At 36.9% G+C, this 247,774-nt stretch overlaps 27 protein-coding genes and 2 pseudogenes across 57 annotated transcripts; 15 read left to right on the top strand and 14 right to left on the bottom strand.

Annotated features, from left to right (window-relative positions):
- Positions 1-646: 646 nt before the first annotated feature.
- Positions 647-3,976, bottom strand: LOC132165664 (uncharacterized). The gene is made up of 3 exons (XM_059576318.2): positions 3,473-3,976; positions 2,296-2,430; positions 647-1,041 (listed from the first exon to the last, which is right to left on the bottom strand). Exons 1-3 carry the CDS (start codon positions 3,909-3,911, stop codon positions 902-904), a joined length of 714 nt encoding a protein of 237 aa, XP_059432301.2. The 5' UTR covers positions 3,912-3,976; the 3' UTR covers positions 647-901.
- Positions 3,977-6,065: 2,089 nt separating this feature from the next.
- On the bottom strand, positions 6,066-12,675 carry LOC132165524 (transcription initiation factor TFIID subunit 4b). 5 transcript variants are annotated; one of them, XM_059576127.2, is made up of 15 exons: positions 12,661-12,675; positions 12,404-12,512; positions 12,211-12,316; positions 10,409-10,959; positions 10,189-10,284; positions 9,136-10,095; positions 8,344-8,468; positions 8,129-8,216; positions 7,882-8,017; positions 7,700-7,755; positions 7,569-7,625; positions 7,350-7,490; positions 7,137-7,202; positions 6,809-7,046; positions 6,066-6,558 (listed from the first exon to the last, which is right to left on the bottom strand). In XM_059576127.2, the coding sequence occupies exons 2-15, from the start codon at positions 12,440-12,442 to the stop codon at positions 6,383-6,385; spliced, it is 2,835 nt and encodes a 944-aa protein (XP_059432110.2). In that variant the 5' UTR covers positions 12,443-12,512; positions 12,661-12,675; the 3' UTR covers positions 6,066-6,382. The 5 variants fall into 5 exon arrangements, with proteins under 5 accessions (XP_059432110.2, XP_059432112.2, XP_059432111.2 ...); XM_059576129.2 differs by lacking the exon at positions 12,661-12,675 and having other exon boundaries at positions 10,409-10,944; positions 12,404-12,654; XM_059576128.2 differs by lacking the exon at positions 12,661-12,675 and having other exon boundaries at positions 6,066-6,555; positions 12,404-12,654.
- Positions 12,676-16,396: 3,721 nt separating this feature from the next.
- Positions 16,397-20,298, top strand: LOC132166599 (Haloacid dehalogenase-like hydrolase (HAD) superfamily protein). Of its 3 annotated transcripts, none has more exons than XM_059577447.2 (6): positions 16,397-17,425; positions 17,589-17,686; positions 18,481-18,505; positions 19,144-19,216; positions 19,311-19,445; positions 19,720-20,298. In XM_059577447.2, exons 1-6 carry the CDS (start codon positions 16,903-16,905, stop codon positions 19,925-19,927), a joined length of 1,062 nt encoding a protein of 353 aa, XP_059433430.1. In that variant the 5' UTR covers positions 16,397-16,902; the 3' UTR covers positions 19,928-20,298. The 3 variants fall into 3 exon arrangements, with proteins under 3 accessions (XP_059433430.1, XP_059433428.1, XP_059433429.1); XM_059577445.2 differs by having other exon boundaries at positions 16,398-17,425; positions 19,096-19,216; XM_059577446.2 differs by having other exon boundaries at positions 16,399-17,425; positions 19,096-19,216; positions 19,723-20,298.
- A 677-nt stretch (positions 20,299-20,975) lies between these two features.
- On the bottom strand, positions 20,976-39,707 carry LOC132165282 (lysine-ketoglutarate reductase/saccharopine dehydrogenase bifunctional enzyme). 2 transcript variants are annotated; one of them, XM_059575776.2, is made up of 25 exons: positions 39,507-39,707; positions 38,923-39,177; positions 38,745-38,831; positions 38,523-38,652; positions 38,124-38,297; positions 37,692-37,774; positions 35,872-35,988; positions 35,295-35,370; positions 34,982-35,153; positions 32,540-32,636; positions 32,251-32,417; positions 31,113-31,170; positions 30,695-30,835; positions 28,437-28,784; positions 28,099-28,179; positions 27,423-27,488; positions 26,755-26,872; positions 26,362-26,491; positions 25,325-25,404; positions 23,612-23,770; positions 23,101-23,338; positions 22,867-22,975; positions 22,573-22,734; positions 22,420-22,489; positions 20,976-21,301 (listed from the first exon to the last, which is right to left on the bottom strand). In XM_059575776.2, the coding sequence occupies exons 2-25, from the start codon at positions 39,169-39,171 to the stop codon at positions 21,249-21,251; spliced, it is 3,165 nt and encodes a 1,054-aa protein (XP_059431759.1). In that variant the 5' UTR covers positions 39,172-39,177; positions 39,507-39,707; the 3' UTR covers positions 20,976-21,248. The 2 variants fall into 2 exon arrangements, with proteins under 2 accessions (XP_059431759.1, XP_059431760.1); XM_059575777.2 differs by having other exon boundaries at positions 38,923-39,189.
- Positions 39,708-53,079: 13,372 nt separating this feature from the next.
- LOC132165556 (pectinesterase/pectinesterase inhibitor PPE8B) lies at positions 53,080-55,733 on the top strand. 2 transcript variants are annotated; one of them, XM_059576177.2, is made up of 3 exons: positions 53,080-53,700; positions 54,233-54,763; positions 54,929-55,733. In XM_059576177.2, exons 1-3 carry the CDS (start codon positions 53,388-53,390, stop codon positions 55,624-55,626), a joined length of 1,542 nt encoding a protein of 513 aa, XP_059432160.2. In that variant the 5' UTR covers positions 53,080-53,387; the 3' UTR covers positions 55,627-55,733. The 2 variants fall into 2 exon arrangements, with proteins under 2 accessions (XP_059432160.2, XP_059432159.2); XM_059576176.2 differs by having other exon boundaries at positions 53,081-53,700; positions 54,227-54,763.
- An 8,534-nt stretch (positions 55,734-64,267) lies between these two features.
- LOC132165555 (Plant invertase/pectin methylesterase inhibitor superfamily) lies at positions 64,268-66,257 on the top strand. Its single transcript, XM_059576175.2, has 2 exons — positions 64,268-65,368; positions 65,478-66,257. Exons 1-2 carry the CDS (start codon positions 64,450-64,452, stop codon positions 66,164-66,166), a joined length of 1,608 nt encoding a protein of 535 aa, XP_059432158.2. The 5' UTR covers positions 64,268-64,449; the 3' UTR covers positions 66,167-66,257.
- Positions 66,258-68,926: 2,669 nt separating this feature from the next.
- LOC132166380 (putative pectinesterase/pectinesterase inhibitor 45) lies at positions 68,927-71,524 on the top strand. The gene is made up of 3 exons (XM_059577181.2): positions 68,927-69,911; positions 70,136-70,296; positions 70,464-71,524. The coding sequence occupies exons 1-3, from the start codon at positions 68,983-68,985 to the stop codon at positions 71,159-71,161; spliced, it is 1,788 nt and encodes a 595-aa protein (XP_059433164.2). The 5' UTR covers positions 68,927-68,982; the 3' UTR covers positions 71,162-71,524.
- Positions 71,525-72,331: 807 nt separating this feature from the next.
- Positions 72,332-75,544, top strand: RAD51 (RAS associated with diabetes protein 51). The gene is made up of 9 exons (XM_059577060.2): positions 72,332-72,566; positions 72,979-73,123; positions 73,262-73,372; positions 73,554-73,645; positions 73,934-74,028; positions 74,108-74,221; positions 74,638-74,767; positions 75,000-75,121; positions 75,228-75,544. Exons 1-9 carry the CDS (start codon positions 72,474-72,476, stop codon positions 75,349-75,351), a joined length of 1,026 nt encoding a protein of 341 aa, XP_059433043.1. The 5' UTR covers positions 72,332-72,473; the 3' UTR covers positions 75,352-75,544.
- Positions 75,545-77,496: 1,952 nt separating this feature from the next.
- On the bottom strand, positions 77,497-89,881 carry FAB1A (1-phosphatidylinositol-3-phosphate 5-kinase FAB1A). Of its 3 annotated transcripts, XM_059577460.2 has the most exons (13): positions 89,657-89,881; positions 89,341-89,535; positions 88,562-89,264; positions 87,632-88,366; positions 85,707-85,860; positions 85,208-85,552; positions 83,823-84,740; positions 83,394-83,725; positions 81,517-81,640; positions 81,262-81,432; positions 79,403-80,914; positions 78,665-78,928; positions 77,497-78,217 (listed from the first exon to the last, which is right to left on the bottom strand). In XM_059577460.2, the coding sequence occupies exons 3-13, from the start codon at positions 89,209-89,211 to the stop codon at positions 77,888-77,890; spliced, it is 5,535 nt and encodes a 1,844-aa protein (XP_059433443.2). In that variant the 5' UTR covers positions 89,212-89,264; positions 89,341-89,535; positions 89,657-89,881; the 3' UTR covers positions 77,497-77,887. The 3 variants fall into 3 exon arrangements, with proteins under 3 accessions (XP_059433443.2, XP_059433444.2, XP_059433442.2); XM_059577461.2 differs by lacking the exon at positions 89,341-89,535; XM_059577459.2 differs by having other exon boundaries at positions 88,562-89,535.
- A 775-nt stretch (positions 89,882-90,656) lies between these two features.
- LOC132165235 (dnaJ protein ERDJ2A-like) lies at positions 90,657-97,606 on the bottom strand (annotated as a pseudogene). The gene is made up of 5 exons (XR_015909464.1): positions 96,446-97,606; positions 96,249-96,344; positions 94,982-96,054; positions 92,520-93,779; positions 90,657-91,600 (listed from the first exon to the last, which is right to left on the bottom strand). The product of XR_015909464.1 is annotated as a dnaJ protein ERDJ2A-like (transcript).
- Positions 97,607-99,788: 2,182 nt separating this feature from the next.
- On the top strand, positions 99,789-112,986 carry LOC132166695 (ARID/BRIGHT DNA-binding domain-containing protein). Of its 3 annotated transcripts, XM_059577563.2 has the most exons (15): positions 99,792-100,471; positions 100,573-100,764; positions 101,184-101,237; positions 101,413-101,501; positions 105,395-105,668; positions 105,771-105,827; positions 106,166-106,197; positions 106,435-106,570; positions 107,039-107,212; positions 109,173-109,736; positions 111,141-111,278; positions 111,349-111,447; positions 111,934-112,034; positions 112,148-112,238; positions 112,662-112,986. In XM_059577563.2, exons 1-15 carry the CDS (start codon positions 100,313-100,315, stop codon positions 112,755-112,757), a joined length of 2,256 nt encoding a protein of 751 aa, XP_059433546.1. In that variant the 5' UTR covers positions 99,792-100,312; the 3' UTR covers positions 112,758-112,986. The 3 variants fall into 3 exon arrangements, with proteins under 3 accessions (XP_059433547.1, XP_059433546.1, XP_059433548.1); XM_059577564.2 differs by lacking the exons at positions 112,148-112,238; positions 112,662-112,986 and having other exon boundaries at positions 99,789-100,471; positions 111,899-112,028; XM_059577565.2 differs by lacking the exons at positions 101,184-101,237; positions 101,413-101,501 and having other exon boundaries at positions 100,384-100,471.
- Positions 112,987-113,885: 899 nt separating this feature from the next.
- On the bottom strand, positions 113,886-117,130 carry LOC132166435 (RING/FYVE/PHD-type zinc finger family protein). The gene is made up of 5 exons (XM_059577250.2): positions 116,928-117,130; positions 115,548-116,443; positions 115,055-115,255; positions 114,633-114,828; positions 113,886-114,376 (listed from the first exon to the last, which is right to left on the bottom strand). The coding sequence occupies exons 2-5, from the start codon at positions 116,403-116,405 to the stop codon at positions 114,195-114,197; spliced, it is 1,437 nt and encodes a 478-aa protein (XP_059433233.2). The 5' UTR covers positions 116,406-116,443; positions 116,928-117,130; the 3' UTR covers positions 113,886-114,194.
- A 619-nt stretch (positions 117,131-117,749) lies between these two features.
- Positions 117,750-125,404, bottom strand: SMU2 (RED family protein). 2 transcript variants are annotated; one of them, XM_059576065.2, is made up of 12 exons: positions 125,123-125,404; positions 122,705-122,804; positions 122,497-122,615; positions 121,989-122,179; positions 121,470-121,584; positions 121,082-121,130; positions 120,864-120,953; positions 119,975-120,043; positions 119,771-119,894; positions 119,005-119,357; positions 118,492-118,869; positions 117,750-118,298 (listed from the first exon to the last, which is right to left on the bottom strand). In XM_059576065.2, the coding sequence occupies exons 3-12, from the start codon at positions 122,541-122,543 to the stop codon at positions 118,020-118,022; spliced, it is 1,695 nt and encodes a 564-aa protein (XP_059432048.2). In that variant the 5' UTR covers positions 122,544-122,615; positions 122,705-122,804; positions 125,123-125,404; the 3' UTR covers positions 117,750-118,019. The 2 variants fall into 2 exon arrangements, with proteins under 2 accessions (XP_059432048.2, XP_088367876.1); XM_088511750.1 differs by having other exon boundaries at positions 125,118-125,404.
- Positions 125,405-128,099: 2,695 nt separating this feature from the next.
- LOC132166718 (GDSL esterase/lipase 5-like) lies at positions 128,100-129,939 on the top strand (annotated as a pseudogene). The gene is made up of 5 exons (XR_015909504.1): positions 128,100-128,373; positions 128,496-128,614; positions 128,720-128,950; positions 129,048-129,314; positions 129,399-129,939. The product of XR_015909504.1 is annotated as a GDSL esterase/lipase 5-like (transcript).
- A 3,042-nt stretch (positions 129,940-132,981) lies between these two features.
- LOC132165388 (Phosphoinositide phosphatase family protein) lies at positions 132,982-145,295 on the top strand. Of its 2 annotated transcripts, XM_088511675.1 has the most exons (17): positions 132,982-133,275; positions 133,375-133,745; positions 134,426-134,630; positions 134,703-134,868; positions 135,508-135,730; positions 136,273-136,349; positions 136,716-136,903; positions 136,978-137,075; positions 137,389-137,522; positions 137,633-137,761; positions 138,026-138,401; positions 140,172-140,293; positions 140,968-141,081; positions 141,927-142,112; positions 143,475-143,645; positions 144,079-144,190; positions 144,563-145,295. In XM_088511675.1, exons 2-17 carry the CDS (start codon positions 133,629-133,631, stop codon positions 144,680-144,682), a joined length of 2,538 nt encoding a protein of 845 aa, XP_088367801.1. In that variant the 5' UTR covers positions 132,982-133,275; positions 133,375-133,628; the 3' UTR covers positions 144,683-145,295. The 2 variants fall into 2 exon arrangements, with proteins under 2 accessions (XP_088367801.1, XP_059431906.2); XM_059575923.2 differs by having other exon boundaries at positions 132,982-133,745.
- A 764-nt stretch (positions 145,296-146,059) lies between these two features.
- EIF3K (eukaryotic translation initiation factor 3K) lies at positions 146,060-149,032 on the bottom strand. The gene is made up of 8 exons (XM_059576192.2): positions 148,777-149,032; positions 148,616-148,672; positions 148,424-148,474; positions 148,223-148,285; positions 147,795-147,845; positions 147,650-147,716; positions 146,826-146,908; positions 146,060-146,566 (listed from the first exon to the last, which is right to left on the bottom strand). Exons 1-8 carry the CDS (start codon positions 148,879-148,881, stop codon positions 146,363-146,365), a joined length of 681 nt encoding a protein of 226 aa, XP_059432175.1. The 5' UTR covers positions 148,882-149,032; the 3' UTR covers positions 146,060-146,362.
- A 253-nt stretch (positions 149,033-149,285) lies between these two features.
- On the bottom strand, positions 149,286-158,888 carry TES (ATP binding microtubule motor family protein). Its single transcript, XM_059576319.2, has 15 exons — positions 158,699-158,888; positions 157,175-157,424; positions 156,896-156,985; positions 156,684-156,784; positions 156,243-156,356; positions 156,062-156,143; positions 155,624-155,691; positions 154,724-154,783; positions 154,514-154,638; positions 153,760-153,958; positions 152,444-152,581; positions 151,707-151,796; positions 150,697-151,617; positions 149,879-150,183; positions 149,286-149,779 (listed from the first exon to the last, which is right to left on the bottom strand). Exons 2-15 carry the CDS (start codon positions 157,401-157,403, stop codon positions 149,452-149,454), a joined length of 2,850 nt encoding a protein of 949 aa, XP_059432302.1. The 5' UTR covers positions 157,404-157,424; positions 158,699-158,888; the 3' UTR covers positions 149,286-149,451.
- Positions 158,889-170,980: 12,092 nt separating this feature from the next.
- SUS4 (sucrose synthase 4) lies at positions 170,981-176,593 on the top strand. 2 transcript variants are annotated; one of them, XM_059575425.2, is made up of 14 exons: positions 170,981-171,123; positions 172,602-172,718; positions 172,930-173,056; positions 173,169-173,320; positions 173,403-173,595; positions 173,679-174,014; positions 174,100-174,195; positions 174,300-174,473; positions 174,598-174,714; positions 174,824-174,990; positions 175,084-175,308; positions 175,398-175,961; positions 176,049-176,187; positions 176,306-176,593. In XM_059575425.2, exons 2-14 carry the CDS (start codon positions 172,621-172,623, stop codon positions 176,333-176,335), a joined length of 2,418 nt encoding a protein of 805 aa, XP_059431408.1. In that variant the 5' UTR covers positions 170,981-171,123; positions 172,602-172,620; the 3' UTR covers positions 176,336-176,593. The 2 variants fall into 2 exon arrangements, with proteins under 2 accessions (XP_059431408.1, XP_059431409.1); XM_059575426.2 differs by lacking the exon at positions 170,981-171,123 and adding an exon at positions 171,890-171,996.
- A 1,118-nt stretch (positions 176,594-177,711) lies between these two features.
- On the bottom strand, positions 177,712-189,525 carry LOC132165366 (alpha/beta-Hydrolases superfamily protein). 2 transcript variants are annotated; one of them, XM_059575894.2, is made up of 11 exons: positions 188,701-189,525; positions 187,576-187,852; positions 187,203-187,388; positions 186,576-186,728; positions 185,437-185,901; positions 182,361-184,703; positions 181,330-181,535; positions 181,087-181,242; positions 179,728-179,962; positions 178,911-179,218; positions 177,712-178,631 (listed from the first exon to the last, which is right to left on the bottom strand). In XM_059575894.2, exons 1-11 carry the CDS (start codon positions 189,432-189,434, stop codon positions 178,325-178,327), a joined length of 5,370 nt encoding a protein of 1,789 aa, XP_059431877.2. In that variant the 5' UTR covers positions 189,435-189,525; the 3' UTR covers positions 177,712-178,324. The 2 variants fall into 2 exon arrangements, with proteins under 2 accessions (XP_059431877.2, XP_059431878.2); XM_059575895.2 differs by having other exon boundaries at positions 187,576-187,814; positions 188,701-188,771.
- Positions 189,526-195,548: 6,023 nt separating this feature from the next.
- LOC132166504 (auxin-responsive protein SAUR76) lies at positions 195,549-196,370 on the top strand. The gene has a single exon (XM_059577328.2). The coding sequence runs from the start codon at positions 195,637-195,639 to the stop codon at positions 195,994-195,996; it is 360 nt and encodes a 119-aa protein (XP_059433311.1). The 5' UTR covers positions 195,549-195,636; the 3' UTR covers positions 195,997-196,370.
- Positions 196,371-204,571: 8,201 nt separating this feature from the next.
- LOC132165233 (putative pectinesterase 63) lies at positions 204,572-206,268 on the top strand. Its single transcript, XM_059575716.2, has 4 exons — positions 204,572-205,075; positions 205,200-205,406; positions 205,553-205,788; positions 205,887-206,268. The coding sequence occupies exons 1-4, from the start codon at positions 204,572-204,574 to the stop codon at positions 206,044-206,046; spliced, it is 1,107 nt and encodes a 368-aa protein (XP_059431699.1). The 3' UTR covers positions 206,047-206,268.
- A 4,247-nt stretch (positions 206,269-210,515) lies between these two features.
- On the top strand, positions 210,516-212,445 carry LOC132166495 (putative pectinesterase 63). The gene is made up of 4 exons (XM_059577319.2): positions 210,516-211,111; positions 211,326-211,532; positions 211,651-211,886; positions 212,079-212,445. Exons 1-4 carry the CDS (start codon positions 210,545-210,547, stop codon positions 212,236-212,238), a joined length of 1,170 nt encoding a protein of 389 aa, XP_059433302.2. The 5' UTR covers positions 210,516-210,544; the 3' UTR covers positions 212,239-212,445.
- A 345-nt stretch (positions 212,446-212,790) lies between these two features.
- LOC132165720 (histone H2A.1) lies at positions 212,791-213,842 on the bottom strand. The gene is made up of 2 exons (XM_059576392.2): positions 213,546-213,842; positions 212,791-213,207 (listed from the first exon to the last, which is right to left on the bottom strand). The coding sequence occupies exons 1-2, from the start codon at positions 213,750-213,752 to the stop codon at positions 212,974-212,976; spliced, it is 441 nt and encodes a 146-aa protein (XP_059432375.1). The 5' UTR covers positions 213,753-213,842; the 3' UTR covers positions 212,791-212,973.
- A 1,347-nt stretch (positions 213,843-215,189) lies between these two features.
- Positions 215,190-217,309, bottom strand: LOC132166480 (auxin-responsive protein SAUR50). 2 transcript variants are annotated; one of them, XM_059577299.2, is made up of 3 exons: positions 217,144-217,309; positions 215,723-216,337; positions 215,190-215,469 (listed from the first exon to the last, which is right to left on the bottom strand). In XM_059577299.2, exons 2-3 carry the CDS (start codon positions 216,189-216,191, stop codon positions 215,441-215,443), a joined length of 498 nt encoding a protein of 165 aa, XP_059433282.1. In that variant the 5' UTR covers positions 216,192-216,337; positions 217,144-217,309; the 3' UTR covers positions 215,190-215,440. The 2 variants fall into 2 exon arrangements, with proteins under 2 accessions (XP_059433282.1, XP_059433281.1); XM_059577298.2 differs by having other exon boundaries at positions 217,120-217,309.
- Positions 217,310-219,007: 1,698 nt separating this feature from the next.
- Positions 219,008-223,635, top strand: LOC132164890 (uncharacterized). Of its 8 annotated transcripts, none has more exons than XM_059575394.2 (8): positions 219,008-219,205; positions 219,383-219,466; positions 219,630-219,697; positions 221,036-221,133; positions 222,487-222,593; positions 222,932-222,981; positions 223,090-223,172; positions 223,303-223,635. In XM_059575394.2, the coding sequence occupies exons 2-8, from the start codon at positions 219,406-219,408 to the stop codon at positions 223,415-223,417; spliced, it is 582 nt and encodes a 193-aa protein (XP_059431377.1). In that variant the 5' UTR covers positions 219,008-219,205; positions 219,383-219,405; the 3' UTR covers positions 223,418-223,635. The 8 variants fall into 8 exon arrangements, with proteins under 8 accessions (XP_059431377.1, XP_059431378.1, XP_059431380.1 ...); XM_059575395.2 differs by having other exon boundaries at positions 219,008-219,157; positions 219,272-219,466; XM_059575397.2 differs by having other exon boundaries at positions 219,008-219,157.
- Positions 223,636-229,506: 5,871 nt separating this feature from the next.
- LOC132165369 (Riboflavin synthase-like superfamily protein) lies at positions 229,507-235,645 on the top strand. The gene is made up of 13 exons (XM_088511623.1): positions 229,507-230,110; positions 230,214-230,376; positions 230,816-230,864; positions 231,545-232,186; positions 232,926-233,309; positions 233,389-233,484; positions 233,625-233,740; positions 233,818-233,988; positions 234,076-234,232; positions 234,324-234,512; positions 234,631-234,759; positions 234,889-234,967; positions 235,523-235,645. The coding sequence occupies exons 1-13, from the start codon at positions 229,522-229,524 to the stop codon at positions 235,630-235,632; spliced, it is 2,874 nt and encodes a 957-aa protein (XP_088367749.1). The 5' UTR covers positions 229,507-229,521; the 3' UTR covers positions 235,633-235,645.
- Positions 232,092-238,015, bottom strand: LOC132165368 (uncharacterized). Of its 5 annotated transcripts, none has more exons than XR_015909423.1 (3): positions 237,646-238,015; positions 236,004-236,190; positions 232,092-232,158 (listed from the first exon to the last, which is right to left on the bottom strand). XR_015909423.1 is itself a non-coding variant. In XM_059575897.2 (2 exons), the coding sequence occupies exons 1-2, from the start codon at positions 237,828-237,830 to the stop codon at positions 236,055-236,057; spliced, it is 321 nt and encodes a 106-aa protein (XP_059431880.1). In that variant the 5' UTR covers positions 237,831-238,013; the 3' UTR covers positions 235,736-236,054. The 5 variants fall into 5 exon arrangements, 1 of the variants encoding a protein (XP_059431880.1); XR_015909421.1 differs by having other exon boundaries at positions 232,116-232,199; XR_015909420.1 differs by lacking the exon at positions 232,092-232,158 and adding an exon at positions 233,339-233,415.
- A 1,763-nt stretch (positions 238,016-239,778) lies between these two features.
- Positions 239,779-241,313, top strand: PRXQ (Thioredoxin superfamily protein). Its single transcript, XM_059576710.2, has 4 exons — positions 239,779-240,089; positions 240,163-240,300; positions 240,544-240,633; positions 240,898-241,313. The coding sequence occupies exons 1-4, from the start codon at positions 239,895-239,897 to the stop codon at positions 241,114-241,116; spliced, it is 642 nt and encodes a 213-aa protein (XP_059432693.1). The 5' UTR covers positions 239,779-239,894; the 3' UTR covers positions 241,117-241,313.
- Positions 241,314-241,718: 405 nt separating this feature from the next.
- FMO1 (flavin-dependent monooxygenase 1) lies at positions 241,719-245,072 on the bottom strand. The gene is made up of 5 exons (XM_059577621.2): positions 244,638-245,072; positions 243,683-243,923; positions 242,665-242,843; positions 242,180-242,529; positions 241,719-242,067 (listed from the first exon to the last, which is right to left on the bottom strand). The coding sequence occupies exons 1-5, from the start codon at positions 245,070-245,072 to the stop codon at positions 241,719-241,721; spliced, it is 1,554 nt and encodes a 517-aa protein (XP_059433604.2).
- Positions 245,073-247,774: the final 2,702 nt, after the last annotated feature.

The raw sequence follows: 247,774 nt of genomic DNA on the forward strand, positions 1-247,774 counted from the left end.
TGAACTCCAATTCTTTTGAATTTTGAATTTATACTTTCACGAATAAATAACTCTTAAACTCTGAATTCTCAATAACCAACAAAACTAAGAATAGTAATTTGAATAAAGAATCACGATTAATGCAATACTCCTTCGAGGCAAATAATGCTTCTTTCTTTTTTCTTTTTTCTTTATTTTTCACATATCCGCACAAAGGGCAAATAATACTATTAGATCGATTTGAGTGCTCTAACTTTGCCACAACTTACGGGAGGCACAGTAAAAGTAGAACCATGTATAGGCAGTGGGCAAGACTCTAGCCTTGCATCTGGCAAGAAACGTGGGGCTTCTGAAGTTGCAAGTGTTCCATTCTCAATGAATTATACACGATATCTTTCCATCTTTGAAATCCTCAAATTATGCCTCTGTGAACTATAAACAGCGCATTGACTTTCAAAATTATCAAAAGTGCAGAAGCCTCGACTCATGTGGAAAGAAGGATTACATGCACTTGTTCAGGAAATTTGGTGAAATTTTTTGGGCGTATAAGCTTCAGTCTTACTTTCTCCTCCTTAGAGTTATCTTCTTTGCCAAATTCTATTTTACTAGTGCAATGCACCTCCACATGCCCTTCCTCGGCTGTTCTTGACATTTCTTTTCCCAAATCTCTTATAAACTCACCCTCAAGTACACATAATAAAAATTTGGAGAATACAAAGCAATCAGATGCAAAGTCAAAAGTTTTAGTAGAGAAACAGGCACATAGGAACATTGTTCAAACAAGTTCGAGTCAATCCTACGCAGGAATAAATGCCAAAACACCGATCCTTACTACCAAATGAGATATATTAGGATCAAAGTTGGTGACAACCATACAGCTTCAGTAAAACACTTATGTCTCACTATGCACATTTCACACATTTCAGTGTAGGCTTCGCAGAATTCCATGTAAGTAGCCTCCGGTCATTATAAGCGACACAAGCGATACAACACCCGCTGGAAATATCTTCCCTGATTTCTTAAAACGGGAACCCATCACTCCCAGGAGTGCAGCAGACAGGCCTGGAAATTGGGAGATAACAAAAGCAGTTGAGCTTTAAACAAAATGTACACTGAAAATGAAACAAACGTCCCTTTTGGGGATACAAACAAACGCCTATGGTTGGGCTTGACAACTTCTGTATACTGTAGAAATATAGAAAAGCTAAAACTATGTCAGGGAAACCTAACATTTACTTCCTCAACAATTTAGCTGTGTGGTTTAGCAAAACGGAAAACTGCTTATGCTCATACTGGGCTTCTTCTAGAAAGCACCCTATAAGTTAACAGCCTTATAATTACTAACTACAAAGTTTTAAGATTGTGTGGTACATTAGGAATTCAACAAATTATCACCCACTATAAGTCCTTTATTACCAACCATTTGAGATATTTGATAATCCAAGGCCATTCTTTACTTAAAAATCAACTCATAAGAATGTATGTCAGTGTGTATGCTTACTTTTGAGTTTTACCCCCATTTCATTAGTTTCCTAGATTTTAAATACGACTTCTACAGTAAAATTACCAATTCTACATGCTCAGGCTTCAATCATCACTTACATGGATGACCTTTTGGCTTTTTTTGATACACCAGTAGGATCATTGCGGAATGAGTTTAACATACTTATTTTAATTTGTTTCTATGTTACAAGATGCGAGCCTTTAGAAATTTGTAACTAAGTTTGGTTCGAAGTGTCATGTTCCTCTTGACATGTTGAATATGCCGATTCAGAATGTGCCAATGGTTCATTATTTTCAAATTTTAGGGTAATATTCTTTAATTCATATTTTCACGTGATATGTTATTAAGGATGCGGGTCCTTCAGATCTCAACAAAATAGAATATTTCTATAAAAATAATTTGTATGTGTACATAGCAACAAGTAATGATACTTCTCTCAAAAAAAAAAGTAATGATAGTTCTAAGCAAAACAAAAGCATTAGTTATATTTCAAAAAAGACTGTAATAAATATACAGAAGGACTCGCAGAACCAATAATTGGTACGGTAAGGGCTATTATACCTCTTATTTTCTTGAAAGTGAAAAAAATTTGATCTTTGCTTTCAGTAAATCTTGCACCAAAAATGCTAATCAAATTAAAGTCCCCTGAGCATGGATAGTTTAATAGGAAACTTTTTAACAGGGACAATGCCGGTGAACAAACACTGCAAGCAGTCTTATCCATTTATGCATAACATTATCTGTCGAACTAAGGCCATTGCAACGTAAATATAGAAAATGTAAGGTAATTAAGAAGAGTATTATTGTCTTACCAAGCCCTATGGATGATGCAATAATGGGTCTGGTGGGAAGCTCTGTGTAAACATAATACAATAATGAGGTTGATAGTCCCCCTGCCAACAGTGACTTCTGGCTGCCACTCTTCAAATAGCCCATAACACCGCCCGCTATCAAAAAATCAACCATGACTCAATTACATGTAAAGACAGGAAAGGAGCAAAAAAGGTGCACATGTATGTACTCGTTACTTTTTGGATTTCTAATTTTTTTTTTTTTTTTTTAAGTAACGTTACGTTTTATATATATAAATATCAAAAAAAGCACAGGGACACAACCCTAGTACGCAAGGAGTATACCAGAGAATGCATAAGATGAAAAAGAAAAGAGAACAAGAAAATCAGAAAAACTTATTACTAAGAGAGCTAATTAAGCAGATGTCCAAGTAAAGAAGGAAAAAAAAGAAACAGAACTTGAACTCCTCTAAAGTTCTCTCTAGGTTATTGAAGTTCCTATCATTTCTTTTCCGCCATAGAATCTACATAAGGCAAAGAGGCACCATCCAAACGGCTGCACTCCGAGAGTTACCCTGACCACCAAGAGGCAAACAAATCTGCCACACTATTAGGCATAACCCAGGAAAGTCCAAAGCAACTGAAGAAATGATGGTGTACATACTTTCTGATGGATTTCTAATATTTTTTTTGATTGCTGTACATACTATCAAGGCTTACAGACGTCGAGGAAAGAGATATGGCTCTTTTATAGAACTGGCTAATTGCCTACAAAGGAAACTAAACAGAGCAAGATGTTCAAGATCAGTGTGACGTTATCCAAGACCTATCTCGGCAGTCCGTAATGTTACAAAGGAGTGGTTTTTTATGCAATTTAGTGGCCTGCCAACAGTGCCAACTTAAGGAAGCCAATCCCAAGTCAGCTTTGGGGTCAATACAGAAGGTGAAATTACAAACTTTCACTTGTTGCGCCTTCTCACTATATTTCACGCCCGAATCCGTGCGAAATGCTTTCCAAGTTTTTCCACAGAACTGACAGAAGTGTTGTGAGAAATATCTATTTTCCAAGTCTTCATTTATTGTAGATGCCCTTGCGTCAATTTTCCTCTGAGTCTATTTTGATTTGAGGCTAAAATCCCCAATATATATATACTAGATCATATTGTAAAAGTGAAGTTTAGTGTGTTTGGTCCTTTACCTCCAACAAGAGCAGCATAAGCTAGAGTTAATTTCTGAGACATGGACAGGCCCGACATCTTCTTGTTGTTCTCGTCAGAGCCGCCCTCGCCCTTGTCGTTGTCCCCGTCGCCGCCACCTCCGCCTTCGCCTCTGTTACCAAATCCGTCTCCGTCACCACCGCCATTAACGGTATCCGGTTGGATGGAGTTGACGGTAACGGTTGTAGACGCTTTAAGGGGGTCAGAAGAGATAGCCCCCGAAGCAGCAGCAGCCAAAAGGCACTGCCGTTGGTCCGATCTGTCACCAAATCCCCTAGATGACCGCAATTTCGGCAGCCTTCGGGTTAAACAACAAATAATACTAGTGCTATTGTTACGGTTTCTATGTAATCCAAAGCCAACACTGCGCCTCACCGCAAGTAGAGCGTACTGGGAAACCCCCACTAACACCTCCGCCATTTCTTTTCTTTTTTTCTTCTGTTTAAATTTATTTCTTGCTATCTGGTGCTCTTCCTCACTCGATCACTCTTGCGAGAGTTCATTTCAGGTTCGCTTTCCGTAACCCGAAGTCCTAAGTTGAGCCTCTGCCTCAGCCCGATCCGCCATCTACAGTTAAAAAAAGAAGCCCAAGTTCAGATTTCGTTATAAACAGCAGCCCGTGTCTAATCCATCCAAGAAACTTCTTCTTCTCAATTCCATTTTCGTAAAAGCTTGATCTTTCGAAGTACTGGGCATCTAAATATCCTATTCCAAATAGATAGGCCCGTCTCCTTAAGTGTTGTTGATGTACTGATTCAGATGTGGGTTGGGGTGTTTTGGGCTGGGATGGTCCATGAAGACTTGATTTGATGAGCGGGCTTAATATCTCATATTTTATTGATAGCCCTCCTATGGTAATGATATAGAACCGTTCAATCTCTTTTCTAACGAGGATCTTCTCTAGTTCAAAAGAACGGGAGAAAAGTAGGTTGGTATAAACATAAGGACAGAATTGTCAATTCACATTTTTTTAGATAATTATACTCTTAAGTTTATATCAACTGGCTCCTTCAAAAGAACTAAAGAGGATCCTTCAATCTTTTCTACATATGATCTTAGGCTCTCATTATAGGTTGCACAGCTTATCTTTAATTCAAATAAATCACATGGACTTTTCTATTCATTTTGACTCAACATCCACCACCCATCTCCGAGCCCTCGACATCGAAGTCTCTAAAACCAACCAAGATGGTGGCTTCGGTGGTTTTGTTAGTGGTTTTGTCAATGAGTATTTTATCTACAAAGTATTTTGTCAAGAGAAATAAAATTATTTGGTGTGAAGATTATATTATTTTTTTGATATTTTTAACTGATGTGTCTGTTTCCTATTAGAGTGTTCAAAACACCCAATTTACACCACGGATTAATTGAAGTTATTCCTAATGTTCTTCCATTGAGTTTCACTTAACTTCAATGAGTTGAAAAGTGAAATGATGTGCAATACTTTTTTAGGGAAAAATAATGTGAAGAGTACTTAATTCTGAGTCTTTAAAAAGCTAGTTATGGTCTGCTGGGACTTGGTTTTGCTTGATTTCCATGAGTGATTCCTCGTATGTGTAAAGGCGGGTAGATTGTCTCATAATTGCATCATAAGAGATTAGACTTAGGGCATGTTTGGAACTGCGTTTGAGGGGCCTAAAAATGCGTTTAACACTTAAAAAGTCTATTTGAAGAAAAAAGTACTAATTTGATAAAAAAATTAAAAGCGCATTTAATGGTCCAAAAAACCTAAAAATGACCAAAATACACTTTTGGCAAAAACTTAAAAATGAAGCTTTTGGCAAAAAAATGTTTTTTTGATTTAAAAGCTCTATTTGTCAAATGCAATCTCAAACAGGCTCTTAGTAGTTTAGTCAAGAATAATTGTTTCCTTCTTAGTAGCAATACAAAAGAACTGATCATTTTTAAAACATCTACTCTTAGGTAATTTTCCATTTTTTGTCTTCTTAAGATAACAACAAAGAATGGATTAGCATATTGTCATATTGAGTCTATCCATTTTTTTCTTCCTAAGCAAGTATTGATTATAAGAGTAACTTCACTTTAAACCCCTGAATTACCATGCGATTTAACAAGTTCCCTAAACTTCAAAACCTCTCAATTTGAACCTCTGAACTTTCAATTTCAGTCAATTTGAACTCCTCCGTCAACATTTTGGCACCTGAGTAGAATGAAGGGCTAATCAACTTAAACTTGAGTTGGTCACAATCAATCTTTTTCTTGATTGATGGTCATATTCTCTTTCAAGTCCTGGTACACGCAAGGAAAAAAGGAGGGAAGATTCGAACTAATGACCTCCGCTTCATGAGGCATGATCTACATCCGATTGAATTACCCATTGAAAACAATGCCAATCTATTTTAAACAAATGATCTAGATCATGACAATAATTTTTTTTTTCCTTTTTTTTAAAAAAAAAAAAAAAAAAAAAAAAAGGGCATGGGTACTTGTTGGGTTGGCCAAACCATCGCCTTTGGCCCGGTAGAGCTACTCCTAAATCACCCTGTAAGAATGGTTTGAATTAATTGAATGCGGCTTGTAGGCTTAGCCATTTAGCTTACTACAAGATAAATATGATGGATTATACTATCTGCTGTATTATAAAAAGACAGACGAGCAGAGTTTGTATTTAAAAGAGTAACACATTATACTAAGTTACTAACAGTAAAGCTGAAAAAACTAGTGGCCGCCCAACCAAACTTCTTAACTAAACTTAATTACAAAGAATGAACAAGGAAAGAAAAATTCAACCTTCGTTTTTTTAAAGTTCAAACAAACATGCGAGAATAATTGAACAAACTACCCCTTCAGGCTCGGCTACGTTTGCAAAAGATGGTTCAAGGCCCAGTGATGCACTCAGAAGCTAAGACGCCAGTTGCACCGTGTTACACCTATTCAACGGTGGCATCTGAGTGAATTCTCTCATACAAGCGATATATCAGTGTAGACCTAGACATCTGGGGTTCCCTTTCCAGGACAGCAATCACATCCTTAATGGAGATCTTACGCGCAACCTTTGTTTGAGGCACAATAACTTGGTTCCTCCCAACTTTTCTAACAGCCCCTGCTAAAAGGAGGGGGAGGGGGATACACACATTACATGGGTAGAATGTACATACGACATTTCTTCAGCAAATACTCCGCCAAACTAATAAGAACAGAAATAAGTAAAAGTTGCTCATCAATGTTGTTGGATGAGGCAGGGAGTCTGTCTGAAGTTGCACATCAATGATTGGGTGGTGTTAGGTGCAGTGGACTAGGGGAAAAGATATATACTATTAACTAGAGAAACTAAAATCAATTTAAAGCACTCTTACCAGAAGCTGCATTGCCCTTTTTCTCTACATCTTGGTTGTCCTTTCTTCCAGATGTCAGCCTGCGACTCACATCTTTACCTGGCTGAGAACCAGATGCATCCACCCCTCCTTCACGTTTCTGCCGGGCTTGCTCAGCCATAAGTTGCCATTTTGACAACATGTCATCTCCTCCAACAGCAGCACGGGCAGCGACATTTGCAGCTGTTGTCCTCATTTTGTCATCCTCCTCTTTGTTTGCCTGCAACAAAGCAGATAGCAAAATCGAGAATTTTGATATTTGTTGATTGGTAAATTTATAATGCTTAGCATTATAAAATATCCTGGATACCTTAAGTGATTTAGCACGACCTTCATCTTTCTCCTTTTCTCCATCAACTCCATTATTACCCTCAGGCTGCATTGGGAGATATATAATTTATTAACAAATACATAAAACTTCCAATAGACATAAAGTAAATATACTGTGTATTCTAGATGTGTTTTATACAAGTAATACCCTAAGAACTCAGCTAATCATCTCATAAAATGCAGAGGCACTCACTTCATTAAGTCTCCGGAGCCTCTCTGCTTCAGCCTGTTTTTTCTCCCATTCCTCCCTAGCTTTCCTGTTCATTGTCATGATTTGTTGTCGAACATCCAAGGTGATAAGAGTACGGTGTCTTGGTTTCTCAATATCAACCCGCTACAGAGACACGCTATATTTCAGAAGTATTCAATTACAGATAATTCAAGTGAGAAGAAGTAAAAGAAAAACACTGACCTGTCTTGACAGTCTGATTAGGTTACTTATTAATCCGCGCATTCTTTCCTCCACACACTGAAGATTTAGTTGTGCATAAGAAAACATGTAAGCATTAATAAAGAAAATGAGCCAAGTAGGTAGCATCTTACCAATGACAAGCATCGCTCCACATCATTGCTTATACTCTTCAAACCACATTTGGTCACTGCCATACAGATAACAAACACAGACCAGATATTAAGCCCCCTTATATTTGTTGATAACGCACACAATGGATGCATGTACAGACTTAGCACTTCTCTAAAGAAGAGGAGTTAACTAGAGTATTAACTGATCTCGGCCAGTTTTTTCTGGAGGGGAGTTTTCTGCAAAATCAGTCTCTCTTCTTCTTCTTGCACAACTCTTCGAGATGCTTCTGAAACTCGACTGTCCTCCTTGGGTCCAGAAAATAGTTGTTCCTCCTCTTCCTATTCAAAACAGAATATCAGTTTTGAGCTTGTAAACTTTAAGAGTGAATCATTTACTTAATTATCTTATACTTTAAAATAGGCCGACTTCAAAATAGAAAAATAGCATACCCTAAGATTAACTCCACTGACTGCAGTGACATCATTGAGTTGTTCAATGCTTTGATCTGAAAAGGCCCCAGATACTTTTTGCTTTTTACTGCAGGATATCAGATAAATTATGCATGGACAAAGAACAAAAGGTTAGAAATGGAGTATGAACTAAATCATTTTGAAACCATTCATCATCATCCTCTGGCTATAATACAACAGAAGAGTTTTATCACCTTGGCAGAGTTGGTGATGAACCAAGTGCCTCAAGTGGTTTCTTCTGGCCAATAGAAGGCTTTTTGGAAGTTGTCCTTGCATTAGTCACAGAAGGAGAGGCGGTAGATGGGATCCGAGAACCTAACTGTTAACATGTAGAAGCAATACGGAAATCAGCACAAAGTAAACCAGCCATCACTGAATATTTAGAGAATAATTACCAGACATAAGCATGAACCTTGCAATAGAAATATTTTGCAGCGCAAAGTAAACAAGAGAGAAAGTATATCCATTAATTAAAAAAATTTATCCACACAAGGTTTTTTTCAATAGAAGCCGGGCAGAAAATAAGGGGAAAATGAAGCAATAAGAGTTAAACAATGTATGTACGTTATCGTAATATTGCATACCTATAAAATGTCAAACAGTCCCATGAATAAATGCATGCATTAATATGGAGGATAGGAAAGAGACAAAATAATATACCTCCTGTCTTGACACTAAAATTATGAAGGAGCACATGATATAAAAGTGACAACTTATAGTAAATTAGAATATTCTTTAGTCTTCATCAGTCTTGAGTCCAGCCTAGTGGCAATTTCTTAGCAAAATAATCTGACACACTCAGAGTTCCAAACATATCATATCACATGCAGTCACTAATGGCGTAGGGTGTTAGGGAAACATATTAGAGGGAGAATACCTTCTAATAGCCAGTAAACCCATTTTTAATATCATTGAAAATGGCAAATAATCATCAAATTGCTTTATATCATTAATTAAAAGCACCACAACAAAAATCTGGAGATTACTGGGACATTAGGATCCAATTGTGTTGTCATAGAAGGAGAAACTAAATTCGAAGGGATCATGCTTGTGGATGTCGAAAGACCCATCCTCGAAGACTGCTTCTCTAAAGTTTCATCCTTTACAATTCCAGGGGTTGCATTTCCCTGTACAAGCTGTGCAGAAGAAAAACAAGACAATCCTTGTGGATGAGAAAAATGGGGTTTGTGCTGCTGCTCAGTAGCCTGATCAATTGCTTCCTGTTTTACACCAGCCATTGATGATGAAGGGGCAGAATATTGTTCTTTATTTGATGACGATTGCCAAGGAACTGAATTCTGTTGTGGGGTTGAATTGTTTGCCAAGTGAGAGACAGATCCAGCCTGAACTCGCTTTGGATCATTGATAGAATTGTGCCTCTCAAACTTAGGCAAGCTCATCATGTTCATGCCCTGTGTTGTTCCACCTAACTGAGTGGAACTCAAGTTCTGATGTTGTGAAATTTGCCTCAATTGTGTATCATGAGGTTGTGGTTTGACAGATGATGTTGAAGTATTGACATTTGTCCCAGAATATGGATGATAATTACCACCAGTACTTCCATAAATGGGTGGAAAGTGCAAATGCTGTTGCTGCTGCTTGTTAAGACCTTGTATGGTAACTGAGGATTGCTCCCTTTCTTGATTGACAGTGCTCTCACTGGAAGAAGATACTTGCCTTACTTGAATTCCATGAGAATCTGACTGGCGATTCACCTCTCGAGTTTTCTGAGCATCATTTTCTATGGTTGGATAGCTTGAATCAGCTGGCATTTGGACAACAGCAATATGAGAAGGGTCTGCAGAAGAGTCGGTGCCCTTCTGATGAAGTTGTGCAAATGAGTGGGGATCACTGAATTGTGTGGAACTGGCACTAACAGATGGCATCCGCTGAGGGTTTTGCCGTGCTGAAGCTTGAGATTGCAACTGGAATTGATTGGAACTTGGCTGCAAGTATATAACAGGCTGGTTTTAGCACACCACTGCTTAACTGAACAAAAGCATTCAATGTGTAATTGACTAAAAGTATTTCGTAGTTACCTGTGATTGTATTTTCATTACTGCCAATTTGAGCATATGATCTCCCACAATACCTCTCATGAGCCGGACAAACCCTTCTTTTGGGATCTCATTTTTCTGGGAAAGCAATGATAGTTGAGAAATTAGTTTCATCAGGAAAACTAAGGATACACCCAGTTCATTCACACAAAGAGAGATGTACAAAGCCATATTAGTTAAGAAATTGGTATTAGGGGCCCACCTTGAGTTTTGCAAATATTGTTTGGAGTTGCATGGCTCTATCTTTATCAAGTTGGGCTTGTAGAACGGGCAGTAATACGCCAAATGGTACTTGCCCTGGTTTAGTACGATTTATTGGGTTGCTTGCTTGCTCTGTGATTGTTGCCTGTTGATTACTCATCTTCTGTAATTTTGCATATTGAGATTCACCTTCCAGACTAGGTCTCCTATCTGGCTCATCTATTGGTGTACGGATTTTTTCAGAAATCTGCATTTCAGTTGTCTGAGGATTCTGGAGGGAAGTTGGATGCCCCTTCCCCTGTTGACAATCATCTTGGGATTTTTTCTGTGGCATTTGAAGGTGCTTGAGTTCCTCCGGGACAGTATTCTGTTGCTGACTTTCAATAACAGATCCATGTTGCTTTAGCTCCATTCCAGATAAAGTTTGTTCTTGCTGCTGTGCACTTCTTTGGTCTTGTTCAATTTGAGATTCACTGCTTTGATCTTGGCTAGCATTTTGCCATTGTGGTAATGACTGACTGGAAGTATGATTGCTTCCTTGAGACAAAGCAGCTTGTACATATCATGCATAATCAATAAATTGCTAGACAGGATATTTTAATCTATTCATAGCACATATGAGAAGGCAGAAGACATTTTACTGAGATGCATGGGTTCAATTCCAGAACATATTTCCATGCATGAATGCGCTTTCCATATGCAGACTAGACAGTAGATTATTTGATAAAAATAAGATAAGATTTTAATTTCAAGCACATAATCATCGATAAGAAAAATAAATTCATGCTTGCAGGAAATATGGGGTTGAGATGTCAAGTTTAAATCCGTGCAGGAAAATTTCTCCTCCACATAATTGTTCTTTTTCACTGTACAATTATTTACTTTATCTATTGTTTTTTCACTACACACTCCAACAGATTCTCTATTTCATTCTCTACTTACTTCAAAATATTATTTCTCATTCTTTTTCTTTTATTATATTATTGCCAACACTTAATTAAAGGGAAAAACAAACGTATATATAGAAATCATTCATAAAAACAAAAATAAACACATATGAGGAACATCTGAACCTTCATCTCACATGCAGGTACTAATTCTTAAAATTAATAACATAAATAAATTTTTTCATCCAACTGCAATTGATTTGTTTCCATCCGTGTGTTTCCATGCAACAAATTTTTTTTGCATTAAATTTTTCATCCAACTACAATTGATTTGTTTCCATCCATGTGTTTCCATGAAATAAATTTTTTCTGCATTCAATTTTTTCATCCAACTGTGTGAAGAAATTTTGTGAGCAAGAGAGATAAATTTTGTGAAGAAATTTTGTGTTTGAGAGAGAGACGTAGCAGATGTAAAGAGCTGTTCAGAAGAAATAAAAGATGTTGGGTGAAAAGAGGTGAAATAAAGAAACAGTAAATAGCTCCAAATTGCTATTCACTCTAGCAATATAACTATTCTAGCTAATGGCAAGCTACTCTGTTGGTCTTTTAGCTAAGCTACTGGAGATGCTCGATAACACCTTTGTGGAACTTTGAGCAACTTCGTATATGAAAAAAAAAAAAAAAAAAAAAAGTGAACGACATTTGTGGATGGATTCATGTATAAAGCATCTTCTAACCTGAAATTCTGCTAATTAAGTCTGTTTATAAGAAAGAAACCTCCCAAAAAATGCTTGTCCGAAGAAACGTACAAAACTTATGTAACTCTATAGCTACGCTCATACACTATGATTAAAGAACCTGGAAATAGGGGGAAAATAACAAATAAAAAATAAAATAATATAAAGAAATGTCGCACCATTATCTGAATCGGAGGGCTGAGAAGTTGATGCATCTCCGCCTATGTCTCTATTTAGGGCAGCCTGGAATGCCTCCACATCCGCCCCTGAATGCATACTCTCGTCCTGTGCATATCCAAAACTCAAAAAGGTTGGAATTCTAATCCCATATGGTAAAAAATGAAGATAGAGAGACAGAGACAGAGACAGAACCTCATCTTCTTCAAGGAGCTTCATTATGGAAGGGTCCATGATATTCTTTCTGCACCACTGCCTTTGGAATTTCTGATATTGCAGGCGGGCAATCAAGCAAATCTGGGTCCTTTGGTATATAAACTAATATTTAGTACAAAAGATTACATAGATTGAAGATATAAAAGGCAATTTCATTTATTTAAAAATTAAGTAAATAAATGTCATTCTGCACTAGCTGAGGGAAGCAGAAGAAGAAGAACCGAAGAATAGCTTACTGGCAAAGGGAGCGTTTATGTAAAGATTAAAATCCTCAAACCCAACTGCTTTCTATAAACCAATACTTTATTGAAGCCCTAAGCTGGGCCTCTACCTCAGCCCGATCCGCTATCCACAGTAACTATGTCCAGTTAAAACAGAAGCCCATGTTCAGACCACGTTATAAAACAACAGCCCATGTCTAATCCAACAGTGTTTTTTTTTTCTTCTCGAGTCCATTTTCACTACTATAATTATAAAAAGAAAATGCTAAAGGCTCAACTATTTTGCTTAATTTTGGGCCAACTTTTACCTTATTTTTTAATTTTAAAAAAATAATAATAAAAAATGAAAAAAATGTGTGAAGCAATAATATTTTTTTTGGTCCTTCTATTATTTGGTATTTTTTTAAGGGAAAATGTACAATAAATCCATGAGTCAACCCTTCAAAATTTTAATATCCTTAAGTTTTTTTTTCAAAAATTTAGTCTATGTATCAATTAAAATAACAATAAAATCCATGCCATTAAATTTTTTTAACAAACGTTAAGGGAATTCAAAACGCACCGTTTTGCTCCATTAAAATATTAATTTTTTATTAAATTAACTTAAAAGATTAAATCTTAAAAATAAATAAATAAATAATTTGAAGGGTGGCCAGGGGTGGCACCACCCAACCCCTATGGGGTGGCTCGCGGCCACCCCATGGGGGGTTCGGGTGGCCTGCAGGCCACACCAAACCCCCTGGGGGTGGCCGCAAGCCACCCTAGGGGGGGTTTGGCGGGCCACCCCAAAACCCATGGGGTGGCTTGCGGCCACCCCATAGGGGTTAGCTGCCACCCTTGGCCACCCTTTAAATTTATTTATTTATTTTTTAAAAAAAATTTAATCTTTTAAGTTAATTGAATAAAAAATTAATATTTTAATGGAGCAAAACGGTGCGTTTTGAATTTTCTTAACGTCTGTTAAAAAATTTTAATGGTATGGATTTTATTGTCATTTCAATTGATCCATGGACTAAATTTTCGAAAAAAAAAAAACTTAAGAATATTAAAATTTTGAAGGGTCAGGAATTTATTGTACATTTTCCCTTTTTTAAAAAATAAAAAATGGTATTTTTCTTCATAATAATGTCATTTTTTTTTAAAAAAAACGACATTATTACGAAGAAAAACACATTATAAAAGCATGTCCAACTCCATTCGCTTCCTACATTATGAGGAATTTTATTTGATCAATCAAATTTTGATTGTTCTTTTAATGATTCATGTCGGTTTGTGTGCGTTTTGAATTTCAGGTATTTGGGTTTTGGTGCTGTGCTCTTAATATGATTCTCTTTTTGGTTGTTGTAAGTGGAATGCTATGTGCTTTGCGTTTAGATATTGGGAGGAAACATATTCCCAGTTGTTGCAATGGGTTGGCATACATACCTCCTTTATTGTCGGGAGGATGTTGATGTTACTGTGTCATTGGGCACTCCTTGAATGTGCAGTTTAGCAGAGCCACCGCTGCAGAGTAGAGAGCACCATATCCTAGCTATACAGGTGAAGCAACTCCTAGACACACGGTTCTTATAAAAGAGAGAGATGTAATCATGTAAGAGACATAAAAGATATAAGAGATTTTTCTTATGGGGGAGTCTCTGGGAGAGAGAGACCTGAGAGAGGCTTATGGAATATAAACGTAGAGGGAGAGACAGTAGAGAGGGGGGACGAAGATCCCCCTTCTCCTCTTCTAGGGGTATCAATACGATTATGGTTAGTGATTATTAACAAAAATCGCTAACCGTAACCACCTTAACAGTTGTTAGATTTCACTAACCGCAACCACTAAGCATTATTTAGCAGTTAGCTACTAATCGTCTTTTAACGGTTAGTGAAATAGGTAACCGCCTGCTTTTTAAAAATTAAGCTTTTTTTTTTTTTTTGGGCTTTTTTGGATTTTTTTTTTTAATCACTGTAGCATTTTTTACCCTCCTTTGTTTTTGTATTTTTAGTGTTTTCTTGGGCCTAATTACTATAAAAAGAGCCCATATCAAAAAATAAAAAATATTTGACCTCAAATTTACATTTACTTGTACTTTAAAAAAAATTCCTTAAATATTAAATGATAACGGTTAACTTTAAAAAAAAATAAATAAATAATAATAATAATAATAATATTAATAATAATAATAATCAACATAACATATAAAAAAACTATCTTAGATCTAAGAATCTAAGATAATGCGATATATGTTTTCTAAGTATAAAGTATCTAAATAATAATGTTTTGATTCAATTGTGGTTATAAGTAACATATTGTTTAATTCAATTGTGATTATCATTATACGTAAATAATATGAATCATATGATTAACTTTTAGACTTATAAGTTATATCATATTATATACGTATTATTTGTTATTATATAATCATATAATTTAATGATCAATTCATCATGTGATATAATCATATCAATTATAGTGATAATATATAAATTACTAAAATTATAATGATAATACATTAATACTTCAATTGTGGTTATAAGTAACACATTGTTTAATCTAATGTCAATTACTTAATTTGATATTATACGAATCACATTATCATTGTACATTAATAATATTAATAATATAATTAACTTGAATAAAGTATTTGAATTGTCATTGAATCATATGATTAAGTATTAATCTTATACATTTATATTATTCATATACATATATGTATAATTATAATTTATAACATATATAGACTTATAAATTTATAACATACATTAGAACTAAGTCTCTAGATACTTAATTGTTGTATTAATATATTTATGAGTTATGTCATATTATATATGTATAATTTGTTATTATATAATCAAATGATTTAATGATCAATTGATCATGTGATATAATCATATAAACTATAGTGATAATATATTAATACTCAAATTGTGATTTAATTATTTTTTAAAAATGTGTGATTTAATGATCAAGTAATTATGTTATATTATATTATATGTATAAATATTATTATAATTATAAAAATATATTATATAAAAATTCGGTTAGCGGTTACGGTTAGTAAACCCAATAACCTTTAACCACTAACTACTAGGCAATTATAGCGGTTAGGCGATTAATACGGTTAAGCGGTTATAGCAATTAATCGCCCGCATTGACACTGTTTCTCTTTTTTCTCTTTTATTCCAAGCTGTAAAGTAACATGTGCCTGTGTCATTAATGTTTAGTGGAAGGAAGCGTGAGAAATGGAAAATAACTATGAGGACAATGATATGTGAATAATAATAATAAGGTTCTAATCCAATAGTAAGTCGAGCTTCAGTAAACACCTAGCATAGTATTAATTGGTCAAAAGTTAAAAATCCTGCTTAGACAATAATCTTATTGGACCACTCCAAGGTTTAACATGGCCTGATAAAATGGTTGTGGGATGAGTGAAGTATAGACATATCCGAACTTTTTTTTTTTGACATGTCCGCACAAGATGAGGAAGAAGATTTAAACTAATGATCTTCGCTTCATGAGATATGGTCCCAGTTGATTAAACTATCTATTGAAAATCATATTTGAAAATTGGTAAATAGTAATAGTAACCACTAACCAGTAAGATAACTTGCGAGCCCAATTAAATCCCCTACTCGTCCGCACCCATAATTCCTTTGGGAATGATATTACTATTGGTGGTTCCTATTTCCTAATCCTTGGAATGACAATCAGCGATTCAAAGTGAAAATAAAAAATGGAAAAAGAAAGATGAAAAGAGAAAACGAGGGGAGGGGAAAGGAAAATCGGAAATCAAGCCAGGATATTCGGCTAAACCAAACCCTCGATTAATTTAATTAATGCAGTCAGCGTATAAAAAGTAGGATCTTCTGTTGCGTCGAGAGAGAGAGAGAGAGAGAGAGCGCCGACCTTGGGGCTTTGGGGTTCGTCTTCGAAATTCGAAATCTACTATTGTTTCGTTGTTGGGCTGGGCTGGGCTGGGACTCCTCGGGGCTTTGCATATTCCTGTTTTTTCGGGTTCAAGAGTTCAATTTTGGTCGTGATTTGCATCTTTCCTTGTTGTTCCCTTTGAGATCAGATACTCCGTCATTCACTTTCTCCCCCAATCCATATATTTTTGATTTTGTAAATTTCGGGACTCATATAATACTTATCTCCGATCTCTTTCGGTGTCCAAAATAAATAAATATCCAAAGGGGGATTGATTGATCATTGGTTACTTTTGGGGGATTTGTTTGGTTGTAAATGTAAAGAGGAAGAGTATATTATCGATGGTTGTGTTAATGTTAAGAAGAATCGGTAGGCATTGTTGGCAAGGTATTGGTAGTAACCCTCCCAGTAGTGGCTGTATGGTGTTTTGTGCTCAACATATAATGGGTTCCAGTTGTTGTATAACCCGTAATGATCCCGTTGGCTTCTTCTTGAGTAAGGGATTGCAATTGCACACCCTGTCTCCTCACTCTTGTACCACTTTTGTTAATGGACGTGGACGAGGAGGAGGGATTGCAATTGGCATTGGCCTCAACGGCCTCACTCTCAAATGTTGCTTGAGGGACGATGATATTGACGCCATTGCTTTTCACAAGGGAAAGGTAAACCCCCCTCGTGCATTCGCTGCGCACCACCTCCACTCGCTCCGTCTCCGCGATTTCGACATTGGTCTCCAAGATGGCACTGCTACTGCTGACAACGCCACTGCCACTCCAAACCAAACTCAACAAGGGGCATCCCACCGTGGATTCCCTGACCGTCCTTTGCCCGATAAGATTGTTGTCGCCGTTGATGTCGATGAGGGTAATTTCTTTTTCTGATTTACTATTAGCCTTCCACAATTTACTCGCTACTTCCATATCCTCTCTTGACTTCTGAGGACCCTTTAACCATATTTAAGACTTTCATAAATCCTCTCTGCATTTGTGTACTTAAATAGTTTTCCTTCTGCTCTGTTGATAAGCAGTTTTGGGAAGCTTTGTATCCGCTCTGAACAGATTTATTGCGGATCGTTACTTTTCAAATCATTCACTTTCGGAGTATCATGTCTATGAGTTCTTCAAGGTATTGTTTGATAGTTTCTTAAAGATTTTTTCACTGTCAGAAATCAGAAGTAATTTAGTGCCATATCCGGTTGCTTTATTGGTTTTTTTTTTTTTTTTTCCTCCCTTGGTTAATCTTTGAAATTATTAGTTACTTAGTATTTTGCCAACTTCCTAAAATTTGGCTGGGTGATTGGTTAGGGTAAATTGCCTTAAAATTTTCTCATCAATACAATTTACTGAAAGGCTTCTAGAGGAAGCATGAAACTTTTGTGTAGGGCTTGGAATGGTGCATGCATATTGCATACATTAGTTGTTGTTGCTTGCTTTCTTTTTGTGCCATGAATACCTCTATCAGTGCATTTAGTTTGGGCAACTATGCTTGTAGCCTTTCTGATTCAATAGCATAGTGTGTTACATTCATTAAGGCAGTATAACCTGACCTATTTTTTGCTGGGATAGTCTTTTGAGTTGAACTCCTCTGGATGTGCCAGCATTAGCCATGCTAATTTAAGTTGTGCCCTTCTGTTGCACGAGAAATGCTTTCATTGCATGTAGGCTCTTGTCATGGATTGTGTGTTAGTCATGTTTGCATTACAACTTATGGATGCTGAATCTTAAGTCTATTTGTGCCACAATGGTTTTTTTTGTCTCCTAATCAATACAGAGGATGGGGGGTATTGCGCCACAATAGTTACTGGGCAACATTATTATACTTATAACTTATCATTTTCCCCCTCTTCATTCAGTTCTATGGTTGGGAAAATGTGTGCATTTTCTTCTTGTATTCTGATGCATCCTTCATTTCTGTTACAGATATGGAACTGTTCCCGTGATGAAGGTACTGCTATATATAACGATTGGATTGACTGTTTTGCGTCATATGACTATTTTCACTTTCATTTGGCTAGATCTTAGTCTTTGAAATATCCAACTGAGTATAAAGTTTTCCTAAAAACTTGTATGATGAAATTAGTATCTGTTTCTAGTTGTCTTGCTCTTTTGACTCTTATCAAGTTCATTTAATGAAGTGTATCTTGTGTTTTGGATGGTGTTTATCCTGGATGAAGGGTTCACTTACATGTTGTTCATTATTTTTTAAGACCCTTGATTGATTTTATGGATTTGTGTTTGGATGTACTGAGCAAAGCTAAATAGGAGTTAAATGGACTTCTAAGATAAGATGATTTTGAATTTGGAAAAAGGAGGATGATTTTTTTTTTTTTCGTTTTGACATCCACAGTATGCTTAGGAGACTGCTTAATTGACAAAAAAAAGTCTCAGAAATGGTTTGAAACAATTGTCTCATTGATGCCCTTGAAGCAGCTTATTGACTTCATCTTGTTAAAATTATGAGATATTTCTGCATTGGACAATTCCTTTCAGCAGTATATCATTGAATTGGTTCAAAATTTGTACTTATTGTGACAGCTACTAACCGTGTCCATGAGTTCTTTAAAACATCGTACTTCAAGACAGGGATCCACCCCATCCCAGGTGCTCGGATGGCGCTTAATAAGTTATCGAGAGTTTGCAACCTATCAGTTGTGACGTATGTAATTTCAGTTAATCTTCTTTCAACATGCATGATTATTTATACAAGAATTAACTAATTTGATCTTTTGAATATACATATGTATTACCAGGTCGCGACAGAATGCAATCAAGGAACACACAATTGATTGGATTGAGAAGCATTATCCGGGACTGTTTCAGGAGATTCACTTTGGCAACCACTTTGCTTTGGATGGAGCTTCTAGGCCTAAGTCAGAACTTTGCAGGTATGCCCGCAAACCACATCCATTGTATCTCCATGCTCTTGATTCTCAACTATGTTACTTATTTCTCAAATCTTTTTGAACTCTTTGCTTTAAACCTACAATTCCATCAATGTATAGGCTGTTCAAGTACACTGTAATGTCTTGCAATGATGCTATTATACCAGGTTCTCATAGACTATTATCTTGTTGTCAGTCCCATCAATGTACTCCTCTTGATGGAATTTTACCATTATAGAAACATCTGCTAAAACATTTTCTCTTGAACCGTATTTAGCAGGTCCTTAGGAGCTAAGGTTCTGATTGATGACAATCCAAGATATGCTATTGAGTGTGCTGAAGTTGGAATCAGGGTTCTACTTTTTGATTATGAGAACTCGTATCCTTGGTGCAAGACGGAGTCTGTCGATCAACATCCTCTGGTCACGAAGGTTCGTAATTGGGAAGAAGTGGAGCAACAGCTAATCTCTTGGATTGTCTCTTAGTTGCATAATCCTATCACTAAAATTTACTATTCACCATCACTTCATCAAGATATATTACTGATTCTTATGCCCAGAACATCTGATGGATGCTAAAGTAAGTATTCTTATACACAATCTGGTCCTTGGTGGAGCGGCTGAAAGGAGTCCAACCAAACAGGATTGTGGGGTCTGTGCTAGTACGAAATTCTTAAAGGCGAAGTGACTTTTTTTTTGTTTTTGCTAGCAACGGGGGAAGTGACACTGTCATCTTTCCCACTTCTTGAGCCATGTAGACAAAAATATTTTTCATGTAAAATTTTGGGTTCAGATTGTTAGATATGGTGAGAACATTGATGTAATTGTGCAGTCATTAGCAGGTTAAATTTACTTCATATTGGTGTTTGTTTTGGTCATATAGCTTGAAGTAAACTGGCAATGTCAAGGCTCGTTTGTTTTCCTCTTCTGCTCCATTTTGTTCTTAGAGTAGTGATTTTTGGCACACCGGCATACTTGAACAGTAAGCACGATTGTGTTAAAATATTATAAAATATTATAAAAATAATATATGAACAGTAAAAAAGATTCTCTTAAAATATTATAAAATATTAAATCAGCCAAGGATCTCTTCTTGCTTCTATGAAAAAACAGAGGGATCCCAAGATATTTAGCCTTCGCTGAAATATGAGGAAGATCCAGCATACTCTTAATAGAACCTCTAATCGAAGGCTTGCAATTTTTGCTAAAGAAGATAGCAGATTTGGAATAGTTTATCTTCTGCCCAGACCATCTAGAATAAGTGGAAAGACATTCTTGGATTACTCTAGCTTCAGAAATGTTAGCTTTCTGTATATTAGATGCACGCAGCAGGCGTCATTCTTTTTAAACTTTATAATGAACATTTTTTTGAGAGCAGATGTAGGTAGGTCCCATAGATTTATTTATGGTCCTTTTATTTTCCACTCAAATCCTCATTCCCACACTCTGCAATCTTAAAATTCCAACTCCACCCCCTGATATCAGGTGTGCAGCTTCCATTAGAGATTTGATAAACTTTTTTCAATGTTGAATCTTGAATCAAATGAACCGTATGTTGACTTAATTATTAATTAGTTGATCACACTCATGGAAGTTCTTCCAGGACCATAAAGATACTGTACAATCTTTCCTGGTGTCTGGATCTACAGAGGTTTTGGATTCCAGCAGTTTCACCTGAATTGACTTTATTACATTGAATTATGCAGTAGCAATAACATTTTAAGCATATCATCTTTTGACTCTGGATTTCAATTTTCACGAGTTTGAAATCTGTATCACTTCAGGAAATAATCAGGGCAATAATCTGTCAATCTATCTTCTCCATCAACTTGAATCCATAGGCCTCTAAGAAATCCAGTGCTGCAGTACAACAAAACATATAGAGTCAGTTGTTGAAGTCTATGACACAAAATGCCAAAGGTTCCTTGGTGACATGCCGCCACCACATGCAACCTGATCGTGATTGTAAAACTTGCAAGTGAAAAATAGGGCAGATGATACATGCAATCCTAGAAGCTTCACCTAGCCGCATAAAACAAGACATTCACTCAGTGGTCTTTCCGGGCTTCATAGTCAGATTATACATGCACCAATAACTTTTTGATCGTCACTTGATAGCCATGTGTACCATTCAAAACATTTTTTTCCCTTTTCCTTGTATATTTCAAACATTGATAATCAACTCTGGAGTTAACCGGGTGATAGCCAGGGAATTCAATCAGTTCTAGTTGCACCAAAATTTTGTTATGTATATCAAGCCGAAGAACTGGTAAAAGAGAGAAAAAGAAAACCACAATTTTCCCTATCCCAAAATAAAAACACAAGGATAAAAAAATTTCTCCAATCCTCTCGCTCAACTCTCTTGCACACAATTTTTTCCTCTTCTCTCGCTCTCTTTTATTGGGGCTATATTTTTTTAAATTTTTCTAACCCCACAAACCATACCTTCAACAGATGAAAGCATAAGAGTGATACTACATCTAATACCGTCACTTTCTTGTTTCCCAGGCATAAGTAGTGCCATAAACAACATAGGTCTAAATGAATTAAATTAAAAAAATTTATTTGCACAACCACACATGCACACAAATATCTTTTCTTAATATTTTCAACAAAAATTCGTTCTAAAGGCAATCCCTTTAAATCCTAGTCAATCTTCATTGAATTGTTACTTTTTAAAATTAAGAAGAGTTTTATTTCAGTACAAAAAGACTCAAAATATTGACTAAATTCCATTTATTTAATAAATAAGGACAACCCAATTACATGGTCTTTTTTTTTTTTTTTTTTTTTTTTTTTTTTTTTTTCAAGTCCTACTATTTTCTTTTTCAAGATTTCTGAGGGGGCCATCCCCTTTGTTCATGGCTTTGAATTTATTTTAAGGCTTTTATTTTCAGTAAAGCATTGAATTCAATGCCAAACATCTTCATCTGTTGTACAACACCAAAACCAGAACCAAACAAGTATATTGCAAGTACCTGGTACATATACTTCAGGTTCAATAGGCCTTAAGACGCCTCTTGTCTTGATCTTGTTTTCTAGTAAGAGCTGAAACAACAGGCATGACGTAGTTTTAGTTAAAGCATTAGCTCGGATAATGGTGTAGAAGGATGGAGATGTGTGACAAGTACCAGAGCACCAATGCCTGCTGGAATACCAACAGTGAGAGCCATGGCAGTGGTGGTTTTCCCGTTCTTTGTCCTCCCAAATTCCAATAAAGTGGCCCTATGAATCTCAGTTAGTTGGCGATCTGGAAAATCTACCTCCACTTCATGATGCAAAAGCACCATATCCTGACCATTAATCACGTAACTTGCAATAGTTTATTACTTTAAGATAAAAAATGATCAAATCTATGGTCAATTTACACCAAGTTCACTTTGGATAAGACTAACATAAAGGCTGTAAGTTTAATTTACAAATACCTGTTCTGTGCTGGAGTAGGCTAACCTTTCTTCCATACGAAGACAAGTAACATCAAGTGCACTTTGGCAGGAAACAGGAATTTCTGTATGCTCGTGAAATCCCAAAAATCTAATCCATATGGCAAGCAATAATAGCTGCTTAATTCTTTACATTCTTTATATGGTCATATTTTCTAAGAACTTGAGCATAAGATAGAAAACTACTGAAGAAAAAGGATATTACTGGGAACCTACATGATAGTTTTGGCCGCCTTTACTGCAGTTCTTTGCTGTTTGCAATGTCGAAGTGAGACAATCCTTTCAGTGATGACCTTCTCTGCTATCAGAGGTCCATCCATATCTTCAGTTTTAATTTTGAGAAGTTCATGCAAAAGTGTTCTGAAAGTCGGTCTCTTTTCACCCTCAAGAATTGGATGAGTTTCAGTACTGAAAAAACCAATTCTTGCAAGCGTCCCCATTATCTCACTAAACCCTGTACAAAATAGTATTGGATTAGATCCATAGACATTTAACCTGTTGGAGTGTATGCATCCCTTTATTGACTCTTTCCTACACTAAGACTTCCCTACACTAATTCTTTGTCTCCAATTTCAATTATGGGCAAAATTATTGCATTATACTCAAAAGAATATTTCAGGCTTTACTATACTTATATTAATTTTTTATAAGCAACCTAATTTTAGTCAATGAAGTTTTAGTCAGTGGCCTCAAGTATAATATAACCCAAGAGTCAAACACATCATGCCTTCATAGCGCAGGGTTCCACGGAAGATGGTTGCTGCTTCATTTCCGATTCCATATAATTCCCCATAAACTAAAGAATTACGATTGGGAAGACACTCCAATGCAAAAGCTGGAAGATCAGGTATCCGAAGTCTCACAGCTGATTCGTAAAGACCGTCCCCTGCAAGTTTGTTACACAAAGTGAACCAGTGAGTGAACAATAAAGAAAATCATTTAGAGATATAGCAAATGGTAGTTCTTGATATTCTTTGGGATCTTTATACTCTTCTAAAATGACATAAATTTCCTCCAAACCAATCTGAAGGAAATATCAGAATGAAATGACACAAAATATGGAACTGTTGTTGGAGATATGCAGCTGATATGATTTGATTATGATTTGATTTCCTTTCCATACATGATTTCCTTCCCATACATGTTCCCATTTATTGTAATTCCATATTAGTGTGTTGCTTCTCTATATAAACAAGTGTAGATGTATCATTGAGGTATTGAGAACTGCTCCTGTGTCTACCATGGCACGGGTGGCCCTGCCATTGATCTTAAGGTCAACATTTCATCTTTCATCTTGGTCTCAGAGCAATTTATCCTTTTGTTTTTCCGTCCGTTCTTTTCTATTTCACATCTGTGTTGCTTGCCGCGACTACATAAATTTTTTGTTGGTTTCTTCGCTTCCGATTGCTACCATCAATACTCATGGTCAACATTCTTCAGGAAATCTGAAGTCGTGCTTCACGTGGGTCTGTCCCAGCAAGCTTTCCACACTGTTCTGTGGTGGTAGTGCCCTGTTCCAGTCAATTGGATCACCGGCATCTCTGTAAGAATCAACTACCATCCTTTTGCAATCAGTATGGGTGGACGATAGCCGATTGTATGAGGGTGAGATGACTAGGCAGTGAGATCTGAAGTGTTTTCTGGACAAATCGCGGTGTTCCGATGCAGTGGTGAAGTTTTTCCAGCAGATCTGTGCATCATTGGAGGAGGAGAGACTGAATGACATGTCATTTAGTATGAAGACTCAAATGTCGCAAATTATTATGGTTGAAGATTCTACTGAACGAACTTGGATATAATTGCAAGGAGCCTATGAGCCTATACTGCGAGAATAAGACCACTATTAATATTGCTTATAATCCAGTTCAACGTGATCGTACTAAACGCATTGAAATTGATAGACATTTTATCAAGGAAAAATTGTGTGCCGGATTGATTTTCATACCTTATGTGAAGACAAGGGAGCAACTGGTGGATATTTTAACAAAGGGAGCGTCCAATAATGTTCTTCGTTCAGTCTTGTGCAAGCTGGGTATGCGAGACATCTTCGCCTTAACTTGAGGGAAAGTGTTGAAGATATGTAGCTGATATGATTTGATTATGATTTGATTTCCTTTCCATACATGTTCTCATTTATTGTAATTCCATATTAGTGTGTGTTCCTTCTCTATATAAACAAGTGTAGATGTATCATTGACGTATTGAGATATAATAAGAATTCTTCCTTCCTATCTTTCATCTCTTGTGAAGAGTGAACGAACATCCACATTTTAAGTGTTAGAGAGATCAAGTCATATTTCAAATGAACAATAGATGAGTGCATGTCAGATTTTCAAGTATTAAAAACATCCTAAGAAAAAACAGTGAGCATAAGAACATCCTGCTGCTTACTCAGAGTCAGAGTCAGAGTAATCACTTTTAATTATCATTGACAACTTACCCTCAACATATAAAGTTTCACCATGAGATCTATAAGTAGCAGGATTTTGCCCAGCCCGAATAGCTCCTGCAGGATTCCAACTGAAAAGGTTGATAAGACAGTGAACAACTGCTGTAAGACTGAGCTAAAAGTTCCAACTATAATACTCAATAGGGAGAGCAATTAGTTATCCATGTATTTGAGAGAACAGAAAGAAATCGCTGCTGCTTAAGTGTGTCAGGAAACTCCCACGACTTTCCCTTCTTTTTGCAAGTAAATTGGAAAGTGATTATGGATGAACAATGAAAACCGCAAGAATTGTAACACATAGGAAAGAAGGCATGCAAATCTATATGGAATGTCCCGCAAAGAGAAAGGAAGTACATCTGTTCAGTTTTCATGAAAACACTAGAGGATATAATCATTAATACGACATTGCATCACTTATGTCCAACGTTAAAAATACTGCCAAAACCAGGGTGAAGTTGATATCTCACTTATTATGTACCCATTCTAATTTGGGAATAATCCAAGTATGTAACAGTCTTTATATAGAAGACTATTATGGTTTTGAATTTTATGCATTACATTCTTGCATCATTGAAATGTAAGAGATAACATATGGCAATATGTCCTCTATGTGTCTAAGAGTCTCAGATAAGTGTTTATGAATTGTTAAACTTAAAATTCTGTTTTAAAATTGTGGATGCAAGTGAGTTGTCAGACATGCACCCACACGTAAAAGTACATAAAATTTTTTGTTCAAGTGTCTTATAAGCACCCATTCATCAAAGCACATTTGCAATTTGATCAGTCTCTGTTATTGACATACAGTTGACAGATGCATGATATTATTTATGTAACATAATTTTCCAGAATAATTTTCAAATATTAACTGAATATTCCAAACAGTTGTTTTATCCCCCTCCCCCCATTTCTCCCCACAAAGAAAAAAGAGGGAAAATAATAAAAAGGGTAGAAGGTGCATTTATGTTTGGAGAGTTGCAAGAAAGCCATAGAAGATGAATGTTTTAAATCCAAGTAGTTCCAACAAGTACCTGAATTTATATGCTAATGGGTTGTTAGCAGCTTCTGGGGATGGGAGTCCCCCACAATAAGAAGTGAAAGACCTTATTCTCCCCTTTCGAACATGAACTTGGTTAATCATCTTCATTGCCATCATATGATCTATTGCATCAATAACAAAAGTTGCAGTATAAGTAAATAATTTTTTCTCCAAAAGTTGGAATATTAAATGAAAACATGTGCACAAGAAAATTTTATACTAAACTAAAAGACAGGCAAAGCATATTGGAATTTAATATTCCATGTATTAAACTGTCATGAATACGAGAAGCAGTCAGTCAGATCACATTTGTTTATACAATCTATCTCATGCTGAGGAAGATTCTTTATAGAAACAGATCATTATATACAAGGGTTGGAATTACCTATTCCAGGATCCAGACCCATCTCTCCCAGAATTGTAATACCAGCACTCTTTGCCTTTTGATCTAACATGGACATGGACTCATCAACATAGCTAGCAGTAACGAGATGCTTTTTAAGCTGCATTAAGAGACATTATAATGTCCTTAGCTAGAAGGAAGAATGGACAGCATCCAGGATATGACAAATCCTATTCTTCTTTTTGACTTTTGGTGCTTCAATATTCTATAAAGCAATCAACATAATTCTATTCAAGTTGTCTCCTGCAATAATCCAGATTCTTTTTAATTATTTCCAGTTCTTGACCACTGTTTCCTCTTAGAATGACAAATCATCTCTTATGGCTAAGTCTAAGATCAAATCTCAAAACCCAATCCCTGGGTTTTGTGTTTAACTATTCGGTGCAGCACCTCAAATGTCTTCCACAAATCATTTATTGCACAGCTTTTACAGTAAAAAGCATATTTCACTTTAGTTATTGAAAAACATATTGACTTGTGTTCAGATTTTATAAACCATAAATTCAGTTGCTTGTGGGATTTTTACAAGGCTCGTCATTATTATGAACTCTCTCTTGTTAACCTTGGCTACAAGCAGATTTGATATTAGGTCGCTATCATGGTGTGTTAACTGTGATACTGATTAATGAAATTGAGATAGTGTCATATACCTTGATGCATGCATTTGCCACATAATTGTGACAACTAGCAGGCAGTAAACTTACGACGACTTCTACCTGCAAAGGGGCAAGAGGAAGCATTGAAAAAGTAAGTCCATGATCAAGGCCACAAAAAATCCAACATCATCCAGTAAAAAGAAGCAACTTATCTGGTGAGCAAACAGTAAAAATACTTATGATAATATATGCCAATGACGGTCGCCATGCATGCATGACAAGTATTTATACATTATTGGTCTATAGCATAAATATTTTCACTGGAACTATTGGATGAATCGGTTTCCTCACTCCCACTATACTAGAGGAGGAATGCAGCTCCACCCTCACATCCCATATTCCCATGGGTCCTTTTGCTCTGTTTGGTTCCGTAGTTTCTGTTTTAAGGAATTAGCCCTTCCCACATTAGCTCGCTTTTAGCTTGTTTCCAATCCTATAAGTTGTTCAATGCGGTTTTCATGGCCTTCAGGTGCCTTAAAAATGTTATTAAGCTTTCCAAGCACCACCTCCCCCCCCCCCCCCCCCCCCCTCTCCTCCTCCTCCTCCCAAAAAAAACCCTCTGGTGGTGAATCAATGCTGGCAAGGGAAAGGTTTTAGTTGTTCCATGGGTTGTTTTTCAAAGCATTAGTTCAGGTAATTGCAGATAAATGTACCACAAAAAAGAATCTACCTGTGAAATATACTTAGCAAGACTTCCACAGTCCATCACATCAAGCTGAACAGCTGTTGCATTAGGAATGCCTTCAACGATCTGCATCCAATCCTTTACTATAAATATCAAATGATTTATATATAAAATAATGGCACTCAATGCAAATAAACATAAATATGCATGTACATGAGCTCTATTGTAATAGAACAGTATGCATACATGTGGACATTACACTTAAGTACCTCAGAATAAACAAAGTTTTCCCCCTAAATGAATGAAACCAAAATTGATACTCTTGAAAGAATTTGATGAAGCTAAATATTTCATAAAGACAAAAGGTTTTTGGTCAGTGATACCTCTTCTGCATCCTTTAGGTAGAGAGATCCAACAATAACTTGAACATCATTCTGCTCTATGAAATCATCTTTCAGGCATGCTTTATATCGTTGGTGGGATGAAAAACTTCTAGTTGATGCTAACAGCTCAGCAGCTGGTTGACAGACCCGTCCCGCACCGAGAATAAGAACTGCAGTCTTCCTTTTCATTTCATGTCCCTTCTTACTGCCACTCTCCTGGACTTTACCAACCTTCAGTGAAATCTTATTTGTTTCTTGATTTAGAATCCCAGATTTTTCATTCGGATTGGCTATAGAAGTCAAGGAATCAATAATTTGATCCAGCACCGCCCTATCATCTGCACCAACCTGTCCAAAACAATAATCACATCTATAAGGAGATATACAACTTCTGAATCATATTTTCTTGACACAAATCATAGCTAAACAGGACGGATATACTTGAGTAAGATAGAGAAAACATAGGCCTTTGAGTATGGAGACCTAAGCTATGCTGGGGAAATCCAGAAAGAGAGCTACCATATAGAATAGCTTGGTATTTTAAAGATAATCAACTAGTGAAGCACATACACTTTTCTCTTTGTCATTGCCCAATAACATTACAAGTTTATGGTAGTAGAAATTAGAAACATGCAGCTATCTTGACACAAATCATAGCTAAACAGGATGGATATATTTGAGTTAAATGAATACTCATCTCTTTTTAGGGGTTTTTGTAATGACCTACGGAAAGCGATAGCTGCATCTGCGCTATCACTCCAAAATGACTGGCTAAGTTGCAATCAGAACTCCCTAAAATCACTTATAACTCCTACATTGGGAAGATGAATTGCCCACATGAAGGAGGAGTATAGGAGTAGTACTAAGTGCCACACTAGTTTCTTATTCGATGAGAGTGAGCTTTATATATGATTCTAGGGAGTTCCAAATTAACTAGTCCTTTTGGAGTGATAGCGCAGATGTGGCTAACGCTTTCCCTGCATTGTTACAGGTTTGTCTCCAAATAAAGTGAATAATATGCTGGAATTACTCATACAAATAAAAATTTAACTTGAATAATTACGTATTGTTGTAGCAAGAAAGCAACCCTTGCAAGTACGTAGAAAATTTAGTAAATTTAGTGTACTCCTTTGGTGCTTCCCCTTATAGTTTGGAATTGGATAAGATTAAAAACCAACCAAAGAGGCTTACTTCACTCATTTAAGACTGTTCAATATATTGGTGCATGAGTGATTTCACATAAGGATACAAAGCTTCTAAATGTTCAATGTTATTAGTAAACGATTATTTTACAATTTTTTTTTTTCTTTTCACACAAACATGACCTATTGCCGCCCTAAACCATACAGTATTATCTCTCCTCCACAGAGGAATGAAAAAGATCTAACAGGGTACAAGTACAACTATCACCACATAAGCAGAAACTTGAGCTTAATGTGGATACTAGAATTTGTTGCGATGAATTCTACAAATTCTTCATCCACTGTGCCCATTTGAAAATATGGTTTTTTTTTTTTTTAAAAAAAATAAATAAATAAAAAAGATTCATGCTACATACTACAACCCCATCCCACACTGCCACATCAGCCCATTGATTTTTATTTTTAACAAGGGCCGATGAACACTGCCACATCAACTCACTACTTTTAAAAAAAATATTTCTATCAACTCTTTTAATTCTATAGGTTAGAAAATAATTATATACTCCCTCTTTTCCTAAATAATACTCAGCATTTTCTTTTGTGTTTGTCCCAATATGTTTGTCTATGGGAAAAAAGGCAAGAATAATTTTTTACACTTACCAAAAAAGCCTTTATTATAATTTACTTAACACAAAAGATATGATTTGTTTTCACTTTCGACATACAAGTTGGAAAGTTAGAAAGTTAAAATATTGAGGCAGGTGGGAGCTTTTTATTACTTTTCCTCTACTATTCAGAGACAGATGGTAACAGTAAGAGCTATGCTTTAATCTTCTATGCATCAATAAGGAATTACAACAGCAATGGCAGATGTCAGTTGTTGCTCACCAGTTGCCGAGGATCTTTTGAGTACACTGTTAAGATATAGCCATTCATAACATAGTTCAACCAACTTACACATGTTGCTTATAAAAAATTGGAATGCAATTTAAAGAGTACTCAAGATCTAAGATGTAAAAGAAAGTGAGAAAGGGATTTAAAAACATAGGACAACTTTTCATTGACAAGGCAACAATTTTCTCTTCCAAAATTAGACTGTAGTAGAGGCTTACTTACTTCAAGTTCTGAGTATGACATGACGTTAGCACTCTGACCCACTTTACATTTAACCAAGTGAAAGGAGCCACCAGCAGCTTCAATAATATCCAAGGCCTCATTTATCAGAAATTGATCAAATAAGTGACCATTAAGAGATACCTGCCAGTAATATTCAGCAATATATGAACTAACCAATATCTAACACAGTTCACATAAAATTCTTGGTTGGGGGAGGGGGGGCAAAAGTTAATTTTTAAAAGAATATTTAAAAAAAAAAAAAAATTTGGGACCACCCTATGGTCCCCCCCCCCCCCCCCCCCCCCCCCAAGCCAAGGGGTGGTTCTGCCCCTGAACCCAGTTTGCTGATTTCATTCCAATCTTCCACATTAAAAGGAGAACGAACAGCTAAAAATGTAAGATAAATTGAAAAACCTACCAAAATATAGTATTTCTTTTTGTTAGAGTGGCAACTTTCTACATTTTCTGATATTTCTCTGCAAACCAGGAAAGAGAATTCATGAATATTTAAAAAAAGACAGCATTTCAAGTAAATTGATGAACAACTTTTTTCAAGAACTTGATGATGTGTATATTCTTTCCTTGGATTGTCATTAAAAAACATCCATAAGTCAAATCGATTTCTCTGCTCTAAAATGAATTGAATAGAAGACAAGTAAAATCTTCAGAGCATATCTTGACATCAGTGTGGGACAAACCAGTCATGAAAGGAAATTTTGCAAAAGTTTGCTGAAAATCCAATGCATGAACATACTTTATGAAGTTGGGGTGGACTATTATTGGACTCTAATATATTCTTATTTAGAATATATTTGAAAATCCTTTTTCCCCATTGAAGTGGAAGCAAATAGGAGAATGCTGTAGTGTGAAACCGGAATTACAATAAAATAAAAAAGAAAATGTATTTTTCTATCCCTGTTAAAATTTATTTCAAACAAAGAATGCTGCAAGTTCCTATTACTTGTTTACATTTCAACATGTTTGAAGTTCCCAATTTAAGGACAATGGTATAAACATAAAAATCATCTTATCATGTTTATTTCTTCAAATGTTATTTAGGTGTAGCTAGTGATAATTTCAGTTTCCTATTCTCCATACATGCAAATCAAACCAATCATGCACAAATTTCCTGCAGATGAAGTTCTCTTCTTGGCCGCCTATTTTTGGAGAAAAAAGTAGACAAAAGATTTACAAAAATTATTGAGATAAGGAACCTTCAGAGCTGCAGTCAATATTTTAAGATTCTGTTTTTGCAAAACAAGAGTAGATAGGTATATAAGTGAGAAATAAAGAAAAATTCAAGGTATATATAGTGGAGGCATATTGGTCGAGTCTACTTTGAAGTTTCTTTTATTTCTGATAAGCTTTCACTTTGAACTAGTATAAAACTGAGTTCACTATTTTATTGAAATGAGAGCAATCGCAGAGTACACTTCCTAGTCCAGGTTCTTGAGCTCAATAATGATTAAATCCTGCTGTGGAACCCCAATTATTACCATATATAAATATAGTACCAATGAAAAGGCAAAGGAATATTTTATGAAAAAGAAGCTTACTCTGAATTAGAGTTTCGCATACGCTGAATATATTCATACAAAGAGTTAAGGGTTCCTCCGTGAGTTATGCAGGCCCTTCTTAAGTGTGCAGGTAACTTCGTAATATCTGTTGCAGAAGCCAAACTGCCGACAAATTGGGATAGTATGTCCCCAAAATGTTGGGAAGCCTTTCCACAATTAAGTGGCATGTTAATAGACACAAGGAAAGTTAAACGTTCTCCTAGAGATATTGCGTAGAGGGAAACATAGTAAATAATAGAAAAGAAATGCCTGGATGAGAGTACTTCACCTCTTTTGCAAACTCTGTTGGAAGAATGTCAACAGCTGAACATATCACGCCATTACCCTCCATGTCTTGATGATATGAATCATTCAAGGGATCATATCTGGAAGATTGAACATATCAACAATACAGATAAAAAATCTTTTAACGTCATATTTGATTATTCTGAAACACAATTGAAGATTCCAAAATGATAGTCCATCATGTGAAGCAAATTAGACATGAACAGCATGTCCAACTTCAATCAGAAACATGAATGTTAAGAATTTTAACAGTTCATTGCCTACAAATAACTTCTAAAACATGAGAGCAAAGTCCCTTGTGTGCCCTCCCTTGCTTACACCTAAAAAGGATGGTTCATGGAGGATGTGTGCAGATAGTGGGGCTATTAATAAGATCACAATCACCTACTGAAGTCCAATTCCTCGTTTAGAAGATATGCTTTACAAGATAGTTAAACCAAAGATGTTCCCCAACATAAACATGGGGAGTGGGTATCATCAAATTAGAATGAGTGACAATAAATTGAAAACTGCATACAAGACACTGGCCGGTTTTTATCAGTGGTAGTGATTCCATTTAAACTCTTCAATGCACTGAATACTTTCACGTGGGTTATGATTGAGGTACTCAAACCTTTCTAAATCTTGTTTGAAGTTGTCTATTTTGATGATATATTGATATATAGTCAAACTTAAAAAGCACATTTGATTCATTGGTGCCAAGTTTTAGAGGTATTTCCTAAGGAGAAACTCTATGTAAATTTGAAGTATTGTTTCTTGACAACACTATTTGGCATAACAAGTGCTTGTGGTCTATTATGATAATCAAACATTGAGGTATTTGAATTCTCAGATGAAGCTTAATTCACGTCATGCGGAGTAGATGGTCTTTCCTTCAACAGTTCAATTTTTCAATAAAGTACAAGACCGTTGAGCCCAATAAAGATGTAGATCCTTTCATTAGGCGGTCTTTGTTGCTAGCAGTGATGACAACCCAAGTCATGGGCTTTGAAGAGTGTTTAATATCTTGGTCGAATTATTGCCCAGTTGGGAGAGTTAGAGTGAGTGTGCTGAAATATAAGTTGCATGGCAAGACATTGGCAATAGTAACTGACCATTGTTCTTTGGCAAAATATTTACAAAGATATCGATTGATTTGTAAGATGCAGTCAAACATGTCAATTTGGAAAGAGGACTTCACAATTCACTAGCATGTACAAACCATTGCCCAAACCAGTGGCTCTTTGAGTTCATTTGAGTACAGATTTCATGTTGTATTTATACTTGTTGCCACTGAATGCTATTTAAAAAATGGCGCATTCCATCCCTTGCTCAAAGACTTCTAATGCTACCCATAATGATGCTTTTTTTTTTTTTTTTTTTGTCAAAGAGGTTGTGAGACTACATGTTGTTTCATAATACATTGATTTTAATAGAGATATCGAGTTTATGGGGTACACGAGATACTCTTAGATTTGTAAAGGTCTCACACTTGAGGGAGAGTTGGGTCAATATAGAAGAGACTCACAAGTGATGGAAGATTTGTTGTCAGTGTACTTGTGAGGTTTGTGTCCTACATTGAGAAAATATAAAGTGAGTAGTAAATATACTTAAGTGAACCCAAGTCCATTAGCTTAGGCTTTTGGGCTGAAAGTGGTGTTCTAATATTTATATTAACTTACTCTTGTGGACTCTCCAGGTAATTCTCTCCCTAATAATTGGTATCAAAGCCATGATTAGCTTCCACTAATGTTGATACAAGTGTCTTGGTTTGACGCGTTTGGTTTGATTCTAGTAAAAGAGTTTGGCTCCGCTCCTGGAGTAAACATGATACCCTTGGATTTGTAAATGACTAACACTTGAGGGAGTTGGGTCAATGTGGAAGAGACTCACAAGTGAGGAGGAATTTGTTGTGAATGCGCTTATGAGGTTTGTGTCTCATGTTGAGAAAATATAAAGAGAGTGAGTGCTTAATATACCCAAGTGAACCCAAGCCCCTTAGCTTAGGCTTTTGGGCTAGTGTGGTGTTTAAATATGTATATTAATGTACTCTTGATTGACTCCCTTGGTACTTCTCTCCCTAACAGCAAGCAATATGTTAGCTTTTGGATTGGAACAAATCATGAAGATGTCTAAATGAAGCATCATTCTTTTACATTCAAGTGCGACATTCTGCACTTGTTTTACCCATTTTCGTCTACCCTAAGTATAAGAGAAGGGTTGAAAGCACATGGAGACATCAAGTCTAATTCCATTCTTCCAGGGCCTCTAAGCTACTACAATTAATAACTTTTTGGACTGTGCTCAATGTTTTAGCTTGGCTTGTGTCTGGAATCAGTCTAAGAAGCAGAAACTCACAAGTTGACCCAATGACATACAATGTCCGAAAGATAGAGAACAACATAAAAATGTATGTGAAGGAAATGAACCTACAAAAGAAAAATACCTGAAGAAAGGTGAGTCAATTGATGTGGTTTGGTTAACAAACTCAATGGATCCCCCTATATCACAAGTTATATCAGAGATTCCAACAAGTGGACATCCTGTCCCAATGAGATCTTGAAGTTGCTTGGTACTCAACAACCGAGGAAATCTTTTCTCCCAATACATGCAATTCACTATTAAAGAGTACATTTGAAGCTAATTAACAAAATAATAGCAGCCAAAAATCCCAATTAAGTTTTACCAAATAATGGCAAAGGCTATAGCATATATATAATTTGCATCAGAATATGTTAATAGAAAAGAGGACTACATACCTATTACAGATGTGTATGGAGCTATCTTTTCATGGAAAATTGGTTTGTAGTGTTCTGGATGCGCATAGTAGTCAGCCTAGCAAGATAAAATGTTTAGAATAAGTACATTATGTTTTAAGATAGTCACAAAGTCAATTACACCCAAGGAAATCAATGCTTTCACTTAAAACTAATATACATGACATTCAAAGCCTAAAAGAATCAAAGATGAACCCGTCATAGCCATCAAACCTAAGTCAAATCTCTGATCAATACTGCTTGGGCTTGGCTATAAGCTTGGACTTGGAACTTAAGCAATTAAAGGTCAAAGAAACCTGTTTTCAATGTTATTTGGTCCATGAAGTAATCAGAAATAAGAGAGAAGGCATCAAACTCGAGAAAAATTAAACATGGGCTTCAACACAAGAAGCAAATCATTGTAATTTCATATATGGGATAGGCAGCAAGATGGAAAAGCAATCAGAGTGACGGAAACCCTCCACACACACACACCCTCCCCCCCCCCCCCCCCCCCCCCCCTCTCTCTTACGGATAAAAACTTAAAAAAAAAAAGAGGGGAAACAAAGCTGTAACTTACTTTGTCAAATACTTTTGTGGGATCTTTATGTTTAACCATATCTTGACAAGTCACAACACAACCATATACTTGGAAGACTCTCTTTGATGCGCGTGCAGGTTGAGTGAGATCCCTGGCCTGATCAAAAAGAGAAATTTCAATATTTTCCATGCTAAAAAAGTGTTGGAATTAACTCATCAAATGAAAAGACAGAATACAAGGATTGGATAAAAAAAAAAAAGAAGGCATTTCAATGGAATAGCCACCAAGATTGCACACCAGACATTTTTGTGCGGATGGTGTTCGGACTCAAGACTTTGCACCTCTCTGATCAATATGAACTGGTTGGAAAAACATTTTTGCACATCTTTGTCCTTAATTTCTGTGACTGTTTTGCTTGATTACAGAAAAAAGTTCGTTGATATTAATAATCAATTTCCAAACTATTTCCGTATGCTCCATACAATACAGAGGGTTTCATTAAACTTTGCACCTTTAATGACTCTCTTCAACTGGACAGTTTTCTCCAATTGCAACAAAAAAAGAAAAGGGATAATTAACATTTGACAGTTGACAGTTGACCTTTAATGGTGACTGCAACTTATGGGAATGCATATGCAAACATAGTATCTATTTAGATACGCTTGAATTAACCCTTTCTTGTAATTAGAATGTATATAACCTAACCCTATTTCAATCTGTCCCAGTATGGAATGTCTAAACGAATTCAATATTGAGATTTTTTACTAGAATGTGATTGATTTCTTCCAGCTTTAGGTCTTTTACTAGTTAGTCCCAGTAAAGACCCAAAATGGCATATTTTTTTGAAACCAGACCCTCTGTAACACGACCTTGTAGTTGAGACTCCACCCCTACCTCTTAAACCTGAAGGAAGGAGCTCAAACATTTGGGGCATCATGCCAGAGCCCTCCCAAGTCGTGCAAAGCAAGCAACGCAACTAAACAAAAATTTGAAGATGCAGTTATTTTATGTTGAACAATTTTAAATATTCAAAACTTCTTCTTTTTTCCCTTTTGGTTGAATTTATTCAACTACCTAGAAAGATGAAAGTTTTCTACTCTGTATAATTATTGCCTTCATTGGGTTTTATTCCAGTAAACAAATAATTAGATGAAGTCCAGCATTTAAACATTATATGATAGTACATAGCATAACTTGATGGACTTATTTGATGATAATATATTTGTTTATATGTTTAGATAGGTAGATAATCTAATTTTGAAATGCAGATGCTTTATCTGCAGACTTTTGAAATAGAATTGAAGGAGAAGCTTTACCCACAGGGATATGAAAGATGACATTTCAAAAGTTCAGAAGAACAAATGCAGAAGAAAAGGTACAGATATTAAATCACTACTTATCCCAAAACTTAAGTTAATAGGAAAATATTGATTTTAATCATTTAATTGACATTATAACAACAGAGAATATCAATTCCTCTATGGATCATAGAATTGTAAACAATCCCACGCTTAATCTTTCGAGAAACTGCTTCATCTTCATTGTGGCCCAGTGCTTGAGACAAGGCCTCTTGGTGGGTTCAGATTAAAGATGCTATACAACACAAGACAAACTTGTCCTTATACAGGTCTACATGGAGTCCAGTCCTCTCACTTATCTCATACCTCGAGTCCTCAAGGAAATGAAGTTTGGATATATTTATTTACTCCAGTTTATGGTAAACAACAAAATGTGAGCTGGGAACATAAGGGATTACCTACTAAAGTTTCAACAAATGAACCATGAGCTAATGCAATCCTACCTATGCCCCATAATTAGATGAACCACCACAGGGAACAGATATGATACTCTTAACTTACCACCTCAAATAGCTCTGGAAGCCTACTTGAATCCACAAATGTATGAGGAAGAAGCTTAAATATTTCTTGTGCACCAAGAGAAACTACAGAAGAAATGAGTAAAGAGAGAATTAAAAATTAAAATAAAAAAATTATGTACATATTAAATGCTATAGAAATTTATGAAAATTACTTGTAAAATTCCTAACAGAAAAAGTAAAGAAAACTATTTGCACATATGAATACAAGAACCAAAACTGTTTCTATTAGTGTTTTTGAGATTTATAATCAGAAGCATTTTGAAGAACCTCACATGGATGATGATATCATCAAGTAAACTAAGTGTAGATATCAAAACGTTGCAAACCACTTCAACAATAGGGTAACCTTTAATTATCAATAGATACAAACATGGATGGACGAAGGGAGGATCACTTGCAATGGAAAAATTACCATTTCCTGAACCAGAGAATACGAAGATCAGCGGACAAATTCCAGATGGCAGTCCAAGAGTTGCTATTTCTTCACCCACTGAAATTACAGCAGCCTTGGCAGCAACCAAGGAAGGATACATGTAGGATGCACCCAGTGAGAGGAAAGGTGTTGAATATCCAAGACTTAGATACCCTAGTGAGAGAAAAGTTTGGTCAGGATTCAACATAACTAAATGAGATCATATTAAAAAAAAAAAAAAAAAAAAAAAAAAAAAAAAAAAAAGGTCGTCAGAGCATGCACTTATTCAAGCTCTAAGTTTGGACATCTGAAGAGAAATTGTAGTCCAAAACCTCTTTTCGTCAATGAAAACAGGGGAATTTGGAAGAGGTATTGTAGGCACTAGGCAGGGAAACATACTGTGTCCTAACCCACGTAGGAAGTCAATTAATCCAGCTCTACCAGCATATTTTCCGAACGCAAGCAACCTTTTCCCGTGGTCCCCAACGATAAGCTCATAATCAAATAACGACACCCTCTCAGTGAGTATCTACATATCATATAGACAGAGAGAGTCAGGAGAAGCAAAAATGTCACCACAAATTGATTTTCTTCTATAAAGATGTGTAAACAAGGAGATACCTTATCTAGCAAAGGCAAGTTTTCTTTCTGGGCCTTGTGCGTATGGGAGAAGAAGGCGTACGCTCTTTGGGGAAGAATCATCTCCAGCTGCGGGAAAAACCAAAACAACAATTATGTAAAAAATTTGCTAAGTTGAAGGGCATATTATTTGGAAGCAAAGCACAGAGAATGGCAGCACCTTCGGTTGTTTAACACCCAAGATGAGGCCACAGTCTGACAAGTCATCTGATATTTCACACCCCACATCCTCGTATTGTGAATCGTGATGAATGCGTTTTGTGGATGGCTGCACGATAATGCGAGCCACTCCACTTCTATCCCTTCCACTGTGTAGAAGTCGAGCACAGTGTGATGGGGTCAGAGGCACCCTCCTTTCCCACTTATTGCAAGACTCGGAGAGGATCCCGATTACTCCATTCCCAAGCATGGTGTACTGTAAATTTGCCTGTTCATCAGTTGCACGACTAATATAATATGTTCCATAGAAATGGCAATCCGGTCAAATTTTACACCTCAAATGTAAATGAAATCAGAAAATATATAGAAAACGTATAATTCGGGCGCCGAGGGAATTGCTCTAATTCAAGCAAATGATTGGAGTTGCTTTCTTTTAATAAAGTTAAAAAAAAAAAAAAAAAACTGAATCATAGAGGACCAAAAGGCAAAGTAAGAATTGAAAAAAAATTATTGAAGAGAAAAAACGGACACAAAAAAAGAAAAAGAAAAGAATGATAGTGGGAAGAGTATATCTAGAGAAATTACTTGGGACTCAGCTGATCAAAAGAGAATGTAGCTTATTATCTCCTGAAGGGACGCCCTTTCCGCCTCTGCAAATTTAAACAAATAATTTTTTTTTTTTAAATGCCGTTCGCTTTGTTTTGATCGCCTGATGAGCGAGAAAACACAGAAACGGAGAGGGAGGGGATGAAGGAAGTGAGGCGAAGGTCCTAGTCCTACGATATGTCATTCAGACGCATTAGCGTCAGCGTCGTGATCCGGTAGGTATTTCTATTTCCGCAGAAAGAGACAAGTTCGTGGGTGCTTATCATATTCATAAACCAACAATCCACGTGGTATGGATCTGACGTAGTCCCACTTCAGAGTGAGATGGACAACCGTCCAACTGCACGCATTCCGCAACCTCTTTTGTCCGTAGTTCCGTATGGAACTTCCCAACAGAAAACCACGTGCCATATTGATATGGTGCCATATGGGCCATGGCCCATAAATAAGAAGAAAAATCAAATCTTTTTTAAGTTGAAGTCGCTCCGCGCTAGGAATGGATCCGGATTGGTCTAAAGGCCCCGTCCAAACGAAATGTTTTTTGAAAAATACTTTTTTTCTATTTTTTATTGTTTAGTAATTAGTATAACCAAACATAATGATCAAACTAAAAATATTTTCAATTTGCTAGAAAAATATTCTATAATTTCTTTAAAAAAATTTCATTTTTTAAAATCATAAACTATTTTTTTGAGTTTTAACTTTTTTTTTTTTTTTCACACACTTTATTGCTGCCAAAAGTCTCAGGATGTCATCATCGGTTGGAGGTCGCTGAAATTCACTAATCACTAATAGAAGTCAACATAATACGCTTATGAAGGTTATCAGAATTACTGTTAAAGATTGTTGGAATCTACCAAAAGTTGCTAGAATTAGTCATTGGAGTTTGAGAGTCGCCACTAAATGTCACGTATTGTTATTAATTTCTGTACCAATCAAATGCCGAAAAATGCTTTCAACAAAAGCTGAAAATAATTTTCATGTCAAAACTAATAACGGTGTGAGCATGCATGCATAGGACAAATACTATCTAGTGTAAGGGATCGCAAAGTCTTATGGAGCTTACATATATGTTTATCTAGACATAAGGATAGATGGATGTATAGGAGGGCACAGCAGAATATTCTTTTAACAGATTGTATCTATACCTGCTTCGTATGTTAGCATAAACATCCCTCCGGAGTCCTGATATGGAAATAAATTAATATTGGTTTTCTAGAAGCATTATAGTGTTTGTCAACTATAATTTTGAATTCAATACATAGATGCCACGTGTTCGAATGTGCTGTCCATTTTGCCCTCTTTACATAGCTACATTTTCTGTATATACAATTACGGAACAAAAAAAAAAAAAAAAAACTACTACTCCACTCCATTTGGATTAATTTAGATTTTGAAACCCTATCTCTAAAGCTTAGAAAATGTTTAAAATATTATGACTTTTACTAATTATGAAATGTTACGCCAATTTATAAATGACTTTGTAATAAAAGTTAGTAGCACTTTAACACTACTCCTAAAACTTCTTCATTAATGTTATCATACTAAAAGGAGAGAGAGTGTTTTCTCTTCGTTTGAGTTTTGAGAGTATATTTTTTTTTTTTGACATGTCCACACAAGAGGGGGAAGGGGGATTCAAACTAGTGACCTCCGCTTCATAAGACGTGGTCCCCAGCCGATTGAGCTACCCCTTGGGGATGAGTTTTGAGAGTATAATTATGACTTAATCTTTTTAATTTGAAATGGAATTAGGTGGTACACCTAATATACAAGTTTTTTTCATCCAAAATGGACCGAGCCTTTCAGGTTGGATAAAGTCTCAACAGAATTGTTTAGGCCTATACAAACCAATCAGCCCAATCTATAGATCGGTCAGTTTAGGTCGGATTCAGTAGATTGGTTTGGGCCTGAGAAACTCATTTGGGCCTTAAATGAGCTCAAAGTCATTTTTAAATAAGTAATGTTTACCAATTTGGATTTGATCAGTTTGTTTTTTTTAAAGGAGCAATTTTACATTATCACATTCATTTCACATTCTTTGATATAATGTGTTTTAAATTATTATTTTTAAATAATTAATATAAAAAGTCACTTACTCTTTTAAAAACCATCAAACCAATTAGATTTTTTTTTTTTTTTTTTTTTTTTCAGCGTCACGAACTAAACCAACATGAATAACTCCTGCAAACCAAATTGAACCGGTCAGGTTAATTTAAGTCTTTCAGGTACGCCAAGTTCCTATCCTATCTTTGAGTTGCAATTCCCACTTAAAGGAAAAGGAAACGAAGATTGTTAGTGATAATGGGACAGCACATCACCATGAAATTAAGTGATTGGCCGGGACATCACAAAATCACGAGTCAAAAAATACCCTCCCATGCTCTTTATTTTTTATTTTTTGTCACCACACAAATAAGAGATGGGCTTGGATTACTAATTTAATGGGAAATAATGTAATAAAAAAAGAAAAATGCAAAATTAGTCCACGTGGTTTACTTGATTTACAATTTACTCGCTATGATATCAAAACAAACTTAGAGGTCCATATGGTATGCAAAAAAAATAATTTAGTCACTGCAGTTAAATTTTATCCATTAACTTAACGGCTTCGATTAGTGTGCCACATCACATCCAATAAAAGTATGACATGTCAAATGCTACAATGCAATCAAATGCCTACATTTTGCCCATCAAATCCTAGGTGGCAAGACTAATCTTGATTAGGTGAACCATGGTTATTGACTTTAAAAAAAACAAAAAAATGAAAAACAAAATCTCAACAGGGCCAACACCTTCTGCCTCCGCCACCTTCAACCACTACCGCCACCGAATGCACCGGTGACGCCCACCCACTGCACCAGCTCCAAATCCGGAGACGCAGCCAGCCACCGGCGGCGACGCCCACGCCCACGCACTGCAACAGATTGGAGACGGCCACCCTTTGCACCGGCGACCCCCACCACCAACCACGGCACCAGATCTACCCCTCCGAAAATGGCCATAAAAAATTTTCTTGGTTGCTTGTTGCTAGGTTGATTTGGTTGTCTGTTTGTTGTTGGGTTGATTTGGTGGCAAAATTTGTTGATGATGATTTGGTGGGATGAATTTCCTGCTGTTGGCAGAAACTTGCAAGAAATACAAAAATTGATGAAAAAAAAAAATAGCCGCTTACATTACTTAACTTACCTTTGTCTTAGCCTCTTGAAATTAGATGAAAATTTTTAATTTAGTAGTTCAATTCTGTTGTTGCTCTTTGCAAAAAAAAGGGAAAATGCAAAGGGTTTGAAGATGGACGCACACCGACACCGTTGTCTTACCTCAGGAAATGAAGGCTTATTTGATGATATCAATCAAGTGATGTCACAGAATGAAATTACTCTTATTCTGGAGGACATTTTTTTTTTTTTTTCCTAATCTGGAGGACTTGAATGGTATGAATGATGGTACTAATCAGTTAACCACCTTCTCAATCTGCTACATCATTGAAAGGCAAGAAACAGAAGGCACCAATGGATGATTTTGAGAGAAATATTTACCAAAAGAAAAAAGATGTTTTTGAGAGAGTTTGAAAGTATAATGGAAGCAATACTAGATGTTGCACAAGCGATTAGGGAGGGGAATGTTATTGCAGAAAGAGGCCGACCGCGTGCGTATATAGAACAAGAAGTTTTCACAGAATTGGTGAAAATTGGTGTTGATGTGCACTTGCGCTATAAGGCCAGCACTTTCCTTGTTACTCATTTAGGTTTTTGTCACTTGACGTGCACTTCTTGGGGTTGATGTGCCTGTCTAATGTATTACTCATTTAGGTTTTTGTCCATTTTGACCCAAAATTGTGCGATCATAATAGATGAAATACACCAACAACCCATAAGCATGAAACAAAAAATGTAGAAATTGTCAGGTCTACAATAATCTTCTCCCCAACATTTAGCTAAACCAATCAATTACATCTATATATATATATATATATATATATATATATTGTTTGTCCTAGCTACTGCATCCTTTTGCTTCTTGATCTTGCTAACAGCAAATCTTGGGTATGGTTTGGCCAGATGATTGGCGTTGGCCTTCGTGGTGGTGGTGGGCGGCGCCAATCTACAACAAAAAAAAAATTAGAGCTCACACACAACACCATATTCGGTGGGTACTAGAAAATAAGCCAAGAAAAATTTTCAAGAAATATACTCATTCTCAACCAACAACCGAAAATCAAAAATACTAAAATTTTCCAAACCTCGCTTCAGCTATTACAAAAAATTTTAAGTATAGAGCAACCATAGCAGATCTGAGAATAGTTGAGAAAAGCAACTTAGATCTATTGGAACAGATAAATCACAAACAACTGATTGTGATAAAGATAATGACAAATGAACTTTGCTCAAACAGAAACTCTTGTAGGAACAAGAACTGAAATGAATTATTTCTCAAAGACAATTTAGGATTAAGTTTCTATATCTTGTAAACAAAACAATCTTTTTATTATTATAAATAAGAAACACTATCATACGATTGAATGTGCAGAAAACACAAAAATAATATTATTCTATATGGTATCAGAGCCAACAGGCTAACACCAATTGTTAGATCTCAGATTACAATTTTCCTTTATATTTCTTATTTTTTAGATTGATTTCAATTACTTGATTTCTTTTTGAGTTTGCAAAAAAAAAAAAAATTCATCACGGAGTCAGTACACATTCTGGTGAAAACCAATCGGAAGGAGGTGGCTTCCTTTGTCATTATCTTTATCACAATCAGTTGTTTGTGATTTATCTGTTCCAAAATTCCCTCACCGATCTGCCTTGTCCATAGTAGATCTGCCTCCCACCTCCCAGATCCACGCTTAAATTGAGACAAACGGATTCTGAGAAAAGAGCTTCACGCAGCGCCACGTCACTGACTCCCTCTCTTGCGGCCACAGATTCCCCCAAGCCGGCTTCACTCCTTCACGACTGGACTGCCGGAACTACTAAACGTGTCCACAGTTTGAGATCAACTACAAGCCGTTCATCTCTCCCATCTCGCCGGCGCTGCTACTAGACGCTACAAGCTTCATCTCAACCGCAGATCTGCTACAACACCGCCGGACCTCCAGATCCCGACACTGCCGGAGCGCCAGACCCTCAACTTCGCCGATTTGCCTCACCATCGCAGACCCGTGACCCATTGCCGTTCGCCAATCGCCGACCCTGCGAAGCCCGGCCCCCGTAGCATCTCGCCGTCACTAACCCGCAGCATCTGTGCGTCGAGTTCGTAGAAGAAGAAGAGAAGAGTTAAAAATAATAAAATAATAATAATAAATTTTTTTTAAAAAAAAAAAAAAAAGAAGAAGAAAGTGATTAATGGCTGATTCTTCTGCTCATGTATCAACTCTCCAATCCCATAATCATCATATTACCCTCAAACTAAATTCTGACAACTACAATCTGTGGAAGCTTTTAGTCACAAACCTTCTAGAAGGGCATAGCCTCTTTGGTTATGTCGATGGTACCAACCCACCCCCTCCTCTCAAACAGATATTGATATATCTATTTCAACTGGCAACACGGCCCAACGGCAGCCCTTCTCTCATCCTAGACAAAATCATGAATCTTTTTCAAACTATGGTCCAAAATCAGAACTTCAGCCTCAGTAGAGGTCGAGGTCGTAGCCGAGACTTTTCCAACAACCGCCCTGCTCCTAGACTCATATGCCAAGTTTGTCGTAAACCAGGACACTCTGTTGCCTCATGCTGGCATCGATTTGATCAAACCTATCCAGTTGAAGTAAGTGAACCTGCTGCCTACATGGCCACATATGACCTTGGTCCCAATTACCCATGGTTCCATGACACCAACATCACCCATCATGTGACAAATGAGCTTTCCAACCTCAATGTACGTGCATATGAATACACTGGAACTGATCAACTTCAAGTGGGCAATGGACAAGGTTTGAGAATCCATCACTCTGGTCTTGCTAACTTATCATCTCCCCATCACAATTTTCGTCTTTCTTCCTTATTACATGTTCCTGAAATCACTAAAAATCTTATCTTAGTAAACAAATTTACTAAAGACAACAATGTTTTCATTGAATTTCATTCTAATTTTTTCTGTGTCAAGGACATTCAAACTCACAACGTACTACTCCACAGCCTGAGTAAAGGTAGTTTATATCCATGGCCTTTCTCACGTCACTCCTCCAGCAAACCTGCTACCTATCATGGTGAGAAAGCCCCCATGGATACATGGCACCAAAGGCTAAGCCATCCTACTCCTCTTGTTGTTTGACATGTCCTCCGCAACAACAACCTGCCTCTGTCTCCCTCAAGAGTCTCCTCAGTTTGCTCCTCTTCCCAACAAGGCAAAAGTCATCGTCTACATTTTTTTCTTTCAAATTCAGTATCAAACAATCCTTTAGAATTGCTCTTTTTTTATGTATGGGGCCCTGCTCCTATGCTTTCTATGAATAATAAAAGATTTTTTCTTTGCATTGTGGATGATTTCTCTAAGTATGTATGGATTTTTCCTTTATCTCAAAAGTCAGAAGTTTATGCAACCTTTTTACGTTTCAAAATCCTTGTTGAAAACTACTTTAGCAGCAAAATAAAATTTGTTCAAAGTGACATTGGAGGGGAATTTCGTCCTCTTCAATCTCGTCTCCCCTTACTTGGAATTTCTTACCGTTTAAGTTGTCTACACACTCATCATCAAATGGGTTCTGTCGAGCGAAAACATCGACATATTGTTGAAACTGGCCTCTCACTTCTTGCTACTGCAAATGTTCCTCTCTACTTATGGGATAAAGCCTTTAACTCAGTCACATATCTCATCAATACACTTCCTTCCAAATTACCAAAAACAAATCTCCCAACGAGCTTCTCTTCAAAGTCACTCCTAACTACAAATTCCGCAAAGTTTTTGGCTGTGAATGTTGGCCTTTCATTTGTCCATACAACAAACATAAACTTGACTATAGATCCAAATCATGTGTCTTCCTTGGATACTGTAAAGATCATCATGGCAACAAATGTCTTCACATTCCCTCAGAGAAAATATTTATCGCACGTCATGTTGTATTCAATGAAACATCAGTTCCCTTCAAACACAACCAAACAAATCACCCACCCTCACCACAAACTGTTGTGATTCAGTCTCCATTCATATCCCCTATTTCCCTTCATCCAACCCCTACCGCTATTGCCACTAGTTCCCCACCTATGGAAACTCTTCATAACTAAAGGTCTCCAATTAGTAATCCTCACACTTCACCTCAATTACCTATTGTCCCAGCCCCCCATCATCACATCTTATGCCGCAAGTGATTCTCAAACTTCATCCACGACCTCAGAAGATGAACAAGTGCCAGCTCCTCTCACACGTACTCATGAGATGACCACTCGACCTCAAAATCAGATATTCAACCCGAACCCTCTCCCTAAAGGGATGATCAAGTATCCACCAAGTGCATTCACCACTAACTTAAGTTCAGCTGCCATTGAACCAACCTACTACACTACAGCAGCCAAGTATGCAAATTGGCGTCACGCAATGAATGAATAGTTTGATGCTCTCCTAAAAAATGATACGTGGTCCTTGGTACAATTCTCTCTCTCAATGAATGTCGTTGGCTCAAAGTGAGTATTTCGAATCAAACGAAAAGCTGATGGGAGCATTGAAAGATATAAGGCTCGGCTAGTAGCCAAGGGATTCCACCAACAACCATGGGTCAACTTTGATGAAACTTACAGTCCCGTAGTGAAACCTATCACTATATGCACTGTCCTTACTATTACCGTCACTCAAAATTGGGCTTTTCATCAAATTGATGTTAGCAATGCATTCCTACATTGTGTCATCAAGGAGAACGTCTATATGCTGCGACCTCCAGGATTCACACATCCCAACTTTCTCAATGCAGTTTGTAAACTACACAAAGCATTATATGGCCTAAAACAGGCACCAAGGGCCTGGTTTGATCGATTGAGTTCACGGCTTCATGAACTAAAGTTCAAAGGTTCAAAATCTGACTCATCTCTCTTTATTTATAAATGTAATGGTGTTACTATCTTTGTTTTAATATATGTCGATGATATCATCATTACAAGCTCCCACCAAGCGGATATTCCAAGACTTATTGCTGACCTGCAAGTATCCTTTGCCATCAAAGACCTTGGACCATTACACTTCTTCTTAGGCGTTGAAGCAATTTGGACAAAAGATAATCTTCATCTCTCTCAACAACGGTACATACATGATCTACTTACAAAAACAAACATGATGTTTGCCAAGCCTATATCATCTCCAATGTTAGCTTCTTCCCCTTTAAGCAAGTTTGATGGGTCCACAATCACTGATCCCTCATTATATCGTAGCACAGTGGGCTCTCTTCAGTATCTATCTCTCACATGGCCAGATTTGTCATTTGCCGTAAACAAGGTATCACAATTCATGCAGGAACCCCGAGACACCCATTGGACAGCAGTCAAGCGCATCCTGTGTTACTTTAAGTTCACAAGTGATCATACATTCTCAATATATCGCTCATTTTCACATTCTCTCACAGCATATTCAGACTCTGACTGGGCGGGATGCCCCGATGATCGTCGATCAACTTCTGGATATTGTACCTTTCTCGACAGAAATCTACTCTCGTGGAGTTTGAAAAATCAGCCAACGGTGTCAAGATCTAGCACTGAATCTGAGTATAAAGCCTTAGCAAATGCCTCATCCGAATTGCTATGGATTCAAGCTCTTCTTCGTGAACTTGGTCAGCATTTCCAGCATCCTCTGATCTTACATTGTGACAATATCGGAGCCACATATCTCTTCTCCAATCCCATGTTTCATGCACGAACAAAACATATTGCCATCGACTATCATTTTGTTCGTGACTTAGTGGCTGCCAAGGAACTTGACATTCATTTCATCTCAGGGAAAGACCAAATAGCTGACATCCTTACCAAACCTTTAGTTTCACAAAAGTTCCTGGTGCTAAAATCCAACCTCAACGTTAGCATGCCAAAGTCGAGTTTGAGGGGGTGAATTGGAACAGATAAATCTCAAACAACTGATTGTGATAAAGATAATGACAAATGAAATTTGCTCAAACAGAAACTCTTGCAGGAACAAAAACTGAAGTGAATTATTTCTCAAAGACAATTTAGGATTAGGTTTCTATCAGTTATTGATCTTGTAAACAAAACAATCTCTTTATTATTATAAATAAGCAACACTGCCATACAATTGAATGTACACAAAACACAAAAATAATATTATTCTATAAGATCAAATCATGTATAAAGTTTATCTTTTTGAAAGAACTAACCAAATACTGATTGTTGAAATAGTAGACACAATCAGGGGTTTTGCAAATAGAATGAAGACCTTAGAAGAAAACTTCAAAGGAATCTACGGCAGATCTGGTGCCGTGGTTGGTGGGCGTCGCCAGAGTCGCAGATTTGTCGTCGTGGTGGGTGGGAGTTGCCGGTGCAAAGGGTGGTCGTCTCCAATCTGTTACAGTGCGTGGGCGCGGGCGTCGCCACCGATGGCTGGGCGTGTCTCCGAATTTTGAGCTGGTGCAGTGGGTGGGCGTCGCCGGTGCGTTCGGTGGCAGCAGTGGTTGAAGGTGGCGGAGGCAAAAGGTGTTGGCCCTATCGAGATTTTGTTTTTTGTTTTTAAAGTCAATAACCATGGTTCACTTAACCAGGATTGGGTCTTGCCACCTAGGATTTGATGGGCAAAATGTGGTCATTTGATTGCTTTGTAGCATTTGACATGTGTCATATTTTTATTGAATGTGACGTGGCACACTAACAAAATCCGTTAAGTCAATGGATAGAATTTAACTGCAGGGATTAAATTATTTTTTTTGCGTACGACATAGACCTTTGAGTTCGTTTTGATATCATAGGGAATAAATTGTAAATCAGGTAAACCACATTGACTAATTTTGCATTTTTCCCTAATAAAAATGTAGAAATTAAGAAGCAATTTAAAGAAAATGATAAAATAAAAAGGAAATATAATAAGGATAGAAAATAGGTACCATATCTCTAACCATGAGTGGGTGCGCCGCGCATGGACTTACAAACTAAGAAACTCAAATGATGCATTTGCCCTAAGGCCCAAACCAACAAACCTGAAAGCCTAATAATTTGTTATGCAAGGGTTTGGGTGGCCCCTGAGAATTAAGAAACGTTGCTTATGACCCGACACAAATTAAAGTTAACAAGTTGATCAGGAGAAATCCCAGTTTAAAGGCGGCCAGCTACTAAGCCACTTTGGTACATTTCAGATTTGGCCACGTACGTGTGTGCAATGTGCACGCAGTAGGGAGACCTCATCAATCATTATTCTACTCTTTCTATGATTGAAAAAAGAAGTCCCAGATGTGCAAATGTGTCAATTTTTGTGCGTGCAGTAAAAGAATAGGCTGCTTTTTCTCTTTAAGATTTAGAAGTGAAAAAGAACCCTTGACCCTTTTCCCCCTTTGAATAAAAAAATAATAATAAAAGAAAAGAAAAGAAGAAGGCGGTGCCTCCATAAAATTAATGGACATTTAGAAGGGTGTTTGATTGAAATTTGAAGGGCTCTTATTTTTAGGGAAGTAAAAGAGCGTAAGGCATCAACGTGCGCCTAAAAGACTCTAGACAAATCGCATAAAGTCAATAGTAAAAGATAAATAAAGCAAAGATTTGATATTAAAATAAAAATAAAAAGAAAAAAAAGAAAAAAAGGGGACCAAAAAGAAATAAAGGGAGAGCCGTTCATGTTCAAGAAGAAGAGATGATGGATTTATGCACATTAATTGGACGCGGACGTTGAGTTACCCAAAGTAAGAATTTATGCTCAGATTGTGATTGGCAATGACATGGGGAAAAATAAATTATTAATAGAAGGGGAATAACTTCAATTCGGTCAAGGCAAAAAGGAGGGTTTTTGCTTATCACTCACAAGCTGACACTTCAGCTTAGTACACAAACTTAAAATGAGAACAAAACACCATATTATTCCTTTCACATTGACCTGCCGCCCACCTCTATTTGACGCCGCCGCTCGAAAACGCCACTTCCTCTTTCGCCCCTGTAGGGGTGGCGCTTAGCCACCCATGGGGTGGCTCACCAGACCCCCAGCCAGATCTAGGGTAGCTAGCGCGCGGGCCACCCCGTGGCCTGGGGGTGGCCGCGCAAGCCACCCCAACCAAATCTGGGGTGGCCAGCGAGCCACCTCATGGCCTGCGAGTGGCAGCTCAGGCCACCCCATATGGCCTGGGGTGGCCACGCAGGCCACCCCAGCAAGATTTGGGGTGGCCAACGAGCCACCCCATGGCCATGGGGTGGCCGCGCCAGCCACCACGTGGCTATAGGGTGGCCATGCTCGCCGCCACCCCAGCTCGTCCCCCTGTAGCTACTCACGTGGCCCAACTCCTCCCTTTTTACTGCTCTCATATATGATTTGATGTTTTGTTCTTACTTTAATTTTTTGCATTTTTTCTTGTATTAATGACGTGTCACGTGTTGATTGGTGGGCAACAAACCTATGGTTTTTGCCAAGACTATAGCAGCTCTCTAATAGAAGATATCAATAGAGTTATAAAATAGTAAGGACAAAAATTTTTGTGTACTAGAGAAAATTTTTGTACAAATAATTAAAATGTGTGAATGTAAATTATGTAATTCTTGTCCAACATTATGTAGCCGGCCAAAAACACGGTCATTAGTTGATCCACAAAATAGACTATCGAACCGGATCGCGTTCCTTTGTTTTTTCTTTTCTTTTTCTTTCTTAATAAAAGCAGAGAACAAGCAAAGCTGTACAACGCGTTTTCGCGTCCTCTTTAAATGCCTCTTTATTACTTTGGGAAAAGAACGCGCTCTTCCCACTTAATTGGTTTTATTCCCCAACTATTCTCGCAACATCATTCGTGGCTTGTCTTGCATTATTAGTGCAAACGACTTTGATTGATGGTTGAAAGTTCATTTTAGAGGCATATTTTTTAAATTATAATATAGTTGGTATTATCATTATTTGGTATATATCTCTCCATTAAAATGTACGTGCAAGTTGGAATTCAACCCTCGAAGTGGAGTACCGTCTTGATTCTCAATAAGAGAGAGTTGAACCTTTGGCTTTAAGCAAACCAGTCATTGCTCTTTCATGTATTAAAATCTAACCAAAAAAAAAAAAAAAGTTAAGAAATTTCCTCATATGAACTCACCGACTATATGGTTCATAGATGCCCATTAAACTCGAAACATGGACTCCATGCACCTCCGAACTCTCCGAAGGTCAATTTTGATATGGTTGTTGGTGATTCCATCTCAATTATTGTCTTTGTTTGTAAACATGGTTAGGCACAAAAGACCCCTCTAGAGGATCCTTCAATAGGAGGAGCAAAAATAGTTCTGACTTCAATATTTGGAGTACGTACCAATTTATTTGCACACAACTTATAAGTGAATGAAGCGTTATAATTACTAGAAGCATTTCCATATTCTCTCTCCCCTTGATTACTTGAATCCCCTTGTCTTGCGTTTTGTTTTAATAGTTGCCCAAAAATTAGAAAAAATAGATATAAAAAAAAATCACCGACAATGAATGAGCAAATGCGGAAGGTTTGCTGCAGTATATGTACGTGCAATCTCATTAATTATATATTGAACTCCTCGATCTTGAACAAGAAAAGAAAAAGAAAAAAGGGGTGAAACGTCATTTTCCATACACTAGCTAGCAAAGGTAATTGAAGCATGTTTGGATTACTACTACAGTGCTGGAATTAGTTCTAGTGCTAGCTATTAACACATGATTTTACAGAATAATTTTATTGATAACTCCCGTATCTTTCTCCCAATTTTTATTCTATAATCTATGTGATATGGTTTCTTCATTAAATCTTCATACACTAAATTATATAAAAAAGAATCACGCTACATAAACTTTAGAAATATGGGGATGATCGGTGTATCATGTATAGTATTTTTTTTGATTTTACAGAAATACTGAAATCAAGGGAGGAGAAATGTACGAGAGAGTAGATATTGACTTTGGAAAAGGGAGAGGGAAGGAGGCCGGGAGACATTTGCGTGGGCCTCCCCATACTCTTGTGTCTTTCGGCAGAGAACATATGCCATGCTTTTTGGGATAGTAAAAAGTAGTCACACTTATGTTAATCATGGCTTAAGCAAAGAGAATCAAAAGAGAGGCTTCGATCCATCATCCATATATAGGGAAAAGTAGTACGTGCTAGTCAGAATTTATGACTGTGTTTGGCAAGAGAGTGGGCAGAACGAACTCAAAATTTTAAAAATTATTCTTAAATTTTTTTTTAATATTCTTATTTTTTACATCACATCAATAACTTTTTATTTCTATTTAAATAAAAATATTATTCAAAAATAAAAAATTTTACTTTTTTATACAAAATATTCTTTTTTTTTTTCTCACATCAACTAAATTTGTTATAATTTCGGCCTCCTTCCTAAGTCCAGCCAAACATAGCCTCTAACACATAGGCTGGAGAGGAAGACAAACGCACATTTGCATATGGATATGGAGTGAGAGAGAAGCCAAACCGCGCCCAGCTAATTTTTGTTAGTGCCGACACGTTGGATGATGGCACTTGACACAATGACTAATGTCACAGCACCACCCCTCTTAAATTATCTCACCTACCCAGACGAACCCCCACCCTCATCATCCCTTTCAGCTTTAAATATATACACCCTCCTCGTGGTTCTTGATTTGCTATAAACCCAGAAGCACTAGCTGCTATAGTGGTAGACTGGTAGTAGAAGTAAAGAGAGTCTGTGTTATTTCTTTCTTTTCTCTTGTTTCTTTACTGAGAAAACAATTAACTGCTCCAAAGTCCAAAATGGCTCCATCATTTACCACAAAGCTGCTAAAACTCTTGTTGATGCTTATCCTATGCGTGTGCCCCTCATTTGCCATTAGCTCTCGCACAGATTTCCTGCCTTTGGAATGCTTGAAGGTGCCCTCATCCGAATTCGTCGACTCTGTGAAGAACACAATCGACGCTGTAGAACAGGTGGCCTCCATTATCTCTCCGTTTGTTAATGTTTTTGGCGATGTTCGCCTTTCCAGCGCCATTTCCGACTGCCTTGATTTGCTTGACCTGTCGTCTGACGAGTTAACTTGGTCTCTCTCTGCTACCCAGAATCCCAAAGGTACCAGAACGTGTTTTAATCACTCTCAGTAATATTTTTGAATACATGTATTTAATTAATTATATGCATCTATATTTAATTATGAAAGAGTTCCGTTTTTCCAAGAGGTGGGAATTGAAAAAAAAAAAGTGCTATGGTGGCCGGTGATAGCAAATTTAATTACGTGGAAGGCTTTGCCTTAAGGGGAATATATGTACTTGATTGGGTCATGAACGCGGATAGCTGGATAGGTTTAAAATTGTACTTGTAGAGCACAGTGTGCTCCCGTGAAGCTACCTGCCATCGACCGGCCTGTTTCGTGCTTTTCTAGTTTTCTTATTTGGATGCAGCATACAGGCAGGGCCCTCAGCAGTGTGTTGAGATTGTTCTTGTATTAAGTCTTGATTAGTTATCTTTGATCAATTACATGAATCATTAGCTAACTGCTGCAACTTTTGTCTATGCCTAAATTTTCAATTTGTCAGATAAATGTCGTTCCCCTTTCAATTTTTTATTTATTTATTTTTTTCTCTTGTATTATTTACAGGTAAAGATAACAGTACTGGAGACAAGGGTTCTGATTTGCGGACATGGTTAAGCGCTGCACTCGTTAATCAGGACACATGCATTGACGGATTTGACGGTCCCAGTAGCAATATTGTCAAAGAATTGGTGAGCGGTGGGCTTAACCAAGTGACCTCTTTGGTCCAACAACTTCTAAGCATGGTGCACCCAGTTTCCGAAAGCCCTGGGCGTAGGCTCACAAGCAAGGACCAGTTTCCTTCGTGGGTGAAATCCGAGGACCGGAAACTGCTTCAAGCCAACGGGGTAGTGGTTGATGCTGTCGTAGCTGCAGATGGGAGTGGGAATTTCACAAAGGTGATGGACGCGGTCTTGGCAGCTCCTGATTATAGCATGCGCCGTTATGTCATATACATTAAGAGGGGTGTGTACAAGGAGAATGTGGAGATTAAGAAGAAGAAATGGAACCTTATGTTTATTGGAGATGGAATGGACGCTACTATCATATCCGGTGATCGGAATTATATCGACGGTTGGACCACATTTCGCACAGCAACCTTTGGTAAGTGTTTGCTTTCCCCGTTTTGTTAACTTATATTTATTAATTAAAAAGGTAGATAATCATTCTATTATATATATATATATATATATATATATATATATATATATATATATATATATTACTAGTAATAATACCATATATGATATATTCATGGAACCACTGCAGCTGTTAGTGGCAGAGGGTTCATAGCGCGAGACATCACATTCGAGAACACCGCAGGGCCACAGAAGCATCAGGCAGTTGCACTAAGATCCGACTCTGACCTATCGGTTTTCTTCCGCTGTGGCATTAAGGGATTCCAAGACTCGCTATATACACACACCATGCGCCAATTTTACCGAGAATGCCGTATCAGTGGCACCGTTGACTTCATATTCGGTGATGGCACTGTAGTGTTCCAAAACTGTCAAATTCTAGCCAAAAAGGGTCTACCAAATCAAAAGAACACTATCACCGCTCAGGGTCGCAAAGACCCAAACCAACCCACGGGCTTCTCCTTCCAATTCTGTAACATCTCTGCCGATTCAGATTTGGTTGACTCTGTCAACTCCTCAGCCACATACCTTGGTAGACCCTGGAAACAATATTCACGAACCATTATCATGCAGTCGTACATGAGCAATGCCATAAGGCCTGAAGGCTGGCTCGAGTGGAATGGCACTTTGCATTTGGATACATTGTTCTACGGCGAATACATGAATTATGGGCCCGCAGGCTCAGTAGGTCACCGCGTTAAGTGGCCAGGCTACCATGTATTCAACGAATCCAGTCAGGCCTATAACTTTACGGTGGCCGAATTCATTGAAGGGAACTTGTGGTTGCCATCTACGGGTGTCAGATACACGTCCGGATTGGGAGTTTAAGCGTTTAACTAATTAATTCTCTAGCTATTTATCTTCTTCTTATATATATTAAAATTAAATATATAGTTTCAAGCGGTGAGAATTAATGACGGTTGTGTGTTCAGATTGATCTTGAATTGTTTATTTTTTATTTTTTTATTTTTTGGGTATGATATTGTTTGTGAGTTTTTTTTTTTTTTTCCTGACCATGAAGATATATTGGTTGATTTAGAAGAAATTTAAAAGGATTGATGTCAAAAAAGAAAGAAAAGGATTGATGTCTGTCTACATGTATGAAATTGACAAACACTACAAAATAAAAATAAAAAGTTACGGCGGCATGATCCTAAACTGGCCCAAACATCTCATTCAAAATAGACGTCCCTGTTTATATTTTACTTTTGGTCGTGACTCGTGATAAGATCATAGAGTGATTATCTAGATTTCTTTGACGGATCTAACTTCCTAGAGCAAAAGTTTTATTTTATTGTTTGAATAATAATTAAGCTCCTAAGCCAAATTGTAGAAATTGAAAAGGAAAAAAGAGAGACTAGAGAAAATGGTGATCGATTAGGTAGATTTCTATAAAGGATCTAACCCCGGCCCTAAGACAAAATTTTAATTTTATTGTTTGGATAATAAGCTCCTAATGTCCTAGAATCATAGTCCATAATGGATAAGAATTTAAACAAAATTACAAAACTCCAATCTCCAATTAAGGAGATTCTCTTCTCGTAAATAAGGACCCCTAATTAAGTCCTAATAAATAAGGATTTTATTTTACACGACTGATAATATTGAAATCTGCACAGCCAATTTTGCGCTAGGAAAAACTTAAAATCACTGAAACAAGCTAGCTTAAAAGTTCCTTGTAACCTTTTCCCGCATTTGATTAAAAAAAAAAAAAAAAAAAAAAAGAAGCTAGCTTAAAAGGCCTGTCAGTGTGAACTGATGAAAGATACTTATGCATGATGCCTAAGTTAGTAAGTAGAAGTAATTCTTGCATAAGTGTGTGTTCAACAGACTTCAACTGAATGAATGAGTAATTCTTGTGTGTGTTCAACTGAATGAATGAGCGAAAAACTTACCTCCTCTTTTGATCATTTCTCCATTTAGTCGATCGTCATTCCTCTTTAGTATGACTTTGCTAAGTGTAAGTATTAACAATCCCTAATGGATAAAGATTTGTAACTATTAATTAACTAAAGTAATTGTTTAACAGTAATAATAATAATAGTTTTTTATACTACAACCCTTAAATTACGAGACATAATTATTTTCATTTCATTTGAATTATAGTTATATAATAAGAGGGTATTTTTATTTTTTTACTTTTTGAATAAACAAATAAATAACCCCTAATTAAGAGATAGGCTTACCCAAAAATTATCAAAAGAAAATTAAATGGATCTTTTCCCTTGCGATTATTGGGACTGTAGCTGGTAAACATGATCCATTTGACGGTGGGCTAGATTCTCTTCTGATTCTTCTCATATGAAGTTAACAAAATGCGGACATGAATAAACATTGATATATAGCCGATAGGGTGGGGGCTGTACTGTAATAATTTCCAACAGAATGGGCTAGACTAGAGCACAGTCTATAATAGCTACAGGTTCTTGATCTGCAAAACAATTTAATAAAAAAATTAGTAGATCAGGTTCTTGTCTTTTTTATTTATTTATTATTTTTAAGTGAAATCATTCTAGTTTTATTAATTAACAAACGATCACGAGTATAAAGCTCTTGTATCACTGACCAAAAGTTCTGAGAAAATTATAGCCGAATCTACAAAGTTACAAGTTATAGATACATACATAATAATCTGAAGCAATATGACTTAGTAAGTTGCAACGAAGAACATCAATAAGCACGGGATATATATTCATAGATCTTGAGGCAATCAAGTAATCAAAGAAATCTTCTTAAAACAATAGTGCTATCTAAGGTTTAAGGAAAAAACACAAAAAAAACTCAACTCTGAATATTCTTATTCAACAAACTCAATAATAATTCAAATCTACTTTCTCTAAAGGCTATAAGTACATATTTATAGCCCAAAACTCAAAACCTAATAAAATATGATATAAATATTCTCAAAACCCAAAACTTAATAAAATAATGAAATATAGACTCTCAAAACCCTAATCCTACTAAAACAATGAAATAAAGTCGGTTTAAGTAATAAAAAATCAGAAAAGATAAGATAATGTTCAGTATGCGCTCGATCGCATGCACAAGGGCGATTGATTGCAGTACTAGAGATTGGGCGCTCGATCGCAGTCATAACGTGTGCTCGATCGTAGTACCAGACGCCACGACTGTTCTCCAATATGCATCATTCTCCCCTAGTTGGAGAGAATTCGTTCTCGAATTTGGCCAGTTCTTCCTACGGTTCTTCAGATGACCAATCAACTCATTCCACTCTCTGCTCATCAAGATTAAGACAAAATACCACCCCACAATAAGCGTGAGGCTTCTTATCATCGAAATACTTTGATGGTTCTCGTGAAAGCCCCACACACTACTTGGCAATATCTCAGATTTGCCGTACTTCTCTCATGCCTTCTCCCTTTCACATGCCATGAAAATACTCAAGAACGGGTCAACCATTGTTTCCCTTGTGAGCATATAATTTTTCTCATCCCCATAAAACCTACAATAAGCTTCGTTAGGAGAATTTAAAATATCTTCAACACCAAGGAAATCAACATAATCAACCTATTCATCATTAAAATTAGGCACTTCACCTTAAAGGTTTTCATCAACCTCTTCATAATCATCGATGTCATCTGTGAGTTCTTCCTCTTCCAATGGGTCACCTTCTTTGGAATAGAGACTGTCAAACATGGGATAAGACCCATTTTCTTCGTGCTCTTCCTCTAGGCCAGATGACAAAGGTTTTTCAATTGGATCTTCCTCATTGACATCGTCATCATAGGTTGGTGGGGAATCCCAATTCACAAATCCTTGTGAAGGATCTTCATCTTCAACATCTTCATACTCGAACTCTTCATCAAGGATCTCAGATTTTTAGAATTCTTCATCAACAGGTTCACCTTGCTCCTCCACATATAGAATCATAGATTGGGTAGATGGAGTTGAGGTTGGCGAATAAAGGTCAAATTGACTTGTCGTGGATCCTCCGCCTCAATCCCTGCCTCCCCAAACACCTCTTTTTTTTTTTTTTTGTTATCATGAATCCTTTGGGTAACCTATTCACCCGCCGATGGGCATGAACTTGCGCATGGTGCTAAGGTTCGCGCGTTCGGCGCTCAGCAAAAGGGTTTCTAGATCCACTCCTTTTGTGACCACACAGGTTGGATATTCCAAAGTGAGGTCTTTGATTTGATCCCCCAAAGCCGCGAATTGCTCCTCCATGAGTTGCCGAAATTCAGAGATAAATTTGTCTTCCGCCCCTGCGTACTGCGGTCTTGATTGACGACGATGAACGCTCGGACCATCCATGTTGGCCAAGTGATTGGTAGGGACCCCGTGTTGGGTGCACGCACGCTCCTCCTTCCGCATAGTTAGACCACCAAACCTCTCCCCCATGTGCTGCAAATGAATCACAGGTGGCTCCTTACTTGCTGCCGCCGTGCGCACATGCACTTCGTTTAAGTTTGTCACAGGTTCGCTCCTCCCCATTCATGGAAAGTAACCTGAGCTTTGATACCAACTGATCCAGCGTGACTCAGTGGGCTGCCGCGAAGAACATCAATAAGCACCAGATATATATTTCTAGATCTTGAGACTATCAAGTAATCAAAGAAATCTTCTTAAAACAATAAATACTATCTAAGGTTTAAGGAAAAAACACAAAAGAAACTCAACTCTGAGTATTCTTATTCAACAAACTCAATAATAATCCAAATCTCCTTTTTCTAGAGGCTATATGCATTTATGTATAGCCCAAAACCCTAAACCTAATAAAATATGACATAAATACCTCTAAACCCTAAATCTAATAAAATAATGAAATAAAGACTTCCAAAACTCTAATCCTACTAAAACAATGAAATAAAGTCGGTTTAAGTAATTAACAACAGAAAAGATAACATAATGTCCCATGTGAGCTCGATCGCAGGCACAAGGGCGATCGATCGCAATACCAGAGATCAGGCGCTCAATTGCAATCACAACGTGTGCTCTTGATCATCAACATTCCTCAAGATCGACTTAGTGAGTTGTAGCGAAGAACATCAATAAGTAGCGAATATATATATTTATAGACCTTAAGACTATCAAGTAATCAAAGAAATCATTTTAAAACAATAGATACTATCTAAGGTTTAATGAAAAACACAAAAGAAACTCAACTCTGAGTATTCTTATTCATCAAAACTGATTCATAAACAACAACTCATTTCTCTGGAGGCTATAAACATATATTTAAAGCCCAAAACCCTAAACCTAATAAAATATGACATAAATACCCAAAAACCTCAAACCTAATAAAATAACGAAATAAAGACTCCTAAAACCCTAACCCTAATAAAATAACAAAATAAAGTCGAATTAAGTAATTAAAATGCTCAAAATTAACATAAGTGCCCCGTGTGCACTCGATCGCAGGCATAAGGGCGATCGATCGTAGTACCAGAGAAGGGTGCGCTCAATCGCAGTCACAAGGGGTAAAGAGCACAGTACCAGACCTGTTCGAACATGGGCTATTGTTTGGCTATCCGATCTGCATCATTCTCCCCATGTTGGAGCAAATTCGTCCTCAAATTTAGCTGGTTTTTCCCATGGTCCATCAGATGTCCAATTAACTCATTTCACTCGCCGTTCCTCAAGATCAAGACAACACAACACCTCACAATAAATGTGATACTCTTCATCATCGACATACCTCGATGTTTGTCTAGAAAACTCCAATTTACATCACAATCTGATATTCAAGACCTATCTATGACATCAAAATTTACGAACCCATGACTAATCTTTAGTTGTAACAACATGTATAGTCCAGACAAACTCAATCAAATACATAGATAACAACATCCTCCTTGACTTGCAAGCTATAAAATTATTCACATCATCAACCCAACAGGTTAAGACCATAAAATACAGGGAGAGGGGAGGGGGAGGGGGGAATGCGGCGCTCTTTGCTAGGGCAACAACTCCCAAGCTTTCGATAATAATAATTTTCTAACCGTTCTCCACCAGATTCTTGTCTTGTTAATACTTTTTAAACACTTTTTTTTTTTTTTTTTTTTTTAAAGTTGATTTTGAGATGATATATCACTATTGGGAATATTTGCAACTTAGTCGTGGCAGAAAACTCAGGTTTTCTGCCCTCCAATGGAAGAATGCTAAGTCAGTTAAAAGTATAAAAGTTCACAAAATTTGCCTACAATAAAAGCACTATATCCCGACACTGTTAAAAGCATTGGCGCTGTCAAAATCCCAGTGCCGAAGATCGCCTCTGGTGAGCACATTGCCGGTTGATTTGATATCATCGGAACCTTTCATCACTATTTCACAAAATATATTATTATTTGTTTAAAAAAATGGTGTTTTTAATAATATATTATTTAATAACCAACTTTTAAATATAAAATTTTTAAAATATAAAATTTTCTTTCAATTTTACACCTCTTCAACGGTGCCTCCAAATCCTTTGACTGCCGTTGCAGAAGTCGTCATCATCTCAAACAGAGTTCCTTTGGCTTTCAGTTGAAGAAATATTAATTGGACGGAGCTATTTTATAATGTTAGCATGCCATGCATTAATAATGAATATCACATGTGAGATACGGGCAGTCGGTGCAGATGCTGCGACAAAAAACTTGATATAATATTTGACTCTGTGTCCGATTGTTCAAAGACAAAGGTCAAGTTGCAATATGGTACATACCAAATCCGAAAAATTTTATTGCGGAAAAGAGAGGAAAATGACAAAAAAAAAGATATGAAAAAACTTAACATGCAGACTTTTGGCAGATCTAGCAGGAATTGCTTATCGTGTTAAGTGGAATCGCAATAACTCTGAAAAAAGAAAAAAGTGTTGCAATAATTCATCATAACTGATGATGAAACGTAGCTCATCACAGGCCTCTTAATTCAGCGATTGAGACGACTCATCCAATATATCGCGTTTATTACGCAATATCTACTAACGCTAGATGTAAGCCTCTAGAGTTGAATTATTTTAAATATCTTGTTCCTTTTGCACACGTAATTTATTGCATCCATTAACATTCCATTTTTCAAGCGTTTATTTTCCTATGATTAGAAGAGGCATATTCCTTCTAGTTTGTAATGTAAAATTAAGACATATATGAAAGGAATTTCTGTAAGTGATTAAACATAGCCTACCCACCCGAATCAATAATTGGGTATACTATTTCTATCCTTTCTCTTAATCTTTTAAAAGAAGTGTTGTGCATACACTTGTGAGTTTGTGTTTCACATTGAGAAAGTATAAATAATAAGAGTGGTTAATATACTTAAGTGGACTCAAGTATATTAGCTTAGACTTTTTGGCTAAAAGTGGTGTCTTAATATATATATATTAATTTACTATTGTTTCACTCTCCCTGGTATTTCTCACCCCAACAAGAAATAAATCCTCCTTTGAAATATGATGGATTAAAAGCGCTATATATGTTTGGCAAAGTCTTCTTCCTCTCATATCTCATTTATTCTAAAAAGATCAAATTCTTTTCTTCACATTATTAAATTAATAACTTTCTTCATTTTTCTCTCACTCTATATTACATTTATAAATTATTATTATTTTTTTTTAAAAAAAAACAAAAAACTCTAATTCTTATTATAAAAAATAAAGTTTTCATTTTTTTTTTTTTTTTTATTCAAAGGGGAAAAGGGGTTTACCTATACATTGTTTTGTGGCTTTTCTACTCTACCATGAGCCATTTTTACTTACGAAAAAAAAAAATGAAAAAGAAAAAAAGAGGAGAGATGGAAAATGAATAATTTCTACAGAATCAAATTCCCAAGACAGTGGTAGACATGCTGACAAGCGAAATGGGAGCCCCTACTATCTGGATCTGGCTTATATGCTGTTATTTTAATAACAGCATGTATGCTGTAGTTTAATCAATGATCACGATTGAATCTAAAAGTTGACATAATTTTATAAGCTTTTAATAAGAGAGAGAAAACAAAGAAATTTTTTGAGAGATTCAATCTTGACCATTGATTAAACTACAACATACATGTTATTTTAATAACAGCATGTAAGCCGGATCCCTACTATGCGGTCCTTTTGTAGCATCCAACCACAAGGTGACACATCACCGAGCTTATTTTGACAAAATGAAATTAAAACACTAGATAATAAAAAACAAAGAACCAAACCACTTGCCCCTGCGACAGTGAAACCATCGGCTAACCCACCGGCGACAGCAGACCCAGCCGCGGGTCTGGCGTGACGCACAGCTAGGTCACGACATACCCAGCCGCTGCGTCAAGCGTGACCCACGGCTGGGTCACGGTAGACCCAACCGCTAGGTCTGCCGTGACCCAACTAGACCCAACTGGCTGGGTCACGGCCAGACCCAGCCCTGGGTCTACCGTGACCCACGGTTGGGTCTGGCCGTGACTCAGCCGTGGGTCACCCACTCCGACGACTTTTTTGCCAAACCCAGCCTCAAAAATTGATTATAATGCCTAAAAACTCGTTTCTAATGCCTCAAAAATCGATTACAATGCCACAAAACTCGTTTCTAATGCCTCAAAATTTAATTTTGGATTCAAAACTAAAACCTAGAGGAGAAGCTTAACCCTTTTTGGGATTTTATCACCCTAAAACTGGAGTCATGCTATCACTCACGGCGCTGGAGCCATGTGAAAAACCAAAGAAAAAACCAAAAATTAGACCCACCGAAGCAAGACCCATGCGGCCAGCATTTCAGCAAATCCACGGTCGGCGAGACCCAACCGTGGGTCTCGGTGGCTGGCCAGATCCAAGCAGACCCACGGCCTTCTTCTTTCTCGATCTCTTTCTTTCTCTTCTTTCACTTTTCTTTCTTCTTTAGTTGAAAATCAGGTGCACTGAGGTGTAGGGTGTTTTTTTGCATTTTTTCCCCTTTATGTGAGGTGTCCTTCTTTTATTGGATGCTGAAAAATACACATTTTGCAGCCAGACCGCACAGGAGGTTTATTGAAGCAAAATTGATATTCCCTTCTGCATAACTTTTATATCTTTATTCATCGAATTCAACTAGAAGGAAAACGTTTTTTTTCTTTCTTTCTTTTCTAGTTTTCTGTTTGCCACGAGTTTCCTTAACTAGTAATATGATAGAGGGACCTAATTCGACAAGCTTGGCTTGCTACAAGGCGACTAGCAAGTAATTAATATTAGTTGGCCGACATGTGATATTTTTACTCAGTTGAAGTCCACCCACTTTGCTTTTTTTTTTTTAAAAAAAAAAAAAAAAAAAGTAGAAAGTACTCCACCCACTTTTGCTCGGAGAAGAGTCTAATTTCAAAAGAAAACTTGGCTATTGGGCCATGTCCCTACCAGCACTCCTATAGAATAAAGCTCCAAGCAGTAGCCGAATAGACAAACAAATAAACTTAACAAACCATATCTCAAAGTTAAAATTAATAATTAACAATGTAGGGGAATTAATGATTTGTATAAAAAGTAAAGAAAAAATACAAAAATAACTGAGCAGGGGAAGCCGCCAGTTCCATCGTCCAAGTATTAAAACAAGACAACAATTTCCCGTGAATGCTCTAAAAAGTTAAAAGTCCGTGTAATCCCATCCATTACTCTTGAGAAAAACCATGCAATTTTACGTTCCCAACCGCATCTGCAATTAGGCCTTTTTAGTCTCCATATCAGTCTTCGGTTTGTCTGATCAAATTTTGATGACTTCCTCCGTTCTGAAACTATTCCTGCTTCTCTCTGCAATATTCCAGTCAACAACATGGGCTCTCAACTCTTCTTCTTCTTCCACAACTTCTCTGAATACCCATTTCTCCTCCATAAAATCTTTCTGCAAGACCACACCACACCCAGATGTCTGCTTTGACTCCTTGAAGCTCTCTATATCCATAAATATTAGTCCAAACATCATCACATACCTTCTGCAAACCCTCCAAATCGCAATATCTGAATCTGAAAATCTCTCCAATCTGTTCTTCAATGCCAGACACCTGAGCATAATCGAGAAACAAAGAGGAACCATCCAAGACTGCAAGGAACTGCACCAAATCACCTTGTCTTATTTACAAAGATCCGTGTCTCGAATTAGTGCAGCCAACGGACGAAAACTAGCTGATGCGAGAGCATATCTTAGCGCAGCTCTCACAAACAGGAACACATGTTTGGAAGGCCTGGATTCAGCATCGGGTCCTTTGAAGCCAGCTCTTGTGAATTCCATAATCGACACTTATAAGCATGTGAGTAATTCTCTTTCAATTCTGTCTAGGCAAGGGGTTCGTAAAGGCCGTACCAATCGGCGCCTCATGGGTTTCCCAACGTGGATGTCAAGGAAAGATCGTCGGATCTTTGAGAGCGCATATGATCCGAGCCAGGTGCTTACGGTGGCTGCAGATGGAACGGGAAACTTCACCACCATCACTGATGCTATCAACTTTGCTCCAAATAATAGTTATGTTGATAGAACAATTATCTATGTTAAACAAGGGGTTTATGAGGAAAATGTGGAAATCCCGAGTTACAAGCCCAACGTTGTTCTGCTTGGAGATGGAAGTAGTGTCACTCTCATTACTGGTGACAGAAATTGGGTCGATGGTTGGACCACTTTCAGATCTGCAACTCTCGGTAAACCAAATTCTATCGACTAGCCTTCTATTTAATTAATTTTGTCTCCTTCCTCCTTGAATATATATATATATTAGTTATAATTTTGGTAAAAATGATTAATTATCAGCGGTGTCTGGCGAGGGCTTTCTGGCACGAGACATATCTATCGAGAACAGGGCGGGGCCAAACAAACATCAAGCGGTTGCGTTGAGAGTGAATGCCGACTTGGCCGCTTTGTACAGGTGCTCCATTAATGGTTACCAGGATACCCTGTATGTCCATTCCTTTCGACAATTCTACCGAGAGTGCGACGTATCAGGGACCATAGATTTCATATTTGGGAACGCAGCGGTGGTATTCCAGGGGTGTAACATCGTGGCTAGAATGCCAATGCTTGGCCAATTCACGGTTATAACCGCACAGTCCCGTGACACCGTTGATGAGGACACTGGAATCTCCATACAGAATTGTTCAATTGTGGCTACGGATGATTTGTACTCCAATTCCAGCAGGATCAAAAGCTATCTGGGGAGGCCGTGGAGGGTGTATGCTCGGACGGTCTACCTAGAGTCATACGTCGGCGACTTCATTGACCCAACAGGGTGGACCCAATGGTCCGATGGACAAGGCTTGGATACTTTGTATTACGGGGAATACGACAATTATGGGCCCGGTTCATCGACGGATGGTCGAGTTACTTGGCCTGGGTATCACGTGATGGATTATAACGATGCATATAATTTCACGGTGTCAGAGTTCATTACTGGTGATGCCTGGTTGGGTTCCACTTCATTTCCTTACGACCAAGGAATTTGAGCTTGTTCAAAGGAAGGGGCTATTTTGTATTCTTCTATTTTATTATTTTCTTATCTTCTCTTTTTAAAATTCGTAAAATTTTACATCTTCACTTACGTGTTGTTACGGGGTTAAGAAGTGCTACACATTTCAAATTTTTTTACCAAAAATTAATTCACAAATGATGTATTAGCATCTCATGATTTTATTATTTTAGAAAATATATCACTAACTTAAGGATAGTGACACATCATTTAAAAACCAACTTTAAAAACAAAAATTTATAATGTTTAGCATTTCTCTACTGGGTTTGTTCCATTACTGCAAACCGTTCATTATTTTTATGGCATTATGCAAGGATGAAGGATCGCGTTATTCACTTAATTGGGAAACAGATACTCTCTCATGCCTACTTGTTTATAAGTTTGTTTTCAAATTAAATTGTAGAAAGTTTTTCATTCAAGAGTACTGGGCAAGGGCAAAAATAGGTTGTTTTAAAAAATGGACCATTTTATAGATTAAAATATAATTTTATTAGACGCCTAATTGTATTTTAAAAAATCATCCTAAAATTGTTATATAGAAAACATCTTAAAATTGTTATATTTCCAAGCCCTACGTTTTGAAGCTTAGCGCACCCCCGCAATTTAATAAAGGAGTCTAGAGTTAGAAATTGGCCGGAAGTCCACCCCATCTTGCTTTCATTAATTAACTCATTTTCATTACGGGCCTCATCCTGATGATCACTTTTTGATCTCAGAAAAAAACGCATGAATTTTTTGTCGGTAGGATGCTCAAACGTAATATTATTGTGCTGACAATTCCATGAGTCATGACATTTGTGACATGCTGATTAAGGCAAGTCTTTATCTTCTTCTAAAATATCCAACTGCAAGAAAGAAACAAGCTATTTAGAATTTTGTCATGTAAAACGAACTGAAAAGGACAAAAAAAAAAAAAAAAAAAGGTATTGCCACGTACGTATTACCTTTATTCTATCTCTCTTTTTTTTTTTTTTTTTTTTTTTTTTATTGAATGAGAGAAAAAATGCTATAGGATCTTTTTCACTTTTTTTCCGGACTTATGTGATAATTCTTTCTATTCAACTAATGTGACCGTTTCTATCAATCTTTGAATTAACCTATATATATATATATCAATTTGTTTCAACCTACCATGGGGGATTATTAATAGATGGAGGTTATTTTTGCTGGCCAAATCACAACCACATATATCGATCATAGCTCTTCTTGTAGACCAAATTGCATTTGACTTCGTGAAGAAATTAGGAGATAGTAGTGTCCTCCGAACAAGATCTAAGGCTCGTTTTTATATATAGGTCATGAACATTAATAGTAGTTTTAGGGAGTTTCGGTAGGAATCGCGGTTAGTCCGCGTTTGAACGGCATGCCTAGAATTGAGGCTAGTTTAGGACCCGAGGCATCCAGTCAATGCCATGTGCACACCTAGTTTGGCTGAGTATTAAGGGTATGTTTGAGATTGCGTTTGAGGGGCCTAAAAGTGCTTTTAACACTTAAAAAGTCTGTTTGAAAAAAAAAAATATACGTTTAGTAAAAAAATTAAAAGCGTTTTTAATGCTCCAAAAAGTCTAAAAATGATCAAAACGCACTTTTGACAAAAGCTTAAAAATGAAGTTTTTGCCTAAAAGCTCTTTTTGATTTAAAAGCTCTCTTTCTCAAACGTAATCCCAAATAGGCTTTAAGTCCAAAACTTTCAGTTAGAAGACCGACCAAAGCTCGTGCAACCGGAAGCATTCGTAGAGTTTCATTTTGTTTCTTGTATGAAGGAGTTAGTACGTAGCTCTGTCCGAACGAGATTGCAATTGGGTGTTTAATTTCATGATATATTCGGAATATGGCTCTATTTTTTATATAAACCTAAGATTAATGATACGTTTCACACTCATTTTAAATAGGCTAACGTGACATGTTTTAAGTTGTTTTCTTTTTGTTTTTTTGTTTTTTTTTTAAGTGACTAACATGATAAGTCACTTAAAATACATTTACTTTAGCCAATGTAAAATAAGGGTAAGAAATGCGTGTGAAAAGTAACATTGCTCTAAACCTAATTATAAGGACGACGGCAGTAACTTATGCGTTTTCAATTAAAAAATCTCCCTAAGGTTGAGTTCTCTCTTATTCTACTACTTTAATTCCTTGATTCATCGATTTTGTGATCCACCATAAAGATCGAAGCTCTTACAAACAACACACACACACACACAAACGTACGGTTATTGAACTATAAATTAATCTGTACAGCCTAGATGTCGTGGTCCGTAGTGGAATTTCTTAAAACGAGCCTAAAAAATGCTAAGTTAGCAAAAAGATTTCAATATATAGGCTCCAACCAATGAGACAATATTTACCAAACAATATTTGGGGCGAGTCAGTTATGGATTAATACCAATCACGTACAAATTAAGAAACAAAGACTACTTGATTAGTTTTCTTGTTTATAACTTGGAAAAAGAAAATAACCTTTAAAATAGCTTGGTTATGGAAGCAAATTTAAAGGTGATGGGGGGAGGAGGGGAGCCGCGGGAAATGCGGTTGGAAGGGACAGAACTCTTAACTAACTTTTAAAAATAGAAATGCCGCGAAACTCTCCTGTCCACATCTCCATTGTTCCTCTGAAAGAAAATAAAATTAAAATTTCACAAATCAAAATTATCAACGGAGAGGAAGAGCAACGGCTTAATTAAAAAGAGATCCTCTGTGGATCTCTTTCTCCTCTCTCTCTCTCTCTCTCTCTCTCTCTCTCTGTGTGGCTTGGGGCAGAGGTCTCTCTCTGCCTTAGCCGCATTAATTTTCACAATGGCGTTTCAGGATTTTGAATACATATCGGAACGCCGAAGAGCTGAGAAGCAACGCAAGCTCAAGAAGAGGATTGCCATGGGCACAGTTTCGGCCTTTGCTCTTGTTGCTCTAATCGCGGTGGCAATATTTGTGGGAGTTAGTAAATCCAGCGATACGGACACCAAATCAGCTCAACCTCATCAACAAGCTACAAATGAGGATTCACACAGACACAGTAATAAGGTGATAAAAATGATTTGTAACTCTACGGATTACAAGGAAATGTGCGAGAACACCCTCAGCAAGGCAGTGCAAGCGAAGCCTGAATTGGGTAATACCAGAGACCTTCTCAAGACTGCTATTTCAGCAACTGCAGATGAGGTTAACATGGCCATGAACAAAAGCATGGGGTTCAGATTTAACACCCCAGCAGAGAAAGCAGCATTCGAAGATTGTCAGGTACTGATGCAGGACGCCAAGGACGAATTAGGCTTCTCAGTTTTCCTAGTTGGCAACAGTGACGTAGGAAAGTTGCCCTCTAAAACCCCTGACCTGAACAATTGGCTGAGTGCGGTCATGTCTTACCAACAAACATGCATTGATGGTTTTCCCCAAGGAAAATTGAAGGATGGCATGGAAAATGCTCTCAAGGCTGTCAAGGAACTCACCAGCAATTCCCTTGCCATTGTATCCGAGGTGGCATGGTTCCTGTCCACATTCCAGGAAACAGCTGGACCAAGCCGTCGCCTTCTGGAAAAGGAATCTAAGTCTCCTAATTCCCTGGACAAGGACGGATATCCCACCTGGATGGCCCGTGAGGACCGGAGGATGTTGAAGGCCAATGATGAAAAGCCCACGCCCAACGTGATTGTGGCAAAAGACGGCAGCGGAGACTACAAAACCATTTCTGGGGCTTTCGCATCCGTGCCTGAAAAATACCAAGGACGGTACGTATGATCCTATCAGTACGATCGAGGTCTCAATTGATGCTAATAATTAATCACCTTAATTTATCAGTAATTCATATTAATTTATTTTACAGCAAACTTAATTAAGGAGATCGCGGTATATTTAAACTGGGATCGATCTTTAATTTCTAGGGAAGGGGAGGGTCGGGAGAACTAACGACAATAATTAATTAATTAATTAATTAATTTTCATGATAATGCAGATATGTCATCTACGTTAAGGAAGGAATATATGAGGAGACCGTGACTGTGACAAATAAGATGGTGAATGTCACTTTGTACGGTGATGGATCACAGAAGAGCATCATCACTGGTAGCAAAAATTTTGTAGATGGAGTTAGGACTTTCGAAACTGCAACTTTTGGTATGATATAAATATTGATAGCTAGTATCCAAATTAGCATTTAGCTTTCCTATATATATATATAGTTTAATTCATATATCTTGTTTATAAGCCATTTAATTAGAGGGTAATGTATCATACGTCCGCCGCGTTAATTATTTTGTTTTGTTTTGAAATATCTAATGCAGTGGCTTTAGGAGAAGGCTTTTTGGCGAAAGGCATGGGATTTAGAAATACAGCTGGTCCAGAAAAGGGCCAGGCAGTGGCTGCTAGAGTCCAAGCGGATGGTGCAGTTTTCGTCAATTGCCGCTTTGAGGGGTACCAAGACACTTTGTATGCACAAACCCATCGTCAATTCTATCGAAGCTGTGTGGTTGCTGGCACCATTGACTTCATCTTTGGTGACGCAGCTGCTGTGTTCCAAAACTGCTTGATTGTGGTGAGGAAACCTTTGGAAAACCAGAAAAACGTGGTTACAGCCCAGGGAAGGGTCGACAAACGTGAAACCACGGGAATAGTGTTGCATAACTGTCGCATTTTGCCGGACGAGAAACTTGTACCTTTGAAGTCCAAAATCAAGAGTTACCTTGGGAGGCCATGCAAGGAATACTCGAGAACCGTTGTCATGGAATCAACAATTGATGACGTTATTCACCCCGACGGATGGCTACCATGGGAAGGAAACTTCGCACTCAACACTCTATATTACGCAGAGTTTAACAACAATGGACCAGGTGCCACGGTCGTCTCCAGGGTCAATTGGCCTGGCCGCAAGGTCATTGATAAGCAAGAAGCCCTCAACTATACAGTAGGGCCTTTCTTACATGCAGAGGATTGGATCAACGCCACAGACGTTCAAGTTCACTTTGGTTTATATACTAGTTAAGCCCGGCTACCCTTCCATGATCAATTTCTCTTACTTTATAGCTAGCAAGCATCACGAGTATCTCAGGCATGAGGCAGAGCTAGCTCTGGGGGAAGCTCCACGGCCACGGCTGTCGTATTCATTTATATTATGTAAACCAAGGGGCCGGAGGAAATATTTGCACGCACATACTTGTATAACATGAACAAAGCAAATGCATTACATGCACAACACAACAAATTTCCTAGTTTCTTAAACCTGTACGTCTCTCACTTCTTATGCATATGTAGGAACTACTCACGATCCAACCCGGCCTAACCCAGGAGGGAATGAAATTGTAGTTTTTTTTTTTTTAATCGAAAATGTGGTGAAGAACATTACTTATGATTTGTTGTTACAATCAATTGCGCACATATGTTCCTTCTCATGGAATTGTCTCTCCTTAATGTAGGTGTCGCTTTGTAACTGGATAGACATGTCTAGCGCGATGCAGGTGCTTAATGCAACCATTTGATCATATGTTAGGGTAAAAATACCTATTTACTATAATTAACTGAATATTATCCAATTCATTTGAAATAGAGAGAATATTGTTCATGTCCGATCAAACTTTTGATCTTTAATCTTTAGACCAAGTAAGGTGCAATTTAATTCTAATAATGATGATAATGATCAAGACGGGGTAATTACTAATTAGTTGTCGGACTGTGACCGTGACGGTATGATTAGTGCCATCAGCCCTAGGGGGTCTATTGTTATAATAGATGGCTGAGACCTCCATCACCATGCAAGCATCCACTTGCCTTGCAACGTTTCGGTCACACAATGAATGAAAGGACGGACGAGTGTCACGTCGCTTGGCCTGTTAAGTTGATTGTTGATCTTTTTTTTATTTTTTATTTTTTATTATTATAGTTTTTCATTTCAGCTAAACTTTTAGGATCCTTTAATTTGTTTTTATATTTTAACTTTTCTTTCCGTATCTTCTTGTTGTTTGTTGAGCTCAAAAGCAGCTCTTTGTACCATAAATCAACATGGTTCAGCTGGACCTGAAAGCACACCCTTTGGGCCTTTTATCACTGTCCATTTATTCCCTTTGGGCCGATAACATGGCCCAAAGAGTCAATTTGGAACGCCGGAAGCTTTCTCAGAACGCCTTCATACTTTTGGCGCCCACTAAACCCGTTTCAAAGTATCGTCTCCCTCCAATCCCATCCATTACTTTACCAACCAATTGCCATTGTAATAGTTCAGAAAAAAATTGCCTTCGCCCCATTGTTATAGAACTCTCTGTGTCTCACCCTCTGAGTGGTTCTGTCTCGGGTAAGTGACAATGGAGCAGCAAAGGAACCAGAAGATGGCACAAGAACAACATGTTGAAGTGGAAGAGATACAGCATGGCCCTTTCCCTGTCGAACAGCTTCAGGTTTTACCAATCTCACACATCTCTTCGTTTTCGATTACAATGTTGCACTACGAATCATGGGCACGCCCCAAATTTTGGGCTTAATTCTCGGATTGATATATTCTTCGTACTTGTCACATACACACAAAAAGGGTTTTTCATTTTAGTTCGATTCCCTGTAGAATGTTGTCGTGCTTCAAGATTCCACGTCTTTCTCTTTTGTCAAATGATAGTGGTGGTGTTGGATCTATTTCCGATTGAAATGGATTTATTTGATTGGCATACCCAATTTTCCAAACTACCAATTAAATCCCTATTTTTGTTTTGACCGGCCCAGGAGGTTTGTTCTAATCTCTGTCCTCAAATTCTCAAAAATAAAAAAATAAAAAATAAAAAATCTTGCTGATATTGGTTTCTGGATATTCAACTCAAGGCATCAGGCATTGCTTCAATTGATATTAAGAAGCTTAAAGATGCGGGTCTCTGCACTGTTGAATCTGTTGCTTACTCTCCCCGGAAAGATCTCCTGCAAATCAAAGGAATCAGCGAGGCTAAAGTTGACAAGATCGTCGAAGCAGGCAAGTCCATGCCACCCCATTTACATCCCTCCCCCCCGGTTTTCCCATCATTTTAATATGTGCATTCGCTGTCGTAAGCGATATGTAAGTTGAGATCATGATGTCTGGTTTGCGTTGATTTGTGTCTTTTAATGACAGCTTCCAAGCTAGTGCCTTTGGGTTTTACTAGTGCTACCCAACTCCATGCCCAAAGGCTTGAAATTATTCAAATAACCTCCGGATCAAGAGAGCTTGACAAGGTCTTGGAAGGTCAGTCTTTCACTAATGGCTATGAGATTTTAATTTATTCTTAAACCCTTTGTTAAGAGGAGTGAGCAAGAAACGCAAAAACAGGAGAGAGCCAGAGAGAGACTGCTAATTTTGCTCGCAAGCATCAAGTCTCCTCAGAGACACTGCATTTTTGTAACTTGACATGGCTAGCTTATAACAGGAGGAATTGAGACAGGATCTATTACTGAGATCTATGGCGAGTTCCGCTCTGGGAAGACTCAACTGTGTCACACACTCTGTGTCACTTGCCAAGTAAGAGGTTTCCTTTTTTCATCTTATAGCACATTTCCATCTTTGCTTTTCATTAGAAAGTGGACACATCTCTTCTTCTCCACTTGATTGAGTGAAACTAGAATTTTACCTGACCTTTCTTTGCCAATAAACTTTATATTGAGTTGAGTGGATTATAGAGTTTGTAATCTGAAGGTCAGTTCATTGAGCAAGTTCAACCTCTAATTAATCTCTACATGCAACTGCCATCTCTTACCTTTGATGTCAATTTATTCAATTTCAAACTTCTTGTGCACTTTGACATTTCAGCTTCCATTAGATCAAGGAGGCGGCGAAGGAAAAGCAATGTACATCGATGCAGAAGGCACATTCAGGCCACAGAGACTCTTACAGATAGCTGACAGGTGTCATGCAGCTACCTTTAGATAAATATGCTGCTCCACAGTGTGATCCATTAAAAGCTGATGGTTTTGAATGCTGCAGGTTTGGACTAAATGGTGCTGATGTCTTGGAGAATGTGGCCTATGCTAGAGCATATAACACTGATCATCAGTCTAGGCTTTTGCTTGAAGCTGCTTCAATGATGGTAGAAACCAGGTGTCGTACTGTATTTTTGTCTTTGGATTATACCGATGAATCCCTTGTTCCATGTTGTCACTATCGACAAAAGCCAATTAATTACCTATAATTTTATCTAATTTATCTTATATTATTGAGACATATCCAGTTCATTCATCGCTTAGGGGCTTCTCATGAGGCAAAACTTTTTTGGTCAGAGACAAACTCCCCTTGCAAGCTGTCAGTGGATTGGCAGTTAAATATGTTTTATCCTGGAATTTTAAAAACACTAAACACATTACTTCAGCTCTGGGTTGTCACTATTTGTTCACTGAGTGGTAATAAAGAATCTTTAGTTATGTGCCTGCTGCTTATTTGAGTTGTCCTACGTCGCTTCTTCTTTACACTTTTGAGCTGCAGGGAAGACTAATTGTTAAATGGATTTGCTTCTGTAGGTTTGCACTTATGATCGTAGACAGTGCTACTGCTCTCTACAGAACAGATTTCTCTGGAAGGGGGGAACTTTCAGCACGGCAAATGCATCTTGCAAAGTTTCTCCGGAGCCTTCAGAAGTTGGCAGATGAGGTAAAGACTCTTACCAACAACCTATCGTGTAGAGAAGCCTTCTTGGTTCTTCTGGTTGAATATTTCAAGGGTTAGGCTTTTAGGAACTTAGAATCATTCAACTGATTCAGTGTAGACTGCAGAGACAAGTTCTAGATGTTCTTTTTTTAGATTGTGCTGAACAGCATTTGCACATTTGATCTTTGGCTGTTGTTATTCATCAACATTTTCCTTCTGTATTCGGTGGCCGTAGTTTGGTGTGGCTGTTGTCATCACAAACCAAGTAGTTGCACAAGTGGATGGTTCTGCAATTTTCGCTGGGCCTCAAATCAAGCCTATTGGTGGTAACATTATGGCTCATGCTTCCACGACAAGGTCTGTAGAAGAAACTTTATTCCTCACAACCTTCTCCCCCAAGGAAAAGTGGTTCTTTGTTTGAAAATGTTGCTAAATGCATATACCTATTTCATGCTTATCACAGGCTTGCACTGCGTAAAGGAAGAGGAGAAGAGCGCATCTGTAAAGTAATAAGCTCTCCTTGTTTGGCTGAAGCTGACGCACGGTTTCAGATTTCTGCAGAAGGTGTAACCGATGTCAAGGACTGATCCATTTCTGCCATCATTTCCCAAAACTTTTGCCAAGTCCTGTTCATCATATGTTCTTGTATCTTTTTAATGGATCTGCAAGCTAGCGATCTTTGTAATTTTGTTTACAGGTGCTTCAATTTTAATAGCTATTCTGAAGCTTTGCAGGTGTTCTTTTTGGGCTGCCATTTAACCATGTCTCTTTTTCCTTCTTTCTCAACCTTTCTTTTTTTTTTTTTGTTCATAATATTAGATAGATTTCTACGACTTTTCAAGTGATTCTGCTACTTGGGGAAATGTTTGATTGTGATATAGATTCAAAACTTGTCTTGACCATATGTTTATGCAGAAAAACAATTAAGTATTGACGATGGTTTGGTTTTCTGTTTGAGATCAAGGATCGAGGAGGCCCAACTCTATTTGCGAAAGGAACTCCAATGCCTAGGGCGTGCGCTTAATCAAACCCATAAACCATGGTAGTTAGGGTAAGCAACAACAACAGCCCCACATATCCTGTTCTTCATTTGAAAAAAGAATTCCCAAGCTTCCTTAATCTTTTTTATTTTTTAATCAATGCGGGGGAGGCTTCCTTAATCTGACCAGCTCTTAAAGGGTCTCTAATCCCCTCTCCATCATCTCATTCAACACCTCCAATGCCTTGGGCGTGCTCTTAATCAAACACCATTTAAACTAACACAATCAGCCTTAAAACTACCACTTAGAGCTTTACAAAGAACATCAAGAAGATAAGAACACCTTGACAACTCGCACTCCAAAATATGGAGCTCGTGCACCTCGTGTCAAGCTAGTAACGACAGCATTTTTAAGCCAAATCGTGCAGCTGCCTCCCATTAATATTACTTGATTATGCAGAGAAATTTGTTTCCATGTTAACATTACTTGATTATGCAGATAAATTCGGACATTATTCAGTTTATGTTCACCAAGTAATAAAAAAAGTGATAGAGGCATAAATCACAAAAAATTACCTGAGATTGGGCTCTAGTGAGTGGAGCCGTGGTGGATGAGCGTTTGCCGTCGCTGGGTCACGGACCAAGTAGCAGCTGGAGCGGATTTCTTCACTGAAGAAAAAAGAAAGAAGAAAGACGGCAACCCTCTTTGAATAATGAAGTAAAAAAAAGGTGGGAAAAAAACACACATTGAATGGATTTGCTGTAGGGGCAATTTCAGAACACTAAATGCAGGCGTGTTAAACACAGCAAAAGCACTGTGGAGAAGTCTTTCATGCTGCAGTTTTTGGCGTTATTTTCAAACTTGCTCTACAGTGCACAGCACACGCACAGGAGCCACAACCGGTTGTCAAACGGTACCCCTATCGGGTTTTCTAAAGAGATCGATGAGTTCGAAAGAAAGTTCAAACATGAGTTCCGAATTGGGATTTATCAGCTCAATAATCGTGACAATTACTTTGCCTCTAAATTTTACTCGCACTCCAAACCTCCCAAATATCTCTCTCGGAACTTATTATTATTTAATGTTTGAAAATTGCTTTTGTTGTTTTTGGAAGCAAGATCTTTATGTATTCTAATCAAGCCTGAATCGTAAATAAGGTCATATTTGGGTTTCAAGATTTTATAATTATGAACATTCTAAAGCTGTCTTATTCAATTTATAACCCACATAGATTCCTAGTAAATTATGAGCCACCTGATCTACCGGTCCATTAGTTTCTACATTTATAGCCTTGAAATAGCATAAAGAAACAAAAGAGTTTTGACTTGAGAGATCGTGGAGTCCAGGATCATTCACAGGAAATAGAATCTGGTCCCTCTGTCTTGTGGAACTTCTTCATATCTATCAAGGAGAACCTTACTTTGACGTCTATCACCAAAGTTTTTCCTCTAATACATGAATTATGTGCGATTCACATCAGAACTTTTGTTGAATACTAGAATTATTTATAAGCCGTGGCAGGACAATTACTCAGCATTGTGACATAATTGGGAGATAAAAATATAGTTTATAACAATTTTCTTTCACTAATATCTCTGTACTCTCATACTACAACAACAAACAAGCCATGCATCAAAATATATAAAAGCTTATGATGAGCATCTATTTGAGTCGGATCATTTCCGAGATCTACTTCTGTAATATCTGAGGCAAAATACAATGGCATTATACAAGGCAGTATATAGGGGGCAATTCAATCATAACATACATGTACTGATGTACATGAGCTTTAATCAATTGATTCAAAAAATGGTTAAGTAGAAAACCCTCAACATAAAATGGTGAGAGAAGTATTACATCAAAAAAGGGCAATTTCACTCTGTTGAAATAATATACATAGACGAGACATGAAGATACTGTACAACCCCGAAAGAGACCTTATCTAGTACTATACCACTACTGAAATGTTCACGGCATTAACAAAGCCTTTTCACTCTCCTAATATAACAAAAATTATGGTTACATTTATCTAGATAACACAATGAGGTAGCCATCCCAATAATACAATACAAGAACGAGAGAGGAAATGTGAAAATTGTAAAAAGGGAAAGTTTATACCAACTTACAGGAAAAAGATTTCGCATTATCCATCTACGGACGTTCCGCCTTGCGAGTTTTCTTCACAAAGGTCAGATTGAGACCCACTGGGAACAATCATTGGAGAGGACCACTGATCTGGGACCATAAGAAAATAAGCAGTCATGGCTTTTCTGAACCGCTTCTTGTACTGCTGAGGTGAGATCACAGTTGGAGTTGTGTTCTTAGATCCACCAAGGATGCCCGAGGTCTTCACCCAAGTTTCAAGGTGCTTATCCCATGTATATTGCCTCATAAAATCAATGATCCCCAGAACTAGCTCGTGCTTTTCTTCATCCACACCAACCAATAATGAGTAGTCCATTACATCAATTGACTGCAGAAATATATAATGACATATTAGAAAAGACACACACACAACACATACATACAAGGAGTGAGAGAAGAAAGCCTTCCTCAAGTATATTAATAAGTTCTATACGAGACTGAGCACACACAAGATTTCAAAGGCAGGTCTTAGTTACAGAATAAACATGTACAACTATTTGGTCAATCTAAGAAAGAAAGCAGTGGTGCCTGTTCTGTAGCTAGGCAGTAGCAGCTGTACAATAGATGGAGACTGAATCCACACATTATTGTACAACAGCCTGGGAGGATCTCTAAGAAAATGAAAGCCAGCCAAATTTTTGTTAACCTGTTCTTATTTGAACCATATAAAAACATACCTATGTGTGGGTTTTACAAGGTTCAAATAAAAACAACCAAGGGAAATCTTATAATTGTGTTTTCTCCCATTATATCATGACAGCCAATTCCAACTTACAGCAAGAAATGAAGTATCATTCCAGACAGCTCTCTCCAACAACCGCTTTGCTTGGTTTCCCACAAAAATTGGAGAGGTTGGCATTGCTTCAATCAGATTCTGATCCAGCAGAACTTTATTGTTCCCACTTGTATCAGGATTATAGCGTGAACGAGAACATCCTTTGAGGTCATAAAGTCGTGTCACATTACGCCTATATAGAAGATTCTCCATTACCAAAACATCCATTTTTGATTCTTTCCCTCCTTTGAGGTGCTTAGAAACCTTCAAGACATTGCCGACAAAGAAAAACCAAATAGCAATTCATCAATAGAGTTGTATCAAAAGAATAAGAAAAAACCTCGGATACATCCAAGAAATAGCATTCTTTGGGTGGACAGCAGCTTTGAGTAAAATTTTAACAGCTGACAATTTTAGGAGATAAAGAATTATTGTGGATTCATTTTGCATGTGTAAGAACAGTGGTGAGACAATGGCTCATCTTGTATTAATTACATTGTGCCATGGAGAGAGAGCCTGATAACTTTTGTTTTTGGATAAATAATGTAGATTCATTCAAAGCACAGGGTCCACAACTAAATTACAAGGCCAATTTGGTATTGATATAACTTGCTTGAGATCTATAGTATCTTGAGAAGAACAATCAAGCAATAAGGCGGAAAGCAATTGATCACTTAATGTTGGCCTCTAAAACTGGTTTTAAGCTTTTTTCATTATGGCAAAAGTGACAAACAATACCTGATAAATGCCGAAGATCTTTGCCAGACAAGTAGGGCTTCTTGTGCCGATTGATTCGCACAAGTACTTAAAATAGGCTGGTGCAAACTTCATGAATGACTCCAGCTCTGTCTTCGTGACCTGTTTGATGATAAATCGATCATCCAAGGTTTTTGCAAAGAAAACATTGCTTTTGCCACCCTGGGCCCCCCACTTCTTACAACGACTAAGAGATCGTACAAAATCTATCTCTGAAGGGCAACAAGTCCTCCTCAAAGCCTCAAATTGCTTCGGATAGTAACAAGTCACTGTATACTTCACCTTCCCAAGAGGGCCATCATCTGTAAAACAAACTCTGGCATGGAAACCCTTGGCACATGAGAGTGGGTCCGCAACCTGGGAGCTCCGGGACCCAGAAACAGATACAGTGCTCTCCTCAGTAGAACCAAGACTTCTGTAGGAATCAAGAATTGCCTCATCAAAAGAGTTCAGTGAGAGTAGATTTGCTGAATCAAAAAGCGGCAACGAAACTGATGTGTCTAAAACATCTTTTGCTCTGTCAGGCTCAGACATCTGGAGATGATAATCAGGCGAGACAAGTGCATAAGCTATAAGACTAGTGGGTTCATCATCATAAACTGGCACAACAGTGTCATTAACACCAGCAGGCAAAAGCAGTCTGCCACCATTTTGTCGAACCAATTCTCTAAATGCTGAAACACAGACAGGATTGTACTCACCAATACCAAGTTGCTGAGAATTCAATGAAGAATTTTTGTTGAATGAACCATAAAAGTTCAAAAAAGGCATCCGCGCCCAGCTACTGGAGCCTTCCACATTATCAGGCTGCTTTGGAGGTAACACAGAGCTAAGAGTAGAAGCTATCTCAACCCCACCTTTGTCAACAGTGCAACTTTCCACATGTGATTTTCCTCCAACAAAATTCACCACAGTTGGATCAGGAAGAGAATTATCATTAAGTGGTATGCTAATCGGGTGACTATCACCAGTCCATGCCGCATCAAGGGTATCAGATAAATTTGCCCTAACAGGATACTCTCCTTCTGAGAGGGCCCTTCGAACTGTTCTTCCACATTCCAGAAGGTTGGAATCATTTCTCATATTATCACTAGAAGAAGGATGAAGATCAGCATCCTTTGTTTGATTCAGATCCAAGTCCATGTCACTTCCTTTATGAACTCCGGTGCCATTATAAATGTGACCAGCCTTTCCTCCCTGATTAAGGTTTATATCCGGCTTTGTTTCCAGAAGAAAGGAGTCACAACTACTATAGCTTTTACCCGCCTTGGTGGTCACATTTATCTGAACAAGCTTCTCCACAGAACCAATGGATTTCTCCTTGAGTTTCGAGATGAAACTGATCAAACCTTCCTGGAGATTATTGTGTATCAGGCGTTGGTCCCAGACATAAGAATGAAAGAGCATCTGCCTCCGCAATTTATTGATCTCAAGAATATCAATTGCAGGTTGACCAACTTTTACCTCCCTATGGATCACTTTTTGTATTGATTCCTAAACAATGTCATAAATTCACTGAGGAATAAGATAACATAAACAATTGAACTTTCTTTTCTATAAAACAAAAAATAAATCATGCTAAGTATATTTTATGCAGCAAGGACAACATGATGAAGATTTAAGCAATAAAAATGATGACACCCATTCCCTTTTCTTTGATGAACAGTTTGAGCTAACCATCATCAATATAGAATGCCCAACATTATCTGGAAGTTCAATCAGTGAGTGAATTCTGCCTGATTTTATGCATAGCCCATGGACTATTTAGTGCCCAGAGAACCGAAATTTTTTCACTCCATAAACAATTTGGAGATGGAAGAACATGAATTGCAGCAAGCTACCTCAAATTCTTGTTTCTCCTTTTGTAGCAATCCTTCCAGTTCTGCAATACGATGCCTAGATTCAGGTGCTTTCACTCCACCATCTTGCAATGCTGCACTTGATACATTTTCTGAAATCTTACGAAGAGCATTCTGAACTTCAGTAAACAGACCTTCAATCCTGTTACTTACCTATTAGACAACATAAATAATATGTAAGCATTAAGAAAATTAACATCACTTGCTGTATTTGAAACAATAATGGTATCATTGCACCTCATTTGCTTCTTTTTGTGTCCACTCCTGATTATCATAGAAAAATTCAAGTTTCGGTGGTGGAAGATAAACAGAATGGACATCAATTGCAGCGTAGCGGAAGCAAGCAACCATTCTCCCAAAACTGTACATGTAAAAGTAAAAAGTAAGAGGGCAATAAATAATATGGTTGTGTTCGTGGAGTTTTTAACCATTCATGTGTTTCACAAGCCACTGTAAGTCTTGCCCACTTAATCAGGTCAATTTTCAGATGAGCACTCATGTAGACCAAGAAGATCCAATTTGTGATAGTGAGCTTTTGTCCAGACTTCATAGATACAAAAATGGGAACAAGGAGAGTTGAGAGTTGAGACAGGGTGGCCCAACCAGGTTGCATTGAAGCAGCCCTAGTCCCAATGAACCACCGTGGTGGACTAACAAATTTAAGAAACCACCCAAACCACCAGTTCGACAAAAAGTGATATCATACCACGAACTTAAGAATGGGAACAAGGTGAGTTGAGAGTTGAGAGTTGAGACAGGGTGGCCCAAACCTGGCTGCTTTCAATCAGTGCTAAACACAAGGAAGCAACCTGAACAAATTGCTTCAAGCAATCACCCTGATAGAGCCAATCATAAATGTCTCAATCGGGGTACCTACCCAATCAAGTCCATAACTAAAAAAACTCTACATGAATCTTTCCTCTCTTTTTTGTTTTTGGTTCGTTGGTGGAGGTGTTAGAGCATGCAATTGTATTTTAGCTGGTAAAATCCAAATATGATGGGTGAGTAGTTTACTCAATAAACCACCCCCCATGTCATGCTCTTTTTTCTTTCTTTCTTTCTTTCTTTTTTTTTTCCCCTTTTTTCTGGACCCCCAATATCCCAGATCAATATGTAGGAGAAACCAAATGCCATATATTGCATTCATTAGGTGTGCAAGGAAATGTCTACAAAAAATGTTTAAGCAGTTTATGTTTTTTCACCAAGTGCTACAAGATGGATGCAGAATAGGGATCCAAAAATTTATAAAGCTAGAAGTTAAATCTGAAAGTCAGAATTGGTTCCTGTGGGGAATGTTTCTCAAGTGGGAAGGTTGGCTCAGATCCTAGGGTAAGGGATTTCCAAACTTCTGGTCAAGTATCATGGGTTACCGTTGGGGGCCTCCTATAAGGCTAAGCATATCTGGGATGGTGCAATTGAGAAGCTGAAATCTTGGTTGGCCAGTTGGAAAAGGATGTACTTGTCTAAGGGTGGCAAAGTTACCCTACTACTTCAGAATACATAATGGTAAGTACTATCAATTAACAAAATAGAAGGATACAAAGGGTATATGCAACTTGTCAGGCGCTGGTCAGTTTGACCTGAGATTCCCCCGCAGGGGTCCACCAGATCAACAACTGAATCATGGAACTGATGGCACATGTAATATATTCTGAAACAACTGCCATGTCAAACCATCAGCACTCATGTCTAGGAAAAATGGTAACATCAACAATAACAACAAAGATGCACACTCTTCCAATCAAAAATCAATTGAATGGTTAAAATGTCTTGTTTCAGACAAAAGTAGCTGACACGATATTCAAGCATATCAATTTATCCGATTTCAGTTCACAACTTCAGTCAGTAGAAGACACTAAAGCATCCATATAAGCCGACATGGGAAATTATCAAATTTACAAATGTTTATACTTTAGAAACTTTGTACCCATGTCCAGTTTGGATAAACAGGTATCACCATTCGAATACTGCAGCCAATGATTTACTTCTTGATGAGTGAGAAATGAGCAAAAGAAAAGGACTCAAAATATGTGTTGTTTAAATTAAATTAATGGTGCAAACTAAACAATAACGTTTCATAGTTACCAACACAACTTGAGAGGATAAAAGCATACCCATAGAACCGGAGACAATCTCTATGGAGGGAATGTCCACAACTAGCAACCCTGCTTGCAGCTGCATGATTTGAGAAGCTCAGCTCCAAAAATTTGCCAAAAGACAATCCCCAGGCAGCATCAGACATTACAATTCTCCGAGTGGCTGGAGGGAAGCCACTGGTTCGGGGACATCTGAGGCACCTGTGCCACATCCAGATTTTTCCTTCTCGTTCCCCTGGTAAGAGAAACTCTGAAAGTTTCTTAACAGATATTGTAAGGCTCCCTTGCTGATGAGTATAACAAAAAACATGTGCTTCTGATGGCATGTCACATGAACGACAACGGTAACTCTGATCAAGAAGAGGAGTTAACCCAGGCTATTGTGGGATTTTCAAGGGAGTTTATTTTTTAAAAAAAAGAACAGAATAATGAAGAAAGTAAAAATACCTGATCAAACAAATGATCTCGTAAAAACCGCCCTAAAGGCTTATCAAAGCTTCCATAATATTTGATTCGAAAGAGATGGGCTCGTTCACAGACAGTTCCTTTCCACACACAACGTGTTGATAAGGAAACCAAAATGCTCTGATGATCTGAAGGAGAGGGAGGAAAATCTTCCTTTGAAGATCCCATCCCTTCATTCTGATTATTACTATCTTCCTTTGAGGATCCCAAATCTGGAGAACCTAGGTGGTTTGCGGCTAATGCATTGCCACCAGTGTGAAAAGTGTGAACACATTGTTGTAATGCTTCTGACATGCCAAAAGAATCATACATCAGATTATCATCTACTATAGCTTCCTTAGTGTTAGCTGTTATGGCCTGAAAAGATTCCTTAGGACCAACTCTATTGTTCTCCACAGAGGCATAATTTAAGGAGAGCTCACTACAGTAGGAAGCTGAGTTATCTTGCCCTGAAGGAGACAGGCAAGGCAAGGAAGAAGTAGATTCTACGGAGCATGAGGTAGGTTCAGCATAAATTGGATAGGAGCAAAGCCCTTCAGACAATCCAGTTGAATTGGCCCCTTCCAATTTGCAAATAGGGTCACTATTGATAGATGAGGCTCTATCTAACATGAGGCCTTCATTGGATTTCTGCACTTCACTGATAGGTTCAGGATCTGGAGGCTTTCCAGTGACAGGAACAGTAAAACCAGGAACAGTGGAAATGGACCTCTCGATTCTTGATGGTTTATCAGGTAATGCAACAGTTATGGGAGACTTCAAAGAGAGTTCTGGAAGTGAAGCACCTTCATCAGCCAGAAAAGATGTCTCCAAGGCCAGATGATGAGCTGCAAAAATGCCATACTGAACTACATGTTTCACCTTCTTCAACTCATCCCCATTGGCACCCTTGAGCAAAATCTAAAACAAAGCAAAGAAATAGATCCACTTAAAATCTTTTGACAAGAATTTCTCAAGCAAATTCCAGCACAAACAAAAAGCAGGTTAAGAAGGGCAATCAAGGCACTCCACAGACTGATTGCAATGTTCTACCAATACATAACATTCCACTCGGAGCACAGACACTTGAAACACCACAGCTCATTCGTCCAAACTAAGAACATATCCTGTTCTTTATGATCTCACTAACCTAACTGCAAATTGTTCCCAAATCTACACTACATTATACTTCTAAGTTCACCAATTTGTTATATTTGATGAAGCTAGAAACAAAGTTAAGTCCTAGCCTCCATGCACATAGCCTCAAAAAAAAATACACCATTAAGCCAATGACACGGAGTTGTAAAACATACTGAAACAGAAGAAGAAAAAGAAATATATATATATCCGTTTGTCTGTGTTAACATGTTTATGCATCTGAGACTTACAGTACAACCCAAAGGCTTTGGACAATCCTCAAAAAACATCAGAGTCTTTGTCAACTTCTTCCCACCTTGGCCAGCACTGCCATGCTCTTCAAGGAATTTCTCCACATGAAACGTGTCACAGTATCCCAGTTTCGGCGTAATGAGGTGATCAATTGAAGGTACTATTTGTGCACCGGTGCAGCGCGCTATCCGCTCCAAAAGCGGCCTCTTAATATTCAGAACAAGTGATATGTCTTTAGCAAGAAGGTATTCTTGAGCATATCGAGAAACTGACTTCTCAACCAAAAGAACATTAGGGTGATGAGCATCAATCTTTGCAACTGCCATCTTCAAATGGTCCATTTCCTGAAAAGGAGTATAAAGATCAATGAAAACAAGTAACATCCCAATTTACTTTATGAATGGAAAAAAATGAGTAATTATAGGAGAAACTTGTGGGCTTGGTCCCTCATTAGAAACACACAGAGTCAAGGCTAAGAAACCCAGACATATTTAATACCTGCTGCAACAAAGTATCAAAACTCGACAAGAGGTTGGAAACACGTTGATACTCCAAAGCTCCTCCAAGGATTAGTAGACGTGGTTTATCTATTTTTGATGTCATTCGCCGATGAGCGATGTTCTTCTTACAAACAATTCCTTTAAGCACCATACTAGAAAGAAAGAAAAAAAATAGAAGTCCAATCAGTACAATTAACATTGGTAGATAGCAACAAGACAAATTTATTGAAGCATTCTCCCAACTATAGTTGGATATTGGTAAGACGTTTCCAGCTCAATATTAAAAATATGTAAGGCATGTATTTTTCTTTTTTTTTTTAATAAGAATTCAATATCATTAAAAACGCTAAGGGGTGAAATCCTAGTAACATGAAGTATATAAGAGAAACCCCCTAACATGGAGAAAATGAGGAACAAAAATCCGAAAACTTAGAAACATTAGACATGAGCAAGCTATTGAATTTTGCTATTCTCGTGTAGAGAGATTGGAACATCTTTTCAGCTCTAACATCATAGTCTCTTGATATTCAAGACTCCTTGCATTTTGCTCTCTCAAAATGCACCAATGTTAAACACAAAGGAGCCAACCTCCACACTTTTAGAGCATTACGGTTTCCGTTTGTCCTCTCTAACTCACCAACATCTCTCTCACCCTTCTAGGCATAACCCAAACAATACCAAACAAATGGAACAACAAACTCCATAATTCTCTTGTAATCTCACAATGAAGAAAGAGGTGATCAATAGATTTCACACTTTTCATGCATATACAATACAACACCAATCCACCACAATAACGCTCCTCTTTCTTAAGCTATCCAAAGTCAAGATTTTTCCTAAAGTCATTGTCCATGCAAAGAATGCCACTCTTGAATGAGCCTGAACTTAACAAATACTCTTCCAAGGAAAAAAGGAACTTAAGAGAATGGATAATACATGATAGTAAAACTTCACTTCAAAATTGTCCGTTTTGGAAATGATCCAACAAATTCTAGCCTCACCTCCCTGCCTTACTCTTTGAGAATACAACTCAAAGAAAGAAGAGACCACTTCCACCTCCCAATCATGCACTGGTCTTGTAAGAATATATTCCAATGAATATTTCCAATTCATAACTGCATATGATCCACCACCATGCATCCTTACAAGGTGCAATACTAACTAATTCCATATAAGAAAACTTCAAGGGCTATTTTCCACACCATAAATCATGTCAAAACCTTACCTTTGAACCATCTCCCACCTCATACCTAACAAATTTAGAAAAAACGTCCCACCTGCTCCTTACATTTCCACACTCCTAGGCCAAAAAGCCCCGCAACCTCCTTAGAACACCAACCTTCCCTCAAACTATCATACTTAGTATCCACCACCAATCTCCACAAAGCCTCCCTCTCCATAGCATACTACCACAAGCACTTACCCAAAATAACTCAGTTAAACTTAATCAAATTTTTTTACCCCCAATCATCCTGATTTTATCATAGTACAAATTTTCGACCACTTCGCTAAATGGAACTTAAACTCATTGCCAAGTCCACCCCATAGAAAATCCCTCTGAAGTTTTTCAAGTCTATTAGCCACACTTACCGGAATAGGGAAGAGAGATAAATAATATGTTGGTAAATTAAAAGGAGTGTTTTTTTTTTAAAGATAAAACCTCTTCCAACCCTCCAAATGATGTTCCATTTTCTCAATAATGTCTTCTACTATATAGAAGACGTCAATCTACCAAGAACATGAAAAATAATTTGTAGGGTTATCATTTTTTTTAGGTAAGTAAAGACAGGACTATCATTGCGACATGCTCAAGATTAATTTATGATTTTGGACATGGTTTCCCAAAAGAAGCAAGCCAAAAGGATTTAAAGTAAGTTTCATTGATAGAGGTAGAATTATAAACATCCTTGATCTATTTATTACCTCTCACTGCAACGCCCACAAGCTATGCATTTAACCTTTACATATCCACCAGGATCCATTCCTCCTCCCTTGCTTGTATCAGGCTTAAGAAGTGTGGCAGCTTCCCAGGACAAAGATGTAATTATATCCAACCAACTCTCTGTGTCATGTTCATCACCCACAGGTAGGTTTTCAACCTGCAAAAGTTGAGATATCAAAGCTCTAAAATGACCTTCCACCACATTTTTCATGGCTTTCCTGTGCTCCTCACTTGACTTTTCCCTACTACGATACTCCCCACTATCAAAGCTGCTTGAAGAGCGTAGATATCCCCAATCTCCTGTCGCACCCTCATCGTCATCATCATCAAATAGAACAGCCTCCTTCTCATCCTCCTCATCCTCTGGCTCTGGAGGGAGCCAGAGTAGCCCATTGTTCTCAAAATCCACAGGTTCAGCATCCAGACCCTCAGTGTCACATGGAGCTTCACAGCTATCACAGTTATCATGTTCATCTGCTTCTTTCCCAAGTTCCCTAATCCCCTCCAAATCCTTTGTGTCAAAGTTCTCAGGTAACAGTGAAGAACTCACACTGTTCAAGTCGATGTTATCTTCATTAGGAGGCACATTATGAGGTCCATAGACATGGTCAATTTCATCAATGTTAACTGTGCTATAATATTCATAGCCCTGAGAGAAGTGTCTTGATTCTGAATCTGACCGATAAACACTATAGTCATCATCCTCATCATCGCTCCTGGTGGGGATGGGTATGCAAGAAATAACATAATGGATTAAGAATGGAACAGCATCAAGGAAGCATCAGAACATGACATTCAATAATCATGCTTAAAAGTAACGGAAGCATAATCATAAGTGCAACATTAGAAGAAGCTGATGAGAACTCTTCAATTGCACTATTAATATCAACCAATTGCAAGGCAATAGATACCTGTTCATGCAAAAACCAAATCGGTTAGGAGATGAAGCTACTACAGCAGAGCTAGGATTTCTGCTCTTCCCGGATATTATATTGTTCTGCTCAACCATAACTGGATCCACATGGACAGACTGACTAGGGCTAACAGCAGAAGTATATGGCACTCGCTGATAAGGGCCAGTAGAGTAAGGAGTAGAACCAACAGTGCTGCAGCTACTATGACAGGTGCAACTGGACTTGGTACTGGCCAAGCTTGTTGCAGATGGCGAGGGACTGAGACCAGGGGTGGGTGCATTGGTGCCATTATCAGGTGGTTCTATCCCCTCCTCCCACTGCTTGAAGCAATAGTTACACACCCTGATCCTTTCCCAATCTTCACTACCAATCCTTGGGTCATTGGATGGGGCAGGAAGCGAGTTGGCTGTGCACTTGGCACAGAAAACTCGGCCACAGAGTCGACAATGATGCCTGCGGTTAAAAATGGTGAACTGGGAGTCACAGTCGTAGCATACCCTACAGCTATGATCGGGCATCCAGAAGTCCCTGGACACATTGGGTGAGTGGGTCCTGCGAGGGATCCAGGACTTGAAGATGTCAACTAGCTCCGACAGTTTGTTGTCAGGGGTGCCCATCCCATGGACAGGGATCCCACCCAATCTCATTCATTGTGAATTGCTCATTGGCCAGTCCCACGATCAGATCACAGCCCAAGGTCCTGATGAAGAAGAATCAAATCCCAAACAAATTTGAAGAAAGTGAAAAACCCAAGAAACAAAAGAGAAAGACACAACCTCTTTCAAAGTTCCATTGCATGTTCGTCTACAACTATGGTAGTAGTAGTAGTAGTAGCAGTCATTAATGATTCCACAACCACAAAGTCTTAGAACCCACTCAAAAGTTCCATTGCATTTGTCGTATTGGAGTAGTTTCTCATAAATAAATCCACAACCACGAACACACACACACACGTATATCCATATCTACATCTATAGAGGAAAGGAAAAGATATGCCGTTACACAGTGATGGGTCAAGCTTTCTTTCATCTGAATGTATAGAACAAGTTATAGTACATAATTGAAACACAAGTAAAAATAAATAAGAATTACCAGGCGGTTGTCGCCCGGAAGCCCTAAATTCCGATATCTGAGCCTTGACAGTCCCAGAATTCCAGGGCAAAGAAGCTTTCAGGGCTCAATCCCGAGTCCGGAAGGGATACCAAGCCCCAGACCCTAATCTAGTCGATCAATTTGGAATTTCGCACCCCCGGAATACGAACAGCGCGAAACCGTTAATCAGAAGAAAATGAATTTCTTTAAATGAGTTGTCTTTTTTTTTTTTTTTTTTTTGCAAGTGAGTTGTCTATCTGATTTAGTTACAGACAGACAGACAAAACTATTTGGTGTTGATATTAATAGTAATACAAACAGAAAAAGCATTTCAATCCCCGATTTGTGTTGTGCCCCCTTATCACATATTACGTCCGACTCTGATTACTGTCTCATCTCATCTTTTTATTAAGACAAACAACTAAGACCCCCAAAAAAAAAAAAAATTGTGACGTGTAAATATAGAAGAAATGGCTTGTTAAGCCAAAACCCAAAAGTCACATCACTGCAAACCAAGTTGTTAAAGCAATGCTGGTTTCAGGAAAAAAAAAATAGTTGTTTTTATAGCAATGCTGATAGACAGAGGTTTAAAGCTACCGGATTAATACATTAAGAAGTAGTTGAAGCTGGCCGGAGTCTTTGTACTTTCAGAAGGGTGAGAGGATCTTTTATATATATATATTAGTTTCAGATTCTTGCTTTATTTAAGCGTTGGCAATACCAAAACGAGTTCAGATGGCTGAGATTCCATGAATCTCTCGTTTTATCGGTTTCACTGCCAGCCGGTAAAGACTAAAGAGGTGAAGAAAAAACGGCCAATCTTAAATCACTTAAATGGACATTCCGCTTTGTACATCATTTGATTTGTGGTATCATTTCAGGTTTATAATTACGGCCATCCCAATCGTTTATGCTTGGTTTGCTTGGATTGCTTGGAGGGAAACAGGCTTGCTATGAGTTTGTTCAAATATCAAATAAGATTATATGAAGCTTCGCCAAGTTAAACAAAAGGCAAAATAAATGACTCACTGTTATTGTTGTTAAGTTCTTCAAAAGATCAAAGTGGGCTCAAAATGTTTATTGTTTCATCATTAATAAAACAGAATTGCGCGTCACTCCTCATGTGCCCGAACCTTCTGAACACGAGCCCTGTTTATTGAGAGTGCCATTGGCAGCAGGTCCTTTCTTCTTAGCATCTTGTTCATCTGCCTCATCCTCACTGTACTCACTCTCATAATCATCATATTCCTCTTCGTCATTCTCCTCTTCCTCTTTTCAACCCCATTCTCCTTAACGGGTCCCTCTTCTGCGACAAGGCCACCTCGGGTGCCAGCCCTAGTCCGTCTCAAAACTTTTACTTTCAAGTTTGTCTTTCTGTCGCAGCCTGTCCAAGCGTCACACAAGCAGTAACAAGTCAAATTGTAATTTCCTTCTGCTGGAGCCTGGAACTCGCCCATCACCAGTCTAGACCCACCCTTCACCTTCTCAACTGCCTCTTTCACTGCCACACTGGTCTCCGTTACATTTGCTCCTGATCCCTCCATAGTCTCCTCAATTGACTTTGAAGCAGCAGTTATAGCTGCAGCTTCATCCATAAAACTAACCTTTTGAGAAAACCACACATTATTTGAAACAGGATCTGCAAGCATAAACCAGTAGTTCTCTTCCCTATGAAATGGGTAATATTGGGTCATGGGGGAGGGCACCTATCAGGCCATTACCACGTTTGAGTGTTACCCAAGCATGGATCGTGACAATGTCACCCTCTTGTATACCCTGTTCACCTTCAGTCTCGCATGTAACTTCAATTGTTATAGAAGGCATCGTTTCCAGCACCATCTCAACATCTTGTACACAGTCAGGAGAGAACCCGGCTACCTGAGCAAGCAGTTCAGCACGTTCTTGCAAGCTCATGCCCTGAAGGTCCTGAAACGTTCTCACCTTCTGCAAATGAAGAATAAAAATGTTTTAAAAATATCAAAAAGAATGTAACAAGGGGAAATCTTGGGAGGGGGATCACAGGATGTATTCAACACCCGGACAGAATTCAATCAACACTGATTTTTGGTCATTAACAGGCTTGTGTTAAAGCAAAAGTCATTCCAAAATTTCATCAGATATGTGTTACTCAACAATTAATTTTCCTTGTTCTTTTTGCTCTTAATTAGGCCTTTTGTATACTTCCTGTATATTTAAAGGCACCTTACGCTTTTAATGATATGTGTTGATTATTGATCAAAAAAAATTTTTTGAATACTTATTAGATAGGTTTAGAAAACCTATATGATTTTAATACATGATAAAAAGAAAATACACAAAACATAGAAGAAACCACAAGTGAAATATGCAACCGGACAAAGTTTTCCTCCAAACTAGGATGAAGGAATTTCCTTCAACCTAATCTATAAAAATGATATGTGTCCATTTTTTTAATAACATGTGAGATGTAGATGAGTTTTTAATAAAATTTATTCTAACTTTATCCCTGCTATTAAAAAAACATGTGTTTTTTACATGTTTAAGGAACACATGTCACTTTTATAGACTAGGTTGAAGGAAATTCCTAAAACCTAGTTTAAAGGAAAACTCTATCCTATGCAACTGGAACAAAAATGCGGGTACAGCTTTTTATCCATTGTTCAGAAATTTTGATTTTAATCAAGTAGAAAATAAGATAAGTATAATAGCTAAAGTCATTGGGAAATCGGGCACTGCAGGTTCTCAAATTATAGCACATTTCCAGATAAAAAGGGCAGCCATCAAAAACAAATGCTGTGGCTCTGCCGTCAAAGCTAGGCAAGAGGCAGATTAACAATGGATTCCTGCATGACGCAAACCAGAGAGAAAGATTTTATCTACTTACTGTACGAGCTATCTTTTTGACAATGGCCTCACTGAAATGCAGCAGCTGCAGAAAGGTTGCAATGCCTTCAGAAGATCCTCCAGTTCCCTTCATCGCACTGAGAGGAACAGCATGCATCACAGGTAACGCAACAAAAGAATCCTACTGTGAGTAGGAACTAGGAAAAGAACAAAGGAACACAAAATAGATTAACCCTGAACATGGAAATGTTAACAGGAAGCAGCCATCTAAATAAATGACTTACTAACAAAACAAAAGTTCTTTGCAACACAAAATGACAGATATATTCCTATGAAATTGAGCTGAAAGTTGTTGAGAAACTAAATGTCAGGTATGTAGAACCACTAAAACAAAAAATGCAAATACCCAAACCGCAATGAGCTTTGCCAAGCAATAAACAGATAAAAATAAATTGGAACTTGCTTCAAATTTCTGAAGGAAAAATTGTCAAGCACACTAAAAAAGACACAGGGAGGACTACAAACAAGAGAAAAATCACAGCATATTCATGCCTGAGACAAACTAACAGAATGAGAAGCTGCTCGGCCTGCTAGCCCACCAGCAAATCTTCAAAAGGTTTGCAACTAGGAACTCAGAAAGTATTATATACTGGAATTCAAATGCAACACGAAAGTTATTGGGAATATACCAAGAAAAATAATGTGAGAATTGGAGTAGAAGAAAATAAAGCATGTTGCGAATGATTTGCATTATTCAGGATATTAGTATACAATCTATTAGCTACTGTCTTCTACATAATATAAACAAGCTAAGAAAGTCGTATATAGTCCCTGCCTAGCCAAGAACTCCAGAAAAACTCCGTAATTTTTTTTGATAAGTAATAATGCATTAGAAGAGCGCAGATGGGCACAACTCAAGTACACAAGAAATATACAAGAGAGCAACTAAGAGGAGGAGAAATAAGAAGAGAACATAAAAAGAAAATAAGGGAAATTCATCTCTAAGGAAGCAAGCCAGCCTGTCGTCCAAGTGAAGAGAGTGTACAAAAAGAAATGAACAAGGTCTACAAAAAGAAATGAACAAGGTCCTCAAGACTAATTACAGAAAAAACTCCGTAATTAGTCATAAAGATAAGAATAAAGTCATTAAAGCGCATGTTACTGTAATAAGTCTTTTTTTTTATATAAAAGATGTCCTCAAAGCACATCTCACTTGAATGACACATTGAGAAAGCTCGACTACCCCTATTGCAGGCCTCAGCCATCCATGCCCCTGAGTGTTGCGTGGTATAACTGCCATCTGCACAGATAATAAGAGATTGGTAATAGTAGAAAAATACAACCTCCCCTTCCTAACCCCCCCAACCCACCCCCCCCCCCCCCAAACGGCAAAATACACAATCATATAGAGTAACTGCCTCTTCACGAATGCTAGCAATGGAATTTGAGTAAGTGACTGAGTGCCAAAGATAGAAGCAAGTAGAACATCAATTATTCCACAAAGCTAGTAAACTGAAACCTGCTTACGAAGAATCCTATGCCAAACCTGTACAACAGATGTGCTGTCTTTCATGAAAACCTGCATCTTTTGATTCAATCACTCTAGTTTTCTGTTTCAGATCCATTTATTCACATCCACTAACGGGCCTGTGATATGTGAATCACCTTTTGAAGTTCACATTCTTCACATACCTCTATAATACTTGTTCATCCATTCACCCAGGAGATCCCACACTTTGTTTACTTATCTAACAATCTGTACGTAGCTATTTCAGAAAGTCCTGCTTGAGAGCTAAATCAATTATAAAACTCAACATAAAGTTTGCGGGGAACCGCTAACTTCGTACATCCTTCTATGATACTTCCATCACTCTACAATAAGTTTTCCAGAACCTACCCCTCAAACCCCGCCCGCCCTACCCCCCCCCCCCCCCCCCCCCCAACAGAGACAAAGGGGGAAAAATTGGAATTCTATTTTCTGTTATAGAGAGTATATCTCAGAAAACATGCTAATAGATTCCTTTCATTACACCAAATATAAACTCGGACTGCAAATGAAAGAGTTATGGGGGAAAAAAAAAAAAAAAGTGCCACCCATATTCTGTTCTAGGTAGTTCTACTAAACTGTTGAGAGATAATGTACAAGAATACATCCTACAAAAGACACCTCAGAATGCATCTAAGAATCGAAACCTGCATAATTTCCCTCAGAAACTCCATTATTCATACATGTATAGCTCAACAGAAGTTATGTGTTCACCTTCTTTAAAATATTTGTGAGTGTTTTATGTTTTGAGTTATTTGTCAAAAAACTGTTGCCGATTGAGCCATTTGACTTCCTTAACAATTATGACAACCAATTCTAACAAAGCAGCATTCCAAAAGATTTAATTGTTTAAGAGACAACAACACATGCTTACAGGCTGAGACCTCACAGTGGTAAACACAATTAGCAATGATTACGGAAGTCTTCTTGAAGAATGTAAAAGAGGACCTAATCACCTTCATTAATTCTTCAAGAAGGCAAGGTGCAAGTTCTAGCACCCGTCTGAAATCACCTTGCAATGATGAAGGCAATGCTGCTGATTCACGAGTTAATTGAGCCTGAATCAACAATTCTGTCTGAACAGAACAGAAAGCAGTAACAAGCCTATAAAAATTTACCAAAAATCCATAGAAATGCAAACAAATTGCTAAGAGCATCTCCGGCAACTTAGCTAAAAGAGAGATATTAGCTACATTTAGCTATTTTTACTCTTTTTTTTAGCTCCAACAGAATAACTTCACATTAGCTATTTTACCTTAACTACTACAGTGAATAGCACTGTTATTCATCTAGTGTGCTAGAAGAAAAACCACCACCACCACCACCACCGACCAGGCCAAACACCACCCAGGACCGCCGCTGCCTAGGCCAAACACTGTCGTAGGTTCCGCTGCTGCTCCTCCACCGGTAAGTTCAACCTCTCTCTCTCTCTCTCTCTCTCTCTCTCACACACACACTGGGAGATGTGAGAATCGTCTCTTTCTTTGTCTATCACTAAGAATGGGGAAAAAGGGATTTTCTCAATCTTCGTGTGTGAACACGATGGTGGTAGCTGGGGTTCAGCTTGGGTGGTGGCGGTGGGGTTGGGGTTTTTCAGAGGTGGTGGTTGGTTTTCTCAAAGCTACTGGAGAGAGAGAGAGAGAGAGAGAGAGAGGAGGAGGAGGAGGAGGAGGAGGAGGAAGCAATACTTGAGTCAGTTCTCATAGATGCTAGAATATCATCAATTGATGAGCGAGTGGGGCATGGCCTTGAACAGCCTGGCATCACCACTGCCATGGAGTATTTGTGATGTGTTCCAAGCTGTTGCTTGGATGGGTATATATATATATATATATATATACATCTTCCTGACTGATACAAAGGTCTGAAAATGAAACATATAAACTGAAGAACTGAAACACCTTCAACATGGATCTGGATTTTTATCAGGATGGTATTGAATAGATAGTCTTCTATATGCTTTCCTTATTTCTGAATCTGACGCTCCGGGTTCCAATCCAAGAATACTAAATGGCTCAAAAACTTGAATCTGGTCACAAATTCCAAAAAGAAAAAGGAATGTCAGCGAAATGCAACATATAGCATTCAAAGCAAATTGTTATGAGTTCCTATAAGAAGTCCTGATTCACTAGAAAGTAGCAGCATGGAATTGAATAAATCATAACAGGATACAATTGTCACATGGCCACTAACAATTGCTCAAATTTTGATTAAACTATTTACCTCGCGGCTCATATTTTTTATGTAATAGACCAGGACAATCACGACGACCCAAAGCAATATCAGAGTCAAGTTGCTATAAGTCAAGAAATGCGAAATCTGCATGATTCCAGAATAGACTCCATGGTTAGATCAAATAACGACACTTGGTATGTAATATGAAATTGAAGATACATCAAAGGGATAATGAAGGAACTCACCTGCTTAAATATCGATTTGTGGTACTTCCCTGAACGAGTGCAATCAGAGCAGTGGCAGTGTATGCTCTTTGTTTTCTTTGAGGCGGCTTGGCATAACTTCAGAATTGTATAAGGTATCAGTGGCAGGGGCATTATTGTCAAAATGAAAATCGGGAACAAAGCACTATTCTCCTCTGAGGCAGCCACTGAGAACTTCTACCTACAATGACTCGTATACTTGTTATGTCTGCAAAAATGACTCTTGTTATAACCAGAAAGTCATTGATAGTGGAGTTTTAAACAATAATTTCAACTAATGGATCTTTTCTACTTCTTTGGCAACGCTAAACGGTAAAACTTGCTGACACAAAAGGTTGAATTGGTTACAAATTATATTGAAATTTAAAAGTTCATCTTGCAGTTTAAATAAAATCAGATTTATGTTCGAAATTCAATAATTTACATCTCTTTTTCTTTTCTTTTCTTTTCTTTCTTTCTTTCTTTTCTTTTTTTTTTCCTAAACTCAGTTCAGCTCGAATACATGATATTCAAGGTTTTCCATTGCAACACCGCCATGTCTTCAGTATGCACCGAAACCAAACAGCAGAGGAAAACCACAACAAATTGACATCAAAAGAACTAGATCAAAAAATAGAGAGTTAACAATAAAATTGACTTCCAACTTCAACAAAATAATAATAATAATAATAATAAATACATATTAACGTACATCGGAGACCTAATTATAGCTCAGCCTATAAGCAATTCCTAAATTACGCATATCCAGAAGCAAACTCCTTAAGTCCAACAAGCGATACGAGCATATATGCGTGCGCACGCACACATGCAAACAATAATTCTGACCTGTTTAATAGGTAATGAAAACCTTTCAGAATGGAAACCTTCAAGCTGATCGTTAAGCTCTCAATGGCATTGGATTTGAATCCTGTGCACAAAAGAACATTTCAAATCCGTGCAACATTCAACTTTGAAAATCGGAAAACAGAGAGAGAGATTGAAAACCCCCAAAAAAATAGCTATAGAAGCAGTAGAACAATGATCAAAACGGGGCTTTGGTTCTTGAAATCACTCCAGTTGGGCCTTCTAGATCTGGGCTGAATGTGCTCCAACTCCAATTTTACAACCATGAATGTGGGCCAAACCGGGAGATTTGCCAGAGGATGAAGACATTCCAATTTTTTTTAGTTCAATTCACCGCGGAATTTTTATAATCTAAACTCTAAATAACTGTTTTTAGTTATAAAGTTTATATTTTATAAATTTAATATATAATATAATTAAAAATTAATATCCTAATAAGAGGATAACTGTTAAGTCCATTTCCAAGTTCATGATCATCTCTTAAATCCAAGCTTTCGAAGATGCATAAATCGATAGTAAACAAACATATAAAATGGTACTTGATGATGCAGTTGATCGCATAATCAATTTCATACTCAGCCTCCAAATATGCTTTTGAAATGTAATAACTATTTTGCTATTTGGATGGCTTTTTATTAAAGAATAACTCGGCACAAATCAATATATTTGTTCCCTCCAATGAGTGTTTGACAAATCAGCGAGGAACACCTTAAGCAAAATAAACAAAAACACTATATTTTTATATTTATACTCCTCCTATGGGTTAAAAGTTAAAAACCTAAAACAAACATATTTCCCACTTTTCCTATTCATCTATCCAAACCTGCCACCAGCCGTCACCAGCCACGACGTTGGTCAGCCTAGACAACGTACACCAGCCAGCCCAGACAATGCCGGACAGCCACGACGCTGCCCATGATGCTCCTCCACACCAGTTATCTCTCTCTCTCACCAAGAGCCAAGCATATTGCAAAAACAAAAATTTCACTGCCTTTTGTGTTATCTTTCTAAAGTCACCATTTCTGGTTGCCTTATATTTGCTTTTTGCTGATTCACTGATTGGCAATGGACTTGAGCATCTTACCAACCTTGGTGCTCCTTTCAATGTTCGTGCTTTCAGCTTTCTTGTTGTTGCATTCATGGGCTTCACCAAAAATAAATGAGGGCTGGCTTGACTGGAGCCATGGCTGATAGCGGTAGATGGCAAGTTTGGGTAGATGAATAAGAAAAGTGGGAAATAGGTTTTTTTAGGTTTTTTATTTTTAAGAATATGAATTTAAAAATTTAATGTTTTTATTTATTTTGCTTAAGGTATTCCACGCTGATATAGCAAGCCCTCATTGGAGGGCACAAAGGTATTGATTTATGCCAAAACCTTATAGAAGTTATTACCTTTTTATTATTGGATTAATACATATACTACTCCTATATATATCACATTGTTAGCTATAAAATCTTAGACATGAATTAGAAAAAAAAAAAAAAGAAGTTATAATATAATTGTTTATAGATGAATACTAGGCTTACAAACAAATTTTACACAAAAGCTTTTACAAATTAATGTGGCACAACATGATTAAAGAGGATATAAATTCAAATTTTGAGAAATCTAATCATATTGTGCCACATCAATTTATAAAAAAAAAAAATTAAAAATTTATTTGTAAGCATAATATTTTTCATTGTTTATATTTTTTTTTTAAAAAAAAATTACTTAAAAATATATATTACACTTTTGTATTATAAAAGTGTTTTAGGAAATTTGATTTTAATATGAATTCATTCACCAATATATTGCATTAAAAATAAATAAATACATAAAAACTTAAAAGTGTTATATTCGAGTGTTACACTCAAATTAAGGAAGAGGAGTAGTTATTTCATGCATGGTGTGTGTAACAAATGTGTAGTTCTACGTAAAATATTACACACACTTTTACCGGGTAAAATGATTCTGTGGTTCGTCACTCATCAGACACCAACGGTGAGACTTCAGACTTGAGAGCACTGCGAACTCGATGATCACGATGACGACGCGAAGAAAAGTTTCGGATTACAAGAATCGCAGTCTTAAGTCATGGGATTGTCTCCAAATCCACGCACAATCGCGCGCACACACAAAAAAAAAGATAAACCCAACGGCAACAACACTCATTTCTTTCGGAATATTTATAGTGAGACTGTAATATCCGAATGTCGTGCCATGTTTTGAGAAATCGTCGAGATTTGTTCCTTTTGCTATACTTTTGCTTGTATTTGACATATATCTATATATTTATTGTTCGGTTATGATGTAGTTTTGTCATACAGATGATGATGATTTTCAAACGATCTCATTCTCATGCGGTGTGCTTTACTAATAAATGTCCTCATTGCGACTGTAGTTAAAACTCACACCTTTTCCTCAACAGAAGGCCTGATTTAATTTGATTTCAATTCTTTATTTATTACGATGTTTTTTTTTTTTTTTTTTTTTTCAAATATTGTGGATGATTTTTATTACCCATTTGTAGCGTTGGGGGTGATTGGTAACGCGCGAAGAGATTATGATTAAAGAAAGAGAGGTAGAGATGTGCTTTGCGATTTTGTTGAGATTTCTTTATTCTTTTTAGTTTTAGACCGTATCGTTCCTTTACTGTTTCGGTGTTTCCTCTTGGGGTTTTTGGTCCTTCGCTTTTGTTTTTTTTTGTTTTTGGATTGTCCCTGGATGTTTGCTGCTTTCCTAATTTTGTTTCGTATTTTAACATCGTTTTAACCATGTGGGTCGTTGATCTCTCCTTAGTCTCAGCGTTTGCAAGTAAGTGTTCAATGCTTTTTCGCTGTATCTGAATGCAAGAAAGAAGCTTGTCCACCCCCACCCCCCTCCTTTTTTTACGCCACCATAATCAACTGGGTTTGGATTCGGAGAGAGGCGAAATAAATAAATTATGAGATTTTCAGCAAATGGGGTGTTTTAGGCATTAGTTCTTTTTTCAATTTGTTTCTGGGGTGGTCTGGCATGCATACATGATGTTCCATGCTCAGGGCCCTTCAAGAAATCAGTGTAGTCTGCTAGCAGTTCTCTGCGGAAAAGGCTCTGATAATAAACGGAATCAGAAGCCGGTGGTTTCCCAAAATCAACCCAGATACCCGTTTCCGGAGCTCACTTCATTTGGGCGTGTCGAGGTGTATAAATTGATCCACTGGCTATAAATTCCTGTTGCTGATAATGGGGTTTCAGTAGATTGTGTTTAAGGTTTTAACATTATGTTCATATCTGAATGCAGGTTCAAGTTCTGACCAATCCGAGTACTCATGAGTTCCAGCAAGTTCTTGAATCATCAGAACCCAATTTTGTTTATCTGCAAGGAGAGCAACTTGCCTGCAGTGAAGAAATTGGGTCTCTGGTATGGGAAGATGTTGATTTGTCCACTGCAGAAACCTTGTGCGGACTGCTTGGTTCCACATTGCCGACCGTTGTGAGTGGTTTATCATTCTATGATTCTCAGTTGTAATCTGCTGTCTGGAATTAAGTGAACTTATTAACGTGGTGCTTAAAACTTGAATTGATGTTGAATGTATTATGTGTGCACATCTGTAGCTTCAATATTATCAAGACATTGTATTGCTGGCATCCACATCTATTTTGAAATTGATTCGTAGATTATGAATTTGACAAGTTTCTGACAGCGGTTTCCATAATGTTAGCTTGTGAGGAGTCAATTAGATAGCATATCTCGTGATAGCTCAAATTAAGCTCGAAGAATTCATGGGCAGCCTTTTTGTATCGCATATCATATTACTACCTCAAAATTGAGTCTATTTTTCATTTCTTGCAGTTTTTGGTGATTGTTTAGCTCACGTAGTAATAGGTATTTACTCTCAAATGATTGTGCAGGTTTATTTAGAAATCCCCAATGGTGAAAAATTGGCAGAGGCACTTCATTCTAAGGTTATGTTGATTTTAGGCAGTTCAATATATGTTTTTTCATTTGATTGTAATGGACGGTGTTGTTATCTTGGGGGAAAGAGAGATTGTTAGTTGGGATTTGAAGGTTGGAACCTTTACTGGTTTTATTGCCTTTTTTTTCAAAAGGTTATTGAATTTGGGTGTTTGCCTTTGGCAGGGAGTTCCTTACATTATATACTGGAAAGATACATTTTCTTGTTATGCGGCGTGTCATTTCCGTCACTCACTTTTGTCAGTGGTACAAAGGTATAATCATCTACACTTTCATTGCAATCTATGCCACTAGTTCCGTATAAGTAACCAGTAATTTTTATTTTTTTTTGACGAATAATTAGAATTTTATTGAAAAAAGCTCTTATACACTAAGAGTATACAAGAGAGCCGAGGTCCTAGCTGCTGCTACAATCTAGAAAACAAATCAGACCTACCAGATTCCCTGAGGGAAAGTTAGGAACATAAACAATAGCCCAATCCAAAAGAGATCTAAGAAAAGAAGATTTAAGAAGAAGCACATTCTCACTATCCTCAAAGAGACATCAATTCCTTTCTCTCCAAATGCTCCACGCTAAGAGAGCAGGGATAACTTTCTAGATAGCCTCCTTGGGATGTCCCCTCCCTTGAAATCTCTAGTATTGTAGAAGCTGTAGGATGTTATGAGGCATGACCCAAGATAACCCGAAGCTGTTAAAAACTCAGTGTCAGATGTCAGCGGTATACTCACAATGGATGAGAAGATGATCAACGGTTTCCTCATCCTTTTTACAAAGGCAACACAATGCAAGGAGAGGCCTTCACCTTCCAGATACTTTTCCAAGGGAATGAACTATGCTCACCTAATTGTAGTATAGTATAGTAACTCTTCGCCGCAAAGCGTGGTGGCTAGAAGGAGTCCACACCATTCGATCAACTTCTCCCGGATAGGGTTTCATAGAGTTTAAGAGGGTAAGAAAAGAATCTAGAGATTCAAGTTCCCAATCATGAGTTGCTCTAATGAAGCTAGGATTCCAAAGGATGTGCGGACTGGAAAGATCCATGTAATCTGACACCAAAGCCTCCTTGTTACGAGCTATGGAAAAGAGCATTTTTAGAGCCCTTTCTCCGCACCGAATGTCATGACAGAAGCGAATGTGGGAACCGTCCCCAACCTTATAGGAAACAAAATTGGAGAAAGCTCCCCCATCTTTCCTAATATTCCTCCATAAGCTCACCCCATAAGGACCACGGGCTTCCTCTAAGCGCCATAGCCCTCTTTGGATCCCGTACTTCATCACAATCACTTGCCTCCATAGAGAATCTTGTTCATTCCCGAATATCCAAAGCCATTTACCGAGAAGGGCTTTGTTAAAAATCATCAGATTTTTTATGCCCAACCCCCCTCTAGGAATTGGGGAGTAAACAATCTTCTAATTCACCAAATGCAACTTGGGGTCCTCACCTGTATTATCCCAAAGGAAGTCCCTCTGAAGACTTTCCAGTCTCCTGGCTATGCTTGCTAGTAAAGGGAAGAGAGATAAAAAAGTGGGGATACTTAATGAGAGTAAGACGCCCTGTACAAGTAAATTTGCCAGCCTTTTTTTCCATTTTCTCAACCACCCCTTCTCAAATGGCTTTTGATTTGAAGGGAGCACCTAATGGAATCCCCAAGTAACATAACAGAAGAGAAGAGACGTTACAACAGAGAATACTAGCCGGCTCCTCAATATGCGGGACCTCCCCACTGTGACTAACTCAGATTTTTGGAGATTAACTTTCAAACCTGAATTGGCCTTGAAGCACAAGAAAATGTGATCCAAATTAAGAATTTGATCAATGTCTGCGTCACATATAACAGGTGTATCATCTGCGAACAAAAGATGGGAGATTTCCAAAGGGATATTGTTGAGATTGTCCACTCGGAAACCAGAAAGAAAGCCCCCATCCATCGCTCTAGAAAGCATCCTACTGAGGGGATCCATGACAAAAACAAAGAGAAGAGGAGAGAGAGGATCTCCTTGGCGAAGGCCCCGAGAACTACCGAAGAATCCATGTGGGCTGCCGTTGATCATGATCGAAAAACGAGCCGTGGAAGTACAAGCAGAAATCCACCTCCTCCATTTAGAGCCAAAACTATTCCGCTTCAAAAGATAGGAGAGGAAGTCCCAGTTAACATGCACATAAGCCTTCTCTAGGTCAAGTTTGCATAATACCCCAGGAAAAACTATCTCAACCTGCTGTCCAAACACTCATTGGCTATAGGCACTGAGTCTAGAATTTGATGCCCCCCAGTGAAAGCATTCTGGTTGTTAGAAGTAAGAGCTCCCACTACTTGCTTCTATCTACTCGCAAGAACTTTAGGCAGGATCTTATAAACACTCCCTACCAGACTGATAGGTATGAAATCAAAGGACTTGTTTGGGAAGGCAATTCTTCTCAACTTTTTTCCCTTTTTTAGTTGATTTGATACTACTAACACTCAACTTAACTAAAAAATTTTCAACTTTATTCAAAATTTTATATTCTTCAAACACCCCAAACATAATCTCAACTCTTTTTCTCCTCGATATTCACAACTTTGAATTCAATTCAATAGAATAGAAAAAAATCGCAAACCAAAACGAGCCCTTTACCTCCAACTGACCAAGCTTTTTCGGAATAAGAGCAATGAAGGTAGCGTTAAGGCTCTTCACAAACCTCTCATGCTCATGGAAGTTATGAAAGAAATTCATGAGAACAGCATTCACAATAGACCAAGACACAATAAAAGTAGTTGGATTTGAAGGAATTTTCCATTCAGGCCCTATTTGTTTTTGCGCAGCATAAAATGGTGGTCAACCCAATTTTCCATTGATCACTGAAAACGTAAAAGGGGCGAGAGGGAAAACGTTTTATGCCCAGAAGAACATGCCTCACAAAAGTACGCACTACGCCTTCCCTACCCCTCTCATTTTTACGCCTCCATTGTTTCTTTCTTTGTCACTCTCAGATTTTTTCTTCCTTGCCCCTCTCTCAAATTTTGCGCGCGTAATCCACTACACAGCCAGAGAGTACCTTACTCCTTACCCTCTGATTTTGAGTTGTTAACTTGGTCTGTTTAGCTAATATATGGTGTTGATTATGACAATGTATATTCCACACTACGTGTCTTTGCTTCATTTTTGTCCTAGTTGATGTATTTTCTTATTCTGATATGCATCGCTTGTTCAGAGTAGACTATATGCATCCCTTTTACTTTGTAAACTGGTTGTTAGTACATGGGTTGAGTACAGTTGCAAGTTGGTCTGGTGTCTGCTGGGACCCTCTGGTATGTGGTCTCTGTGTCTGTGTTTTGGGCCGAGGAATTGTGTTTTAAAATGAGAATTGGGGTTTTAAACTCTCCCTGTTTTCAGAATCAAAAAAGGGGAAAACAGAGCTTGTAATCCCATATTTCTGATTTTTTTTTCACTGGTAATCTAAAATTACTAAATTTTAATCAATCTTCTTTCCTCGACTTTTCTCAGCAAGCCATGGGAGCTTATACATTTCTAATATATGGATTCATTACTCAATTCTTTGTCTGAGCTTTAAAGATCTTGTAAAAGTGAGATGTTTATGTTATTGATCTTTGGTTAATTTTTGTCTTATTGCTGAAAGATTGTTTCCAAGATGTTTAATTTTGGTATTCATGCTTGCACCGTTTTCTTCAAAAAATGGCAAACTTCATTTTCTATCTTAAAAGTCACACTCATCCGAACATCATTGTGAGTATGACCTTCTGTTATTCATGAACTTGATGAAGCCCATCACTCTTCTGACACCATATTTTTTATGTTGTGAATGAAAGCTGGTATTTATAGGTTAAAACTTAACATGATTATATGAAACTATATATGAAATAATTGGTTATTTTTTGTACGAGTCAAATGCCGGAAAATGTTTTCTAAACCATTTTAAGGGTTACAAAGAAACGGCAGAAAATAGCCAGTTTTCTCGAAAAATGTTTGAAAACATTTTACGCAAAAACAAACGGAGCCTCAATATGATTTGGGAGTGAATGTAGTTGGTCTTGACCAGTGAATACCGTATTTAGGTTTATCCTCCTGCTAGAAGATGGACTAAATATTATTTGTTAGCAGTATGGCATGTCTAAGCTTTTGCTGACTAGGCTCTGTTCTGCGTTGCAGTTCATGCAGCCATACATGGGATGCATTCCAGCTTGCTCTTGCATCTTTTAGGCTGTATTGTGTACGTGACAGCAATGTCTCACCTTGTAATAGCCAAAAGGCTAGTGGTAAGCTGGGACCATGCTTGCTTGGGGACCCTCCTAAGATTGATGTTGCTCCAGCCGAGTTAGATGTGCAGGAAGAAGAAAGCTCTTCTGGGACTCTACCTGCTATAAAGATATATGATCATGATGTGATCATGAGGTTTCTTGTTTGTGGAGTTCCATGCCCACTAGTAAGTCTGGTTTCATAGTTTCCAGCCTAGTCCTTGTTACTTGGTTAGACCATATTACAATAACTTTGTGGTATGTACTGTTTACAAACTGTACTCTTCCAGGATGCGTGCTTATTAGGATCTTTGGAGGATGGACTTAATGCTCTCTTGAGCATAGAAGTAAGCATTATGCAACAGTTTCCTGGTTTATTTCTTTTGCATTTGTTTGTTTGTTTGGTTTTTCTTTTGTCATCCAAGCTCCTCAATCTCACCTTATATAGATGGTAAATTGTCCTAAATGTTTGGGGCATCATCACTTTCAGACTTTCATGTTACTCATGGCGTCGCGATTGGTTTGGTTGGACTGTGAATAGTTTGTGTCTGCTCTAGTACTGAGGCTATTTCTTTTTTCCTATTGTACTCATTCTAAGGTTGCTAGCTGTACTTTTTCATTTTTTCTTAATTCCTTCTTCCTTGCTACTTACAAAACTCACCTTTTGCCCCTTCTTGTTCTTCAGATACGTGGGAGTAAACTTCATAATAAGGCAAGGTATTAAATAACTTTAGACCAGTTACAGGTTTTGAACACCATATTCTATAGTATCATGGCATATGTTTTTCCGTTGTGGGGGAAAGTTTTAGTGACTAACAATCTCAACCCACATACTGCATTTTCTTCAATGATATGATGTTTTGTTTTTATGTTATATATAATTACAATTAGTTTCTTACTTGCATTATATTTTATTAATTTTTTCAGCTCACTAATGGGCATTATCATTTGCAGTGCACCACCTCCGCCTCTACAGGCAGGGATGTTTTCTCGTGGTGTTGTGACCATGCGATGTGATTTATCAACCTGCAGTTCTGCTAACATATCACTTTTAGTGTCTGGTAGTGCGCAGACTTGTTTTAATGATCAGGCAAGGATAAATTATTTTTATTGATTGCTATCGATGTGTTTGTTTTACGGACTCTTTTGGTGTGTTTGCCAATGGCACGGACTCTTTGTGTGTGTTTGCCAATGGCCCTGGAACGGTACTGTTCCAGGGCCTCTCTCAATTCTAAAAAAAAAATCTTTTCACCTCAAAATTAATCCCAACATCTCTACTTTTTATACCACATCAATCATTTTTATTATTATTATTATTTAAATAAAAAAATTACTACAAAACAATTTTTTTATATTTTTCCATATAAAATATATTTTTTCACTTTTCCCCACAAAACATTTTCACTAAAACTAATCAAACACTTATTCTTAAAAAAAAGGCTACAGTACCGGCCCTGGAACGGTTCCAGGACCATTGGCAAATAGGGCCTTTGAGTTTGGAAGTACACATGACACATACTGTATCGTTTATGTTATCATTTTGTTTTTTGGATCTCAGATTTTGGAGAATCATATAAAGAATGAACTCATTGAGAAAAGTCAGCTAGTCCGTGCATTGCCCAGCTGCGATGAAACCAAATTGCCGTTTTCTGAGCCACGGAAGTCTGCCTCAATAGCCTGTGGTGCAAGTGTTTTTGAAGTTTGCCTGAAGGTTCCCACGTGGGCTTCACAGGTTACATAGCTCCTAACTTCTTCTTTTTTTTCATTGCACTTCACAGGTTACACTTGCTCTCTAATTATTTGGTTAATAAAAAGGCAAAAGCCCCTCAAGAATTATTGAATCCAGTAAATCCACAAAATTATTTAAGTCTACTCATAAGCCAATTTTATTTGACACTTTTTTTTAAAAAAAAAAAAAATTTGTGTGTTAATCTTAGAAATGAAGTTATCATGTATCTATTGGAGATTCTTATACAAGATGGAAACGAGCAATAATCTTCAATTTCCTTGGATGGTTGTTTTTTTTTTTTTTTTTTAAGTAATTTGAAAATTACTCTTAAAGAAAAAACTTAGGAAAACTTTACTTGCATTGCACCCCTTTAAAGTATAAGCGGTTTTGTAATCATAACCATATCCTATATTTCAGACTCTTTTAATTTCACCCATATTTTGTTAAAATGCCAAAAAAAAAAAAAAAAAATCCTCTGGTGACCTACGACCACGCCATGGGTCAGTCCAGATCCACAGGTGGTTGTGTGTCAATCCAGACCCACAGCCAAGCAGGGGGCAAGTCCAAGGCATTTTTGAAATGTTTTTAGTCTAGATCCATGGGTGGCTGTGTATCAGTCCAGACCCACGGTCAAGCCGTGGGCGAGTCCAAAGCATTTTTGAATTTTCACTTTTTTTTTCTTTTTTTTCTTTTTTTTTTTTTTTTTAAAAAAAAAGGAGAAAAAAAGAAGGCATTTTCGACATTTAAACAAAATAGGGGTGAAATTAAAAGTGACTGAAACATGGAATACCGACATTGCAAATTTTTAAACTTTGAGGTTATGATTTCAAAATTGTTTATAATACTTCGGGGGGTGTAAGTGAAACTTTCCCCAAAAAAATTTATACATAATTAATTTCTTTATTTAGGCCACGAAAATATGGTCCCAATTTTTGTTATGACAATCAGACCATGGGTAGGAATTCTAACCTTAGTGAGAGTATGATCCTAGCGATGGTCAAACAATTTCTACTTAATAATTCTCCAAGAAATTTGTTCTTGGGATAGAATATTTTAAAATTTTGTTGGATGTATAGGGTGTATGTGTGTGTATATAGTTCTTGTTGACTGCAAAAATATTTTTTATGGGGTTTTGGAAGTCTATTTATTTTATTGACCTTTGTTTAAGTGCAACAGTGAATATGCCACTTAGCAAGGTGCTAATAGTTCTGTACATTCAGTGGCAATTAGCGGTTATTGAATCTAACTGCTAACCACACCGCCTTAAGCAATTAACAATTTTAACTAACCACACCACCATTTTAGGACGGGCAGTTACCATATGTTCTCACCGCCGGTTAGTGGTTATGTATGCCCAAACGCACCATGGTAACCGCCTGTCAAGTATGGGCCTTTTGGGCTTGGGCCTTTTTAATGTTTTGGTATGAAACCCTATACCAAAACAACGTCATTTTGGTATTAAACACCAACACGACATTGTTTTGCTATATATATATTGCCTCTGCCTACCCTACCACCACTAACCGCACATCCCTAGGTAGATCACCTAGTTGGAAAAAGCCAACAGTCCTAGGTGCTAAAAGCTCATTGGAATAGGAATGAAATTTTGGGTTCAAATCCATCTTCATGCTAGATCACTACCATCCTAGAAAAATGGAAGCAAGAAAAAAAGCAAAAAGTGGTGCATGTGATAGCTAAATGAAAGTGTTTGCTTTGTGCTGTTCAGAAAATGGTACTTGTTTGCTTGATGTTTGTCTGTGTATGTGGCTCAATCAATCATTTTCCCTTGCTAATATCAGCCGCAAAATTTTAGGAATTTAATTCTGTATGTGTTTAGAATAAAAAGGACGTGTAGTTGATACCCAAGAACTTCTATGTTGGTTTGGCCTGATTTAAGCCCTTGTTATGATGTGAGTTTATTCTATTGTGCTTAATGGTCATTTCCTTGGAATTCTTTCCACAGGTTTTGAGGCAGCTGGCACCAGATGTATCTTACCGCAGCTTAGTTGTGCTTGGAATAGCCAGCACTGAGGGCTTGTCAGTGGCTTCTTTTGAAAAAGATGATGCTGAACGCCTTCTTTTCTTTTGTACAAGGCAGGGCAAAGAACATCATCCAAACAATTCTTTTCCTGCTGTGTCTCCCAGCTGTTTGATGCCTCCTGCGCCTAGTAGAAAGAGATCTGAGCCATGTCGAAAAACAAAACCTGTCACCTTTAGTGGCCCGAAATGGGAAAATGAACGTAGTGATAGACAGAAACCAAGTGTTGCAGCAATGAGGCCAATCCCTCAGAGTCATCGTCATAAGATACTACCTTTTTCTAGATTTTCTGAGCCAGAAAGATATGATGGAGATCAAGGAGAAGCTCATTTTCCAGTTGCCCCTGCAAAGCATACTATTGTTGGCCCTACTGTCACACACAGGAAACGGTTGTCAAGCTCTTTTCAGGCCCAGCAGATTATTTCTTTAAATCCGCTACCCTTGAAGAAACATGGCTGTGGCAGAGCCCCCATTCATGTATGCTCAGAGGTTAGTCATTTGGTCTCTACTTCTTAGAGCGTGGGTGGGCATGTTTCCATGTCACCACTGAAGTGGTTTCATTTCCATATTGTTGAGCAGATGGAGAACCATTTTCTTTTAAAGTCACGTATCTAATATATGTGGTTATGCATGGCATTTGTATGGAACATCACTTGAATCCTGTGAAGCATGGCCATGAATATGATACAGTATGAATTGAGTGTGTGTGTGTGTGTGTATACACTAGAATGTTGTGTGGACAGATTGTGCTCGCAATTGCAAAAACAAACAAGTTGTATGATTCTTATCAACTAATGATTTATTTAGTGGTTTCTTAATCCCATTGAAGATATCTTATCCAGATTTGTTTAGTATTGCATGTTGAAGGACACGTGGGTGGTGGATCTCATGCAATTCTGAAATGGAAGTATTCATTGGAATATAATTTTTACTAGACCTGTATAGGATTGGGAGGTAGAGTTGGTCTCCTCTTTCTTTGAGATGTTGTATTCTCGCAATGAGATGTGGATAGAATATGTTGGATCCCTTCCAAGAGACACTAGTTTGAAATGAGGCCGTTTTATCATGTGTAAACCATATTTACAAGTTCCCTATTTCCTTGGAAGAATATTTGGAGAATTAAAGCATTTTTGAAAGTGGCATTTTTTGTGTAATTGGTGGCTTTAGGGAAAATATTGATGTTGGATAACTTGAGGAAGTGGAACATCATTGTGAGGGATAGTGGTGCAAGCAGTGAGGAGATCACCTTCTTCTTCATTGTGAAGTAGCAAGAGATTTATGGAGTTCGCTATGTAATTTGTTTGGTGTTGATTGGATTATACCTAGAAGAGTGTGAGAGTTATTGATGAGTTGGGGAGGTCAGGTAGAGGGCATCATGACATTTTGGAAGTTTTGGAGGTTGGTTCCTTTATGATTAATGTGCTGTATCTGGAGAGAGTGGAATGCACAAAGTTTTAAAGATAGAGAGACTTCGGCGGTAGAGTTGAAAAAGATTATATGCAATTCCCTTTACACTTGGATATTAACTCATAAGAGTTCTCTTCTTTTTCTAACTTTCTAAACCTTTGTTCTTTTTTTACTGAAAATGAGATTCTCTTGTATATTTCCTGTATATGTCCATTTAACCATATTTATTTCTCATGCATGCCCTCATCCAACAATTTCATGGGGCTAAACTTGTCTTCTAAGCCACTAGTATTGCATACAGAGCCTAATATGAATATTGAATAGATTGTGGCAGTGAGATCTTGTAATTGACTTTGCTATTTACTCTACCTTGGACTGAAATGTTGGATCCCTTTATATACTTGATGTGATTCATGTACAAGGAATTTTGATATCTGTATCTAACTTTCTTCTTTTAATTCGTTTACGACATTATACCTCTGGCAGGAGGAATTCCTAAGGGACGTAATGCAGTTTCTGACCCTCCGTGGACATACTCGTCTCATTCCTCAAGGTGGGTTAGCTGAGTTCCCTGATGCCATTCTCAATGCAAAGCGCCTTGACCTTTTCAACTTGTATAGAGAGGTAATTTCTTTGCCGTAAAATGCTTACTGAAAATCTGCCAAGATGTAGTATTGAAATATTTGGTCCTCAGGTGGTCTCACGAGGAGGCTTTCATGTTGGGAATGGCATCAATTGGAAAGGACAGGTTTTCTCAAAGATGCGTAATCACACGCTGACCAATAGAATGACTGTATGTTTTTTCAACTTCTCTTCGTTATTTTCCTCTTTTTTATTCTTGAGATGCTTTAAGTTGCATGTTGTGCAAATTCTTGTTAGCTTTGGAGTCAGATATAACATGGAAGGCTGAACCTTAAATTATAAGATTCTTAAATATGTCAATTACTTAGTAATTTCTTCCGTAATTGCAATCTTTCGATGGTGTTTGCTAATTTCTTTTAGCATTTATATGCAAGCTATCGCTGGCACACATGCATTTCATATATGTTGTATTGAGCTTTATGACGTAAATTGAGGGGGGATAAAGTAACTCTGGCAGTTTCATAAGAAACTTTTTCCTGATATTATATTGTGGTTGGTTTTATTTGGTGATATCATTACTTTAGAATCATTAGCTTTTTGTAACTTGCAACTATTTTGGAAGCTTATCTTCTTGAATATGAATTTGACTCACGATGATGTAGATGGAGAACTCAGCTGTATTTCTGCTGATAATCAGGGTGTGGGGAATACACTAAAAAGGCATTACGAAACTTATCTTCTAGAATATGAATTCGCACATGATGATGTAGATGGAGAATTCTGCTTGTTGTGTCACAGGTCTCTCTCTCTCTCTCTCTCTCTCTCTCTCTCTCTCTCTGTGGCATACTGTAACTGTACGGATGCACCAAAAACTGTATGCCTTACTGACAATTTGAGTCTGCATGTAACAGTAGTGCAGGTGGGGATTGGGTGAACTGTGGGAAATGCGGTGAGTGGGCTCACTTCGGTTGTGATCGGAGGCAGGGGCTTGGTGCTTTTAAGGTATGTTTGCCTTATTTAACTTGTTATATAAAATTTGGGTGGATTTTGCCATAGTATTATTTATATGAAAGAAAGAGTAAATGCTAATTGCTAAGCAAGATTTCTTGGAAGTCGATCATTTTCTCGCGTTAACAAGTTTAAATTATGTAGCTACCCTATAAATATAATGTCAAATGCCATGAGTAATTTAATGGTGCATATAATAATAGCTGTGGAAATTTGATGCAGTACAGTACATACCTCATCATCTTCTTGTGTCAGAAACATTTGCAACAGACAATACTGATTTCTGTTTCTCATGGAGTAAAATCATTAAATGAGAGGAAAAGAACCAAAAGAGTATTAAAATCATTAAATCTGCATGAGTAGATTCAAAAACTTGAAGAATCTTTGTTGTCTTGACATCTGGATGATGATTGGCAGGACTATGCTAAAACAGATGGGTTGGAGTACATTTGTCCACATTGCAGCATCGCAAATTTCAGTAAGAAATCTCAGAAAACCACTAATGGATATTAATGAGTATATTGACCTACGATCTGTCGCAAATTCCAAGAAGAAACGGAATCCCTGGAAACTGCTAGGGATATTGATGAGCCTTATCCCACAACCTCAACCTGGAGCCCGTTCCTCTCGCTCTTTCTGTGCTAGAAACTCTCTCTCATTCCTCCCACCAAAATGGGATTTATATTGTAGAGTCAGAGTTTACTAAATTATTTCAATGAGGCAGTTTTATAGCTTTATAATATTGAAACTGTCCAATAATTTCCCCCTCGAATTGGATTTGTATACTGCAATCAAATGCGGCTGTTTATCACATTTGGGATTTAATTTTTCACAAGCAATCTCCTTAAAATGTTAGATATGAGAGTATGTCTTAGTAGTCTCATAAATTTTATAATCCTTGTCCTAAACTAGTAATAGTATGCAATTTTTGTTTTTCCAAAATCCATTTCATAAACTTCAATAGACTGTAATTTATACCCTGACATTTTTTGTGAAAAAAAAAAAGAAAAAAAAAAGATATACTAAATATGCTACAAGGGAGTAATGTGCATTTGTACTTCAATTCCAAAGGATTCATGTTGAGGCTGTTTGAATTATCCTCCTCGAAGAAGTCTCGACATGAGTTAAGCGGAAGATGATTTATCAAATACCCGGTCTCCTTCAGGCTTTAGTCTTCTGTAATCTGTAGTTTTTAGGTTTTTGTATTCTTTGCTTGCATTAAAAAAAAAAAAAAACAAAAAAAAGATAATGAAGATAGGGACAAAAAGAGAGAACTAATAATGGGTATTGGGTAGGTGAAAATTGAAAAAAGTGAGTAAGAAAAAAACAAAACGCCTTTCATGCCATGTTTTGAAGGCTATTCTATAAAAATAGTACGTTTTATTTGCTTCAAGGAGCCAGGCCATCGTATGCATCTTTCTTTCCTTTTTTTTTTTTTTTCCCTAAGAAAATTTTGGTATCAGGCCTAGTAGCTTTTGAGTTTTGAGCTTAAAAAAATTCATAAAACCTTTTTATTTCAAGAATTATGTTATTAGCTTTTCTATATAATTTTATTTCAAGAATGCGACTTCCAAATCCAATGGCAAGACACAAACCGTTTGACAATTTAGCTCAAAAGTAATCACGTCATAGAAGGTCAAATTAAAGAAACTGTACCATTCTATTGCATATATACACGTAGAAGTCCCAATAAGTGTATTCACATCATAATAAACCGATTGGTATGACAATGGCAGATGCAGGAGATTAAGATATGGAAACAATAACATCGAGTACATCCCTTCATACAGAGAATACGAAACAACTCCAAACAACTTTTTCACAGTTATAGATCTAAGATGAGGAATCCTTATCAGAATCCAACCATGTGTTTATAAATTGATCTATTCCAGTGGTCATGGAGATGCTTCACATCCATCAGAAAGATGCCATATTGCAGATGAAGAGAAATCACCGTACACTGGAGAAAAGGTCATCAAGGGCAGTATACAAGGGCTCGGCAGCCTTTGGTCTGTCCACCATCCCAAGTAGAATATCAGACGTGGTGAGGTAAGGATCGCCATAGAAGCGTAAATTGGTATCCATCCTTGTTGCAACAATATTCCCTTCCAGTGACACTCCCACAAATGCACCTGTCATAATTTGCAAAGTTCAAAGATGTAAGCTGTTTCTCCTTGAACTTTCAAGCTACCACAAAGTATGCATAAACCACATTAGAAAGGGGAAAAGCTCATAAAACAACATCCTTGAGCGACCTGTACCACCTCGCAAAAATAAATATTGCATTTGCCCCCGTACTGCTATACCATGACCTGTAAGTGTATGATTCTAATTTCTAATTATTCAAGAAGCCAATATTTACAGACAACCTAATTCATGTAACAATACCTTTGCTACAACTGTAAGTATAGCACATGCCAGAACCTCTATCTCCGGCACGAAGATCTGCTTCCAGCGCCCTCCCAACAGGTCCTGCTGCAGCACTACAACCAGCACCAAGAGAAAAATGCAAGCGACTACAAAATGTCTTAACAGCTTTCAAATCGTGAAGCACAATTATGAAGTCCAACAGCTCACCACCAATCTGTGAACACATAGCAAGTATAAAACTAATTAAGTAAAACAAAAATTGAGCAAGTAATGCCAAAAGCTTAGAACTTATATCTAGTTAAAATGAATCCTTCTCAAAAACATGCATATCCTATATTTGTTTTCTAAGCCTTCTATTTAAATGGAAATAACAGACATTATTGTCACAATAACAACTGGAAATATACTACAGAAGTACTGTGAACCAATTGTATGTTTACCTGAGCACCCCATCCTAAGCCAACAGAGAGTATGGCTGATGGGGCTGACCATGATCCATCTGACCTTCGAGAAATGACCAAACCCGTACCAAGTTTGTAAGCAACCAGAACACCAGCTTTGGCAACAGTTAAAATTGCCAGGCCTTTTGCTCCTTTCAGAACTGCTAAGGGTATGGACTTATCAGGATTCAACCTAGCAACCTGTACATTCCAACAAACACTATGAAGTTAAGAAATCGCTTTGTACAGGACATGGTTACATAAAATGTAAACAAAGTACAACTTCTAAAATACCATGACCAGCTAGTAGACTAGTACAAGAAATGAAGCAAAGAGTCAACAGAGAAACAAAGCTCCAAAGCAGAATCTAGGACCTAGCATGGACTACCTACTTGGTATTCGCAATCCTATCTACAACATTACAAAGCAGGAAATTAATCTTAGTTTTACAGAGACAAAACAAGTTGACAAGTAATGCAAATCAGAAACACACCTGGCAGTAGCTTTTCAATGTATTGGAGGCCTTGTATATCTCATCTTCCATGGTCATGCCAATAGGAAGATTCAACCATCCTCTTGTACATGTCCAATCCATCACATCATGCTTTGCTACTTGCATGGCATTGCTTATGGTGTTAATAAGAATACCCTGTAAAGGATCGAGCCTATCGTAGCAGGTATCACATACCCTCTGCGGATTTCTCTCCCTGAACTTAACAGGTAACAAGCACCTCCCATTGGTACATGCCCTGCAGAAAACCCCTCCACAAAACCGACAATGATGTCTACCACGAGTCAGTGCTGTGAAAGAAGCAGTGCACTGCATGCAAACTGTAGTAGAACTATCCGGCAGCCACTCTGGGGGCTCAGCCTCCAACACCTCTTTGTAAGCGCTATAATTAACCCCACTAGGCTCGAGGAGTGGTGGGGCACTGGGTATGTAAACAGAGGAGTGCAGGTCAGTATTTCCATTCTTTCCAGACCCGAGAAAGGAAACAGTTGTACTGGGGAGTTGTTGATTTGTGGTGAGACTTGGAACCGATTTGTTCTGGCCAGTCAAAATGGAAAATATACCTCCGAGCACATTCTTCAAGTTCACTTCAGGAGGCATATTAGTTTGCATGGAATTCCGAGAATCATCACTAGAATCATATCCTCCATCAAGAAAGTCATCAGATTCAATTGGGAACTGGTACGTGTAATCTTGTTTAGAGGAATTTGAGCCTAACGGGGCTTGTGGAACAGCCGCCCATGGAGAATCAGTGTAGTCATCATCATAGCGGAATTTGACATTTTCCTTTTCAATCTTAGAAAGTGAAGAATATGAAACTCTTGGGTCAAAGTTTGCCATGCGCTATAACAACGATAGAAACCCAACAAGAGGTGGCACTGAAATTTGAATATTGACACCCATGTTAGGATCTAAGACTATACCTTTTTTTTTTCTTAAATTAAAAACCAGAAACAGAAAGACCCAGGTATTTTAGTAAGCATGGTAACCATTTTAAGCTCCAAATTGTGGTGTGAGGAACTTATCCACAGTATTTAGAATAATAATAAAACTCATGTCAAAGGAATCACAGAGGCCGTCAATTTACTTCCTCGCGCGTGGACGTGCGAAACGCAGTAATTCTTTGTCAATTTGCAAGATAAAACCAAAAAAAAAAAAACCAATAGAAACTGAATAGAGGGATTAGATAAGCCCCACCATCAGGAACAAGTTACGCTATCAAAGAAAGAAACGGCAACGGCCATGAACTAGATTTTGCTTCGAACTAGGGTTTTCAAACGGATAAAAACCATGCTCCAAAGGTTACCTCAATCCAAAGAAAATTAAATACATGAAAGAAGAAGAGAATGATAAATAAGGTACCTTTTTATGTCATCCAGAGATTTGGAATTTGTTAGGGCCTCCAATCACAAATCAAACCAACCAAAGGAAGAAGAACACGAACAAGAACAAGAAAGAGTTTCGAAGATAAACCAAACAACGCGGGCAGACACGCTGTCCCGGACTTGTCGTCTAATCAGATGCCAAGGAAATTCGGGCTCGCTCAACAAAGTTACATCTCACAAGCTAACGATTTCTTTTTAGTTCCGTAAACGCAAATATTTACTAATCATCCATTGGGTCGCTGGTCCTGGTCCTGGTCCAGGCCCTATAATGGTCCGTAGGCTGCTTTTTCAGGCCCTATTCCCAGAAATAACAAGCCTACCAATAAGAATAGGATCTCTCCATTTCATTTGGAATTGAGAGTATTTATTTAGTGTAAAATAAAAAGTAATATTTAGGGTTCGTAATTAATATTCACTTATTGGATTTAATTTGTATCGAGATATAGATATAAGATTATATAGGTTAATTCTAACCCGACCCATTTAATTAAATGGATAAGATTCTTCAATCATTAATTTTGTGTCAGGTTTACATGTATTAAAAATTGTCAGCGGGCAATATTAAAAATTGTCAGCCTTACTTGTCCGCATGCTTTCTGTATCTGCATTAAAATTTCTATCATTTTTTGCAAATTAGATTGTCATGATTGCTGCTACTTAATCATTTTTTTTTGTTCGCTTGGAGAAATTAGAGTTGCCTTAACTAGCAAGTACATATGCTCTCTCTATATTGTTGGTTAAGGTTCGAATCTTCTAACTAACCTAGAACTTGGGTGAAGAACAAATCTCAAGCCGCATCTTGCCTCCAACATAGTGGTGAATCATTTTTATAATTGTAGATAACGAGTCTAGTTTGGAGGGGGTGACACTTTTCCAATGTCTTGATCTTCTCAAAAGCCCAAACTCCAAATACTTACAGTATTCTATCTTATGAACAGATTGAGGATAATTCTAGCAAAGAAACTGGAAAAGCTCATGTGTAACAACAAAATTAAGTCCAACATCAACTTCAAAGTAGAAAAGAAAATCTGCTCATAAATATTACAATGTAAGATCAACTTCCCATATTTCATATTCTAAGCTTCTTTCCAGGTTGTGAATCATCGTCATAATGTTGGCCACCCTCACCATTCATCTCCTTTTCCATTTTCTTTCTGGCAAGTATCTTGTTAATCTGGTGCAGCTCATTATTTAGCTTCTGGTCCCTGTTTTGCTTTCGTGTCTTCCGACCATCTTGCATCTTCACACCAAACTGGAATGCAGCTTTCGGCATGGCTTCTTTCTGCTCATTGTAAGTTGCCCATTCCTCTTCTGTCTCAAAGTCCCACCTATGAAGACGACCCTTTGCCTGTTGAAAAGCGACATTTTTTAGGATAAAAGCATACAGATTTGTCCCAAAAAAAAAATCATAAGAATATTATACTCCCTGCTATTCAAAACAACCAATTAAGACGCAAGTTAATAAAACAAAGCATCAATTATACCTATGTTCATATGCAAAACCGAAAAAAATTTTCTTTTCCTTAATAAAGATCACTTACTCGTCCACCCATATCCATTTTTGACAAGTCATCTTCGTCATCACTGTCCACAATCTCCCGGTTATACTCTTGATACCCTGGGTAACATTCAGAATAACTCTCAGAAATGAAATTGGGATCCTTTTCTCGAGCATCTTTCTCCCTCAATTGTTGAAGTCTCTGATCATCTCGCTTAAACACAGACCCTAAACCCCGATCCTTCTCTTCTTGAGTCATAAAACGTGGATCCTGCAGAATGCCTGCTTCCACTTCATAAGTCTGCATGTTTGCTTGGAGATATTGTTCAGGGTACGCCAGCTGTTCAGCATATTGGTAATCCTGCCACTCACCCTGGTAGCCACCAGCCAATGCTTGTGTTTGCATTGCATCATATCCATTCTGAAACCAAAAGGTAAATACATAGAAAATTAACTTAGACAATGGGGCAGGCACACTCAATTTCAACAAGAAAAATTCAAAAACTTAAATTGGAACCTCAGTTTTCTATTTTTTTTATTACTAGGATAAACTAACCGTTCCATGCCATTCTTCAGGCAGCCCAGAGGTTTGGACTGGACCATAAACAGGTTCAGAAAAATACGAAGGCTTTTCCTTATTTCGAGGAGACTCTTCCATGTCCTCTGAGAGAGGGCTTTGGCTCAAGTCTTTACCCGGAATAGCATAGTCAACACCATCTCCAACAAATATGTCGTCCTGTTCTGCTCTAGCAACTGCTGGGCCTTGTTTCTCTCTTGCATCAAGATGATTTTTCCTTGGAGGAGGTGGAGGAAGAAATTCTCTTTCAGTTTGATACTTGGGCATCCCACCGTTAGGCTTTGATGGCTTATCCTCGTCATCATACTCATTACCAGCAGCCAAAATCTTTCCTGTAATAAAAAATGGAGAGAGTGAGAAGAAAAAACCTTGGATTACATAGATAAATGACCCACAAAGAAGCATGTTTATGATAAGGGATGAAAATTGCACGTGAATACCAAATCAGACAATAGAATCTGATCTCTTTACTCATCACAGAAAGTCTTGGGGTATTCGTTATCTCAAATCAGAGTCAACATGCAACATGCAAATGTATATATTCAAAACACTTCAATTTGTCTACAGAAAACTGTGCTAATTCAGAAATGCCCATTTGACTAGAGCAGTGAAATGACCATTCACACATGCAGGCTAGAAGCCACATTCTCAGGTGTTCAGGCAAAACATCAAAAAGACATTTCTTCCAGTACAATGATTTCAAACGAACTGTAATGCCTATCTCATAGCCGTATGCATCAATTACCTTTTAAATCTCTCTCCTTTTTCTTCTTCTTAAGAACCTTCCCAGAAGAGCCAAGACGAAGATATGACATAATTTTAGCTATTCGATCCAGCACAGAACCATCAACACTGACAGTAACCATTTCCTGCAAAGTACAAGCCTAAATCAGATAAGCTGCCCTTCATTAAAGGAAAAATTCCAGCAAGGGATCAAGAAAATATAAACCTCAGGTACTGGACAATCAGCTTTACTCCGGTGCAAGGTGGTTGGAATGTCATGAGTGTATCCACCCTCCTGGCATGCAGAAGAAGAGAAAGTTCTGTCAGGAGATTGAGCATACAGACTAGTGGTTAAAGACAAATACATAAACTGAGAGCTATAACATACCAGACCTTATGTATGACACTTATATGAACTTCCTTAAAGTATACCACGCAATTCTCCAGAAGTTTCATTTAATCATTTATAATTCAACTACTGTTTGGTCCCTTACCTTCCTTACATTCTAATGCTTCAGTGTTCATGCATATCTCAAATTGGCTGGAGCACTGTGTGTAATATGACTGTCCGGTAATCCCATACCAATTGGTTGCAAGATCAACCATTTATGGCATATTGAAAAACCTATGTAGATGCCCAAGCCTCAAAGATGTTTCAGCAACTTCTACCTCTAATTTGGGGAATTAGGGTAAGGGTTTGATCTAGAAAGGAGTAGGGTCAGTTAGCGTTTGATAGTGAAAAGTATCAAGAATAAGATCTACGTTTTAATAGGCTAATATAGGAAAGTTTTCCAGTCTCATTTGATCTAATATTTTGATCAATTACAGAGAAGCAGAGAAAGAAGAGAGTAGATTAAAAGGCAATAAAGGTCCTATGTGACATCATTACTTTAGCTTCTTCTTATAAACAACTTACTCTAAGATCTGTTTGGTAAACTGGATGAGAAGCAGCAAGCTTACAGTACTTTTAAAATAAGTGCCTATGATGCATGATAGTGGAACTAGCATCATGCTGCAGATGGCATAAGAAAAAAAAAACAATAGAACTCATATCAGGAAGAACCAACATGGGACTTCCCAATAGGCAAGCATGTAGAAGCAACAAATATTCTTACCATGTTAAAAATAAATGCCATTCGACCAGGAAGAAACATCTCATTTGACTTGATAGTAGTTTGGGGTTTGACTATCCATTTATACACTGACTGAAGCACAAATACAAGACATTAGTACAAATGACTTAAGCAAAAGCCAGAAGCAAGAAACTATTCATTAAATAAGCTAAATCTGCAACACGATTCCATAGCTTTGAATTTGCAAAAAGTCAGTGCACCTTTGCAGCTGCAGTGCGAAATGATAATTGTAGATCTTCCTTAGAGGCTCTGTCAGTAAATAACTAGTATGTGTTAGTGCAAACAATTATAAAGACCAAAAAAAATGTATAATTGTGCTCCCTCTCTCTCTCTCTCTCTCTCTCTCTCTCTCTCTCTCTCTGTGGACATGATGAAAGTAATTGACAGGTGATGATCAACTTCATCTTTTTGACAGTTTCAAGAGTTACAATCCTCTAGATAATTAACTCATGAAAAAATATAAGGCTTCAACAAGAAGCCATTTGTTCACAATATTTAACCACAAAACAGTCTTCATTTTTCATTTTTTAGTGTCAAACTAGAAAACATGGATTTACATGTTTAAGACAGATAATTGAAATCAAATACCTAGACTTTCCATCGGCATCATCTCCACCATCTGGCTTCTTGTCAATCTCGCTTCTTACTTTGTTGAGTAAAGCATAATCCAAACCTTTGACCAAATGTGTGTGCTCCACATCACCTGAACAAGCATTCATGCAACCAAAAATATGATATGTTTAGCAAATCTGCATAAACAGCTCAAAAATGGTTCGACTTTCTGAGCAATATCAACTGTTATGCTATTGAAGCATTGTGCACCATTGTGAAACTGTTATACAAGTTGAAAACTGCATGACCATTCTGATTGACATTAAAATGTTGCCACTAAACAATAAGTTCACATGAATGTATATATTAAAGAAAGACAAAATTATACACACACACACATATATATATAGGAGCCACTATAACGTATCAAATTAAAGACAGATAAATTATCGATATTCAAAACCCTGAGAAAGGAAGCAGTAAAAATTATGACTTAGTAAGATTTTCTCCTTCCAAACACAATGGGGAAAACTTCTTTATGATGATAAGACGAACCTCCAAGATACTTGCTCTTCTCTATGGAAAACTTTTGTGCATCAGCTGAGCGGAGATCAACAGGGCCAGGCGGAGCAACAGCATGAAAAGAACCCAATTCTGAGGCTTCATAGTCAGGATTTTGGTCTTCCCTACGCTCCTTCGCACGGTCTCTATATTTTGGTGCTTCCGGTTCTTCAACTTTCTCCTCTCTGCACAATCCCTATTCTCAGAACCATCTTGTACATACATTCGTACATATTTACGTGCGTACATTCATACATACATATTTGCGTGTGTGTATCTCTAAAACTAGTAATTCAAATTTCATCAACTTCTTAAGTTGATTAATAAATTAATTCTAAAAATGCATTTACCTAATGCCAAAATCAACTACAACTCCACCAATAAAGCGAGTCTACAACTCACACACTGAAAGCAAGAACAAAAGCTACAAACTAGCTCTATGAATGACACAAAAAGAAAAATTATGAATCAGATGAAAGAAGAATGAATCATTTTGACTAACCTCCGACGAACAACTTTCTCCTTGTGATGTTTCTTTGATGCAGTCATTTTGATGGTTGATAGGATTCTCGGTGATTCTCGACCTTGGCTTCGTCCCTATGCTTGGTGTAATGCCCCACTCTAAATTACAGGGGCAAAAATGGAAATAATTAAATTTCCACTACTATTATTGAAATTCCACTATTGTCTTAATAAGCAGTTATACTTACCTCGTTGGTTCTTTCCGTGGTTTCTCGCTCAAACCGATTATCTTGTAATCTCAATTAGAGGATTATTCCCTTTATAGTCCTCCCATTCCGTGCTATGTGCCTGCAATTTATCGCATTGTTAGACACAGCTAGACTACTAAAACCTTAAACTCTATTTCACAGACAACCTACATGTAAGCCTTCACGTAGCATTTCTCACTTTCCTAATGACTAGCCCGACACCGTTAACCTTCTTTGTGCTAGTAACACATCAAGACCTAACTCCTAAACTGTCGTCATACTTGAGTAACTTTCCCAAACTCTTGCTCAACCTTATCCTTCTATTATTGAAATTCCATCTCCTATTCCTAGGAAGAAATCTTATTTATATCGTTAAGCCTCGACTTCCCGTCCACTACGAAACATGACCAATCGTAATTATTCTATGTTTACAAAATTAAGCTTTTTTCTTTTATAACAATCCTAGACTCTTGATTTGGGGCCTAACGATTTCCTTATTCCTTCAAGGAACCCCAACTCCTAATTCGTATTTTAATTTACTTTCTTTTTTTTTTTTATATAAGTAAAGTTTATATATCAAAAGCGCAGAAGGGTGCAACCCTAGTACACAGGGAGTATACAAGGGAAACGTCTAACTAGAAGAAGAGAAAAGAACAAGGAAATCAAGATAGCTAACAACTAAAGGAGTGAGCTAAGCAGCTGTCCAAGTGTAGAGCGTATGGAAGAAGAAGGCCGTGAGATCTTCCAAGGATCTCTCAGAATCCTCAAAGCATCTCTTGTTCTTTTCTAACCATAGACACCACACAATGCATAGAGGAACCATTTTAATTTACTTCTACTAAATCTTTAAATTACTTTTACCATGTTATTAGGCTTGGGTTACATTTCTTATCATCCTCAAATTACTTAGACCTCATATATTTAAAACACTACATATGTTAAACTCAATCCGTTAAAATATTTAACCACTTTTAACATGTGTAAATTAATGGCTTGAACATTTCATTGCTCTTTTAGGTGGATTCAAAACCTATTTAAGTATTTCCATAATATCACATGGTTATAAATATTACCTTCTAAAGCCTTAAGAAATATTTTGGACAATTTATAATCCCTTGACATTCTCACCTTAAAACATCCCAATTAATATTTTATCCTTAATTAGGTAAACATCCAAGTAATTTGGTTATAGAATCCTAATGATTTAATAGGTTAATAACTTAATTAGATTAAACTATAATATCACATTGTAATATATCTAACTATCCACTCCTTATTATATCTTGCATTTATTCTTTATGCTCATTTTTCTCACACACGTAGTTTATTCTCATTCCAATTTGTTATTACAACTTATTCTTATTAGTCACCATCTTTTCCTTTTAACCATTTCATTTTCATTTATATTCTATTAAACATCACAATAACCTATTATTCATTAACCTTATCACACTTTAAACCCTTAATTATTATGTTCCTAAGCCATTTAGACTAGTAACTTATTCCAATAACTTACAACAAACACGAGGAACAACACAACAAAACGTTCCTAAGACAGTAGTAAGACTATACCACCTTAACCAGCCATGTATAATCCAAGTATCAAAAACCCTGATACGTATCAAAAACCGCAAAACCTCCAAATTTGGCCCTTACCAGTTGCGATAAAAACCCAATTTTAATTTCCAACGACATTCGGCCACATAACAAGAAGGCCTAAATACATTAATTTCAAACATCAAAACCTCAAATCTTTAATTCCAATTAATCATAACTAAATCAATACAATATCAATCAAAGCCTAATCTCATCTTTTCACTAACGGCCACCAATATCAACACTAAGAATGCCAAAAATCAAGGCAAACCCCAAAAGTCACTCCCTTTTCACATACTACTCGGCCATCCCTTCGAAATCAACAATTTAATCAATAAACAAAGAGCAAGCAAAGTTCTCTTCAATAGGTAAAACAACCCACCAAATTCAATAGCAATTTCAAAATCATACCCATGCGTCAACACCAACAAAGATCACCATGACTAACTATTCAACATAAACAATCTAAAATCAAACTCGCCAACCGGACAGAGCATCACTAGAAAACCCAAAATCTCTTAAATCAATACACGTCTATAGTGAAAGAGAAGCCCCAAAGAATAAACCCATTCACAACCCACACGGCTGGAGCTCCAACAACCAACAATCCACTCCAAACACCCAGCTAAAATACTTCCAAAAAAACCGAAACCCACATCAAGAGAACATCATCCGGCCACCCTCCTAACCGAATAGCAAAAGCCCCAAAATTTCAACCTAAATCAAACCCAAGTGAAATCCTAACAATTTAACATGATTTTCGTAGGCTATTAGCAGTGGGTACAACAAAATCATAAGCAAGAGCTTGAGAATCTACCATACCCGCTTCCTATGGCCGAAACCCCTCTCCTGGCTTCACCCTCCTTTTACTTCTCCTTTCTGCTTTACCGTGCAGCTACAAGTGGAGAGTTCCTCTCTCTTGCTCTCGACCTCTCTCTCGCTCTCGACCTCTCTCTCTCGGGGTGTTGCCGAGCTTCAGGAGGGGAACGTGGTTACGTGGGTTGGGTGTGTCGAAGAGAGAAAAGGGAGATGGGAGGGGGGCGAGCGCGAGTTCTAAAAAATAATGCTATTTGTTGCCCTCCAAACACCCGACTAGGAAATGGATTCGGGAAAATTCAGTTAATCAGTTAATGGTCTTAGGCCAATAAATAAGACATATGTCTTATCAATATAAATAATAATAAATAATTAAAAATAAAAAATATTTTAAAAAATAAAAATATAACATTTATATTTTAAAAATAATTAAAAAATAAAAAATATTTTAAAAAACTAAATGGTGGCCAAAGCCACCGCAGGCCGAACGAGGGTGGTCCAACCACCCACAAACCCTGAACGAATTTTTATTTTTATTTTTTTTTAGTCATGGGCCATGGGTGTGCCCATGGCCCAACGGGGTGTTCCGGACACCCCCAAACCCTAAACGAATTTTTTTTATTTTTAGTTTGGCCGTTGGGGGTGGCCGGACCACCTCCATAGGCCATGGGATGGCTTTGGCCACCCTAGACCGGCCGGTTTGGAGTGGCCAAAGCCAACCCCAAACCCTAAACGATTTTTTTTTTTTTTTTCTAGTTTGGCCTATTTGGGGTGGCTTCGTCAGCGGGGGTGGTCCGGCCACCCTATAGTTATTTTTAAAATTTTAAATTTTAAATTTTTTTTAAAGCATAAATAATATTTTTTTTATTATTTATATTAATAGGACATATATACCATTTATGGCCATAGGATCTCTTTAAAGAGATCTTGGCCATTAACTGAATATTTTCCCGTCTAAAATGGACTGGAAAGGATCCTAGTCCCCAATCACCTCAATCTCTTGTAACCTAGTCCCAAAAGGGTCAAAACCAAACCAAATTGCATTACTTTCTAGTTTTTATTTTAAAAGTAGGACTTTCTGTCTCTTTTTTATTTCTAAAATGTTGTACATTTAAATTTATTATTTGATTAAAATTGAATAATAATTCAATAAATTCATCCAAATTTAACGATAATTTAAAAACCACCATCAATTTTGAACACAGAGGTCCTACTATAGGGACTTGGCACAAATTAAATTATTTGTGCCTTCCATTAAGAAGATGAACACATCAATATAAAGCAACAAAATTGAGTGTTGTGAAAACACCAAATTTTTATCTTTCTCTTTTGATTTTTTTTCTTTTCTTTATTTCATGGTTTTTTGAATTATGTGGATGTGTCCTAACATTACTCTTAATGGAAGGCACAAAAGACTTGGTTTGTGCCAAGTTCCTATACAAGTTATTCTCATAACATTACTCTTTCATAAAATTTCACTTTGACCTACTTCTTCTAATTACAATTTGGCCTCAACTTTCTATGGACAAAGATTTCCTCCAAACTTCTTTAACCTAGTCTATAAAAGTGACATGTGTTCCTTAAACATGTGAGATGCACATGTTTTTTTAATAGTAGGCACAAAATTTGAATAAATTTTATTAAAAATTCATGTGCATCTCACATGTTATTAAAAAAATTGACACATGTCATTTTTATAGACTAGGTTTAAGAAAATTATTCCAATTGAGTTTGGATCGAGTAAAACTTGAGAAGTGCTACACATCCCAAATTTTATTTCCAAAATTAGTTTTTAAATGATGTGTCACCATCTCATAAGATTTATTATTTTGGGAAGTATGTCACAAACTCATAGGATGATGACACATCATATGGGAACCAATTTTTATGAATAAAATTTGGGATGTGTAGCATTTCTTGTAAAACTTTGTTTGCTTTTTTTTTATTATTTTTTTATTATTATTATTTTTTTATTATCCTTTACTTTCTTTAATTCCATCCTAACCCCAAGCTTCTCTCAATTCTTATCCTCTTTTTATCCATATATTAAAATGAGGGTCACTACACTTGGCTTGATCGTCAATTTCTTTCTATAAATTATTTTCTTGCAAGTTACATTTGTCTTAATTGCATGGGAGCCCTACTAGAATAGGAATACGATGGAGCCCTTGGAACAAGATCGAACAGTACGAATAAGTAATCATACTCTCCATACTAATCTCTAGTTGAGGTTATGATTAATTGATTACTAACTAGCAGACAATTTTCGGATGATGACTGCAACGTAAAGAGTTACTAACAGACACCCTTTGGCTTATTATTGTTAGGAATAAGTTTACAAACCAATACCCAAATATACATACACTCAAAAAGATCAAAAAGAACAAAAGACAAGATTGAATTACAATATTTCAATATTGAAGAGAAAATATCAAGCTTCCCACTTGCTTATTCTTGTTAATTGCTTACTTAATCTAACGTACATAATATCCTTATATAAGGATTTCTTATATGTGAACACATACGTTACTAACTTACAAAAGTCAATAAAAGCAATTCATTAAGTTGCTACATATTAAAGCCTAAAATAGATGTGCCTAACTTGCTTACTAAAAATTAATAAAAGTTGCTCTAACAATTATAGTACTTAATACTATGGTTACAAAGTCCACAAAGGTGGCTAGCACTCAAGAGCTAAAACTAAAAATTGCAAAATTTATTAAGCTAATTAAAGTAAAAGTTGCGCCGAAATGCTATAATTAATTAGAAGGAAACATGTACACTTTATTGCATACTTTATTTGACTTTGCATTTTTATTTGCACTTCCAACAATTATTACAAGATAATATTGTGTAGTATATATCGAAAGTTTTGGAAGAGTTCGGTCGCCATATTTAATTAAGCCAAAATGATCTAACATACACTATAAATCACCACCTTAGCTTTGATTATATGCGATAAACTGCACTGCAGTCTTCCGAGATGGCAAGGCTAGTTTTTCACTTGGATTACTTCATCATCATCTGCATAACTCTAGCATTGTCAATCAGCTGCAGGGCATGTGGGAGTACAATATTGGAAAATACTAGACGTCCCTTCTTCATATTTGGAGACTCAACTGTTGATCCTGGCAACAATAATTACATCAACACCATTCCGGAAAACCAAGCAGATTACAAGCCATACGGACAGAATGGCTACTTCGGAGAACCCACAGGACGCTTTTCTGATGGCCGTGTGATTGTAGATTTCATAGGTAATCATTTAATCAAAGTAGTAAAATAGGAGTATAGCTCTAGCATTACTTCTCTTTTTTCATATATGCGCGCCAACAACCATCAAACTTACTGATCGAGCTTAATTATCTTGTTAATACAGCGGAATATGCAAAGTTGCCAATTATTGTTCCATTCTTACAACCTTCAGCTGTATTCATCAACGGTGTTAACTTTGCATCTGGTGGGGCTGGCATCCTCCCAGAAACCAATCAAGGACAAGTACAAAGAATTTTTTTTTTTTTTTTTTTTTTTTGACCATGATATGATTTGTGAGGAGGAAATGATCACTTTCTAAAGTAATGGCTTAATGTTGTACGTTATTAGGTGATTGATTTTCAGACCCAAATAAAAAATTTCGAAGAAGTTGAAAAATCATTAACACAAAAATTAGGAGATGCCAGTGCAAAGAAGCTGATCTCGGAAGCTGTTTACTTCATTAGCATCGGAAGCAACGACTATATGAGTGGTTATTTAGGTAATCCAAAAATGCAGGAATATTATAACCCTGCACAATATGTTGGGCTAGTAATTGGGAACTTGACTCAGGCAATTCAAGTAAGTTTTTTCCTTTACGAATGAATTAGAGAAGTGTTATTTCCTAAACTCGCATGCAATTGTAATTGACTAATTTTTCTTTGTATCTTTTATTCAGGTGCTGTATGAGAAAGGGGGTAGAAAATTTGGGTTTCTAAGCTTGTCTCCACTAGGTTGCTTACCAGCCCTTAGAGCTCTGAACCCCAAAGCCAGCGAGGGTGGTTGTTTTGAAGAAGCATGTGCACTAGCCGTAGCACATAATGATGCTTTAAAAGCTGCATGTCCTGGCAAACCTTGAACATCTATTGAGAGGATTCAAGTACTGCAACTCCAACTTCTATGATTGGCTGCATGAGAGAATAAACAAACCCTCCAAATATGGTACGTGTGCCATGGCCATAATCTGCAATTAAATAGATTGGAATATTTCTAATTACAAGTCACAACTTTTGCTCGTGAAGGTTTCAAGGATGGAGTACGTGAATGCATGTTGTGGAACCGGACCATATGGGGGCATCTTCACCTGTGGAGGCACAAAGAGGTCCAAGATTACCAATTATGCGACGACGCCGGCGATTATGTATGGTGGGATTCTTTCCATCCAACAGAGAAAATCCATGAGCAATTTGCCAAGGCTCTCTGCAGGAATGGACCCCCTTCCTCTGTAGGGCCATTCAACCTACAAGACCTCTTCCTTAGCAAAGAGAAGTTCACCAATATTGCTGATGAAGTTGATGACCCTGATAGCCAGCACTTCCCCTACGAAAGTCAGGATTACTTTCGGGCTCACTGATCCTATTTTCTGAGTGTCAACATGTTATTTGAGTAGTGCTTGTTTGTTAAACCAAAAGAAACTCTGGGTGTTCCCTTAGATGTCTAGTGATCAAACTGTACGTAATTCAAGAACCTTTGGCTGCACTGCTACCAATTGAGCTGGGAAGTGCAATCTCATGGATTTTGGACAACAAAATTATGTACTATTCCTACTTACTAAGCTCTAGTTTGATTAAGTACCCCACACCAACCCCCCCACCCCCTCCCCCCCCCCCCTTGAATTCTAGACCATAACATGTACTGAATCTTGGGGACAAAAATGGGTTATAATTTTCAAGACATTTTCCTCTCCAGGAAAGAAAGTTTTTCCAAATTTTTACTGATTAGACAGACCCGCGGACAGCGGACTAAGTCCAACAAGTCTCAAAGCCAATCTTCTTGTTAATGATTACAATCCCCTAAACATAGAATATATTGACCGTATTTCAGCTTGAGAGGCTTGCGGCCACCCGATAGCCGCAGCCCCTGATCGGTCAAGAAGGCTGTAGCCTGTACTTTTATTTGGGCCACACGTATCATTAGCAATTAGACTCACCAACCCGAAACTCGTACGGAAGTGTTCGAAATTCCGAACACTTACCAGGTGACAAAATTCAATTGGGCCGGTTAATGTGAAAAGGATAAATAAATTGGAGAAATTTATGTTGTAAGCACACAGTGGCTGACCAGGAAATACGATTCTGCACGTGCGTGCGTTTAGAATGATCTACACATAATTGTGGATTAACAGAAATATATATATATATTTCTGTATATGGTTGAAATCAATAATTGTGCAAGTGGTATATTCTTCACGTGCCTGCAGCCCAAATGGCATATACTACAAGTATACAATTTCCCACAAGTATCTGGGCTATATTAATGGGATAGATATATTAATAATTTTGTTATTGGGATGGTTAGTAATTTAAATAATAACAGAATTTTTATGAGTATGGGTGAAACTAGGATATTAGATATGTGGGACAAAATTATTTAAAATAAATAAATAAATAAATTAAGAGAGTAAAAAATTAATTTTAAAAGTAAGTATTTGACAACCGAACCGGCCCATCCACCGCTCAAACAGGTAAGTCGCTTAGAAACTTTATGACATTTACTTTTCAAAACAATAAATTACTAAAAATTTATATCCATATTAATTATAATTCCAATTTTCCAAACCTCCGCCCCCACTCGCCCTGAGCAGTGAGCGTAGAAGGAAGGCAGATATTTTGTTCCTGGCACGCGTAAAGACTCTGTTGCCTCAGTCGCCATCAATTCATGTATTATTTTTATTTTTGACCTTTATCTTGTTTAATCACGTGTGTATATCATGTTGTTTTATTTATTGCTTCATAAATGCTTACCATCTTTTTCTACTCCTAGATGTTACCGGCAAATATTTTAAAAAAATTATTAAACGAATAGAATAGACATTAACCCATTTATAAATATAATCTCAAGTCTACCTTCAAAGAAGTACTACTCGAAAGAAACGTAAAATTAAAATTACAAAATATACATTCGTAGAGTACTAAAAAAAAACTTAAAAAATATTGTTTACACAATTTGGAAAAATTTCACATCGCTAATAAATCAAGATATATATTCTTCTTCTTTCACGTTGCAATTGCCAATTTGGTATTTTTTTATATATGCTCCTTTTTTTTGTTGTTAATTTTTTTTGCATCTTTTAATGATTTAGGAAATTGAGACGCAGTATAATCCCAAGGTAAATGGAAATCAATTATTGGCAGGCTGCCAGGTACCAATCGTGGGTGCAACTGCATGTGCGAATAAACACTTGGAGAACTGGTTTGGTTTGATGACTGCAGTACTGCACATCACCATATGATTCTTTTAAATGCAATGAAAGGCATTAGCAGATTATAAATTGCACAATCAATTTTCTGGTAAAGCCATTGAAGTCAAAGCTACGTGATCGCCTCAAGTTTCAATGAGTGACTCGGTCGAGGCACAACGTTTTGGTGGTTACAACTTAAAAAATTTAGACCACAAATCCACATATATATTGGGTCATGCCTCTTTTTACGACTAATAACCGGAAGGAAATGCTTTCAATTCATCCCAACTCTCTTTTATAAAAAGTTTTCTTCTTCTTTTCAAAGTACAAGTATTAATAAATAACTTAAAATATAAGACACTCACTAAATATTTAAAACCATTTTCACTTTTTTTCAAAATAAAAATAAAAATTACTTTCCAAAACACATTAATAAATGAAGCCTTGAAATTTCCTTAACAGCCTCGATCTATACTGAAACAAATGTTTCTTCTTGTGACACAAATATTGGAGAAGCTAGCTTTTCAATACAAGATTTGTCTGCGGTTAAAATAGCCATAGAAAAAGGGGACTCTCAAACAAACACAGTCACTTTACCTCATATTGAAATATCTCCACAATAATAGTCTCAGACATTTTTGGTATGCTTGTCTCTCTCAATGGTTGGTCGACCTCCAAGATTCACATGAGCATGAAATTTTCCAATCTCAGTTGAGCAAAATGGGTAGCTTTATTCAAATGTTTTGGTAGTATTTCCACTTTAATTTGTTTTTCCTAATCTTCCTCTTGATATTAGAAAGGATCCCTTCTAATTTATATTTTCTTTCTTTCATGGATCTAGATAAAATAAAAATAAATAAAAAACGAAAGGAAATGATTGTTCTTAATTAAGTTTCTTATGATATCTATTTATTTAGTTATATATAATGAAGAGTCTAATAATGGATCAATAGAGACACCAACATAAAAGCAATTTATTATCCCACAAACAGAATATTTAAATGATAAAGTTTCATTCAAAATAAATTGAGAAAGAGTTTTCTCAGTCTATTTAGATTTTAGACCAACAATCATGTATGTATCTAAAATACATGCTATTTTTATTAAATTAATAGATTGAGTTGAAAAAAATTTATCTAATCTAATTTAAATTTTTTTGTTTGTCTTTACTAAAAAGAATAAAGGAATAATAATGAGAATATTGATAAAAAAGTATGCCCAATAAATACGTGGAGAAGTTTGCCAAGTCCAGTTATATATTGTCCATATCACAAGAATTAGTAAGGCTTTTCTTCTGGGGAAGCAAAGACGAGTTAAAAAGGAACACGTTAAATGTCAATTAGGTTGGTGAAAAAAATAGCAATGATTAAAAATGGGAAATTCCGAAATTCGCAGAATATAAAAACAATAAGTATGAGTAATAATGTAATATGATTATTATGTGTGGATGGATCGGAGACCCAAGTTGTGGTGTTGATTTGATTTCATACATCTCTTTTGGATCTGAGCTTCTCCTTTCTCTGTGTGTGTCTGTGTATCTTTGAAAAACAACAACAGCTTCATATAAATAACACCGCCAATTATTAGCTGCTCCCTCTTTCTGGTTTGGAACCTCCCATCTCTTTCCTGCTCGGATCTTTTCCAACCTCCATCATCGTCTTTCTCTCTATATCCGTACACACACATATATATATACGTATATATTCCGTAAATATATATATTTTTGGTAAATATTCGATCTCTCTCTCTCTCTCTCTCTGCCTTGCTTTATTTGATTCCGTTGCCTTCCCCTTGATCAAAGATCTCAGTCTCTCTTGCCAAATAGGAGCGTTGGCTGGGAATGGAAGGAAAGGAGTTGGTGTTGGAATTGTAAAGGAATAAGAATAAAAGGAAGAAATAGTAATAGTAATAGTAATAGGGGAAGAGGTCAAAGAGCATGTTGTATTTGAAGCAGCCGAATTCTATTCACTCCATTGTATGCGAGACTTATTCCAACATAAAAGCATGCCATTCCAAGAGTAATCCCTGAGCCTGAGCCGGAGGCTCGGGGAGGGGGTTGATCTGGAACAAATTGTATCAATGGCGTCGCCAGAGAATGGGCCGTCCCTCTCTTCCTCTGCCGCTGATGACGAATCCTTTTGTCCTCCTCCTGCCCACCCTTGTATGCACAAATTCAGGCTCTACGAGACTCGATCGGTAATCTCTCTCTCTCTCTCTCTACTTTCTTCCCCGTATGCATTTTATATATATATATATATATACATCTCTTCTCTTCCAGACGAATTTGGTTTAATTTAGCACTTGGTTTTGTTCCGCTACATTATCAAATTCGGTGTTCAAATGTCATGTTTAAAAGCAAGTGTAACTTGTTCTTGGATAGTGTTTCTACTAGAACTAGAACAAGTATTAGAGGTTTAGCTGGTTGGCGCATTTTTCATATCTTGTTGGATTGGGGGAAAGAAGAGTGTGGGGGGGGGGGGGGGGGGGGGGGGGGGGGGGGGGTTTGGAGTCTATGGTTGAGTTGAGTTCACAATCGTCAGCTACTGAATTTTTTTCTTACTCCTTTTTACTAATTATCTTCTATGAAATGATAGCTGCCATTTTGATATGCTTATTACCATTTGGGAACAATCTTGTTCAGCTTATGGCACTTCTCAATCATTAGGCCTTAATTTATTTATTTAACATATGATAGAAGAACTTTTCTTTATGAAGATATATATTTATCGGCAGCATATCGTCATCTTCGCCTATTTATAATATGTGAAATATTTGGTTAGCATGAAAGATACCCTTTAACTGGTTTATTGTGCGTTGCAGAAACCTGTTATGGACAAACAGACTTATGATAATACTTGCTATGTTTTGTGCTGCAGAACTTTTACATGATAGGAAGGGACAAGAGTAGAACATACTGGAGAGTGCTAAAGATTGACCGGTTGGATCCATCAGAGCTAAACGTCCGTGAAGATTCGACCACATATACGGAAAGTGAGTGTTCTGATCTGTTGAGGCGGATAGATGAAGGGAACAAATCGACGGGTGGACTAAAGTTTGTCACTACTTGTTACGGAATTGTTGGTATGTGGACTGAAGTGCATCTTATTAAATTATCAATGTTATAATAGTGCTCATAGTGCTTTTCTGTTTCAGGGTTCATCAAATTTTTGGGGCCTTATTACATGTTGATTATCACAAAAAGAAGACAGATTGGTGCAATCTGTGGTCATAATGTATATGCAATCTCCAAGAGTGCGATGATTCCGCTTCCAAATTCTACTGTTTGGTCCAGTATCGCTAATTCTAAGAATGAGAACAGGTTTTAGTTCCTTTTGCATGTAAATGTATTTTTTCCATGGTACTTGTGAAGAGAACCATGAGTGTTACTCGGCTTTGTATCTGTATTTTGTGAAAGTTAAGTGTTTCTGTTGTGATTCTTCCATTCTTAATTTCCCTTCAACTGTTTGGGAACAAGCTATCTCACTTTGGAATACATTCTCATATTGCTAGACAATTTTTATGTGCTTCAAATGTATAAGTTCGAGCATAATAGTTTTATGAATACAAGAATATGGTTTGAAAATGTTAAATGAATATCTTTTTGTTGGCACCATGGAAATATTTTATTCCTTCCTAGTTTTAGTCTTTCTTAGAGATATCATGAATTGGATTGGTTAATTATCAAGTTAAATTAATTGTTTCATCGTTGATTGGTTTGAATTTTTTGAGGCTATATGTTGTTGAAGTTCTGCAAATTACAAGTGAAGCTTGATATGTTTTGAGTTGTGTGTATCCATCTATATATAAAAAACCGAGTTTCAAGAGGAACAACCATTATTTTTTCTCATGATAGTTGCTTATTTAAATGTACATCTTTCTTCTTAACCAATTGTTCTTGCTCCAAACTTTGTTGGTATTGCTGCTAACTTTTTTATTCTATGTTGGATTGATGGCTTAGATACAAGAAGCTCCTATGCATGGTGGATCTCACAAAGGACTTCTTTTTTAGCTACTCATACCATGTTATGTGTAGTCTTCAAAAGAACTTGTGTAATAAGGAGACTGGCCCGGTTCTCTATGAAACAATGTTTGTCTGGAATGAGTTCTTGACTCGGGGAATCCGGAATCACCTCCAGAATACTTTTTGGACAGTTGCTTTAGTATATGGCTTTTTTATGCAGGTAAGGAATTCATAATGTTTTTGATGATTGGACTATAATAAATAAGTTAGGGTGGATGAAGGAATTGATCATTATGTTAACACAACTCTTTTATAGCTGTTGCAATATTTCTTTTCTATTCCAAAGTTTCTTGGAATTTCATGGACTCTTTTATGCGTACGAGTACTGACATTAACATCGATTTTTAAATCCTTAGAACTTTAATTTTACCTACTTCTGATGCTGTTATTGTAAGATTTAATTCATTACTTAAGGTCTTTCTCTTTGAAAATGAGATCATTTAGTACTTTCCTCTTTATTGTCTATTTGATTCTACTGGTCTTCTAAACATGCTTTTGTTCTTTTGAGTTAGTCTTATGAAGTGGGTGTAATGCAGATGGATGATATTTTGGGATGTACCTGTGCAACTGATTATTGTTATTACTGGTTTAGTAAATTCATTGAAACTTATTGAATCTGTTCATTTCTAATGTTGCCTGCCCAACTATACAGATAATAACTATTGTAGATTTCTCTGATGGATTCTTGCTATTTGAATTTAGGCTAAACTTTCTCTATCTGGACGAGAGTTCAAACTGACCCTCATTGCGAGACGTTCTCGTCACTACGCGGGCACCAGGTAGGAGTACATGCAGACTTATTTTCCTGTATACACTATGTGCTTGGCATGGGATGGATACATGCATGAGAAAATCACTTTTTTCTCCATTTATCAATGATTTTACATTATTACTATAACATTTGAGAAAACTTGGACCACTCTTTCTCAATGTTCTTTAGGATTGCACTGTTGTAATACTTCCTGGATTCAAACTGCTTATATGGTTTTAAAACCTTCCACAAGAATTGGATACTGTGTTCTCTGGTTACCATTTTTAAATAATAAAGATGATGTAATATGGTTAAGCTTGGGACTTTATTTATATTCTCAGTTGACTCCACATAACATATGAAGCCTCTCACTTATTGTTTACTTCTTATTTAGGTATCTGAAACGGGGTGTAAATGAGAAGGGCAGAGTTGCTAATGATGTCGAGACAGAACAGATTGTGTTTGAGGATGTTCCAGAAGGTTTTCCCATGCAAATAAGCTCTGTTGTCCAGAACCGAGGTTCAATCCCTCTTTTCTGGTCACAGGAAACTTCACGCATGAATATTAAACCAGACATTATATGTACGTCCTTGCATAAGTACTAGCTGCTGAGTGTTTGTCATATATTCCTTTAACTGACTTTTGCTCTTTTCCAGTGTCAAAGAAGGACCAAAATTATGAAGCCACCAGACTTCATTTTGAAAACCTTGCCAATAGATATGGAAACCCCATAATTATTTTGAATTTGATTAAGGTGAGTTTCTTTATTTGATTGATGGGTTTAGTATTTTTCATCATCAGTCGCATTCATTGCCTTCACATCATCACCATCACTATCATCTTTTTTTTTTCTTCATATATTGTTGGAGATTACCTCAAGGAAAAGATATTTATAGTCAATGAAAGTTGGGTTGCGCTTGTATACATCCTATGTACTTGGGTTGTGACTTTGCGCTCTTTAATGATATCTCGTTTACTTATAAAAAATAATATACTTGATTGTTTGTATTTGATGTATTATTTTTAACGTCCCTCGCGCTTGCTTTTTGAATTTTGGCAATCAATAGGCACACGAGAAGAGGCCTCGAGAGTCCATTCTTCGTGCAGAGTTTGCTAATGCAATTGATTTCGTTAATAAACATTTGTCAGGGGAGAACCGTCTTAGGTTTCTTCATTGGGATCTACATAAACATTCTCGGAGGTATATGTCTAACACACTCAGTTCTTGTCCCTTTGTTCTTTCAGATAATGCTATTTCTTTAAACTTTGGCTTCTACTGAAAATCATTTCTTCCCCCCCACCCATTTCCAGCAAAGCTACAAATGCTTTGATACTTCTGGGCAAAGTGGCTGCAAATGCATTGACGCTAACAGGATTCTTTTATTGCCAAGTAACACCAGTCTTTAGGCATGAAGGGTGTCTAAGATGGCTTTCCTCTGAGTAAGCATTTTTCCATCTCATCCCAGTATCTTCCTGAATCCTTTTTGTGATTTTGATCAGCATGACTCTTCATGCATTCTTAAGACTTGCAGAAAGGAAATTAATAAAACTTGGACATGGAAAGCAAGGGCGTAGATTTTTTTTTTTTCCAATGATCATCTGGTCATTTCATCAAATGTAATAATTAAGACTGGCTACTTTACATGTTTTCTACTAATACTTTTCTTATCTGATGGTGTGGCTGGCATTTCAAATTTGATGCAGGAATGTGGACAATAGTAAATTTTTTCCCCAGAGACACTGCAACAATGATAACGGGGATGCTGATAACCTAGAGAGGAAACTCAGTGGTGGTAATAATGGTGCTACTAGTGTTGCTAATGGGTATCACTCTGTCAAGCCATCCATGTTCCAAAAGGGGGTGCTCAGGACCAATTGTATTGATTGCCTGGATCGTACAAATGTTGCACAATATGCTTATGGATTAGTAGCTCTTGGGCACCAGCTTCATGCTCTTGGAGCCACAGACAACCCAAAGATAGATCTTGATGCTCCTTTGGCAGATGATTTGATGGGGTTTTATGAGAGAATGGGTGACACGCTAGCTCATCAATATGGTGGCTCAGCCGCTCACAATAAGGTAATTCTCACCTTTGATGCTCCTTCTATGTGCATAGTGCTTAGTACTTTCATAACCTTAAGTGTGATGTGTTGAAATTATGTATAACCTTCTTTCCTTTTATTTCTGCCATCCCAAATTCGATCATACAGAATTACTGGGTTACAGTGTCACTTTAAAAATTGTTCTATTGGTCTAGGGTTTGTCTATGTTAATCCATTGAGATGCTGAATGTGCTAAATTTTCAACTGACAAATCCAACTTCTTTAAAAGTTAATCCATTTCGAGATTAGTCTGATCCAATTGATAGCTTGTATGTTCCTAAATATAACATAATATCAACCATTATGTTACCCCAGAACTAATGGGGGATGTAAATTCTGTATATGGCATTAGATAAGGTTGTGTTTCTTTTCAAAGAAGATACATTTTGTAACTTCACTAGGAGATGAAAAAAACTACATTGTCACTGCCACTCCTAAAATCGAGGAAAATCCAAAAAATCTACCCAAGAGAAGGATAAGCTGCAAGAGGAATCCTTCCAAGGATGACCTTTAAATGTCCTACCAGTCGTCTCCCTCCAAACACACCACACTAGGCATAAAGGAATAGCCTTCCCAAATCTCACTACTACGATGCCTACTAAATTGTTCTGTCCAACTAGCCAACTTGTTGGCCATCGACCTGGGCATATACCCAATTTATCCCAAACAAACTAAATACAAGCGACCTACACACTCTAGTCAAATTGCAATGGAGTAAAAGATGGTCCACAGTCAAATCTTTCTCGATCTTGTGTCTCACTTATTACTTTGTAAATGTTTCATCTCTGAGCTCCTTCTATATATGTTCCGTAGTCGAGTCAAATTTTCTCTATAATATGGATTGATTTTCTCTTTTGTTGATTATTAGGGTTGGAGTTGTTTCATTATTGATTCATTTAACCATATGCAATGTTGTTAGACCACTTGGGATTTCCAGTGGACCAATGAAGAGAAGAATTGTTTCCTTGTTAAATCGATCCAGATATGTGGGATATACCCCAAGTTAGACTGGATCTGATTTGATCACGGGCCTAGTTAGTCAGAAGTTCATCCTACTGAGTCTCCTGGTGTGAGAATATCGTTTTAGTGGCAATCAAGAACTGGGCAGGCTTCAAAATTATATTATGGATCAAATAGTTTGCTTTGGAGATCTGTTCTGGTTTGTTTCTGGGAAGAGACATCTATATTTTCAGAACTTTAGAATTGTGGGGTTCTAAGCTACACTTGTCTTCAATAGGAAGGGGCTGTTGTTCTTGGCAAGACCAGCTCCATGTAATGGTGAACACATGCATTTAGTGTTTGTGCTTAATACTAAAACGTAATTCATGCCTGGTTATCAATTTTTGAACTAAATGTGGCTGTTTCACGCTCAACACAGAAGTTATCAGAATGAGGGTTCACAAGATTTGAACTAAAGAACAACTAGACTTCATACTAAGATGGTGAACGCTAAGCATAAGTTGTTAGGAAACTGTTGCACACTTATAACACTAATAGCTATGCTCATAATTTGGATGTAAACTGGAACAATAGCCTTTGGGGATTTGATGGTGATTTATGCAGTCTAGTTTGACATGGTTACTGGTTAGGTACCTGGTTCTGTATCAATCCATTGACACTTCTACGGGTATTAACTATGTTAACTGCCTTTTTTTTATAACTATGTTAACTACATTGCCTAAGTAATCATGTAAATCTTTACTAATGTGCTTCACTTGTTTACTTTTTCAATTTTCTGACGCCATAGATATTCTCTGAGAGAAGGGGTCAATGGAAAGCGGCAACCCAGTCTCAAGAATTCTTCAGAACTCTTCAACGGTATTACAGCAATGCTTATATGGATGCAGAGAAACAAGATGCAATTAATGTGTAAGTCTTGCATTTGAAACCTTTTATTACTTTCTAGGAGCCAGTTGTACACTTCTTTACAAATTGGAAATATATGTCAGGGTGATTTTCTAGTTGGGGCATCTGTTTTCAGTGTTTGGCACTATCTTGGCTCAAATAACATAACTTCACTCCTCTTGCCTGTTCTAAGTATAGATTCTGTGGCAGTGGGATGAGGGTTAGAGAGTGGCATTACTACAATTCCATTACGTACTGGCCTTTGGGATAACTAGTAATTTAATATGGTATCAGAGTTGAGATTCTGAATTTGAACCCTGTGCCCATAATTTATCGCCCATTTCAAAATATTTCACGTGTTAGGTCTCACTTATTGAAGAGAAATTTGAGCTTACACGTGAGGGGAATGTAGATTATTAATTCATTGATTAAATACATCATTTTCTATTTGCTTAAGCTTTTGGGACAATTTGTGATTTAATAGACCTAATCTCATTGGTATCAAGTCAAGAAAGAGTTGGAGGTGGTGTTGGCATTTGGGGTGGGTTTATTCCTTGTTTTTTATCCCACTTCTACCATTTTTGAAAAAATAAAAAAAGGAGAAACAAATATGATGCAGCTAATTCCTTTTGCTTTTACTTCAGGTGTAAAAGTTTGCAATTTGTATTACAGTTTTTTTATTCCAATAACTTGTGCAGATTCCTGGGGCACTTTCAGCCGCAACAGGGCAAACCTGCTCTCTGGGAACTGGATTCAGACCAGCACTGTGATGCTGGGAGGAATGGGCATGCAAATGTGGCTGAAGATGGAAGGTAAGTAGCTGGCTAAATTCTGAATCTCTAGTTTCACTTGATCTCTTTCTTTTAAGAAGCATTCTTGAAGAGGCTTGGCTTGATACTCAATGACTGCTAATATATCAACTTGTGAGAACTGAGGTCAAAAGTTGGTGCTTCAAATATACTTCATATCATTAACAGCATATGATTTTGATAAGAGGCATATAGGGTATACTTTTCAGTTATCGCTTATTGTACTTTGAGGTAATCGCTGATAAGAATTTTGGGCCTAAGGCATTAATAGAACCAGTTGCACCGTGCTCTAGGGTGAGTTATGTGGTACCTCTTGAGTGGGGGCTTTTTGGTGTACCACCTTTGTACTGGAGCCTTGTTTGTTCTATCTTCTTTTCTTGAATGTAATTTTACTCATAAAAATGATTCAATTGTCAAGTATAGAATGGAAAATAGTAAATCTTTTCCAAGATTGCAATGATTTAGTGGTTAAGATTCCACATGCTTAAAGGGAAGGCAATAGAACAGTTGATTATTTGACTAAAATAGGACATGATATTCAAGAAAATAAATTTTGTATCATGGTTTTCCGAGAAATTTGACTAGAAAATATTATGGATTGTTCTCTTTGAAGTTCGTGCCCGTCTTAATTTTCTCTCTAACCCCCCCCCCCCCCCCCCCCCCCCTCTCCCCAAAAAAAAAAAGAAAAAAGGCTGAATGCTTTTATAGATTGCTGGTTTTTCTAATGGTTATGCATACTTCATGGATTGCTGAACTGCGAACAGTTATGCTTGCTTTAACCAATATATCTTTTACTGACATTTGATGCTACTGAGTATTTGACGCGTGTTGAGTTATGTATTTTCTAGGTCAATTTTCAAACGATCCTTATCAGACGGGAACATTCTTCAAGAAAGCAGCTCACCTGTGTCAGCCACAAAAGAGAAGCATATTTCTAACTCAGTTTTGTCTGATCTATCACAAGGAGCGAACAACTTTCTATCTGAGTCATCACCAGAAATATCAACTTGTGAGAGTGAAATAGCTTTTTCAAGGTTTGGTTACATCATTTTGCCTTTGTTGGATTCAATAAAGTCCGTGTTCGATTAGTTGACCTGCTTTTTTCCTTTTTCTTATTTCCTTAGTGAGTACTTTTTTTAGATTGAAAAAGAAAAGAAAAAAATACTTTCCTGCTCAGCTGCACTTTTAAGTTCAGTTGACGTGTAAATTTCTCTTACAAAAAAAAAAGGGTGTAAATTTGAGCTTTAAAAGTCTTTTGCCTAGCAGGTTCTATTAACGGAAGTACAGCTATGTTGTCTTGTTAGTAAATGGCTATACAATGAAAGTTATCACAGCAGTCACTCTATCAGTGTCATTCAATTAGTTTAGTTTCTTTTGCCTTGATTCAATGAAGTAGTCTGGATACATGTTCCTTGTGTTGCTTAGTAACGGCATGGTACCGCAAATTTGTGGCTGTTTTAAGCTTTCCAAATGAATTGATTCGAGGAAAATCAATACACCAACTAATGTATGGGAATTTTGTGAAATATGAGTCAGTCCTTGCTTCCTATATTCTAGCATTCTGTCCTCTGGGACTAGGGTTCTTTTGGTTTCTTTGCATATTACAATGGTATGACCTATTTGTTGGATCCAATAACTGGGGTTGAGTTGAAAATTTCATTACATGTATATGAATCATTTAGTAGCAGCAGGTAATAATGCTATGGAACTAGGGGTTTTAGGGTCTGCTTTTGGAGATTGAAGGATGGATGATATTTTCATGTTTAGCTCCACAGTCCGTCATCTTGGGAAGAAATCTAGAGCCCAGAAAATTAGAGAAACATCCCCTACCCAACCCAGTCATGCACGCATACAGACATGACACATGCAAACAGAATGGCTGGATGGTGGTAGTTGGAGCAGGTTCAGGGTAAAAGAAAAAACTTATAAATCCTCAAATATTTGACCAGAAAATATTGGGTGGGACTGGATTTTCTGGCTTGGTGGGCGTCAAATAATTGTCAAAGCTTTGCCAAAATACAGTCCAGTTTGTCAGATTGGTGGCAGGCACATGATTAGATCCATTGGATCTGATTGGATAGAGAATTTTTTACATTGGTTTTGTGTTGAACATGTTTGAGGGTTACAAAATAGCTATTTTGATTTTGTTGATTACTTTGTCTCACAAGACAACCTGTATTGACTCCTCCACCGTATCTCTTTGAATAAGTATGTATTTAGTTAGTCTTACCATCTAATTTTGTTTATTTAGCAATTAATTGGGTGATATTACCATTTGTTATATTCATAATGAACGGATTATATGCTGCAAGGTTTTGTTTTGGGGTACATTATCTGTAAGTTCCACATGATTCCTTACCTGATTTGACTCGTCCCCCGTGGGTGTCTTTGTGTAGGTATACTCCCTCAATGCCTCGCAGGCAGCTTTTTGGAGATGTGCAAAGAGATCAATGCATTGAGACCGATCATATTTACCTCTCGGAACATATGTTCAACTGCTCAAATTTTCTTGACCTTGACTGGTTATCTTCCTCTGGGAATTCATGTGAGGAAGAGCAATTCGAGAGGTAATTTTTATTTAGCTCTAAGACAGTGACAATCTTGTTTGTAAAATATTGGAAAAGCCCAAACATAAAGAGAGCCACCTAAGCATGAAAAGGTTAGTGCAACGATCCCAAATTTTTTTTCGTAAAAATCCCAGATGGTATATAAAAAAGGTTTTGAAGTTAGGATCATATCTAAATTACCCTTCCCAGTGCCCAACTTTGGAAGGATAGATACTTGGTAATGGCCAGTTTTTTAAATAAATCAGTTGCTGTTTGATTCTCATTACTAGTGTGATTACTTATAGTTTTGGTAACAAGGATGTTGTATGACATTTGAATATTAACTGTGCCCTTCTGCGCGTTGCTTGAATATACATTATTTATCAAAAAAAAAAAAATGACATTTGAATATTAACTGAAGAAGTTCAGTTCCCTCCATAAAAAATGGCTGCAGGTCATCAATACTCACATACTCTCCAGTTGCTGGGCTATCGTCAGAAAATGTTGTCAATGGAGTGATGGGAGAAACTACCCCCTCCTCAAGTGAATATGCATCCAGCATGAAAGTAAGTACTCTCCTTTGGATGTTAGTAGTCTTTATGTAAAACTGTTATTTTGTTCTGTATGGAGACAGGATCTTAGCTAAAAGTTGTAGTACCGTATGAATTGTACATGCACTGATGGAAGATTAGTAGATACACTCAAGTATCTCATTTGCAGCCGTCTCTTTGATTGTTATCTTTCTTTCAATGAAAAATACAGTGATCAAGGAGTGTTATTTTGAATGGTTGTTGGAGGGAGAAACAATTAGTTATAGTTTTTTGAGACTTGATTGAGGTGTGAACCCAATTTCATATTTGGTAGTTATACAACAAAACCCAGAATGAGCAGGGTGATATGTTCTAATGTTGCTTATTTTCCTGTGCCATGTCATGTAGGGAAGGGAGCGTACTGGAACAGAGCTATCCTTGGGTGGAGCACTGAGTTCCGAAGTTCTGGAGGATTTTTCAGATAGCTTTGTGGACTGGGTGAACCACGGAGAGACACTCTGCCATTGAAGTTAGGCTAATTGTTTTGTTATTCCACCTAGTTCGGTATATTCCCACTCTCTGTATCTCAGGTTGCTGTAACAATGCTGATCCACGGAGAAGAGACAGTAGAGAGTATAGCAAGGGTAGCAGGAAGAAGAGAGAGAGAGAGAGAGAGAGAGAGAGACCGGTGCTTCTTATAAGATGTTCTCCCAATAATCAATCTGTCATAGCCCTGTCTACGACTAACGGCATTAAATTCCATCGGAGAAACCCCAGTCAAAACAAAACACGATACCAACGTGCAGTAGTAGTAGTAAATAGGCAACAGTTAAAAATTCTTTTTGGAGCTCATTGTTTTCTTCCTCCCCTTGGACTCCGTAGGTCTCGCTCCTGTAAATATTATCAGCTCCACTTTTTAGAATTGCAGGTCAATTGATTCTTTATGTTATTTGTGGTGAAGCATGCATGCGATCCAGGTGCTTGGAGGAAAGTCCTATAGCATTGTAGCAACTCCCGTCGCTTGAGCTGTCTAGCCGTAGAGCCTGGAGATCGAGCTCGTGTAGACCTACTTATCTACACTTTTTTGTTCATTTGACGGACGTGTCTTTTTAAGCCAGGCTTTTTGTAAGTTTTTGCACCATCCATTGTAAACTGCAGGCACAAGAAATCTGGTAATAGTTAATACATAAATAATGAAGAAATGAAAGAAGTATAATAAAATTATAATATTCTCAAATGACCCAATTGGACTTTTTTTTCCCTTTATATGTAAGAGGTCAAAATTTGGATGTGGGAGACATCAGGATAGCTTAAAACATAAGAAGAATGTACGAAGAGAACATGATTAATACCGTTAAGAGAGGCGAGGCTTGTTCGGTTAAAGACTTCCCAAGGTGAATAGACTATTAAAAGGAATTACAGCGTTGCACATTTTATTTGCATATATCATCGCTGTCCTTCACTGAAAACCCTTGAACTTCTACTCGATTTAACAAACCTCTCTAAACTTCAAAATTTATCAATTTTGTCTCATGAACTTTCAATTGCTCTCAATTTGAATCTTCTTCGTTAAATTTAGCTGTTAGAAATATCAAAAAAACAAAAATATCCTTGATTTTTGTTTTTTTTTGTTTTTAAATAAAAAAACGTTTTGAAATTAAGAGTAAAGTTAAATTTTTTAAAAATATCAAGGGTATAAACATCATTTAACATTTAAAATCTGACGGAAGAATCAAAATTGATTGCAATTGAAATGTCAATGGACTAAATTAAGAAATTTTAAAGTTTGAGGAGAATTTTTCATATCAGATTGAAGTTCAGGGTTGAAGTTGCCCCCAAACATTATCTGCATAGGCTACTCTACTTGTGTACCGGAACCAGAAGTTTCAATGGGCAAGTAGATACTTCAGTCAACCATCCAGCTAAGATGTGTTAAGTATCATTTTTTATGCAAAAATGTCTTCGGAAAAAATAAATTTTCTCGAGGGAGCGTAGCCGGATCATCAATTCCTTAAGTCGAGCAGCATAAATTAATTTTTCAACATAAACCCAAAAATACAGGAAAAAAGTGTCCAAAGCAGTCCTCCAAAGAGTAGCATCTCAACAACACGAATGACACGAGGATGGCACCGGAACTACTCTTAGAATCCCAAAGCTTCCTCAGAGAACATGCAACAGAAATGAAAGACTCAGTCTCTGGCAGAAAGGTCAACCAAGAATGGGAAAAATACGGGTTATGTGCTCAAACGGGACGCTATCTGCCGCATTTTTCTTTAGCTCAGGATGGTTGAATTCATTGCGAGGTAGGACAATGAGTTGGCCCCTGCCATGACCTTTCTCAAGAATCCAACCACTATTTGCTACCTGGTGCTCAAGGAATTTGTCCAAGGACAGACCTTCGATGTTGATAGCCTGTAACATAAAAAATTATCAATGCTCATGTCACAAAGCCTAACACATTTTGTTCTTCTTTTAATATTACACATCCTACCATGCATAACCTTGAAATGTTTGGTTTCCATTATCATACTGAAATACATAGTCTTCATCAGCCAAGTGTTCTATTCCTAAATGACACAAGCCCTATACCAGCTACAAGGAACTAACCATCAAACCATATTCTAGAAATACAAATCACCATGTGTGGAAAGCACATAGTTTCAAGGCATACCTCAGCGAGCACAGGTCTAGAGACCTTTTGATAAGTCAAGGAAAGGACATGAATTGCATAGGCTTGTATTGCTTGCTCAAAACCTGCATTTTATTTACTTATAAGCAATAATAATGTATGGGCACTGCACCCTAAAACCAATAGAGGAACAAATAGAAAACAGCAGCAAGAGCAGTAACAAAAAATGACAGAAACAATATGGCCAGCACAGAAGTTACACTTTCTAATTGTTTCCTAGAGCGGCAAATCAGAATAATGAGTCATGAGCCATTTGAGCAGTAAAGGAAATAACTCAAATGTTGATAGCACAAGAACTTTAGTCAACAACATATTATGCGGGCCACGAAATGATGACAACAACAACAATAACATCTGTGGTTTACATGCTTATGAAAATACCATACATACAACTATGATACCAGCAGTTGGATCAATATGATCCAAAAATCATAGCCATTAAATATCATTACAGAAATATCTGGAAATTCATTACAATAGCTATAACACGTCCAAAGGAGATATAATAAAGAGGGAAACCATCTGATTATCCAAATCTATAACACCATCTAAAAAGTGTAATATCAGGAGTTGTTGTTCTTGTAGTTGTACGAAAACGTCTCTCCAATGTGTCAAAGGCACTCTCTGTGAAAATAATGACGCCCTACTGTTCTCTTCATAATTCCATAAAATATAGGTATAAAGTGATTCTTCTACTAATAACACGGATTTTTGATAAATGGATTCAACTAGGTAAATGAAATATTTAAATAGCCTAAACAACCGACATATACCAACAAATTTACTCCATCAAAATTCATTACTACCTGGCACAGCTTCAACTATGTGACGACTCTTCGCCGCTTCATCCCAGAATTGACGGAATCTTCCTGTCTGCAAACAAAGCAGGTAAGGGGTGTTCATACTGGAGGCATGGCATATATGAGCCAAGAAACAAAGCAGAAAACATACCTCCAAGTAGTGTGAAAGAACAATAAGAGTCTTGAACTGCTCCTCCATTTGCTGATATAATCAAACGAAAGAAAGAAGGAAAAGTTTGAACAACAATGGCTATGTAGACCAAAAGTTGAGATAAAAGAATATATATCAAATGATATTTTTTATACCATCTATAAAGAAGCTTATGAAAACTGAAGAACTAAAGAAGTTTAGCAAACCATAAATATCAGGAAGCAATTTGCTCTGTCTCATGTAAAAGAACCCTATTTATACATAACCTCTCTCTCTCTCTCTCTCTCTCACATACACATGATATATCTATATATCTACTTGGGTAAAACTTTGCTAGAAATCTATAGCAGGGTCATAAACCATGTGATATTGGTGGCAGAATCCAAAAGAAAAAGGAGAAATATGCAAAATCAGAGAGAAAGATTTACCACTCGTTCTGGAATCAAAAAGAGACACAGACTGAAATCCGGAGCTGGCATAGCCATCAGTGCCTGTTCAATGAACGAAAATATTAAAAAATAATAATAATAAAAAAAAAAAATAGAGAAGAGATTTTATCTATCTAGGCAGCAATGTGTTGGAAAATAATATACTAATTGGTTGAAGGAAAATAGGCATCAAGCAAAGACCTTAACCAAGATGCGGGAGACAATTTGGGTGCTCATTCGATCTGGCTTAAACTGCAACAACCCAATACATGAAAAGGTTTTACTCTTCTTCTTTTTCTCAAGTAATTAACAAAGAAAGAACAACAACAAAGAGATGTACCAAACCAATTATACATGTATGAATGAATGAATCAAACGTGAGAATACAGCTACCTGATAAAGGCGAAGAAGGCAGAGATTTGCATCAAGACTGTATGTTTGTGACGACACCTGGTAAACCAAACAAAAAGAAGCGTCTCTTTATCTTCTTCGTTCGTTCGTTCACCGCCACAAGACAATCACATAACTCAAAGATTAGAGATTAGCGTGCGTACCTGCTCGTTCACGTAGTTCTCCAGATCATTAAGGATGTCCGGATTGTAAGGATTCACCGCCACGAGCTGCTCCACCGTGTACTGCACCTCCACCTCTCTTCCCATTTTTATTTTTCCCAAATCGCGAACCCTAAAACTTGTGTGTTTTTTCTAAGAGACTCAGAGAGAAGGATTTGGGTTTCACTGGACTTCCGGATTCAAGAACCAACGAGGGTTTTAGGCTATGCGTTATCTTAACCCCCCAACACTCTCTATATTCACCTATATGCCACCGCTTCCTTTCTTTCTTTTTCCACCGCTCTCACTCTCTTAAAAAGGACATTTAAAATACTAATTGGAGAAGAATATTTAAATTCTTCCCCAATACTCTCTATATTTACCTATATGCCACCGCTTCCTTTCTTTCTTTTTTCACCGCTCTCACTCTCACTCTCACTCTCACTCTCTTAAAATGGACATTTTAATAGGAAAAAAAATACTAATTGGAGAAGAATATTTAAATTCCACGTCAACAACTTGCCGCGTCAGTGTATCATGTATGAGAAGAATTGTAATTTCTCTATTACTAATGCAAATTAATTACAAAAATGGTTCTACATTAAGACAAGAAAGATTTAATAATGTAGTTTAAAGTTTAAACCACAGAAGAGAAGAGTGTCTGTCTGTCTGGTTTGGTTACAGATTTAAGAGATTTGAAATTAAATTCCAGCCCATCCATGTCTTCTTATCGGAAGGGCGTGCAAAGTTAAGCTCAAACATCTCCTTACTAACATGTTCGCCGGATTCGCAGAAGCCCACCAACTTGGCAACGATTTCAGCACTCTCTTGTACATGCTGCATGTTATGAGGGTCCGTCCACAATTTGTTCACCAATTGCAATCTCCTTTGTTTTCCTACCGGAGGTACCTCCCATTTTGTGTAAAGCATTTCTCTTTCCTCTGCTGTTAGCTTACAACTCACCCTCTTAGCCAGATATTCCCTTTCTTGCTTAAGAGCCTTGATACTACAATTTTAAACCAATTTACAGAAGAAAAAAAAAAAGGTTGATATAAATCAATGTCCTAATACAAAATTCACTGGTGCAAATGCTTTAAATAAATACCTTGCCGAAACAGAGCCTGCAGGTTCATCGCCTAGAAGTGCGGGGCTTGCATTGCCGAGTTCTGCGAAGTGCTGCTCCAACCATGTCAACCTTTTAAGTTCCACCTCCATATATATCTCATCGGCAGGGTCTCCCCTGAATAACACGTAAAATTGAGTACGGTGCACAATTGAGACATGGCACAAATGCCATAACATCACAATTTGCTTTCTCTCGTCCTCAAACTTTAAGTGCCATGGCTTTGGTGGAGTCTTATCAATTACATTGGGTTCATCAGTTCCGGCCACAGTCTCCAGCTCCAATACCTAAATCAATATATGGAACGAAAGTAGAAGTTAAGCCACCGGCACCGGCTCTCCTTGTTTTGGTTCAACACAATGGAAAAATGAAAACTAACATAGAAATTTCAGATTCCATTATAAAAATTAAAAAAAAATAATAATAATAATTTGAAGTATTCAAGATTACTATATTCCACTGACAAACATAAAAAATATCAATACAGCAATTGTACATGTTATACTCTGCATGCTGGCACAGGACACCCACCCCTGGAGGAGAAATAATGATCAAATACCTTTAACCATCCATTAGGCATAAACATTCGACATTACAAAATCAATCATCCATGAGCAAGATGCTTGAGGTTATGATGAATTAATAAGGTTATTGCTAAATTTGTCCGCATGCACTTGAAACTATGAGACATATATAATGGTAACTAGTATAGCTTAATGACTCTTTATGCATACCTAGTAAGAATTTGAATTGTGAAATAAAATTTATGGAACTATGGAACATATATGTATGCTTTTTACCTGGCAAACCAGAAGCTGCTTTTGGTATTGTAACTTTGCCACCCGTTCCTTTAACTCGGTAACATAGGCTCTAATGCTCCGAATGTTCTCCTCAGCAGCATTCTTGAACATCCTCTGCATTTTCTTCACGTTAACTGAGTTCGATTGCTGTGTAGCAGGTGTTCCCTCTCTTGATGGGATAAAATGACCATGTTCATCACTCTTTACTGGAGTTGCTTGACAAGGCCTTGGGAATGTAACACTACTAGGCACAACATCATTTTGCTCAGGGACTTTGTTCTCTGTCTCATAATCCATCACCTTACGAGAAGACGACAGAGGTGAGCATGGGGATCGGATTATATTTTGCATGTTTGCATTGTTGCTCATGGCAAAAGGAAGAAACTTCTTCTTTTTAGATTGGGTCTTGCAGTCAGGAGTCTCTTCGCTACTTGCAAAAGATGAAGCAAGCTTGTCTATAGATTCCTGAACATTCTCAAGCTTCTTTTCAAGAGATTCTATAGTGCCTCCTTGAGACTTTAATCGATTTATTTCTTCCATCAGGTTGGCCTTATCGCCAATCACAATTTCTTCTGAAGCGGAGCTAACTGCTTGCATGCCCTTTATTTCAGACAGCAGATTCGCAATTGTTTCAGCAGTTTCTCCACTTCCTATTCTGTGTGAAGCAACCTCCTTATGCAGTACTTCTAGTGCCCGATTTGCTTCGTCACCAAGCTGCCTCTGCAGCTGCTCGAGCTTTCGGATTTCATGCACAAGCATGGATGGATCTGTTGAAGTAACCGATTGCCTCATCATTGCCTGTCTTCCAACTGCATTCCTGGGCCTAGTTACTGGCGTAGATTTACAGGAAACGGATTCATTCTCACCTGGAAAAGAAAGACACCTAGCGACTTGACAAGAAGGCCCACATTGGTCTAACCCCTGAAAGTGTTATATGATTTTTAGACAAACACTCACATGAGATAAGAACAAAACTATAATTGTAGTCATACAATAGTGATCACCAGTACCTTCTGCACTTTGTGTGATTTTCTCTCTAGTTCAAGTTGGGATTGTGCAAGGTCTCTCTGGCGCTTTAGGTCTTCCATCTCCCTTTCCATCTATAAAATGGAACTTTATTTACAGTTAAATATGTAAAGAGCTTGAAGAAAGTCATATTCTTTTTTCATTTTTCAAATCAAGCAAATTCTTTTGCCACTTTTCTATGTCCTTTTGGTTGATATAAAAACTAGTAGCACATACCACTTCCTGATCAAGCTAATGCTCGAAAACCAGAGTCAATAATTAGTTCAAAGCCCAACTCGTGCGATGATGTGAAAGACACAAGATGGTATAAAAAATATGACATATATCATCATTCGTGTCGCATTTATATCTAGCCTAGAATTGAGTGGAGAAAAAGAATTCATGTAGCCAGAAACCTTTAATTGGGATTATGGCTTCACTGAGTTAAGTTTATTTGAATTGCATTTTGTTGAAGCCATTTACCATAAGGCAAGACTGTTACAACAGCTAAATGGTTATCAAGACACCAGGATTAAGTCATGTCATTTAAAACATATATCTAGAAAAAAGTATATATATATATATATATATATATATATACTGGACAACTCATAAGCATACCTCACCACGTTTTAGAATAGAGACGCTTGTCCCTTTCTTTCTAACAACTAGCAACTAACAAATAAAGAAACTTATAGTTATGGAAGTTCCAAATTATTATTTACCCAATAAAAAAGCATACCCGCTGTATTTTTAAGTCCTTCTCCTCGAGTAAAGACCTCAAACATGAAGATGAAGAAGGCTCAGGACTTCGCAGCTCTGCTTCAAGTCTGGCCACTTCCTTCTGTAAATGCTTCACTAGTGTCTTGTCGGCAACAACCTACACAAAAATCCAGTGGCATATTTATGCTCTATTATTGTTCTATGTACTTTGTAAATCATGCAGACGAGGTAACAACACAACAATCACTATGGATAACCAAGAACCTGAATCACTTTTTATTATTGTTTGACACAATAGAAAGATCCAACATTACATATACAAATGAATAAATAAATACATATACATAGATATAAGATTTTATCTGCGTATCTTTGGCTATCAAAATGTTTAAGTATATATGTATACTTAAGAAACAATGGATAGATCAGTATTAACAATATATTGTTATGTTTTCATTAAAAGCAAAATCTTGAGAAGGTCCACCATACTTCCAATCCTTTTTTTTTTTTTTTCCTTTTAAATAATTACCGCAAAACAGGTCGCTATTCTTGTGATAGACCGCATACTGCCAAAGTAATATGTTTTCAGCAGTGATTGCATAATTCCCCAAAAAAGTAACTATATAGATACATGTAGACATAAATACATCCACTTATGCTTACATGCGTACACATTCATAAAAGATGTGTGCCCCTATTGGACCCAACAAGCTCAACTTCAGAGTCCACTTACGAGCACACGTCTTGGTTCAAATGCACGAATATTAATGAGAAGTAGAAAGTCTAATTAACTTCCTAAAATATCCTTCATTGTGTATTAGAGGTGAGTACAACTTTGAGAAATTTGTTTACTTTTTCGAAAAATGATGAGGGTAGTTTATGAAAATGTCAAAGTAAATGTTTCTATTTTTGAAAGCTAGACATCTATTTCGAGATATTCTAAAAAGGAAAGCAAGGCATTTAGATTGAACCGAAGCGAAGTAGTTTCTAAAGTCATTAAAAATCTTCTTCCATAAAGCAGCCTCCTGATTCAGCATAATCTGATCTCCTTCATTGCAAAATAGGAGCCCATTTGCTTTATTTTTTAATAAAGAAGAGATCCTAGCTTCTAGCATACTATGTTAACCTTTTCTAAGTTTCTAATAACCTCATCAGTGTGACACTTGACCGAACAGAAAAGTTTGTTAAAAAAATGTCAATATACAGCATGTACTACTAGACATTAAGGACAGATAACAGAGTAATTACTGTCGCAAATATCATTGAACATCAAGTGTTTGTGGCCAATATAACGTACGATTCACCAACTGAAGTATAATTTGTTGATTATCATACCATGTTTACTTGCGCATTGTTGGTAACTTCCTTTGCACTAGTTGCAAACGAGAGTGTATTCCTTGTTTGCTCCACATGGCTCAAAGCTGGACTCATGGTGCATATAATTGCAGTCCGAGCATTTCCCCCTAGTGACGACTGCAAAATTCGTGTAAGTTTTGAGTCCCTGTATGGTACATGACCACTCCTTTTGCCACCACTGCAAACAGGAAAATCGCCAAGACAAATAGTCACTTTGCAGTTGAATTTTCACAAATCAAATATATTTCAATTCCAATACTTTTTTTTTTTTTTTCAAAAAAAAACCGAAGTTTTCAGATCCTATGAGATCCATTCATCAGAAACTTCTAGTTAGTCTTCAGCTGAACTGATTTTTCAAAAACTCATGTTCAACTATCCAGTTCAATTACAAATTGTTTTTTTATAGGTTTATGGTACTGGTATTTTAATAGTTTTCACTTGAAAGCAAGCTACTTGATACAACTGTTAACAAGAATTGAGGGATTTTTTTCCAGAGGCTTTCTTATGTTTCTAATAAAGTTAGCAGTTTTCACATGACAACAACTTGATACAACTGCCATTAACAAAAACTGAGGCTTTTTTCAATTTTTTTTTATTTTTTAACAAAACTATATTGAGGTCTCAATAGTTCAGTTTGTTTCCTGAATGTCATAATATAGCGCTAAAACAAACTCATGAACCTGAAGTTCCAAATGTATTGAACCGTGGTGCTTCAGCATTTGCACTTGCTTACCTTAATTTCCTGATCACTGTTGTGAGTGTCAACAAGCTACGGTTGATGTGACTGCCTTCCTTCAATCTTGTACCATCCGCATTTGTTTGGGAGGCACGCTCACTTCCAGCAAGGTCCACAAGATTCTGCAGAGTTCCAGAACTCCAATCAACATAATTTAACAAATCTTTACCATCAAGAAGCCAAAAGGAGGGGAAGCAGATGCCATACCAAACTTGCTATGAAAGATTTAACACGGCCTGAACTTTCCCGCAGGCTACTCTTTATGGTCTGAAACCAAAAAAGTGAAAATTCCAGCGTTATGCATGAATATGTAACCAAGAAACGTATACATCATTATAAACAAGTACAAGAAGATGGATTATATCTGAAACCTAAGAAAGTGAGAAGGATATATCTACACTTGGTAGTTAAAGACATATCATCCTAAAACAGGACGGAAGAGTGCGTAACAACCTAGTTTGTCCTAATCAAAATGAGAGAAGACAATAAGAAAGGCTAATTCTAATTCAAATAAAGCACATGATACCATTGATAAGCAAATGTGAATTCGTGAAAGTAAGGCTAAAAAAACAAATAGATAGAGTTAGCACCGCCTCAACATCCTCCCCCTCCCCCGAACTTTCGGCGCTTTTTCAATCATCCCTCTAGGCTTTAAAAAGTTCGCAATGTCACTCCTACCATTAGGGTTTGAGATTAAATCAGACAAATTATAGGTGAAATGTCCCATATATCCATGTATTTAAAAATTATTTAATTCTAAGAAAAAACATAGAACCCACAGCTTGGCCGTGGGTCAACTCGACAACAAATTTATTTATTTTTAAACAAGGGTATTTTATGTATTTTGGCTTTATCTGTTAGGATTTAACCGCAAATCCTAACAGAGGAATGACATTGCAAGCTTTTTAAAGTTTGATATAATAAATTGAGTGTTTTTAAGTCTAGGGAGATGATTGCAAAAGTGCTAAAAATTCAGAAAAGTTAAGTGAAATTTCCATAAAATTGAGGATCAAGGTATTGTAATTTGTAGTTAATAGTTTACCAACATGTGCATGCATTATTTATACTGGAAAAATCTCATACAAAGTGTCCATTAAAGAAATATACCAGCCTGATTATTTGATGTGATCTTGAGCTTTTATCGTTTAGAGCAGTTTCTCCCACCTGCCTTTGAGCTGCATCAACAAATCTTGTTACCATAAGATCATAAACATTAAACACAATTCAAGGACCATCTTATTAAATGCAGAAGGCTTTATCTCTCATTGCCCATTCAGATTCATGTGGTATGCATAAGGAGAAGGAAAAGCTAGTTGGTATTATACAATATAAGTGAGTTCATTCTAGTAGCTAACAAAGCAAGATTGGATTCTGGTAGATAAAAACTTTTCATTTTTGAGAACCAAATCAAACTAAAAACATACGAGCCCCCTTCATGAGCTTAAGTATTCTTATGCATTGCCAACAGGCTGATGCAAGCACAGTAGGAACTTCATGCAAGAAAACGCCTTGTAGTTGCAGTATATATTTATCTTAGACTCATACCTTCACAGATGCTAATTAAATGCCGTAGATGTTGGCCATCCTTAACAGCTTCTTCGACAAGTTTTTCCACAATGGTCCCTTTCTATGTGTTAAGAAAACAAAAACAAGAAACTAAGGGTTACGGCAAAAACATGGTGAGTACATCTAAAAGCTCTTAATTATAAAATATTCTTTCAAGTACCTCAGGATCATCTAGAAGCCGAAGAGGACCAGATTCACGATTCAGAAGGTCTATGACAGTTTCATTGTAAATCTCCATTGCAGAAACTCTCAAAACAAAATCCCTCTCAGGGTGCTGTGAGATTGAAATAATTCACACGTGCAGAGCAGATATAGAATCAACTTGAAAAACTTTTATACCAAGAATTTACATTCAAAAGCAAGAAACAACTAAAGTTTTTGGTAATAATAAGCAATAAGGTTTAAAATGCACGAAATTAGTCCTTTCTAAATCCAATATCATAAGATGGTATAACATTCAACTTAATTTATGGGCTTGAAATTATTATTCTTGCCCTCATTTTGTTTTCATAAATATTTTTCAATGACCAAAGTTCTCCCGCTCACAATATGAATGGGATCTAGAAGAAATATAAGGAATTTTGGTACGAATTGAACTTACATTCCTGATGTGTTCATAGATGTCCTTAACAGCATTTTCAGTAATTCCTCTCATGGTAAATGTCTTACCACTGCTAGTCTGCCCATATGCAAAAATTGTTGCTGCAAAAAGAAATTGTGAAGTACTTAGAATCATCCAAAAGGACGAGTATCACAAGGGAAACATGATTAAAACTTCAAGTTGCTGGCTACATTTGCAGTAACTGTAGTTACCATTCATTCCTGTAAGTGCAGATAAAGCAACATCCTTAGCACCTTCTTCATAAACCTTCTGAGTTGAGCATTCAAGTCCAAAAACGTTATCTGTGATGTGTAAACAACAGGAAATAAAGCTTTCAATTTCTCTCAAGAAGCTAAAGGACGTCAATTTTACTGCCTTAAAATGTTCTAAAAATCCTTTCCAGTTAATGCTAAAAAGAGTTTGACATACAACATAAAAAAAACCTAGACAAAAGCAAAATGAGTATAGAACAGTTTCCACATAACATATACCGAAGGCATAGGTGGTTGCAGTGCGCTCATGATTTGGGTTCTTGAATACAATGGTGTGCTCATCTATGCAATCCCAAGCAATAAGATCATACATTGCTTGTTCCTTCCGGCTGAGAGGCCTCATCCGAACAGTGACTAATATTTTCTCCTCATGAATTTTTGGACCACCTGGGGTGAATGACAGGGTCCTATGTACCTTAGACAATGGAGTCGCTGGAGTCCCAACCATCTTCTTCTTTACCTGTCTCCACTGTGCAAAATTGATAATCATATATGTTAATGGATGAATACACTCTATCTAAAGCAAGGCATTCAATATGATCACATCATTTCACTATATAATCATTGCAAAATAACAATATTATAATCATTATCAATAATAAGTCCTTTCTTTTTTCTTTGGGAAAACTTCACTAATCTCTCGACGCCCATGATCTTTTATTACTTTTGCAATCATACCCTTAAATTTTTAAAAGTGTCAATTTAGGGTTACCGTCTTTCAAAAGTTTGTAATGTCAATCCTCTCGTCAAAATTTAGTGTTAAATTAAATGGTTAATGAGTGAAATCCGATGTTTATAAAATTACAAAAATATATTGAATTTGGACTATGGTATTTTGGGGGTTTCACTTCCTCCGTTATGATTTAACATTAAATTTGGACGGAATGGTTGACTTTGCAACCTTTTGAAAACTAGTAACCCTAAATTAATAAATGAATTTTTCCCCTTTTTCTTTTTTTCTTTTTACTGTATTGGAAAGTCGCATACACATGACACATCCGGTGCACCTTAAACCCATGATCTCAATCTATACCCTATTCTTATAGAGGGAATAGGTGCCATTTGAGGTAGATATCATTGGCATTAATAGTCTCAAGTCTTTTGAAGGTAGACAAACTAAATTATTACCGTGTAATATCTAATATTGGGAATAAATAAGGGGCTTGATTTTAATTCAGCAGCTAATTGTTGTAATGCAATACTAACAAGAATTAGACTGTACAGAAACCTACTTGCAAGAGAGAAAACCTAGTTTCTTGAACAAAACTAGTTAAATTTCCTATGTACTCGCATACGAAGTTTTCCCCAAGAAATCGTAAACTCAGCGAATCTCATACATATCATAATCAGCAACAATGTAAAACCTCACGGAGCACCTATCAGAAAATGCACATTTAAATTCTTGTGCATTCAACAAAATCCACCTGAAATTGGTTTTAAGGTTAAAAAAAAAGAGTACAAATATAATTGAAAGAATCAAGAGTCAAAAAGAAAAACAAACTTTTTCACTGCATAAAAACTCAGAAAATTTTCCAAACTCCAAAGGACCACTATTCTTGAAATTTATATATAAATTAAACAGAAATCTATATTTATAAAGTAAATATATAAATTGAAGAAGAAGAAGAAGAAGAAGAAGAAGAAGAAATTGTTGTCCTGTATTTAACAATCCAACAAAAATCACCTGAAATGGAAAATGTAGAGCAAAAAATTAACAAAAGAGAGTAGAAATGAGTTACTCACAAATCACAATGATATATATCAATTCCTCCAGACGGTCGGAGAATCCGGAACGTCGGCAGAGGAAACGACGCCGATTTTGAGTGGGAGTAGGAACGAATGTTTGTTAGGGTATTTTGGAAAATTATGTGAAATCAGTGATCATCGAGAGAGAGAGAGAGAGAGAGATTCTTGCCCTGTGGCTGTGGGGTGGGGTTTGAGCAGAGAGCAAGAGAACACGTAACAGTTAACGGCTATGAGTGTTTCTTTATTTCGTTTTCTTCCGTTCACGTTCGTATGCGCGCACCTGAAAACATGCGAATTTGAATTTTTGGGGGGTCCACCTCCCGCATTATCTTGCAGACACGTCTACGTATCCCACCGCTCTAAGACAAATCCGATTTTCCCCATCCCGGCCTTGATGCGTTTGGGTTTAGTTTGACAGGCCCAGTTTGCAAATTGGACCAATACTGATTACTAATGGGTCTGATCCAATGTGAGATAAGATCCTTTAAACTTTATTTTTAATAAAATAATCAAGATTCAAAATTTCACAGTTGACTAATACTAATTAACCGAAAGGATTATATATATATTACTCTAATCCAATACTTCTAAACAAATGTCATCACAATAATTTTTTTTTTAACAGTTTCTTATGCACCAATAGAGTATCTCTTTATGACCAAAGTTTTTTTCTCTTTGAAGAAATTCTTTCGATTCAACCTATTAAACCGACATGTGTTCTTAGAGTATGTAATCTTTACATATATATTTTAAAAAAGTATTGTGAGAATGACATATTTTATTAAAAATACATGTAAATATTTTAATAACACATGTCAATTTAATAGATTAAATTGCAAGCAAAAACAAAAAAATTATTCGATTGAATTTTGAGTCCTTCATATTTTGGTATGTTTAGAAGAAGATGCTTCGAACTCTTCAGTCTTAACCAATTAAAATCATTCACATCCAGCTCAGTAAATCTGCTATTCACTTTGGTTAAAAAATAACCTATTTTTATCTAGCTACAGTACTCTTTACATTTTTTTTTTTCAAAACACTTACATTCAAGTCTCTATTTTAATTATCCACTTTTACAATTCAATTGCAATATATTATGCATCTACAGTTTATTGTTCTTTATTGAGAGGAGAAAGAATGTTAGTAATTTTAAAATATACAATTTAAAAATGGGATTTTAAGAACACAGTTAATCATTTGGTAAAATTACAATTTAACCTTTAAAATTTTAGATTTTTTAAAAAGTACCTTATTTCTTTGCAATTTGAAAATACAAATTTTATACGATTTTAACTTGTAGTTTTTTAAGAATATAATCTTAAAGAACGCTTTATTTTTATATTTAGTGATTGAACATTGCTCAATAATTATAGAAACTCACCAAATATTTTCTTAAATTACTACGCCGGATTCAACTCTTTTTACTCCCATTTCAGTATTCAAAATAATAGTTGGGCTGACCAAATGAAAATATTCTAAAGTGGTATGCAAAGAGGTCATGCAGGGTCAGTGAGAGTAAATTAATTAAACATACTCTCACTCAACTACCCTTACAATCGATGACTATGCCATGTCAGGTGGTTGGGGCCCACTCTTGTTGTTAATGCATGGTCAGATTGTTGGCATCATATGAATCATTAATGGCTTGCATCTTCGGATTCAACATACTTTGTTAACTCTGTTTTTATGCTTGCAAGGAATAAAATCTTACCACTTATTCATCCCCTCATCACCCGCGGTCAAAAACAAAAATTAATCACTTGTCTCAAACAAAATTTTAATTAAAGTTTAGCAAAATTTTAATTAAAAAATTAACTATTTATGTTTTCAGAATATCATATATCTCACCTGACACCCTCTAAATTGTTTTTTATTATTATTATTTTTAGAGAAAGATCAACTTATCATTAAAAATCCACGTGGCTAGAGCAATATGCTCAAGCAAAATAGTCTCTCTAATACAATCAGGAGGCTCATGACACAGTTTATCCACTACATGGTCGTACAACATATTTAAAAAGAAGATGTGCAGCCTTGTTCCCGTCTCTTTTCACAAAAGTCATCTGCCACTGGTCCAGCTCCCAAAGCTCCACCTTGATGTCCTCTATAGCGTGTCCCAACCGGCTTCTATTTTGCTAGCTCACAATTGACAGCATCAATAATACTTTTTGCATCTCGCTCCACATGAACATGGGTGAGACCCAATTCCTTACACTGCCGAATTGCCAGTAAAGCAGCCATGGTTTCAGCTCTTGCCGGAGAAAGACTCCCCATCCGGACCCCACACCGAGCTGCAAATAAACCTCCATTTTGGTCACAAATTATCACAACACCCAGTCCCATACGACTAGCCTTGTTATCGAACGATGCGTCCCAATTAGCTTTGAACCAGCCCAGACTAGGAGCCATCCAATAATTCGACCGTTGATGCTCCCTGACCAACATATCGTCGTCCCCCTCCATCTGAGCTTTCTTAAAATCTTCCACGGCCTGTTTCACTTGTAACGAGATCGCTTGTGGGTGAGAGAAGGTACCCTCGTGAAGGATATCGTTCTGTCTCAACCAGATACGTCTGGCCAACCCTACAAAAAGAGCCATTTCCTCACTATTGCACTTACTAAACATGCCTTCACCACCTGCAAGAACCCCGGCCCAGTAAAAGTGCTCTTTTGAAACTTTATTCCTCCCATACCCCACACATTCATCGCTGCTGGACATTGCCACAATATATGAAACCCAGTTTCCACCGTATAACCACACAGCGGACAAACAGGATCCGTAATAATTTTCCTTTTGTGCAAATTCTCACCGGTAGGAAGTATATCTCCTTTTAAATTGGTGGGAGGTAAAGCGGTTATTGAGTTTTTATCAATAGTACATTAATATAATTAATTGAACATAATTCTAGTCCAAAAGTTTAAGCTTATGGCCTAAAGTCCACTTAAAAATATTAAGAACTCTTTTCATTTATATTTTCTTAATGTGGAACATAACTTTTACAAGTATACTCATAACAATATGCAAAAAATTTTCAACTCTTTCTGTGCCATCTAATTTTTCGATCCAGGTTGCTTTACCTTATTCTTTTGCCATCGCTCATACTCGAACCAAAAGCTTTGATACTAGTTGTTAGGAAATTAATCATATTTTTCAAAATTCGTGAGATGCGAAAAATAAGAAGAATGCGAAACAATAAAGATAAGCAATTACACATGATACAAAGATTTAAGTGGTTCAGATTAACAAGCTTACATTCACTGTGAAGACGATTCGAAGAAAATTCACTATAAAAAATAAGTACAAGAGACTAACAAAGAGAAAAATACGCAAACTAAAAGTTCCCAATACACCCAAACCTTTTCTCACACAAAAGAGAAAAATTAACCAAAGAAAGAAAACCTCTTTCGTCTCTTGGTGTACTGTGGCACTCCAACCTATGAGAATAACACAAAGCTAATTTTCTTTGCTTTTTTGCTCTTACCCTACGGCACAACACGATGCCTATATGTACTAGGCAAAGTCGGTTGGGTCATTAAAGGAAGTCCAAGGTGGACATGAATTCCTACACCAAGAGAAGAAAGAGGTTTTATTTCTTCGGTTAATTTTTCTCTTTTTATGAGAAGAGGGTTGGGCGTAACGGGCCTTGAGTTTGAGTGTTTTTTTTTTTGTTTTTTTTTTTATACTCATTTTTTGATAGTAGATTTTTTTTTAGGTAGTCTCTGTCAATAAATATAAGCTTGTTAAGTCGAACCATTTAAATTTTTATAAGGAAAATCTTCCCCTACATTGATAATTGTTATTCTGTCGTGGTCTTGGAGAAGCAGCAGCTGCTTCTCAAGGTCTGTGTGCCCATTTTGTGCCATTTCTAAGCTCTGAATAATACTCACTAGCAAGAAGAAAACAGAAAAGATTTGCAAGTTTTTTCTTGGCACGAAGTTGGCGAGTGATAGTAGAGGGTATATATAGGAAGAAAGTGTGGGTTAAATTAAAATCTTCCACTTTAAAGTCTTGTTATTTAAGAGTTGACTGTTTGTAAGGAAAATCTTCCCCTACGTTGCTAGCTATGTTGGGAGTGAAACTATAGCAAACTCCGGTAGCAAGAACTAATTAACTAGTCCAATATAAGGTGATTTTAAGAATTTTAGCCAGATTTTAAATTAAAAAATATATATATATTATTTTAGTTATTCCAAGGAGAATCCTTTTAAGCGTAGAAAAAAAAAGGGGGCCCCTTAAATCCAAACCAACCAATCTCGAAAAGTTTCTCCAGTTAATTGGCAGAGAAAAATAATTAGGAAAAAAAAAATGGCAGAGAAAATAATTTGTATTTTTTAAAAAAAAAAAGAAAAAAGAAAAAAGAAACACGTGCACAGAAGTCAGAATCAAAGAGTGATATATTGACAGATACCCAACTCTTATTTCTTTTCAGGCGCAAGGCAAAATTGGTAACAAAAGATAGCAACCACTTCATATCAACATGTCCCACTCGACCAGACCCACTTATTGGGTTATCTCCTAGAAAAGTTCACCAAATTTTCAATACAAATCAATATATATATATATATATATATATATATATATATATATATATTGTTTTTAAAACTTCATTGACTTCCTAAGCCAACATGTCATTTTTATCTCTTAAATTTAAAAAAATTATAATGTAGGGTGCTAATTTATCAACCTCCTTTCAATCAATCCATCTTTAATTTTGTTTTTTCCTTAAATCCTAAGGAAAGAGACAAAAATATCAACGTACACCCTTCAAAAAATAAAAAATTCAAAGAGAAACAAAAAATAATAATGCTCATGACCCACAATTGGGTCACTCTTTAGCTGTTTTTTAAAAAAATAAAAAAATAAAAAAATAAAAAATGTATAAGGGTATATTTAATTTTTATAAATTTTATGGGCCGGGGTAAAACAAATTTACAAGTTAACCATTTGAGTTAACAAAAATTTATAGTAGTACGTGGGGGGTGATTGAAAGGTGCTCATCAATCATCTTCCATATTGTAAATTTTTGGGGGTGATTGAAAGGTGCTCATCAATCATCTTCCATATTGTAAATTTTTAAAGTTTATGAGAGCATTGAAAAATATTTGGTAGTTTATCAAAAATAAGTGAATTGGTTTTTTTTTTACATAGATAAGTTGAACAAGAAGAAGAACAAAGCTAATTAATCAATAACACGGACATAACATAAAACCAAAACAAACAATCCTTAACAATAATTTAAAATAAATCATTTCTACACGGCAGAACTACCGTAGAACCACCCATTTTCTGCCCCCTCTACAATATATATATATTGTTTTTTTTTTCTTTTATGGGTTGGACCCCACTAAATTAATTTTTTACCTCCATTTTTTATTTTTTATTTTTAATTCCCTCTCATCTAAAATTTTAGTTCCATCCATCTTTCCACGTACAGCCCATAAAATTATGGTTGATGAAGTAAGTGGGAAAATTGCGTGTGGAAAACAAATTGACGTTTTACCATTTTATAGCATAAAATGCTTAGACAATGCAAAGCGTTGTTTTTTTATTTTTTAGGTAATTGAAAACGTTACTCTGAGCAACTGCTGAGCACTGAAAAGATCATAGCATGTTTAACCATTGGATGTAATGAAGTGTTAAAAACAAAAATGCTTTTAACCAATGGATTATATCGAAGTGTCTGGATCTGAGTCAAGAGAATAAAATATATTTTTATTATATTTTGGGAAGGTGCCAATAAAAAAAAAAAAAAAAAAAAAACTAACAATAGATTAACTTAATTAGAGTTTGCAGTGATTTGACCTCTAAACCAACAACGAGGTACCTAGCTCTGTGTTATTGTGACTCATTAACAGTTACATTTTTTATTTCTAAATTTTTGGATGTGAAGTAAATAATTTTTAAACAAATAATCTTAGCTTATGACCTGAGTTTTAAAGAGATAGAGAGGCTAAGGTTGTTTGTTTCAACATCAATTTTTTTTTTTTTTGGACTCATTTTTTAGTGTTTGCCGTAACATAGAATATTAGCCAACCTAAAAATGCATATTTTTCAATTAACTAAGGAAAATAACATTCATGAGATATAAAATGGTTTACACTTCTCATCTATGCAAATAATTTTTTCCCGCTCTCCTACACGGCTACACCCTTAGATAGGCAATTGTGAGATGAACCCTTATGATGCCTACCTGTCCGAGTAAGTTTCGGACTATCTGAACACCTAGCAGACATGTGAGCCCTATAAAAGTCTTCTAACCAGTACCTGTCCACCCAAATTAGAAATATGATAGGGGCTCAACTGAGTCCCATCTAAAACTCAACTTTTACTTACATAGCATAAGTTACATAAGAGTTGTGTCGGGTTTAAAATTGAAATTTTAAAAATGATACAAAAATCAAAACATATGTTCACAAAAGTTAGGTCCAGTTGAACCCCTATCATATCTCCCCAAATTATTATATTGGATCTCAATCCCACTCTCAAAAGTCTTCTATTTTCACATAGTATTCTTCTGCCGCATCTACTCTTCACTATTTCTCATTTTCTTGTAGTTCTACGAATTATATAAAAAATATAAGAAATATTTAACTATTTTTCAACAAAATATATATTTTGAACCACTTTGGCAGATTTTATAATAGCCAACTTTTTTGAAAACAAGTATATATTTTATAACAAAAATTAATTTATGTCGAGACAAAGGAAAGCTAGCTAAGAGAGAAGAGAGCGCGCCATATATAGAAGAGGAGTCCTCTTCCAAGATGAGTGGCAAATAACATCAAAAGCTCAAATCAACGTGGACATGAAGCAGAATAATTGTTCACATTATATACAAGCTACAAATATGAGAAACCTCATGTGGCTCGCAAGCCTGTCGAGTAGACACGCTAAAATCCACCTAAAGCCCAACACCATCATGGAAAGAAGCATTACATATAAATCAAACACATGCACATATATGTGGCCCTTTCAAGTCATGAGTCATGAGTCATGAGTCATGACATGCATGTATGTATATATAACAATGACACCTGAAGGAAGCATATGCCCTTATCCCTTTTGTACTCCACTTATCTTATTAGGAGAAAGCACGCCAATACGCCATGCTACCTTAGATTCAACCTCTCGGAAATGCATATAATAATAATAATAATAATAATAATAATAATAAATAGCTAGAGTGCATGGTGGACCAATGTCCAATGAGTTTTTTTTAGTGACGCTTGGAGTATAAGAAAAGTCATTCAACAACAAACAATTGAAAAGCGATTAGTATTTGAAGTTGGTACCCGACAAACCAATCAAACTACACACATGGTTTCTCATATATAGTAATTAGTAGTAGTTAATTATGGGTTTAGTAGTAACATTGGTGCAAATTCTTCTAAAATTGACAATAATTGTAAACTACTCCAAACCACGTCAGTAAGTTTCTTTTCTTAAGATCATACTTGCTCTTATCAATTATATTCAATTAATGGTCTGCACTGAATAATAACAAAGTTAATTAATTAATTACCTCTATGATACAATGAATCCCTAAATTATTATGATGTTAATTTGATTGTGTTATGCACAAATAAAGTCAAACTATAACAACATCGATCATATATATTTCGCAGAATAATATAAAAAGCCTTTGAGTAGAAAGAAAATTGTAGATACTGATTCTGCAAATAAGTGAGTTATTTATTAACGAAAAGTGATTATGAACCATATATCACCTAGAGAGTCTTCCTCATCAGTTAATTAACTATCTTTTTACTAGTAGGCACTTGATCGACCCAGACCACCATCAAATTATACTTAAGACTTGTTTGATATTGTGTTTAAGAGGTCTAAAAGTACTTTTAATACTCAAAAAGCCCGTTTGAAGAAAAAAAAATACTCGTTTGATAAAAAAAATTAAAAGCGCTTTTAAGGGTCCAAAAAGTCTAAAAATTGTCAAAAAACACTTTTGACAAAAATTTTTTTTAACTTAAAAGCTTTATTTCTCGAATGCAATCCCAAACAAGCTTTTACTATTAATGATGATCATACTTATTAGTAGTAGTAGTGGTCACTTAATTTCAACCTTTAGATCTTACTTGATTTTATCTTACAATTAAATTATTAATGATTAAGCACATTCAACTGTCGGATCATACTTAAAACATTGATATTACGATCTAAATCAACCAACGTGAACACAAATTATCACCCCATGAAAACTTATGTATGTTGACATAAAAAGTTGAAGAGTATACATATTGTACACTCATTTTATTGGACTAATATGACAGTATTTACTATTCATCAATCCTTAAATTATTATTATTTTTTTGAATAATGCTACGTATTATGTTCCTATTTCATTGGGATGATGTAACAATATCCATCAACTTTTAGAAAAAAATTTATGAGTTGACGAATACTAAAACATCAATTCAACCGAATGAAGTATAATGTGTAAGATTACTCTTATTTATAACAATAATTAATGTAAAGACCGATTAATACTTTCGCATCAACCTATCAAAATAGGGGTGAAATGGGGAGTGTGTACTACGTAGGATTAGGCAATTCAAAACCTTAAAATAAGCAAGAAAACTCTTTTTCTTAATTTATTAGCATATATTGTACAATAATTGTTGCAATGATCGGTTTGCAGTGCAATTATGATTACGACGCAAAAAAGAACGGAATTTTTTTTTGTTTTCTAATCTAATAATAATGGAATTTATTTCGCATTTCCATTGCATCTCGTTACTTACGAGAGAGAGAGAGAGAAAGAGAAAGAGAGAGAGAGAGAAAAGACGGGGAGTACGTACGTATGACAACTTTGTTTGATGAGAAAATGGCATAATTGGCGCCAGCGCGCAGCTGGTGGAGGCAGAGAAAAGTGGGTTGCATGTTGCGGGTCCTACTGTCTCTTAAAGTCAATCATTTAGCTACCTCCATTTCTTGTGTTTTTTGAGTTCTCAAGTGTTCCTTAAAACTGAAGGCAACCAATTTATTCTCATAATTTCAGTAACGGGTACAAAGGGATTTGGTGAAACAAAGAAATAATCCAACTTCAGAAACATAGCTAGGGTTGATTAAAAAGAGGGCTTTCCTTTATTAATAAATGCCTAGTAAAGACTTATAAGGACTAGGACCTAAATTTGAATCAAAATGTTGCAAAATAGCTAGGTTGGGCCAACACATGGAACATTAGACGGACCAATCCGAGTGCACCAAAGAATTAATGTGGCCATAGACGTTCCACTAACTTTGTATAAATGACTTGAAAGGAATTGAGAATGACCGGTCAATGACTCTCTCTGTCTTTCTCTCTCTCTCTCTCTATATATATATATATATATAACTTCTTTTTTTTCTTTTTCTTTTTTAATTTTTTTTTAACCAACGATCGGCAATTCCAATCTGCATGGATTCCAATATGCTGTTTGTGGAGGGAGAAGTAGTCTTGACTTTACGTTAAAGGTGTTAGGCAAACCGAACAACCATCCATTCTTTTCCCCTTTCCAATTAAAAAAAAAAAAAAAAAGAAAAAAACCATCCATTGAGAAAAGAGAATGGCCGGCCTACCCCATGCATCATGCATCATGCATCGCACACTTTCCAACTTACCCTACTTTTCTCTATTTACTGGGCCCAACCTGTGACGCACTTTATGACTGGACCCCCATGCCCAATATTGGTAGATTGCTGACGTTAACAGTCACTCGGGTCCAATTTGGAGTTTGGGATCTCCACTCCAAATACATAGTTTATATGAAATTTATTTGTTAAAATAAATTTTGGATCCTTCAGCTAACTTTCTCACATTTGAATAGCAAATTATTTGAGATCTTTATTCTCAATTTGGGCATATACGAGAGAGTTTACACGAGATTTATTCTTCAAATTGGTCACACTAACATATTTGGACATCAAATTGTACCCATTATGACTTATTGAAATGCAAGGTTCGAGATTTTGTACAATATCTTAGGCCTAGGTATATATTGCATTGGATATAAAAAAGTTGAAGTCATTTTTTATCGTATGTAAAATATTTTTGTGATTTTGAATTGCAACTCCAATGATAAATTGGACATGACAAAAATTGAACATTAACAAGACGTTGCATGAAAAAAAAAAAAAAAAGCTTGTCATAAGTAGTGACGATTCATGTTCGAGTGTCGAATTTAAGTCGTGTCACGACATGACTATAAAATTATATATATTAATCTTAATCTAACATATTTAATTAAACGAATTATATTCTTATATTATAATCAACTAATTTTAATTTTAAATTAATATTTAATTCACGAGTGGTATAAAAAATAGACACACCAGCAACAAGTGAGAGTGCACGCGCAAGACATATGCTTACCATTTCACGATTATTATAGAGCAAAGTTGGCTAGTACCAAACTTAAATGGCGTATTTAAAATGGGGCCATGTATCCTGATCAAACAACCTGTCCGAGTTGGACTTTCCCCACACCTTGATGACAGATCGAAGGGTGGAACAAATTTATCCAGCAGGGACAGGCCAGATCAGCCTGGTCCCAAGCTCCTTAACTCAATCAATAAATAATGGAAGGCTAGCTACTCAGAGAACTAAATAAATAAATAATAATAATAATAATAAGAATAATGGAAGGCTAACCGGCCCCACAACCAACCAGGGCCGGAGCCCAGTGGGGTTCCTCGTTTTCCTTGTTGCACTTAACATTCTTGTTCAAGAAATGCAGTGCCAAACCAATGTCAAGCGTTGGACTTTTTGTACGCCATACTTCATGCGCAGAACACGTGATTATCCATCAATAAGTCCTATGTCCTAAAACGACAATTGATATTCACTGCAGCCAACAGATTTTGAAGAAGCTGCTCTCCCACATTGGACCAAGGAAAATATTACAATGCTAATCAATGGATCACCTCCATTTTCTTTCCTTAAAACAACCTCCAAAAGAATATGACAAAGTTTTTTTTTTGTTTTTTTTTTTATTATTTTCTATGCGTTTCTAAGAGTCTGTTTGAGTTTGTAATGTTAAAATGTAATTTTTGAAAACTAATTTAAGGGAGTAGTTAAAATACCTATTTGCTTGTGATATAAAAATACATATTTTTTTTATATTTTTAAATCATAAGTTTTAAAAAGCACAATCATAAACAATGCCCAAATCACAAAGTTAAAGAAATATTTTATTTTATTTTATTTTTTTAAAAAAAACTTCTTACATAAAGTGCATTAAAAAAATAAAATTATAATAAAATTCGGATAGAACCTTATCCAAACAGAAAAGAGTTTATTAGTATGAAATAATGTCGGTGCTATTTGCCACATCAGACATCAACAACCAAGCCCATTACTCCGACGACTTCGCTGTGCCTAACATTAGTTTTCCGGGGGCCCAAAACCAACGTGTACGACTGGGACCATATCGACGGTATCTACTTATCTAAATCCTATTCTCCTACTCTCACGAACTCTGGTCTCTCCCAGTTACCTCAGCTTTGCCAGTCATCCAATCAGTAGATACCACGTCAGCATCACATGAGATCTTAAAAAAATGTGTTGTTTCACTGTCCCGACATCATGACCCAGCACCCGTACGTACTGCGACCGGTGCGCAGTGACTTTCGCTCAGAAAGCACTGTCATTTATTTTTTATCTTTTCAATTATCCGAATTAAACTCTTTATATCTAATTATGAAATGACCGACACATCCTCGTAAACAGTGACTTGGCTGGCCCTCACATGGGGGAGATTTTTGGGATACAAACAGTCCGCGCCAAAACCCATGGACACCTTCCAAAGGAAAAAGGACAAGAAAAACCAAAAGAAGCAAAACCATCGTCGAGTCAAAGACAACAGGAAGAAGCATTGAAAAACCAGGCGCACCTTTAAAAACTCATGGTCACCTAATTAAATATTACAACTTGTATTACATATGATGAAGGCTTTGATAGAACGAACATATTTATATTCATTAAAACAATCAAGAAGGGAGAAGGAAGCGGACAAGGGACTGAGTAAAAATTTTTAAAAAAGGGCCCATAGCCATAGGGAAAATTGTGATGGCGAAAAGCGGTTTTGCGAAAGCAACAATGAAACCACAGGAAGGTGTGGCGGTAATAATGACTTTTTTAATTATTTTTTTTCACGGAAACAGAGACACTATGCTATATTCAAATGCAAGGCCCATTAATGGCCGAAAGGAAGGTGGAGAAGAAGTATGAGCTCCCTCCTCTTTTAGTATATAAGGGTGTCTAGGCCTCACAGCTTTCTCATCCAAAAACCTATCTGTGCATTTCTTTCATTCTTGGCATTCTTGCGTTTCGTGTGTTTGGAAGATCTGCGTTCATTTTGTTTGTTTGTTTTTTTTTTTTCCTCCTCCTCAAGTTCGTCGCATATTCTTTTGGCATTGTTGATTTCTAGGTAAAGGAATCGATGCTTCGAATCTTTATTACTGCAATTGTCTGATCCATATATTGCTTAAACAACATGTATTATTGTTACGATGTAGAAAGTGAAATGTAGGGAGAGTAAATTAATATTGGGTCATCTTTTTCACACCCAGCTACTGCAAAAGTCTAGGTTGTGATCATCACCAGCACCAGCACCAGCCTATGAGACAGAGGGCAGGCCCCACATTTGCCTTTCAGCTTCTTGGTGCCTTCTCCCTTCACCCATTCACCGCCATCAATTGTTTCCAAAGATATATACAGAGGCCCATCGATTGAAACAGAATCTTTTTTCTCTTGGGAGTGTTGGGTTTTCTTGCTTGGGGATCAAGGTCCGTCTATGTCAATTTCTTGATCCCCACTCTCTTCCAATAACGCTCCCCTAATTTCCAATATTTTATACGCAAATCCTTTGATGCATTTACCAAACTACCCACCATTTTGCCCGTAAATCTCTTGCTCAATTTCGGAAAGAAAGACAAGGAGATATTCATTTTGAGGTAAAAATACAGTGGCACATTTACAAGAGTGCCCCTGTATTCTCTCCTAACTCCCAAGACTTGAGAAAAGACGTAAGGCAAAGAAAAGTAAATACGGTGAAACTGGGATGCATTTTGACCCAAGTACCCTTGTCCCCGCGAATCTCTCTGGATGAATATCTTACGACTTTAGAGACAATACTTAGAGACAAAAGAAAGAGATTTTACGGTGATTCTCTTACCTTGATTGTCTTGGCCACTTACCCTTGCGGTTTCGCGTCGGCTATAAATCCCATAGCCACCACCATTGTTTCATTCACCACTCTTTCATTTTCTCCTCTCCGTTTCTCATTTTTGCGTTTCTCTAGGTACCGTACGTCCTGGTTCTTTTTTTCCTTTCTTTTTTTCTATGATAGTTTTTCTTGCTTCTCTTTTTCAACGACTATTATTATTAGCCTTTTTTTTTGAGAGAAAAATGCTTATTCAAAATGTCTTACGGGTCAAAACTTTCATTCAAGGCAGAAGTTTCTGCTTGATTTCCTTTTTGTTCATGTCAGAAATTTTTCTGTGCTTTGAACCGCTCATTTTATTCGCATAAAGACTAATTTTAGCAGTGGATCTGTACTTTATTAACTGGCTACCACTCGTGGTATATAAATTATTTAATGGAGGGATTATGCCGCCCAAGGGCACTGGATCACACGCACATGCAGTCATTCTGTGCACTGGTTAAGACAGAAATCTTTGTTGAACCATAAATCCGAGTTAAATATTTTTCTATGTGGGTTGGTGGGGTTTGGGGTAGGTTTAGAAATTTAAGCAGCCTTCCTTCTAGAATAGTATTAAATCTACCTATGTTCAGATCGTTTGACTTTTTTGGTGTTTATCCATCTTCTTATAAGTTTGTTTTCTGTATGGATAAAATTGGATCTGTTGCTTGACAGTTGTTTCTTTGCGTGTGTACTGGTTCAAGGTTTTTTGAGAAGTTAGGCATGGCGGAAACTGTTCTGACCCGCGTCCACAGCCTCCGTGAGCGCTTGGATGAGACTCTGGCTGCTAACCGCAACGAAATTGTCGCACTACTGTCAAGGTGACTCATCTAAGTCTTGTGCATTTGATTCTTTTTTGTTGGTATCTCAAAAATGGGTGCTAAAAGTTAGAGAAACCCAGAGAGACAAAAAGACATGCAGCCTTATTTTGTTTAATGTTCGCTTCAAATATTGATGATTTTTGGGGAACAAGTGGTTTTTTGTGGGTGTCGATGCTTAAATAGTAACATGTGGGTGTTGATGGTATTGTAGGATCGAGGGCAAGGGAAAAGGTATTCTGCAGCACCATCAGCTTATTGCTGAGGTGGAAGCAATCCCTGAGGCCACCAGTAAAAAGCTTCTTGAAGGGGCCTTCGGTGAAGTTCTTAGATCCACTCAGGTAAATATAGATCACATTCTTTTTTTAGATTTCTATTCTTTTTAAAGGCTTTATGGCTGTGAATTAGTTTTTTATTTATTTATTTATTATTTTTTTTTTTGGGGTGACATAGGAAGCCATTGTTCTACCTCCATGGGTTGCCTTGGCGGTTCGTCCAAGGCCTGGTGTTTGGGAATACATCAGGGTGAATGTCCACGCTCTTGTGGTTGAAGAGCTGCGTGTGCCCGAGTACTTGCACTTCAAAGAGGAACTCGTTGATGGAAGGTGACTTTTTGTTTTGTTGTTGGGTTTTACTAAATTGCTTTTAGATTTGCTATATTTAACCGTGATATTCATCTCGATGCAGCACCAACGGGAACTTTGTGCTTGAGTTGGATTTTGAACCCTTCACTGCATCTTTTCCCCGCCCAACTCTTTCAAAGTCCATTGGGAATGGCGTGGAGTTCCTTAACCGTCACCTTTCTGCAAAGCTCTTCCATGACAAGGAGAGCATGCACCCTCTGCTTGAATTTCTCAGAGTTCACTGCTACAAGGGGAAGGTCTGTCCGTGAACATTTTCTTTTTTTCTCTCTTTTAATGACTTCACAAGTATCTTACAAAATTGTTTGGTATTCTTCTGCAGAATATGATGGTCAACGACAGGATTCAAAACGTAAATGCTCTCCAATATGTTCTTAGGAAGGCAGAGGAGTACCTGTCTACACTGGCCCCTGAAACACCATATGCTGAGTTTGAGCACAAGTTCCAGGAGATTGGTTTGGAGAGAGGGTGGGGTGACACTGCTGAGCGCGTACTTGAAATGATCCAACTTCTTTTGGATCTTCTTGAGGCTCCTGATCCTTGCACCCTTGAGAAATTTCTTGGCAAAATCCCTATGGTCTTTAATGTTGTAATTATGTCTCCCCATGGGTATTTTGCACAGGATAATGTCTTGGGATATCCTGATACTGGTGGACAGGTTAGCGAAGAATCCTGATCCATGATGTTCAAATTAGTAGTTTTGTGTCAATTTAGGTTCACTAACTACTTGGTTTCTCATTCAGGTTGTCTATATCTTGGATCAAGTTAGGGCCTTGGAGAGTGAGATGCTTCTTCGTATCAAGCAACAAGGCTTGGATATTACTCCTCGTATCCTCATTGTAAGCTTTGCTTATGTTTTGGTGGAATACTTTTAGCTCATACATTCATGTTATTTTGTGTCCTTTTCCCTTGATTTGATGCTTGAATTTATTTCCATTTCCAGGTCACACGACTCCTCCCTGATGCAACTGGAACCACATGTGGTCAGCGTCTTGAGAAAGTATTTGGGACAGAACATGCAGATATTCTTCGTGTTCCCTTTAGAACAGAGAAGGGGATTGTCCGCAAATGGATCTCAAGATTTGAAGTTTGGCCATATCTTGAGACCTACACCGAGGTAAACTTTAGATTTAGAGTTGTTCTTTTGCTCATTATTGTGCTTCTTGAATTTTCCAGTGTAAAATTTCTTCTGCCCTTATTGTGCTATGTGATTCTAAAATTGAACAATTTATTTTTATTAGGATGTTGCACATGAACTTACTAAAGAGTTTCAAGGGAAGCCAGATTTGATAATTGGAAATTACAGTGATGGGAACATTGTTGCCTCATTGTTAGCACATAAATTTGGGGTTACACAGGTTTGTCAAAAGATATTCTTTTTATCTCTTGCGATTCTTGCTGCATTTGGTCAATGACTTTTGCATCCTAAACTACTGAATAATTTTCATGTATTACTGTCCTTTGCAGTGCACCATAGCCCATGCCCTGGAGAAGACAAAGTATCCTGAATCTGACATTTACTGGAAAAATTTGGAGGAGAAGTATCACTTCTCTTGCCAGTTTACTGCTGATCTTATAGCCATGAATCATACCGATTTCATTATCACCAGTACTTTCCAAGAAATTGCTGGAAGGTGATATGTCCCTCTTACATTATAGAATCCACTTTTAATCGGAAATTGCTATTCTCTCGAGGCCCTAATATTGTCTCTCTTCTGTGGTTTCAGCAAAGACACTGTTGGTCAGTACGAGAGTCACACTGCTTTCACCATGCCGGGACTCTATCGTGTTGTACATGGAATTGATGTCTTTGATCCCAAGTTCAACATTGTTTCACCTGGAGCAGATATGAGTATTTACTTTCCTTACACTGAGAAGGAAAAGAGGTTGACATCCTTCCACGCTGAAATAGAAGAGCTCCTTTACTCCTCTGTGGAGAATGAAGAACACTTGTGAGTCTCCATCTGATTTTCCACTACTTATATTTCCAATTCCTATGTCTAGTTGTACAAATTGTTATTCATCTACTGCTGTCTAACAGGTGTGTCTTGAAAGACCGGAACAAGCCCATCATATTCACAATGGCGAGGCTCGATCGTGTGAAGAACATCACTGGTCTTGTTGAGTGGTATGGTAAGAATGCTCGTCTTCGTGAGTTGGTTAACCTTGTTGTTGTTGCTGGGGATCGGAGAAAGGAGTCTAAGGACAATGAGGAGAAAGCTGAGATGAAGAAAATGCATGAACTTATTGAAACCTACAAGTTGAATGGCCAGTTTAGATGGATTTCATCCCAGATGAACCGAGTGAGGAACGGTGAACTATATCGGTACATTGCGGACACAAAAGGAGCCTTTGTGCAGCCTGCTGTATATGAAGCTTTTGGCTTGACAGTTGTTGAGTCCATGACTTGTGGATTGCCAACATTTGCTACTTGTAATGGTGGCCCAGCTGAGATCATCGTACACGGTAAATCTGGCTTCCATATTGATCCATACCATGGTGATCAAGCTGCCGAGCTCCTTGTTGATTTCTTTGAGAAGACTAAGGCTGACCCTTCTCACTGGGACAAAATCTCTCTGGGAGGTTTGAACCGGATCCTTGAGAAGTAAGTGAACTGTCTTTCCTCATCACTTTTATATCTTTATTGATACTGTTTATATTCAATTTTCTGATTCTTTTTATGGTTGCATAGGTACACATGGAAGATTTATTCTGAGAGGTTGTTGACCCTGACTGGGGTGTACGGCTTCTGGAAGCATGTGTCTAACCTTGATCGCCTTGAGAGCCGCCGTTATCTTGAGATGTTCTATGCTCTCAAGTACCGTAAGCTGGTAAGTTTTTATCTAGTTTGAATAATTCCTACACCTTGTGTTTTGGTGCTACCATGTCATGCTTGGGTATATGATATACTTTGTTCTAGTTATGATTCATTTTCTTGTAACATTTCAGGCTGAGTCTGTTCCTCTTGCTGTCGAGTAAAGAAAATTCGAAGATGCTAATAAAGGAGGAAGCACTGGGCTGGCACTAGTGAAGTTTTTTTTTCTTTTTTTCTTTTTTCTTTTTTCTTCTGGGTTTTGAGGAATAATGTCCCTTATTTTTGAGGAAGCACTGGGCTCTGGGGCAAGGCCTTTTATTTTCTTCTTTTTTCTTGATGCTTGTTGGATGTATTTGAACATGGGTTGTTTAGCCCATCAAATATCAATTCAATTCTGAGTGGTGACTTTGTTTGACTGCCTATTTTGTTGTTTTTAGTTCATTTTCAATTTTCTTGTTATGGGAATTAAACAATGCCATATGTGTCATTCTCTCATCCTTCCAACCATGAGTTACGGAGCTTTGATCCCTTCAAATATGGCTTTGTTCATGCGATGCGTGTTTCACAAAAATGGGCTTTTCTATTGCAAAGGCATTGGTTAATTTCTGAACTTATAATAGTTAGATTAGTTTTCAAGAGAATGGTCTTAGGGTTGTTGCACCATCTCGTATGGTTCTCAATCCTAGGCCCCCAGCATATAAGAAAGCATTGTGCTAACTGTCTAGAAAAGAAAAAGAAAGCCTTGTGACCTTGTTTGCAAATTTTCTGCTATGACACAATTAAGGCAAGAAAATGATAAGATTTTTGTTTCCATTTTTATTCACATACTCCATTCTACTTTTTATGCGGTTGAGGCTTGCATTAGGGTTTTAATCGGTTGCTTGAAGACCACTGCTTCTATCCTCTATATCTGCTCACTCACGCAATGCATCATGCCTCTCTTCTTCTCTATCTTCTACTTCTTATTCCTTTTCATTTCTTCATTCTTTTCCCTCTTTGCTGTCCAATTCTGTTGCTTCTTTTACCATGGCCGCTTCAGTTTTATCATGAACTCCCCCACCTCAATTATTAAATCACCATAGAAACTGAATGAGACTTTCGATATCATTACCTGCCTCGGGAATTCCATGAGATCCCGATCCTTTGTCCAATTCTTGTAATAATTCACTTGGGCTAACAGAGACATCTCAATAAGATGGAGGTGAGCACAATACAATCAATGTCACCAGGCTAACAGACGGGCTGTGATCCACAACTCATCAACGCTCATCAATTCATGTGCTTTTAAAACGAGCCAGATTATCAAAAATATTTGAGTAAAAGAACACCCGAAAATTTTCTGAATATCTGGGTTGAGGAGCATCTAAAAATTGCTGCCGTTCGTTAACAAGAAGATCATTCATCATGTGTACAAATGGAAACAACCTCATTCTATCTAATCCATTGCATGGTTTGTGGTAATGTTACTTTTTTTTTTTTTTTTAGCTAGTAGGTGTATAATACCTGGATGCAGCATGACTGAAAGTTAGTGAAGCACATCTGGTAGACAACTCAAACCACATATATTTACAGAAAAAATTCCGAACATCCAAGAACAAAAGTCATCTTACATTTGACTTTAGGAATTCCGATCTGTACGTGACAATCTCAGCATCTGTGTTCTTATCTGTTCCATACACTGTACAACTCAAGGTATATTGGAGAGAGAAATTCGGATTCACAGCAAGTTGCTGCAAGAGCTTTTACGGAGCCCACTTGCCTCGGTAGGCAGCCTAGCTGTCTAAAACTTGCTTGGATAGGTAAGTCCCATAAAAACTCTTACATGAACTGGCAAAATTGCTAGCAATCTGAATATCAAAATTGTTAAAACTCTCTATCCAAAAAGAATGGGTATGGGAATGACCAAAACTACACGAGACAAAAACCTTCTATACAAGTATACATCGCTTTTCAGTTTCGGGATTTACCAACTGTACTCGAAGCCTTTGTGCATATAGCATTGGAAACCACACCGGGAGAACAGAGCATTGTACTTTCAATTTCTTCACGTATCTTCCCATCTCTGTTGGTCTTTCTTTTTCCTTACACGACCACAGCTCACAAAGGCATCTACATAAGTGCAACATAACAATCTTTGCCAACAAACTTATCCCTTATTTCTGAACGGTTCTTTTCAGTTTCTTACTTCGCAGAGGTTGTCTTGGATAGAGAAATATTGCCAACACTAAAGCAAATGAAAAACCAACCGCCCCACTAAATGGTTGGAAAGGGATTGTCCCAGTTACCCAAAGAGGAAATTTGGGCTTGTAGGTTAAAAATCCACCCTTCTGTAAAACAAAACTTGAAGCCATTATCCCGGCACGCAACCCAATTGGAATGGCGAGACTTCCTTCACTTCTTTGCTGTGCACCTGCCAAACCCAAAGATAAAAGCCACAGCCCAGGTATAGCCTGTGGAGACCTGAAATCCCATCCAAAGAAAGGAGTATTATATTTTGACTGAATGTTATGCCTGTTAGGGAACAATAGAAGCATAAACTCCAGAAAAGTATTTCACTAATATCCAGATATAAGGAAAAATGTAACAATTAAGAGAAGGAAATTATAGGGGACATGCTTTGAACGATCTGGTTGGAACCTTAGAACTGAATGCTAGCCAAATGTGGTGGTTAGTCGGAAACTGATCACAGACACGCACACAGAGGCAAGCAATATGTAACTCAGCAAATCAATAATATACCTCTGTAATAACGAAAATGCAAGCCCTGAGATAATAATTCCTCGATAATATCCCAGATCCACTTCAATTTCCTTAGGCAACCATGATCTGAAAAGCAGTTCTTCCACAAGCGCAACACTGGTGGCTGTTACAATTCCTTGACCAGCTAGCATAAGCATTTGCCCATATACTTTCAACCGTGTTAAGGCATCTAAAGGAGATGGAGTAGTAGGCCAAGAGAGATTCACACAACCAAGTAATGCATTGACAGAATTTATTGATAAAACAAGCATGACTCCTCCAATCAGGCCCTTCAAAAAGTTTTGGATCTGCAAGCGGGAGCTCAATATTAGCACATTTTGGCCAAGACACACAAGACCAGAGAATGTTTACCCCCCTCAAAAGAACACAGAATTTAACAGGATATTGAATGAAAGAAAGATGAGGGCAAGTGCATTTATAGAGGAATGAATTATACATAATAAAAAATAATGGGTGCAGGATTCAAGCTGCTAAAAGGATTGCGTGGTTGCATGTGCTTTTGCATGTGTGAGAGAGAGAGAGAGAGAGTAATCAAATATAAGAAACTTGAGGTTGATAATACTCCCTGTCTGAGGCCTACTATTCAGTCAATTGTGTATCCTAGATCCTTACAACATTTTCTCCCTATCATAACTAGGTCTGTCCAGAGCTGCTGAGACAGCTCAGAACTGCCGTCATTTTGACAGAAAAACAAGTCTAAATATGTACCACACATACACTCTTCAATATAACAAGCTAATGACCCTACTGTCTCTGCATCTAGATTTCGCCTGACAGATTTAGCTCGAAAGCACACCTTTTGTGATGATGTCAAGTCCAGCCCATATTGCTCAAGTGCATCTTCATACCCACGTATTCTTCTCCCCCATAACATAACAAGGATCATAATAGCAGTGTAAAGGCCACCAATGCAAAAAAGCTCAGCTATTCTAGAGGAAGTATTTGTCGTCCAGCCGCGCACCAGTGTAGGAAGCAATGGAACAGCAACCGGTGACCATAAAACAAGAACCATGCCAATAAACCCAAGAATCCTAAGGAGAAGCAGGATTGTCATGTTAATAAAAACACCGAGCAGAAAATACAAAATTCTACAGATGTATATATCAATAAAGAAAAATAAAAGTTCATAGAAAACTGACATGAACATAAGAACCAAAACAGCCAAGAAAAGATTCCAATGAGATTAAGAATCAAAACTGCAATCTATGGAGCATATAATAGATATATACATAAGTTCATCCTTTTGCATCTCCAAGAAATCTATTTATATGTAACATCAACCAAAATCGTGTTAGTATATGTAACATCAACCACATACATGGCTTACCTTTAAAAAGAGGCAGTTAACATTGATCCAGTTGTTTAGTTGCTCTTCACAGGTGAAGGAAAAAAGAAGCAACGATTGTTATTTGCCTTTGTCAAGGAATAGAATTCTAGTATGGTTCAGGCACTGTGACTCAACAAGGCCTTAATTTAAACTATGAAGGCACTCATTTAGTTTGTAGTTAAATATTTGAATACAATGTTTAACTGCTTTTTATATCTTAACTCCTTCTTGTAGAGGTATCTATTTTAGCTGCATCCTGCACTTTGCCATGTATTGCAAATCCTGAATACAACTGCATAATACATACAACATAGCCCCGTAACTTCAGGAGAAGCTATGCCCCAGCCACTAACAAGTGACATATACATGTATCTTTTCAAGTTTCCCAAAAAACAACCCATTGTTCCGTTCTATTTTACTCCATGCAACAGTGCCTAACCAAATCATTAAGAGTTGGGCGCATGATTACTTTTCACCTCTGCTTCACCTAGCACCCTATCTTTTGTTTAAAAAACAGTAAAACTTAATTATTTAAAACAGATCAATACACAACCACAGTGGAAGGAGAAGTTAAGCACAGGTGAAAAAATAAAAGCAGTGAGAGTCAATTTTGCATGGCCAAGTTGCACAACACATGAATTCTGTCAGGCTCCCCACCAAAATTGACAGAATTCATAATACATGGATGGATAAAATCATCACAGACAGATTATAACAGTCCCAAAGATGGTAAACTACTAATGTTCAACATGCATTTGTTTATCTCAAGCAACATCCTTTGATAGAATGGAGGGATGGCAGACTGTGACATCAATCAATTTAAATTACCTCTGGAAGAAGGGTCGTTCAGCTAAACGAAGAAACAAGATAAGCTTCTCAGTCAAACTCATTGCACCACGTAAACCTCCCCATAGCAAAGCCAGTTTGCCAACTAGCTTCAACAAGCCACCTTTTTGACCCAAGTCTGCCAACATTGCGACCAGCCTATTTCGTGTGGGAAAGAAAAGAGTTAATTTAGTAAAAGTAAAACAACAGTTTAATCCACACATAGAACATATGTGTTACTAAGACCTTGCTTGATCCACTCCACCATCTTCGTTCATAGGTACTACTGGACCAGCAACTGACATGGCTTTCTCAGCAAGGCTTGTAACTATGTTATTCTGGTCCTTTTCAGATACCGACTCCTCAAGCTTGTAAGGCCCCTGATGATGATTATCTTTCACCTTGAAAGATTTTGATGAAATTTCAGCAGTTTCATTGCCTTTGTCAAAAACCTTTGTGTTCATACATAGCAAAAAGTATGAAGAGTGCACAAATACCAAGAAAAAAGTCAGATGATTATATTTCAAACGCAAGCAGAATTTTAATATGAAAAAGAGAAAGAAAAAAAGAAAAAGAAAAAAGAAGAGAATAAATCATCAACAAACAACTGAGAGGCTTATATTTTTGTGAGGAAGATATTTAAAGGAAGTCACAATAAATGAGAAGACCAGGGAGAAAGGTTTTTTCATTGCAAAGTGGATCTCCTCTTTGGCGGTGTGATTATTCAATAAAAGGATATAAGGAGATCTCAAAGAGAGAAAATTACTGGGCAGCGGAAAATCAAACCAGCTCATGCATGTCTTGAGAATATAACAAGTACTTAACAATCACAACAAATATTAGTGACGTTTTATTCTCAATGAGAAGGGACAGTTTATTAAATCATCAGTTATCCCTCAATTTTAACTTAATTGGAAATAATGAATTTAATCATTTAATTAAATATTCTAACATTTACCTCATGTGTGGACTAAACTCCCCCCCCCCCCCCCCCTCTCAACAATTGAGGGCCCAATACGTTGAATATTTAATTGAATTGGGATAAACCGTAGAGTCAGGTTCGAACTCAAAATCTTTGCTTTGATACCCTATTAAATCATCAGTTTCCCTAAAAGCTTAACATAGTTAAATTTCTACGCATTTGAAGCAAATCTAAAAAATAAATCCTCAGATCCCTCTAGCCATGATATCCACTTTACTCAACCACATTTTCATACAAGTTTAAGAAAAAAAAAAGAAAAATATGAAAGCATTAAAAAAAAGGGACAAACTATTACCTGCTGCTTCACCAGTAAAGCAGATGCCCCTAGGGCAGCTGTAACAGCACCAACCATGACAGTGTTATTGTTTAAATATTTCAATTCATCTGTTTTCTTTTCTCTGCTCAATGTACTGTCCAAACTAGTACTGTGACCAGATTTATCAGAAGGATTTTGATCAGTCTCTGCCACACTGACCTTAGAATGAGTCTTTTCCCTAGACTTGTTGGTTTGAACATGGGTCAGAACTTCTCTCTGACTATTACCATTTACAGTAACTACGTTGAAAGATTTCCTTAAGGCAGCTAAGCTGGAGCCTACAATAACTCCAATTGGGAGCACTCTTCTCAAGTAACTCGTGTCCTGAACAGCAGAGGAAATGGCTCTAATAATATGCTCTCCATGAAGAGTACCAAGCTTTTCTGAAGTACATTGAATACTGCCATTCTTACCATCCACACACCAAATATGCTCCTTGTCATGTCCAACAGCCAATGACACAGCATTTGCCACAAGTTCCAATTCTCTAGCAAGCCTGGGTTTCATTTCTTTCATCTTAGATGCAGTAATCCTACGACCAACTTCAACCTTCAAGGAATCCATAACAATTTTTTTCACAAAGTGCATCAATTGCTCTAATTTATCATTGCTGATTTCAACTTTTCTATTCATATGGTCCATTGTTTCATATTCGGAAACTGGTTCCTGTTGCTTTTCCGTATCAAATATAACATATGAGGGTTCAATAAAGTTGTCTGTATCATTTGATTTTGCAGGCAAGTGAGCCTCAATTTGACTCTCATCAACATAATGAGTTGCAACATCACTGGTAGAGATTCCACTATTTCCTGGTTGTTCCAACAGCTTCCATTGACCTTCTTCAGGAAAATAGTCAAGCAATAAAGCAGTTGTTGTATCCAAGTCAAGTGATTTAGTATGCTTCTTTGAAATTAGATATTGACGTAAGAACTCGTTGGGAAAGGCCCCATTTTGATTTGCAGTTATGTACAGTGGAATACTTTTTACATGTCTAAGCTTTTCTGGATTATCAGCAAGTAATCTACTACCAACTAATTGATCCTTCTTTTCATTTTTGTCTTTACTTGCATTGATATTGTTCTTACTAGCCCAAGATCTATCCATACTTTTCCCATTAGAGGAATTGAGGTCGTGCATGGTTTCCCCCTCTACTCTTCCAGTTCTTGGATCATGCTGTGACTGCATGCTATTTTCACAGTGATTAGACTGCATGCTTTGTTCACCTTCATTTTCTCCTTTCTTTTCCAACTTGTGGTCAATAATGCTTTGTTTCTCATCCACAGAATCAGTTTTCTTGTCCTCAACGTTGTTCCTATCCTTGAATCCATTTTCCTCATCGCAACCCTCCTCCAACTGAGTTATCATATTTTCTATTACACCAAAAACACTGTTAACAGCCACTTGGGTAGAATCATCCACCCCTGTTAAAGCCTCAAATGCTTGGGATACACTGAAGGTGGGGGGACTAGGATCAGACACAACAGACTTAGCTTGATCCTGAACAGCCTGCATACTTTTATTGTCCCCCTTTTGATTATCATTACCTTCCTCTTCCAATGATTGGGCCTCAGAGGAGGACTCGGTAGGTACTTCCTCTGTTATCTTGGCTGATGCTACATTACTTTGGTCAGTTGAAGAATCTGCGGATTTATCTTCAGTCTTCAGGTTATTATTCTCCTCTTTTGTCTCTGTTTGAGCTATTCCACCATCCAGGTCTTTGTGCTCACTAACTGTTGCTTCCTTGGTGCCACCTGCGTTCTCAGCCTGACTGGGAAAATTCGGCTCAACACCTGTTTCTGATTCCTTTTCACTGTAGTCAAGAACTGGAGCAGGTTTTTCTTTAGAGAACTCAACATACTCATCATTATTCCCCAACTCACTGGTGTCTTTCATGACTGAACCAGATATATCAACTCCATCACCGCTTGCTGATTGAGACTGGCCCAAATTGACAGTATTTGGTGATTTATCTGAAGAGAGATCTGATTCCAGTTCTCCAGTAGGTTTGTCTGTGCCAGGTTGAGTGTTATTCAAGCTATCTGCAAGTTCATCTGCTGATTTTATATGGTCTGAAGAATGATGATCTTTATTGAAACCTTCTGCACCTGATATTCCTGTGACTTTTTCTTGGATCTTTGCCCTTAATCCTGATGAAACATCAGGGATCCGAGAAATATCAGGGAGTCCATCAAAGTTTAAGTGTGTGCCTTGGGTATGCAAAATTCCACTTACAGCAGCTGTAAGCTTTTCACGAACATCTTCTGGCACAGCATCTTCCAAAGCTTTCTTAAGTGTCTCTCCTTGATCCACAGCAGTCAAGACCTGGATATAATTACTAGATCAATATAAAAAAAATCCAAAACTATGGTAAGCAACAATGTGATTGTAAATATGAGATGAGTTAGGCCCACAAATTTCTTCATGGTATCAGAGCTTACCACATGATGAATGTAGTCCACACTACTTACCCCGTGACAAGGACCAGGAAAAATACTGGCCTGTACATGAGGGAGAGTGTTGATGAATAATCCCACATTACTTGTGGATAAGACCTTGGGCATGTTTATAAAGAGTGAGCCTCTTTTATTGAACTAATTTTATGAGATGAGTTAGGCCTACAAATTTCTTCACGGAACAATGGGCAAAGAACTATTTACAACAACAATGTAAAATACAATCAAAATCCTACTAATCCAGATTACATAGATTAATAACTAAAGGTAAGCCAAGTCATAAATCAATAAAGCAATATATGAGTCAATAGCGCACTAGAATTTTTTTTTTTATAAGTAAATCAATCTTAATAGAAAGCACAAAAAGGTGCAACTCAAGTATATATGAAGCATACAAGCAACACCCAAATACGGCACTAGAAAATTTTAGATAAGACAAATGACAGAATATTAGACTCAACTTTGCCAGTTATAACATTTCTAGGCTCACTGAAGATAGATAGAGAACATAAGATGATGCAATTACAATATTGGACATTAGTATGATAATGGAAGTAGCATCATGAAGAAAATATCATAGAACTGACAATTCCAAGCATTACCTTCTTTTTCTTCTCTTCTGTTAGAGTACCAGGCATGGTTATATCAAGCATACTCATAACCACTTGTGCTGTCTGTAGCACTTGACCTCTTTCGCTATCTTCCGAACCAACTTCCTCCTCAACCAATTCTGCATCAACAGGGCTAATCTGCTGCACAGCACCATTTTCCACTTCTTGCAGTCCTTTGTCTTCAATGTCAGAATTTCCTCGTGAATTGCGTCTGGACCTTAAGTAGATGTCAGCAGCAGTATCACTATCTTCAAGCATATCCTTTATAGGATCTACAGTGTATCCATTCAGAGCATTTGCCTGGGAGAGATCCCAGAGCTTGTCAACTTCATCACTCTTCTCAGATGCTCTGCCTTCTACAAGAGCCAAGCTTTCTGAAGGGTTGATCGTCACATCCACATCTTTCAGGAGAGGATGACGACCCTTCAGAAGTCCCAGCTCCACTGCTGTAAGCCACTGCATGTAACATACATCAAAACATCACTTGCAAGAATGCAGGTTTAATTCCACCAAGTTTTCCAACTGGGGCTTCTTTTAGGGGAAAAGACAGAGCACTAGCATTGCCAACCAGAGAGAATCATATTAAGAGTAGTAGATAGTGAAAAATATATGAAGCACATTTTAGCCTACAAATGTACAGCAAGGCAGGTATGGAAAATTCAATAATGTACAGACCAGTTAAAATCATTTAAATTTTGACAGAGCTCCATAAGAAACAAAATCATGTAGCTGGCCTGCATTATGGAACTGAAACTTCTAGAAAGAGAAAAAAGAAAAAAAAAAAAAAAAAAAAAAACAAATTACAGGAGAATCCCATTTTATTAAAAAATAAAAAATAAATAAAAAGAAGAAAGAAAGAAATATACACTTCCTTCGATATTGAATAATAATAAAATCTGAAAATTTCCCATTTGCAAGACATGGACTCTGCATAGATGAAATTTTATCTACAGATGAACAAGGCTCAATCAACACGAAGAACAATCATAAGTGATTCAAAAAAGTCAAAGTTAGACAAGAAAGGAAATTAAACTCAATGATGAACCCATATCATACACTTATGTTGTCAATACAACAAAAGAGGGCCCTACTTTTAGATAAGATCCCAAGAAAGTTAAAAAGGCTATTACCTCCATCGTAAGATGCTGGCACCAGGATGTAACAGATTTTCCACTTCCAATAACACTAGATGGCATACAAGAACACAGGAGCAGGCTTGTAAATGGATTTTCTGCTATCAAACTGCGTGGAATAGAGAATAGTGGCACCATCCCTTCGTCATTCTGATAAATTAACGGATTTTCAACTAGTTAGACCTTTTTTATTGCCAGTGACGTGGTGGGGTTGATAATTTCATATTAAGTAATAAAAGTATCTGTGATGAGCTTGTTCCAAACAAAAAAATAAGAACATTGCAACCTTATTTGCTAAGAAAGTTCAACAATGATAGCTCATAGGTCCTATTGTTCCAGCAGCAAATAGTTTCCAGAAATTTTCTTGGAATAAAATATTCATTATCTTTCTTCTCTTTTTATTTTTAAAGTGAAACTTGGTAGAACTTAGCAAAGCGTCAAAGTAAATTTTAGGTAAATCATCTCTTTCCACCTAAAATCTTAATCCCAAAAAAGCCACGAAATTCTTTTGTTGAAATAAGCAGAGTATCTACAGAAGGATTTTTAAACATTAAGCAAACACAAGAAAAGACTAATCTCGTACAAAAATTAAAGCAAATTAGATTTAAATTAAATAAATTTGACCTGTATAAAGAGAACAGGAATCTTCACGTTCCCAACCACATCTCTTGTGCTAGACTCAGAATAAAAATCTTCTAGTGCTTCAAACCCATATGATACCATAGATATTGCTGTTTCAAAATCACGAACAGACTTTGCCAAAAGAGCCTTCTCCACGTCAAACCCTTTTGCTTTTCCTTGAAATAGTTCCTAGAAATTAAGTAGTCATTCATAAGCATAAGTTACTACAATGAAGAGATATATCACATTCACTATATGGCTGACACAAATTTGAAGCATACCAAATCGATCAATTTTTTTTCTTCAAAGTTAAAACATTCTAGAATGGAGGGGCATTTGAACCAAAAATGATAGAAGGTTGAAAGCAATCATCAACCTTGTTATATCTCAGAATATCTATCAGTCCACCAGTGAGATTCTGATCATTAGCCATGTGATGAGGAGAGGACCTTGTGGCCTCCTCCAAGTCAAAAGGATTGTCTATGCAGGTGGCAGCTGTAAGCGGTGTTTTTTCTCCAGCTTCTGCCAAGTACTTTGTCAACATGTTTGCTCCATATCCCCAGCCCACACCCATCAATGTTGTCCACGGCCTTGCCTTATTGATGAACTGTATAGCTGTGGAGATATCATCGCTGTCAGCAGCTGTAAATAACCTACATAAAATAAAATAGTAAAGAAGGTCCTACTATCAGCGGTTTTTGGCAGAAACATTCAGAAAAAACCTGGATTAGACAGTTCTCCTGTGCATTAACCTCAACTTTACCGTGACAACAAACACTTAGGGCCTGTTTAGGATTGCGTTTGAAGAGCCTAAAAGTACTTTTAACACTCAAAAAGTCTATTTGAAGAAAAAAGTACTTATTTGGTAAAAAAATTAAAAGCGATTTTAAAAGTCCAAAAAGTCAAAATGCACTTTTGGCAAAAGCTTAAAAATGAAGCTTTTGCCCGAAACCTCTTTTTGGCTTAAAAGTTTTATTTCTCAAACACAATTCCAAACAGGCTGTTAGAATGCAAAGTCAGTCAAGGTCTCCTCCCATACCCACGAAAACAGAAAAGGTAAATTCTAAGTCCAATCCAAATGAAGAGCATTGGCTCACGCATAAAGGATTGAACCCACGAACCTCTGCCCCCTTGTGCCCTGTTTATGGGCGAATGAGAAGATGCATTAGATCCAAAGACCATTGGTTTTACCTTTAAAATCATTCTATCCATGAACTCTCACCAGGATGATTCCAACCCGTCAAACCAGTTCAAGATAACCAGTTACTCAAAGAAATCTATGCAATAGAGAACAGTGAAAATTATTTGTTTGAACAATCACATTTTAGTTTCTATTCAACCTTCACTGACTTTAAGCTCGTGCTTAAAACAGGACACCACCCACACCAGAAATTGCAATGGTTCTTCCTATATATATATAACCACTAATCAATTCTATCATTTGTCAATCGGACCGAAAAGTGAAAACAAGCAAATAGAAACCAAAGACAGAGCCGCTTACCGCGCCGTGGTGAGAGGCGAACCGGCACACCCCCTGGGGTTCATGACCACCGGAAAACAACCGCGCTTGAGCGCCTCACAAACAAAGGACCTCACGTTCGTCTCCATGCTACCCCGTGGGGTCCCTGGCACAAGCAGCAAGGTGGTGTCCAGTCCACGCTCCTCCTCCAAGTCCAAGTTCTTCGGCCAATCCAACGATATCACCCCGCCATCCTCCGTGCCCACACACACCCTCTGATACTCCAATCTCTCCTCCTCCGAGCTCGCCTGAAGAATCCTCATCCTCCCGCTGTTCAACCTCACGAAGTGCCTGTCCTCCTTCACCAGCTTCTCGTTCACATCCTCCAACAGCTCGGTCCCCGTGAACGACACCGACGGGCACCGCAGCAGCACGAACCGATTAAACGGCGTCGGACTCGTGAACAGGATCCACTCTCCGATGTTGTCCGAGACTCCCAGCGTGTTCGTCTTCGACGACCGCGAGTGGTGAAGAGCGACGCCGGAGGCGAAACCGAGCGTCATAGGAGCGACGAATTCCAAGGAGCTGAGGGAAGGGAATTGGGAGATTAGGCTGTGAAAAAGGTCTTGGAATTGGGATTGGACTGAGAGAATAGGAACCGTTTTGAGCCTCCGGCGTCGGAAAACGCGGAACTCGCGTAGTTGGAAGCGGTGTCGTTTGGGTGAGAAGAAGAGAGGATTGGGATTGGTGGGAAGCCGAGTTGAGGCAAGAGTCATTGTTGCGGGCGTCTTCGTTTGTGAACTTTTTGAGAAGGCTAAAGTGTTTTGTGATAACAGAGTGGTGTGGTGGTGGGGAAGGGAAGGAGGACACGACAAAGGAGAATGGAAAGCTTTGAAAGCTACAGAAAGGGAGGGAGAGGAGCGTGGATGGCTGAGAATTTGCAGACATGGGAGTCTCCAGATTGTGGATCCCACCCATCTCAACCTCAACGGTCCTTATTCTTTTTCATTTTGCCGGCTTAATAAGTTACGTGTTTTAAATAGTTTCCATGTCACCAATTTCCATGAAGCGGATCCCACCGACTCCGCTTCCACCGTCCTTTTTCTATTTTATTTTGCTCGTATTTTCACTTCTTTTCCTTTGACTCTCGGAGCATTATTATGAATTTATGATCTTCACTCAATTTTACTCATTAAAATAATTAAAAATATAATTTTTTTCTATTTTAACAATTTATTTTTTTAAGAGTATTTTTATCGCCTTCACTATTTTAACAATTCACTTTTACTATTCTATTTAAATATTATTTTTCAAAGATTTATATATTATTTTTTTTAACTATTAAAAGAAGAGAAAGAAACAGAAAAGAGAAAAGAAAGGAAGGAGAAACCAATTTTTTTTTTTTTCATAGTGAGTACTATTCTCTCGCTATTTTTTTTTTTTGGGGGGGTCAAATTGATGAGGCTGGAAATAAAGATTTTAAAGTTTTTTCACCAAAATAACAAAAAAAAAATTTTAATGAGGCTGAAAATAGTGGTCCGACAAAGTTAACGCCACCGACTCAGCTTCCACGGTCCTTATTCTATTTCCTTTTCCTCTCTGTTTTCTTTTTTATTTTATATATAAAGCCATTATTTTTTAATCCATCAAACTGTTGTATGTTTTTGAGTAAGTAAAAAACACATTTTTTAATAACATTATTAAGATTTTATTTAATTTTTCTTAAATAAATAATAAAAATACTATTATGTCATTTTTATTAAAAAAAAAGAGAGAGAGAGAGAGAGAGAGAGAGAAAAAAAGATCCAACTAAATCTTGAATAAGGTACCGACAGAAAAGTTGACCGTAAAAGGTTGGGCCATGCGCAATTGGAGCCCGTTGAGATCAGTTCCAAGTTCCAACAAATATTAGTAACTTGAATGAAAGCCAGGCAGGCCCATTTCCCCACTTAGTTTGAGACTCACAAAAAGGCCGATGCTCATGAACAGGATAGATATGCATTCCAACGCTTGCACTATATCCAGGCCCGTAGGACTTCGGATTTGACATTATCTTCCCCCAAGTAGCCCATCTCTCTTCTTCTTCCTCCCCCACTCCCCCGGCCCCCTCTCTTGAAAGCCATATTTATCACTTCTCCCTGCTCTCCACTGCCAACGTGATGTTACTCCCATTCCTTTTTTCCTTTTTCCTTGTGGTTGCTTAGAAGAAAAAAAAAAAAACCTTAGGATTTGACAATAGAGTAAGGTTGTTTCCCTTTTGTCAACTTCTCTTTTTATGGTGCATGGTAGCTAAACCAAATTACATCCACAAACACGTACGAGAAGTCCTCATAAGAAACTAACAAAGTAGAACCCATGAACTTATGGCTCATAAGAGCAACGAAAAAGAAGAGAACCTAAGATCGACTTTATGATGGAGATATAGCTAGGGAAAGTCGATTCTCTAATTTCCAAGTTACTCATGAATCATAAATAAGGTTGGGCACTCATGATTAAGTCTATAGGTGGATTTTATATGTGGGGCCAAATCAAGTTCAAAGATGAACTCATTATGCCTTTCAACTTCAAATCATTATTTGCTCATTTTGTCCAAATTTTACAATACCAATACAATTTTGTAACTAAAAGGTTAAAAAAAAAAAAAAAAAAAAAAAAGATTATTAGTAAAAATTGTAAGAGAAATGCAACATAAGAATTAAAATTTTAAAAAGAAAATCAAAGATTATAAATTCATTCGATCAAGTACCATGAACACTATTAATAAAGACTCAATTTTTTCAAATAAAATAAAATAAAATAAAATTATAGCACTAATTAATAGAAACCGACATAAATAAATCAAACAAAGACAAAAGTACTGGAAATTAATGAACAGGCCTAAAACATTGATATATTAAATTAAAGATAGTATATATTAGATTTAGGGGCATTAATAGAGCCCCTGCCTGACAAGGCTGACATTGTTCATGGGTTGATAACCTTAAGCACATGCCTAAAACCTTGATAATCTTACAATGAACTTGTTAAGCACAAAGATACAGAGACACTTCTGGTGGGTCTTTCTCAGGTATATGTATCCATTTATTCATATTATATATTCATTGCATATCTTGCAAATATAAGATTGTGTTTCTAAAAGAGAATCAAAATCCATTATCATCCAAAATAAACTTCTGTTCACTGATTTGGACAAATCCTTACTATCATCCAACCCCCTCTGTCACTACACATCTAATACAACAACTTGTTTTAGCATGGACATGAAGAATCTTGATCAACACCCTTGTCTCTCACACTCTCACTCTCACTCTCACTCATGAAGTCATGCTTTCCTTTTATTTTATATATTTTTTTAGGGTTAAATACTAAATTAGTCCCTAGGGTTTCACAACTTTATTTTTTCCCCCCTGGGTTTTCATTTTTATCACAGGAGGTCCCTGTGGTTTTGATAAGTGACCAAATTAGTCCATCCGTTAGTTGACCGTTAAACTGGACACGTGGACCAATCAGACGTCGACACGTGGCACATATATTAATTTTTTTTTAATTAAAAAAAATGTTTTTTTAAAAAAAAAAATTAAAAAAAATATATTAAAAAAAAAAAAAAAAAAAAAAAAAGAAAAATCGTAAAACTGGGGGTGGCCGAGCCACCCCCTTGGCAATTTGGGGGTGGCTCGGCCACCCCCTTTGGCCATGGGGGTGGCCAGGCCACCCCCATCTGGCCGGATGGGGGTGGCCGAGCCACCCCCTGGGCACCAGGGGGTGGCCGAGCCACCCCCTGGGCACCAGGGGGTGGCCGAGCCACCCCCTTGGGCCCCAAGGGGGTGGCCGAAACCACCCCCGGTTCCCACTGGGGGTGGCTCGGCCACCCCCATGGAGCCTTGGGGGTGGCCGAAACCACCATTGGGGGTGGTTTCGGCCACCCCCAAGGCTCCATGGGGGTGGCCGAGCCACCCCCAGTGGGAACCGGGGGTGGTTTCGGCCACCCCCTTGGGGCCCAAGGGGGTGGCTCGGCCACCCCCTTGGTGCCCAGGGGGTGGCTCGGCCACCCCCATCCGGCCAGATGGGGGTGGCCTGGCCACCCCCATGGCCAAAGGGGGTGGCCGAGCCACCCCCAAATTGCCAAGGGGGTGGCTCGGCCACCCCCAGTTTTTTCCGATTTTTCTTTTTTTTTTTTTTTTTTTTTTAATATATTTTTTTTAATTTTTTTTTTTAAAAAAAAACATTTTTTTTAATTAAAAAAAATTAAAAAAAATTAATATATGTGCCACGTGTCGACGTCTGATTGGTCCACGTGTCCAGTTTAACGGTCAACTAACGGTCAACTAACGGATGGACTAATTTGGTCACTTATCAAAACCACAGGGACCTCCTGTGATAAAAATGAAAACCCAGGGGGGAAAAAATAAAGTTGTGAAACCCTAGGGACTAATTTAGTATTTAACCCATTTTTTTATTTCTTTGTCTCTTTTCAACGTGTTATTAGCCATTAATCACTCTCGTAGCAAGAATAATCACCTTAATTATCACTGACACAAAAATTGTTCCTCAATCAGAAATTAATTTAAGTTGTCATCATAAGATGACAAGATATTAATTGTTCTGTTTCCAATCATTTTCTATGTTTGATTTAAAGAAAGCTTAAAAAGAATAAATAATAAATAAATAAAAAATAAAATCATAAAAATTGTTCAATTCGCCGACTAAGATATACTCATTAATTATATTCACCGTTACGCTTGTGGAATAGGATCATCTCCAGTTCATAATGGACTGAAGAATAGAATCCTCTCAAGTCACCCCAATGACCGACCAGGGGTGGTAGGACCACTCTATAAACCCAAACTATATATATATATATATCATTTGGCCCTTTAGGAGTTTAGGGTGGCCGAACCACCCTCAAGGGCCATGGGGTGGCTTCGGTCACCTCAGGCTGGCCGGTCTAGGGTGGCCCAAGCCACCCCAGGGCCCTTGGGGGTGGTCCGGCCAACCCCCAAGGGCCAAACAAATTTTTTTTTTTTTTTTTGTTAGATCAATGGCCAAAGCCACCCCAGACCACCGGTCTGGGGTGACCGAAGCCACCCCTAGCCCCAACTGGGGTGGTCCGGCTATCCTTCAATTTTTTTATAATTTTGTTTTATAATTTTTTTTAATATATATATATATATATATATATATATTTTATTAATGGGACAAATGTCCTATTTATGAGTTCATGATCTCTTTAAAGAGATCCTGACCATTAGCTGAATATTCTTCAATTCAAAATGGACTGAAGAGAATCTTGTTCCTGCGCTTGCAACTTAATGTTCGTGAATAAACTTGTTAGATTTTGATCATTAAACATATAGTCAATAGGTTCTCTTGGAAGGGCATACTTTGACGTGCCTTTGGTTTAGATGGGGGCCACCCCTTGATCAAATAGGGATAATCGAACTATGTGGTGGTTCGACCACTATCACCACCCATTCTCGCTAATTTGAGGAGGTGGAACCACGTTCATAGCCTTAGGGTTATTTCCATGTTGCCAAAAAAAGGGCTTGACCGTAACACCTTTTTTTTTTTTTTTAATTTATATTTAGTTTTTGTTTATAACTTTTTTTATTATATATGATACATGTCACAATATGAATGGTGTTGACATATCATTCGATGGTATCCATAAAAAATTTTTAGACAAAATTTAAATGTAAGAATCTATTTATATATTTTTTTGCATACCACAAAGAACTTTCGGTTGAAAAATCTTTGTATTATATAAAGCTAATTACAAATATGATTAATCAAACTCTACATTTATTCCTATAAATTGATTAGTTGATAGTTACCACGGGTTGGTCCAAATTCTAGAAAGAGGGGGCCGGGTGGATCCTATTCGAAAGTCAATCAAATAAGAATTAACCAGAAAATAAATAGACTAATAGGTTGCGGACCTTGGCGACACTATTGCACATGCCCGTCGCTTTCACAAACAGTTTTTCCAAATAAAAAAGAAATTAGAATAAAATTTGTTAGTTTTTAGTAGAGGAATCGATCACCGTTATGGAAACCAACAACTTTATAGTTGGTACGTGAATACGAAGAGCAAAATTGGACAAAAGCTCTCCGCATTGTTACCTACTACATGTAAAAAGTTAGTAAATGTCCTTCCATTCTCAAACAATTTGAAAATTCGAACTGAAAAGCTGAGATTTTATATTTTTTTCCTCTTGTATTCTCAACCTTTTCTTTTGTTTAATCCTTTTTTAATGGTAAAATTATTAGTTTAAAATAACTGGGAAAAGTAAAACACATCGTTCCAAAAGAGTATGTATACAAATACAACCAGGGCAGGGGCTTCACCATGGGAGAGAGAGAATATGCAAGCCACAAAGAAAAGGTCGCAACTGGCAAGCAGTATTTGCATAAATAAATAAAATTCTTGGAAAGGAGCCTTTCTAAACCATCGTCACACCAAATGCCAAAAATAAAATAAAATGTATGGCATGTAAAAGATTTGTGATATAAATAAACACTGTAATTGCTCTGATTATGTAGACGTGCTTTGTTGCCGGCTGTGTTTTCGAATATCGTAAAAGATTTTGACTTTTTAAAATGAGATGATCAAAGACTCGATTTAACAAATAATATTAAAATCAATGCCATGAGTTCAAGTGGTGAGAATGTAAAAATATTGCTCTGTAACACTTATTTTGTAGACTCCAATGTGAACTGAATTTGTAAAGAATTATAATTCTCAAAACATTTTCTCATAAATAATTAAAATTTTCTTGTCCTAAAGCCACTGACACGTTACAGCAACACAAAGAAGTTTACCATTTCACCCCTCTCTCGGCCCTTTTTATAGGAAGCTTCCCTCCCCCTTTCTCAGCCCCCCCAAACTCGCACCGATCTCTCTCTCTCTCTCTACCAACTAATAATTTCCAAAACCTCCTTCTCCTTCATTCTTTATCAAATCTAAGCAATATAGCTGAGATGGCCAAAGGTGGCAAGCTGACGAAGCTCAAGTCAGTTCTTAAGAAATGGAACTCATTCAGCAAGCAAGGCCGAGTGAACGTCAGCGCCGTTGCCTCTGCTGACGACGACGATTCCTCCACCCTCGCCAGAGACCTCCACCCGGTCTACGTTGGCAAGTCAAGGCGGCGCTACCTTGTTAACTCCGACGTCGTTGACCACCCGCTCTTCAGAGAGCTTGTGGAGAGGTCCGGCGACTCCGACGACACCATCAACGTGGCATGCGAAGTCGTGTTGTTTGAGCACTTGCTTTGGATGCTCGAGAATGCTGATCCACAGCCCGAGTCATTGGACGAACTCGTTGAGTTCTATGCTTGCTGATCAACACTGAGTTGGCATCGATCCTTATAACTCTTGGGGTGGGTGTGGTTTAATTTGCGATCCTATGGGTGATTCTCTGTGGTCATCCTCACGGTATAAAATATAGTTAATTGTACATTCTTTCAAGTTTAATAACGTGCGATTAGCGCGTAGAGAAAAAAAAAAGAAAAAAAAAATGGAAGGTAGCTAGAGGAGATCAAAGGCATGCGCCTGTGATGATGAGCATTTGAGTGATTGAACGGTGAGGATTAACCCTTTTCACTCCGGCTAATCTCTTGGCCCGGTGGAAATTATCAGTATTATATATCATTGTTCTTGTTCATTTGTACTTATAAGATATTGTTTATTTCTATATACTTAGAAATGTTTTCCTTTTTCTTTCTTCTGCTTCATACATTGCTTTATTCTATGTCAATTAACTTTTTGCCCTTCAAAATTAAGCGATATAAATAATTTTTATAATCGAGCCAAGTCGAGCACAGACGTCCATCTTGGCATGGAAAGAGGATCGATGTGGAAATTTTGTCCATCAATCCATGTCAACATGACTATTCTTGAAAAGTGTATAGCAATAACATGTTTGGTACATCTTTATGTCCGTTTTTCGTATTGTTAAGAGACTCTTATTTTAAGAGTTGATTTGTGATGTCACATAGTAAAATAAGTAAAATAACAATAAATAAAAATGTTCTCATTCATATATCTTCCAAGAGGGAGTACATTTTGGAAAAATAGATGAGATTTTAACTTCTTTCAATAAGGGGTAATACGTAGTAGGGCCTCTGCCAAGTATAAAGTGTTTGATAGTGAAGAAATATTTCCACCGCGCCCGCCAGCATTCTTAGAAACTCCATCAGGGGGAGTGTGAAAATCACAAGACTTGTACAGCAACGGAAAATGCACTTTAACCCTTGTAGCTAGATGCATGGACTCCTGAGATAATTGCCTCATCAAATTCAATTGTTACATCAGCTACAGTCTTTGAAGATATTAAGGCATCATGCTGTATACCACAGATCAGACAACAAATCCTTGAACAAGGTTGTTGTAATATTGGATGACAAAATTGGGGCCTGGTTAACTTTATTTACCATTTTTATTAAATTACCGGTTACCTTAAAAATTTAAACTGATAAAAAAAAAAATGAACTGTACTTGATTGTGAAACTTTTTAAATTGGGTTTGTCGTTTTTGTCAAGTTGTACATTTGGGGTTGTTTTAGTGGAAATTCAATATAATAGCTTTATATAAGGATGGTCAACAATTTAATTAAATGATGGTATTTTAAAAATGTTGCTTCCACAACCTCTCTACTGTGTTATGGGATCCACGACCACAAGAGAGAAGGGGTGCAAAACTAACATATTTTTTAGGCAAAAATAACATTTGCATTTAATTAATTAGTCAATATTGTCCTAGCAATATAATGTTGGGACTAGTGGATTTAGATCCCGTGCAATGAAATTGTTTTACGAATTATTTGAAATTTTGGACAAGAACAATCTCTCAAGTGAAGTTGCTTTATTGTAGGGTAATAAACCAACCAATTGCACGGGATCTATCTCTAGCTCGCCATGCAAGTAACATGTAAAAAACAAAAACAAAAACGGCCACTTTTTCAATAAGAAAGGGAGGTGCAGAAAATGTCCATATTCTGAGACAGCAGGGAAGTCAACAACTTTTAAGGAAGCACCTTAATTAACCCCAGGTCCATATTAAAGTTGAGTAGGTTTAGTATATATATTGGACTTGTTACAATATTCTACTCCAAAAGTGACAAGTGTATAGTTTATTGTGCTAATCATTAGGTTGTTCGAGATGCTTTTTGCAATATACACGCAACACACGGCCTATTTGTTTGCTTTGCTGGTTCGATATCAGACCTCTTTAATATATTCAAGACCTCATATTGCAAAGTGGAAGCTAGACATGGCATGGAATCCGCCCAATCCACGCTTTAGTACCTGTAACGCGTTTCCAAGCTGCCACTGCCACCCTACAAAGCTCTGCTTTCTTATACAATATTATTATCTTTTCTTTCTTTCTTTGTTTTTTTCCTTTTGTTGTTTTTAAAATGTACAGTACCCTATTAAACTACATTTTGAGATAGTAATTTTGTAAAGAATAGGGGATGGATCAAGATTAATCTAGTTAATTAAAGACGAAAGAACCGCAGGTTGACAAAGGAATGTATAAGTAGGGCATGAAAAGTTAAACTGATTGAGACTATCCCATGCTTGCTTTTGAACAGATACAAAAAAGCTAGTGCAGGACAAAGTCTAAGTGGGTCGATCAGTAAAACAAAAAATCAATATAAAGATGATCGATCGCTATGTGCCTTCATTGTTAGACATAGTGAAATAATTTTTTATTTAAAAAAAAAAAAAAAGAAGCTCAGAGAAAAGTAGCTTTTCAAAGATATTTGACGGATAGTGATTTGGAGTCTGAAATATTCTTTTTTATATGGGAATTTACACATTAGCGCGCGCGAGTAAAGGAAAAAGGCAAAAAAGGAAAAAATAAAAAATAAAAAAGGCACTTGTTCATGGAGAATGAACGAACGGTGCTAACAACTTCAAGAGGAGAAAAAGAAGAAGACGGGAATGCCCTTGGACCTGCCTACTTTGTCAGGATCGAAGACGACAAAGCTGGAGGCCGTCATTCGCGGCTTTTGATGAAAAGATGCCCCAATCAGACTTGGATGGATACGCTTGCCCCGTTGGGGGGCATTTATGTCTTTCAATAGAGTGACCTCGGTCAGTCAGTAGGCCGAAGACCAGCCCACGTGGGAAGCGGGTCGATAAATCAGATTTTGGCTCTTCAAAAAAAAGGCGACCCCCCACCTCACGAGTCCATGTTACTCATGGAATTTTTGTCCCCAATATTTATGAATGCGCTCCAACACTTTTTGGTCTCTATATGTCTACCTTTGGTTATTCATGATTTCATATCTAACCTTTCTTTTTCAAAGAAATTAATTTCAATTTCATCATCATCATCATCTGCATTTTAAGTTTCTGCATCATATGCTCTAACAAACTACATGATTTCACATTATTCAATTATTTTAAAAGACATGCAAATATTAATTTTTTTTATATAAAGTTACAGGCACAAATTTAAATTCTTACTGTTGAAATTGAGATGATTCTATTTTACGATGGTATGATATTTAAGGTTCTAGCTTTTATTGGTTATAAATTATAAAAGAATTTATGAGCGCTAAGTTTTATATTAGTTTCTTATCGAGTAAGATTGAGTTTTTTAGAAGTGATTTTTGAAAGCTTCAATTGTAATTGGGCTAATCATTTTGGAATGATAATATAGATGTGACTATGACCGGAGGGCTATGACTAGAGTTGATAATTTTTGGCACGCTCGCGAACCTAACATGAACTCAACACAAAATTAATGGGTTGGAGTCGAGGAGTCGGACCCATTTAATTAAATAAATCGGATTATGTTTAACATATATAGTCTTATGCCCATATTTCGATACAACTCGAATTCAACATGCGGCATTTAAGGTTGACAATTTCTTATACGACCCACAAATCCAATACAAAACTATCAGGCAATTAGTATTAAGGAGTCAGATTATGGTTGATATATATAATTGTATACGCATGCCTCAGTAAAATCCGAACTTAACACACAAACACAAATTGCCATATCTAATTATGATTGATCCCCTAGCTCGCCTCTTGATTTCATTGTTGAGCTAAGACAAATTCACAGCAGCATGTATATATAGATCGAATTCTTATTTTGATTCCGGACTAGTTGGGAAGAACATTTTAATTAGTTGCTTGTGAGGTCCTTGAATTGGCATAAACTTGTAAGAGGACCATATAGTTGATAATATTTTCTCCTTGAGCTTAATTAGTTAATAATTTTGATTTGCTTATATATTTTCAATAATTTTCTAAGAACATGCTGTACCAACTCAGTCGACCATCTAAAGCAGGACAATGTTGCCTCAAATAATATACTTCTCCACGTACGAGGCATTAAAGATAAAACGATGACCCATGTTTTGTGTCGGAGGCTGAAAACAAAAGATACCATGAAGAAAAACACAAATACAGATGAATGGGATGGGACGAAATGATATGGGAAGGAATGGAAGGCAACATTTGTGTACACGGCCCACAGCATATTTAGTATATGCGGGGGGTTGCGTGTGGGGTTTTTTGGCCACCAACAGGACAAGTGCTGAGAAGAAAAGAAAGCGTCAGTTTGTAGATAAACAGAGAAGACCGTCACCACACTGCCCAGTGCCCCAGGTGGCCTTAATCTGCATACCAAGTGCCATAACATATAATGGCATCGACTACTGTTCTCGCGATTCTGTAAGGCCCTACCTGGATCTTTCCAAAATGAGATCAACCTCATTATCATGATAACATGGGAGATTGGAGGCACTCTGATGTTCAAGTTAACATGGTATTGGAATAATTAATGTTTTTGAAATAAGAAGGTTTTTGAGAGAAGGTGCTATGCTACCTTTTATACCCTTTTTTTTTTTTTAGTTGCTTTTATCCCCAGAAATATTCATGATGACTAAAAGAAATTTCTTGCTCATCTCTTCACTTGGAATGGATAGATAAAAATCTTTGAAATACAAAAAATTTAAAACTTTGTATGACATCAAACATTTTCGGCTACAATAAGAAAGACAAAAATGTTTTGCGAAAGAGTGGTGATGTACATGTGAGGAATGGTGGCATGGGAGTTGGCTTCTGTGTAGCTAGCTAGTAAATACGTGGTTTGCAGAGTCCATGGAATAAAGGAAAAAAGAGAGAAGACGCCGCTATACATGGGTTCCTTTCAAGTTTCAACGACCAATGTATTTCCGTTTTCCACATAGCTTGTGGTCGCCACTAGACTCCACAACCTCATAACCACAACACATGGCATGTGATGTCTCAAATCTAAATTCCCACGTTCCCATCCCACCATTTAAATCTAAAGCTGTGGGTTCTATTCAATAATATTCAATATTCATTCCCCCCAGCACAAAGAGAAAGAGAAAGAGAGGTCAAAGAAAATAGTGCGGCAGCCATGTGGAATCAGAAATACGGATAACTGTCAGCCTACACAGAACAATGTCGTTTTGTTTGCTTCACTGATCATAACTTGCTCAATCTACGTGATCAATCATCAGCAAAGGCCAGGGAGTGAGAGGTAGTTTCTATATATATATATATATATATAGCAGGCTACTTCTCTCTATTAATGTACAACAAATAGCACTAAAGCCTCCTCGATCTCCTTCAAACGGGTCTCTAGCTAGCTTCCTGTTTTAATAGGCTACGTACAATTTGAATGGTCCAACACCCTATAAAAACATATGCTTTGGTCTTTTATTTGTTAGTGATAAATTATATATTGAGAATAGAGTTTTATTTTTATTTCTTGGTTGATTCTATAAATGTTATTGATGGATTTCAATTATATTCTCATCCACACTAACCTTCCATATCATGCTCTAATGGTCCACTCTAAATGTAAATGATAAATCAATCTATTATTACTGTTTGGAGTCAGCTTTTTAGTTAGGTGATGCCATCCCTGGTCCTTTTCTGGTGAGTGGGAACATTAATGAGCCACACTGGATATGCTTATAGGAGTCTAGGCCTAGAGACGTGATAAACGTTATGATTTTTTTGTCTTTTTCTAATCAAAGTACAATGGAATAAGGGGAGGAGAATAACACATGAAATAAAAAACACAAAATATGAGAGCCAAACAGTGATTAAAAACCATTGAAAATTGTTCAAATAATTCACCCGGTCGATTGAATTCTTAGCTCTAAGGCTAAGAAAGGGGCAGCCTAATAAGGCAATTTGAAGGGAGAGCGCTGGATGCGCTAGATGCTTTATATGTCATTTCATTAAATATGAGAGCTAAACAATGATTAAAAACCATTGAAAATTGTTCAAATAATTGACCCGGTCGATTGAATTCTAAGCTCTAAGGCTAAGAAAGGGGCAGCCTAATAAAGCAATTTGAAGGGAGAGCGCTAGATACTCTATATGTCATTTCATTCTTTATATTTAGGAAAAATTTCAAAAACAATCATAAAAATTTACTCATATCAGATTTTTTACAATTAATCAACTCTCAAGGGTTGCTACTTGCTATAGTATTTCCCAATATGTATGGAACCAAAGGTGGTTCTCTATATATTATTTTAATATAAACATTTCTCTTAATTTCCCTTATTCTCTTTCATCTTTTTGTCTTTAATTAGGGATTATATTGAGATTTTGTGAAAAGAAAAAAAAAAAGTGAGGGTAGGTAAGGAATTTATATTTTGTAAAGAAATAATATTTGAATGGTATATAAAAAAGTAAAGGAAACTATTGCGAAATATATTTTCATAAATAAGCAAAAAGTAGCTTTTATGACCTAGACTTAGAGAAAATCAAAAGGAAATTGTTACTAGTACTCTAAGCCTTGAAAGAAGAAAAACCAAAGTTGTTGAAGAAGTGTATCATTGTAGCGTTTGATGTAATCAACCCTTAGACATTAACAGTTCTCATAGTAGATGAGTAGTGCTATGTAATATACAACATTTTTAACTCACAAATATTTTATAATGTTGTTGTTTCAGTATTAACGAACCCTTGATTTTTTTTCTTCTTAAACAAAATTGATCTAAAAATTAGTTAAAACTAGCACATCAATATTGTGAAATAATTATAAAATTAAAAAAAAAAATAGTTTTTAGCATTATTCTTAGTAAATTAAAAAAAGTGAAGTGAATTGTTAGTAAATAGTTTATTGGTTGGACGGTTAAAGCTTGATAGGCTGATAATTAGCAAATGTGAAGAAAAGACCCTTCTAAATGTAAATAAATATGCATGTTTTGTATCATTTTGTAATCAACCAAGTGAAAGTTCAATACAATTCTGAATCGGAGGTTTTGGCCAATTCCATTCTATATATATATTCTCATCTCTTTCATTTACATTTCTTACAATGTTATACAAATTTCCATAAAAGTATACCTAAATACAAAGAGGAAATGAATGTTACAAGCTGTCGGCCATTTTGCCATTCCTGCCAAAGCTACTATACTTTCCTTTGCCTACTGATTGCAAGAAGAATGGGCGGGGAGGATAAGCAATTAAGCTTGAGTAAATTCTTAAACTCGTTTAGGAATTCTGGCCCAGCAGCTAATTTAGAGATTTATAAATTAAATTATTATTCATCGTATTTCTTTGATAATACGATATTCATTTAGAAAAATGAAAACCCATAATTAAACCTTTCTTAAGACTTACAAATTAAAAACTTGACCACTTACTATAAATTATCATATATAAATCCTATCTCCTTAGGATTTTTTTTGTTATATATAAGAAAAAGATATGGAAAGAGTATGGTTGATAAATAAACTTGGAAAATCACCCTAGCACTTTCATACTATCTTTAAACATTAATAGATCATCATCTTATGAATCCACCCTTCCTTGATTTACCCAAGGTGAGAGACTCCTGGCCTTCTCCTTCAAAGTGAGGAAATTAAACCTAGTAATTAATTAAGGAATATATACCTAGAAAGTTGTTAAGTTGGCGGCATGCAATGTTGCTTTTTATGTAATTTCTGCTAAGTGCCAACCCTTTAATACGACGATAGCTAGCTAGCTAGCTTATGAATTGAAGAATGTTCCCTCTCCAGTTGCAACCAGTTGTCCAGAGTGATGAATGTTTTCAGATGTTTTGATTTGACATTGCTGTACGTCTAAGGAGTTGTCCAATTTTGAGGGTTTGAGTTTGATGGTTAATAATATCTCTTGCATGCTTACTCTCTGACTACCTGGGCCCTCCTCTGATCTGGCTGGAAATAATCCTCGTGCATTGGGCCACACACAAAGCCATTTGAATAATAAGTTAGAGATGGGCCTTTTAAGTTCAATTGTTTAAAGATGGCGTCCACCAATATATCCAGCTGTGACTCCACGTATTCTAACAGCCTTGGCGGCCCAAGCTGAGGCTACGAGGAGGGCCCTAAACCCACCCATCAGGGATCGGGATCTTTACAACCAGTAGGCAATTAATTGTGAGATCTCTATTCAAACAGGATTAATGTTAATTCCAAAGAGTAGCTCAATTGACTATCAACGACGCCTCATAAAACAGATGTTATTTTTGTGTGGATTAACAATGAGTAATCCACTGAAAAGTGCTTGAGTGGATTAGTCATTGTTAAAAAATAAAATAAAATTATTAGACCTTGCCACATTAACTAATTAATTAATTGGTAAAATATTTATAGAATTTTTGTGTGGTACATAGCATTCCTATCCAAATTTGACCAGTAGTGTAACAACACTTTTTCAATGGTAATACTAGCATGTAATTCCCAGAAACCCTAACCAACAACCTCTTAACAAAAATTATTCCAACCTAAAAACAAAAAACAAAAAAAAAAAATCCCAACAAAAACAACTAAACTTGGCAAGTAGTAAGCGAAATGCACGTACAACTTCACGTTACATTTCCCCCCGTTAATATAAATACCACACACGAACGCAACAAGAGAATCCAAGAGCAATAATATAATATGGTTTTGAAACAGACTCATTATGCCGCTACGGCATCGTTTTTCTCCACCCTACTGCTTCTCAAACTCCTCCCAACAGTTGTCTCCGTCGTCCCGAACAACAAAACATCACCGCTGGACGCATGGATTCAGAGCAACATGAAACACTACTCAGCAACCAAATCGTTTGGGCAGACCCTCAAAACGACCGACGACGAGGGTAGCGGCGGCAATAAGGTGATAAAGGTCAGAAAAGACGGTTCCGGAGACTTCAAGACGGTGACCGAGGCCGTGGAGAGCGTCCCATCAGGAAACTCACAGCGAGTGATTATATCGATTGGTCCGGGTACGTATACGGAGAAGATACAAGTTGAAAAGTCGAAGCCGTACATCACGTTTTACGGGGAATCGGGAAACATGCCAACGCTATCGTTCGCCGGTACAGCCAAGAAATACGGTACGTATTACAGCGCCACGGTGACCGTGGAGTCTGACAACTTCATGGCCGTCAACATTGCCTTTGAGGTACGTGGGTTCCTATTTACTTACTTTTAATTTGCATGGTTAATGGTTTGGTTGTGTATGTATATCAGTATACGTATGAATATTCCTGATGATAACGTAGGGTATTTATTTATTGTGTTTATAGAATTCAGCCCCGGCTCCAGATCCTCGACAGAATGATCAACAGGCGGTGGCAATGAGGATAGCAGGAGACAAGGCAGCATTTTACAATTGCAAGTTCATAGGTTACCAAGACACCTTATTCGATGATCAGGGCAAGCATCTCTTTAAAAACTGCCTCATCCAAGGCACCGTTGATTTCATCTTTGGAAATGGCAAATCTGTCTACACGGTACCTACCTACACCTACCTACCAAATATCTCTCTCCCTCTCTCTCTCTCTCTCTCTCTCTCTCTCTATATATATATATATATATGTATATATGAATGAATTTGAATAATGGATGATATATATGCATGGTTGGTATATGCGCGCAGGGAACCACAATAAATTCGGTAGCAAAGGGATTGGGGACGATAACAGCACAAGGAAGGGAAGATGCTAGCGATGACAGCGGATTCGTATTCCTCCATTGCAAGATACAGGGAACAGGCGATACATACCTTGGTAGGGCATGGAGGAAGATGCCCAGAGTCGTGTTTGCTTATACTGAGATGGGTAGTCTCATCGACAAGGAAGGCTGGTCTGATAATGCAAGCGGCCAGTCCTCTGAGTATGCGCTACCAAACTTTAATTTGCCTTTTTCATTATTATTATTATTAATGTTATTATTGTTGTTGATTAATTGTGATGATGGTTTTGATACTTTAGCGAAATGTATTATGGAGAGTACAAGTGCACAGGACCAGGGGCAAGCTCCTCGGGACGCGCCAAATTTGCAAAGATTCTTAGTGATGATGAAGCAGCACCCTTCCTGAGCACCAGTTTTATTGACGGAAGCGAGTGGATTCAAGGACCTCCCAGCCTGTGAGCATCAAATTATTATACCAACGTACAGGGAATGCAAACGACATGCATATTTATTATTATATGCATATATAGGATCGATGTTCGTCCTCATCGTTGTGACAAACCAAACCTGGTACTTGGGATTGGTAAAATGTAATTGTTTGACATGATTCTAGCTTTCTTGTAATGACAAAATAATTTAGTCAATTAAATAAGGGATGTCCAATCCCGGCAATTAGGATTCCCTCCAATTTCAACCCCAAATTGTAAGAAATTCAGGCAAGAAATGAGAGAGATGGAGGCCAAGAGTACTAGCTAGTATTGGAGCAAATAAATCTCGCTCATACCCCTAATTTCTTTTTTGTCGTGCATATATATATATATATGATGGAGGCCAAGACTCAAGAGTAGTGGAGTAAATAAATCCCATACCACTAATCTCTTTTTTGTCATATATATATATATATGATGGAGGCCAAGACTCAAGAGTATTGGCGGAGCAAAAAAATCCCATACCACTAATCTCTTTTTTGTCGTGCATATATATATATATATATATATGATGGAGGCCAAGACTCAAGAGTATTGGAGCAAATAAATCCCATACCCCTAATTTCTTTTTTTGTCATGCGTATATATATATATCACAAAAACAAGGTATAACGAAGAAAAATATCTTGAATTTAAAAGCCTTGGAAAAAGGTAAAATGGAGAAAAAGTTGAAGCTTTGAAACTATCGGGTCAAATTCAAAATCTTCTTCTTTTGAGACTCAATCTTAAAACGAATTAAACAACTAAACAGACTTTAAAAAGGTATACAATACGTTGACCTTTTATTACTAATTAAAGGGCCTAATATTATAATCATTAGATCGAGCACTCACATTGGATTAGCCATATTGCACTTGTATGCAAAATAACTAAGCAAATTAGTAAAAGTGCCCCCATATCATATTAGCGTTTTGCATTTTAGATGCACTTGTAGACCTGTTCACGTATCCGTATAATTTATTTACTATTTCTCTCTCCCTCTCATTTTTTGAAGCAATAATTTTTGTCATTGATTAACGTACTTGTGTGCTGATACACATCTATACACAGTTTGTAATTGTATTGAAAGTTTATTGCGTTAGAAAAATATATAACCATTTTTTTTAAAAATAACCGTTTAAATAAAAAAGATTTTGGAAGAAATACGGTCAAAAAAATACAATATTTAGAAAAGAAATAGAGAGAGATGAAAAAAGAGAAGAAAAAAAAAATATTTTAAATGATATAGAAAAAGAATAGATAGTTAGATGTATGGTGCCTTTCAAAACCCATTAGCCAAACTAGATGAAGTGGGTTTTTGTTAACTATTTTGCATGAAAATTTATATAAACCAATGTGAATGCTCTTCCACGGAATAAAAAGCTTGCCCATTCATTTTTGGACTATAAAGGATAAACATATATATACCCATAGGATTGTTTTGCTCTAATTTCTAAATGACTCTGAATTTTACGAAATTAAGATTTGGGTGAAATTGGCATACAATCAAAATAGTAAGAAAACAAGCAGTTTTCCATTTGATATTTCAAATTTACCAACTACAACTATGCACCAGAAACTTCCAAAAAATTTAAGAAGACCATGCAGGACCTAATAGCAAAACAAGAGGATCCAAGAAGAAGCGGTCTTCTTTGTGTAACAGAATGGAGTTGCTGTTAGGCAGAATTATGGAGATGCAAGGGAAAGGAGGGGGAAAGCCGAGGATCTATAAAAGTGGGGTTGTGATGGAAGCGACGCATGGTGAGCACGCGCAGGAGATGGGAGGGAGGCTCCCTCCGGCCTCTTCTTCGGATGGGTTTTACAAGGGAAAATCAAGAGAGATGGGCGAGAAGAAAGACAGCTTTTAGGAGAGAATTAAAGACGAAAGAGCTCCATTGTAATGGATTTAATACTAGGATGCTATTAGTGGATGAGGAATGCTATCTACCACATTTTTATATATCTCACAAATATTTTACAATACTGTACATCATTGCAGTATGAACTAACCCGTGATTTTTTTTTTTTTTAATAATTATTAATTTAAGGGTTGGTTGAGACTATCACATTAACATTATGTGAATTGAATAAGTGAACTAGGTTGTTAATTATGAGCTGCAACTGTAAATAAGTTTGTTGGTTGGACGGTTAGAGCTTGATAGGCTGAGAATTAGCACATGTGAATAAAAGTCGACCCAGCTAAATGTATATAAATACGTATGTTTTGTATCATTTTGTAATCTACCAAGTTCAAGTTCAATACAATTCTAAACTGGCGGTTTTGGCTAAGTAATCTTGCAAGTCTTTTTTGTATCACTCTTGTGTGTTTTCAAGAATGATGTCGCTTTTAAAATCACTATTAAGCTTGTGATGATCATTATTGGATTTTGATTAAATAATGAATTTAAAAGTCACTTCATTTTTAGAGTGATACAAGTGAGACTTCTATAATTACTCATTTTGACTACCTCAAATAGCCAATTTCATTCTATTCTCATCTCTTTCTTTTACATTTCTTCCAATTTTATACAAATTTGAAATTTCTATAAAAATATAAATAAATACAATAAGGAATGTTACAAGCTCTCGGGCATAGTAACCACGATTAGATAAGAAGAAATTATACTTTGCACTCTCTCCGCATTCGTTTAGCATACTTAGCTGACATGACATGTTAAACACACCCTTGATTTTATTTTATTAAGATTGATCTGAGGGTGAATTAGCATGCTACGTTATTTGAAAAATGCTGAAATAATACAAAGTAGCATTTCTCATAAGGAGAAATGTTGTCCACATTTGTGGGGAAAGGGGTTATTACACTCAATTTATGTCAAAAGAGCATACCCGGCCACAATCGGCATGACACATTTTGCCATTCCTGCGCGCCCCTGCCAAAGCTACTACACATTCCTTTGACTAATTGCAAGAAAGAATGATGGGCGTGGAGGATAAAGCTAAGTAAATTCTCAAACTCATTTTAGGAATTCCCAGCTTATTTAGAGATTTATAAATTATTAATCGTATTTCAATTCTTTGATAATATGATATTGATTTAGGAAAATGAAAACCCATAACTAAATTCCTAAACCTATATTAAGACTTCAAAAATTAACTTAAGTACTTACAAATTACCAAAAATCTTATTTCCTTAGGGCCTTGCAAAAAAAAACTTCGAAAATCACCCTAGCACTTTCATACGTGTAGTACTATCTTAAGCATTAATAGATCATCATTTATCCTCCCTTAATTAACCCAAGGTAAAACTCACCCTCCTTCAAAAGCCTAGTAAGGAATATCTAGGAAGTTTGTATGATCTTTAATTGTTTCATATGGCTGAAGTGCAATCTCAATTACGTATATATAAGGTTTTGAACACACATTTTCTTAACAAGTCGGTCTCCGAGGGTGAGTTAATTCTATATGAGGTTTATTTTATTTAGTTTCAAAATCGAGCACCACATCACACATTCGAGTTGCGACTTATGGGTTATTAAAAATGGGATGTTGCGAACGTTGGATTCATAAGCACGTTAGTATAAATGTTATGATCATAAATATCCCACGTAACTCTTTACAAGTCAACTTTTAAAAGTAAATTCTACCTACCTAAGTTTGTATCAGAAGTCTTTTGGATAAGAGCTATTTACTACAAACATAACTTCTGGCAATGGGCAATGTTGCTTTATCTTTCTGCCAACCCTTTATATGACATACTAATGACCAATCAAATTGAGATCGTGATCCCGTATAATTAGGTAAGCAATTGTGAGAGGTCTCTTATAATTAAGGCTTCAATATTTGAGCAAGAGGCTTGTCTGCTTGAGCCTATTTGATCGAACAAGTGCTCGGACAGTCCATCATTCTATTCCAACAATCAAGGTTCCCTAGAGTTGTGATTTTTTCTCTCTAATCAATTTATAGTAATGCTACATATCACATAAACATCTTACAAATATATATCTCACAAGATTGACATGGCAATGTCTAATAGGCTAATAGTTAGCTCTTGAATAACCTCTTATTAATAAAAAAAAATATTCAATATTAACTATTATAAAATATTTGTGTGATCATATGTAACATTGCTTTTTCAATAATTTAACCACCACTAATATATAGACGTACCGTAACAACATCTTCTTACTTTTTCAACTACTGTAACATGCATAACCTACGTACGTACATCTAACAAAAATTATTCCAACCTCTAAAAAAAAAAAAAAAAAAAAAAAAAAAAAAAAAAAGTATTAATTCCAATATATTCTTAAAATATCGCTGGCCCTAAAAAAAAGTATTAATTCCAAATTTCCAATTCTTAAAATATCGCTGGCCCTGTATATTTTTCTTTTTGTTTCTCTCTCCGCTGCGTTTTGTTAACACCCAAACAGAACCAACGCAATTTGGCCATTCCTAAGCGAAATGCACGTACAACTTCACGTTACCTTTCCCGGCGTTCATTCTGTTTCACATATAAATACCATACACGCATGCACACACAAGACACACCTCCCGAAGGCAAAAAGATCGAGAATCCAAGAGCAATGGCTTTGAAACTGACGCATTTTGCCGCCACGGCGTCGTTTCTAGCCACCCTGCTCGTTCTCCGACTCCTCCCAACGGTTGTGTCCGTCCCGGTCACGGTTCCATCGGAAACATCAAAGCTGGAGTCGTGGATTAAGAGCAATATGAGAGAGTTCAACGACGTCTCAGCATCCAAGTCTATAGACAATGCCCTCCTCATTGCGGAGAACAAGGCTAACGTCAGGGTGATCAAGGTCAAAAAAGACGGTACCGGAGACTTCAAGACGATCACCGACGCGGTCAAGAGCGTCCCTTCAGGAAATACAAAGCGAGTGATTATAAAGATTGGTGGGGGTGAATACAGGGAGATGGTCAAAGTTGACAGATCCAAGCCGTTCATCACGTTTTATGGGGAACCGGGAAACATGCCCAGAATATCATACGACGGCACAGCCAAGAAATTCGGCACTTGGTACTGCGCCACTGTGACCGTCGAGTCTAACTACTTCGTTGCCGTTAATATTGCATTTGTGGTGCGTTTCCAGCTTCTTCTTTTTTTTATGTGGTCGATCTATGCATATATAGGTCCTAGCCAGGGTTCAGCTAGCAACATAATTAGCATGTTATGTTAAATGAGCAAGTTTATTAAATATTTAGAATAATAATAATAAGTAATTAATATAATGTATTTGGTTGAGAAAAATAATTAATGGGCTAGGGTATCGCATTTGTGTATGGTGTATACAGAATTCAGCTCCGGCTCCAGATCCTCGAAAGAATGATCAACAGGCGGTGGCAATGAGGATATCAGGGGATAAGGCAGCATTTCACAATTGCAAGTTCATAGGGTTCCAAGATACCTTATGCGATGATATGGGCAGGCATTTCTTTAGAGACTGCTACATCCAAGGCACCGTTGATTTCATCTTTGGAAATGGCAAATCCGTCTACTTGGTATACCTACCTTACCTACCTATTTCATTTTCATATCTCTCTCTCTCTCTGTATATATATATATACATATGTGATTGAATTTGAATGGATGATATATATGGTTGGTATATGCGCACAGGGCACCACAATAAATTCGGTTGCAAAGGGATTGGGGGTGATAACAGCACAAGGAAGGCAAAACGTTGATGATAACAGCGGATTCGTATTCCTCCATTGCAAGATACTGGGAACAGGCGATACATACCTTGGTAGGGCATGGAGGAAGACGCCAAGGGTGGTGTTTGCTTATACTGACATGGGTACTCTCATCGACAAGCAAGGCTGGTCTAATATTGCAAGCGGCCAGACTCAAAAGTATGCTATCAAACCTTCCTCCTTTTTTTTTTCTTCTCTTTTACCTTTTCTATGGGGGGTGTTTTCATATATTCCAAATTTAACTTTGATTTGGTGTAGTCTAAATTAATATATGAATTGTATGTGATAAAAGGGTCTAAGTAGGTTGTTGCTTCAGAAAGATATTGTTGATTAATTGTGGTGATACAATAGGGACATGTATTATGGAGAGTACAAGTGCAAAGGACCCGGATCAACCCCAGCTGGTCGCGTCAAATACGCAAAGACTCTATCTGATGCAGAAGCAGAGCCTTTCTTGAGCATGACTTTTATCCAAGGAAACAAGTGGCTTCTCGCTCCTCCCCGTCTCTAAGCGTCAAATCTTATACCCATCCACGGTGGCATGCAATAGACTTATTTATATGATCGTTGTGAGAAACCAAACCTAGTTATGAATGGTATAGTGCAATAGTTTTTTTTTTCCCCCCCTAATCATTAAAGGAGAAGGGAAAGGGACGATTACCAAAAATTAAAAAAAAAAAAAAAAAAACAGATAAAGATTTTTGGCAGCCCCACAATAAGTCCGTATAGTGTAATAGTTTGATTCTTTCTTGTAATACCTTGATCGAGTTGATGAGAAGATTTTGGAATATTATTATAGTTTGATTATACTCCCGCTCTTACAAAATAATTGTCCATTAAAAATTAAAGGGCACCATTACAATAATCACATCAATATCTTTGACTTATATAAAAATATTTTATTGAACAATTATTTAACTGCTGCTAAATTGAGGGATAACTATGCATATGTGATATTTACATCGACAAGTTGGCTCCATTATAATGAAAAATTTTGGCAAGTTGATTACTGCATAACATATGTCCTCTTGGGAACTAACTTTACAGGGGACAAATTGGGAGCTAGGAAAACCCACAGAATTGTTATAAACATATACCCAATGGGAATCATGATTGGGGCCATACAATCAAAAAATAGTAAGAAAACAAGTAGCTTTCCATTGGATAATTTTAAATTTACCAACTACAACTATGCACCAAAAATTTCCAAAAAAGGAGCAGAACCTAATAGCAAACCAAGAGAATTTTAGGCTTTTTTGGGTGACTTGGAGGCCTTGGGACCCTTCTCAGCGTCAGAAGAAGCGATCTTCTTGGGCAGCAAAACGGGGTTTATGTTGGGCAGAACTCCGCCGCTGGCAATGGTAACACCTTGGAGCAGTTTACCTAGCTCCTCGTCGTTCCTCACGGCCAACAGCACGTGCCTCGGGTTGATCCTGTTCTTCTTGTTATCACGTGCCGCATTCCCCGCCAGCTCCAGCACCTACATTTCATTACACACAACCAAGAAAAAAAAAAATCAGCTGCTCTTCCCCATTTTCTACCTTTTACAGCCAGAGAGGGAAAGCTGTTTGGATGCCGAGAAATTCAAGGAAAAAGTGTATCTTAATTTGGGATACAATACTTTTGTCTTGGCTTGAAAATAACACAAAGCATTTGCATCTGATATTCAAATATCCGATCTTATCCCATCTTCCTCGAATATCTCACCAGCCAAACATAACTTCCAAAAGAAAAATTTCTAAATACAGAAAATGCAAGACGCATCGCGAGAGAAACAGAGCAAGAAAGAGCAAAATGTTTTGGGATCCGAGAGAGTACCTCAGCAGCGAGATATTCGAGAACGGCGGCGAGATAGACGGGAGCTCCGGTGCCGGTTCTCTGAGAGTAGCGACCCTTTTTCAGGAACCGGGCGAGCCGACCAACAGGGAATTGAAGCCCCGCCTTGACCGACTTCGTCACCGACTTCTTCCTCTCACCGCCTTTCCTTCCTCCGGCTCCCCTCGACGCCGACTTTCCGGACTCCATGGATAAAAATATTTCAAACCTCTTTGAAACAAAAAAGATTGCTTTAGGAGGGAAACTGAACGAACTTTGGAGCGCTTGTGTTTTGAATTTTGGTGTGAAGTTAGGGGAAGTGGGCGGTATTTCATTTATAGTGTGTGGAGCCCGAGAATTTGCCTCGTTGGCGATCCGTGTGCTGTGGTTTAGGCCAATAGGGCTGTTTCTCTTTGGTCAGTACATATCTGACGGTTGGGAGCCTGTTTGTTCTATTTCTCTATATGCGATCCGAAGGATTAATCCTTTGCCACGCTGGTGATCCGTGGGTTTGGGATTCGTTGTGGGAAAAGGCCACGCTGGCAATCCGTGGGGTTTTGATTTTAGCTAATGGAGTTTATATATATATATATATATATTGGGGGTGGACAATGGGCTTTTCTTGGTTTGCATCACAGGCTTCACAAAATTTTTATCGGGCTTTCACATGGTGCCTGTAATTGCTTATTAGTGTGATTTTTCTGATTAATATTTTAACACACAAAAAAAAAAAAAAAAAAAACTATTATAACAAGTATTAATGATAGCAGCGGTTTTGATTTTGGGGACGATATTTGTCTTCAGATCCAGACATGCGCGGTTGTTTTCATCATAGCCGCCACGGCTAAGCAACTAAAAAAATAATTTATGAACGACAGCAAAATCTGTGTGATCCTGAGAATCACGTGCATATTGGGAGAGAGATTGAAATTGCCCAATCCTCACACTCAAGTCTTCACCTCCTTTAAACACAATTAAACAAGCTTTTTCATAAAGCCACAGCAATGGAATTAAGACAGCTCATTCATGGGATTCAATTGGGAAGGAGAGTCTCGCCAAAAGGAAGGAGAAGCCACATGAACTTTTTACAAATAAATAAATAAATAAAAAGACGATCGATGATGCTTTCTCTCTCATATTTCAATTTTCAACCACCTTTTCTCTCACAAGTAATGTACCGGTCGGTTATTCAAAGAAAAAGCACATGTATTTGATATTTCTCCCTCACGGCCCTTGATTTGTTGACTTCTTCAATGCATGTTCATAACACATCCGCGCATTGGATGCTTTAAACACCCGTTTCCTACCAATTTTATTCATAAAAGTAAAATTAATAGCAAGTATCTTCTAAAAATTAATAATAATAAAAAAAAGAGTTATTTTTCAATTAAAAAATGGGGTATTCTTCAAAATTTGAAAAGGGATTTTATTATGGATGCTCTAAGATCGATATTGTAAATTAGGGAATTAATGAAGTATGCAAACTAACGGTCTTCAATTGGTGAGAACATATATACCAATCTCATATTGTCAAATTCAAGAAACTTTGGTGACTTCGAAGAGTACATGACAACTGTAAACATTCAATGATATGATAGCAATTGAATAAACTGGGCGGATCACATAAAAGATATGCTTGCTGAACAATTAACGTGTTTCATATTCAATCAAACATCAGATCGTAGGTCACAATCCATTACAGAGAATACAGAGTACCAAGTCCTGGTACATGACCCAATACATCTGAAAAACTTCTAACTAAATCTTCCTACTATTTTTGTCACTTCAATGCAAACGAAAAGAATGAACAAAAAAAAATCTGCATACAAGGAGACCCTGCTTTACACCAGAAAATCATCCCTAAAATCTGGAGCAATTAGAAATATCAGTGTAATTACTTACTCTTCAACAGTTAATGAATCTCCAGCTGCAAAATTACCAAAATCCAGAGGTTAGTAAATCAATATGATCTCATCTCATGCATCACAACATAATAGAGTACTACACACTGGAGAAATCATGTAATGTAAAAATAAATCAAGGGATTTCAGATGCAACTTCAAGAATTTATTTCATCAATTGTTCAGTCAACTATAAGAATTTGAACTCAGAAATTTCAAACGCATTTATAAAGCAACAAGAAATTATTAAGGAAAAGTGACAATAAAGAACCATTTCACCTGAACTGCCATGAGGATGATCAGCCTTGTGATGGTTCTCCATGCACTTGAGAAGGTACTTGAAGGTCTCAATCTCGCATGGGATCGTGAGCCCGCCACTGTGGTCAAACCCAAACTCTTCCTCAGCCTTTTCCAGCAACAATTTAAACAGGGAGTGGCTGAGATAGCTAGTCGGAATGATAAACCTCCGGAGCTCCGGCCCAACATAAACAGCCAAATAGCCTTTGGGGACGTCGATTGGTGGTTCAGGGCTATGGCAGCTGTCCTCGTCCGAATCACAACACATAACATTGGTTAGCCTCCTATTTACTGCCGGTGAAATGCCCCCTCCATGATTTTGATGAGGTGCATCGGGTGGCGGACTGCTCGGCCTTGGTCCAAGAGTGACAGACTGCCACTTCTGGAGGATTTCCTTTAGCTTAGCAATCTGCCGGATTCCTGTCGCCTTGCTGCCACCATTGTCATCCATTGCCAAACGTTTAGCACAATTCTGAACAGGACGACCCAAGGATTGAATTCTCAATGGTGTCCGATTCCCGATGAAACAATCTCATCAGATGATCTTCTACTACATGCACACAAATACACGAGTCTCTATGCGCATAAATGAAGCATCTGAAGACAAAAACCCATGTATGTGTAAGTTGAAGAAAAGTTAACACCAAAGGCATTCCGTCCCTCCACTAACATGGAGTCGGAGAACAAAAATGTGAGCCATGAGATAGTTAATCAATAATCATCATTGTTCAGCTAATCCAGATCCCTATAGGCAAACAATTAAATCTGTAATAATCGAAGAAATGTCTGTAACACAATCCAACAAGTATTGATGATCACATCTGAAAATTTTCAAATACCTTTAGCACAATACAGATTTCTCCCAACTGGAGTAATTTGGCCAACAGCCGAATGCTGGATTAAGATTTTTCTTTCTTAATCTTAAAAACCAAAGAAAAATGTCACACAGATTCATTATACTCCTAAAGTAATTGCATCAAATCAAATTTCATTCAATAGTTTCTCCGCATTTTTGGCCAAACACAGCTGAAATTGAAAAAATGATGCAAACACAGATAAGAAATCAACCGAAAATATACATCGTAATGCATCATCAGCTTTCTTGATCCAACGACATTAATTTCACCACCCTCATTCTCTGCCGTTACGATCTCCGACCGGATAGAAACTATGAGGATCATTCCCTTCTATTACACGTTGAATATAAGTGGAATACGAATATCATATTAGATCCCTCAATTACAAAAGTAGATCATATGAATACACCAACGGAGACACGCAAGAAAAAAGAAGAAAGAAAGAAAGCGCATCAAATCTGAGAAATGAAAAGGCAGTAATAGAATGTATGCCTGTACGTATGTATGTAAGATGATGAGCACCTGGAAAGGAAAGGAGGGCTTAACTGAGAAGCCGAGGAAGAAACGCCATGGCCATGCCGAGAGCGAGCTCAATCGATCTCCCAATAGAGAATTTGATTGTTTAATCTTCACCCGAATCCCAAACGGAGATTAGGGAGCCAATGTTTGGGCAGTTTTTTACACTTTTATCTCTCTCACGCTGGACCCGACGGTTTCGGAGTAGTCTGTTTTTTCAGTTTTCCGCCTGACCACGCAAAGCGAAACCCAACGGTTTCTATGCTATTTAATGGAAACCAATAAATAAATAAATATATGATTTTCCTTTTCTTTTATAAATTAAATAAAAACTTTAAATACTCAACTCTCATTTTGGGTTAATGTGATTGGGCAATTTGGGCCCATTGCCTTTTATTTTTATTTGTTTTTTAATAAATGTTGACGCTAAGGCAGAGAAAATATATATGTGTGAAAGGTTCAAGTATGTCGAACAAGTAAGCTAAGTAATTTAATTTATAAATGAACCGTTGATGTAGTTGATTATACGATCAAATTCATACAACAAATGTTTGCAAGAGGGAAAGGTTCTTGGTGCAACGAAATAAAATCCTCTTTGTTCGTTTCTATTTTTTAAGGAATTGACTTATCTCCAATTTAATTTCAACCAGAAAGAATATGCAACATAAGATACTTTCTCTCACTTATATTGAGTATTTATTTTATCTGTATGGCTCTAGTCAAGTGTCGTCTAGTGAGATATATATAGTCCTCTGTCAAGTGTCGTTCGTTGGGCGTGTGAAAAAAACTAACTATAATTATTTTATTTAGAGTAACTATAGATTATAGTAACACTAGGTTGCTAAGAGTCACGCAAAATAGGCATAGATGGTAAAAACCACATGCCAACCTTTCAAACTTTATTTAGTTATTTTTGATTACTTTGGTCCTTTGTTGTGGATGTGTCCAAAACAAAGGGGTCTATTTTAGATTTAAATTTTGAAATTCAAACTTTTATACATGTGGCATGTTCCAGGCCGTTGGATGTAAAGAATGGCTGGAATGGTCAAAACTGTGGCTCGAAGAGAACAAAGGATCGTTTCGACCTTAAACCTAAGTCGCATCAGCAACAGAACTCGGCATTTGCCAGGGTTGGCAATTTTGACACGACCCGACAATTCAACACAAACACGACACAACATTAGCGGGTTTGGGTTGTAAACAGGTCGACCTGTTTACAACCCGTTTATGTTGCTCTTAATGGGTCGTGTCACGGGTCACCCATGGGTGACCCGCCAGACCTATTAATTTTTGTAAAAAATTATTATTTTATTATTATTATTATTATTTTAACCTGAAAAAACAGTAAAACATAAACCTAAAAATTTTCTCCCCTCTTTCTTTCTGAGTCACACCGCCTCCCACTCCCAAAGACCCATTTCTCATTTTTCTCATTTTCTCCCTCACGGCCTCACCCTCACTTTCTCTCCTCTCTCTATCTCTTGCGCCGCTGACGTCGCCTCTCCCTCTATCTCTCGCCGACAACGAAACTCAATTTGTATTTATAAATTTGTAGATTATAATGATGATGTAGTTTTTTTTTGTTTTTTTTTTGTTTTTAATTTTATTTGATTAGACAATTAAGCCTATTAACTATTAAGTGATTTGGTGTTAGCCCTATGAGTTTAATTACAAGAGATAATTGCTAAAACTATTATTATTTCATTAAAAAAAAATTATTTTTTAAGTTAAACGGGTCGTGTCCATTATTTTAAACAGGTTCCATAAGTCGTGTCAGGTGACCTGTAAAAATTGCTGTATCGTGTCGTATTTAATAGAGTCGATCCGTTAACTAAACGAGTCGTCTTTAAGGGTAAGTTAAACGGGTAGCGGGTCGCTCGTTTTGCCAGCCATTTTGAAATTCCGGGCACAGTGACTCTCCCGAAAAGACGAAGTTTTCTTTCGAGCTCGACCAAACACGAGCGGGAGCTTCAATCGCAATCGTCATAATCGGAATAAGCGTATTGGCCCATAAGAATCCTCTTGTCTACAAGTTCTGAAGCTCGTACTCTTCTCTTCCTATTTGGATTCGTTGCCTTCATTTCCCCTTTCAGTTATGTGTTCCGCACTTGATTTCTTATTATATAACTCTTTAGCTATGCTTTGTTTTTTGATGCAGTGGTCAGTAGCTTGGTAGATACATGATTATTGGGGGTTTCGTTATTATTTAGGATTCACTCCCTTTAAATTGAAAAGCTAATTTCAATTGCGTGGTTTGTGGTTTCGCCAGCGTTTTAGTGTGCGGCGACGATTATGTTCGTTTCTAAACTTTCAAGACGACTTGGAGTTTGGATCCTAAAAGAGCTTCCGACAGGTATACGTTTTGTTTTGTTTCCCCATAATAACATGTTCCTAAAACTCAGATTAGCAATTTAAAATGCACTGAATGACTCAAAGAACGCAAAGTAGTTTTGAAATGGGGGATAATATGGTTTCTGTGTAGTATCGTTAATTCTGTATTGGGCCCTTTTTGGCAGGAAAATCTGCAGTCATAAATAGAGCAAGATGTGTACAAAGGCCTTACACCCAATATTTGCGACCACCGGTCAGTATACTTGTTCTTATTGAGAAGGATGAGTTTGTATTTTCTTGCTTTATCTCTTGCCATTCCCTTTAGTGATTGTAAAGTGGGTGTTGGATTATTAACCCATGTGTTTGAGGATATTAACTTAATAGATGGAATGATGTAAATGGATGTTAAGTGAGTGGTGTTCACTGCAAACTTAAGTGAAATAACCTAGTTGTCACTGCTGCTGACGTTTTAATTTAATCTTGGATGCTTACTCTGCTTGACAAGTTTATGAAGATGAATTGGACAAAGTTAGCTGTATTACACAGTAGTTAAATTCAATAAAATGCTAGTTGTCACTATTGATAGACAACTATAATAAATCCATCCTAGTCGTAGAATACACTAGGATCTGCTAAGGATTCATTTGGCTAAACCAAAGCTAATTCTGGTTGGCAAACGTTAGGAACGTTGATGGCTTGGTATTTGGGCTGCAGGGTATCTTCCTTACCGATGAAGTATCTAGGTTTGCCCATAAGAGCCTAGTTTAGCATTGCTGGTTTTAAGGACGCTGCGGTGGCAGACCATTTGGAGCTTTCTAGTGCCTCCCATCAATAGAGTTTTTACTTTCTCAAAGTGGCTCGTGATTGGGAAATGAATCACTTTACCTCACTCTTCACATTGTTGTATTCCGTTAGAGTGAGATGGGACGGTGATGATAGACTTTGTTGGATTCCTTCCAAGAGAGGATTGTCTGATGTTAAATCTTATTATAAGGTTCTTGTTTCCCATGATATCACTCATTTTCGTTGGAGGATTATTTGGTAGAATAAGGCTCCCTTGAGTGTGGCTTTCTTTGCGTGCTCAGCTGCCTTAAGGAAAATCCTCACTATAAACAACCTAAAGAAACGTCATATTATTGTGGTTGAGTGGTGTTGCATGTGTAAGCAAGAATGGGGAGTCAATAGACTATCTTCTACTCCATTATGAGATCGCATGTGTAAGAAGACGTGGTAGGTCCCCTCCAAAAGAGGGTTGTTTGATGTTAAATCTTTCTACAGTGTCATGGGTCGTAATGATGGCTTTCGTTTATCATGTTTATTTGTCCTTTTTGCTCCTACTAGTTAGGCATTTTCTCCTGTATATTTCTTGTGTACCTGGGAGTGCCTTACACTTATAGTGATATCTCGATTATTTATTGAAAAAAAAAAAAAAGAATATGGATATTTTGCCCATTTCCGTAATGAAATCACCTGTTCCTATTTCAATAGTTTTGGGTAAACATTTGTTTTTTGGGTAAAGTACTCAACCAATTTAGATGAGATTATATTTAGTTCTGATTTTTATTTGTGGTTTTCTTGTTCTTTGAAACAGTCTGAACGAAATACAAAAACTAAGCTATTCCGGGAAGCCATATTTCAGAAGCAACATAATTTTTCTACCACTACTGCTGACAATGCGTTTGTGGAAACGTAAGTTTTGGTTGTTTAAAACGGATTGCAAGAACATGGTGTTTGTCACATGAATATATACACCGTTGGTGGATAATTTAGTGCCATATAACTGTGGAAGAGTGAAGTAGATGATCTAGATCTGCAAACCCATTTTGTGCTGAGTAGCATGAACTCTTCCAAAGAAGAGCCTTTTTGTTGGATGCAGCACTCCTGTAGCAGATTTTGGCATTTTTCGGGTGCATCTGTGATGTGTTAAGATTTAAGTTAAAATTTTGAGTCAGCAGCCAGGTAATTTATACAGTCAATTTGTAGCACAGGTAATGTGCTGGAATTCGCACATTATTTGGCATCTGTTGGACATCTGCATATGTTTGGAGTCAAAAGTTTCTCGCCAAGTACTCAATGGAGATGCTGCAACTCATCTGATCTGTTGAATTATTGTTAAGGAATGATGATAGGAGAGAAATTTATAATGACGGTAAAGGAAGAAAGGTGGCTCCAGGCATGCCAAGGGAGCAGCTGGGGCAGAGCCAAGATTTTCGCATAGTGGGTGCAATTAAAAGCCTAAACTAAAATTATATATATATATAAAACATTAAAAGTTATGTACCTCTTGAAGAGAAAAAAGAAATGTCAAATATGATATGTAATCTTATTTCTCCTCTTTCTCTCTCTCTCTCTATCTCTCTCTCTCTCTCTCTCTCACACACACACAGGTTTCATCATTTAGGTGCTCTTGTTGTTTTGTTAATGGACTGCTTAATATTATCTTTTAATTTAATATTATAGTAAAGACCATGACTTTTTCTTTAAATAATGGTGATAGCTTTTATTTCTACATGGATGATACTAATGCCAAATGTCTCCTAAACATAATCTTTTAACTTTAGAGGCTATATGACCTTTTAAAATTTTAAATAGACCCATACTTGATTTTCTTCTGATGGTGCGATGATTTTGAACTTCACATTGATCCCACCTATTCTAAGTGAGTGCAATACCAGTTGATATTAAAAAGTTCTCTACAATGTTAATCAACTCCACTTAGTTTTTCAAATTCCTTCGGCTGCAATTGCCTGCACTGGGCATAATGTAGCTCCACCCATGGCAGCAGTGCTAGTAGCAGATATGAGTACATATATCTTTGGTTTGTGGATCTGTCATGTTGTCATGCTGGTTTCTCTTTATTGTAATAGCAAATTATATGTTTTTGTGCGTGCAATTGTGTGTGTTATGCCATCAATCATTGTGAAGACATGCGTTATTGGCTTCTGTGAGTAGAACACATCAAGTGTCCTGGGGGACATCATTGCTTTACCTTTCCTCCAAATCAGATATGCATTCTTCTTAAAGGGATGCTTTATTTTGCAGGATATCCGTCACATTTGTTGACAAGGATGGAGAGGAAAAGCACATCAAGGTCCCTATTGGAATGTCTATGTTAGAGGCTGCTCATGAAAATGATATAGAACTTGAAGGCAAGGATTCTGATGCTTATTTGTCCAGAGTTTTGCACCTTTACCTAATTTTGTTTCCTTATGATTAATGCTATCTAGAGGTATTCTTACTGAAAGTTATTTCTTATAACTTGGGGCATTTTGGGACTTGTCACTGACTTTTGAAGTACATGCTGACATCTATAGTTTGGAGTACTTGCCCTTTCAACTATAAACCTGAGCTCTTGTATTTCTTGGGATTGGAGTTTTTTCTTTCAGTTGCACAAAGATTGATGGATGAATAATTTCTTTGTCAATGAGCTCAGATTTCTTTGATCAGAGTTCCAAAATCTAATGCTCTACCTTTAATGTCATATCAGGAGCATGTGAAGGATCGCTTGCCTGTTCAACTTGTCATGTGATTGTGATGGTATTTGGCTATATCTACCAAAACTAGTGTACTTTTGGACTTTCATCTGTGTTTAGTCCATTTCCTTGAGCTCAAATTTGAGGGGCTAACTATTGAATCTTATGGCAGGACATGGAGCACTACAATAAGTTAGAAGAACCTACTGACGAAGAAAATGACATGCTGGATCTTGCCTTTGGGCTTACAGAAACGTTGGTTCCTTCTTGCATGAACTTGCAATAATTTTTCATTATGTTTGATCCAGATTAAATATTTAAAAAAAAAAAAAAAAAAAAAAACTTTTGGGCACTAACATCAAATTCTGTGCTTGGGATTTTGCAGATCTCGTCTGGGTTGTCAAGTGATTGCAAAGCCTGAACTTGATGGAATTCGTTTAGCTATTCCCGCTGCCACACGGAATTTTGCAGTTGATGGTTATGTACCAAAACCTCACTAGAGAAATACTATGATTACTGGAGAGTGTTTGCTCACAGCATCGACACAATCATCCCAATTTTGTAGCTCCTTATTGTCAGTGGTCACAGTTTTTTCAATTGTTTATTGTTTGCAATGACGCTGAGATAACATGTATGGCTATATTTCTATACATTACATGCTTATTATGGTGCTGTGTTCAGCTGATTGACAATATGTATGTGAAAAGGCTGTTTTTTATTTTATTTTTAAATTTTTTTTATTTTTAAATTATTGCTTACAGATTAAATTAAGTTTTGTTCTTACTCTTGTGGGACAATTTCTTCTTTTTTGGGGGCTCAAATTTAGGGCAGATTTTTCCTCCAAACTGGGTTAGATGAAGTTCATGTATTACTTAAGCAAGTGAGAAGCATATGCTATTAAAAAAAACATATGATTTTTATATGCTAAGGGACACATGACAATTTTATAAACTGAATTGGAAGAGTTTCTTCCAACCCAAGTTAAAGGAAAACTTTGTCCAAAATTTTATATGTCCTTGTCATTGTCTCTTTGTACACAATTCTTGATTTTCCCTATTACCTTATTATTTATTACATATGCAAATTGTGCATGGTTTGAACTTCAATGTCACTGTCACCTATAATACGTCTTTATATTGAGTTGAGTGATGGATTTTTTGAATGACATGACTTGATATTATCTTAGATTGTTGTCTATAATACACGTCTTTATGAGTTGAGTGAAGAATTTTTTGAATGACAGAACTTGACATTACCTTAGACTGTTACCTATAATACGTCTTTATATTGAGTTGAGTGATGAATTTTTTGAATGACAGAACTTGACATTATCTTGGATCATATAGGCAAATTTTTCCATTAAACTGGATTGGAAGAAATCTTTTCAATCTAATTTATTAAACCAACTTTTTTCCTTAGTTAGAACATGTGAGAATCCCTGTTAATTTTTTTAAAAAATATGTGGTTAGAATTTTTATTTATTTATTTTGAATGAAACAAGTTTGAAAATATATTGTTGTTGTTATTCTGGTTGCTTCACTTACAGGCAATCTGGCAATCTGAAACTGAAATGAGGAAAAAATGGATTGCTTGACTACGAAGTTACCAAATGGTGGGGAGCTCTTCTAATAGATTTTGTTTGGCTGTCAGAAATGAACTTTCTTGGATTCCTGGACTATTATATTATATTATCTCAGCTCCACTAAGTTTCACTATCTGAATGCTCCACTTCAACAAACATTTGCCCTTGCTCTTTCAACTTGATTTGTAGCTTCTACGTTATGGCCAAAGTGCTGCTTAAGAAATCATGCTTCCTTTTTTTGGTAGGTCAGTACAATTTCAGTACAATCTAGACCCTAAAGATTTGTTGAGAAACAGTTCGTGATTCTATGTAATGAGGCTGCCAATTATGAAATCATAGTGAAATAATTTTGATCTGTTTTGTTTTTGAGTGTAAGAGAAGTATGTCCGACTTTGTCGAAGAAATAAGAAATAAAATTCCCTGTACCATCCCCAAAAAGAAATTATTCAATCCATTTATTGGATTTGACCAGTTTATGAAGACACAAAAAGAGAGAATATATATATATATATATATATATATATATATATATATATATATATATATATAAGGAGTTGTAAGCCGTTGGTTAGTGAGCTAATGAGTTAGAAAAAGATGTTTTAGAAATTTAAGTAGAATATAAAATAAGAGAAGAATAGAAAGAAAGCAGGAGAGAGATAATACAATTGTATTAATAAAGAATTAAGAGTCCAAAGAACAACATTTTTATTATATTGTGTGGTGTTAATAAATAAAGAAACTAAAAGTGGTGACAAACAAGACAAGATAAGGCCAAATAAAAAGTAGGCTAGGAAAATATAAATCAATCTATAAATTCACATTCAGCTCAACTTATTATTTTTTATTTATTTATTTTTTTTTTTTAAAAAAATAGTAGTTAGGAGTTTAACAGTATTATGTTAAAGTCAAAAGTGTGCTAGCTCAGTTTCACCTCTCAAAGGGATGTTTCTCTAGAACTTGTTTGACACTTGTTTACATAAAGCCAGGGGTATCGTCAGCAATGGCCTTCAGAAAACAAACAAGGTCTTGGAATTTGGTACGTCGAATAACAATCACACAAAAGCATCCAAAACTTTCAAGATCGACACTCATTTTCTACGAGAATAACGTGCAGCTAACCTTTACCCAATTCAACACTAATTAAGTTCGACTCAAGCAAATTACCATCATTACTAACGCTGTTGAAAATGATACTAGAATCAGTCATAGCCACATCATACTAGTTTATATATATATATGAATTTAATTAGTATTTTAAGAAGTCTACCAATATAAAAAATTAGAAAGAAAAACCGTAACATCAAGTCTTTTGACCTCGTATTTATTGTAAGATTGTCTTTTCTCCATACTACGTTAAAATTCTTCGTGTAAAAAAACAGGATTCGCCGGCGGGTAGCGCCATTTCCTGATCATGGCCATTTGTGGTCAACAATAATCCGAACTAAGTGGGTTTGGATGAGACGTCTTGGACCCACCAACCTCAACCTGATCCTAGTTAGTGTTTAGGTGAATCATACATTTGTTACTTTCAATAAGTTCATTTATATTGTTATGGGTATGTTTATTCGGGGGAGATGGTTTTTGACATAGATTCGTGAATTTAATGTAAACTTCATAAGAAATTAATGAGATAAGATTGAGGGATATGGTCTTTATAGTTTTATACACATGTTTCGACATTTAGGGTTATTAATTTTTGACACAATCTGTAAACTCAATACAAAATTAACAGATGGTCTAATTTGTTTAATTAAGGTTAATATATAGTCTTAGACAAGCATTTCAATGCGAATATGAATTGTCACTTCTATGTTTATTAATGTGTTTTGGAGTTTGTCTTTTATATGAAAAAAGAAAAAGAAAAAAAGAAAGTGTTTTGGGTTATTTATTAATATTTGTAGTTTAAGACCAACAAAAGGAAAAAACAAATTAACAAACCAAACTTAATTCTGAGATGAAATCATATATATATTTTTATGAGATATGAATTTTATAATATCATTTAGCACTTCCATTATAATAATATATACGCACGACGTTAGAGAGGAATCATAGCAAGGGAGGTGATTCAGAGTGTTTTGAAATGAAAGACAAGGCATGGGCGGCCTATGAAATTCAACCATGCCAGCTGCAGGTATATAGAGAGTGACTTGCGTCTCAACTACTACGCCATGCCAAAGGACACAAAAATCCCAGTCCAAGATTCTAACCAACCTTGTTTTTTAAACATTTTTTGTTGTGGGCGTCTGCAAGCATGGCCACCCACTTACTCCTTTAACTTACACCTATATGCCTATATACTTCGCTGTCATCTCAAGCTCTTTCTTTCCTTTATATATATATTTTGTGGTCTCAAACATGCTTGTAGAAGGGTCTACTGCAAAGGCACCATAAAATATATGTAGGGTACGTCTTTCAAAAGGATTGCATTTATCTTTTTCTTATTAGACTTGTTCGAATTTTACAGGATTTTTTTTATTAGGCTATTTGAATTTTTAAGAGTGGTTGTAGAGCTCATTTATTTCAAATAAGTAGATCTTTGCATCTTAAGCTGTCAGAGGTGGCAAATTTATGGAAGATTCTAGTCCATCTTTAAAGAGTGTGGATCTTATTAGCATGACACTCTCTACCCCGCCCCCCCCCCCTCCCCCTCCCCCCCCCCCCCCCACCAAAACCCAAAAAAAAAAAAAAAAAAAAAAAAAAACTTTAGATGGTGTTTGATAACGTTTTTTAGGATGTGTTTTTTTGTGTTTTGGTTGAAGAAATATTTTGATGTGACATAAATGTGAGTAATTTTTAGTGTTTTGTTTTGTTTTGTTTTTTTTTTTTTTTTAAAGGAAATTGTTTGTTAATATTTTAACTTTTTCTTTTTGATTAAAAAAAAAAAAAAAAGGAAAGATAAAAGGTATTAGCTAACAAGCCCTAGCTACCGTGCTTAAATACTAAGTGATACATTACACGTTAGTTAATTTCCTCACCCAATATTGATACCAGTAATGCTATAAATTATACTTTTATCCTATCACTATTACTTTGCATACATGACTATGTTAATCGGTATTTGTTAAAATAAAAAATCAAAGGCTAATTAGCATATCAATATGATGAAATAATACTCATAAAGTAAAAGTATGGATCCTAACATCGCCAACATTTCCACATGGTAGCTAGCCAAATATGATATGTATAGACAGACACGATACGCATTTGGATGTATTTAGAAGCAAAAGTTGGAAAGAAACCATGCATTTTGCGTCAAAGAGACATGGATGTACTTGCTCAACCATAATGTATATAGTAATGTACTGCATAATATTATCCATAGATCATAAATATTATAAATTGTAGAAGGGTCGTACGTAGACATTCTAGAAGGGCCTACGTGCAGGCCTGGGCCAACTTGTTTCCGAGGGAAGTGTTGTACTACTACCAAACCAGTTGATGGACCTGTATATGACGCTGACGTGCCCTTGTAAAAAGACTCATAACAACCTCCAAAAACTAGCTCCTTTTTTTTTTTTTTTTTTTTTTTATTTTTTATTTTTTTATTCTAGCAGAAGTGGAAGACACGAACACGATAATTATTATTTTATTTTATTTTATTGTTTTGTGACTTTTGTCCCAAAAAAACAATAATTCAGTATACCAAGTGTTTTTGCTTCCTACCAAGTCAAATGCCTATTGATATGCAAATCACTAAGACCACGGGCTGCCTATCATTAAGTGTTTTCAAGCGGAGACCCCTTTAGCCCTTTAGTTTACTTTCAGAAAGAAAGGCTTCTAGAAAGCTAATTAATCCGGGCTTTCTTTGCATGATTTTACCATGAATTACCTATAAGCTACTACATACAACATCCACGTGATCGATCACTTCTTCTTTCGCCAAAATTTCAACTCCTGGTAAGTGGGCAATATATATTGATCAGCAAGTTAATTTGTTCCTTTCATCTCTCTCTTTCTCTCACTATCACCCATTTGATTAAATCCTCCACATAATTTGTTCTTCACCTCTTTCTATTTTTCTATTTTCTTTTATATATATATATAGATGTTAATATGTTATGCAGCTAGGAACGATCGAGAAGCAGCTAGGGTAAAGTCACCGATGTAGCAGTCAATGATTACCAGATACCATAATATTATAGGTACGTAGCAAAAAGTCAATTTCCGATAATCTCATTTTTATAATATGGGAAATGGAATGAATAATCAAAAAACCAATGATTACAACTATGATCAGAAATGAATTCCTAAAAGCAATGATTGCATCAGTCAAAAGTTAACTGGGGGCTTTAAGTATATATATGACATCAGAACCGCATGCAATTTTACTTGAATAACTACAAACAGCGCCGCATTAAAATTGTGAAAAAACTACCCATTATTAATTAATTAATTAATTACCACCTCTACTCAAATGTAAATATTAGACCATAAATAAAATGAAATGATTCCACCTCATTTTGTAATCCAACTCACTCCTCCACCTTCTATATATATATATATATATATTCTATTAAACTCAGGCTCTCTAAATTATTTGCAACAAAAAGAATCTACATTCTGCAGCAACAAATAAAAAACTATTCCACCGGAGTCTGGAGCCATTGTTTGTGCCTTTTATGGTTCAATTTGTTCCTCAAAACTCGTTAATCTTTATAACAGAACAATAAATTAATTAATTAATTAATTTTAAAATTTTAAATTTATGGATGAATACAGCATAATCATAATATTGTATATACGGTAGGGGCGAAAATCTCAACTACTCTTAGAAGCACGACTAAGGCACGAAGGCGTTGAAATCGTGTGTGGAGATTGGTTGAGAGGTGTTTGTCTTGTTTTACTATTTTAGTTTAGTGTTTTAAGACCATTTGGCTCCCTAACGTGTCAATCAAGATTCAAAGCTAACTTCTCTCTCTCTCTCTCTCTCTTTTTCTCTGTGTGTATGTGTATGGGCTTTTACAAAGCAGAAATTAAAGATACAGAGGAGGAGTTGAATTTACCTGACGAGAGAAAGTGATGAGGTTGTCGTCGTCGTCTTTTGGAAGATGCAGTTCGAGGCGGTCCAATTGTAGCCGCGCATTCGAACAATTTGAAGACAGTGAAGACGACTCCGGCGAACATGGAATCGGCGGGGCAATGCTGCCGATATTTCTCAACGACCTGAGACGGAACGATGACCAGGACACAGTCGAAGTCACGCTGGAGCTCGAGGAAGACTCCATTGTCGTCTGCAGCGTCACGCCGACGACGACCGCCGCGACCGGAGAGGTAGAGCCGGAAGGATTTTTGGCGAGGAGCCTCTCCGTGACGTCGAGAATCCGGCGGAAATTCCCGTGGCTGAAATCGCAGTCGAGCTCGCGGACGTCGGCGTCGGACACGGAGGAGCGCAACACGATATCAGCCCGCGACGCTCGCAAAATCAGAGCGGGACTTCAACGGACGAGATCGAGCGCACAGCAAGCGCTCAAAGGTCTGAGATTCATCAGCAAAAGCACCGCCAAGGGAGCTTCCCACGCCGACGAGTTGTGCAGAAATGTGGAGGCCAGGTTCGACTCGCTCGCCAAGGATGGCTTGCTTGCTCGAGAAGACTTCGGTGAATGCATAGGTAATTAATTAACAGTAAATATATTAATTATTTTTATTTTATTTTCTGATAGAGGTTAATTAGTTACAGAGATGAACAAAACTGAAAAATTGTGGTTGGGCAGGGATGGGGAAGGAGTCGAAGGAGTTTGCGGTGGGGATATTCGACGCGTTGGCGCGGAGGAGGAGACAGAATGTAGGGAGGATCACAAAAGAAGAGCTTCGTGACTTCTGGCTCCAGATTTCGGACCAGAGCTTTGACGCCCGCCTTCAGATCTTCTTCGACATGTACGGCCTAGAATCCTCTTCATTTTACTGCACTTCCTTGTTTTTTCTTCTTTTTGCTGATTTTGAATTTTATTGTTATAACCGAAAGAAAAAGTTAAAACAGAAATATACAAAGGAAGAGATGGGAATTTGGAGGGGTGGGGTCAAATATAGTTGACATTACATATTGTATATTTCCTTGCCTCATCGAAATACAAGTGAAAAAAACAAGAGGATCAATAATGGGTAGCTACTTTGCATAGGTGATGAGGCATCGGGGTATCTTTTCATGTTATGGGTATTAAACAAGTTTATCCTGGATGTTAGACTGCCTACTTCGTGACAATCATTTCAATTCGAGGGTGGGACTAATAGTAGTAATAAATTAATATTTTCGAATATTCATTCGTTCTTGTCTTCTTGAGCAGAAGAACTTTAATGTATTTTTTTATTTTTGCAGGGCGGATAGCAACGAGGATGGAAGAATTACGAGGGAGGAAGTGCAAGAGGTGAGCAACATTTTTTTTTTTTTCCTTATAAAGTTTTGTTTCAAATATATTGAGTGGATGAAATTTTTTTCAACTCAATTTACTAAATTGACATGCATTTTTAATAGAGTATATGTTTATTATATCTATTTAAAAAATTATATGCGAAAATCATATGCATTTTTAATATATGTTAGTTTAATAAACTGAATTGATAAAATTTTTCTCCAATCCAATTTAAAAGAAAAATTTGTCCTTAATTTTGTACGGGTAAAGAGTTGCATCTCGCATGCACATTTACAAAATTCACCGGGCACAAAACATCGTCGTTTTTGCTCTCACTTGGGCTTGTTGGCAGGGACAAACTACATATAGATTAAGGAGAGCCGTACCTCCCTTGGTTTTCAATTTTCTTTAAATTTGTTTTATTAAGTTATATATATAGGCATAAAAATTAAGCTAGACCTCTATCAAATTTAAATTTAACACCTCATTCATAATTTGACTCTTCTGGTTGCTTATTATGCCTTGGCAACAACAAAAGGATGGCACCTTTTCACGTGTTCTGAAAATTGAAAATTCTTATAGAACCATAGATATATAGATGGTGCACAATTCATAAGGGAAGTTCGTGAATTAATTGCATGTTAGGAATAGGACGATAGCATTAAGCTTCACTATGTTTCTCTATTTAATTACAGCTTATAATGCTCAGCGCATCTGCAAACAAGCTATCGAAGCTAAAAGAACAGGCTGAAGAATATGCTTCATTGATTATGGAAGAACTAGATCCAGAAAACCTTGGATATATTGAGGTAATTAAAACCCTTCTTCAACTGGCTATCATGTCACTGTTCTTTACTGTCACAACAATATTTGAACCCTTTCTTCTTCTTCTTCTTCTTGGTTCTTGTACTCAGTTATGGCAATTAGAAACACTTCTTCTACAAAGAGACAATTACATGAATAACAGCAGACCACTGAGCATAGCAAGTGTAGGGTGGAGTCAGAACCTGAGTTCCTTGGCGCCTATGAATGTGATGCGAAGAGTAAGCGGATCAATCCGGTGTCTGATACTAGAGAATTGGCGGAGGGGTTGGATTTTGTTGTTGTGGTTGATTGCCATGGCAGGCCTTTTCATCTGGAAATTCATCCAATACAGAAATAGGGCAGCATTTCACGTCCTGGGTTATTGCTTGCCAACGGCCAAAGGGGCTGCAGAGACTCTCAAGCTCAACATGGCTCTAGTCCTCGTACCCGTTTGTCGAAACACGCTGACATGGCTTCGGTCCACAAGAGCCAGGGCCTTTGTCCCCTTTGACGACAATATTAATTTCCACAAGGTAATAGGAGTCACTAATTCATGAGTAGGGTGTTTATAAATAAAGAAACGACTCACATTTAGGGACACTAGACTGTAGTCGAAGAGTAATGCTACTCTTTACATGCACCCATCTTACACCGACTGATGTGACGTATTTTAAATATTTTTTCATATTAGTCGCTTAAAAAAAGAATCACTTAATACGCTACATCACCGGGTATGATTTGGGTATAAAGACTAGCATTATTTATACTCAAGTATTAAAAACCAAACTATAGAAAGAAAAAAAATACCAAACAAAATGGCTATCATAGCTTGTATGCACACCTGCCTTTTGGAGTACTAGGAGCGATTTTGATTAAAAGTTGTGCTACTTTTCACACTCAATTATCACACTAATTTTACATTGGCTAACATAACGTATTTTAAGAGGCTTATGATATCAGTTATTTAAATAAAACAATAAAAAAAATCACTTACAACATGTCACATTAGCCAATGTGAATTGAGTATAAAGAGTAGCATTACTACTAATACTTTTAGAGTTGATATCTATCCCCAATAAATAAGAGTAATGCTAGAAATCTCATTTTTATCTTAAAAGTATCCTACAATGATGATGTGACAATTCCAACCAACTCCTTATATATATATATATATATATATATATATAAACTACCTTGTAATTAGAGGACAATCACTTATTCACAGTGCAGTTTAAATCATTCTTACAATTCCCTTATCATTTTACTTGACAGGTGATTGCATGTGCTATAGTCATTGGAGTGTTCGTTCATGCGGGAACCCATCTGGCATGCGACTTTCCTCGCCTTATAAACTCATCTCCAGAAGAATTTGCCTTGATATCTTCCGATTTCGGAAACAAAAAGCCCACGTACAAAGACCTATTGAAGGGCGTTGAAGGCGTGACTGGGATTTCCATGGTGGTTTTAATGGCCGTTTCATTCACTCTAGCAACACCTCAGTTCAGGAAAAATGTGGTGAGGCTGCCTGCACCGTTCAACAGATTGACGGGCTTCAATGCATTTTGGTACTCCCATCACCTTCTGGGGCTCGTCTACATTTTGGTACTTGTTCATGGAACCTTCTTGTTCTTTAGCCACCGGTGGTATCAGAAAACGGTAAGGATCGTTTGTGAGTAAGACACAAGAGGATTGCTAACCACTAGTATTGGAACTGAATGCTTTGCTAACTTTCCAGACATGGATGTACGTCTCTGTTCCATTACTGCTCTACATAGCAGAGCGGAGTGTGCGAACGTGTAGATCAGAGCATTATTCAGTTAAAATATTGAAGGTAATGGATTTTTCATAACAAAACAACTGATATATTAGCTTCTCCAGGCTATGATAGAAGTAGTAGATGTTTAAGAATAGCAACATTTTTTTTTTTTGGTGGAGAACCAGAGATTTTCAACACGTTCTTGTTCATTGCAGATTTCAGTACTACCAGGAAATGTTTTTTGTTTAATCATGTCCAAGCCTCCGGGATTCAAGTACACAAGCGGGCAGTACATATTTCTGCAATGCCCAAAAATCTCTCAATTTGAATGGTAAGAATTGCTCAGCTTCCCCTCTCAAAACCTCCATTCCTAGGAAATGTGATTTCGTAATCCTTTGTCCTTTCCAGGCATCCATTTTCGATAACTTCAGCGCCAGGAGATGATTACCTAAGTGTTCACATCCGGACTGTAGGAGACTGGACGCAAGAATTGAAGCGAATTTTCACTGAGGTTGAGGGTTTACCATCTATCATTGGTCGAGCCAAATTTAGTGTATTCGGGCAAGTGGCTCAGAGAGGGTATGACAGTCTAACATTACCTTCTTTGATTGGCATACAGACAAAATACATAGGGAGATGTCAACTCAGTTTAGTTTATTGATGCAGCCAACCCAGATTGTTTGTTGATGGCCCATATGGAGCTCCAGCGCAGGACTATAAAAATTATGATGTCTTGCTACTAGTTGGACTTGGAATTGGGGCTACCCCTTTTATAAGCATCCTTAGAGATCTTCTAAACAATACAAGAACAGAAGAACCACTGGTAGAATTCATATTCAAGCATACCACTTCTCTTTATTTTTAGAACACTTTTTCTCTTTCAGATTTTGATGTTTCACATTCTGTTGGCCTAGGATTCGAACACAGATACCACCATCTCAGTTGACAGCTTCAATAGTTTTACATCTTCAAATTTGACACCGGGTGGAAGGAAGAAGTGCCAGAGAATTAAAAATGCTCATTTCTACTGGGTTACCAGAGAAACCGGGTCCTTTGAATGGTTTAAAGGAGTAATGGACGAAGTAGCAGAAATGGATCACAAAGTAATGCATAATGACTTTTTTAAGTTTTAATCACTGCCCATCAAAATTATATGTACTTTGAATCATCACAAATGAGCAGGCAAGTGACTGTTGACTCTCTCCTCTTATATATATTTAGGGTCAAATTGAGCTTCACAACTACCTTACAAGTGTATATGAAGAGCACGATGCAAGGTCAACATTGATCACAATGGTTCAAGCTCTCAACCATGCCAAACATGGGGTTGACATCCTATCAGGAACCCGAGTAAGATCTTTCATTACCTTTACAGTGAACAGACACAAGTTTTCCATATAGCCAATCAACAAATATGGGCAGCGGAAGGCACTTAGCAATCTTATGGCCTAAACAGTGGTATGTATTGATTTGTTACAGGTCAGGACGCACTTTGCTAGGCCTAATTGGAAAGAGGTGTTTACTAAAATAGCTTCAAAGTATCCATATGCAACAGTAGGTAAAGATACTCTACCAAAACACAATTGTTAATACAGAGCCATATGCCATCATGCATGCAAACTGAGCGATGTAATGCTGAGATCAGAGGGTGGAACCGGGTGCATACCGTTAAGGAAAAAACTTCACTAGCAGCCATCCGATTCAACAACTCAGCGCCAAATGACTCAAATGAAATAGATATAAACAGCCGAACTCTTAAGAAGCCTTTAACTCAACTCATTGGGCTTGGATTGCCCAACATGTTTTGCACCTACAGTTCTAGCTCTATTCAGGGGTCTCGACTAAAGTAGAGATTTAAAATGTCAAGTAAATGGGATATATCAGAAATATATTAGAATTTTTGTGATGTATAGAACTGTAGGTCATCTTATTTGAAGTTATTTCATTCTATTTATCAATTAAGGTGGCCACGGTAGTCTAAACAGAAAACCCTCACATTATGATAAATTGACTCATGTAGCCCACAATTGTTTAGACTCTAGGATGCATGAACATGAATAATCTCCAGGATACAGAAGGTCGTCTAACGGTAAAAGAGATTGTTACTTTGCAGGGGTTTTCTACTGTGGGATGCCAGTTTTGGCAAAGGAGCTGAAGAAGCTATCTTACGAGCTGACTCGCAAGACCTCCACACGCTTCGAGTTTCACAAGGAGTATTTTTGAAGTAAAGGGATTGCCATCAAAATACCAGCTTATTTTGTTGTAATTATTCTAATGATTCTAAAGAAAAAGATATCATGTATCAATGATGGTAGCTCACAAGATGTAAATGCAATTACTATGTATTACTCATTTACTAGTTCAGTCCAACAGAAGAGAATTTTATAAAACAAAGAAAGGAAAATGCAAATAGTAGATTTCTTGCTTCAATGACTCCAAATTGGCCCCCCTCCGTAAATCCCCCACCAAAAAATATATATCAGCAAAATCATTCATCTATTGATGAAGTGAGACTAATTGCCTGCCTTGGAGCTGAAAATTATCCAAATTTTTCTCTTTGCGCGTAAGTAGCTATAATCAGCAGAAAAGTTTACCTGTAAATGATAACACTGAAGTTGGCATAAAATGAGAAGGACGGGGTGGAATCAATTATCTTTCAATCTCTTGAGAAGTTTGGAAGCCCAGCGTTGAACACGTCGCTTCAGTGTGTACCCAAATACAACCCCAACAACAAAGGAAATAGCACAAAGCTTTGAGCAAGTCCACAGTGATATCATTTGTCTGCAACCAGACATACAATAATAGCCATTTTGGAAGAGAAAATTGAAAAATATAAGGAGAGGAAGAAAAAAAATTTAATAATTGCAGTTTGGTTTCCATTGACAAAACAGAGCCATTATAGAATCTCCAATTTACACAGTTTAGACAATTTGCAGGAGCTTTCTTGCTGAACTCACTAAACTGCTAACCAGCATCCACCACACCAGATTTTTTAAAACTATCCAAAAGTTATTTAAAACAAGCAGTACCTATAGCCCAAATAGTGTAAGCGTAAAATTTCAGGCTGCAAAATGGCTGGCCTAAACTCTTCCGGTGTCTATAAACCAAGTTCAGGAAGCACCATAACCAAAGCTTAGTGGAATTTTATCTGACAAAGGAATCAGTAAAAATTTGGTAAGCACTGTCACCAGAACGTTTTTGTTGCATCCATATTGTATCGACAGAAAATACTACTAAACAAGTGGCATTCATGGTGACAAAAACCAGCAAAACAACCTTATATCACTCTACAACCAAATTTCAGGACAACCTAGAGTCACGCTCTACCGAAACACCACCAATCACTTGTAAAATGACACATACCATGACTGGTACCATAATTCTGAATACAAATATATTCAGCGGCGGAGTCGGGGGGTGAGAGGGGGCAAATAACCCCTCAATTTTGGTTGTTTTATTTTGGGTCATTCAATTCCTCAAACCGCAGAAGAGTGAGTTTTGGTTCATTGAGTTTTTGAATTTTAAGGATTTTCAAGTCCTTCAGTTTTGTTTCCTTTGCAAACTTTAGGTGACATGTAACCGCTGCATATTGACGCCCTGCAGGTGCTTATATCATTTTGAAATGCATGCTGGAATTGTCCAAGTGTGGAGTATAATTTTGACACTGGTGCATGAGAATGTACTAGGAGCAACATATATAGGTTTTTGGATTTTAGATTGAAAATTGGACTTCGAAGAGAGAAAGAGGGCAAAGCTTATATAAAAAGGTCCATCATAAAGACAGAGGGATTGCTGTTGGCAAGTTTGACTATAAATTTCGTTAGTTATATTCTTTAATATTTTTAATCAATTTTTTTTTCAACTCTAGGTTTCAATTTTGCCCCTATGAATCAAAATCCCAGCTCCGCCATTGAATATATTAGGAAAGACCCAAATCCGTTCTAAATTCTCAATCCACATAACTTTGCCTAACATTACTGGGTAACTACTTGTTAACAGCCTTCACCATCATACTAACAAACATGTACATCGAACCTCAGTATTTAAGCTTTGGAAAATGCTGAGAAATTCATTCATATTAATACCAAAGAAACCATTTTGTATAACAGGAAGAAGCTCATACAAAAAAAAAAAAATTAAAATAAATACAACATATTGACATTGTAAATCAAAAAGAGAGAGAGAGAGAGAGAGAGAGAGAGAGAGAGAGAGAGAGAGAGAGAGTAGTGGAAGTACCGAGGAGCCCTGGTGACCAAAACATGAGACGGATCAGAAGAAGAAGATAAAGCGGCAGAAACTCCTCCTCCTCCTCCCCCTCTACCGCCACTCAAATAGGGAGTCTCGGATAAAGGAGAAGAGCTGGAAGAGCCTAACTTCGTCTCCTTTGAGACTTTAGGAATCAATTTCTGTAACCCCTCCATTTCTCAAACCTCCAAAACACACGAAAACGAACACAATCGGACCCAGAAGACCAAACCCAACTAACAATTCAACAAACCCGCACCCGTAAAAGATAAGGAAAAGAACAATAAGAAGAAAAATTGATGATGAATCGTGGTTTAAGGGCTTTAGGATGGTTCATGCGCTCATCACTCCCTAGTCCGTAGAGTTGTTGAAATGAGAAGGTGGATTTTCTGCCTGGGATGCAGCCCAACCTCCATATATTGGACTATTTGCCTGGGATGGGCCCTTTCACCGTCAAAACAGGGCCTTGAAATGATTTTTTTTTTTTAAGGAAATGGGTTACATGGGATCAAGCAATAATACCAGAGTGGGCAACCAAGCAAGAAAGGTAGTACAAACAAATTGAAACAATAGGCAATAGTTTCATTTATGATCCTAAAAGATTCAAATATGAAACGGGCCTCTCTAAAGGCAGCACAAGGTGGTAATAAACAGCAAAATGACTCAATGAAGAGGCCTAAGCGGTAAAAGCTACAACTATTATAAAATGGTTGTTGTAGGAGAGGTACTGTCGAAAACCGGAATGGAGCTGTCGATGAAGAACGAACACTAGCTACAAAACAAAAGTCTCCTCCATTGAAAAGGGTAAAGTTGATATTTAGCAATAATAGTTTTGAGTAAAAGTCGGTCCAAGATATGAAGAGTTTAAATTTATGAAAGTAGTCTAGCAAAGACTAGTCAGAGTAAAGCTGACATATGTTTTGATTCCAATATGAAATGAAGGCAAGCTTAATGATGTTCAAAATTTGATTCAACTGTATTAACAACTGTGATAGATATTCCAATATCAATTTTATTTTGAATTTTCAGGGCTGATACGGAAATCTCACTCTGACTTCCAACTGAGATTGATTGGGTTTGAAGCTTTTAAGACCAAAGAAGCAATTTCTGAAGTTTCTATAAGTCCAATTTTTTTCGTTTTTGAAAATTCCTTGGAGTCAATTTCTGAAGTTTCTTTGAACGTATCTCTGTATTTATGATGCTTTTAATATATAGAAAATGTATAATTTAGGGCTATTACTTACCTGGGATCGGGATGTGCAGTCAACAGACTTACAATTCAAACGCTGAAATCATATTGGTAATAACTGCGAAAGTTCCCCCGGCCCCTCTTGATTGTTTCAATTTCTAAAGAGATTAAAAATAGGAAAGAAAATGCAAAATCACTACTGTATTGTAAATAGCTTTATGGAGTACAAAAATTGACTGAAAACTTTATATGGTAAATAAAATTGACAAAATAGTTCTTCCACCCTACTTCCATCCAAAAAAATTTTTAGCCAAAGCCATCATAATACCATGCCATCACCAATTATGGTGTAACACATGTCTCATATTTGGCTATAAAGAATGGCGGAGTCATCCTATTTTGTTGAATCACTGTCAAGTAACAATATAATTATTTTATTAAAAAAAAATTAAAAACTGAAAGGGGGGGGGGGGGGGTTGGACCATTCCCTAATGGCCAAATGGGGTGACTGAACCATCCATTTCAATTTTTATTTTTTTGTTTTATATTTTTTATTTAAAGGACACATTTCATAATATAATTGATGTTGATATAGTATTATTACGATTTTCGTTAAAATTGTGGGTAGAAGCTGGGTGCAAAGACTTGTTTGTTAAGAGTAATGTTATATATCACATTTTTATATCACTTTGTTGGTGTGATAATGTCAATCAACCCTTCTATTAATGCTTTTCTTGTTTTTTCAAAAAAAAAAAAATTAATAATAACAAAAGATTCCAGGGCTAATTAGCAAAGTGAAATAAAAGTGTGGTATATCGCATTTCTCTTTTGTTTAAGTTGTTAGCCCTTCAATTTTTATTTATTTTTTATTTTTTCCTTAAAAATAATTTAGTGCTATCATTTCATGTAGATAGACAGGTGCCCTGTAAATGAGAGGTTGGGGTCAGCAATCGTCCACGCCAGAAGCCAATCTATCCCCATTCCCTGTCTTTCCCAAGTAAATGTAAACAGATAGGAATGCAGAAGAGCCCTTCATTGCTCTCTCTATCCCATGGCTTCCCTCACTCTCCCAAACCACTCTCTGCCCTCTCTACTCCACACACAATCTCCCAGACACCCATTGTCTCATAACCTCCCATTTCTCTCCAAATCATCCCAATCCCAGTTTTATGGCCTCAAAGTCTCTTATTCTTCCTCTTTGTCAATCCCATCTTCTTCCTCAGCCAAGGGCTCCATTTTTGCCAAGGTACATTACTCACTGTATAGAATTATGTTTATAGTGTATTTTTGTAAGGGTTACAATGAATGTTTCTTGACAGGTGAACAAAGGTACGGTCCCACCATCATTCACATTGAAAGATCAGGATGGAAGAAATGTGAACCTCTCTAAATTCAAAGGCAAGCCAGTGGTGGTCTATTTCTACCCTGCTGATGAGACCCCTGGCTGCACCAAACAGGTTCTTTTTTTTTTTTTTCTTTTTTGTTTTGTTACCAGGTTAACTATATGAATTATGTTAGCTAATGGGCAGCCTGGAATAATGTTGTTCTTCCTGCTGCAGAATCATAATTCATGTTTAGATTGAGAATATTATTGTCAATGTTTTGTGGGTTTTAACTGTTGTGAGAATAGATTCACATTGATATACAGAGCCTTTTAAGGGTTATGCAGAGCAGGGCCTAACCATTTGATACCCCGACAGGCTTGTGCTTTCAGGGATTCCTATGAGAAATTTAAGAAAGCAGGAGCAGAGGTTGTTGGGATTAGCGGTGATGATCCATCATCTCACAAGGTATAATAAGATCACAAATTCTAAACATGCATGAAGTCATAAGCACTAGTATTATATTTTGGATGCTTTCAAGTATATTCTTTTTTAATGTTTCTTGGTAAGCTTTTGCGATTTCAAGACTTTTAAGCTATTAAAAAAATATTCATAACTCATCCTACCAACATCAATCACCCTTGAGAGTTTTTTAGCCATTTTAGGCTCCTAGTTAGCTAGTTGTTGCTAATCATGCTTAAAGTTGACAAAGAAAGGTTTAAATGTTTGTAGGCTTTTGCAAAGAAATATAGGCTTCCTTTCACTTTGCTGAGTGACGAGGGAAACAAGGTGAGGAAAGAGTGGGGAGTGCCATCAGATCTGTTCGGAACACTGCCTGGGAGACAGACCTATGTTCTTGACAAGAAAGGAGAGGTTCAACTCATCTACAACAACCAGTTCCAACCTGAAAAGCATGTTGATGAGACCTTGAAACTACTTCAAAGCCTTTGAGCCTCTTTATAGTCTTCTTCTTTTTTTGTTTCCCCTTCGAAAAGTATTTTTATCTTGTATGATTCAAGCCCTTTGTAATTAGTAATTACTTTAGTTGTTAGCCACCAGGTGTGAAGGTGATCATTTCTGCTCTAGAACAGAACACCAAACTATTTTGAATTTTTCAGGGAATGAAAATCAAGCGTGGTGACTGTTTTGTTTAAAAGACAATTGAGATATTAAATGCTTACTATATAACAATTTTCTGGACAATATAAAACTGCAAATACTTTTTATTCAAACTAAACATAGAGATCTTTAATCCTCCTCTGCATGCTATGTATATTTATTATATCTATTATCTTTTATGTATTATATATGAATAATGTTACACTTACTTCCTTTTTTTGGCACAATTTTTTTCACATACATAAAGTAGATTTTAAAATCACCATTGAATATGAGATAGATCATCCAATTGTGATTTTAAAAGTCACCTATAGTGTGAAAAATAAGTGTAAAGAAGTGTGAGTAAGTATAGCATTACTCGTCATATTTTTATATATATTATCTTTAAGTACTTAAACGATTATAAGATATAAATTACACTAGAAATCTCTCGCTCAGATATCACTGCTTTCCTTGTAGTCTTCACCACAATAGGGGCTAAATGCTTCTGAAAACCAGTTCTTCTTCCTCCAAGAATTCCATCCCATCTCTTCACATATTTCATCACCGTGATTGATGCTAAAAGTTGAAATGCAATGCCTTTTATAGAACCTAGTGGTTCTCTTTGATATTTCAATCTCTTGAGTAGTCTGCTGAATCATCTTCTCAACACTTGGGAGCTTGAATTTGTCATCTACAAGACGAGCTAGCCATATGGAACGCAGCTCCGAAGAGTGAAGGTTTGCGACACTTTCTATGTAACCCACAAAAGCCATGTTTGGAATCAATGGATGGATTGTACCCCTGCAATCAAAAAAGGCCAAAAAAAAAAAAAAACTTCTCCATTATTCTTGATCCCTTGAAATATAGTTTGATTATGACAACAATTTTAACAATGTTTTTCTTAATTAATTACCTGTACAAATTCATGACCCCAGAAGGATATTCTAGCAAACTACGAAAAGGCTCTGGTAAGATGGTCTTGAGCTTTTTCTTCCCATCAAAACCAGTTGCAAGAATCACAACATCAGCCTCCAGTTTAGTGTCATCATCGAATTCAATTCCTTCCTTTGAAAACCACCACTTTGATGCTTTTTTGAAGACAATCTTCCCCTTATCAGCTTCAGGGAAGAAATTTTCTGGCATAATAGCCATCTGACATGATGCATAGTCTTCCTCAAAAGGGTGGTCTGGTCTTAATCCATACTTCTGCAGAGGAAGTTTCCATAGCAAATAGGACTCGATAAATTTTGACACTCCACGCCTCTGTTGAAAATCATATAATAACATTAGCCCCTCTAGCTAGTACTCCTCATCAGCCACAATATTTTGTGCTGCTAAATATATATTAATTTGTTAGTGCATATAAATATATGCACTAATTAAGAGATGTGGATTTACCATGGGAGATAAAAGAAGGCAAAGAAGGGCCCTGAGAAAGCTTTGGTTTGGTCTTGCATGTAGGAACTGAGACAACCTTGTTGAGTAGAACAAGTAGAATGGCAAACCCCAAACCCTGTAATGGGGAACCGTCCAGTGCAAAGTCCTTACCACCATGGTGCATGGTTGTCCATTTGGTCCTACAAAAACAATTACACAGCACATTAAATCATCATTTATCTCAAAAATTTAAATAAATTATTAAGTGAAATTAAGTAAATTATAGAATCAAAGTTTAAAGTCAGGGCATCTGCTTTGATAAATGTTAGTTATCTAAGAAAAAAAAAAACAAGAAATTGGCATGACAGTTACTTTTTCTTTACGAAGAAAATATCAGGAACAGAGAAGTTAATTATTTTCTTGCATAATACATCCAAATTGTCCCATGCATGTCATGAGAGTTTGACATGTGGGTTATCTGAAGAAATTTCCAAGATTGGGCCAAATATGGAGCAGACAAGACCGCCTTTGTTCAAGTGGGGGGTGTTGAAAATTGACACATGCCCAACCTTTTTCCTCATAGTACATCAGCAGTAATAAAGTCAAAAACTGATGTGTGGAATTCCAAGTTTTATGATTTAGAATCGTTTGAAACATGTTCATCCATAAAAGTCAAATAAATCTTAATCGTATCAAACCATGCAAATTCCAACTGGACGTGGAAAATCAGCAGCATATGCTTATTTTATCTTGGATGCCAAGCTAGCTAGCCCCCACCACTCCCAAAAATAGAAAGTCTTTTCTACTATAATGAAATACACAATTTGTGCACCCCACATGAATTCATGAATTCTCTCTATATCTTTGAAGATGGCGTAGGGTAGGCTTCCACTAATTATCTTTTGTGTTGGAAAGGAAAGGAAGGAAATACTCGATCAACCACAAAAAGGATGAGAAGAACTTTTGAAAACCTTTTTTTTTTCACTTGTTTGCATCTATATACATATAAATATATAAATTAAGGTCTAAGTATATATACCTTGGTTGGCCTCTGCGCACTCCAGTGCTAAATCAATTGCTGATTTCTTGTAGCCAATGACTGCAACCTTCTTCCCCTCAAGTAGTTTTGAAGCAGCTTCCTTGTCAAGTTTACAGTAATCAATGGAATGCAAAACCTGGCCCTGAAATATCTCAGGGCCTCTGTTGCGTGGAAATTCCGGAAATTTTGGTAAATCCCCGTATTTTCCAATGCAAACCACAATAAACTCGAAGGCGTACCACTGAATGAAGCAAATAAACAAAAGTCGTTATTTATATTATCTACTCCTCCATAAACTGATCAGTTAATGTGAAAGCAGTATTAATGATAATTAACAACCATCTATATATATATATATATATATATATATATATATATATATATATATATATAAAATAGGAACTTTGGTTGCATAATTTTTTATATATATTAATGTCAACTGTGTATATATATATATATATATATATATATAAAATAGGAACTTTGGTTGCATAATTTTTTATATATATTAATGTCAACTGTGTTAAATCACTTATTCTAAAAGTTTGCGAACCTTCAAATTAAGCAAAAGCTGACAAAAAATAATTATTATTTAATTAATTTGTTGGATGAAAGTATCAAAGGATTACACAAAACTCTTATAATTAATAGCAAGAAATCCGGCGTCTAAGAAAAGACCTAGCAAAACATGTGGGACTTCAAAGAAGTTTATGGTTGATACGACTATATATATATATATCATGAGACTCATGACTGAGGTGTACGTCGCAATTTCCTTCTACTTCTAGGAAAAGAAAGATGCAAGAAAAATCGTGTTACTTTTTTTACTTTCTCTGTTTTCTTTGGAGCCCTAAGACAATTAATATATGGGCTCAGACAAGTACGCCAATTGTTGTACAATATCCTTAATTTTGTTTGGAGAAATTAAGAATATGTATATATATATAGTAACAACCTGAATAGTTTCTGAATGGTTGGTTTGCACAGCAACCTCCCAAACAGGGTGTCCGGGCAACAGATTCCCCGGTTTGCCGGTGAAATCAGCAGCTGCTTCCCGGTCACCAACAAACCTGATCTCCACTACCTTTGTGTTGAACCGGACGCATTTGAGCACATCAAAGTGCTCAGCATAGGATTGCAAGTAGTCCAATATCTCCGTATGGGACGGAAAAGTGTTGTTGTCCCTTTCAGGCCAAGGGAAATCGGAAAACTCATAATCACAGCGATAGGACTGAAGCTTTGTGGAGTTGTATGAACAGTGCCTCCAGACTCCTCCAATGGAGTCGGTGGCTTCAAAAACAATGGGGTTGTGGTGGGCTAGCTGTTTAGCGGCTGCTAAGCCGCTCACCCCAGCCCCGATTATGGCAATTTTTGAGACGACGGGAGCCATAATAATAACAATATCAGTGGACTTTTTGGCTTCAAATGTGTTTGGTTGGACGTAGAGAAAATGGGAAGCAAAGGATCGGTATTTATAGGAGTTTGCATTGCATGGGTTGGTCACCCAAAGAGCACGTGAAATGGACTTTTAGGAGCATAATTATATTGGGTTGGTGAAGGTCAAAACATGACTATTTTATTCATCGAGTGAAATTCAGTAGTGAGGAAGAGGAACTTTCGTCCACTTACTGGTTTTCCTTTCACCTTCTTAATTAATTAGGTACATGGCAATTTATTCTAGAGAATTTTTTTGTACCTCCATTAGTTCTAGTCAATCAATCCGATCGACAAGTTTATATGTCAGAAAAAAAAAAACAAAGAAACAAATTTTACCTTTCTATTTCTATTATATGTACCTAGCTACCGGTTGCCTTGCAATATTTGCTACTCGATTCCCTTAAATATACCGCCACCAAAACAAAAACAAAACTAGTAGTGTGCTCCTTTCAATACACAAAACGCTCACAATTTCCATTTTTACTTTATATAACAATAAGAATTTCCTACTTGACTATTCAAATTGAGAACGGTAATTACATGAACATTCATCTCTTATCTATCTCTTTTCAAAAAAAAAAAAAAAAAAAATCATCCAAATTACTGCACCGAATTCAAGCAGTCAATATATAATTAATTACAAAAGTTCCTGACCTACCATTGCCACAAGACCACAATGTAGACAAGCAAATCCTTTTCACATAGTAATAAGTAATTGGGGGTGGTTTTATTCATCGTTTTCATATTGCAGGGAGACCAAAGATGATAATATATATGACTTGAGCAGTTGTACATACAGATCATTTAACTCCAAAAGATGAAAAGATAGAAAGTGGAATATTAATGGCGATCGTATAAAGACACAAACAAGTAGTTTACACATAATTTCTTGATGTACACCGATGGACTTAGAAGAAGGGAATTTCTGGGTAGTGTATAGTGCAAGCTAGCCAGCTAGTGATTCTCAATGTTAAAACCAGTCCACGGCAAGAGGACCGATCAATCAATGCGTTCCCTGGACGAAGCACATATAATCACATGGGCCACCAACTTGGTGGGTAAGGCTTCCAACTTCCAACATAATTCCCCTTTACCCATCTTTATCTCTTCTTTCTACAAAGTTGAAAACTTTTGTTTTTAATGGAGACTGACACCATGAGGCCGTGTCGTCATATATGACATAGAAAAATAATTAATGTCAATATTTTTTTATCTTATTTTATAAATTAAGTATTAAATTTATGAATATAAGTTAAAGGTAAATTACTACAAATCTAATGACTAATCTATTTAATTTATAAGAAAATATATAAAATATATATATATATATATATATATACATGGGTAAAATATTAATACCAACAATTTCTCAATATGGTATACCAAAATAATTGAGATCTTAGCAAAGAAGATATCGCAAGAATCCACCCAATAAGAGAGGGAGAGGGATTTGGAAAGTAAAAGGCAGGATTTGACAAGTAAAAGGCAGGATTTGACAAGTAATGCAATATTGCAGTACTGGGCATGCAGCAGAGTTGTACATGTGGACTGGGCATGCAGCAGAGTTGTACATGTGGACTTTAATCACCCAAGTTCTTTTTGGCCCTCACTTCGTGTCGTGGCCATTCATCTACGCTCATGCCATGAGTGTCGTTTTTTTTGGGTCAACCTGATTTTTCCTTCAAATTTACCATTTTTATTTATTTTATTTTTCATTTTAGGAAATATTTCAGTTAGTAAGAATTTTATTACCATCTTACTTTTCATGACAAAATTAAATCCTTATGTAATAAATTGAGTTTTCCCCCTTTTTTTTCTGAAAAATTGATCGGTTTCCTCAACTATATATTAATTAAGTATGGCTTGTACGTGTAGACTTCGTTTAATATTGGTATGTCCTCGAGAGGTAGTTCAATCGACTGGAACCACGCCTAATAAAGCGGAGATCACTAGTTCAAACCTCTCTCCCCCCTCTTGTGCGAACATGTAAAAATAAAAAAATTAAATATTGGTATATGTCACATTCTATACTTTTTTCAAGCATAAGACAAAAATTATTTTCAAAAAAGTATTAACAAACGAGCCAATATTACCCCATAAAATCACTTTGCGTGTTTCTTATATTAACACATTAATACATTAACATATACCAACGTACATTATATATATATATATATATATATATATATATATATAAAATAAAAAAGATGCGATCGCTCTCGTTTTCATGCAAACTTGGCCTTACTAATAGAAAATTGGTGAGATAGAAAAGTAAACATGGAAGAATATAGGAAGAAAGTTGGAGGAAATGAGCGAGGCAGCTACTTACGTTCGTTCTTGGAATGGGGTTTAAAGCATATTTGAAAACAAAACAACTTGAAAATCAACGTTCTTTCACCATAGATGAGACTTAAGATACACTAGTCACCTTTTTTGTTGATAGATTCAAAGGTTTAATTCTACGCATGGTTCCTGGTAAAGAGTCAGGATTTTTTTTTGATTCAAAGCTCTCGTGCATGCGTTTGATTTTTATTTATTTTTTGTTTTGCCTTTTGATTAGTCAATTTCCTAATTAATTTATTAATGATTATTAAGTCTTAACAACTTGTTTATGCTTGCCTAATACTCTAACAACCACATCTTTGCCATGTTCCG

This window comes from Corylus avellana, chromosome 11 (assembly GCF_965113065.1).
Source record: "Corylus avellana chromosome 11, dhCorAvel1.hap1.2, whole genome shotgun sequence".
NCBI lineage: Eukaryota > Viridiplantae > Streptophyta > Magnoliopsida > Fagales > Betulaceae > Corylus > Corylus avellana.

What these genes read in the sequence shown, in the direction of transcription:
- LOC132165664 (XM_059576318.2), bottom strand. Translation starts at nt 3,911, where the DNA reads ATGGCGGAGGTGTTAGTGGGGGTTTCCCAGTACGCTCTACTTGCGGTG. An exon ending in TTATGCTGCTCTTGTTGGAG is followed by an intron (nt 2,431 to 3,472) that starts GTAAAGGACCAA and finishes ATTTTTTGATAG; the next exon opens with CGGGCGGTGTTATGGGCTAT. An exon ending in TGCATCATCCATAGGGCTTG is followed by an intron (nt 1,042 to 2,295) that starts GTAAGACAATAA and finishes CCCAATTTCCAG; the next exon opens with GCCTGTCTGCTGCACTCCTG.
- LOC132165524 (XM_059576127.2), bottom strand. Translation starts at nt 12,442, where the DNA reads ATGGACCCTTCCATAATGAAGCTCCTTGAAGAAGATGAG. An exon ending in TAATGAAAATACAATCACAG is followed by an intron (nt 10,096 to 10,188) that starts GTAACTACGAAA and finishes ATATACTTGCAG; the next exon opens with CCAAGTTCCAATCAATTCCA. An exon ending in GTCGTGCTAAATCACTTAAG is followed by an intron (nt 7,047 to 7,136) that starts GTATCCAGGATA and finishes GCTTTGTTGCAG; the next exon opens with GCAAACAAAGAGGAGGATGA.
- LOC132166599 (XM_059577445.2), top strand. Translation starts at nt 16,903, where the DNA reads ATGGTTGTGTTAATGTTAAGAAGAATCGGTAGGCATTGTTGGCAAGGT. An exon ending in ATGTCTATGAGTTCTTCAAG is followed by an intron (nt 17,687 to 18,480) that starts GTATTGTTTGAT and finishes TTTCTGTTACAG; the next exon opens with ATATGGAACTGTTCCCGTGA. An exon ending in TGCAACCTATCAGTTGTGAC is followed by an intron (nt 19,217 to 19,310) that starts GTATGTAATTTC and finishes ATGTATTACCAG; the next exon opens with GTCGCGACAGAATGCAATCA.
- LOC132165282 (XM_059575776.2), bottom strand. Translation starts at nt 39,171, where the DNA reads ATGCTTGGGAATGGAGTAATCGGGATCCTCTCCGAGTCTTGCAATAAG. An exon ending in TGGCAAATGCATGCATCAAG is followed by an intron (nt 26,873 to 27,422) that starts GTATATGACACT and finishes CTCTTAATGCAG; the next exon opens with CTTAAAAAGCATCTCGTTAC. An exon ending in AAGGCGGCCAAAACTATCAT is followed by an intron (nt 22,976 to 23,100) that starts GTAGGTTCCCAG and finishes CATATGGATTAG; the next exon opens with ATTTTTGGGATTTCACGAGC.
- LOC132165556 (XM_059576176.2), top strand. Translation starts at nt 53,388, where the DNA reads ATGGCTCCATCATTTACCACAAAGCTGCTAAAACTCTTGTTGATGCTT. An exon ending in TGCTACCCAGAATCCCAAAG is followed by an intron (nt 53,701 to 54,226) that starts GTACCAGAACGT and finishes TATTATTTACAG; the next exon opens with GTAAAGATAACAGTACTGGA. An exon ending in ATTTCGCACAGCAACCTTTG is followed by an intron (nt 54,764 to 54,928) that starts GTAAGTGTTTGC and finishes GAACCACTGCAG; the next exon opens with CTGTTAGTGGCAGAGGGTTC.
- LOC132165555 (XM_059576175.2), top strand. Translation starts at nt 64,450, where the DNA reads ATGACTTCCTCCGTTCTGAAACTATTCCTGCTTCTCTCTGCAATATTC. An exon ending in TTTCAGATCTGCAACTCTCG is followed by an intron (nt 65,369 to 65,477) that starts GTAAACCAAATT and finishes ATTAATTATCAG; the next exon opens with CGGTGTCTGGCGAGGGCTTT.
- LOC132166380 (XM_059577181.2), top strand. Translation starts at nt 68,983, where the DNA reads ATGGCGTTTCAGGATTTTGAATACATATCGGAACGCCGAAGAGCTGAG. An exon ending in CCTGAAAAATACCAAGGACG is followed by an intron (nt 69,912 to 70,135) that starts GTACGTATGATC and finishes ATGATAATGCAG; the next exon opens with ATATGTCATCTACGTTAAGG. An exon ending in TTTCGAAACTGCAACTTTTG is followed by an intron (nt 70,297 to 70,463) that starts GTATGATATAAA and finishes TATCTAATGCAG; the next exon opens with TGGCTTTAGGAGAAGGCTTT.
- RAD51 (XM_059577060.2), top strand. Translation starts at nt 72,474, where the DNA reads ATGGAGCAGCAAAGGAACCAGAAGATGGCACAAGAACAACATGTTGAA. An exon ending in TCAATGATGGTAGAAACCAG is followed by an intron (nt 74,222 to 74,637) that starts GTGTCGTACTGT and finishes TTGCTTCTGTAG; the next exon opens with GTTTGCACTTATGATCGTAG. An exon ending in GCTCATGCTTCCACGACAAG is followed by an intron (nt 75,122 to 75,227) that starts GTCTGTAGAAGA and finishes TGCTTATCACAG; the next exon opens with GCTTGCACTGCGTAAAGGAA.
- FAB1A (XM_059577461.2), bottom strand. Translation starts at nt 89,211, where the DNA reads ATGAGATTGGGTGGGATCCCTGTCCATGGGATGGGCACCCCTGACAAC. An exon ending in GAGATCATTTGTTTGATCAG is followed by an intron (nt 83,726 to 83,822) that starts GTATTTTTACTT and finishes CTTCTTGATCAG; the next exon opens with AGTTACCGTTGTCGTTCATG. An exon ending in CACAAAAAGAAGCAAATGAG is followed by an intron (nt 81,433 to 81,516) that starts GTGCAATGATAC and finishes GTTGTCTAATAG; the next exon opens with GTAAGTAACAGGATTGAAGG.
- LOC132166695 (XM_059577563.2), top strand. Translation starts at nt 100,313, where the DNA reads ATGATGTTCCATGCTCAGGGCCCTTCAAGAAATCAGTGTAGTCTGCTA. An exon ending in TTTTCAACTTGTATAGAGAG is followed by an intron (nt 111,279 to 111,348) that starts GTAATTTCTTTG and finishes TTTGGTCCTCAG; the next exon opens with GTGGTCTCACGAGGAGGCTT. An exon ending in AGGGGCTTGGTGCTTTTAAG is followed by an intron (nt 112,239 to 112,661) that starts GTATGTTTGCCT and finishes GATGATTGGCAG; the next exon opens with GACTATGCTAAAACAGATGG.
- LOC132166435 (XM_059577250.2), bottom strand. Translation starts at nt 116,405, where the DNA reads ATGGCAAACTTTGACCCAAGAGTTTCATATTCTTCACTTTCTAAGATT. An exon ending in GCTTAGGATGGGGTGCTCAG is followed by an intron (nt 114,829 to 115,054) that starts GTAAACATACAA and finishes ATGTGTTCACAG; the next exon opens with ATTGGTGGTGAGCTGTTGGA. An exon ending in TACTTACAGTTGTAGCAAAG is followed by an intron (nt 114,377 to 114,632) that starts GTATTGTTACAT and finishes AAATTATGACAG; the next exon opens with GTGCATTTGTGGGAGTGTCA.
- SMU2 (XM_059576065.2), bottom strand. Translation starts at nt 122,543, where the DNA reads ATGACTGCATCAAAGAAACATCACAAGGAGAAAGTTGTTCGTCGGAG. An exon ending in TTCGCACTGCAGCTGCAAAG is followed by an intron (nt 120,954 to 121,081) that starts GTGCACTGACTT and finishes TTTGTGCTTCAG; the next exon opens with TCAGTGTATAAATGGATAGT. An exon ending in CTGATTGTCCAGTACCTGAG is followed by an intron (nt 119,895 to 119,974) that starts GTTTATATTTTC and finishes TGTACTTTGCAG; the next exon opens with GAAATGGTTACTGTCAGTGT.
- LOC132165388 (XM_059575923.2), top strand. Translation starts at nt 133,629, where the DNA reads ATGGCGTCGCCAGAGAATGGGCCGTCCCTCTCTTCCTCTGCCGCTGAT. An exon ending in GAGGAAGAGCAATTCGAGAG is followed by an intron (nt 143,646 to 144,078) that starts GTAATTTTTATT and finishes AAATGGCTGCAG; the next exon opens with GTCATCAATACTCACATACT. An exon ending in AATATGCATCCAGCATGAAA is followed by an intron (nt 144,191 to 144,562) that starts GTAAGTACTCTC and finishes CATGTCATGTAG; the next exon opens with GGAAGGGAGCGTACTGGAAC.
- EIF3K (XM_059576192.2), bottom strand. Translation starts at nt 148,881, where the DNA reads ATGGGAAGAGAGGTGGAGGTGCAGTACACGGTGGAGCAGCTCGTGGCG. An exon ending in AGAACTACGTGAACGAGCAG is followed by an intron (nt 148,673 to 148,776) that starts GTACGCACGCTA and finishes TTGGTTTACCAG; the next exon opens with GTGTCGTCACAAACATACAG. An exon ending in CTAGACCTGTGCTCGCTGAG is followed by an intron (nt 146,567 to 146,825) that starts GTATGCCTTGAA and finishes TTTATGTTACAG; the next exon opens with GCTATCAACATCGAAGGTCT.
- TES (XM_059576319.2), bottom strand. Translation starts at nt 157,403, where the DNA reads ATGGTTGGGACTCCAGCGACTCCATTGTCTAAGGTACATAGGACCCTG. An exon ending in AATCTTTCATAGCAAGTTTG is followed by an intron (nt 154,639 to 154,723) that starts GTATGGCATCTG and finishes GGAACTCTGCAG; the next exon opens with AATCTTGTGGACCTTGCTGG. An exon ending in ACAATGCGCAAGTAAACATG is followed by an intron (nt 152,582 to 153,759) that starts GTATGATAATCA and finishes ATTTTTGTGTAG; the next exon opens with GTTGTTGCCGACAAGACACT.
- SUS4 (XM_059575425.2), top strand. Translation starts at nt 172,621, where the DNA reads ATGGCGGAAACTGTTCTGACCCGCGTCCACAGCCTCCGTGAGCGCTTG. An exon ending in TTCACTGCTACAAGGGGAAG is followed by an intron (nt 173,596 to 173,678) that starts GTCTGTCCGTGA and finishes ATTCTTCTGCAG; the next exon opens with AATATGATGGTCAACGACAG. An exon ending in CTCTCAAGTACCGTAAGCTG is followed by an intron (nt 176,188 to 176,305) that starts GTAAGTTTTTAT and finishes GTAACATTTCAG; the next exon opens with GCTGAGTCTGTTCCTCTTGC.
- LOC132165366 (XM_059575894.2), bottom strand. Translation starts at nt 189,434, where the DNA reads ATGACTCTTGCCTCAACTCGGCTTCCCACCAATCCCAATCCTCTCTTC. An exon ending in TCGCCTCTCACCACGGCGCG is followed by an intron (nt 187,853 to 188,700) that starts GTAAGCGGCTCT and finishes TATTTTATGTAG; the next exon opens with GTTATTTACAGCTGCTGACA. An exon ending in CTTTACTGGTGAAGCAGCAG is followed by an intron (nt 181,536 to 182,360) that starts GTAATAGTTTGT and finishes ATGAACACAAAG; the next exon opens with GTTTTTGACAAAGGCAATGA.
- LOC132166504 (XM_059577328.2), top strand. Translation starts at nt 195,637, where the DNA reads ATGGCCAAAGGTGGCAAGCTGACGAAGCTCAAGTCAGTTCTTAAGAAA.
- LOC132165233 (XM_059575716.2), top strand. Translation starts at nt 204,572, where the DNA reads ATGGTTTTGAAACAGACTCATTATGCCGCTACGGCATCGTTTTTCTCC. An exon ending in CCGTCAACATTGCCTTTGAG is followed by an intron (nt 205,076 to 205,199) that starts GTACGTGGGTTC and finishes TTGTGTTTATAG; the next exon opens with AATTCAGCCCCGGCTCCAGA. An exon ending in ATGGCAAATCTGTCTACACG is followed by an intron (nt 205,407 to 205,552) that starts GTACCTACCTAC and finishes ATATGCGCGCAG; the next exon opens with GGAACCACAATAAATTCGGT.
- LOC132166495 (XM_059577319.2), top strand. Translation starts at nt 210,545, where the DNA reads ATGCACACACAAGACACACCTCCCGAAGGCAAAAAGATCGAGAATCCA. An exon ending in CCGTTAATATTGCATTTGTG is followed by an intron (nt 211,112 to 211,325) that starts GTGCGTTTCCAG and finishes TGGTGTATACAG; the next exon opens with AATTCAGCTCCGGCTCCAGA. An exon ending in GCAAGCGGCCAGACTCAAAA is followed by an intron (nt 211,887 to 212,078) that starts GTATGCTATCAA and finishes GTGATACAATAG; the next exon opens with GGACATGTATTATGGAGAGT.
- LOC132165720 (XM_059576392.2), bottom strand. Translation starts at nt 213,752, where the DNA reads ATGGAGTCCGGAAAGTCGGCGTCGAGGGGAGCCGGAGGAAGGAAAGGC. An exon ending in TCGAATATCTCGCTGCTGAG is followed by an intron (nt 213,208 to 213,545) that starts GTACTCTCTCGG and finishes AATGAAATGTAG; the next exon opens with GTGCTGGAGCTGGCGGGGAA.
- LOC132166480 (XM_059577299.2), bottom strand. Translation starts at nt 216,191, where the DNA reads ATGGATGACAATGGTGGCAGCAAGGCGACAGGAATCCGGCAGATTGCT. An exon ending in TCATCCTCATGGCAGTTCAG is followed by an intron (nt 215,470 to 215,722) that starts GTGAAATGGTTC and finishes GTAATTTTGCAG; the next exon opens with CTGGAGATTCATTAACTGTT.
- LOC132164890 (XM_059575401.2), top strand. Translation starts at nt 219,406, where the DNA reads ATGTTCGTTTCTAAACTTTCAAGACGACTTGGAGTTTGGATCCTAAAA. An exon ending in CCTAAAAGAGCTTCCGACAG is followed by an intron (nt 219,467 to 219,629) that starts GTATACGTTTTG and finishes CCTTTTTGGCAG; the next exon opens with GAAAATCTGCAGTCATAAAT. An exon ending in CCCAATATTTGCGACCACCG is followed by an intron (nt 219,698 to 221,035) that starts GTCAGTATACTT and finishes TCTTTGAAACAG; the next exon opens with TCTGAACGAAATACAAAAAC.
- LOC132165369 (XM_088511623.1), top strand. Translation starts at nt 229,522, where the DNA reads ATGAGGTTGTCGTCGTCGTCTTTTGGAAGATGCAGTTCGAGGCGGTCC. An exon ending in ACAATATTAATTTCCACAAG is followed by an intron (nt 232,187 to 232,925) that starts GTAATAGGAGTC and finishes TTTACTTGACAG; the next exon opens with GTGATTGCATGTGCTATAGT. An exon ending in TAGCAGAAATGGATCACAAA is followed by an intron (nt 234,513 to 234,630) that starts GTAATGCATAAT and finishes ATATATATTTAG; the next exon opens with GGTCAAATTGAGCTTCACAA.
- LOC132165368 (XM_059575897.2), bottom strand. Translation starts at nt 237,830, where the DNA reads ATGGAGGGGTTACAGAAATTGATTCCTAAAGTCTCAAAGGAGACGAAG. An exon ending in TTGGTCACCAGGGCTCCTCG is followed by an intron (nt 236,191 to 237,645) that starts GTACTTCCACTA and finishes GTCTGGTTGCAG; the next exon opens with ACAAATGATATCACTGTGGA.
- PRXQ (XM_059576710.2), top strand. Translation starts at nt 239,895, where the DNA reads ATGGCTTCCCTCACTCTCCCAAACCACTCTCTGCCCTCTCTACTCCAC. An exon ending in AGGGCTCCATTTTTGCCAAG is followed by an intron (nt 240,090 to 240,162) that starts GTACATTACTCA and finishes GTTTCTTGACAG; the next exon opens with GTGAACAAAGGTACGGTCCC. An exon ending in CCCCTGGCTGCACCAAACAG is followed by an intron (nt 240,301 to 240,543) that starts GTTCTTTTTTTT and finishes ATACCCCGACAG; the next exon opens with GCTTGTGCTTTCAGGGATTC.
- FMO1 (XM_059577621.2), bottom strand. Translation starts at nt 245,072, where the DNA reads ATGGCTCCCGTCGTCTCAAAAATTGCCATAATCGGGGCTGGGGTGAGC. An exon ending in GCCTTCTTTTATCTCCCATG is followed by an intron (nt 242,530 to 242,664) that starts GTAAATCCACAT and finishes GATTTTCAACAG; the next exon opens with AGGCGTGGAGTGTCAAAATT. An exon ending in GGGGTCATGAATTTGTACAG is followed by an intron (nt 242,068 to 242,179) that starts GTAATTAATTAA and finishes TTTTGATTGCAG; the next exon opens with GGGTACAATCCATCCATTGA.